Genomic DNA, 276,126 nt, shown 5'->3' with positions numbered 1-276,126 from the left:
GCGGATCCTGGAATGTTAAGATCCTCGGGGCGTTCACGAAGGATTCCGATCGCGACGCTCTAAGGTGACCCCACAAGTAAAAGGGAAACTCATCTGCTGAGTTCAGCCTCGAGCACAGGCCAACAAGAGCCTGAAATCCACCGCAGCCTCATTGGATTCCCCTTGGCCGACTACACGCGGAGCACCCAGCCGGCCTGTAGGGGCGGTAGAGACCTTTTTCTGGTGACTGAAATGTACTTTGGGCTCTTACTATTTTTAATATAAGGAAAAGTCAGTGGCTTGGAGACGATCTGTCTAGAAACGAATGAGGGGTAACTCCCTCAGCCAGAGATATGTGAACCTCGGAAAATATTGCATTTATTGGATTTACTTTTCCTCAACATTCTGTTTACAACATTTTCGGATATTCAGATAACGAGATTGTGTGAGCAGCCGTGTACCCTGCTCCTAAATTAGACAATATACGTTTGACAATGTATTTTATCACTGTACACATCTGATAATAATCAAATGGGATTAAGAGTGACTGGATTTAAACAGACACAACCTGTGCCTCAGATTAGCACAGATGCTTCCCAGCTCCCTAACCCAAGTAAAAAGACCCCAACTCTCTAAGACTTACCATCATCTGCAAATCAGAGTAATTAGAAAACTGTGAGAAGACTATACTGCTCATATCTGTGCGCTCGACGCACACTAAACCCTCAATGTAAATTCACTATTGTTTAATTACTAAGGTCTTTTAAAGAAGAACTTCTAGAAGTGCAACTCCTAAATATATAAACTCATATATATATATATATATATATATATATATATATATATATATTTTTTTTTTTTTTTTTTTTACAGAGACATAGCGAGAGAGGGTACACAAGCAGGGGGAGTGGGAGAAGGAGAAGAACGCCTCCCGTTGAACCAGGAACCAGACGCTGGCTCCATCCCACCACCCCAGGATCACAACCTGAGCTGAAGGCAGACGCTTAAGGACTGAGCCACCCAGGCGCCCCATAGCATAGTATAAACATTTTAAATACTTTCATGTTTTATGAAATCTCCCTTCATACTTTTCGCACCCACATTGGCCAGCAGGTGTTTCTGAAGTCAGGTCTTTGGGACCAACAATAGAAATGGGGGGGGCGCCTGGGTGGCTCAGTGGGTTAAAGCCTCTGCCTTTGGCCCAGGTCGTGATCCCAGAGTCCCGGGATCTAGCCCCACACTGGTCTCTCTGCTCAGTGGGGAACCTGCTTCCCTTCCTCTCTCTGCTTGCCTGTCAACCTGTGGTCTCTGTCTGTCAAATAAATAAATAAAATCTTTAAAAAAAGAATAGAAAGAAATGAGGCAGGACCAGAAACCAAAGGCAAGGATATATTGGGGTGACAGCTCAAATGAAGGAAGACAGCACTGACACAGGACAACTAAATTCACCAGTCCTAGCTGTGGAGAGGCCCTGCTTATATAAAGTGCCGCCCTGCTAGGTCTCCTCCTCAGGCCCAATATGCTAACGGTGGAAAGGGGGGAAATGATGCATTCTGATTGGTAGATACTGGCAGTCAACTCAGGCAACTCGTTGGTGCTTTTTGGAGTCAGGGTCCTCTGTTTTAAGTCTGGGTTGTATATGGGGTTGGTCATATCCTGGCTGCACCCCGGTTCTGCTCTTTGGTAGAAGCGCCTAACAGTAACAAAGCGCCCAGGTACACAACGTTTTTCACCTGGACTTGCGCCTATTTCTATTGTTGCTCTTGCTGTATAACAAGCTACCGTAAATTTAATAGCTTGAAACAACATGCGTTTATTTTCTCATTGCTCCTGTGAGTCAGAAGTCTGGCAAGGCTTAGCTGGGTCCTCTGTCTTCGGGTCTCCAAAAGTAGCAGTCAAGGTGGCAGCGGGCTGCATTCTCATCAATAAACTTACTGTGTAAGAACCTGCTTCCAAGCTCATTCAGATTGTGACTAAATACATTTCCTTGTAGCTGTAGAGCTCACAGCAGCTTGCCTCTTCCAAGCCAGCAGGAGAGTGTCCTGGGCACCTGGGTGGTACAGTAGGTTAAGTGTCTGCCTTAGGTTCAAGTCGTGATCCCAGTTTCCTAGGATGGAGTCCCGCATCTGGCTCTCTGCTCAGCCTGGCTCTCCCTCTGCCTGCTGCTCTGCCTACTTGCGATCTTTCTTTCTGTGTCAAATAAATAAATAAAATCTTTAAAAAAAAATGGATAGAGTCTCTTAACACTCTTTTCAAGACTTCACACTGGCCAAATCAGGCCGACCCACAAGAATCTCCCATTTGATTCAATTAAATCAATTAATCTGTAACCTTAATTGCATCTTCCAAATCCCGTCGTCTTTCATACAAGCTAAACTACTCATGGTGTCACATCGTTAGTTTCTGTTTGATCCTCCTGTAATTTCCCCTCCCTTCCCTATTCTACCTGCCTCAAATGGGTTAGTGGGGAATAACACCGATGAGAGACAAAAAGACTAAAAAGGGGAGGAAGCACTCTGTGACCACAGTGCCGCCCAGCAGTGTGCTCCAGAGAAGAGACTGCTGGTTACAGGAGCGTCATGTTAAATGCAAACATTCAGGCTTTTGGAACATGGCCTTACTCGCTTAGTGGCCAGAGCTGCTAGGAAAGGAGCATGACCTTGGCTCCTGGAGGAACTCACCGCTTATGATGGCAGGCCCCTCCTTAAAGGGGAACTCTGGCAGCAGCCAAACCAAGTCTCTATCCGTGGCACCTTCTCCTCTGTTGATACAGGTGTCCCTTTTTTTTTTTTTTAAAGATTTTATTTATTTATTTGACAGAGATCACAGGTAGGCAGAGAGGCAGGCAGAGAGAGAGGGGAAGAAGGCTCCCCACTGAGCAGAGAGCCCAATAATTCGGGGCTTGATCCCAGAACCCTGAAATCATGACCTGAGCTGAAGGCAGAGGTCTAATCCACTGAGCCACCCAGGTGCCCCACAGGTGTTCCTTTTAAGACTAGATTCCTTCATTCAGTTCACAAGGCCATGCCCCTCGGCTACGGCAGTTCTAGCCCCTTGGTGTGTGTGGCCTCTGATCTTTCAATTCCTAGACATCCTAGATTTCCATGAGGCACAGAAATCACAGTACCCAGGGTCAAAGCTATCTTTAGGGGACCACAAAAATGGTATTTTTGGGGGTGACTAGGTGGCTCAGTTGGTTGAGCATCTGCCTTTGGCTCAGGTCATGATCCCAGGATCCTGGGATCAAGCCCCACATCGGGCTCCCTGCTCAGCAGGAAGCCAGCTTCTCCCTCTCCTCCCCTCCCCCTGCTTGTATTCCCTCTATTGCTGTGTCTCTCTCTTTCAAATAAATAAATAATATCTTTTTTTTTTTTAAAGATAGCCAACTATATTAGGCCTGGATGCTGCAAGTTTGCTGACTCCTAGCTTAAAACACCAAACATTTGATATTGTCACAGTTTCTGTGGGTCAGGAATTTAGGAGCAACTTAACTGGGTGATTCTTCCTCAAGGTCTCTCATGAGGCTATAATCAAGATATTGTCTGGGGCTGTGGTCACGTGAGGCTTAACTGTAATGGAGGATACATTTTACAAGTTTTCTTTAAAATTTTTTTTTTAATTTATTTATTTGTCAGAGAGAGAGGGAGAGAGAGCGAGCACAGGCAGACAGAATGGCAGGCAGAGGCAGAGGGAGAAGCAGGCTCCCTGCCAAGCAAGGAGCCCAATGTGGGACTCGATCCCAGGACGCTGGGATCATGACCTGAGCCGAAGGCAGCTGCCTAACCAACTGAGCCACCCAGGCGTCCCACATTTTACAAGTTTATTTATGTAGTTGTTGGCAAGAAGCCTTAGATCATCATTGCTTGAGCCTCTGTACATGGCTGCTTGAGTGTCCTCATAACATTCCTCCAGAATGAGGAGAGAGAGAGAAACAAGTCAAGACTAAAGCCACAGTGTCTTTTACAATCTACTCTTGGAAGGGATGTACCATCACTTCTACCACATTCTATGAGTTACACAGACCAATCCTGGCACAGTGCAGGAGGAGGGAACCACAGGACAGTGTGAATTCCAGGAATGGGGAATCACCAGAGGCCATCTTGGAAGCTGCCTACAACAAAGCATTTATTTATTTTCCTTCTACTTGATCTCTTGTGAAACATAGTACTTATCAGGAAACACTGATTCAGGACAGAGGCTGCAATAATAATGAATTTGGGGGAAAAGCTGATTAGAACTTGACCCTTCTTCCACTATGCAATGATATCAGAGAAGTCATACGCAAGAGAGATCATATAAATGTAATGAATGTAGAGAAGCTCAAACAGAGCTCAACCCTTTTAACTGAGAGCAAATTCACTCAGGAGACAAACTTCACAAATGTGTTGAGTGTGGGAGACTTTTCACTGAGAAATACTGCCTTTCATAGGTTTCAGAATTCATACAGGATAAAAACCTTATAAATGTATAAACACCAATGAGCCATTACTCAGTACGAGAGAATTTATACTTAAAGAAAACTTTATATTTGCAGTAAGTTCAGGAAATAATTTTCAAGGATGGACTGCTTTACTCTACAACTAATAATTTATAAAGAAGGGAAACACTACAATGCAATCGTTCAGGAAAAATTTCATGCTTTTCTCATTCTTTTCTCAACACCACAGAATTCACGCTGGAGAGAAACCTATGGAGATATTCATTGCAGAAAAGGCTTTAAACATAGCACTTATGTTGCTATATCAGAGAACTCATACTGGGAAAACCCCTGTATATGTAATCAACATGGACCAGCCTTCAGGAGGTGTTCTCACTTTTTCAACACAAGAGGACTCATACTAGAGAACACTATGAATAGAGTCAATGTCGGCAGGCTTTCATCTATGGCTTTCACCTTAGTTGACCCTGGGAAATTCATACAGATTTGAGAAACTCATTGATTGTAATCAATATGGAAAAGCTGTTAGTTGGAGTTCCATTTCATTTAACATCAGACATAAACCACAAAGGAGGCAGAATCCACAAAGTGACAGAGGATGAGGCCATGGGCCAAGGAATGCACGAAGTCTCTACAATGGAAAGGACAAGGAAACGGATTCTCCCCTACAGCCTCTGAAAGGACTGCATTTCTTCCAATGTCTTCATTTTAGCCCATTAAGACCCATTTGGCCTTTTTATTTTATTTTAGAGAGAGCAGAGAAAGAGAGAACACAAGTGGGGGGAGGGACAGAGACAGAGGGAGAAGCAGACTCCCCCCTGAGCAGGGAGCCAGATGTGGGGTTTGATTGATTCCAGAACCCTGCAGATCATGACCTGGGCCAAAGGCAGGTGCTTGACTAAGTCACTCAGGCACTCATATTTTGGTCTTCTGACCTCCAGAGCTTTGGATGAAAAATTTGTGTTGTTTTAGGCCACTAAATTTGTCGTAATTTGTTAAAGTAGCACAGGAAACAAATATACCCCCCAATGCCGATATTTTCAGCCAAATGTTTTATGGCTCCATGTAGTGCTTGAAACTGTGATAACCACTTTGAGACCATGGGGACACAAGCCTTAGGAATAACCAAGACAGTACACTACAAGGGACAGTACCTGGCTAAAGGTGATAGTCGAGCCCAGGAACTATCCCTGGAAGCCCTTTGCCTCTGGATTATGCAGTGTCAGATAATGAATGGTGGCATATTCTGTTACCTGGAAGAGAAAACCCACAAATTTCTTTATTGTAACCCTTTCTCACTCCCAGCCAGCTTCTGCTTTCAAGGCTCTTCCTTAGTCATGCTGAACCATGATTTAGGGAGAGAAGTAGCTATCATAGGTAATCAAGTTCTGCAGGCTCGGGTTGACCCGTGCTCATTTGATTTAGAGCCAATCCTCAGGAGGTGGACAGCCCACAAAGAGCACAAATCCGCCACAATCAGCAGGAAGGGCCAATCCTCTCAGCTGCAGTCTCACAGGCATAGCCAAGGGGCTACAGAGAAGGCAGAGAGACATTTCAGAGATCCAAAGGTACTAGGTGAAAACACAGAGCAGCTCCAGGCTGAGATGGTGGCTTGATCAAATTACACATACACACATGGGTAGTCTCTCCCTCATGTCCCTTTTCATAGTAGGTGACATAAGAATGCTTGAAACAAACCATATGCCTTTATCTAAAAATGTGCCAACTTGCTGAACCATAAAATGAGTCTCCCACCACCACCATAAAAAATGTTCTGTGATGGGGCACCTAGTTGGCTCAGTGGGTTAAAGCCTCTGCCTTTGGATCAGGTCATGATCCCAGGGTCCTGGAATCGAGCCCTGCATCAGGCTCTCGGCTCAATGGGGAGCCTGCTTCCACCTCTCTTTCTCTGCCTGCCTTTCTGCCTACAAGTGATCTCTGCCTGTCAAGTAAATAAATTATAAATCTTGAAAAAAATAAATTTACTGGCAAAAAAACAAGGACTTTTTAAATTTTATTTTTTTTAAAGATTTTATTTATTTGACAGAGAAATCACAAGTAGGCAGAGAGGTAGGCAGAAAGAGGGGGGAAGCAGGCTCCCCACTGAGCAGCGAGCCCTATGCTAGGGCCCAATCCCAGGACCTCAGGACCACGACCGGAGCTGAAGGTAGAGATTTTAACCCACCGAGCCACCCAGGTGCCACACAAGGGACATTTTTGAAGTAGTAGTTTCTGGGACCATTTCTCCTTAAGATGAGTTTGAATCCATCTTGATTTTTCTTTTCTTTTTTTCAAGATTTATTTATTTATTTATTTATTTATTTGAGGAAGAGAGTGGGGAGGGAAAGGGAGAATTAAGCAATCTCCACTCTGAGCATGGAGCCCATTTCAGGACTCCATGCAGAGATCCATGACCCTGAGATCATGACCCAAGCAGAAACCAAGAGTCGAATGCTTAACTGACTGCACTACCCAACCACACCAACCTTGATTGTTCTTGTGAAGAACTAGTCAGTTCCTTCCCTCACATTTTGAGGAAGAAGGAAATACAGAGTAAAGTCCAAGGTCCAGGATCCCAACAGGCCCTGCTATAATCCTGTTTCCTCTTGAATTGAACCTAGTGATCATTTGGGATTTATAATTGGACTTCCCATCCTGAAATATGATAAGCGTTTTTTAAAATGTAAGTTTACTTGTAACTCTTTCCAGAAACTTATTTTCCTATAGGTCCCCTGCATTTCCCAACAAATTAATCCCAGATATTTTATGTACATTTATTTATATAGTATTACTATTTACATGGTAATAATTTATAGGTAAAATGCTAATTCATTCCTGCTTCTCCAACCTTAAGTTTTAAAGGTCTGAGGAATTCTGAGAAGTGGCCTAGAGGCCTGTGTTTCTTCTTTTTTTTAAGTGACTTTTAAACATGTGCTCCCCTTTGCATGAAACAATCTGAGATGCTCTGTGTGATGAAAAAAGAAAAGAGAATGGTGAGTGGAGATCAAATCAGGTTCATGATTGAGTCTCATGGCAGGTTTAAGACTCAAATGAATGCCACTAGCTGCCATAGAGATTTGGCCAATATACAGTTCTATATCTCTTATTCTTAGTCATATGTTGTTTAAATTAAATCAGTAGAATACCAAGGAAGCATAAGGAAGAATGCTAATATATTTCAATAATAAATATGTCTTTGACTATACGGGGTATATGAAGAGAGGAAAAGTACAAATTAAACTTTGGTATGGAATGAAACAAGTATTATTGCTAATCCAGCCATTTTTACATAACCCAAATGCCCTTTCTGCAGTTCTAAATTCCCAAATCTTTGCTAATCAAGATTCTTCCTCTATCATGTATCTGCCAAATTTATCAGAAATAACCAGGGTATGTACACATTGTCTTTCTCCAGCTTAGGGTGACTCTTCATGTATTTTGCTACAGCTATATGTATATAAAGCCAGATGTTGTCTCAGACCTGCTGAGCTTGTTACATACCGTGTGGTGAATGCACCCTACCACCCTGCTAAAACCCTTGTGGGTTGCAAACTAGTTCTGGCCCTGAAGGTTTGAATGAAGGATTGGGGCCCTGAGTGCAAACAGGATGCATAACATTTTTGATATATTACATGCATAATAGTTAACATTTGTTCAGAAATGCTCTAACACGGGGTGCCTGGGTGGCTCAGTCATTAAGGGTCTGCCTTTGGCTCAGGTCATGATCTGGGGGTCCTGGGATCGAGCCCGCCATATGGACGTTGTTAAAGTTCACCATCAAACTTGTTGGTGAACCACAACAAGCATCCCTAGTCACATCCAAAATAAAGCAATAATAACATGACTAATTAATGTGGCTCTGTTGCATTACCTAGGGCTTTACAACATAAATTTTTTAAGTCAAAATATGGAAAGGGAAGAAGCCAAATTACCTATGGAATGTGGATGGTGTTTTATCTACAGTAGCCTCAGAAAAATCCAAGGATACTGTTAAAATGAAAAACATCTGTATGGTCTCTGAGTAAATATTAATCAAAATCAAGACTGTTTAATTGCAACAAATAAGATAAACAATGAGCAGTCTGCAAATGGCTGCTCTCCACAGTGACCATAAAAATTAACAGCTCCAGGAACAAGTGTGGTAGCCAGCAGGCAGGATGACCCAAAGGGATGCACAGGGCTGCTCAAATCTGCTAGGAAACTCCAAGAGGACAGTATGTCAGGTCCTGGGCCCAAGAATGATAGGAGAGCCCTAAGAACATCAGCGCCTGGGCCCTGAGGAAGACAAGACCACAGTATGCCCTGGGACCTAAGGAAGATGCATGAACACCAGATACTGGACTCTGAGGAAGATAGGAGACTATCTGGTCCTTGGCTCCCAAGGAAGACGAGAACACACTGGGCCACACTGAGCACACATCAGATCCTGCACAGTGGCAGACCCCTCATTTCCTGACACAGGCACCCCGCTCACAGAGGAGGAGGCTCTACCAAGGATCTTACCCACCTCACTCCTCCTCCCTGACAAAGATTCTTTGCTTACCCACCCATTAGTCAGGCTCCCCTGAAGCGCTCCCTAACAGACAAGGCCCATCCACGTGCCTCCTCCTAGGACCTAGTTTTAGCAAGAATCCTGCTAAGTCAGTTTAACAAGACTTCTCTACCTTCGAAACCGATCGAACTTCTCATACCCACTGTTGCCCTCAGCTGGCATCTGATCACCCCCACCTGCCTTCAGCGAGAATCTTATTGGGTTGCTTCAGCCAGCAGCCCCCAGACTGTCATTTTCTTTTCTTTTTTAAGATTTTATTTATTTATTTGACAGAGAGAGATCACAAGCAGACGGAGAGGCAGGCGGGGAGAGAGAGAGAGAGAGACGGAAGCAGGCTCCCTGCTGAGCAGCGAGCCCGATGCGGGACTCAATCCCAGGACCCCGAGGCCATGACCTGGGCCGAAGGCAGCGGCTTAACCCACTGAGCCACCGAGGCGCCCCCAGACTGTCATTTTCCATCACCCAACAACCCCCACCGCCTCCCTCACACTCCAACTGCTTCTTAGCTATGAGGTCCCACTCGATCTAGTTGTATTCAGAACGGAGCCCAGGTCCATACTGCAGTGTCTCCTTCCCTGCGACATTTTTGTAAATAAAATTTATTTCTACTGTTTTAACGTCTTTCCAGCTCTGGTTTTGACAACCTCCCCCCACACCTGTGTTTAGGGCACAATTAACCCTGTTCTCCCCACAGCTTGAGCGGACATTTATGCATGCTTCTCCTCCCCACCCCTCCCCTCCCATGGAGGGCACAGAACCCCGCCAGGTGCACGTTCTGGGCAGGTGCTACCCGCCCTTCCTCTCAGAACGCAGGGGTGACCTTAGCGCCGCCTCCGGCACACTTCTGCCCTCCCCCTTCCGCCCCTTCTCCCTCCCCTAGACTAGGATCCACATTCGGCGCTGCCCCCACTCACTTCCGTCTTCCGTCTCACAGCCTCATCCCTGAACTGGGGTGGACTTTAGCTCCGCCCTTCCACGTCACTCGCCCGTCCCTACCCCTCCCCCGAGCGTGGCTGGACTTTAGCTCCGTCCCCTACGCGCTTCCCGCCCGCCTTGCTCCCACCCCTCCTTCCTCTACATTGGGTAGGACTAGCAGTTTGCCCCAACCCTCTGCGCTTCCGTCCCTGCCCGCTCTTCCTCCTCCGCGCAAGGATTTAGTAATCCGCCAACCACACCCTCAACCCAATTTAAATTAACTTCCGGCCTAACCCCTGGGCGCTCCTTCCCTTCCCAACTTCCGGTTCATCCCACGAGTGCTCGCCCTCGTGGCGGAGCTCGACTCTGTCCTGGCCTGCCCTGTTACTTGGAAAATTGTTGAGGCCCCGCGGCCTGGCGTACCCAACTCGAGCCATCCCCCAATCCAGCTGGCCCACCGAGGGTCGCCGGCGAGGGCCCTCCACTGGGCGGCCCGGGCTTCGCCTGCTATTCGAGATGGCCGGCCAAGATGGCCGCCACTTGGGCTAGGTCGGGCGGGCACGCCGCAGGGGTGGCTGGGAGTTGTAGTCCAGGCTGACGCGCTGACGCATTTCGCCGCAGGCGGACGGTAGCCATTGCGCGCCGCGCGCTGGGTGAGTGTGGCGCGAAATCTCCCGTCGGGGCTGTGCGGAACGGTCCCAGAGCCACTCTTCGGGGTGTGCAGCCTCAGTCCATTACCAGCCAAGCTCAGCAGCCGGAGGCCGGCCTTGCCTGCCGTCTTCCCGCCGCGGGGCCGGAAGGAGCGGTGTGGCTGGGGACTCGGGGCCCTGAGGAAAGCAAACTCTGCAGGCGTGGGGTCAGGGCGGCCCGACCCGCTCCGAGCGGTGTGCGGATTGGGAAAGGGAGTAACTCCCTTTTGGGTGGGAAGATATGAGGAGGGTCTCCTCTCGACTAGGGGAAACGGGTCCTCTAGGTGTCGGGAGTAGGTGGAGACGACCCTTTCAGGGCCTTTTTCTAGGTTGGGGTTATCATTTCACGTTGATAGGACTGCTACTGGGCAAAGGAGGGGCCACCCCTCTGCGTAGCCCTCACACCCCTTCTACCTCCCAAATTCGACCTTCTCAGAACTGCCCACTCCCACGAGATACGTCGAGAAGGAAGGTATGGCCTCCGGGCTTCCGACGGCCTGGCTCCGTGTGAGTAGAGTTTCTGAGTCTACCCCTGGATCTGGGTGTGGGGGCGGCCGGATGGTAGTGGGATGCCACCTTCCCTGAAGTAATGTCAGGCCGCAGAGCATCTTGGGGAGGGTTGAGAGACTGGCCGGGAATGAGACGCTGCTGAACGGATGAACCGAAGGTTGTTTAGCTTTCCCAAAAAAAGGTTAGAGTACAGGCTGGGGTCTGGGGGATTCTGATTCATCCTTTCTATTGTGGGTAGGCACGAGTAGGTTTAAACAGGGATTAGACTCAACATTTTTATTTCAGTAGTACTTTGGCGTCTAAGCTGGAGGGGATTAAGGGAAAACAGGATGGATCCTTGACCCGTGAAGGAAGTATAGAAGCAGTACAGGCAGTGGGTGGGGGCTGAAGGCTTGGGTGTGATGATTCCGTTCTCAGGATTCCCTGCTAGGGGGTATAGACGCTAATTGCAGTATCCCCGAGTTAATGAAAAATGGAGAGGTCCAGAGAAAGAAGAGCCCTCTCTGAACTCTCATGCTGTCCTCCTTGCCGTGACCTGAACAGGGTCAAGTTTGCCTTTGCTCAGTTTAATACAATTGCAGGAACACTTGAGCCACCTGGAATGCATGCAGGTCACCTTGTAGACTGTGCCCTCACGTGCTGGGTCAGCCTTCCCCCTCATGTCAGTGTAGGTGACGACACACCGTGGCTGAACAGAAACCTGTGGGTTTTAGGAACCAGTGGCCTTTGAAGATGTGACCCTCGGTTTTACTTCAGAGGAATGGGGACTGCTGGACCTCGAACAGAAGTCCCTGTACAGGGAGGTGATGCTGGAGAACTACAGGAACCTGGTCTCAGTGGGTAAGGATGGTCTCCGTGTCAATAAAGATATGCGCTTTGCAGCACGAATGTGGTGCCTCTGAAGTGTGTGTCTGCTTGGGCTCAGGTTGCAGGGAGGAGCGTGCAGTTGTCATGGCCCTGGGGCCTGAGGGAGGCTTTAATTTGTACTTGCAGGGAAAGGGCAACTTCACATATGACTTCTGAAGCCACCTAGTCTGTCCCTCAGAGGTTTTGAACACTAGGGAGGAAGGTCTGTCAGGGATGTAGCTGACTGTAGTAGATGCTCATTCATGTAACAGAAATTCCATAGGATGTGGGGTCAAGTGTTCCAGCAGTTCAGGAGTATCACTGGAGACTGATTGCTTCCATTTCTTTGTGGTGTGAACTTTTCCACTCTTAGGTTAGTGACTGCATGGCTGTGGCATCCAGCATCATGTTCATATTCAGGGCGGAAAGAAGTGGAGGGGGCAGCTCTGACTAGTTCTCTTTTTCCACTTCCATATTTAGCAAGGGAGAAAAAAGCCTTAAGGTCCCCAGCTGACATATTTTCTTTGTATCTTGCCAGCCAGAACTGGGTCCCATTGCTTCTTTTAGTGGCAAGGGAGTCCAGGAAGGCACGTAGCTAAAAAAGGGAATGGATTGGGTTATCATCACCACGGTAGACCCGAAGTCATGCCCTTGGAGGGAAGAATTCAGGGACAGCATATGCCGCAGCACAAACGCATTTTCTCCTGAACACAGACCCCCAAGCCCTGTCTCTTTTCCCTTGGGCAGAACATCAGCTTTCCAAGCCAGATGTGGTATCTCAGTTAGAGGAGGAGGAAGCGCTCTGGTCGGTGGAGAGAGGAATTCCTCAAGACACCTTTTCAGGTGAGAACCGGGCTCACAGAGTCCTGGTAGGGAATGGGCTGACGGGTTAGTCAGGGACTAGTGTCTGAGAAAAGGAGATGGACAGGAGAAAACCCAGATGGGGTTGTATGAGGAGTAGCTGCAGACAAGCTGAATCAAACTGTTTTCCTCTGGTCTCAAGGGTCAGGGGTGTCCGACTTGGTTGAACATGAACTTGTTGCCAGTGGCAGCTTGGCCCTGGGGCTCCATCTGTTCTACTGTTCTTTCATGTAATCACCAGTAACTGGTGTGTCTTTCCAGACTTTTTCTTTATAGATCTTTGCAGGTATGTTTATGACTTGGGGGTGTTATACTATATACAAACAGGCCTGTTTTAATCATTTTAACACACTGTGATCCACATTTGATTTTTTCCTCTTGATAAAATCTTTCAAGTTGTTGGCAGAAAACTTCGTTGCATACATCTTTTTGCACTTTCAAGCTTTTTTGTGTGTGTGATTTTTTTTGTAGGTAGGATTTGTGAGCTAGAACTTCAGAATCAACCAAATAGAAGCTAAAAATCTGGTAGCAACAGATTGCTGTCTAAAATCCTTTAAAATACATGGAGCTTCTCAGTTACGTGAGAGATTTTCCTGTTCATTGCCAGAAATTTAGAGTGATCTTAAGGTTTTCAGATTTGATAGTATGTTGAGTTTAGTTCACATTTCCCTCATGAAGTTGTTGTTGTTGTTGTTGTTGTTTTAAAGATTTATTTATTTATTTATTTGACAGAGATCACAAGCAGGCAGAGAGGCAGGCAGAGAGAGAGGGGGAAGCAGGCTCCCCACCAAGCAGAGAGCCCGATGTGGGGCTTGATTCCAGGACCCAAAGACAGAGGCTTAACCCACTGAGCCACCCAGGAGCCCCATCCGTCATGAAGTATTTTTACAAGTTTACAGACCATTTATATTTTTTCTTTTGTGAGTTATATACCTTACTCCCCCTTTTTTTTTCTGTTGATTTTTGGGTTTTTTGGGTGCAATATTTTGTTGGGAACTCTTGATTATGGGTCTTAGTAATACAAATATCCCAGACAAACATTTATCACTACCTTTAAATTTAAATTTAGTCGCCATAAAGAAGTTTTATGATTCAGGTATTTTTCCTTTCAAATCTGTTTTTATTCCTATTCATAACACAGAAAGGAAGATTTTATAAATACTTTCTTATGTTTCAGTATTGGTTTTTGTTTATGGCTGCACTTACATGGAGTTTCTTTATGTATAAGGCATGGAACGTAAGTTCTGTCAGCATATTTTCTGACCAGATTCTTCCACTTACCAGAAACACTTTCTTTATCATAGACGTAACTTCCCACAGTCCTCATGGGGTGCAGGCCTCCGTCTTGGTCCCTTCTGTGTCCTTCATCTCGGTCTGAGTAAACAACTTTTTTGCTGTATGGTTGGTAGTTTTATAACAAACTTGGATAAATGGGAGCTCCTCTCATTTAAAAAAAAATTCTTTGTTGTTCTCAACCGCATGGTTTACCATATGAACACTTAGCATCAGCTTGTCAGGGATTCTTTGAGAAAATCCTGTTAGAATGATTGGATTTAGAATTCCTTGAGGCAGAATTGGTCTGTCTAGTCAAGATTTGACACAAGTTGGGCGCCTGAGTGTCTCATTTGGTTAAACGACTGCCTTTGGCTTGGGTCATGATCCCAGAGTCCTGGGATCGAGTCCTGCATGGGGCTCCCAGCTCTGTGGGGAGTCTGCTTCTCCCTCTAACTGTCTCCTCTCTCATGATTTCTCTCTCTCTCTCTCAAATAAATAAATGAAAAATCTTAAAAAAAAAAAAAAAAGATTTGACACAAGTATATAAAGAGATCTGCTTTCCTCACTGTGCTATGTCAAGCCTTCTGAGTGCTGTTGGGCTTTCTTTGTGGTTGCGGTCGATCTGCTCATATTAGTCTTTGCAATGTCACTTAGTTGACCAGATGAGCCTGGCATGCTGCTAACTTCTATTACTAGTTGCCTTACTAGTTTCTTACTGATTTTCTCAGTTCAGTCATTTTATCAGCAAGTATAAAGAAAGAGGCGACTGTATTAGTGGTTTTTTTTTTGTTTGTTTGTTTTACTTCTTTTGCCCAATTACATAATGACATTCATCACAGCTGGTACTTCTAAAACACTGAAGCTGAGAGGGTGAAGAGTGAATGTCTGACCTAAATAAGAAAGTTTCTCACCTTTGATGAGCATGTGCTAGACTCTGCTTTAATTTAAATCAGTTATATCTGGGTAAAGAAATCGTCATTTAGTCCTTTCTGATAAATTATAGCAGTAGCCCCAGTTTTCCCTCATAGCCTTCCAAGGTAATCATAGTGATTATCTCTTTTGAACAGTTAACACAGTGACCTAATAAAAATAGAAGTACCTTTGTTGTAACATGATGCTGGCATCCACTGACACATCAGTATTCATAAATTAGGTGGGGGAGGTGGCTGGGTTTCTTTCTTGTGGTTTTTCTTTTAAATTCTTTTTTTTTTTTTTTAAGATTTTATTTATTTATTTATTTGACAGACAGATCACAAGTAGCCAGAGAGGCAGGTAGAAAGAGAGAGAGGAGGAAGCAGGCTATCCGCGGAGCGGACAGCCCGATGCGGGGCTCGATCCCAGGACCCTGGGATCATGAACTGAGCCGAAGGCAGAGGCTTTAACCCACTGAGCCACCCAGGTGCCCCCCCTTTTTTTTCTTTTAAAGATTTTATTTTATTTATTTGACAGAAATCACAAGTAGACGGAGAGGCAGGCTGAGAGAGAGAGAGGGAACAGGCTCCCTGCTGAGCAGAGCCCAATGTGGGACTCGATCCCAGGACCCTGAGATCATGACCTGCGCCGAAGGCAGCGGCTTAACCCACTGAGCCACCCAGGCACCCTGTTGTGGTTTTTCTTAGTCAGCTTTTATATTGGGATGTGCTGACTTTATAAAGAAAACTTGGGATGCTCTCCCTTCCCTTTGTTCTGTGTGTTCTAATGCAAGTGATATTGGAACTACCTGCTTCTAGCTGTATTCACCTATGAAATCTGCACCTGATCCCCATCTTTGGTGATGATTTTCCACTTGCTACAACACAGACTGGCATCTGTTGTGACTTTCTGCCCTTCCTTTCCTGGACTAGTTTGATGGCTCAGCATTAGTGTTTTTTTCTTTTCCATAATCAGAGTCATTCCTTTCATTCCCTATGAATTCCAGCCATTAGCACAGGTCACTAGACTATACCTCACGTGGAAGGTTCCCAGCAACACAGGCACTTTGTATCCACCCACTGAGGTGTCTTTCCTAGTTGTTCCCCTTGCTCTGGCCTTCCACAGCCCCTTCCTCGGTGGTGGCACTGGTTATGGCAGGTCTGTGTCTCATCCTCCCTGGAGCTCAAGTCCTGTGTTGGCAAACCTTCCAGCTTTGCATTTCTGGATGATCTAGTAGTTCCTCTAACCTCGCTGCCTGAGGGATTTGGGGCACATCTTGTGAGGACTGGCTTAAAAGGTGACAGGAGATTCTGAGGTGATATCCCAGAGCAAGAGACTATGTGCAGGGAGGCTTACCAGGACACTTTATTACAGACTGTGCCTGAGGTAATAGGTGTTTTCTGCTTTGTCACAGAGTCCTTTGCTTGTTGTTTTCCCTCCACTGCCTGTCCTGGTTACACCTCACAAATACTTGTGGAAGTTCTCTTGGGTCTTACATAGTACACTAACCACTTTGGTAGGGAACCAGAGATAACATAAGCCTTGCCATGCTGGACTTTGTAGTCTGATGGATTATGGCCTCTACAAACAAGTTCCCCAGATACAACTCTGAACAGATAAGTAGTGGAAGGACTGAGAAGAAAAAGAATGTGATGTGGGGGTCATTGGGAATTACGCTAGAGGAAGTGGTTGTGGGGGCACTGCAGGAGTGAAATTTTAAGCCAGTTCCCAAAGAAGTCTGCAGACATGTGAGTGGTGGGAAAGAGAGCTTTCAGATACAGAGACCGTATCTGGGGTGACCATGAGAATGGCGTAAGCTTGGCACACTCAGGAAACAGCCACTGAGTGGGCTGGGAGGAGGTAGCTGAGGTACACTGACAAACAAGCTAGGTTTGGCAATGCACACAGGGCTTCCACTGTGAGTAGAGTTTTGATTGTTATCAGGCAGGTGTGTGATGTGGCTTTTCAAGCACGCTTCAGGTGGTTATGAAGATGGAACTATAGCAGGGCACAGATGAAAGCAGGCCGGGGAGCTGTGGTAGGTAGCATCTAGGGAAGAGGTGATGACTCCTGGCCTGAGAATAACAGAGGGGCTGGGGAGAAGCCTGCATGGCCTTCTCCCAGTTCATAAGTGGATTCACTGGAGCCAGCTGAGTAGTGGCCAAAGGAAAGGAAGCTGCCAAGAATCCTTCAGAGGTGAAAGCTTCAGGGATTTCCTACGACTATTTGTAATGTATGCATTTACCATATACACTCTTTGTATGTATCATCATCTAACTTAAAAAGGAGAAAAATTATTCTTCCTGAATATTTGGTTTTAGTCAGTGACATGAGGAAATCTGGTAAAGGCATAAACTTCTGAAGGGTAGAAATAAAGGTTTGGTTTAGTCTTCTCTTTGTTGAAGTAATTTTAAAGAGACTTACATGAATGGTACTAAGAACTCCCCTACAGCGTTCACTTAGATTCAAGTTTGTGGAACTGTCCTATGTCCTGGCTCCTTCTGTTAATGAAGTGTGAATGAGAAGGGACTTGGAGACCTCCAAGTAGAGGTTTGTGAAGCCAGTGGAATGCCCTTCTCTGGACTTCAGAAGGAGTCGTGGCGAGGCATAAAGTCTTGGGAATCATAGGTGTTTGGAATGGCATGCTTTATTTACTGTAAGATGAGACCATCATCTCCAGCAGTGGTCTCTGCCATCACTGGTGTAGTGGTACCTCTTCCAATGCAGGGAACGGGGTTTAAGTGGAAAGCTCAGCCTTTCTGATACAACTCATTTTGTGTGGCTCTGCAGCTCTCCATGACAGCAAAAATGCCAGCACAGACACTGGCTGAAGTAGAAGGGACACTGAGTAATAAGTGCTTAAGAGATGGCATTCTTTTTTTTTTTTTTTTTTTTTAAGATTTTATTTATTTATTTGACAGACAGAGATCACACGTAGGCGGGGGGGGGGGGACGCAGGCTCCCCGCCGAGCAGAGAGCCCAATTTGGGGCTCGATCCCAGAACCCTAGGATCATGACCCAAGCTAAAGGCAGAAGCTTTAACCCACTGAGCCACCCATGCGCCCCTACATGACATTCATCTTTAAGAAGGCACTGATTGGGGAAGATGTTGTGAATATAAGGAATGTGGACCACTCTTTGATGGCACTCAGGTGTTTAGCCATCACTCTATCCTTTCAAGAAAGTATTGCCACATGTGTGTTTTGGCTGGAAAATGATATAACCTGGATTTAATCTGTCGGAAAGTAGATCTTTAGGAAAGCAATGGAGTAAAGACACTGAATCATGACCTTCAGGTTTTACAACCTTCGGATTACAGCTTGCAGGACATTTAATTCTTTGGACCTGTCAAGGAATGAAGCAGGAGAGATGAACCCTACAAATATGAATGTAGCAACACATAATTATTGTGAGCTTTAGCAAAAAAAAATAATTTCTACAAGGAGATTATTTTTGGGGAGGATGAGAAGGAATCCTTTTCTATCTTTTCACCCTTTGTGTAGCCTGAGAGGACTCAAACTATAAAGCAAATGTGTAGTGGGTGTAGGAAATCAGTTGTTTTACACAAAGGATAATTCATTTAAGAATAAGAGTACATAAATGTGTTTAGTGTGAGAAAGGCTGTTTTCATGTCAGCCTAAGGAAAGGCTCACATGGGAGACTAATGTGCAAAGTCCTTGAATGGAGGAAATTCTTGAGTTTTTTGATGTGAGAATTCAGGGAAGAAAGCCCAGGAATATTATCATAGCGGGAAAGGCTTCCGGCCTAGTTCACTTTGGTCTGACTTGAGAAAGTTCACACTGGAAAAAATAAAAACACAAAAACCCAGTTGTATCAAATGTGGTAAAGTTCTCACGCCAAATAATTACCTCTGAGAACTCCAAAGCCAAGGGAATGTGACTGCTGTGGTAAGATTTCGTGCACAGCTCTCTTACTCAACATCATAGCAGTCATACTGGAAAACACCTGAGAATACAATAAGCAGTGTTAGGAAGGCTTCAGAGGCACTGAACCCACTGGCAAGAAGTCCTTCAGTAGGAGTCCTCATTGTACTCAGCATCAGAGGACTCATATGAAAGCAGACCCTCAATGTAATCTGTGCAGGCAAATCATAAACCATAGTTCCCACTGTATTTGACAGAGTAGCAACAACAAAACAAAAAACGTATACTGGAGAAAACCACATTAAAGAATAAAAAAGAGGGGAACCTGGGTGGCTCAGTGGGTTAAGCCGCTGCCTTCGGCTCAGGTCATGATCTAAGGTCCTGGAAACGAGTCCCGCATCAGGCTCCCTGCTTGGCAGGGAGCCTGCTTCCTTCTCTCTCTGCCTGCCTGCCTCTCTGTCTACTGTGATCTCTGTCAAATAAATAAATAAATAAATAAATAAAATTTAAAAAAAAAAGAATAAAAATGAAATATCTTATTCTATTTTTATATCAGATAAGCATGCAGTAGGCAAACTCTAAATAAAACTTTGGTCACGTAAGTATACAGATACAACAAAACAGATCTTGTCTTTCCTATCTTGTTCTGTTATCTGACCTGAACGTCTAGAACAAATATTAAACAACATGAGGGGAGTCTTTTAGTTTCCCATGTATGTTCCCAGATGCTAAGACAGTGACAGTCTCTAGCTCAGGAAACTTGGGAGAAGGAATGGAACAAGAGGATGTCTTCAAATCAGAGATTTTTTTTTTTTTTTTTAAGACTTTTATTTATTCGACAGAGATCACAGGTAGGCAGAGAGGGAGGCAGAGAGAGAGGAGGAAGCAGGCTCCCTGCTGAGCAGAGACTTGATCCCAGGACCCTGGGATCATGACCTGAGCCGAAGGCAGAGGCTTTAACCCACTGAGCCACCCAGGCGCCCCCAACTCGGAGATTTTGAAGACAATGCCAGGCTGTGAGACAGGAGGGTGGGTAATGATATAGGGAAATCTTGAAGTACATAATACCGTTAAGAACTCTGACAGGCTCACATCCTAGGGAGTGGGCCAAGAGTTTAGAATCTTGAGGGACTATCAGAACATTTTTGGCAAGAATTCAGCCTGGCAGAGTGTGGTCATATACTGTGCAACTGTTACTCAAGAAAACATTCTCTGTCACCTTCCATATATTTGCTCTTTTGGACCCATGTAATCTTGATCCTTTTATCTGGAAACTGCTTTGCCTGGAGTCCAGATGTAATTCCTGGGATAATTTTAAGGCCCGAAAATGCCTTTTAATTGATAAGAAGGACAATAGGGGCACCTGGCTGGCTCAGAAGGAGGAACATGTAACTCAATCTCAGGGGTCTTGAGTTCAAGCTCCACAATGGGTATAGAGATTGCTTTAAAAAAAAAAAAAGAAGAAGAAGAAGAAGAAGGAAAAAAAATGAACTATGAAGCATTTGACTCCAGAAGTCCAAAGGAAGGAGGAAAGATAAATATGGTTCAAATACGTGAATCAGAAATGGAGAAGAAAAAAAAGGAACCCAAGCTAATTTTCTGGGAGGGTAAAATGCAAAAACCAACTGATAAAATAGAGGATAAATAAAAGGCAATTTAAAAACCTGCAGGGGAAAAAAATAAAATAAAAACCTGCAGGGAAACCGCAGTACACACATTCAGCAATATGTATAGTTTTCAGTGTAATACTTTGTACAGCTGTAACAAAGTGAGCCAGGTCTGTGTACTGATGTGAAAGTCTCCAAGATATATGTGTTTCTTAAATATATAGTTTAAGATGTATAAAGTACATAGATGCACATGATATCAATGTCTTTAAGAAAATACACAAAAACAATTGTGTCACTTGGTTATCACTGAATATAGAAGCTGGTAGGCTGTGATGGCTTCCTGAGAAGAAACTGGTTGGGAGGGTAACGTTGCATTTTAAGAAATGTTGCCCATAACCATGCTGATAAATCGAAAATTGCTGTCTCCTTCCTGCTGTATTACTAGTCCCTGACACGGTATAGGTGCCCAGTAATCGTTGAGGGTAGGGATGAACAAACAATAAAATGCAGAGATATCTGGAAAAGTGTAAGGTTGTCAAAATTGGTCACAGGAAAAATACCAAAGTTAACTTTATTAGAACAAAGTGGCCAGCTGCCTGTTACTGACTTGGGCAGTGAGTATTTCCCTACCTCTTGTTAAAAGACAATTTCCATGAACATGAGCAGTTCAGTGACAGAACAGGTTGGAATGTTGACCGATTCCACAAAGTATACTTAGCACTGTTCTCACTAAAGCATAGAGTAAGAAAAATATTAAAAAGGAAATATTTGTAATTCAGCGATGACTTGGAAAAAAATGAATCCTCTGAAATAGTTTTTAAAGAGTTAATCAGTGTGACAAATTATAAAATAATAGACTAATAGCCTTGGCTTATACCAGGAGTAGCCAACTTAAAAGATTTTAATAGGTTTTTGAAATGGGATCTAGGAATAAATTATTTAAGAAATGATTTGGAACTGATAAGGAATAAAGTATTAAGGCATTTCTATTTGAAAAAATTGTAAGTGGGATATAGAATAAGTGGAAGCAATGACTTTTTTTTAATCATTAGTTTCAGAGGTAGAATGCAGTGACTTCTTTTTGAGGACTTAACAAAGGCTAGAAGTGTATGAAGTCCCTTTCTTAAATCCTACCATTATTCCAGCCAGCAGCCTCTAGAGAAGTGTTGATGGAGCCATCCTACCAGTGGAAGCAGAAATGCAAGTCTCTGTCCTGGCTGGTCTGGGAAGAAGCAGGAATGTAAACCAGGTGTCATCTTACCTGATGGCCTGCATTCCTATCCTGCTCAGGCTCTAAAGTAGAAGGGAACTTTGTAGCAACAGCAATCATCTCGTAATAATTTACAGGTGGGATCCAATTAAAATGCTAGTGAGATTTCCTGTATTTTGATAAAAATATGGGAAAATCAGACAGCTAAAACACTCAAATCACTCTTTGAAGCTGTGTTGCGTCAGTAAATACTGCTTGAGCGCCTGTCAAAATGCCTTAAGTGTTGCGCAGGGTAGTAAGGCCCTTGTCTCCTTGGGTCTGCATTCCAGAGGAGGGGCTAGCATGTGGCTGATTACATGTGAACAGAATACAGTGAACTTGAGCAGTTCAGTTCCTCAGTCACACTGGCCATCTTTCATATGGTCACTGGTCACCTGCTGCTAAAGACTACTGTGCTGGATAGTGTATCAAGAACATTTTTTTTTTTTTAAGATTTTATTTATTTGACAGAGATCATAAGTAGGCAAAGAGGCAGGCAGAGAGAGAGAGAGGATGGGAAGCAGGCTCCCCGCTGAGCAGAGAGCCCGATGCGGGGCTCCATCCCAGGACCTGGGGATCATGACTTGAACTGAAGGCAGACGCTTAATGACTGAAACACCCAGGCACCCAGTCTATTTTCTGATTCTGCATCTTGAAACGATCCCAAACACCAACACAGACTTAATATATATTTTTTTAAAGATTTTATTTATTTATTTGACAGGCAGAGATCACAAGAGGCAGAGAGGCAGGCAGAGAGAGAGGAGGAAGCAGGTTCCCCAATGAGCAGAGAGCCCGATGAGGGGCTCAATCCCAGGACCCGGGGATCATGAACTGAGCCAAAGACAGGGGCTTTTTTATTTTATTTTTTTTTTTAAGATTTTATATATTTACTTGACAGATCACAAGTAGGCAGAGAGGCAGGCAGAGAGAGAGGAGGAAGCAGGCCCCCTGCTGAGCAGAGAGCCCGATGCGGGGCTAGATCCCAGGACCCTGAGATCACAACCTGAGCTGAAGGCAGAGGCTTAATGCACTGAGCCACCCAGGCACCCCTATCAAGAACACTTCTTAAAGAGCTGCATTGGGCAGTGCTGTAGAGAAGGTAGAGAGTGAGTGATAATGAAGCAGATACTTCAAACTGGCAGTCAGTGCCCTGAAGAAAAATGAAACTGTGGAATATGCTGGAGGGAAATGGCATGGGTAGGCAGAACTACTTCAGAACTGAGCAGGAAGACTGTTCTAAGGAGGTGATACTTGAGTTAAAAACTGGAAGAGGGGGGCGCCTGGGTGGCTCAGTGGGTTGGGCCGCTGCCTTCGGCTCATCATGGTCTCGGGGTCCTGGGATCGAGTTCCACATCGGGCTCTCTGCTCAGCGGGGAGCCTGATTCCCTTTCTGTCTGCCTGCCTCTCCATCTACTTGTGATTTCTCTCTGTCAAATAAATAAATAAAATCTTAAAAAAAAAAAAAAACCTGGAAGAGGTGCCAAGTGAAGATGTCAGAAAGACTACGAGGCAGGGATAAGGGGAGTACAAATACCTATAGACAAGGCATACTTTGGCACGTTGTGAGAAGCACCCTTTGCTGTAAAGGACATAAAATAAAGGGTTTGGATCCCAGCTGCTATGTTCCCAGTTGTGGCCTGGGCAGGGCTCCTAGGCGCTCCCAGCATGGATTTCCCCTTGTATGAAGGACGGAAGTTTTTTTTTTTTTTTTTTTTTTTAAGATTTTATTTATTTATTCGACAGAGAGAGATCACAAGTAGGCAGAGAGGCAGGCAGAGAGAGAGAGAGGAGGAAGCAGGCTCCCTGCTGAGCAGAGAGCCCGATGTGGGACTCGATCCCAGGACCCCGAGATCATGACCTGAGCCGAAGGCAGCGGCTTAACCCACTGAGCCACCCAGGCGCCCAAAGGATGGAAGTTATTGCTTACGGGATTATGGTATGTAAAGCCCAGGTCTTGGAGACCTTCATGTAACAGTAATTATTGTTACTCAAAGACTTTGATGTAAAGAAGATCATCAACACCTTTGGCAGGTCCTCTGGGCCTGGCTTTAGGGTTTTGAAGGCACAAGACCCGGTTGACATCCTCAGCAGTCCAGTGGGGTAGACAAACTTAGGTGATGGCATTGGGTGCCCAGCAGAGCTGAAGAGTGAATGATGGGGAGAGGAGAAAGGATGACGAGCAGGGGACATTCTGGACAAGGAGGAAAAGGAACAGGGGAGCGCACAGAGATGAGGGGCGCTGAGAGAAGCACTCTTCCTGACCCTGACCCCCAGCAAGAGTGTGAAAAGTCACTATTTGTTAGATTTGTGGACTGGTAGCCTTAGGATACCAGATTATTCATGAACTCTTGAGCACTGAGGGAGAGCTGGCTTACCACAGAAGGGAAGCAGCAGAGACAACATGGGAGAAGAAAAGTAAGGACGAAGAAAACAGCAGCTCCCATCAGCCTTTCCTACATACTATACCTAATCACTTGTGTCTCTAATAAATTAAAAAGGATTAAACACCTTGCCTAAAGGCTTGGGAATTTGTAAACAACTCACTTAATAGATAGTTGCAAATGAGGGGACTAAATTACTCAAATGCCCAGCCCAGATCATTTAGCTGGGGGACTGGAAACCAGTTCTTGGAGTTGAAGTCGATAGACTGTTTTGTGTAGCCCCACGCAGACAAGCGGGTCAGTGATTCCCAGTATGCCCCAGTGAGTTGAGGATCCAATTCTAGCTCTGCCGGCTGGTACACTTAAGAGGTTTCACTTTGTGAAGTGGGACGAAAACTTCCTGGCACAGACAGTGGTTGAGGGACGTCTAAAGGATGAGATTCAGAGGACTACAGTGCCTAGAATGATGCATACCCACCAGCCTCTAGGCTTGAGGCCCGTCTCATTCACTGCGTAGCACCCAGTCGGTGCTCTACGATTACCCTGCAAAATGTGCTGTCCTGAAGCACGGCTACAGCCGGGAGAGCCAGGCTGCAGATGTACTGAGCTCTCAGCACCACAAGGATCAGCACAGTTCCCAACGTACAAACCTACAGGCTCTAAAACTTAAAACGGTAAGAGTTAAACATTTTTGAATGAGCATTAAGTTCAAGATCTGGAGAAATTGCCCTGGTTCCTCCAAGGATAAGAGGAGGAACAAAATACATGATCAGGATTAGATAAACCGGGGCATGAAGTGAAATAAAAACCTACAGTTAATTTAAAGAGAGAAAGTACTAAATAATGCCTGTGATTAACCAAGGAGTAAAACCGAGTTTTAGAAGTTAGAAGGCTGGGAAGCATTGTGAAGAATGAAGTTTTGTTTTGGTTTTGCTCAAGTTTAATGCACGATTATTGCTCAAAATGGTACTCGTGGCCCAGCAAGGAGCCGCTAGGGAGCGCTACCTCCCCTCGCGCCCCAATATCTCTATCAGGGGCACTTTGAAGGTCCAGGGCTGCTGGGAATTCGGGAACTTGCCGTCCCTGGCTTCCTGAGTTACTCTAGGGAAATTTCAGGCTCTTAAGAGCTCTAACTGAAAGGGAGGGAATACGTGAACTCTGCCTTCAAATCAGGAATTGGGGCTGGGGTAGTGAGCCAACAGAAGTCCTGAGCACAGGAAGGTAATTAAACGCCAGACACAACGCAGGTGTAAACGAGTTGGAAAGGAAAGCCCCCCGGTAAAATTAATACAAAAGTTTAGGGGAAGGGGTCGGAAAAGGGATATAAGCCTAGGAAAGGATGTGGATGTGGCTGTGGCTGTTGCCAAGATTAAAAGCGCGGACCAGGACGGGTTTTGCAACCTCAAGCGCCCAAGGCCCGTCCCGGGCGGCGGGCGCGGCCCCACCCATCGCGAGCGACTCTTGAACCCGCGCTGACTCACTTCTTGGATAGCGCGCCAGCAGTCTCCAGCAACAGGTTTGTGAAACCGGTAAACGAGGAACCCACAGGCGAACCAAGACTTGTAATCAGGAAATTTGGAGTTGGGGGATGGGAAGCTCTACGGGAACGGGAAGGATTTCGAGTCGGGGGCACGAAGATGGACTAGGAGTCCGGGTGCGTCGCTGCCTTAAGGGGAAGCGACTGCGCTCTACCACATTTGCCCCAAGGGGAAAAAATGCGCAAACCAGCAAGGAGGGTGTGGAAGTTCCAGCTGCGCCCGCGCCGCCCCAGGGCGCGCCCGCCGTCACGGGGGGTCGTAGGAGGTCATGGGAGGGACAGAGCGGAAGAGGCCGCAGCCCCAAGGAGCCGCCGCCGGGGCAGGGCCGGGGCAGGGCCTGGGCCGGGCCCAGAACCTCAACATGGCGGCACCGGAGGTCTATGTCGCGGAGGCCCCTGGGAGCTGTAGTGCGCCCTTGTCGGGCGAGTGACGCACTTCTGGGCTGGGCCGGAAGTTGCGGCCTGCGGTCTTCCGGACCGGGGTTGGGGCGTGGCTGTGCTGACTTGGTGTCACCGCGTTTACCGCGGGGAGCGGGAGGGAGGCTGCTTCAGTCTCCCGAAAGCGAGCGGAAACGTGTGCTTGTGGCTGCAGCCTCCGCCGGAGCGTCTTTCACGCCAATGGGGAAGCCCAGCCGCCCAGCGCTGCTTGAAAAGCTGCTTGATGGCGGATTTGATCTGCAGGTGCTAGCAGTGGGCGGGGAACTGGCGGCGCTTGGGCAGGCCGCCGCTGTTCGCGTCTTTAACGAGTCGGTGGTTCTTTCTCTTTTTCTTTTTCAATAACACAGCTGCAGTGACGCCATACCAGTAGCTTCCTGCTTTTTTTTTTTTTTTTTCCCGTGGCAGCAGCTTTTCTGCGCTGGAAGAGTCACACTAAAATAACGTTTGCACGTGAATCCACAGTTTCTTGAGCCCTGTTTTAACACCGCCTGTTTTCCAGTTCTGCTCCGTCGTGTGCCCTTGCTCAGCGATGTGTTGTGCAAGAAGGACCCCCCAGGTGAGGGTGGGCAGAGGCTGCCTTTTGGGAGCCCGCTGCGAAGGAGGCAGGGACTGGGGAGAGTTACAGCGAGAAAGGAAGGTTTTCCCTGGAGGTTACTGACTTGGATGGGCATGAGGAGACACTGGCAGTCGTGACTCAGGCCCTGGTGGTCTGGGCTTGTTGACACGGGTTCCAGTGTCAAGAGTTTTACGGTCTTAAGTGGTCTCGCTCTGAATACTCCTTTTCTTCGTGTCTTTTTTTTTTTTTTTCTTCAAGATTTTATTTATTTGACAGAGATCACAAGTAGGCGGAGAGGCAGGCAGCGGGTGGTGGGGTTGAGAGGCAGGAAGCAGGCTCCCCGCTGTGCAGAGAGCCCGATGTAGGGCTCAATCCAAGGACTCTGGGATCATGACCTGAGCGGAAGGCAGAGGCTTAACCCGCTGAGCCACCCAGGCGCTCCTCTTGTTGTCTTTACATCTGTGTTTGTCTTCAGAAAGCTCCTGGACCACCAGTAGATTTATCTGATGAAAGTCCCCCAGCCTTCCCCTGGGCATTTGTTGCTAAGGCTTTGAATCCACATTGTTCCAGGTAGAGTTGTGCTAATCAGGTGTATTGAAAACAGCAAGGGTGAGAGAGTACTTTTTTTTCTAGACATCAGCCCTGCCATTTCTGTGTTTGTAGAATCATAAATCTAATGAAAGTGAACTATAATCCGTGGTTAAATTTTTTCTATAAACTTTTTTTCTTAAAGCTTTTAAGTCCTTTAGTCAATTAGCATTTCTTTCTGGGAGTCTAGAGAGCTTTCTTATTTCCTATTGGCTCGTGTTTTCTCCTTAGCATCATAGGGCCATGTTGGAGTTCTGTTCAGTGTTCAGCAGATGCTCTTGTGAACTCTGTGCCAAGACACAGAGCCGCTGACTTTCCCAGTCATCTTGGCCCCCATGGAGGCAGGATCAGATTCTGTTCCCTGTGCATGGCTGCAGACTTATACAGCATCACAGGTCTCTTAATCTTTCTTGCCTCTTCGTTTTTTCCCCCACTCTGTATTGGAATATAATTTATATACCATGAAGTTCACCTTTTGATAGTGTATGTTTAGTGATTTTCGTTGTATTCACAGGGTTGTGTAGCCATCACTGCAATCTAATTTCTTTTTTTTTTTTTTAAGATTTTATTTATTTATTTGTCAGAGAGACAGCGAGCGAGAGCGAGCATAGGCAGACAGAGTGGAAGGCAGAGTCAGAGGGAGAAGCAGGCTCCCTGCGGAGCAAGGAGCCCGATGTGGGACTCGATCCCAGGACACTGGGATCATGACCTGAGCCGAAGGCAGCTGCTTAACCAACTGAGCCACCCAGGCGTCCCTGCAATCTAATTTCAAAACCTTTTCCTCATCCTCCAAAAAAAACATTTTTATTAGCCAACACTCCCCAACTGCCTCAATTCCCTATTTCCTGGGAACCACTAATCTATTTTGTGTCTGTGTTGGTTTCTTCTGGACATTTCATGTAAATGCAGTCATACCATAGGTAGCCTTTGGTGTTTGACTTCTTGCACTCAGCATAATGTTGTCAGGTTTCAGCCGTACTGTAGCCTGTGTCAGTACTTTATTCCTTTTTACTGCAAAATAATATTCCATTGTGTGGGTATACCAAATTTGGTTTATCCATTCTTCATTTGGTGGATATTTTGAGTTGTTTCTGGTTTCGGCTCTTATGAATAGTGCTGCTGTGAACATTCCTCTGCAAGTGTTGGTATTGACCTCTTTTCATTTCTCTGGAAGGTATACCTAGGAGAATTCCTGGGTCATAACATAAGTCTGTTTAACTTTTTGAGGAGCTCACAGGCTGTTTTGCAAAATGGTGCAGCATTCTGTGTTCCCACCAATAGCGATTTCTCCACATCGTCACCAACAGTTGTTACCATTCATCTCTGATAATAGCCTTCCTTGTGAGTGTGAGGTAGTATCTCACAGTGGTTTGGATTTACATTTTTCTGGTGGCAGATAATGTTGATGTGCTTGTTGGCCATCTGTCTGGATGTGCTTTTTTGACTCACAGAGTATCCTACAGCTCCACTGGACCCTCAGTTGGATCCTCTTCCTGCTGGGAATCCCCTGATGAAGATTGAAGTCGTTGAAGTCCTCACACTGAACCAAGAGGTAGCTCGTCCCCGAAACGCCCAGATCCGGGCCCTCTATGCCGAAGATGAGGGCCTGAGCTCAGATGTGCTCGGGGAGCCCACTCAACAGCTAGGCAAGCAGCCAGCTGACCCTGAGGCCGCGCGCCAGAGGTTCCGGGGCTTTTGCTTTGAGGAGGTGGCGGGGCCCCGAGAGGCCCTGGCCCGGCTGCGTGAGCTGTGCCGCCAGTGGCTGCAGCCCGAGGTGCACTCCAAGGAGCAGATGCTGGAGCTGCTGGTGCTGGAGCAGTTCCTGGGCTCACTGCCCAGGAAGCTCCGGATGTGGGTGGAGTCGCAGCACCCAGAGGACTGCCAGGAGGCAGTGTCCCTGGTGGAGGATGTAACCTGGATGTCTGAGGAGGAAAGTAAGTGCAATGGAGGGGTAGAGAGAGACACTCCTGTGGGGGCATACTGGAGGATGGGGAGAGGAGGAACTCAGGCTTCCTGGGAGAGCTTGGGGAAAGGTCGTGCTGTTTCCATTTAGGCCAAGGGCATCTGCTTCCCGAACATGTTTCTGAGTCAGAGTTTTAGATGCTTCCTGGCTGAAGTACCTACCATAGTCTCTAGGTCATAGAATCTGAGAATGGCCTTATCCCTGGACCTCTCTGTGGAAATGGAGAGTCTCAGGCTGCACCTCACAGCTACCGAAACCTTTGGGTAGGCTCTGGGACTACACTCTAACCAGCCGTCCCGAGGCTTCTGAGAGAAGCTTACAGTTAAAGCCTTCATTTTCGTCCTTTTGGGATCTTTTCTGTACTACAAGCTAATAGAAAATATTATTTTAATCACATAGGTATACTCCCAGAATGCACTTTTTTTTTAAGATTTTATTTTCTTAGGTAATTTTTGCACCCCATGTGAGGTTTGAACTTACAGCCCCAGATCAAGAGTGACATGCTCTACCAACTGAGCCAGCCAGACGCCCTCCCAGAGTGCCTTCTGATGTCATGCGCTCAGTGGGGGCTATGGATAAAGTGGTGACCAAGACAGACAGGACTCAGACTCATGAGTTCAGTAAGCCTTAGGTCCAGCAGGACTGATGGGAATTTGACAAATATGCATGTGACAAATACGGGGTTGAGAAGAACTCAAGGGTGCCTGCGGAGCTCCAGGAGGCAAACTGCTGTAGCCAACATCTGGTGTGGAGTGGAACTCAGAAGTGGGCAGGAAGGGGCACCTGGGTGGCTCAGTTGGTTAACTGGCTGACTGTTGATTTCAGCTAAGGTAGAGAGATTGAGCCCCAGGGCAGGCTCCATGCTCAGCAGGGAGTCTGCTTCTTTCCCTCTCAAGCTCCCCTTTATCCCTCCCCCAATTATCTCTCTCCCAAATAAGTAAATCTTTTTTTTTTTAAGATTTTATTTATTTGTTTGACAGACAGAGATCACAAGTAGGCAGAGAAGCAGGCAGAGCGAGGAGGAAGCAGGCTCCCTACTGAGCAGAGAGCCCTTTGTGGGGCTCGATCCCAGGACCCTGGGATCATGACCTGAGCCGAAGGCAGAGGCTTTAACCCACTGAGCCACCCAGCGCCCCCAAAATAAATAAATCTTTAAGAAAAAAAAAGAAAAAGAAAAAAAGAAGTGGGCAGGATGTGCCAGGCAGGGAGCATCACCTGTGAAGGGCCAAAATAGGAGCAGTAACAGTATAATCCAAAATTAGAGAGAAATTGGGAAGGTCTTTAGTAGAAGGGAGCAGGGGCAGGGCTGGCAGGCCCCTTGAAGAGATTTTTTATGTTGTCCTAAAGCAATGAGAAGTGTCACTCTAAAGCAGTGGGAACCAATCCATGAACCCTCCCTAGAGACATGTGGCATGGTGTGACTGCATTTTAAAGACCGACCAGGTAGCAGCTTGCTCTGGATGGTGGACAGAGAAGAAGGTCAAAATGAGAAGCAGATTGGCCACCCAGAGCTATCACTGTGCCCTTCACGCAGTGTGGTGCCTAGGGCAGGAGTGACAATGGTGGGGAGAGGAGATGGGAGTACATGTGTAGGGTGCATTTGGGGGTGAGATGCCATGAAACTTGATTTCTGTCCGGCTGAGTTCCATGGAACACGGACGCTGAATATATAACCTCACACACTGAGAGTGATTTTTCAGATGCCATTGATTAAACCGAGGGTCTTGAGACGGGGAGATTATCCTGGATTACTTAGGTGGACTCAAATGCAATCACAAGGGTACCTACAGAGAAGTAGTCATGAATTAAGGGTGGAGAAGACATATGACCCCTGAAGTGAGGTGACACGAGAAAGGGCCAGAAGCCAAGTATTTTAGGTGGCCTCCAGAAACTGGAAAGGTGAGGAATACATTTTCCCACAGAGCTTCCAAAAGGAAGGTAGCCCTGCCAACACCTTGATTTTAGCCCAATGAGGCTGGTGTCAGACTTCTGATCTATATAATCACAAGAAAGCAAATTCATACTATTTTTAGCCACTGTTGTGGCCATTTGTTATAGCAGCAACAGGAAACTGATAGAGATGCCGAGGAGATAGTTGTAGAGCTCACGAGATGAAAGCGAGTCTGTCATAGGTTGCACACCTTGGGATGAAGTCAGTTTATATCATAGAGGACGGGGCAGAGAGGGCTTACAGATAATTCTAAAAATCCTGCATTTGTGATCAGCAAGTTAGTTGGGACTCTCAATTGTGATTGCCAAGGGAGGAGAATTTACTGAAAAAGTCCCAGGGTGATCTGCTAGCTTCAGGCATGGCTGGACCCAGGGCCTCCTGTAGTGTCCTCAGGACTCATCTCTCCTCTGTCATACTTCTCCTGGCCTCTGTCAGTTTCACTCACAGGCAAGCTATCTCCATGTGGGACCTCCCCACACAGAATTTCTCTTTCCTAAGTGTTAACAAAAGCCTCTTTGGCTCTGATTGTCTAGCTGTGGGCCCTGTATTCATCCACGATCCAATCACTTTGGCCAGAAGGAAGCAACAGCCTGGTGTGCAAGCTTGTGTCACTTAAGTGTTCCCCTTGATGGGGGGGGTGAGGTCATTATAGAAGCCCATGGACCAGCTGGGGACAGATGAAGAGTCAGGCATGAAGGAGCTGTGGTTGAAAGGGGGCCGTAAGGCCAGTTAGAGCTGTTTTCTAAGGTAGAGGAAACTTGATAGAATTCTCATCAAGATGGGTATGTGTTATGAGAATAAATCTAGTCTTGGGAGTTAGAGGCCAGAAATGGGGTCTTTGTTCTGAGGACAGGTGTGAGGCCAGCTGCCGACGCTAATGGAGAGAAGAGGCAGCTGCCTTGGAGTTGGGACTGGGTCCAGAACAGTGTCTGGTGAGGGAAGGAGTGAGATCAGGGGTCTCAGCAGTGGGGACACCAGTGCTCTATAGTCATATGGGGTGATGCATCCCGAACGATCCAGATGTGGGGATTTGGGCACGGGCTGTGAAGAGGAGCCAGCATGGGGACCTGAGCTGGCGAGGAGAAGGTGGGCACAGATGTCCCTGACAGCAGCAGCAACAAGATACACGTGTGCTGGCCCCATGGGTCCCAGAAAGAGAAATGGCTGTCACTGTCCTGTCCTGGAAGTAGCACCACACCTGGCTGATCACCTGTGCTGATGTCTCCTCCCAGCATTACCCGGCCAGGACACCACCTGCTCTCTCCAGACCACGGCTCCTGAGGAAGAGGAGGAGGAGGAAGTGACTACGTGGCCAGCAATTGAACCACCTGAGGTGAGTGAGGAGTGCCACCCCTTCCTTCTCTGGTCAGAACATCTCCTGTGAGATGACCTCCCCTCCCCTTCCACCTCTCATCTCCCACCATTCAGGCCTTTCAGAGTTTCTGATTGTGAAGGGCTGGACTGCCTTGCTGCGACCATGGAGACCAAGAAAGGGCACAGTGACTAGAAGTCAAAAAATTTGGAGGCAAGAGGGAAGGGCCAAGTATTTAAAGACACTTAGGAGCTCCAGGTAGGGGCTTGTGGACCATGTCTGGATCTGGGTGAGAACAAGAGAGCTCTTGTCCTTCAGAAATGCATATGTAGGTATTTATGACAGAAAAAATTGTCTTGGATTTGCTTCAAAAATATCCCAGAGCCAGGACATAGGTGAAACAGCATTGTCCCTGTCTTGCTAACTACTGAGGCTCAGAGAGTACGACTGAATGATGGTGTGTGTGTGACATTGGTCAGCACTCTTTCTGATGCAGGTGGCTCACAGCTGGCTCAAGCATAAGGTAAACTTACTGGCTCTCACATAACGAGTGGTCTTGAGTAGGCTTCAGGCAAGGCTGTATCCAGGGGCTTCCTGGTGTTGAGAGAGGGGTATGTCTGTCTAGTCCTGGTCTAATGGTTCTGCTTTCTCCCATTCCTTCTCAAGCAGACTCTGCCCCTCATGGGCAGAAGACATCCCACATATAGGCCCAGTGCCATGGGGAGGCCTCTTCCTGCTGGAGTTCTTACCAGCTCCCCAGAAGGACTGACCTCAGTGTAGCCTCTGGTTACCCACCCTCAAGCAGCCCTAGTCCACAAAGGCAGTTCCTCCACATGTCGGGGGTGGGGGGTATGGCTAGTCGGGGGGTTTGTCTCAGGGGCAGCCTTCTATAGGGAGTTGCTGGGAAATGGTGAGCTGCACCCAGGGGTGGGTAGAGTGGAAGCAGTTTGCTTATAGCACCTGTAGCTCTTAGCGAAGCAGGGACTCTGCCTCCAGCCTGGACCCCACACTCTGATTTTGTGAGAATTTTGTGAGAAGGGACTTACTGGGCCTCTTATGGCCCAAGTCAGCATTTCTGTGCAAACAGGGGTGCCCTCTACTCAGCAGACTGTTGGGAGGCACCAGTCATCCTTCCTTCTGTCCCTGTCAATGACCCTACCGCTTAGCAGACACAGAATGTGGCATTGCAGGAACCAGTGACCTTCCTGGATGTGGCTGTGGACTTCAGCAAGGAAGAGTGGGGGCTGCTGGACCCGACACAGAGGACTGAGTACCATGATGTGATGTTGGAAACCTTTGGACACCTGGTCTCTTTGGGTAAGGTTCTGCCCGTGCTGGCCACTCCAGCCTTCCAGGACTGGGAGCACCAGAAGCCCTGGGCTGGGGCTCTTGCCTTCTCTGGACCTAGTGTGAGAACTGGGTATGCCCCGGAGAGTTCCGTGCACCATCTCTGCCTTCAGCTGGCCCTGTGGACCTGGAGGGGTGGACACTGTGTGGGCAGCAGCAGCCTCAGATCCAGTGAAGGACTGACTTGCTGCCTACCTTGAAGGCATAAGAAGAGTCAGAGAGCCAGGAGAGTGTTCCCAGTTCCAGCCCCGGCTCCGGCCCCAGCCGCCGAGCTCATGTTCCTCCCTTTGCTCCTTCATGCTCTTCAGAGTCCCCCCAGGCTGTAGGACTGTTCTTGGGGGGGAAAAGCAGCTTTTGAATACTTAGCTATGTCATAACTCCTAGCCCATTTAGCACTTTCTCTCTACCGTATCCATACCTTTTGGGTTCTTTTAGGGTGGGAGACTACACTGGAAAGTAAAGAGTTAACTCCGAAGTCTGATACTCCTGAGAAAGAACCAGCCCATGACCTGAAACTGGAAGAATTCTCAAGGGATGACACCTGGTCCCCTATGTCAAGAGATGTCTCACAGGGTGAGGCCCAGGAAGTCTTAGACGCAGCACTGAAGCGGGTAGGGCCAATTCGGGAAGAAACCCTCCCTCAGAAAAGCTCCTCGTTGCGGGTGAACACTGGCCTTGGCACAAGCCATATTTCACTCCAGAAAACTCTCCCTAGAAAACGCTTGCGTAAGCGTGGCTCACGGGTTAAGAAGGTGACACGTAGTCCAGCTGTAAAAATTCATCAGAAGGACCGCAAAGGGGAAAAAGCCAGAGAAAACAGTGGTTGTGGGAGAGCCTTCAGCCGGAGCGCTCAGCAGATCACATTCACAAGAATCCACAAAGGGAGCCAAGTCTGCCGATGCAGCGAATGTGGCAAAACGTTCCGGAACCCAAGATATTTCTCTGTACATAAAAAAATCCACACAGGAGAGAAGCCGTATGTGTGTCAAGACTGCGGGAAGGCATTTGTTCAGAGCTCCTCCCTCACACAGCATCAGAGAATCCACACTGGAGAGAGGCCGTTTGAGTGTCCAGAGTGCGGGCGGACCTTCAATGACCGCTCGGCCATCTCCCAGCACCTGCGGACTCACACCGGAGCCAAGCCCTACCAGTGTCAGGACTGCGGTAAAGCCTTCCGCCAGAGCTCCCATCTCATCAGGCACCAGAGGACGCACACTGGGGAGCGCCCCTACACGTGCAACAAATGCGGAAAGGCTTTCACCCAGAGCTCACACCTCATCGGGCATCAGAAGACACACAGTAGGGTAAGATGCAAGAAGAAACAGCCTGCCTCACAGCCGTCCAGCTGAGCCAGGCGAAGATGTCGCCTCTTCAGCCTGACCCTGCCACGTAACACAAACGGGCCTGAACCGAATATGAAAGCAGCACTGAGTGATGATCTCAAAAGCAAAGGACAACCAAGGAGACCGCCCTGCACAGGAGTAAAAAAGAAAACTGGTGGGGGAGTTGTTGCTAATGAATATAGGTTGGGAAAACATTTTTCACTCACTTGATTTGCTGGTCCAATTTGGTCATTAAAAATGATAACAGTAAAACTCGAAAATGCTTATAATGTAAGTTTAAAAAGCCAGGTACCAAAAAGTCTGTGCACTGATACTTTATTTGTGGTAAAGTATTTATCCATATGGACAAGGCCTAAAAGAGAACAAGGATAAATAAACTGTATATTTCTGTGATAGAATCTGTGTGTTTTCCTCACCTATTAAATATCTTTTCATTAATAATTTCATATTTATAGTAAGCAGCACAAAAACAAAACATTGTCAGACCAGTTCTAGAAGACTCTGCAAGGCTGCAGTGCCTCTGGCCCAAGATTCCAGATGAGGTAAGATGAGTGGATCATTCTGATCCTTAGAACATCATCAACATGCAGGGAATGTTAGGTTAAGGGAATGGGAGCCTTGAACAACCACTGGAGGCCTAGAGGGAAGGAAACCCCAGGCCAGTGTGGGAACTCCCCGGGAATGTTCATTCACTTCACACATCCACTTTTCCCACAGGACTCCTTCAAGGGAAGGAGTTACCCTTACTGGATGCTCATCACCAAGTTAAGGAAACTGGCAGCATTAGGGCACGTGTTTGATGCCCACATTTCATGTTTTACCTGAAAGGACAGATTAAAAGCCTTTCTCTAGGTCACACAGCCTGTAACCTGCAGCCCATCCCACTCCTTGCTCTACAACTCCACCTCTGCTCTCTTGAGTTGTGCATAATATTTCAATACATGTTTAAAATTCTGGGTCAGATACTGAACTTGTGCTCACCAGACATTGGCTGAATGCTGCTAGGCACACCTCTGGAGAGCATGTCAGCCCATGCTAACAAGGATGAGGCACAGTCATGCCTTCTGGAATGAGAGTACCTCACTCCTTTCTCTACAGGAATGAACAGACCCTGGAGAGAGACCAGAAAGAGCCAGGAGGCCAGGTGCCTGGAGACTGGTGATGGCACGCCCCCTGTCCTATTGCCCTTCATGCATCAGGCACTGCGCTCAGGGCTGCTATATCACATTTAAACATATTAACACGTTCACATCTTCGAGAGATGAACTATCTGGGGGCTGGAGAATTTACCAGGGCCTGCTGCCCGCCCTCCCCTGGAGACCTTTCAGGAGGGGGAGAGCACTTTGGTATTTTTTTTTTTTTTAAAGATTTTATTTATTTATTTGACAGAGATCACAAGTAGGCAGAGAAGCAGGCAGAGAGAGAGGAGGAAGCAGGCCCCCCGCTGAGCAGGGAGCCCAGTGCGGGGCTCGATCCCAGGACCCTGGGATCATGATCCCAGCCGAAGGCAGAGGCCTCAACCCACTGAGCCACCCAGGTGCTCCGAGAGAACACTTTTAATGGAGAACATCAGCAGTTCCTTTTCCAAGTCCTAGTGATGCAGAGATGTCTGTTTGTTTACCTTGGGACTGGCCTCACCGTGATGCCTAGTGTCCACTGGTGAAGGCCATAACCGTATCCTCAAACAAGGTCAGTTCATCTTGAAATGTCATATACTGATTTGTTGCCAGAAGATGGTCTCTGAAGGAGGTGAGCTAACTGCTTTCACATCCGTGCTGGTTTAAGATATGGCTACAAATGCTTTGCCTTTCCTCCAGTCCTAGAATCTGGTTGGGCTTGTGACTGCTTCCATTCATAGCGTCGGCAGAAGTCACGCTGTGTAAATTCCATGAGATGAGGCCATTAAGGATGCTGGGGTTTTCTGTTTCCTCAGGGAAAGGAGAGGCGGTGTTGTCTGCTGGAACTGGAACCAGGCTACATGATGTTGGGTGGCAAATGAGGAGAGGAGAAATCATCCCCTCAGGGTGAACAGATGAGGGGGAGCTTGCCTAGAAGCTCAGCCAGGGCCTCTGAGGTTTGGGGTCACTTACTGTAAGTGACCAAGTTGGAAATCCCATTGGCTGCTTTAGAAGGCCAGAGAAATTCCTCTCTGAAGTAAATGGGAGAATTCCCACTTTCCTTAAAGTAAGACGAGTTGGTGTAGGATTTGAATATACTAAGGTGGTGGTTCCCCATCTTTTCCCACCCACATAATTCATAGCAGCAGCACCCACTGTTACATTCACAAGTTTGTCATCAGGGTTCAGTGTATCTGAATCTCCTGGGGGGGTCACAGGAGGCAGAGAGACGGCCCCACAGATGTCCACTGCTAGTCCCCAGAACCTGTGAAAATGGTACTTTACAAGGCCAGAGGGACTTTGCATATGTGATCGATTATGTTAGGATTTGGAAACAGGGAGATCATCCTGGATTATCCCATGGGCCTAGTGTCATCACAAGGGTCAGTACAAGAGGGAGACAGGAGTGTCCAAGTAAGAGAGGAAGATACGATGATGAAAACTGGTTGGAGTGATGCAGGGCCATAAGCCAAGGAATATGAGTGGCTTCTAGAGGTCGATAAAGGCAAGGAAATGGACTCATTTCCTAGAGCCTTCAGAATGAACAGTCTTGGAGATACCTTGATTTCAGGCCAGTGATAGACTTCTGACCTCCAGGATAGTAAAATAACAAATCTGTATTGTTCAAACCACTAATTTTGTGGTATTTTATTTCTGCAATGATAGCAAACTAAAGCACGGGGTATACGTGATTTCCCAGTTTCTACATATGGGTGCTGATCTGCACCCTAAGGAATGGTATATCTCAACGGAAAGCACTGGATCTGCAGGAGGGAATGGGGTAGACACTGTGCCCTGGATTGACAATCTGAAAGGAACTAGTGCTTTGGTTCAAGTGGAATGACTCTTAGTTCTCACAGAAATGCAGAGATTGGTTAGGGAGGAAGTCTAACAGTCAGAATGAGTGGGATGCTTAGACTTTTTGGTGAGCTTGGGACAAGGACTGTTGTCTGCGAGAAAAGGGTACAAATGTAACATCTGGGGGAGAGGCAGCTGCACTTGCAGAAGTGGATGACGTAGAATTATGAGTCATTTGAAGGCTGGAGAAAATGGTCCAGTTCACAAGCCGAGACCTGGCTTTCCTCAGAGCCTTGGATCACAACATAGAAGCAACCGTATTACTCTTCAGAGCTGGCATTTAGTGACAGCCAACAATCTGGACAACCATCAGAACCCCTGCTTGGTTTTAGTGTCTTCTTCGTGCCCACAATAACCTGGACAGGTGGGGCGCCCGGGTGGCTCAGTTGGTTAAGCCTTCGGCTCCGGTCATGATTCCAGGGTCCTGGGATCGAGCCCCGCATTGGGTTCCCTGCTCAGCGGAGAGCCTGCTTCTCTCTCTCCCCCTCTCCCTGCCGCTCTGCTTACTTGTGCTCTCTCGTTAGCTCTCTGTCAAATAAACAAATAAAATATTTTTAAAAAAATAATAAAGAACCTGGACAGGTCAGCAGTATTCCTCCTGAATTGTGGGTGAACAGAAGGAAACTCAGCAAGTTATTCAAAGGGTAGAAGTAGAAGTGGCAGACAGGGAGATCTACATGCTTTTGGTCACTTGCTCAACAAGCAGTCATGCCTGGAAAATATTCAAAGGCCACATGAGAATCATCCATCTGCCTCCAGGGACTTCAGTTATATTCAGAAAAATATGGCCAATGGAAGATCATAAAAGAGGGACACCTTGGGGGCTCAGTTGGTTAAGTATCTGCCTTCGGCTCGGGTCATGACCACAGGGCCCTGGGATGGAGCCCTGCATGAGCTCACTGGTCATTGGGGAGCCTGCTTCTCCTTCTGCCTCCCCCCAACTCTCTTAAAAAAGAAAACATGGAGTGCCTGAGTGGCTTAATCACTTGGGCATCTGACTCTTGATTTTGGCTCAGGTCATGATCTCAGGGTCATGGGATTAAGCCCCAAGTCAGGCTCTGTGTTCAGCATGCAGCATTCTTGAGATTCTCTCTCTTCCTCTCCCCTTGCCCTTGTCCCTGATGCTCGCACATGCATGTGCATACTGTCTCTCTCTCGCTCTCTCTCAAATAAATAAATCTTTTAAAAAAATAATCAAAATGAGAACACAAAATAAATGGTGCATAGCTAAGCTGTATAACAGGAAAAATTAGGGCCTTGATTGTATTATTAAGGTAGAATTATCAAGAAGAAAGAAATTAATATTTTGCTTTAAGGAATTGGGAAAACAGTATAATAAAGTTTTTTCAATACAATAAACCAAATTGTTCAAGTTCATTGAGATTAAAGCCAAAGTTAGTGAAAAACAAAGGGAAAGGAAAGGTTAAGATGATAGACAAACCCCTCACAAGCCTGACAGAAAATAAAAGTAGTATAAATGAAAAAAAGGTAACCCAGATAGAGAAAAGAGTAAAGGAATTATAAGAACTTACACAGAACTATATGAATATTTTCCCAATACAAATAACCAGAAGTGACCCAAGAAGCAGAAATAATTATCATGGAAGTGACATGGGCACAAAGCCCAGGAGACTATACAGCTGACTTGAATAGACTGTTCCGAATTGTTAAATAATTCCACATCAAAACAAAATGGACAGCTTCACAAAATATTAAATGAAGATAACATAATATCCACATCTGATAAGGATGGTATAAAAAAGAAATTTACCACTCAGACTCATCTATGAATATAAATACATAAGTTGGAAATAAAGTATCTTAAAAAGAGAGAAAAGAAGAATTTAATCAAACCCAGCAGTGTGTCTAAAGAACAGCATTATGACAATTTATTTCAAGAATACAAGAATGCTTCAGTTTCAGAAAATTTATCAATGAAGTTTATTCAACAGTCTAAAGAACTCATCCCCAAGAAAAACTATGAATAATCAACATGGGATACCTTTTAGCTGACCTTCCCTACCTCTTAGACATTCTATAATGCATACTGGAGAGGGATCCCATGAATATCATGAATGTGGCAGAGCTTTTGGTAGGACATCTCAACTAATTAGACATCAGAAAACTCACACTGAAGGGAAATTATTCTGTTGTAATTAGTTTGGGAAATCTTTCAGTCACATGTTTTCTGTTTTAAAAAAGATTTATTTATTTGACAGAGATCACAAGTAGGCAGAGAGACAGGTAGAGAGAGAGGAGGAAGCAGGCTCTCCACTGAGAAGAGAGCCCCATGCTGGGCCGGATCACAGGACCCTGAGATCATGACCTGGGGCGAAGGCAGAGGCTTAACCCACCCAAGCACCCCCACATCCTTGATTTTAATATTTATCAAAGAAAGCATCTCAGAGAGAAGCCTTATGAGTGTAGTCAATATAGGAAATCTTTTTCAGAGCTCTGGTTTATTTCACAGCAGAGAACTCACATTGAAGAGAAACCTTATGGTTGTGATCAGTGTGGGAAATACTTCAGTGGGAGTTCTCACTTTGTTATTCTTCAGAGAATTCATACTGGAAAGAAAGGGCATGTGTACCCTCAGTGCAGAAAATCTTCCCGCCGGAGTTCTTTACTTATTGAGCATAGAGAAATCACACTGGAGAGCAATCTCATGAGTGTCACAAATGTGAAAACTCTTTCAACTAGAATTCCAACTTTACTGAACATCAAAGAACTCATATTGTAGTCTATGTTCCCCAGTTACAGCGTAACCCCAGGGCCAGGGAGTGGGTGCACAGAATGGGATAAATCTAGTGTTGTAATACTGGAGCAAAATTTAAAAGTAGCCATTTGATGTTATACAGGATTTTTTTTTAAGATTTTATTTGAGAGGGAAAGAGATCAAGCAAGAGCATAAGAGCAGGGAGAGGGAGAAGCAGACCCTCTCCTGAGCAGGGAACTCAACATAGGGCTCGATCCCAGGACATTGGGAACATGAACCGAGCCAAAGGCAGCTGCTTAACGAACTGAGCCACAAAGGTGCCCCACAGAGTTGTTGTTTTTTTAAATATGATTTCCATTATCTTCATTACTTTATCTACCTGTGACAGGGCCATGGTATGAGACTAAAGTTCCATATGTCCTTCCATCTCAACTCTTTCTGCGTAGAAAGATTGGGGAAGAATGCCCAAGTTAAAGTAAGTTGTTCTTGGGGATGAAAGGGTCAGCCCCTAAGACAACACATCCAGCTCTGGAGGGAAAATGGTAAAGTAACCAAGTCCAAGTCAGTAAAGTGACTATTCAGGAATCCAGAAGACTGAGAAGATAGCAGCTATGTCCTAAGGAACCATGCTAGCGTGAAGTTTGAGCTGCTTTTGTAGCCCAAAATTTTGTAGCCCAAAATAGGTTCAGCCACTCAATGCCAACAAAATCCAAAGGCAGGGACGCCTGGGTGGCTCAGCTTGTTAAGCGGCTGCATTCGGCTCAGGTTATGATCCAGCTTCCTGGGACCAAGTCCCACATCAGGATCCTTGCTTGGCAGGGAGCCTGCTTCTCCCTCTGCCTCTGCCTGCTACTCTATCTGCCTGTGCTTGCTCTTGCTTCTCTCTCTATGACAAATAAATAAATAAAATCTTTTTAAAAAAATTCCAAAGGCAGAGAGACAAGTGGTGGTGAAACAGGAAAGAAATTTATTTCAGTGAGGCCAACCCCAGGAAGACAGTGGACTAATATCTCAAAGAGTATTTCCAAAGTACTGAAAATACTTCCATATTTATAAAAGGAATATGTGGAGCAAAGGTGGGTAGGTATGTGAAGGTAAACACTGAGGGTCAAATCAATCACTGTCTCAGAGTCAATCACAGGTGGGGACTTGCTGGCTCAGGGTCAAGAGACAAGCTGTAAAGAATCCCAACTAGAAAATTGGAAGTCAAAACAGAGGGACCTGAAGTCCTTTCTCTCTCTCTCTCTCTCTCTCTCTTTTATAGATTCTATTTATGTATTTGAGAGATCAATACAGAAATAGGGAGAGAAAAGACCACAAGTGTGTAGGAGAGGGAGAAGCAGTTTCCCTGCTGAGCAGGGAGCCTGATGCAGGGCTCGATCCCAGGACCCTGAGATTATGACCTGAGCTGAAGGCAGATGCTTAGCCATACGAGCCACCCAGGGGCCCCAGTCCTCTTTTATTTTTATGTTAGGAAGAGGGGGAGTTGGGAGGGGTTGGAATCAAGATGTAACTGAGATCTGTGAATCTTCAGGTGCCCAAGGGTCCAGGGAAGGTTGTGAAACTGTCACCTGCTAGACCACCTCCCGACCCCAATATCTGACCTTTACTCCTTACCTGCTTGTACGTACCGACCTCTGTCCCACATTTTCCCTTTAGCTCTTCTTTCCAGCTTATCCCTGAACTCAGGCAAAAGACTCAAGGGGCATAGCATCCCATGGTGGAAACCAAAACCGCTCCTCAAGCAATAACAAATCGCTCTAAAAAATACAGTCTCTCAGGGCGCCTGGGTGGCTCAGTCGTTAAGCATCTGCCTTTGGCTCAGGTCATGATCCCAGAGTCCTGGGATCGAGTCTCTCTTCCTGCTCGGCAGGAAGCCTGTTTCTCCCTCTCCAGCTTCCCCTGCTTGTGTTCACTCTCTCACTGTCTCTGTCAAATAAATAAAATCTTTTTTTAAAAAGTCTCTCAGGTTGACAGGAGGAGGAGGAGCAGCAGTAGTGGCAGCAGCACGATGGAGTTGAGACTCAGTGCAGCAAGGCAAAAAGCCCTGAGTTCAAATCCTGTCAGCAACACTTCCTAATTGGTTGATTGTGAACTTGCTCTCTCTAGATTCAGTCTCTCTGCATTTAGAATGAAGAAAATAAAAGCTACTTCACAAAGTATTGTGGATATCAAACTGTTTAGTGTGTGCATTTAGTATTTAAAAGAACGCAGAGCTCTGCCAGCACTAACTTCCCAGTTCTCTCAGATTTCTGCAGAGGGGCTTAACCCTGACTGCACACTGGACTCACTTGGAGCACTTGAAGAATACTCATGCTGGGACCCATGCCCAGAAAGCCCATATTGCTTACAAATTGTTGGATTTTTTTAAAAAGATTTTATTTATTTATTTGACAGGCAGAGATTACAAGTAGGCAGAGAGGCAGGCAGAGAGAGAGAGGAGGAAGCAGGCTCCCCGCCAAGCAGATAGCCCGATGCAGGGCTCGATCCCACAACCCTGGGACCATGACCCGAGCCGAAGGCAGAGGCTTTAACCCACTAAGCCACCCAGGCGCCCCTCCTTCTTACCTTTTTAAAAGTAAACTGTACATCCAACATGGAGCTTTAACTCACAACCCCAAGCTTGAGTTGCACACTCTACAGACTGATCCAGACAGGCATCCCAAGGTCTGAAATAGTTTGTTCCAGCTGATCAACAGGGACAAATAATTCTGCTAATCTTGTATGAGACAAAGAATGGGAAAGTGTCTGGCCTTATCCTAGATAAACAATGGTGTTATCTGGGGTCTTAGCTAATTCAAGTGGGGAATGGTTGTTTTTTTGTAGTAAGACGTTTCCAGGAACATAAGGCTGGGGAGATTTCTTCGCTGCTGCTGTTTTCCAGGAATAAAGGCTGGGATAAAGTGAACATTCTCACAAGAAACAAGATGTTAACAGAAATGTATCATCAGGGATATAACGGTTATAAAATAATCAGAATTGGGAAACTATACTTAGAGGTTAACATTTTCTCAAAGAGGGCATGATAACATCTAAAGTCCAGCTGGCTCACAGGTCTTCTTACTCTACAAAGTAGCCTTTCTGCAGCTTTAGTGGTAAAGGGGATATCCCTGCTCTCATCTCACTGGGGCTTTTCTACCTGCATTGAGAAGAGCCAATGGTAGGAATTCCATTCACAACATCAAGAGAAAGGAAAGCAGGTTTAAGAAGCTAAAAATTCAGGCACCTGGGTGGCTCAGTGGGTTAAGCCGCTGCCTTCGGTTCAGGTCATGATCTCAGGGTCCTGGGATCGAGTCTCTGCTTGGCAGGGAGCCTGCTTCCTCCTCTCTCTCTCTGCCTACTTGTGATCTCTGTCTGTCAAATAAATAAATAAGATCTTAAAAAAAAAAAAAAAGAAGAAGAAGAAGCAGCTAAAAATTCAGGACACTGGGATGGTTCAATTCGTTGAGCCTCTGCCTTCAGCTCGGGTCATGGTCTCAGGGTCCTGGGATCAAGCCCTGTATCAGGCTCCCTGCTCAGCGGGTAGCCTGCTTCCCCGTCTCTCTCTACCTCTCTGCCAACTTGTGATCTCTCTGTTAAATAAACTTTTTAAAAAGAAGCTAAAAACTCACAAAACAGGAAGAAAAATGATGAGTGAGCAATGTCCTATAAGGGAGTGATGCCCCCTGGAGTTGTGTGAGGGGCTGTCCAATGGGGTAATTAATGTCAGGCAGAGTGTTTTGTTCTTGTTGCTAGGAACACATCCAAACCTAGGAGGCCCAGCTGGGTCAAAGGAGAGCTGATCAGCAGCACTCCATCCAGTCCCAGGGTGGGATGCTCTGGGCTGCTTCTGCCTGTCATCTCCCCTCCTGTGTGTGAGAAGGAGTGGTGCCTAACAGGGGCACCAATGCTCAGCCTGAACACCCTGACTTTGAGGGCTCCAATTAAGGGTGCCCTCCCTGGAAGCAATGAGAAATTGAGGTTCCAGGAGAAGAGGAGACATGGCTGAGACCAAACCAGGAGTGGGAGAAATCCAGGATTTCTAAGTCAGTGTAGTCTAAAACTGACATATAGTGGGGAAAAACCCAAGCTCTGGAGTGAGATGGTCTCAGTTCTAATCTCAGCTTTTCTGCTTATCAGCTGTGCCACCTTGAGCTAGTTACTTAACCTCTCCTGTGCCTCAGTTTTCCTAGCTATTCCCCAGGGAAGTTTAAAATAGTGTCTATCTTACAGGATTGCTGAGAAAAGTACTGAGTTAATACATACGTGTGCTTTACAGGCTGACAGTAGGTCCTTAATCTATTACTATTGTTATTACAATTATTATTAGCTCCTTTTCCAACCCTCCAATTTATAAGCCCTAAAAATAATAAAAAAGTGAGAAGAGCCAGAATCACCCTGAAAAAGGACAATGAGAGAGGGTGAGCTCCACTAAATAGTAAGACATAAAGCATCTATAATTTTTAAATTGTTAATATAGGCACATGAATAGATCAGCTCAACACAAAATCCAAAAATACTCAAATGCATAGGGAAATTTAGTGCATGATAAAAGGGGCACCCCCAAACAGTGAGGAAATGGAAACTATTTAGCTGGTATAACTATGGAGCCATATATCAAAAGATAAAATGAAAGTCATTCCTCACACCATACACTAGGTTGAAGTACTAACTATCGATCTAGCACTACACAAGTTCTAGAAGATACATGGGTAAATTCCCCCATAACTTGAGAATATTTCTTGTCTGTGAATCAAAATCCAGAGGCAATAAAGGAAATAAACTTCTACATGGAAAAAAAAAAAACCCACAACATGATTAGCAAGCTAAAGAAAAGATTATAAACTGAAAAACTACAATTTGTAATTTAAACCATTTAAAATATTGCCAATCAAGAACTTCTAAAGCTAGAGTAAAAGACTAACAACCCTACAGAAAAATGGGCAAAATATGAACAAGACATAAAATCGCTCTTAAACATATTAGAAGATGCTCATAATTAGAGAAATTCTTACTCATAAAAATATGCCAACTAGAACTACACTGAAATACTGTTTCTTACCTATCAGATTTGCAGAGTCAAAAGTCTGATGCCACATCCAGCTGATGAGACTGTGTGCACTTCCATACATTGTTTGTGGGATGCAAAAAGGCACAACCCCAAAGGAGAGAAATTGGGCAAAATTACATATACATTTACCTTTGACCAACCAATTCCACTTCTACTCTATTCCAAATATACGGTTGCAGAAATACAAAATGACCCAGACACGGGAGTATCCACTGCAGCACTATTTTTTAAAAAGATCTATTTATTGTATTTTAGAAAGAGAAAGGGGGGGTCAGAGGGAGGGGAAGAGAATCTCAAGCAGACTTCTCCCTGAGCACAGAGCTCAGTCATGATGTGAGCCAAAACTAGGAGTCTAGCTTAAGCAACTGAGCCAAGCAGTCGCCCCATACATCACTGTTTTTAGTAGCAAAAATCTGGACACAGCTTATATGTCATCAATAGAGGACTGATGGAAGGAACCGCCATCCTGCCTCTCAACAATGCTAAGGGCAACTGTCAGACAATGGTCTCCCCAGCCAGTTGGTTAGATGGGAACAACAAAGCACATCACAGGACTATGCGTGGCATAGGACCTTTACCTAAGGAAGGGGATGTACTACAAAAGCAAAATGTTATTTGCATATGGAAGGAGTGGGGAGCCGGGATGGGGAAGAAAAATAAAATGGAAGGATAATCCAAAACTTATATAAATTGTTACCAGTGGAGGAGAGCAGGAATAGAGGGATGAACAGGCATAGAGTCTAGGCTTCTGAGTGTAAGTTGTTTTTGTAGTTTTTTCTTTGGAGCCATGAAAGTGTTCTGTATTAATATAAATTAGGTTTAAAATTTTTTTTTAATTTTGATTTTTTAAAAGATTTTGAGAGAGAAAGAAAGGGAGAGAGCACAAGTCAGTAGAGGGGGTAGGGATCGAGATGTCGGGCTTGATCCACGACCCCGGGATCATGACTGAGCCAAAGGAAGACATGTAACCAACTGAGCCACCCAGGTGCCCCAAATTAGGTTTTTTCTAAGTGATCTCTAAAAATTTAAACTTCAGTGAAAAGGTTACCACATTGATAATAATTATTTCCAGTAACTTTAGAGCGTAGTAATCTCACTATGGAGATATAGTCTAAGGGCAAAAAGAATTGCAGAGAAATCTTGAATTCTCAGTAATAATATTGAAGATAATTTGAAACATAAACCAAGTAATCCTATTGATGTAATTAAGAACCAAGATTTCAGCAATAATAATTAGTCCTGTAATCCTAAATTTGAAAGAGAATACTATCAAGATTAATCCAAAATTTTTTTTCTCTTAAAAATATATATCCTAATTTTGTCCAGTGAAGAGGTTTGTAACAAAAACTGCCCTAGTAGTAACGGTACTCTACGTGCCTGATCTCTAAAACACATTTCCTGCTAAAAAATAACAAGGGTTCCTCAAGGATGTAGCTAATTCCAGGGCCAAGGCAGGAGATTTACAGAATGAGCCTTGTAACATCTTCACTGACTGGAAAGCAAAGAAGTTATCAAAACCTACTCAGATCATGTCAAAAGTACACAGAAGACACCTTGAAAGAGATGCTTGTGGCCACCATTTGGACAACCAGAGCATTATTCACTACAACTGATTAAAACACACAGAATATGTTAAAAATCCATGTATATAAAACATACTCACTGGCTACCTTTGGAGATTGCTAGCACATCTGATTTCTCAAAGGAAAGGCAAAGAATGCCTTTATTTTTTTATCCTGCTTATGTTTTTCCTGAACTCTACCTCCTCAAAGTAACCAAAAATTTAGTACGGGAAAGATTTCCTTGATAGGATTCCAGCAAAAAGATACAAAAGAAATGATATAATTAGAAAACTACCATTTTATAACTCCTAATGAAATAATGGGTATAAGCAATGATGGCTAAAACTGTTCTGCAAAAAAATGTTGGACAAATCTATGATAGATGAATCAGGCTGTCAACCCTTCCTCAAAATAAACATTACAGAAGTGCACCAGACATTATGTACTTTCGCTTTCTTCATTTTCTCTTTTTCTCTCTTTTTGTTTAAATATTTTATTTATTCATTTGAGAGAGAGAGAGACAAAGCATGAGCAGGGAGGAGAGGGAGAAGCAGGCCCCCTGCGGGTAGGGAGCCTGTCACAGGACTCAGTTCTAGGACCCCAGGATCATGACCTGAGCTGGAAGGCAGAGGCTTAACCGAATGAGCCACCCAGGTGCTCCTATGCACTTTCGGCTATGATGCAAAAGAACACACATGCACCATTATGAAGGACTGTCAAATATACAAACTTGAATCTAATTAAGCCTCTAGACCCAACTGCCAGTTTACTGGAAAAACAAGGGAATGAGAAATGACATCATAAGGATACCATCACCAAAATCCAGAATGTAGTAAATCCTATGGGAAAAATTTACCTGGTTTCAACAGAAACAAAAGGGAAAAGTGCATGTCAGGGAAACCCATAAATTACAAGACTTAAGCACACATTAACCAAATGCAAAGTGTGAGCCTTGTTCAGATCCTAATTTAAATAAAATGTAAAAAAAAAAAAATGGACCCACATAGAGTGAACACTGGATATTTGGTATTTAGGAATTATTGCTAATACTTTTGGATGTGTTTATTAATGTAGTTATGTACTTAAAGGTCATCTGTTTTGGGGCGCCTGGGTGGCTCAGTGGGTTAAAGCCTCTGCCTTCGGCTCAGGTCATGATCCTCAGGGTCCTGTGATTGAGCCCTGCATTGGGCTCTCTGCTCAGTGGAGAGCCTGCTTCCCCCCCCTTCTCTGCCTACTTGTGATCTGTCAAATAAATGAAAAATCTTTAAAAAGAAAAGTCATCTTTTCCCCCACTGTATTATTTCCCCAATAGATGCTGGCACCCTTATGTACTGTTTTTTTTTTTTTCTTCAAGATTTTATTCATTCATTTGAGATAGACCATGAGCAGGTGTCAGAGGGAGAAGCAGACTCCTGCTGAGCAGGGGACCAAACTCAGCAATCTCAACATGGGGCTCCACACGGGACTCAATCCGAGTCCTGAGATCATGACCAGAGTAGAAGACAGATGCTTTAACCAGCTGAGCCACCGAGATGCCCCTTTATGTACTGATTTTTTTTTAAGATTTTTATTTATGTATTTGACAGAGATCACAAGTAGGCAGACAGACTGGCAGAGAGAGGAAGCAGGCTCCCCAAGAGCAGAGCCTTCGATGCAGGGCTTCATCACAGGACCCTGGGATCATGATCTGAGCCAAAGGCAGAGGCTTTAACCCACTGAGCCACCCAGGCGCCCCATTATGTACTGATTTTTAAGTAGCCTTAGTGAGACATAAGTCACACATACCCACTTAAAACTGTATAATTCAATGGTTTTTAATGTTTTACCATCATTACAATCAACTTTGTGTAACATTTTCATCAACCCCAAAAGAAACTGATACCCATGTAGCAGTCCCTCATGTTTTTATTCAAACTTCCCCAGTGCTAGGCAACCACTATTTATTTTCTGTATGGATTTTTGTATTCTACCAAAAATAATTCTTGGGCTCCTGGTTGGCTCAGAGGGTTAAGCATCTGCCTTAGGCTCAGGTTATCATTTCTAGGTCCTGGGATCGGGCTCCCACATCAGGCTCCCAGCTCAGTGAGGCATCTCCTTATCCTTCTTTCTCTGCCTCTCCCCCTGCTTGTGTTCTCCTTCTCTCTCAATTGAATAAAATCTTTAAAAAGTTAAAAATTATTTTTTATAGATAGAATCTTAGATATTTATGAGTGAAACAATAGGGGATTTGCTTCAAAATAATGCAGCAGTGGCTGGGATCAAGTGGGGAGAAGATTAAGCTTAAAAAGCTGAATGAGGGGGCACCTGGTTGGCTCAGTGGGTTAAGGCCTTTGCCTGTGGCTCAGGTCATGATCTCAGGGTCCTGGGATCGGGCCCCACCTCCGGCTCTCTGCTCAGCGGGGAGCCTGCTTCCCCTCTGTCTCTGCCTGCTGCTGATCTGTCAAATAAATAAAATCTTTAAAAATAAAAATAAAAAGCCGAATGAGGACAGTAAATGAAGTTGAATAAATGCATGGAGGGAAGCATGGGTTTTCATCACACTATTCACTTTTTTACATTTGAAGTTTTCCATAATAAAAACAAGGTCATGTATGATAGAAGGAAAAGTCTCCAGGGGGACACAGGCAACATTAGTTGATTCGGTGACGCAAGGAGGATGCCATTACTGACTCTGGTTTTTTCCATCTTTCTGTTCTGCCATTCTCAGCATGTCGACTTTGTTGGCCTCTTGGGCTGGCTTCCCGAAGGTGCTGGCATGGCCTTACCATTCTACACACTACAGAGACAGCACTGCCCAGAGACAATGAAAGGGGACACACTAGTGTCTTACGTCCGTTTTTGAAAGAGGAACTTCCCCAGAAGCCCCTGTCAGCCATGTCACTTCTTGGCCAGCATGCCCTTCCCTGATTCAGTAAGCAAGAGGCGCGAGCCCACTCCACCAAGAGTCTCCCTTTGGAGGCCAGATTCCAGACTTCCTGGAAGAATCTACAAATTGCAGGGTCGTGTTAACGAGCATGAAGGAGTCAAGTGAGAAGATGATGGCCGTTGGGTCAGCCTCAGGAAGAGTCCAAGCAAGGAAGGCTGGTCACAGGAGCACCCCAGTCATGAGAAGTACCAATGCAGGAGCTGACGAGTTTCGAGCAGAGCTAGAGTCGCGGACGCCAGTCGCCCGGCCGGGTAAGGTGAGTGAGAGCCGCATCTGTCAGCCGGGGGCAGGTCTGACTCGACCCCACGACGCGGTGAGACCGCACACACAGCCACCGACGGCCCCGCACCCTCTGCAGCCGCAGGGCCCAGTCAGGACTTGCTCACGAACTGCCAGCTTCCCTACTTTTTGCCCCGTCCCTCTCAGGGGCGACCATTCTGCGGTCAAAGCCAAATATGCTCCCCTAAGCAATCCTAACCCTAGGAGGCCCGCCTAGAGTTAGCCGGCCCCTGGCTTCCACACTCGACCAAGACCGTCGAGGCGCAGCGAGGCCGTCCCCCCGTCCTGCCTCGGAACCTCCACGAACAGGCCGCGGACGAACTGCCTCGCTTTAGTGGGTTCCGGGTCGACGGCTGTTCCTTGCTCCCTTCAAGGCGTCCTCGTTCACTTCCGCGGCGGGTCGGTCGGCGAGAAAAGGGTGCGGCCGAGCGCAGTTCGAACGCCAGCCCAGGCGTTGATGCAGGTCGCAGACGTCCGCCACTGTGGCGTCGCGGCCTCGGTTGCCGGCCTCAGGGAATGCGTCGGGTCTGTGAGCCCGGGCTACGGGCAGAGGCACGCCACAGAATACGCCCAAGGGAAACAAGTATCGAAACCATAACACGAGCCGCTGCAGAAGTGAGAAGGTAGCTTTCGTATCTCTCTCAGGTCGCCGCTCCGGCCAAGACACGTCCCCGCCGCCGCAGGTAGGGAGCAACGGTCGCCGCCGCGCTGCCTTCTGGGACTTGCAGTTGCGGCGCGCGCACTTCCGCCGTCCGCCGGAAGTGCCGCCATTGTCTCACGAACTCAGGGGAGCCTGAATCCGGGATCGGCGCAGAGGCTGGGCTGTGAGCTGGTCGGGGCGGGATGGAGGGCGGCGCCGGGCCGCCGCGTCCTGTGCGGTGCCGGGGGAGGGAGCGGGGCGGGTGGAGGGTCCTTCTGAGGGGCTGCGCAGGGGTCTGTCCGATGCGAGCCCCTCCGGCTGCAGAAAGCGGGAGGAAGCTGGTCCCGCGAGAGCCCCTCCTGCAGCAGAGCGCGGCTGGGTGTGATCGTGTCTGAGGTTCTGCTGCTCCGGGACATTAGCTCTCCCCCTGCAGAGGAGGCCGGCTGTTGCGGGTATCGGGCCGGCGTGTGGGCATCTGGGGCCTGTCCACCCAGACGCGTCTTTTTCCCTCCCTGGGTTCGACAGGGCCGCCTTCCGCGGAGGCGCTCGATGCCGCAGGTGGTAGCCCAGAGTCTCCCGGGCGAGCGAGGCTTGCTTTCCCCCCAGAGGCCGCTCCTGCCTCAAGAACTTGGACACGTTTTCTTCCACGGGTACGTGCTCTTGAACTCAGCTTGAACACAGAGTGCATGTTTTCCCAGTGAACAAAAAATGAGAGACAGTCCAGGAAGAGCAGCAGCAGCCTCTGGGTCTGTGGTGTTGGGGCGCCTGCGTTGGTTGTGTCTGTTCATGCCCCGTGTTAGGGGCTGCGGGACACGGGGCTTGGAGGTGTAAAGAGCCGGGACGTGAAACCGCCCTGTGCGTGATGGCTTCGAAGTGGATGCCAGAGAGCCTCAGAGTAGGAGCATCTGGCTGTAGAAGTAACTCGGCTCAAGAGAGAATGCGAAGTGGGAATAGCCGAGGAGGCCGCTGAGTGTCCATTTCTAGTTCGGAACTCCGATGGAGGCCATAAAGAAAATTCCTGGTCACCCAGAGGTGTCGAGTTGAGGAATGAGTACAGATGTAGGGCTGGAAGTAAAGGAGGAAGCAGCAGTGGCAGGGAGGTCTGGGCAGAACATGAAGCCGGGGGCAACACTTGAGACCCCACCCGACAGGCAGGGAAAGAGCAAACTGCCCTAAACCTGCAGCCCCAGAGAACCTGCCACACCAGCCCTCTCTCAGGTCCAGCATGAGGAATGGAAAAGGAATTTTCCATGTGACTAGATCTACCGTGTCCTGTGTGTCCGCATGACATTAAGCTCTATAAATGCTACTTATTAATCCTCACAGTAGCATCATGACACCAGACCTGCTGTTCTCCCACATGTCTACAGAGGAAGAATCTGAGGCCTAGAGAGGGTAAGGGGGTCTGCTTAGGAGCTAGGAACTACAGAGGCAAGTGGTGGAGCAGAGTGGCATTCCAGCCGTTGCCCTCAGATGCCTCCAGGCAAGGAAGGAGAAGATGGGAGGGTGGAAGTGGTCACGGGTAATAGGAGACTGCCCAGGGGTGGGCAGTAGTACCAGAACAATATAAATGGATGCAGAACCTTGGTCAGCTTTCTTGGGTGTGGGGTACATTTCTAGTGTGTGTGTTTAGGAGTGAGAGGACAGAGAGAGAGGATGGACAGGGTGAAGTAGGGGAGACCGGAGTGCTGGCTACTCTGAGGGCCTACCTGTGAGGAACAGGAGCATGGAAGTAACTGGAAGGGAGGGCTGAGCACTGGGATGCAGGAGTTTATTTGACCAGACGGAAAATCTCTCCCCTGAGAAGTTGAAGAGAGCCATTTGGGAGGGTGTGGGCTTAGAGAGGTGTGTGTGCCAGGAAGGTGGTGGAGTCTAGGGTCACTGATTGGAGTGAATTAAGAGGCAGTTTTATCTGCACAGATCAGATAATAGTGAAATGGCAGGAAGGGTGAGTGAGAGCATGGACCAGTAGCTGTGGGAGCAATAGAGACGGTCTCATACCAGCTAGGACTCAAAAACCATCAGGGGCAGGCAGAGAGGGTGGCCAGTAGTCCAAGGCAGATTGCACAGAGCTCCTAGGTAAGAGAGGCTGAGAGGTGGGTCGTTGATGGAGGATGCTAAGAAGGAGGGTAGGGGGGAGTCCCTGGGTGGCTCAGTTGTTAAGCATCTTCCTTAGGTTCAGGTCATGATCCCACATCGGGCTCCCTGCGCAGTGGGAATCCTGCTTCTCCCTCTTCCACTTCTCCTGCTTGTGTTCCCTCTCTTGCTCTCTCTCTCTATGTCAAATGAATAGAGAAAATCTTTAAAAAGAAAAAGAAGAAAGGGGGCAGTCGGGTGGGCAGAGCTGTATATACAATTCAGCTTGACATATTTTAAATAACTTAAATTTATATAAATTTTATTTTCTATTCTACTCTTTTTGATCAGTCACATTCTAAACATAGGTAGACATTTCCTGTGTGGTTTTCTCATATTTCTTTGAGGTTACCAAGTTTTTGCTTTATGTTTTTCCTATAGTAGCTGTTGGGCAAATAAATAGTCAAGATTATTATGTCTTCCTACGGCCTAACTTTTATCCCTAAAAAATGTCGTTCTCTTAGTGATCTTGCACTAAAGTGTAGGCCATATCCTTTTTTTTTTTAACTATCCTTTTATCACCATCTTCATACTTAGAACTTGTTCCGTCTTTTTTTTTTAAGATTTTATTTATTTATTTGATAGAGATTATAAGTAGTCAGAGAGGCAGGCAGATAGAGAGGAGGAAGCAGGTTCCCCGCTGAGCAGAGAGCCTGAGGCCGCGCTGGATCCCAGAACTCCGAGACCATGACCTGAGCCAAAGGCAGAGGCTTTAACCCACTGAGCCACCCAGGCGCCCTTTGTTCCGTCTTTTGATGGTGGGATTTCTGCACTCATGCTCTTGATAATTCAGACCGCTGTTGGACATTGCCACGCTGCTTTGCATTTAACAATTCCCTTCTCCGTGGTAGCTCTTGGCACCACACTTTGGTCTTCCCTTCTGGTGACGCAGGGCAGCTTCCTGACTGTTTGTTCTCTTGTTTGTGCCTTTGCTATTCTGACCCTTTGCATTTATCTGTTGGTGACTTTTTAAAAGAAAATAATGAGGGGCACCTGGGTGGCTCAGTGGGTTAAAGCCTCTGCCTTCGGCTCAGGTCATGATCTCAGGGTCCTGGGATCGAGCCCCGCATCGGGCTCTCTGCTCAGCTGAGAGCCTGCTTCCCTCTCTCTCTCTCCGCCTGCCTCTCTGCCTACTCATGATCTTTGTCTGTCAAATAAATAAATAAAATCTTAAAAAAAAAAAGAAAAAAGAAAAGAAAATAATGAGTTAAGAAGGCCCTCCTAGAGGTTCTAAAGGCTCAGCTTACATATTTCTCAGAACAAATCACAGAGATCAAAGCAGTAAATGAGAAAGGTAGCAGCAGAAAAGCTTGTAGCCTCCAGAGTTGTAGGAGACCAAATTTCTGCTGCTGTAAGGTGCCAAGCTACCTGTAGCAGTTCCGGCACCCTCAGAGGCGGTGTAGCAGGCAAGCAAGCAGCTGGCTCATCCGTAGAAGGGTTCTTCAGCAGATTTGTCAGCAAGTGGTGGAAAGGGGACTGTGGCTCTGGTTTAAGATTACGGCCTTCACTCTGGCAAAGCCCAGGCTAGAACATAGTTCATGCTCTGGTGCTGTAGAAACCAGACCCCACATTCACCACCACTTGTCTTTCCTTTCCATTCATTCATAGAAATATCAGTGCTGCTTTTTGTCCCTGCCGTGTCTCTTACATTTTAAAAAATTTTTTAAAGATTTTATTTATTTATATGAGGGAGAGAGAGAGAGATCACAGGGAGGCAGAGAGGCAGGCAGAGAGAGAGAGAGGGGGAAGCAGGCTCCCTACTGAGCAGAGAGCCCAATGCAGGGGCTCGATCCCAGGACCCTGGGATCATGACCTGAGCCAAAGGCAAAGGCTTAACCCACTGAGCCACCCAGGCGCCCCATCATTGGAATATTTTTAAATTGTGCAGTTTTCTTAACACTCTGCTCCTACCTCCCCTTATTTAGTCTCTTGAAATGACAGGGAAAACTGGCCGGTCTTTTATTTGGGTGTTGAAGGATGGGTGTGTATCTGTGGGGTCACCGTTCAGATATACCTGCACGTGGCGGGGCATTTTCCTTGAGCCTGGGATAGCCCAGGTCCATCCCTAGGCTCAGATCTGGGCAGGCTGGCCCATTCCACATCTGGAAAGCTGGCTTGGTTGCCACAGAGGACCTCAGAGTCTTGGACTTTTTAAGGTACTTGGTCAGAGCCCTATCTCCCAACTCCCCATACCCTAAGGGAATGTTCCTCAAAAGGCACCGGCAGCCCTCTCCTTTGTCTGGGGTTGGGAGTGGGCTCAGTCTCATGGGCTTACTGAGGTGGGGCTGAATTCCTCATTGTTCCCTTCTTCACCAGCCCTGCCTTCTGAGGACCTCTGCTTTCTTCACCACAGCTTCTTCAGGTATGAGGAGGAGATGGAAGCACATTCTCATGCGGTCCCATCCCTGGTGAGTTAGGGACATTTTTTTCCTCTCTTTGCCTCAGTCTCGTCAGCTGTTAAAATAGGTCTAGGAATACCATCCTCCTTATCAGTCTGACACATGTAATGTGTCCTGTGCCTTTATGTGAAAGCCAAAGGGTCTCTGTAGATAAAGTACCTTCCCTGTGTGGATGAGCTAGGACCTCCTAGGACCAGACCGAACATGAGTCTCCCATGCCTGGTCGCCTGGGACAGGCCTCTGGCTCAGACTCTGTCTGTGACAGCTGCATGGCAGGATCTTGAGGATGGGCAGAACTAAGCCTCCTTAATACATTCATCCACCCTGGGGATCTCTGAGTGGGGTTCCTGTTGTTCCTACGACCAAAAATCAGAAGCACTGGTATGACCAGTGATAGATGAGCCCCTCGGAGAGAAGTGAAAACATGAGCCTGATCCCAAAGGTGGGAACCCCAGGAGTGCTCATAGATATCATCTTGAACACATGTTCTCTCCTTCCCAGTGCTGCCCCATCCCCCTGACCCAACCTCCACACTGGGGAGGCAGAGCCCCATGGTAACATGGGTGATATTTCAGCCAGCTGTGAGCTTCAAGGACGTGGCTGTAACCTTCACGCAGGAGGAGTGGGGACAACGATCTGGCCCAGAGGAGACCACACCGTGACTCTGGAGACCTGCAGCCATCTGGTCTCTCTGGGTAAGGCAAGCTCTGCCCATCACAGCAGTTTTCTGCTTCAGGGACTCAAAGATCTGGCTCTTCTTACAGAAAGGTGAGAGCAGTCCAGTGACCTGGTGAGTTAACATGGTGAAGTTGCTCTCCACAGGAGCCTGGGTCCAAGGAGGGAAGGAGGTACAGGGAACTTTCTTGGGTGTTCTCTGTTGCTTCCTTGCATCCAAGGCAGCCACATTCTGACCCATGTAGGGCTGTCCCTCTGTCCCCAATCCATGAAAAACACATGTCATTGTTGTCCCAACATTTCTCATGTGTGGGTTCATTTCTGTTCCCATCTTCACTTTGATCTTCACCTCTCATATCCTTCATCTATTCCCAGGTGCTTGTGCCCCCTCTTTTCCTTGAGTCTCCCATCCTCACTTCCACTCAGGGCAGATGGATCTCTCCGTCATGCCTTGTCTTTACCCTGTAGTTGGGTGTCCATCCCTCCTCATGTTGGACATTCTTACAACTTGTAGATGATCCAGAGATGTGGTGAGAACTTCTGCATCCTAGGAAATGGCAACAACCTATTCCTTCCAGGATTCCTACTAAATCAGTTCCTGGACTTGTTTTCCCACCTCTCCTCATGCCATCGGTCCACCTGCCCTCCATGGGTCTTGTCCTTGCTCCAGCCAGCTGATCACATCCGGTGTGGAAAGCAGAAGCCCTGGTCAATGGGGAAAAAATACAGGACTTTGTGCTCTGCTCAGAGAGTAGGAGAACCATGTCCTCTGGCCCAACCCTCAGTCCCTGGGGTCAGATGTGGAAGTATTTATTTATTCATCAGAGAGAGAGAAAGAGAGAGGAGTACGAGCAGGCAGAGGGCAGGCCAAGGCAGAAAGAGAAGCAGGCTCCCCGCTGAGCAAGGAGCCTGATGTGGGACTCGATCCCAGGACCCTGGAATCATGACCCGACCCAAAGGCAGTGGCCTAACCGACTGAGCTACCCAGGTGCCCCCCTTTTTTTCCTTAATAGTGGTACCAAGATATAATTCACATGCCATATGATTCATTCATTTGAAGTATGCAAAGGATTATAGTATATTCACAGCATCTGCGTCTATCACTATAATCAATTTTAGAATATGTTCATTACCCCCAACTAATTGGGCTGCTTATGATATTTGTTTTTGTTTTGCTTTAATTAATAGGTTTTATTTATTAGAGTTTTATGTTTACGGAAAGTTGAGCAGAAAGTACAGAGTTCCCATTTATAACCCTTCCTCACCACACACAGACACACACATACACACACAGTTTCCTCTATTATTAATATCCTGTATTCTGTGGTACATTTGTTACAATGGGTGCAGCTGTATTCACACATTACCAGTAGAGATCAGTTTACATTAGGTTCACTCTTGGTGTTGGACATTCTGCGGGTTTGGGTAAATGTATAATGCCACATCTCCATCTTTATCAAGCAAAGTAGTTCCACTGCCCTAAGTATTCTCTGTGCTCCACCTGTTTTTCCCTCCCTCAACCCTAGCTCCTAGAAACCACTGGTTATTTTACTCTTTATTGTCGGGAGCCAGTACAGGAAGCCTACTCTAAGAGCTGTAAGGGACTGAATATGATTGGCTGTTCATTTAGGTCCACTCACACGGGAGGTGCATGAGCACTGCGGTGATTGGCTAGGCGGGCTAAGCTGCCGGTGTATATATGCTTGAATGTACTTGTAGAGGGGCGGGCCCGCCGGGAGCCAGGCCGAGCTGCACCAGCCGGAGGGGGCTGCAGCCCGGACCATGGCGGCGGTAGGCGGCGGCGGCGGGGCGGGGGGCCGCTGAGGGGCGGCGCACGGCCCTGGAGGCGGCGGCGACGCCCAAGTGGGGCGGTGGGAGCTGCGTGCTGTGCTGCGCCAGAGGGGGAAGAAGATAAAAAGAAGCCATTAAAGAAGTTTGCCTCCACGCGTGTCTCCGTGTCGTTCTTGCTGGCGAGAGCGACACTTTATAGTTTTACCTTTTCCAGAATCTCCTGTAGTTGGAATCACACAGTAAGTGGCATTTCTTTCTTTTTTTTTTCTAAAGATTTTATTTATTTGTTTGACTCAGAGAGAGATCACAAGTAGGCAGAGCAGCAGGCAGAGAGAGAGGAGGAGGCAGGCTCCCCGCTGAGCAGAGAGCCCGATGTGGGCTCAATTCCAGGACCCTGAGATCATGACCTGAGCCAAAGGCAGAGGCTTAACCCACTGAGCCACCCAGGCACCCCAGTAAGTGGCCTTTCTTAACTGGCTGCTTTCAGTTAGCTGTAAACATCATGTGTGACCTTCACACCACTTTGGACCTTCACAGTACCATCAAGACGTTCCCCTAGCTAGAAGTGTTGGGTTTATCTTGTATTTTCCTGCTCTTTCTTACCTTGTAACTCTCACCTACAGCCTTTGTTACTTTTTCCTCTGAAGTGTCACCCGCTTTTACTTGTCCTTGGTCCTTAAAATGATGCCATTCTGAATTCAGTATGTGGACAGCATCTTTCTTCTCATCTATCATAGATACTACTTTCTAGCTGACCCACACAGTCTGTTTTCCTCATTTTGAAATCTTGATGGAGACACTGTGTAAAATGTCTGGCCTCCTTTACCCAGTTTCCAATGACCAGGCACAACTCTGTGGCACATATTTGCATATGTCCGGCTGGTGCAGCTTGGCCTGGCTCCCGGCGGGCCCGCCCCTCTACAAGTACATTCAAGCATATATACACCGGCAGCTTAGCCCGCCTAGCCAATCACCGCAGTGCTCATGCACCTCCCGTGTGAGTGGACCTAAATGAACAGCCAATCATATTCAGTCCCTTACAGCTCTTAGAGTAGGCCTCCTGTACTGGCTCCCGACAATAAAGAGTAAAATAACCAGTGGTTTCTAGGAGCTAGGGTTGAGGGAGGGAAAAACAGGTGGAGCACAGAGAATGTGGCACATCTTAACCACCCTGAGACTTATTTCCTTCTTCCTGTCTCCACATACCCTTTCACTCCCTTTCAGTGGGCCACTGTTTTATTTGAAAAAGTTCTCATCATCAGGGATTCCAAGACAACACCAAAAAGGAACACAGCTGAGTCTTGGGAAGGAGAACAGTGTTGGTTGTGGAGGGTGTTAGGCTTAGAGAAGGACTTTGTCCAAGAGGGAAATGCCCCCCAGAAGTCAAAGGAAGGCCACAGAGTGTAGTTAATACTTTGCCAAATGGAGGAGACTTGTCTCCTTAGCACTCCTGGAGAGTGAAGCATGGGGACTTGATCAGAGGCCTTGATAGTACTAGATGTGGGTGGCTACATGACGAAATGGGAAGAGTGACAAGTAAAGGGGGAATTTTGGAGGATCCAGGCAAGGTCCCAAGCTGGAAACCTACACCACTCATCAGAGACCCAATATTTCAACAGAGGGAGGAGTCCCCATTAGGACAGTAACAGGGGAGGCCATATCAATGGCACCATGTCTAACAGTGCACCACAGGCCAGGCACCTTGTGGGACTCATATAGCAGTTCATTTGTGGATCGAAGTAAACCTTGTAAGCTAAGGGTTTTTATTCCTGGCTTACTGTCAAGGAAAATGAGCTTTAGAAGTTGCTAATTAGGGGTGTCTGGGTGGCTCAGTTGGTTAAGCGTCTGTCGTCAGCTCAGGTCATGATTCCAGGGTCCTGGGATCGAACCCTGTGTGGGCTCCCTGCTCGGCGGGGAGTCTGTTTCTCCCTCTCCCACTCCACCTGCTTATGTTCCCTCTCTTGCTGTGTCTCTCACTGTCAAATGAATAAATAAAATAAAAAAAAAAAAGTTGCTAGTTAGTGAAACTCAGTTGCAGCCCAGCCTAGCCAACTACTGCTTCAAGGACTACACTGCTTTTCTGGGAAGTCTGTGGCATTGATTACAAAGTGGGTAGAGAGTTTTTCTTCTGTGGCTAGCCTGAAGAAATAGTAGAAATGGTGCATTAAGAATATTAAATCTGGGGATGCCTGGGTGGCTCAGTTGGTTAAGCAGCTGCCTTCGGCTCAGGTCATGATCCCAGCGTCCTGGGATCGAGTCCCACATCGGGCTCCTTGCTCGGCAGGGAGCCTGCTTCTCCCTCTGCCTCTGCTTGCCATTCTGTCTGCCTGTGCTCTCTCTCTCTCTCTCTCTGATAAATAAATAAAATCTTTAAAAAAAGAAAAAAAAAGAATATTAAATCTGGGGCTCCTGGGTGGCTCAGTGGGTTAAAGCCTCTGCCTTCGGCTCAGGTCATGATCCCAGGATCCTGGGATCGAGCCCCACATCGGGCTCTCTGCTCAGCGGGGAACCTGCTTCCTCCTCTCTCTCTGCCTGCCTCTCCGCCTACTTGTGATCTCTGCCTGTCAAATAAATAAATAAAATCTTTATAAAAGAAAAAAGACTATTAAGTCTGTGTTGGTGTTTGGGATCATTTCAAGATGCGGAATCAGAAAATAGACTGGGTGCCTGGGTGTTTCAGTCATTAAGCGTCTGCCTTCAGCTCAAGTCATGATCCCAGAGTCCTGGGATCGAGCCCCACATCAGGCTCTGTGCTCTGTGGGAAGCCAGCTTTTCCCTCTCCTGCCTCCCCTGCTTGTGTTCCCTCTCTCGCTGTGTCTCTCTCTCTGTCAAATAAATAAATAAATTTTTCTTAAAAAGCGGGGAGGGGGGTACACCTGGGTGGCTCAGTGAGTTGAGCCTCTGCTTTCGGCTCAGGTAATGATCTCAGGGTCCTAGAATTGAGCCCCACATCGGGCTCTCTGCTCACCAGGGAGCCTGCTTCCCTTTCTCTCTGCCTGCCTCTCTGCCTACTTGTGATCTCCCTCTCTGTCTATCAAATAAAGAGATAAAATCTTAAAAAAAAGAAGAGATAGACTAAGATTCTGGGTCAATAATCTAGGTTGAGGTACCAGTTAGTCTGTTTATTAATTTCCTGCGGCTGCTGTAACAGATTACCAGTTTGGGTGCTTAAAACAACACAAATTGATTCTCCCATGATTCTGGAGGCCAGAAACCTGAAATCAATACCATTGGTGTGAAATCAAGGTGTAGAGTCATGCACCCTTGGAAGGGTCCAGGAAGAAATCTGTTCCTTGTCTCACTCACCACCTTTGGTGGCTGCAGCATTCCTTGGTTTGTGCCCATATCACTTTAGTCTTTAAGGCCAGCATCTCTAAATCTCTTTGTTCCATGTTCATATCACTTCTGTGTATATCATATCTCTACTTCCCCATTATAGGACACTTTTAGTCACAGTTAGGGACTACACAGATACTCTCCCTAGCTCAAGTTCCTTAATTTATGAAAAGACCTTTTTTCCAAGTCAGGTACCATATTCATTCGCTTTACTGGCAATTATATTGTAGGTATCTTCTGTGGCTATGAAGGCTGTATACCCTTAAGACCAATTCTATCTGGATCTCTCCTTTAATCTTTACCCTCCACTGCTTGTTCTTATTCCTCTTCTCCCTCTGCAGACCAGTCTTCCTGGGTTGCCTCTTCACTATCTTTGTTTGTTTTTTATATGTTATCACCACTGCCCTGTTTGCTGTTCCATCCCTTTTATTTACATCCTGTATGAAATTACAGTCCATGGATTAGAAACAAACCCAGAGATACCTCTCATACTTGGTGGTCTCCTCCATCCCATCCTCCCCCTCTAATGCATCTCCAGTAATTCAGGTATTTTGGATTTCTTTCAGATTGGAAGAATATATTTGAAAAGAAAGAGTCACCTTCCAAAGAAGATTTTGCTGTGGAAGAACCATTCCACCACATAGAAATGAAACACTGCCTGCAGGAGGAGGGCCCCTGGTTGGTGTCATTAGGAGAAAGGCAGGATTGGAAGAACCAGCTAAGGGAGCACCAGGAGGACTCTTGGAGTCAAATGGTACTTACCACAGAGACACTGTTTGCTCAAGGACCATTGTGAGCATGACCTTGGGGGAAGTTACCTGAGTGTAAGCCTTCTACCTCCAACATTACTCACAAGAACACATTTCCGTACCCTTGACTCACAGGTTAAAAAGTTGAAACAGAATTCAGTTTTCATGAATCATGAGAAAGGTCAGGTTGATAGAAAGCCTTATGAAAATCACCAAAGTGCTGGAGTCTTCTGTCAGAGCATTTATTTAAATAAACTTGGAAATGTTGAAATGAGAAATAAAAAACTTTGTGAATATACTGTCACTAGTGACTCTTTGAGCTACGGTACCTCCCTGCAATTTCATAATAGACTTTTCTCAGCAGAGAACAACAATAACTGTCCAGACTATGGAAACATCATCAATCATAGCAAGACTTGGAATGAACATAAGCCGATGCATCTTAGAGAATGTCAATATGAGTGTGATGACTGCCTCATACAAACTGGAATAAGTGATTGTAGAGAAGCACCATTTAGGTGTGGGGAGGAACATAATGCCTTCCATGTAGCCTCTTCTTTTACTGGCTGTGACATCATTCAGACTGGAAAGAGGCCACATGCATGCAGTCAGTGTGGAAAATCTTTCAGCTGTTGTTCTAAGTTTGTTGTATACCAGAGAACACACACTGGAGAAAAGCCCTTTGAGTGTAACCAGTGTGGGAAATCCTTCACCCAGAGTTCCAAACTTACTAGGCATCAGCGAACTCACACTGGAGAAAACCATATAAATGTCACGAATGTGGAAAATCTTTCAGGTGGAACTCTAAGCTTATTGTACATCAAAGAATTCATACTGGAGAGAAGCCTTATGAGTGTACTCATTGTGGAAAGTCCTTCAGTCAAAGGTCGGACTTTGTTGCATACAAAAGGACTCACACTGGAGAGAAACCCTATGAATGCAACCAGTGTGGAAAGTCCTTCATTTGAAGCACTCAACTTATTAGACATCTGTGAATTCACACTGGAGAGAAGCCATATAAATGCAATCAGTGTGATAAAGCTTTCAGTGGGAGCTCTCACCTTATTGAGCATCAGAGAACTCATACTGGAGAAAAACCTTTTGAATGTAATCAGTGTGGGAAAGCCTTTACTGGGAGCTCTCACCTTCTTTCCCAACAGAGAATTCATTCTGGAGAGAAACCATATGAATGTAATAACTGTGGGAAATCTTTTCGGCAGCGATCACAACTGGTTGTGCATCAGCGCACCCATACTGGAGAGAAACCTTACAAGTGCAATCATTGTGAAAAAGCTTTCAGCCAGAAGTCTCCCCTCATTGTGCATCAAAGAACACACATTGGAGACAAGCCCTATTGGTGTAACATGTGTGTTAAAGTCTTCAGTCAAAGGTCACACCTTATTGAACGTGAGAGGACACATACTGGAGAAAAACCCTATGAATGTATTGACTGTGGGAAAGCCTTTAATGATCAGTCAACACTTCCGAAACATGAAAGAACACACACTGGCGAGAAACCTTATGCATGTAATCATTGTGAAAAGGCCTTTAGTCAGCGATGTCAACTTACTAGGCATCGGAGAATTCATACTGGAGAAAAACCCTATGAATGTAACGAATGTGGGAAGGTTTTCAGTTATAATACATCCCTTATTCAACATGAAAAAATTCATGGGAGAGAAGCTGAATAATCAAGATGGAGACACTCACTGCCAAACCTTTATTAGACATTAAGTAACAAAGGTGTGACACTCAGTGTGGTCTAATGACCATGGATTTCCTTGGAGTGTTCATTGAAACCACACATTTCCAAGCTTACCTTGATCTATTAAATCAGAATCTCGTGGTAAAACCCAGGAGCCTGCAATTCCTAAAAGCAGCACAAGTAATTTGTATGTACACTAACTTGCATTTACGTCTGCATTTAGATGAGAAGCTGTGAACATAACACTGATTTGAAACTTTTGTCAGAGCTCTTAGCAGGAGTTAGGGAATTCAGTATGTAGTTATACCCATCAAATACTCTTTTCAGTGTAAGCAACCACCCAAACTTAATCAGACATTGTCCCTGTGATGCATTCCTAGAGACAATGGACTGGAAGATATTCTCTTTTTTATTTTATTTTATTTATTTTTGGACTGGAAGATATTCTTAATGCAAAGCCCCAAACAATCTAAGAAGAAATCTTTGCATGACGAAGTTGGCATTGAGTGATGAAATATGACGCTGGCCAATGTAAACCAGCAGTTAATGCAACAAACTGGAGGATTGAGGTTGGAAAGTCTTCTGAAATGGTTTTTATTGGAATTGAAAGTAGACTCTTTATCAAGAACTCCATTGTGCTCTAATTTTAACTTTGTTGTTCAGGTTGACTATAATCAGAGCTCACTGTATAGCAATATAGAAAATATTTATCAGGTGAAGTGAAAACAGGACCCAAAGTTGTATATACACAAAATATTACAACCACATGAAAACATGCATGCGGATGGTTAAGAAGGTCAGTTCAGCAGCACATTCAAAACAAAGGCTGAAGTGTGAATCAACAACAGTGAAGAAAGGGAGAAGCCGTAACTGCAGATTTGAGCAAGGTGACAGCTGGTGTGAGAGCATCACCTGGAGATGCAGAGTGGAAAGCCTGAAGCCAGGATCATGTGAGGAGAGGGCTGCAGCAGTACAGGCCACAGCCCCCAAGCAGAGCTGTACACCAAGAGGGGGGAGAAAAACAGGGTTATGTGAAGATCTGTGAAACTCCACATTTTCTCTCCTTTCTCCCCTACTTTTCTTGTCTCACAGTGACTGTCTGGCTGTGGGTAAGCAGAAAATAAAGCAGGAAAGAAGTTATATACTAAAAATGGTCTGGAGAACTAGGAAATTTGGTGGATTATGTTCCAAAACAAGTGCTGCATTGTTTGGGCATTGTGAGAACCTTCACCCAAACAGCTGGTTCTTGCACTTTTCACCCTCTAGCAAAGCATGCCATTAAACTGGTCTCACCTACCTCTTCCCATCTTTGATAGCCTCTTCAATATGGATGGGAACCAAGGTGTGAAAGATGAAGAAAGCCTTCAACTTGAAAGAAAAAGATGTATGTAAGATAAAACAGAAGCCCCAAAGAGAAAAGATATTTGCGGAACTAAGTAGTTAAAGCTTTATTCTAAGAGTGAGTCAAAAAGTAATTGCAGGTGAAAAAATAAATCCAAGATGCTTTTTTCTTTTTTTAAAGATTGGGGTTTTTTAGAGAGAATAAGGGGGGAGGGGAATAAGGGGAGAGAGGACAGAAAATTTCAAGCAGACTCCATGTTGAACTCAGAGCCCAATGCCAGGCTGGATCTCATGACCCTGAGATCACAACTTGAGCCAAAACCACAAGTCAGACGCTTAACTGACTGAGCTACCAAGAGCCATGTATTTGACCCTGATGATAATACTACTTCTTAGAAGAGGCAGAGGACTCATGAAATTGGAACAAAAAAGGGGGGATATACAATCAGATTGTTCTGATTGGCCCTTCATAACAGTATTTGCATAGATACAATATATACAGTAGGTACTGAGGTTTTCTTTTTTTAAGATTTATTTATTTATTTATTTGATAGAGAGAGAAAGATCACAAGTAGGCAGAGAGGAAGGGAAGCAGGCTCCCTGCTGAGCAGAGAGCCTGATGTGGGACTCAATCCCAGGACCCTGAGATCATGACCTGAGCCGAAGGCAGCGGCTTAACCCACTGAGCCACCCAGGTGCCCCTGAGTTTTTGTTTTTGTTCTTTGCTTTTCCTAAGGAAGAAAGCCAGAGCTGTGACATGAGTATTTCGTAATGTCAAGAGCATGAGATTCCCAGCACTTTCACCAACAGTAATGGTATAGTCTCTAGCTGTTGTAAAGTAGAAGAAGAAAGAGAGAGTGGGGAAAAGAGTATTTCAGTATCTTCATCTTAGGAAGCCACCTCTTAAATATAATACGATACATAGGTTATTTTAGGAGACCAAAATTGGAGCATAGAATGGTCAGAATGACCATGACAGAAATTAGAAGCTAATAGAGGAGCAAGAGTTGAGCCAAATCTACATTCCACATCAGAGCAGGAAGTCAGTAATTCTACAGACCATAGAAGATCAGAATTACAGACATGGCTTCAGGAAGAACCGGAATAGAAATGGTTAAGTTGTTGATGAGATGTGTGACTGTTGCATAGGTTGGGCAAGGAGATCACTGGTTTTCATTTTTTACCTTCGGTAGTGACTCTTTCCCTGGTAGTTCACTACTTATTTTGGTAACAAATTATTTCCAGTGTTAAGTGAGCAAAACAACAGTACATGAGGACATCTGCGGTTGATTTGTGGGATTATATACAATTTTCTTTTTTTTAATTCAGTGTTGCTATAATAGTAGATTGACAATGTAAAAAGCAGACCAAAAAAAAAAAAAAAAAAAAAAAAAAGATGTCAGACTTTTCTATCTGGCCAATTAGACTTTATTCAGAAGGATAGGAATGCTCCTTGACTTTTTAGAAGTCCCTGATATATTAAAGGTGGGTGCTTAGTCTTTTAAGACTTGATTTTCCAGAGGCCTTACTACCAGGAAGTCAGAAGTCCCCTGAGATGGGACCTGGAGAGGTGCTGGTATCCTGGAATGGAAAGGAATGGAATGGAATGGAATGGAATGGAATGTGAATTTGCATAGCCAAGTACTGAATGTACTTCCCCCAGGATCACTCTGGCAATTACCTGGTATCTGTCATAAAACCCTTTAAGTAATATAGCTCTCATGGTTCATGAGACCCTGAGGTTGAGGTGAAACACATCTTGTCTAGGGCAACCCACACGTAACAGGTGGGGACTTTGCTTCCTGGTTGGATAGTTGCTTGTGTTGCCTGCACCAGTGTTACCATATAGCTCTCAAGAGACACCAAAGCCTGGGAGAAAGAACCTGCCCAACAGATCCCGCAAAGTGCATATGTTTTCTCTTTGTTGGTTTTGTTTAAATTTGTGACTTTTTTTTTTTTGTAAACCCTAAATGATACCTCATCTATTACATGTGACCCAGAACCTCCTTTTAATAAATAGAAATCCATCCTCCCTCCCCCTTTTCAGAGTACAGATAACAAAATAATCCACATAATTTTGAACAAATAGCAGTGGAATTGTTGGGGCCCCACAAGGTCACCCCCACATCCAGAGATTTCTAAATGAATTCCTGAGACTTAGCATATTGTACTCACAGCTAAGATTTATTAGAGTGATGTAGCAAGGATGGGAAAGCCAGGTGACGTCTGGGGGAATCTACATGTTGGCTTCCAATGCTGTCCCTGCCCTGAGAGGGTCATACAAAGCTCACTGAGGATTACAGAAGTAGGTATTTCTGTCTAGCATGTACCAAATTCCAGACTACCAGAGGAAAACAGGTACTCAGTGCAGATCACATTGTTTGCATAGTCTAGGCACAGTGAGACGTCCTTATCAGTTGGGTTACAGACCACACTCTAAATGCCAAGTTGCCAGATGCCAGCCAGAGGCCAGCCTTGCAAACAGTACCTTGGAACAGCTGAAGCCTCAGACCTGCTGTGTTAACCCTTATTGTGTAAGCTTTCATGCCTCATCAAACATGAATATATTTAGCAGTTTTAACAGTACCTGTTCCATTAAACTGTTTGGACGGTGGCTCTGGCTGCCCAAGTGGGTGAAGCACTTGGTTCATATAATTACTTCTTGAGACTGGTTTTCAGAATCACACCTTTGCACCTCCGAACTGAGGTTCCTTGCCACAATTCCCTTTTGTAGATGTGAATCCCACTTAGACTGCTCCAGGCTTAGCGTAAATGCCAGAGGACCCTGATAAGATAACAAAAAATGAAAAAAAAAAAAAAAATGCTCTTTTTTCACTTACAAATACCCTAAACATAAAATGTGAATTTGTGTGAATACTCCTTTTTTTTTTTTTTTAACATAAGCTCTATGTCCAACATGGGGTTTGAACTCATAACTCAAGATCAAGAGTCAACTGAGCCAGCAAGGTGCTCCGGTGTATTAAACATTCTTAGTGGGGCGCCTGGGTAGCTCGGTGGTTTGGGCCTCTGCCTTTGGCTCAGGTCATGATCTCAGGGTCCTGGGATCGAGCCCCACGTTGGGCTCTCTGCTCGGCGGGGAGCCTGCTTCCCCCTCTCTCTGCCTGCCTCTCTGCCTACTTGTGATCTCTCTCTGCCTATCAAATAAATAAATAAAAATCTTTAAAAAAAACATTCTTAGTAATGTTCAGGTCAAGTTTACTAGCTGGAACTTTTATTTACTATGGAGACATGTTGCATCAGGGTAGTTAATGAAGACAGCATGAGCAGAATAGTATTGACCTAAGATGACTCTGAGATCCACTAACTAATTGTACTTTTGTCTTTCTGGGGGCTGTGGAAGCTTCTGGTTTTCTTTCAATATCATTGGCTGTTAGCATCTTAGCTCTTAAAGCTATGATACTAAGGCTGTATGAATTTTGCCAAGTGGCTGTCAAATGATGTGCTCTGTGTATATAACATTACCAATAATTATTTATACTGTTCATATTCGTTAGTGTAAGAAATGTGACGGAGGAGTTTCTAAATATTTAGGTCCTTGTTCCACCTTTTTTTTTTTTTTTCTTTAAGATTTTATTTATTTGTCAGTGCACAAGCAGGGGGAGCTGCAGGCAAAACAGGCAGAGGGAGAAGCAGGGTCCCTGCTGAGCAAGGAGCTCAATGTGGGATTCAATTCCAGGATCCTGGGACCATGACCCGAGCCAAAGGCAGGTGATTAACCGACGGAGCCACCCACATGTCCCCTTGTTCCACTTTCAGGTTGTATATTCTGTTTTCATAATCTGTCCTCTTGGCCCAGTACACCTGCCTGCCCTCCACGTAAGTATCAGCGCTGTTTCCTCCTCACCACCCTAGCTCACAATGCTCCTTTTTAGTCTTCAAATGCTCAGTGTGGAAATCTCAGGAAACAAACTGCCATGGAGATCATCATCATCTCAGCACCTGCATTTGTCACCTGCTCCCCCACCACTGCAGTGGGTGGTCGCAAATCTCACAGAGAGCAACTCAGCCCCATACAATGATTGTTGTTACAGGGGGTAGAGAGAGTCAAGACAAGGAGACTTGGGTAACCAGAAACACCCACTATGGTTATGATGAGCTGGAAACACCCCTACCCCACCCACCCAGCTGCCAACCCCAGGGCACAGGGAGGTTGTTACTCCAACAGAACCTAGCCCATCCTGATACCACCTAACATAAAAATTAGGTAGTTTAAAAAAATAATTCTAACCCACCCACACCACCTCTCACACACACAAAAATATCAGCTCATGGGGGTAGAGCTTTTATTTTCTTTGTTGCCAAACAGTTCCTGGCCGTAACAGCCATTCTTTGTTTGGTGAAGAAATGTTGGAGAATAGTTTTATTTTATATTATTTTATTTTTACTTGAGCACTGGAGGAACAATGGAGGCAATAGAGAAGGGCAGATCTGGGGAGGAATTAGACAAGACTAAAGACTCATTAGTCATATTCAGTGAGTTTTCCTTATTGAATATGCTGTTTGATGGGGGGGGGATTTATGCCCACCTCTTTGTCCCTCAGTCCCCTCCCCTCAGATGAAGGATGCTCTCCAGGTTCCATCTCTTACTGCACAGGCTGGGATCAAGCTCCTGATTACCAGAGAAGAGGTTGACACATGAGATGTTAATCTTACTCTCTCAGGCGATGTAGATCAAGCAATCATCATCCTCTGAAGGGGTTTTCAGGGACACACAGTGCGTTACTGGTTAAGTCTAGGCTGGAACTAGGATCTCTGGAGGGGAAAACGAAGCATCACTTCAAAGCGTAGAGCCATGCCCAACTGTGTTCTCAGACACGGGATGGGGCATGGAACACGTGGAAAGAAGCCTTTCAGTTAGAGAAGAGGTAATAGCTTGATGGTGAATTCTGTGTGTCCTGCACACATAGAAACCCTTTCCACATTGCTGCACTCAGAGAGTGGCAAGGGATCACCCTTTGCCTACTGCACATTGAGGCCACACATCTAGCCATCGTGGGTAGAAAACAGCTTGTGCATCAGTCCAAATCTGAGGGTTCTACTTCAACCCTGGCTGCTTCACAACAGGACCTTTTCCCTCATAGGTCCAGAGATTCCAGTCACCCTGTATCATGGCCTTGGAAATGCTCTGCACCAATGGGGTTGCCTTCCCTAGCAATCTTCCTGTTGTTTGGCCACAGCTGTGCTAAGCTCCCTAGGAAGATGCTCATAGAAACCCAGCGTCTTTCTCCCATGAAATGTGAGGACAAGGGAGCTGTTCCCAGCTGCCAGGCAGAGAGTCCAGAACAGAAAGGGCACCCAATAAACACTGGATGAACTAACATAGAAGGATCACATGGTAAGGTAAGCAAATGGTCTGAATTTAACGGTAAAAGTTAAGCTAAGACAATCCGAAGTGCTTATAAGAAAGGATTCCAACATGGCCTAGCAGTAGGTACATGGATCTAGCCTAGGGAAACGCAAATTTAAAAGGCTAGTCACTGTTCCATGCCCATTGGCTTTGCAAGGATTCTTTTAAAATTGTAAAGCCCACTGAGAGGCACTGATGGAGAAGTGTTGAGGGGTATAGTTTCTGGAAAGACACTGGGGTATGAAGAGCTTTACAGAGTTTCAAACCACTTGATTCAATAACTCATTCTGCAGGGGAACATGTGTTAGGAAAAATTAAAATCTACAAAGATTTTAGAAATAGTCCAACTGAAAAAAATGGTAGAAATTCCAGGAAAATGGATAAATCTACAGTTATTTGGGAAACTATATCTCTCAGAAAAAAAGCTGGGTGTTTAAGTAGATAAGTGATTCACTGTGAAATGATGATTAACAAGCCTGACATAATAGTCACAATAGATATAGTCACACTCTCTTAAGACACACACACACACACACACACACACATACACACACACATGTTAGTGACTCACTAGGTTTTCAAACAGTTGAATACATTATTCCTGCCAAGAACTTGGTGGGCTTTCTGTGTCCTGACAAGGAGTTTCTTCACATCAGAAAACTTTCCTCAGTGGGTGCCTTGATCATTAGCTTCTCTCTCTGTCCCTCTTTCTCCACCTAGAGTCCCCATTATTCATCCATGAGGTCTTCTGCATCTGTAAACCCAGGCTATTATCTTTTTTAAAAATATCTTATTTAGATGACAGAGTGCACAAGTGAAGGAGGGAAGGAGCAGAGGGAGAAGTAGACTCCCCACCGAGCAGAGAGCCCGATGCAGGGCTTGATCCCAGGACCCTGAGATCATGACCTGAGCCGAAGGCAGTGGCTTAACCCACTGAGCAACTCAGGCGCCCCTATTTTTTACATTTTTAAGATCAATGAGGGCCTGAACTAAAGCCCTTGCGGTGGAGATAGAAAGGAAGGAGCAGGAGAGTTTTTAGAAGAGAAAAATCCATAAGCCACAGATTCACATTTCTTTTTTTTTTTTTTTAAGATCTTATTTATTTATTTGGCAGAGATCACAAGTAGACAGAGAGGCAGGCAGGGATAGAGCAAGGGAATCAGGGTCCCTACTGAGCAGAAGGCCAGATGCGGGGCTTGATCCCAGGATCCTGGGATCATGACCTGAGCCGAAGGCAGAGGCTTTAACCCACTCAGCCACCCAGGTGCCCCCAAGATTCACTTTTCTAATACTATGTACATCCTAAACATAGTGGTTTAAAACAATGATTTGGGGGCACCTGGGTGACTCAGTCTTAACATGTCTGCCTTCAGCTCAGGTCATGAGGCCAAGGTCCTGCAATGGAGCCCCGCTTTGGGCTCCCTGTTCAGTGGGGAGTCTGCTTCTCTCTCTCCCTCTGCTGCTCCCCCTGCTCATGCTCTCTTGCTCTAAAATAAAGTAAATAAATAAATAAATAAATAAATAAATAAAAACAATTTATTTCTTTCTCACCGTCCTATTATGGATCAACGGACTTCTTCTCACTTACTCTTGTGCAGTGTCAGGTAGATACAGTGGGAGCTGGACTCACGTGAAGGCTCAGAATGGAGGTGCACTGTTGAACCAGTGGTTGCTGCTGATGCCAGACATGAGCTTAGCTGGGGTTCTTGACCGGAACTTTCACATTAGGCCCCTTCACATGGCTTAGGCTCTTCTCAGCACAGTAGCTGGGTTCCAAGGTGGGAAGTCCCAAGAACAAACCCTCCAGGAGAACTAGGCAGAATCCACAAAAACTTCTTATGATTTGGCCTCAGAAGTCACACATCATCACTTCTGCTACATTAGAGTGCCTGGTCCATCAGATAAGCCCAGAGACAGGGGAAGGGGAAATAAATTCCACCTCCAGGTGGGAAGAGACAAAGACTTTGGGGCCATCTTTAATCCACCATGGAGTCTCAGTGACTCAAGGAGGAGTAAGAGAGAGAAAGGAATCTTTCTCAAAGAATATTCATCTAGTATCAGATTATGATACGGACAACCGAGGTAGGCTGGGGTGACATGGAGGAGTAAGGCTGGAGCACAGGAAGAGTAGGTGGCCTTTGGACAGGTTAGATTGAGGTGCCCAAGGACATCAAGCTGGAGCTGCCCAGTTCAAAATGTTAGCAAAGGTAAGGAAAAAACATCATATGTACCTGTATTTGTTTAAAGGTTACGAGGGAGCTATGAAAGTGTGTTCTTTGAACATCTAGAGTCTCACATTTTCTGTGATCTCTGCCTGGGACACTTTCCACCTAAATATCCCCATGGCTCCTGCCCTGATCTCCTTTAGGTCTCCTCCCACTTGTGGATTTTTCCTCTGTAGGGAATGGATTTTCAAACACATGGGGGAATGGTATGAGAATGCTCTAAAGGGGTGTTATTTTGATTTTTATTCCAAGAGTTTATTTTTTTGTCATAGAAAGAGAGAGGGAAAGTACAAGCAGGGTGAGTGGCAGGCAGAGGGAGAAGCAGGCGCCCCACTGAGCAAGGAGCCGGATGTGGGACTCAATCCTAGGACCCTGGGATCATGACCTGAGCCGAAGGCAGTTGACAGAACAACCCAGGCACCCCAAGAACCCTTCATATCTTAAAAATCACTGAGGACCTCAAACAGTTTTTTTGTTTGTGGAGGTTCTATCTATCAATATTTGACATATTAAGAATTAAAACCAAAAGATTATACTTTAATTCTTAAAAATCCATTTAAAAAATAAAAATAAATTTTTTTAAAGATTTTATTTATTTATTTGACAGAGAGAAATCACAAGTAGACGGAGAGGCAGGCAGAGAGAGAGAGAGGGAAGCAGGCTCCCTGATGAGCAGAGAGCCCGATGCGGGACTCGATCCCAGGACCCTGAGATCATGACCCAAGCCGAAGGCAGCGGCCTAACCCACCGAGCCACCCAGGCGCCCAATAAAAATAAATTTAAAAAAATGAATCCATTATATGTTAACACATGTGATAGGCTGAATTGTGTCCCCTGGAAATTAATATATTTAATCCTAATCCCATACCTCAGACTGTGACCTTTTTTTGACATGGGGTCTCTACAGAGGTACTTAAGTCAGACTGAGGTCACTATGGTGAACCCGGCTCCAAAATGATTGGTTTCTTTATAAAAAGAGGAAAATTGGAGACAGACATGCACACAGGGAGACATCCACATGAAGATGAAAGGCAGCATCTACAGGCCAAGGGATGCCAAAGACTGCCAGGAAACCCCAGAAGCTGAGAAAACAGGAACAGGCAGTCTCTCTCTCAGGCCCTCTGAACAATCAAACCATATAAAAATCTTGATCTTGGACTTCTAGCCTCCATAACTGAGACAATAAATTTTTGTTCTTTAAGTCACCCTGTTTGTGGTACTTTTTAAATTTTTTTTTTAAAGATTTTATTTATTTAACAGAGGCAGTCAAAGAGGGAATACAAACAGGGGGAGTGGGAGAGGGAGAAGCAGGCTTCCTGCTGAGCAAGGAGCCCAACAAGGCTTGATCCCAGCACAGGACCTGAGCAGAAGGCAGGCACTTAAAGACTGAGTCAGCCACGCACCCCTGTGGTGCTTTGTTATGGCAGCCCAAACAAATGAATACTACATTTTGTTTCATTTAAACAAAAAAACCCACAAAATCCTACTTTATAGAAAATAACTACATTTTCCAAAACAAATAAATATTAGTGAAAAGAGTAGCATTGCATTATATTTTGCAAATCTCTTTTTTTTTTTTTTTTTTAACTTTTTATTTATTTATTTAACAGGCAGAGATCAGAAGCAGGCAGAGAAGCAGGCAGAGAGAGAGGAGGAAACAGGCTCCCTCCTGAGCAGAGAGCCCGATGTGGGGCTCGATCCCAGGACCCTGAGATCATGACCTGAGCCGAAGGCAGAAGCTCAACCCACTGAGCCACCCAGGCGCCCCTATTTTGCAAATCTCTTTAATGTCTGGCTTGATGGAAAGCAGCTGGTTTCCAAAGCTGTCTGTGCCCTTGAGAATGGCAGAACTTAGTCCAAACTGCTACTGTATATTTGTGAGAGAATGGAAGTGGGAGCAAAAAGCTATTATTGTGCACTTAGTTTTTTTTTTTTTATTAAAGATTTTATTTATTCATTTGACACAGAGAGAGAGATCACAAGTAGGCAGAGAGGCAGGCAGAGAGAGAAGTAGAAGCAGGCTCCCTGCTGAGCAGAGAGCCCGATGTCGGGCTTGATCCCAGGACCCAGAGATCATGACCTGGGCTGAAGGCAGAGGCTTAACCCACTGAGCCACCCAGGTGCCCCTATGCACTTAGTTTTGAGCTCACGAACTTAGAGGAAGGGTCTCAGGAAACTCCAGGCCCATGCTTTGAGAATGACTGCAATACACAAACCCCCTATCATATAATCAAGGAGAAAAAAAAAACTACAAGTAGTAGAAAATTCAAAATTAAAATGACAGGAAAACATCATGCATTGAAGATTCAGCACCATTAGAACCAGAAGGAAAGCTGAGTCCACACAAATACATGGCGCTGCTCCCAAGAAGATAATAGACCCAACGGCCCCCACCTTTCCCATCCTTTGGGGGTCTGGAGCTAATGATGGACCCATAATCAAAGGAGCGAGACTGATACAAAGCGAAGGTCAAGCAAAGCTTTATTTTGTGCCAAGCATCAATAATCAAACTGACCGATCCAGGCCGCCTCTTACAGAGAGAGCGACCCCTTCCAGCCTTACAGACGACCTTTCAAAGGACAAAGACCATGTGGTTGAGCCTGGCCACACACAGGTGGCCAGTGAGATTGTAACACACAGAAAAAGCTGCACAGTCATGCTAGGTCACACACGGGGGGCTAATTGAATTACAATTTACCCTATAGTAGATATTTGAACTAGCCTATCACCTTGGTCAGAATTGGCCCCCAAAAGGCTCCCAAAAGGCGGGGCCCACACTCCTTGGTAGCTAGGGAGACAGTATGGGTGCTCCACTGATTGGATATCTCCACCTGGCCTGAGCCCTTGTATTTGGGCTCTGTTACCTGGGACTGGTCTCCCGGACTTGCTTCTAAGTAAGTGGGGGGGGGGGCAGGGTCAGTTTAAGTTTTACTGTATAAACAACAAAATCACCGTTTTACCGGATGGAATTGCTCTGGCTAAATAGGCCGTTACACTAAGGGGAAGGCAACAGTTCCTCCTGGGACCTTCTCCGCCCCCCAGAAAGGAATACTGCTCAGAAATTTTGTTGGTACCCAGTAGCGGCCAAATTCAGTCTCTGGAGCCTGCCCGATTCATGGTTCCCACAGCAGCCACTGCTGAAGATGCCTGAAAAATTCTCATCCTGGTACTGCTGCCCTTGTAGCGATGTGTCCTGGGGTGGAGCGGCAGGGGAAGAGGTCCAGCAGAGAGCAGACTGGTCGCTGTTCTCGGGCGGAGGAGTTGGGGGCGGTGGGGAGAGAGAGGCGGGGAGGAGAGGACAGAGATGGGAGAGAGTGTGAACTTTGCCAGTCGCTCCATCCCAGCCGGTGACCACTGTCGCTTGCCCTTTTACCCTGTTCCTGGTTTGTTGTCTGTCACTCCCCACTGGGCCTTTCCATTCCTAGAATGTTCCTAGAACACAATGGTCAAATGTTTGCTCTGATTCGACTGCAACCTGGTGAACGTCTGCTTTTTTCTCTCCTTTATTAGTAACAAATTCAGGGCGCTCTAAGGACCCGCAGAAATGACGCATCTCAGAGGGAACGCCCCGATCCAGAGAACGCGGTCGGCTTTCAGAAACCGCCCCTCCACCCATGATATTACCAAATCGCTTAAATGTTCTTGTGGTTCCGGTGCGCAGACAGAGGTTCTAGGTACAACGGCGGTATATGCTCGGAAGAGCAAAGCACCGCCAGCCAGGACGCTGGGGCCCCGGTTTCAACGCAGCGCAGCCCCACCAGTGAGGACAGACCGGCATCCTCAAGCGGGGCCTCCGCAGCAAAGCTTGGGAGCGCGGCCGGCCCGAGGGCCGTCAAGGCGCCGGGGCGCGCGCAGACGCGAGTCCCCAGCGGCTAGGTTGGGAGGACGATCCCCCCCAAGACCCGGGTCCTTCGGCAGCCCTTCCGCTCCCCTCCGCGGGGAACGAGAGACGCCCAGTCGCCCAACACCCCGCCTCGCGCCGCAGCCCACAGCCGCTGGCAGCAGCCAGCCGCCGCTGCGGACCCAACACCGCCTCGCCGGGGTCTGTGGCAGGAGCGCCCCCAGTGGCTGGAGGCCCAACCGATGGACTGTCCCATGGGCCCGAAGCCAAAAGGCTCTCATTGGTGGGAGTCTCGACGAACAAAGGTTTTCATTGGTCAGGCCCTGAGGCGCGCCGCACTGTCTTCTGGGAGTTGTAGTCTTAGCGTCACCAGTGCGGCCGCCATTGTCCGGCGGGCGGCGAGTGGAGTGCTCCTTGAGGCCGGGGCGGCTCCCGGGTTTACGGCCACTTTGGGCTCCCGTGCTCGACCTGTCGGTCCAGAATGAACCCCGAAGAGGAAGCGACAGAACTGGCGATGGCTACGGAGCTGCCCGCGGAGTGGCTTCAGGTAACAATTATAATAACAACGATGGCAGCGGGCCGAGTGTCTCCTGCAGGTATCGACCCTTTAACCCCCAGCGCACGGTGAGCAGGGCCCGGTCCTTACCCCTCTACACAGGAAGACACTGAGGCGCAGTCTGGGGCGCGCCCACCGGCCCTGCTAGGAAGGGTGGAGCTGGGATTCGAACGCGGACCCTTTGGTCCCCGATTGCGCATGCTCCGCTGCTGCTCGGGTTTCCCGGTTCTGGGATTGCGCTTGGGTTCGTTCCCTAGGACAGGGCTGGCCCGGCTCCCGCCGGTGGCCTTCCCCGCGCCCGAGGGCGACTGCTGCGTGAGGGGTGACGGTCCCTAGTGTCAGTGCAGCGCGCAGACGGCAGGCATGAGACGCGTCGGGATGCTCCAATTCCAGAACACGCACCGGGAGTCCTGTTCGCGAGGCCCGGGCCCAGCCTGAGGGGAAGGACGGTCCCCACGCAGCGGATTGGCGGGAGCGACGTCCTCGCGGGGGCTGTGGGGGAACCGCTGCGCTGGGCGGTCCGCGCTTGCAAGGCCGTCGGGGAAGCTGCCTAGTTGAGAGCTCCAGCATTTCTAGACAAAGTGGCCGCTGCCTGTGTTCTCCATAAAGTGCTGTCTTCACGCGGCAGAAACCGAAGATAATTCATAGCTCCACAAAGATGTGTACCTCCAAAGATGTGAAGCGCCACATCTTTGACGTCCTGCACTTACTGTCTGCCTCTCGTTGCTGCTGACGAGGATTTGCTTGATTTCGGATTTAGTAGGCCAAGCCAGACTATGGCTAACCTTGGCTTTGCGTGTTTTCCGATGGGTGTTCTTGCCTATCGCCAGGAGGTGCACCCACGCTTCAGTTTGCATTTGCTCTGGATGGGGTGGACAGGGAATGAGCAGTGTCAGAGTAAAACAGCAGGATAGTACTTAAAGCAGTAAAAAGAGATTTTATTCAGAAACTGTTGGAATGCGGGAAAGAGACTTCAGTTTAGAACTGGGCTCAAATTCCGAATACAACGAGTGGAAGTGGGAATTTATACCTGGGTTCAGGGATGGGTGTAGTTCTTGCTAAACTGACCTAACAGGATCCTTTATTATTATTATTATTATTATTAAGATTTTATTTATTTTATTTTAAAGATTTTACTTATGACAGAGATAGAGAGGGAGCACAAGCAGGGGAATCTGGAGAGGAAGAAGCCCCACATGGGGCTCAATCCCAGAACGCTGGGGTCATGCCCCAAGCTGAGCCATCCAGGTGTCCCAAGATTTTGTTTATTTTAGAGAGAGCATGAGCAGGGCAGGGGTTGGGGAGAGAATCTCCAGCAGACTCCGCACTGAGCACGGAGCCCGATGTAGGGCTTTGTCTCATGACCCTGAGATCATGACCTGAGCTGAAACCAACGGTAAGATGCTTAACTGACTGAGCCACCGAAGTGCCCCATGACCTAAGAGGATTCTTGTAGAAGGAGGCCAGTTGATCAGATACTGCCTGGAGGATTTTGGAGGATGAGGACTTGGAAAAGACATGGAGAGCGATCAGATATGGTGGTGGGGATTCTGACTAAACCAACTCTATATGAATCTGGGTGATGCAAAATGGACACAGAGCCCAGAGGTCAGGGCATATTTGAGAAGAGGGTTCGGAGGAAAGAGTCTTTGTCAGCAGCAAGAGAACATGTGTAAGTTATCTGTTGCTTTGTAACAAATAACCCCAAAACTTAGTGGCCTAAAACAACACTAAATATTACTTCAGTTTCTGATGATAAATGTCCTCAAATGATTTAGCTGCTGGTTCTGGCCTGGGTGTAGAGATTAAGGTGTCAGTCTGGACTGTTGTCATCTGGAACTTGACTGGGGCTAGAGGATCCATCTCCAGGACACCTCACTCACATGACAGTTAGCATTTCCTTCTCATGTGGGCCTCTCTGTGGAGCTGTTTGGCATGAAGGACTCATGTGATGCTATTGAGAGGTCTTATGGCCTGGACAGGTCAGTATACAGTGGACCTGGTGCCTGTCACTGAGAACCCGTGCAGAGGGGGAGACAGGAGGCACAGGGAGCGTGTATTAAGGTTTGAGGACCTTCTGAGTGGGAGGTGATAACATAGGGACATGAACAGAGACCTCTGTTCCCAACCAAAGGGTTCTTCATACTTCCTGCACATGTTTAATCAGCCATATGCCATCTATACTATAATTTCTTTAATATTTTAAAATATACTTGTGTTTTTCTTAAACTACCCCGGGGCACCTGGGTGGCTCAGTGGGTTAAAGCCTCTACCTTCGGCTGAGGTCATGATCCCGGGGTCCTGGGATTGAGCCCCGCATTGGGCTCTCTGCTCAGTGGGGAGCCTGCTTCCCACTCTCTCTGCCTACTTGTGATCTGTCAAATAAATAAGTAAATAAATCTTTAAAAAAATTTTATTAAAAAAAAAAAAGAAAGAAACTACCCCTTTATAATTGAGGTATTTATAACTGATTTTGATTCGCGTTTCCCTGGTGGCTAATGATGCTGAGCATCTTTTCATGGGCTTCTTTGGTGTTTGTATATTTTATATTTTCTCTGAAGAAATACCTATTTAGATCCTTTGCCCATTTTAATTGGGTTGTTGTTATTATTGAGTTGTAAGAGGTATATTTTCTGGATACAAGTCATTTACCAGGTGTATGATTTGCTGTTGCAAATGCGGTTGTCTTTTCACTTTTTTTTTCTTCCACTTTATTGATAGTGTCCTGGAGGACAAAAGTTTTTAATTTTAATGAATTCCAACTTATTTATTTTTTTCTTTATTTGCTTATGCTTTTGCTGTCATATCTAGGAATCCTTTGCCAATCCCAAATCCTGAAGATTTATTACTATGTTTTCTTATAAGAGTTTAATAGTCTTAGCTCTTATGTTTTATCTTTTATCCATTTTGAGTTAACTTTTTATATGGTGTGAGGTAGAGGACCAACTTTATTCTTTTGCATGTTGTCCTGTAGAAAGTGTTTTACAGCGCTTGTTCCCTATCACAGCCCCCAAAGCATGATTCTTTGTAGATAGGGAAACAAAGTAGAAATGTGAACCTGCGTAGACTTCTTAAGGAGGAAGTGGCAGAATCAAAACTCAGATCTAGAAATACCTAGCTTTTGACAGCAGCCACACCCAGCCCATGGAAGTGTTTGATATGTGGGATGTGTTATGTATGTATGTATGTATGTATGTATTTATTTTTAAAAGATTTTATTTATTTATTTGACAGAGATCACAAGTAGGCAGAGAGGCATGCAGAGAGAGAGAGAGAGAGGAGGAAGCAGGCTTCCCACCGAGGAGAGAGCCCGATGGAGGACTCTATCCCAGGACCCCGAGATCATGACCTGAGCTGAAGGAAGAGGCTTAACCCACTGAGCTACCCAGGCGCCCCTATTTATTTATTTTAAAGATTTTGTTTATTTGACACAGAGAGAGAGATCACAAGTAGGCAGAGAGGCAGGCAGAGAGAGAGCGGGAAGCAGGCTCCCTGCTGAGCAGAGAGCCTGGTGCGGGGCTTGATCCCAGGACCCTGAGACCATGACCTGAGCCGAAGGCAGATGCTTAATCCACTGAGCCACCCAAGTGCCCCGGTTAGCTTTGATCTTGCTTGGATACTTTCTCATGCCCCCAGTGAGACCTGAGTTGCATTCCTCAGAACATACAGGCTCTCTGTCCTCTGCATCCTCATTCCTCCTCCTCTTCCTGGGAGCACTGATGGAGACAGTTGAGCTGTTCAGGAGTGTGTGTGATGTTTCAGGAGCCGGTGACCTTTCGGGATGTGGCGGTGGACTTCACCCAGGAAGAATGGGGGCAGCTGGGGCCTGCCCAGAGGACTCTGTACCGTGACGTGATGCTGGAGACCTTTGGGCATCTGCTCTCTGTGGGTAAGGCCTGGTTCCCCAGCTGATTGCTGCAGTGACTTATGCTTCAAGGGGTGTAGGTCACAGGGCTTCTAGTATGAGGACTTGACCTTGGGCTGGGGATCAGGGATCTTGCCTTCTCACTCCCTGTAGAACAAATGAGCAGAAGAATTTCTGCACTGTTCTGTCCCAATGCAACGTTTTCACCTTATTGTGAGATGTCCTCGTGCCCTATCAGGAGTCTAGGGCTGGATCCTGAGCTGGTTCTTTCTCTCTTTTTAGCAGATTCACATATTCTGTTTCTTTCCCTTTTTCCAGGACCTGAGCTTCCAAAACCTGAAGTCATCTCCCAGCTGGAGCAAGGCACCGAGCTATGGGCAGCAGAGAGAGGAATTGCCCAGGGTTACTATCCAGGTGAGATCTGCCAAATGGCAACCCCTAAGGGGAGCAGCCCAGGGGGAGACTCCCAGGAGGAGATGGCAGATGTGCTGGTTGGAAAGAGTGGTGTGTCAAGGTGCCCAGCACCACCCAAAGATCCAGTGAAAGAACCTAGAGGAAAGTTAGCGGGAAGAAAAGGCTGATGGGGTGAAGTCCAGAAGCAGCCAAGACTCCACAGTTCTCTCCCAGTGGAGGCACATGTGACATGCTTAACTTCCCCAGCCATGAGCTGGGACAACACATGAGAAATCTTAGCTGCCAGGGAAGCTTGTTAGACACTCAATGCCAGATGGTTTCATTGGGGGCTGGCCATAGGCATCCTGTGCCTGGTACAGACCAAGATGCTAGACTTCTAGGAGAAAGCAGCTGTTCACCATAAAACATACTGTTGGCACAGTTTGGGCACAGTGAACTACTCTTATCGGTTAGAATGATATACAAATTTCCACACCTAGCCCAGGGCCAATCTCAAAAGCTGGCCTTTCTAAGAATGGCAGCCTCAGGCCTGCTCAGTTAGCTCTTTTCTGAACAGAAGGTCTGCACGCTGCTCCTGTACTCTCTGTTTTCCTCACCTATGTTCCCCATCTGCCTCTTCTCCAGTGGGCAGAATCCCTCCCCTTCCTCTCTCTCATATTCCCTCTCAGCAGCCATCTGAGCATGCCCTTTCCATAGGATCGTTTCTTTTTCCTTTTCCTTTTTTTCTTTCTTTAAGATGTTATTTTAAAGTAATCTCTACACCCATCATGGGGCTTGAGCTCACAACCCCAGGATCAAGAGTTACATGGTCTATTGACTGGCGCCCTGCCACAAGATCATTTCTAATGTGTGAACTTGCCCTCCATCTTCTCTGTTTTATTCTTTCATGTCCATATTCTATAAACCTATTCTCCACACCCTTCTTTTTTCTTTTTAAAGATTTTATTTATTTATTTGACAGACAGAGATCACAGGTAGGCAGAGAGGCAGTCAGAGAGAGGAAGGGAAGCAGGCTCCCTGCTGAGCAGAGAGCATGATGTAGGGCTCTATCCCAGGACCCTGGGATCATGACCTGAGCTGAAGGCAGAGCCTTCAACCCACAGAAGGCGCCCCACCCTTCTGTTTTCTTAACAAAAAGGATTGTGTTCCTCTGTAAATCTCTGAAAACTGGGCTAGAGAAGCTCAAAAACAGAAACATTTTTTTTCTACAGAGCGACTGCTGCTGCCTCTGGTTCAACATTCCAGTGGTGCCAGGGCTGATGGTTCTGATTCTTCTGGCTTTTCGTTGGGTTGTGGTATGGCTGCAGCAGCTCTGCCATCACATCAATGCTTCAGGCAGAGGAAGAGAGAAGCAGGAAGAATAGTGCCAGTTACATTGTCCCCTTCTATCAGAATACCAGATTTCATCCATTGGGGTCTCCTTGGTTGGGACTGTGTCACATTCATCTACCCTTCGGCAGCAATAGGGAGGTTAGAAAGGAGGGCCTGACACCCTCTCTGTGTTTTTTCCATCAACTCCCTCAGAGCTCTTTGGTATTCTTTTAGGCTGGGAGTCTGGACCTGAAAGCCACACGCCACCCAAGGAGCATGGCCTTCCTAAGATGGAGCCATCCTGTGTCACCGAAAGGGAAGGCTTCCTGAGGAATGCTTCCTATCCCACCATATTAAGGGAAGACTGGAAATGTGAGGGCCAGGTGAAGTTGCCTGAGAAAGAACAGGATAATTTGAGCCAGTTGGAATTTAGCCTCAAGGAAGCACCAATTCAAGATAAAAGCTATGAAAGTCTCAGACTTGGGGAAAATGGTGTCCTGAACTCAAACCTAAATGCATCCCCAGAGGTTTCTGGGCGAGAATATCTCTGTGCTTATGACTCACAGGTTATAAACTCGGAACATAACTCAAGTTTAATCAGTCAGCAGACTGGGTCCTCAGGAAAAGAGCCGTGTGACAGCAGTGACTGTAGCAAAACTTCTGGTCAAGCCATTCCAGTTACGGAACTCACACGAAGCCAGGTACAGGATAAACCCTACAAATGTACAGACTGCGGGAAGTCATTTAACCACAACGCACATCTCACAGTGCATAAGAGGATTCACACAGGAGAACGACCTTATATGTGCAAAGAATGTGGGAAAGCCTTCAGCCAGAACTCCTCCCTGGTTCAGCATGAGCGAATCCACACAGGAGACAAGCCCTATAAGTGTGCTGAGTGTGGGAAGTCTTTCTGCCATAGCACACACCTTACAGTCCACCGGAGAATTCACACCGGAGAGAAACCTTATGAATGTCAGGACTGTGGGCGGGCCTTCAACCAGAATTCATCCCTGGGCCGGCACAAGCGGACACACACTGGAGAGAAGCCATACACGTGTAGCGTGTGTGGGAAATCCTTCTCACGGACCACTTGCCTGTTTCTGCATCTGAGGACACACACAGAGGAGAGGCCATATGAGTGCAACCACTGTGGGAAGGGCTTCAGACACAGCTCCTCTCTGGCCCAGCATCAGCGGAAGCATGCTGGGGAGAAGCCCTACGAGTGCCGCCAGCGGCTATTCTTTGAGCAGACTCCAGGTCTAACAAAGCACGAATGGACAGAAGCCCTCAGCTGTGACCCACCTTTGAATCCAGAGGAGAGAGCTCACCGGAGCGACAGGCCTTTCAAGTGTAATCATTGTGGGAAATGTTTTATTCAGAGCTCGCACCTCATCCGACACCAGATAACTCATACCAGAGAGGAGCCCCAGGGACGGAACCGGCGACGGCTTGAGCAGTCCTTCAGCCGGAGCTCTCACCCTGGCCGCCATCAGCACACACACTCAAGTGAGAACTCTGGGGGCGGAACAAAGGCAGGACAGCCTGCGAGCCGGGCACTTGCATTATTCGACATCCATGAAATCATGCAAGAGAAAAACCCAGTTCACGTTATTGGGGTTGAAGAGTCTTCCATGGGTGCTTCCGTGTTATTCGACATTAGAGACTCCTCATAGGAGAGGAGCTCTACGGATGACTTTTGAACCACAGGTACAAAACTGTCGTAAGTCCACACAGTGCATTCATGGAAAGGGGGACTGGGGGTAGAAATGTCTAAGGTGACCTCTGATTTCTTAAGAAAATGGTGCTTTGCAAATACCTGAGTTTGATGGTTCTCAAATCTGTCAAGCCCAGTGCCCCCTTTAACCATAGATATTTTCTACTATTCCTCTATTACTCCAAAATGAATTCACAGGTAATGTAACCTACACACGTGTACTGTAGAAAATCGATCTACAGTCCCTTTTTGTAGACCATAATTAAAACAAAAGTAATTAAGGTAGAGCAACATGTACTAAGTGGGTGCAGTATCTTTCCATGTGACTATGTGAGCCATTATGCCTATACAGCTGGGGTGTTGGCTGTTGTCATCTGGTATATGGGATATAATGTTGGCCATAGAAATACCGTGATGGGCATTCCTGTATGGTATGTGATTTTCTTAAGTGGTGACTAACTCTTGAAAAAGTCGAAAAAAACAAAATGCCACTGCATTTCTGGAAAATTCTGTATAAAATTCTAAGCATGCAGGAGTTAATATGTGAAGTTGACTTAGGATCTCATTTCAAACTCGTTGTTTCACACATATATACATACAGGGTCTGCAGGGGCCTGTTCTGCATGTCACAGTCATTAGTGCACTTGTGGCCCCCATGTACATGTCGGCTGCATTCATGGCCAGATCAATGACCAGAAAAGCCCCCGTGAAATTCTACTACATTCCCTGGGGGTGTCACAGCTCCTACTGAAAGCCATTGCCTTGAAACAGTCGGGGTAGATTTGTCCTCCAGGAGACATTTGGTGATGTCTAAAGACTTTTTCGTTATCCTAACTGGCAGAACAGAGGGGTGCCACTTAGCAGCTAGTGGGTAGAGAATGCTGCTCAACATCCTGTATTGCCCAGGACAGGCCCCCAACAAAGAATTATCTAGCCACAGATATGCCAAGGTGGAGAAACCATACCCAGCACTACAACCAACTTTTTCCAGATACTAAATTGATGAAGGCTCTACTAACAATTCCATGTCTTCGATTTTAACAAGTGATATTATTGATTTATACACAAATGTTTCCAAGTAATTTTTTGACCTTTTGTTTTTTTTTTTAAAGATTTTATTTATTTATTTGTCAGAGAGAGAGCGAGCGAGAGCGAGCATAGGCAGACAGAGTGGAAGGCAGAGTCAGAGGGAGAAGCAGGCTCCCTGCAGAGCAAGGAGCCGGATGTGGGACTCGATCCCAGGACGCTGGGATCATGACCTGAGCCGAAGGCAGCTGCTTAACCAACTGAGCCACCCAGGCGTCCCTGACCTTTTTTTTTTTAAGATTTTATTTATTGGACACAGAGAGATCATAAGTAGGCAGGGAGGCAGGCAGGTTGGTGGGAGCAGGCTTCCCGCTGAGCAGAGAGCCCGATGCGGGGCCTCGATCCCAGGACCCTAAGATCATGACCTGAGCTGAAGGCAGAGGCTCAACCCACTGAGCCACCCAGGCTCCCCGAGAATCTCCTTTTCTGAGTAATCTAAATTTTAGCATTTTACCATGGATATTGTAAAACATGGATAAGCCCCACTTTTGACCATTCCTCCTGCCTGCTGTGTGGGGTAAAGATTTGGGAGTGTTCCACCTATCATTGCCCTCTGGCGAGTGGACACCCAGCAGTAACTTCACGGCTCTAGACAGCTCTAGAAGCCAGGCTTGCAGTTGCCCCTTTCCTTCCACCTTGGTCCTCAAAATGGCAGCTCCTGAAGGGTCATGTTTTCACAGCCTCAGTATTTGCTGGGTGAGCTGAGGTTACAGTGGCCTCAGTGGATAAGGTGGAAACAAGTTTGTCACTTGCCTTCCTCTCCAGACAACAGAGACCTTTACAAATTTTTTATTTCTCATTTCAGGTTACATTTTCTAGACATAATATTCCTACTCATTTCCATATAGATATCTTGAAACAGTCAAGTAAACTCATCAGGGGAGGGTACAGTAAACTACAGAATACCAGGTTTTATCAGTTTGTAAAAGTGATGTAAGTTCTTCACTGCAAATGTGGAAAATGCACAAAAGTAAAATTTAATTCCTCATACTTCTACCCAGAGATGGTCACTACCATTAAGATTTTGTTAATTTTCCTGTAACTTTTTCTTAAAAATACACACATATACATGTAGTGTACACTAGATCTTATACACACAAAAAATATATTTATAGTATTGTTGTGTTTAGAAAATTGGAATCCTTTTTTTTTTTTTAAAGATTTTATTTATTTATTTGACAGATCACAAGTAGGCAGAGAGGCAGGCAGAGAGAGAGGAGGAAGCAGGCTCCCTGCCGAGCAGAGAGCCCAATGCGGGGCTCGATTCCAGGACCCTGGAATCATGACCTGAGCGGAAAGCAGAGGCTTTAACCTACAGAGCCACCCAGGCGCCCCTGGAATCCTTTCTAGTTCTCTTGTAACACATGCTTCTCAACTATATTTTGAGCATTTTCCTCCGACAATTTCATGTAGCTTTCATTTAAAAAAAAAAATTGGGGGGCACCTGGGTGGCTCAGTGGGTTAAAGCCTCTGCATTCAGCTCAGGTCATGATCCCAAGGTCCTGGAATCGAGCCCTGCATCGGGCTCTCTGCTAGGCAGGGAGCCTGCTTCCTCCTCTCTCTGCCTGCCTCTCTGCCTACTTGGGATCTCTGTCTGTCAAATAAATAAATAAAATCTTTTAAAAAATAAATAAATAAAAATTTTTTAAAGATTTTATTTATTTATTTGACAGATCACAAGTAGGCAGAGAGGCAGGCAGAGTCTGGTGGGTGAAGCAGGCCCCTTGCAGAGCAGAGAGCCCAATGCGGGGCTCAATCCCAGGATCTTGAGATCATGACCTGAACCAAAGGCAGAGGCCTTAACCCACTGAGCCACCCAGGCACCCCTTCATGTAGCTTTTAAATTACCTTTCAGGAGGATTGTAGCAGTGTGACCACCCAGCATTTTATAAGCCTTGACTTTTATCCAAAAGGAGGGGGGGTCCTACACATTTCCAGGGAGGGTATAAATTGATACAACTCTGTGAAGTACTATTTATTACTTGCTATCCAAGATTACAAACACACAACTCTTTGTCTCCGTAAACCTGTTGCTAGGAGTTAATCCAATAGGTTTATTTGTATGTTGTAGACTGCTTGAACATGGTCTCACTGTGGTATTGATTTCAGAAGTGAAAATTTGTAAACAACCTCAGCGTCCACCATGGGGAACTGCGTTAGTGTTTTATGCTGGAATGGAGAACTACGCAGCTTTAAAATTGGGGACTGTCTTTATGTAATCTTACGGGAAAGAGCTCCAAGATACATTGTTAAATGAAAAGGTATAATAAGGAGTCCAAAGTATGTTTCCATTTGTGTAAAAAAACATTGCTTATACACACACACCCCTAAAGGTACAAAGTAACCAGTCATACTAGTTGCTCTTGGGGAGGAGAACTGGGGGGAAAGGGATGAGGAATAATTTTCACTCTATATCTTTTGATACTTTTGGAATTTTGAAACATGTAAAAGTATTACCAGTTCATAAAATAAATTTTAAAATCTCAACTCTTGCAAATTAAAGTAAGTTTGATCATTGGCTTCATTTTCTGTTGCACCTACACACACACAAAATTCTTAGCCACACTAAGCTACATACTAACTCAATGCACACATGTCTGAGCATTGAGATAATGGAACCAGTTAAGTGTAAATAGCTTTGACTCCATGAATTTTCTTGCAAGCTATAAACTAACACCTAAATTTTAGTAGCACAGAAATTTTCGAGTTATTAAATTCCCTGTATCAGCCCAAAATTTGAGAGCCCACTCATGAACGAGCCAAGTTGCCCATTTTCAGGATCTCTTGTACATCTTCAGCAATATTCAAGTTGTTTGTGCAAAAGGTAACTGGGAAGGAATCTGCGTCCTGTCTGAAAAAGTCTCCCATAGGTCTCTTGTAAGGAGAGCCAAAGTGAACATCTTTCAGATGTTCTAAGTTGTTCAACGTGGTAATCACAAGCCACATGTAGCTATTTAAATGTAATTTTAAATTCACCCAAAATTAAAATTGAGTTCCTCAATCACATCAACCACACATTTCAACTGCTTGCTAGTTACAAACAGAACATCTCCCTCATCTCTAGAAAGTTGTTTTGCATAATGCTGTTCGAAGGTAAGTGGCTGACGGGATATTTTTAAATCTCTTGTGATCAACTGATCAGTGAGAAGGATAGAGAAGGCCAGACTGCATGCACATCAGGGGTCAGCAGAGTAGCAGTGCGTGGTATTTTGTCCGGGCTTGGATAAAAGAAAACAAAAAGGTAGGTAGGACGTCACTGGGAGAAATTAGCATACAGACCACGGAGTCGGTAATCGTGGGTTTCAGTGTCCTTTCTTGGGTAGGCTGAACAATGCTCCAATTCTTTGCGGATATCTGCTGAAACTTCACAGTAAAGCCGTGTTCACTGGAGAAAATTCCTCAAACTGTGTAGACATGTATGGATGTACGTGCGTTTGAGAAAACAAACAAAGGACGCCGTATATGAAAAAACAAATAGCCTACGCGTGTGGGCGTCCGTCGGGTCCCACACACCAGTGGCGCAGAACAACCACGTTCCCACGATCCCTCCCCGGCGCCGTCGACCTTTGGACTTCATTTCCCAAAAGGCCATTCATCCTGCCCATGGCCAGTTCCGGGCACGCCGCTGGCAGGGCCCTCTGGGAGATAAAGTCCCGAACTCAGAGTTCGGGCCACCGGCGGAAAAGCGGTCCGGAAGTGGCTTTGGCGAGTGTGAGCACTTCGGAGGCTGGCGGTGCCACGAAACTCTGTGGGGGGCGGTGCTGGTGAGTCCACGGTTTCGGCCTGAGGGCTTTTGTGAGTGTGAGGGGTGACGAGGCCCGTCTGTGCACGCGGTGGTAGTGACTGAGTAGCTGAGCGGGTCCCGAAGGGCAACGCGACCCGGAGATGGGTCGCGGGGACGCCTTGAGAGACGGGGGACAGGGGAGAAAGGAGGTGCCGTGGGCGCGAGCGCATGCGGAAGGCTGCGAAGGAGAACCTTGCGCGTGCCCGTGAGACCTCAGTTGTGTATGGCCGAATGTGGCACTGCACGTGTGCGTGTCAGAGAGGAGGGGTGTTTGGTATGTGTGGGAACCCAGGGCGTCAGTGTTTTATGTGTGCAGGTGTAACCCTAGGTGTGTGCGTGTGGCCAAGTGTGTCACCGCGTGTGCGTTTCAGAGGGGAAGGGTGTCTTGCTGGTGAGACACCACTTGTGTGTGCAGATGAGACTGCAGGTGTGTGTGGGAGAGCCCAGTGTGTCAGTGTCTGGGTGTGCAGATGTGATCTCAGGTATGTGCATTTGACTGGATATGTTACCGCTTGTGCATGTCAAAAGGGAAGAATGTATTGCATGTGTGACACCACTTGTATGTGCAGATGAGACCTCAGGTAATGTGTGGGTGGTCAGGTGTGTCACCATGCATGTTTGTGGGGAAGGGATGCTTTGTATGTATGACACCCACTTTGTGTCTACAGGTGTGACCTCAGGTGTGTGCCTGTGGCCTGTACCCCTTAGCCGTCACTCCCATTCCCCTTTTCTCCAGCCCCTGACAACCATTAATCTACTTTCTGTTAATCTACCTCTGTTCTGGACATGAGATATAAATGGGATCATAACAGTATGTGGCTTTTTTGTGTCTGGCTTCTTTCACTGAGCAAAATGTTTTTAAAATACATGTTGTACCATATATCAGTATTTCATTAAATTAAAAAAATTTTTAATAGCTGAATAATAATCCATTGTGTGGCTATATACCACAGTTTGTTTACCCAAATAATGGTACTGTGAACATACAGATTTTTGTGTGGACATATGTTTTCCATTTGGAGGAAGGAGGCAGTTGGGTCTTTCCCAGGAAAGCTCATGTGTATGGCCACATGTGCTCCCTGGTGCCTTCGCTCATCCAGCAGTATTTCATTTTCCAGAATCCCAGCCCTGAGTCCTGAAGTGAAAGCCAGAAGTCTGACCGATGTATGGGAGTAGATGGGAGGAGGCAGTAGCTCTGGGAACTGGAATCCATCTTTGCAAGACTCACCCACAACCTGGGATCTCTGTCTGGGACTAAGACCACATGGTCCCTATCCTGTAGCTGCTGAGGTCAAGCAGCCAAGAGACAGAGCAGAGGGCCAGGCAGGAGCCTGAGGAGCCAGGTGAGGCACATGTCAGGGTGGTAGTCACAGGGCTGGACATTTTCAGAAACCAGATTTTCCCTCAGAATATGCCCTGCTGCCCTCATTCTACTGCCCTGCCATCCTCAGCCTAGTCCAGACGACCCCCTCTTCACGGGTCTCCTGCCTCCCCTTCCTGCCTCTGTTGCTCTCCGCACCACACCAGAGAGGTTTTTAAACCCTGAATGGTGAGGCCACCACTCTCTTAAGCCTTCTATCCCTGCCCTGGTTGTCACAGCAGCATTGGCAAACTCACCCTGTAAATACTAGGTAGCTAACATTTCAACTTCGTAGGCCAAGAGGCAAAACCCAAGATGTCAGGTAGGTACTTAATCTAACAAGAGAGAAAACACATACCCATGTGTTTTTTTCCCCTGATGAAATTCAGAACTTTATCGAATACTGAAATCTGAATTTCATGTAACATTAATCTTCTGATGATTTTTCCCTCCCAACCACTTAAAAATGGAAAAACTCTTCTTAGCTCACAGTCTCTACAGAAATGGGCTGTGGGACTGACTTGCTAAACCCTGATGTGACCAAAGCCACACTTCTTCCCATGCTTTCTGGGCCCTGCATAACCTGACTCTTGCCTGTTTCCAGGGCTCACCCTTTGCCCAGCCTCTGGGCACTGAATAGCATTTAAGCTTAGATACTACCTCAGAGGCCCTTCCTGGTCACTTAATTCAAAACAGGTGCCAAACACACCTACATTATGTTGTTTTGTTTTGTTTAGCATTCCCATTCATCACAGACTATAAATTTCATGGTGTGGTGCACCGTCCATGGCATATTTGTTTGTTTGTTTGTTTGTTTTTAATTTTTTTTAAATACTTTATTTATTTGACAGAGAGAAATCACAAGTAGGCAGAGAGGCAGGCAGAGAGAGAGGAGGAAGCAGGCTGCCCTCCAAGCAGAGAGCCTGATGCGGGGCTCGATCCCAGGACCCTGAGATCATGACCTGAGCTGAAGACAGAGCCTTTAACCCACTGAGCCACCCAGGCACCCCCATGGCATATTTGTTAAATGAATGAGTGAACAGTCACCTTTCTGCAAAAGATACGATTACTCAGTTTTACAGATAGAAAACCTAGGCCTTAGATGAACTGAGCAACCCAAGATCACCCAGCAGAGAGTGGTGAGATGGATTTGATCTTAGGTATGACAGATTCCACTTACCCCTCATGTTCACTCTTTCCAGTCTAGGAATGACACTGGGAGGAAGGGGTGGGCACCTGGTACATCAGGGCCTCCCATGAGCCCTTCACTCCTTGGAGTCTCATAGGACTTGAATTCAGGACGGCTGGGACTATTGCTTTTCCTATCTGTATCTCACTTTGTCCCCAGACAGTCCCTGTAGAGGCATCCTGACAGGAGTCTGCTGCCAGTGCTGTCCGTAAACCTGAAAGCATAGGGCAGATACTACAAACTATTACACAGCATATAATTTACTTTGTGTGAATGAAGTTCAAGAATAGGCACAAATTGTGTGTTGCCAGAAATCCCAGTAGCAGTCACGCTGGGGCAGATGCCGGGCAGGAGCTGTCCACGGTGCTGAAAGTCCTAGTGTGAGCTGTCCGAATGGTAGCTAAGAGCTTCATGGAGATATTAAAATGTAAATCAGGGGGCGCCTGGGTGGCTCAGTGGGTTGAAGCCTCTGCCTTCGGCTCAGGTCACGATCTCAGGGTCCTGGAATCGAGCCCCGCATCGGGCTCTCTGCTCAGCAGGGAGCCCGCTTCCTCCTCTCTCTCTGCCTGCTTGTGATCTCTGTCTGTCAAATAAATAAATATTTAAAAAATAAAAAAATAAAATGTAAATCAGGTGGCTCAGTGGGTTAAAGCTTCTGCCTTCTGCTCAGGCCATGGTCCCAGGTTCCTGGGGTTGAGCCCCACATCGGACTCTCTGTTCAGCAGGGAGCCTGCATCCTCCTCTCTCTCTGCCTACTTGCGATCTCTGTCAAATAAATAAATAAATAAAATATTTTTAAAAATGTAAATCAGTTAAACTTCAAATTACACATCCAGGGGGCGCCTGGGTGGCTCAGTGGGTTACACCTCTGCCTTCGGCTCAGGTCATGATCTCAGGGTCCTGGGATCGAGCCCCGCATTGGGCTCTCTGCTTGGAGGGGAGCCTGCTTCCTCCTCTCTCTCCGCCTGCCTCTCTGCCTACTTGTGATCTCTCTGTCAAATAAATAAATAAAATCTTTTTAAAAAAAATTAAACATCCAGTTTCTCAGTCACACCACCTGTGTTTCTACCATTTGGGAGCCACTTGGAGCTGATGGCGGATCAATTGGACAGTATAGCTCCAGAACATTTTCATCCTCACAAAAAGTTCTAGAGCTTGATCTGGACAGTGGCTATACAGGTGTGTTGATTGGTCAAAACCTATTCAACTATGGGGCTCCTGGGCGGCTCAGTGGGTTAAGCCTCTGCCTTTGGCTCAGGTCATGATCTCAGGGTCTTGGGATCGAGTCCTGCATTGGGTTCTCTGCTCGGCGGGGGGCCTCCTCCCCCCTCTCTCTGCCTGCCTCTCTCTCTGTCAAATAAATAAATAAAATCTTAAAAAAAAAAAAAACCTCATTCAACTGAGCATTTATGCATCTACTAAAAATATATCTTTTTGAAACCACAGACTCAAGTATCACTGTGTGGGTTCAGATCCTCACCCATCACTTGCTTTGTATCCTTGATTTAACCTCTCTCTGGCCTCCCGTCCCTTCCTGTAAAACAGTGATGATAGTACCTCTTTTTCCTCGTGTTAGGGCACTTGGCCAGAATTGCACAGCCAACCCTTGAGAAGTTAGTGCCCTGGGGATGGCATGGAGCTGCAACACAGGCAGCTGCGGCTGCTCTCAGGAACTTGATCTTGGCTCAGAGATAGTCCCCCATTTTCGAGGGAGGGGTCTGAGGCCCAGCCTCCAAGGATCATATCAGAGGGCTGCTTTCTTTGGGGCCCTGACCTCAGTGACCCCTGGCCCAGCGTAGGAGCCAGGACAAGATGAAGGATGTAAAGGTGGTGTGGCTTCTGGCAGCAAGGACACCATGCGGTGGTCCTATGTTATGTTTTATTTCACAGAGACTGTCTAAGACATAATGCCATCCATCCTCCCTGGAGCCTGTGCTTTTTGTACCCAGGAAGAAATTGGCCCAGAGCAGGGATATGGCCTGTTAGTGGCTCACAGTGGAGCTGTGGGTCCAGGGCTTCGTACTCCAAGTATTTATCATCTTCTAGGTCACTGTGGACCCATGGTGGCTATGTAGATCCCTTTACAAGAGTCCAGGTAGGCTGTCACATCCCCAGACTAATTCTGGGGTGTGTGGGTCACCCCATCTGTCTATGTGGACACAGGACTCACTATCTTGGCTGGTCATGGATGGGGACAAGAGTGGGGGTGCCTCCATGGAAAAGTTCAACTGCAGCAAACATCTTACCCCTCGATGCCTCAGTTTCCTTCCTATAAAATGGGTCAGGTAGTGTCGGTTCTAACTATCCCTCATAGGGACAGAATGAGAATCAAGCAAGCCTATGAAAGGTGCCCACATCATAATGCCATTAACTACTGGTATGTAGTTAATGTTGAGGGCTATGGTTCAGCCAAGTTCTGGAGGATAAGCAGGAGGGAACAGACCCAGGGCGAGCAGTGCAAAAGGAAACACCTGTGGGAGGGTCTGGACCAGGAGGGCCAGAGCCCCTGGGAAAGAGTCTAGGGGCTGGCAAGGGGAGGGATATGAGGTGAGGGGACTTTGGGGCTTGGGTCTCTGGGGCCTGAGGGCAGATCTGGCCTCCCTCACATCTGCTCCCCTCCCCCAGCTCTTCCTTCTCAGGGGAGCATCAAGGAAGACAAGCCCAAGGCCCAAGATACTGCATTGCCAGCAGATGCCTTCCACGTGAGTTTCCAGAAATGTCACTCGTCTCAGCAGGCATCCTCCTTTCTATTCTTGTTTCTCTGGTGCTCGACCACTCGCCACTGGAATGGAGCCACAGCTCCCAAGGAGCATGAGTCCTGGGGCAGGGCCCCTTCATCAGTGACCAGGGCTCTCTTCCTCCTCTTCCTCTCCTTCTCCCTTCACTCCAGGATGGGGCTGAGTGAGCCTGTCAGTCTAGGGCACCTTGCAGGAAATCCATGCCTGGACCGATCTGGGACACAGGCTCTTTATGGTCACCCTGTTTACCAGCCAACTTCCAGGAAAAGGACAGAGCAGGAACTAGCGTATGCTGACACCTGGAAGATGTTAATGGGTAAATGAGTGAATGGGGGCACTGAACAGCATTTAGAAAGGTGGTTCGGGGCTTTGAGTATTGACGGTGAGTAGTTCCTCTGAAATTGGTGGTGTCTGCTGACAGGCCCTTTATTCATGGGTTCCCCAGGGAGACAGCCACACAAAGGCAGAGGGATTGTTTCTATGGTCTCAGGGTGCTGCCGTGGGGCAAAAAGTCCAGGCTGGGGACACTTACTGGTCCCAGAGCACATGTGGCTGGTCTTGGATGCCATCACATCCTCCAAGCCTCTGCTGCCCAGCCCTAAAGTGGATGTAGACCACACAGGTGTGACAGATGGCTTTGTTGGGGGCTGACAGGGGCCATCCAGCTGTCACTCTAAGACCACAAACCTGAGTGCTTTGGGAAGGGATGAGGCATCACTGCGTCTTAACCTGCTTAGGTTCCTAGAGCAAAATACTGTGAAACGTGTGGCTTAATCAACAAATTTATCCCTCACAGTTTTGGAGACTGGAAGTGCAAGATGAGGGTGCCCAAAGGGCTGGTTCTGGTGAGCCCTCTCTTCCCGGCTTCCTGATGAGTTAGCAAAGCCTTCAGCTGTGGCACACACCTCATGCAGCGCCGGTGCGTCCATGCAGGTGCCGGGCCCTGCATGCGCTGCCTGAGCTGGAAGACGGTCAGCAAGCCTGCGGCCCTCCTTCCCCCTCGGAGGGTTCACGCTGGACAGAAGCCCTTTAAGTGTCACAAATGTGAGAAAGTCTTCAGCCCAGGCAGATCTCTAGCCTGGCACCGGAAAATCCTTTCCGAGGGGACACCACGTGAGTGCAGCGGGTATCAGAAGACCCTCGGCAGCTCTTCCCGTGCTTATCCCTCAGTGACCTGGGCGCGCACCGAACATGGCGGCGACCCGTCGTCTTTGGTGTGGTGTTTCTCCTCTGCAGAGGGCGCCGGGAGGATCAACAACCCCGGGCCGGTGCAGAGCAGCCCCTTGCCATCATACACGTCTTGCTGCAGGGTCAGCCGGTTAGGTGAGAAAGCCAGAGTAGCCTTCAAGGGGAGCAACAGCCCCTCCCATGCTCCATCATGCAGGTTCCCACAGATGTCCACTAGGTGGTCGGAGAGACTATGGTCCCAGCAGGTCTGGAACAGTCGTTTCAGGTTTTGCCAAGGCAAAAATGAAATTAAAAACAAAAACCAAAAAACATGAAACTTAAAAAAATGCTTTTTCAGGGCACCTGGTTAGCTCAGTCAGTTGAGCTTTTATCCACTTTAAAGAGTGCACATCCTCTCTCCCTTAAGTGAATAAATAAATCTTTTTTTTTTTTTAAGATTTTATTTATTTGACACAAAGAGAGAGAGATCACAAGTAGGCAGAGGCAGACAGAGAGAGAGGAAGAAGCAGGTTCCCTGCTGAGCAGAGAACCCGATTTGGGACTCGATCCCAAAGATCGAGATCATGACCCGAGCTGAAGGCAGAGGCTTAACCACACTGAGCCATCCAGGCACCCCGCAATATTACTTTTTTAAGATGCATTTATTTTAGAGTGTGAGAACATTTCCATGAGAGAGAAGACTGGGCATGAACTAAGACAGGATACGGACACACACACATACACAAACGTCACAAATCACAGAAGTGCACAAAACATCTGGCAAAAAACAGCCACCCAGAAGCCCCCATCCTTGCTTTTATTTATTTTTTAAGATTTTATTTATTTAACAGAGAGGGAGATCACAAGTAGGCAGTGAGGCAAGCAGAGAGCCCCTGCCAAACAGAGAGCCTGATGCGGGGCTCAATCCCAGGACCCTGAGATCATGACCTGAGCCAAAGGCAGAGGCTTAACCCACTGAGCCACCCAGGTGCCCCAATAAATATTTAAAAAATTAAAAAAAAAAAAGGAAGATGCTTTTTCAGTTGTTGGTGCCTTGTATTAATTCTGGCCATATGGTTTTGTTTTTTCCTTCAGCCAGAAAGTAAGGTTTGTAATGCTGAAATGTGGTGTGTCACAGTCCTGGTATTTTATTTTATTTTAATTTATTTATTTAGCAGAGCACAAGCAAGGGGAGCAGGAGGGGGAAGAGCAGGCTCCCTGCAGGGAGCCCAACGTGGGACTCAGTCCCAGGACCCTGGGATCATGACCTGAGCTGAAGGCAGATGCTTAATGACTGATCCACCCAGGTGCCAAAAGTTGCAGTCTTTAAAAAAGACATTGTGTGTCATTCATCAGTTTCAACACAAGGATTTCATTAAAATCATTTGAGCCGGTGACATTCACGTAAGACCTTAGCACTTGTAAGCACTTACACCCATTGTTCTATTCATCCTCTCAGCACCCCTGGGATGCAGATATTTTTATCCCCACTTTAGCGACAAGTTGCTGAGTTGTTGTTCTTGTTACTGTTGTTGTTTTAAGACCTACTTATTTGAGGAGGGTAGGGGTAGAGGAGACAATCCCAAGCAGACTGTGCTGATCATGGAGACTGACACAAGGCCCAATCATGACCCCGAGACCATGACTTGAGCTGAAACCAAGAGTCAGACGCTTAACTGACTGAGCCACCAGGCGCCCCAAGGAGCTGAGATTTTGAGAGGTTAAACCATTGCCAGAGGACCTCGGCTAGAAGCCACTCACTTTTCAGGATAAAAATATATGAGTTAGCAGATGGGGACAGAGAGGGAACAGTCCCTCCATCCCTTTCAGCATATGCAAGGGGTATTTACTATAAGGAGGCAGCTCTAGAATTTGCCGTTCTCTTGAGACTGAGAAATGGTGGGGTGATTGGGTCCCACCTGAAGAAGCAGGTTGAACCATCAGCTGACTTAGGTAAAGGCAGAAAGTAGTAGCTGGCAAGCCACTGCTTAGTCTAGATGTTGGTTACGTGCCTGCTGGAGCCATTCCTTCATCCCATCACAGGTGTGAGCCTTTCACTTTCCCACACAGCTTCACTCAGGGGTTCTCTGTGGCCATCAGGATGTGACCTGGCCTTGAAGCCCCTGCACTCACCCACCATACCTCATCTTTTTGAGTTCATTTCCAGTCATCCCTGTGTTGTCCAAACCCAGCTTGGTTTGGTCTCCTGTCCTCAGCATCAGCTCCAGGGGCCCTCCTCACTGGCTGAATCAGAAGCAACCTGTCTTCCCCTCATGTCCCGCGTGGCAGTATGAACATTGTGTTGTCATTGTCCATGTCCTTGTTCAGAGCCCACTCTGGACCCAGAGCCCCTTCAGCACACACCTGTTTGAGGTGCCTCCATAGACCCATCCCCTGGCACGTGTCTGGGACAAAATTGGGATGGAATAAGTAAGTGAACCAGGGAGATGGGGCGGGCTTGCCACAGACCCTGTAAAAACAGGGACTGTGTCCTGGCAGCAAGGTGGAGGTACAAGGAGGGACGGGCCAGCTCTCAGCAAAGACTGCTTCCTTCCTGCAGGGAGGTCAGGCCTAAGAACCAGCTAAATCCAGCTCCATGGGTTTGAAGTCCAGCATGACCCCAAGGCACTCTGGGTCTTTATTCCCTGCCTCACGTTCTTGTCTGCGAAATGGGGATGGCAAACGCCTCCCGGCATGAACATGTTAACTTAGAGAGAAAGTTATGTGCAGTGTGAGTGTCGTTCCACCAGGAAGCACCTTCCACCTGAGGCAGGTCAGTGACGGTTACAGAGTGGCTGAGGTTGGGTGATGAGAAAGAAGTGCCACAAACAGCTGGCATGAACAGCCCTGCCGGGGGAGAGGGCGCCAGGTGGGAAACACCCAGCTCTTATGGGATCTGACAGTCAGGGCAGAGGCTGGCACAGCACCACACAGAAGCAGAATGGTACCCACAGAATGGCCCTGGGCGATTCACTTTCTCCAGAAGGCCAGTCTTCAAGTTCTCTGCCCATTCCTATTGATGGTGCACCTGTGTGTGTCTCATATCGAACGTCTGTCTGCAGAGAGCTGTTCAGACACTGTGCAGAGGGCAGGGGAGCTGCGGGCACTAGCTGCGGGAGGCAGAGACTGGGCCTCCAGGCCAGCTGGACTGTCCTGGGGCAGGAAGCAAGGGGGAGTCCATGGGGCCTCGAGGCTGTCACTTCACTCCTTGAGTGGTGTGCACCTGCATTTAAATACAGCCTCACAAAACATCGCACGCTCACACACCGACAGAAGACGCTCTCTCTCTTCTTCTTCTTTTTTTTTTTTTAAGATTTTATTTATTTATTTGACAGACAGAGATCACAAGTAGGCAGAGAGGCAGGCAGAGAGAGAGGAGGAAGCAGCCTCCCCGCCGAGCAGAGCAGAGCAGAGAGCCAGATGCGGGGCTCGATCCCAGGACCCTGAGATCATGACCTGAGCCAAAGGAAGACACTTAGTGACTGAGCCACCCATGTGCCCTGACGTGAGAGTTTTTTATCTCTAGTTCTCCATGTTACAGAGTCAGGTTTATTATCTCCATGCTATGGAGAAAGTTGAGACCCAGAGAAGTAGAATCATCTGCCTGAGCAGGAGAGAGTAAGAAGCACAATTGGGAACTGAGATCCACTGGGCCCCTCCTGATAGCCTGTACTTCCTATTGCATCCCCCCACTCCTTAGCCAGTGGTTCCCAGCCTCACTTACACGTGAGAATTGCCTGGATAAAAATCTGGGTGACCAAACCAAACCCCAAACCAGTGCGATCTGGATCTGTGGTAGGCAGAATAATGCCTCCTCTCCCTGCTTAAAGATGCCCACATCGTAATCCCCAGAACCTATGAATATGATACTTTACACGGCAAAAGAGAATTTGCAGACAGGGGGTGGGGGGGTGGGGAGAATCCTGGGTCACCAGGTGGATCCAGTGTCATCACAAAGATCCTTTTAAGTGAAAGAGAAAGGCAAAGAGGGCCAGAGTCAGAGAAGGAAATGAGATGACATTGATGCAGATAAGAAACAAGGAATGTAGAAGAGACCAGGAAATAGTTTTCCCCTGGAGTCTCAAGAAAGAACTGCCCCTGCCACTAGGGCGATTTTAGCCCCTTGAGACCCATTATGGACTTCTGACTTCCAGAAAGATCTTTGTTGTTATAAACCACTACATTTGTGGTAATTCGTTAGAGCAATAGGAAACCAACACAGCCTCTCTAGACACAAACCAGACCAGTGGAGCACAACCAGCTGTACCCGGGGGAAAACAGGAACAATGGTTTATGCAAGTGATAAAAGAGAAATCGGGAAAAATGTGGGGCTCTTTTCCCTGGTAGGTGGGTGGAAAGGCAAGTTCTGTTTGGAGGCAGGGAGGCACCAGTGATGTGAAGCTGGGCTGGAGAGAAGGCAGGGCTGAGAGCTGGAAAGCAGAAGCTGCCAGAGGTAGGGCACCTGGGTGGCTCAATTGGTTGAGTGACTGCCTTCGGCTCAGGTCATGATCCAGGATCGAGTCCTACATTGGGCTCCCAGCTCGATGGGGAGTCTGCTTCTCCCTCTGACCTTCTCCCTTCTCGTGTTCTGTCTCTCTCTCAAATAAATAAATAAAATCTTAAAAAAAAAAAAAAAAAAAAGCAGCAGCTGCCAGAGGTAAAGCTTTCGGTGGTGCAGAAAGGGATGGCCACAGCAGAGCCGGGAAACTGGATTAACCAGAACCACCCAGAGAGTGCCTGGTGCACAAAAGGGGCCCAATAAAAATGTGGTCTCTTGTTATGATTACTGGGGCTGAGCATCCTGGGGCTGTTCCTTTGACAACAAAAGGCAGAAAAAAAAAAAAGCACAGGGGAGGCCAAGAAGACCCAAGGAGATGAGGGCAACCAGTGCCATCCACAGGCCAAATCCCAGTTCAGTGCTGGATAGACCCAAGGAGATGAGGGCAACCAGTGCCACCCACAGGCCAAATCCCAGTTCAGTACAATTCACAGGATTTCTTGGATTAGGACCCCTGTGGTGTGTCTACCAGTGGTGAGAAAACGAGAAGGGGCCATGTGCACAAAATACCAGTGCAGGCAAATCTATGGAGGCAGAAAGCAGATTAATGGCTGTCAGAGGCTGGGGATGGGAGAATAGGGAGTAACTGCTAATTGATATGGGGTTTGTTTTTGGGGTGAGGAAAGCCTTCTGGAATTAGACAGGGGTGGTATTTGCACAACCTTGCGAATATATTAAAAAGTGAACTGCATGGGGCGCCTGGGTAGCTCAGTGGGGTTAAGCATCTGCCTTCAGCTCAGGTCATGGTCTCAGGGTCCTGGGATTGAGCCCACAATGGGCTCTCTGCTCAGCAGGGAGCCTGCTTCCCCGTCCCCCGCCTGCCTCTCTACCTACTTGTGATCTCTCTCTCTGTCAAATAAATAAATAGAATCCTTAAAAAATAATAAAAATAGGGGCGCTTGGGTGGCTCAGTGGGTTAAGCCTCTGCCTTCAGCTCAAGTCATGATCCCAGGGTCCTGGGATTGAGCCCCGCATCAGGCTCTCTGCTCGGCGGAGAGCCTGTTTCCCTCTCTCTCTCTCTGCCAGCTGCTCTGCCTACTTGTGATCTCTCTGTCAAATAAATAAATAAAATCTTTGAAAAAAATTAAAATTAAAATTAAAAAAAATAAAAAGTGAACTGCAGGGGCGCCTGGGTGGCTCAGTGGGTTAAAGTCTCTGCCTTCAGCTTGGGTCATGATCCCAGGGTCCTGGGATTGAGCCCCACATTGGGCTCCCTGCTCAGCAGGGAGCCTGCTTCCTCCTCTCTCTCTCTGCCTGCCTCTCTGCCTACTTGTGAACTCTCTCTGTCAAATAAATAAATAAAATCTTTAAAAAAAAAAAAGTGAACTGCACACTTTAGAAGGATGAACTTGAGGTATGTGAGCTATAGTTTAAAAAGAAGGGAGTTAATTTTTTTTTTAATATTTTATTTATTTATTTGAGAGAGAGACAGTGAGAGAGAGCATGAGCGAGGAGAAGGTCAGAGAGAGAAGCAGACTCCCCATGGAGCTGGGAGCCCAATGCGGGACTCGATCCCGGGACTCCAGGATCATGACCTGAGCCGAAGGCAGTCGTCCAACCAACTGAGCCACCCAGGCGTCCCAGAAGGGAGTTAATTTTTAAAGGGAAAAGAATATGGAAAGAGAACCAGGTAAAAGGGCAAACTGGCAGCAGGGAGGGAAGCAATGAGAGTGTAGGTGTAAGATGAGAGAGAGGACATGCCTTAGGCCTTCTGGACGATGGGAGATAACGTGGGGCATGGAGACAGCACAGCCACCAGGGCTCTTTCGCAGGTCCAAGCTCCCTGGAAGGGCTTTGCCACACTACTTGCATTCGTACCACTTCCCTCAGGGGTGGGTCCTCTGGTGTACTTTTTAGTACACTATATACCAGGCAAGGAAGACTTTTCTACACTCGTGGCATTCATAGGGTTTCACTTCAGTATGGATCCTCTGGTGATCAATGAGGTTAGACCAGCACTGAAAGACTTTCCCACGGGTGCTACATGGACAGGTGCTACATGGATAGGGCTTTTTCCCAGGGTGAGTCCTCTTGTGCACAGGGAGGGCCAAGTGCTGCCTGAAACTCTTCCAATACAAGCTGAACCTGCAGGGACTCCTGTCCACACAGGCAGCCTAGGACACAACTGCCTCTGGCATGTGCTCAAAGTTTCCTCCATGTGCACCTAACATGTGTGGTTTCTTTTCCACAGCAACACTCTATTTTTTTATAGAGCTGGAAGGTATCCTGACACTCCTCACAACTGTTTAAAAAAAATTTTTATTCATTTATTTGTCAGAGAGAGAGAATACAAGCAGGAGGATCAGCAGGCAGAGAGAGAAGCAGGTTCCCCGCTGAGCAAGGAGCCCCATGCGAGACTTGATCCCAGACCCTGGGATCATGACCTGAGCCAAAGGCAGACACTTAAGTGACTGAGCCACCTAGACATCCCCCACTTCTCACAACTTTATTGCCTATAACCTCTCCCCATACTAGGAAATTCTAGTCTATTGACTATTCCCCAAAGGTCTATTAGGGAATGACCTTTTCTTAAAATTTTTTTACCTAGAAAAGTCTCCTCAGTAGCATCAGCATCTTTGAAGGCAGAGCCCCGTGAGCTCTCTTTTCTGATGACCTTCCTTGTTACCGCCATGATGAACTGCAGCAGCTCTTTGAATATGCTCTGTGGTCACCGTCCTTGATCTGAAAGAAACCAAGATCACAAATGTCAACTCCGTTGACTTTCTAAGCTGAAAAAAAAAAACAGAAGTATTGATGAAGTAGACAGAATTAACGGTTCAGTTCTCTACCCCTCCTTGTATATATACCCTTGGCCATATTTGTGGTTCTTCTCACTAAAGGCAGCATGGATGCCTCTTCCTTGACTTTGGGTGTGGCCATGTGACTTGCTTTGGCCAACAGAATCTGAGTGGAGTTGCTAGTATGTTAGTTCTGAGCCTGGGCCTCAAGCCTGCAGGCATCTCTGCCATCACCATGAGATAAACTTGCCCTATGAGCCGTACAAGACAAATACAGCAGAGATGGACCCAACCTATAGCCTGGAACCCAGCCCAGCCCAGATTAGCCAATTCTTAGACTCATGAGAGAAAAAAGTGCTTACTGCTGTCGGTCAGGGAACTGTTGTAGCAGTTCATTACAGAGCAATAGCTGACTGACATAACTGCCAAATTAAGAGGAATAAAAGATGGGGTTTGAATTCTGGGGAGAAAATGAGAAAGAGAGAGAGGGAGAGGAGTGTCTATTCAGGAAAACCCAGAGGTCCAGAGCACTGGTCCAGTAATCCGAGAATAAGCATAAAGGTGTCTTCCAAAGTCTGGGATGTGGAGTGGAAGGGCCACGGTGAGGATGGAAAGTAAGACAGAATCCAGATAAGCAGCTTCAAGAATGGAATACCGTCACTCTGCCATTCATTCTTCACAACTCTTCTTGGGGCTCTGACCTGTGCTAAGCACCAAGGATGCCCCGGCCTCAGGTCATAGAAAGGGTAAGACTCCTCTCTGCTCTAACAGCACAGACTCCTAATCTGGACAGAGAGGAAGGCCCTGAGGAAAGCTCCCGTCGACTTTCCAGGTCACCCCACACCTACTGTCCATCCAGGCTCGTTACTCCCTGGGACCTGGGTCTCCTCTGGCTGTTGCCCTCTCTCCCCCTACCCTCAGAAGCCTCCCAGCAAGTATCCCCACACTCATACCAATGCCCCTTCATCCCATTACATGCTGAACTGTGTCCCACCCAAATTCACACATTAACACCCTAAACCTAATGCCTGGTATATCCCAGAATGTGACTGTATTTGGAGACCTTTAAAGAGAGCGCAAACATTAAACGAAGTCATATGGGTGGGCCCTAATGCAGTGACTGGGAGAGACACCAGGGGTGTGCTCAAGAGGAAAGGCCACATGATGACAGAGCAAGAATGTGGCCAAGGAGAGAAGCCTCAGGAGAAACCAACCCTGCCAACACTTTGATCCTGGACTTCCAGCTTCTAGAACTGTGAGAAAATAAGTGTCTATTGTGTAGGCCACCCAGTCTGTGGTATTTAGTTATGGCAGCTGTAGCTAACTAAAACACTCTCAGGCTCCTGGGCCAGCCTTGCTCTCCCCTTGGATGCAGCACTTCAACCCATCAAGCCTGTCTGTTCTGTCTTCAAAACAAACCTGTATCTGACCACTTAGCAATACTTCTACCTCTACCATCCTGATCCAACCTACCCTGCTCCCCGGGATTCCAGCAGCACTCACCTCCTAGGTCTCCCTGCCTCTACCTTCACCCCAGGAGACTTCCCCTATAACAGCCAGAGGAATCCTACAAAGAGCTAAATCAAAGCACAGTTCTCTGGCCAAAGGCTTCCCATGGCTCCCACCTCTCTCAGGGTAGACATCCAAGTCCACACATGGCCCATAAGCTCTGCACCATCGGCCCCCACAGGCCTCCCGATTCCATCCCTATTCTTTGCTATGTCCTTCCCTCAATCCACTCCAGCTGGGCCTCCTTGCCTGTACCCGCCTCAGGCTCTTGGGATTAGCATTCCATCTACTGAAACACTCTGCCTCTTCCCTCTATTCAGGACTCAGCTAGGATGCCACCTCCTCAGAAGCAGTTTTTGCATCTTTGATTACTGTCTGCCTTCCCAACAACGTCCACTCCATAGAGGCAGGCGGTGCCTGTCGTCTTCAGGTCCCATCTGGGATGGCACTGGCCCTTACTGCTCAGTGCACATCTGTGGAAGACACAAGGTGCTCATTCTGGCTGCAGGCAAAGTTCTGACAAGCAGAAGGGGCCATGATCACAGGCTGGGGTCAGTAAGCATGGGCCAGGCCAACCTCAAAGCCTCACCACACAGGCTAGGCCCCTACCCACCCTGTCCTCCGCCACCAGCCGGAGTCTCCTGCTCAGACTCTCCACAGAGGACATGTTCTCACATACAGTCACACATTCAGGCATCCACGCTATCACACAGTCACATCCGCGATCACAGTCACAGTCCCTGCACCATCACAGAGCAATTCTACACAGTCTGGGACCCTCCTGCTGTATCGGGCTCTCCTGGGTACCACCACCAGACACCCTCTCTCAATGTGACAGCCACAGCGTGCTGCAGGATTGTCACATATGGTGACTAACACAGAGAGCACAAGCACAAGTTACACACACTTGAACTATCCACACACGTGGTCACAGCAAAAGACACATTCACCCTAGACTGTGGGGCACCTACAGCCACAAAGGACAAATACGTGCGATCACCTGTATATGGTCACAAAAAGCAACACATGCTACACACGCAGACACCCCTCACACCGACACCGACACCGTCACCTCTCACCCCCACGCACCGTGCACGCTTCCACCTACTGCACAGCCCCTGGCCCAACTCTCCACTCACGTCCGCCACAATCCCACAGTGGGCCAACCTTCTGCCCACTACCCGCCCGCACTGCAACTACCGTCGTACCCCCAGGGTGCGCAGGAGGGGATGCGGGGCTTTCTGGGGCTTGTAATCCAGGAGGACCGGAGGGCGGCTAACGGGCTGCGGAGCTTGAAACGTTAGACCCCTGAGCATTGTGGTTCCGCCCAGCCAGCGCGCCCGCGGGACGGCGAAGCGCATTCTGGGAATTGTGGTCCCGGAGGGCGGGCGCGCTGCTGGACAGCGCGGCGCATTCTGGGCGTCGTGGTCCCCACGAGTGGGCGCCTCCCGGTGAGCTCCCGTAAGTGGCTCCCACCGCATGGGTGAGGTGAGTCTTGGGGCGGTCCGCTGGGGTCGCGGCGGGAGAGGAACCCTCCAGGCCCCGAAGCCGCCAGCTCCTGCGGCGGCCTGGGCGAGGCGTGCGGGACCGACCCGAGCGCTGACCACAAGCGGCGCGACTGGAGGGCCGCGTGACGGCCGCCCCAGCCGAGTGTAGAACTCCCTGCCGGAGCGTGGCGCCAGCGGACGGGGATGCAGCCTGAGAGTGGGCTGCAGCGGCGCCACGCCGCGGGCGCGCGTTTCTGACGGGCCTCTAGCTGTGGTGTGTGGCCGACGGGGCTAGGGGCTTGCGTTCCCGGGGGGTGTTGTGTGCCGTCAGGCGTGGGAGCGTGGGGGTGTGGCTGCGGGGCTGGCGGCGCGGAGCCGGGTAGTGACGGGGTTCGCGGGGGCGTTGGCGCCGCTGTGAGGACATGCGGCTCCTGCCCTGACTGGGATTTGTAAAGTTTTTCTGGCGAGATAAACACAACACCAGGCAAAGTGGGTGCAAGGCAAGATTTATTAAAAACACTCCCCGGGGAAGTTTCAGGGCTCAGGGAGAAGGGGAGCCAGGAAAGTTGCGCGGAGGAGGTGGGCACCCTCAGGGAAGTTCCGCGACTCAGAAAAGCAGAATGGCGGAAGTCGCGCTCAAGGCGGAGAGGAGGGGGCTTTTAAGGGGTCTCGAGGGGAACTCAGGGGTCTTTTGGCAAGTTTCCCTTATTTGGATATTTCGCCTACTCGTCGGGGTCCCATTGGTCCACTGGAGCCCGGGTTGGGGGTCTCAGATTCCTGCTTGGGCCTTTGTTCTCCTGTCCGAGTTCAGGTTTTGTGGCGGGAACTTTCACCATCTTAAGCAGCCCTTTCTGCCAGCCTAACATTCCGACTTTTTGCTTAATATAATGGTGTCAGGGGCGTTGACTCAGTTCTGGCTACTTCCTGCTAAGGGGGGCGTTGTCATAGGGGTAGTCGGAGTCGGCAGGCGAGAGTAGGGCTGGAGGAGTTGAGTGACGAACACTCGGACAAGTTCTTGTAGGCGATCCTGCAAGTATCGGAAAAGACAGGGAGCAACTGAGACTAGAAGGAGGATTATGCATACAGGTCCTGCCAAAGGGAGCAGCCAGGTTACCTAGGTGTTAGGGATCCAGGCCCCAGGAAGACGTGTCTGGCCTCCGTGCTTGGATCCGATCCCTGAGTTCTTTGGTCCTGGAGGTAACTATACCTGATTGTTTAACAAAGTAACAACATTCTTCATTTAAGTATAGGCAGATCCCCCCTTTTTCGGTGGTCAGGAGGTCTAAGGCCCATTGGTTCTGTAGAGCTAAGGCTGCCAGGCTGGTGACTTGCGTCTGTAGGGCTGGAGGGAGTCAGCAATTCGTTCCATGTCATCATTCAGGGCTTGGGAGAGTTTGTAAAAAAAGTCTATGGAAGTTCCTATCCCCGCGGTTCCAGTTGCCACCCCTGTGGCTACTCCTGCCCCTGTTATGAATGGGAGGAAGGCAGCCCTTCCTCCACGGTGTTGGGGGAATAGGATGGATTGCACCTGGGAGGACAGTGTTGGTGTGGGCCCTTGAGAGAGCTCAGAGGAGAGTGAAGTAAGGTAGATAGGATAAAAGAGGCGGGGAAATGGCTGGAAGGCTATGATTTATAAGGGCCAGCCGTATAGTAATTCGAATGGGCTTAAGCCCAAAGGCCCGCGGGGCATAGCCCAGAGTCTGGTGTGGGCCAGGAAAGACTGGTCTCTAGGGCAAGTTTGGTGAGTTGGGCTTTGAGCAGCCCATTGGCCTTTTCTACCTTACCTGATGACTGAGGGTGGTATGGGATGTGAAGTTTCCAGGTTATGTTGAGGCTCTCAGCTACCTGTTGGGTTACACTGGAGATGAAGGCGGGTCCCTTGTCTGACTGGAGGGTCCGGGGCAATCCGAACCTCGGGATGATGTGCTCAATGAGTAGTGTAGCCATCACGTCCACTGTTTCCCGAGCCGTGGGGTAAGCCTCGATCCAGCCTGTGAATGTATCAACCAAGGTTAATAGGTAGCGAAAGGTTTTGTGGCGAGGCATGTGAGTGAAGTCCAGTTGTCAGTCTTCCCCTGACTGATGACCTCGACCGATGACCTCGGAGCTGATGGTTAGGTCCTGGTCTGTGGATTCCTCCTTGTGAGTTCACGGAGGAACAGGTTTTGCAAGCCTTGTGGACAACTTCAATTACCTTAGATAAGGAAGGATGATAGAACAGTGGCTGAAGAAATTGGTGGAGAGCCTTTGGGCCAATATGGAGGGATGGGGGATGTCAGTAATCAAGGTGTGCGCTGGATTGCCCTGCCCTGTCCCGAAGGTAGTTCCACCCCTTTATCTCCAATCTTTCCTCCCCATGCCTGGAGGGCTTGTGTTTCCTTTGTAGAGTAGGCAGGAATAAGGGGGGGGGGTTGAGGGGGGAGGTAGAGAGAGAGATATTCGGGTTTTCTAGGAATAGCTGATGGAATAGCTGGAGATGAGAAGTCAGATGGGCCAGGGATGGGGGCTAAGGAGGTCTGTGAGTCCGTGGGGAGAGTAGACTGTGATGGGCTGCCCTAAGGTAAATTTGAGGGCCTCCTTCATAAAAGAAGCAGCTGCCGCTAGGGCCCTGAAGCAGGGCTGCCATCCCTGGGCAGTGACATCCAGTTGCTTGGACAGGTAGGCTATAGCCCTATGCTTAGGCCCCACCAGTTGTGTTAGGAGGCCGGTGGCCAAGCCGGAGCGCTCCTCAGTGTAGAGATGGATTGGTTTAGAGAGATCGGGTAGGGCTAAAACTGGCCCGGTGGTAAGGCGGTCCCCTAATTTAGAGAATCAGTGGCAGATCGAAGTGAGATCAGTTAGGGGACCCTGGGGGGTCTCTTTAGCCGCCTGGTACAGAGGATGGGCCAGGATAGAGAAATTTGGAATCCAATGTCTGAAGAACCCAACCAACCCAAGAAAAGATAGTATTTCATCCGCCGTTTTGGGAGGTTGGAGTTCTTGGAGGAGTAGTAAGCAGTCCCCAGTAAGGGACTTAGAAGTGGGAGTCAGAAGTATGCCCAGATAGGTAACTGAAGGGGCACACAATTGGGCCTTAGAGGGGGTGACTCGATATCCCTTGGCCCCCAGGAAGTTAAGTAGGGCGGAGGTGTTGTCCTGGGAGACCGAGAGGGAGGGGCTACAGAGGAGGAGGTCATCCACTATTGTAGTAGAGTACTGGCCTTAAGGACACACTGCTGTAAGTCTGGAGTCAAGGCCTGGCTGAAAATGTGATAAGGGCTGTCCCTGAACCCCTGGGGTAGGACAGTCCAAGTTAGTTGTCCAGAAGCGTGCGTGTCGGGATCCTCCCAGGTGAAGGCAAAAAGAAAATAGGAATCGGTGCAAGGGGATGGTGAAAAAGGCGTCCTTTAGGTCCAGTACTGTAAAGTGAGAGGTGTTTGGGGAAACACAAGACAGGTGGAGGAAGGGGAGGAAGGGGAGGAAGGGGAGAGGCAGATAGTTGCCCTCAGTTTTCTGGAGAATGTCCCTCCTCAGTAGAGGGACCGAGCAGGAAGGAATCACTAGGAACGAGTGGGAGAAGGGGAACCCATCTAGACTACAGGTGAGGGGAAGGGTCACCCTAGGATTGGAGGAGGTCCCATCGATCCCCATAACAGTAATTGGTGAGGTTCGAGTAAGTCCCGAGTAGGAAGGCAGAATAGAGTAGGTAGCCTCCGTGTCCAGCAAAAAAGAGATGGACTTACCCACTACCTGGAGCGTAACCCTGGGCTCGGCCTGGGTGAGAGGGGCAGCCGAGTCTGGGCTTTGTCAGTCGTCCTCCAATCCAAGCAGTTGAAAGGCCAGACTTCCTGTCCCGGGGGGGGGGTCCCCCACGTTGAGGTGCCGAAAATACCCCGAGGTTAGGGCAGTCGGATTTCCAGTGGTCCATCAAATGGCATTGAGGGCAAGGCTGAGTTGGCGGCTTTGGATTGGGGCACTGGCGAGCCCAATGTCCCTCAGCCCCTCATTTGAAACAGGCCCCCAGAGGGGTGCGATTCGTTGCCCCTCTCTGTTGGCTCCCAGAGCCGGCCAGCCGCAGGGCTGCTACCAAGGCTTGGGTCTGCAACCAAGAGTCTGGTTTTGCTGGAGTCTGGCTTGTCATTTAAGCTCAGCCACCTCCTCACGGGAATTAAAGACCTTAAATGCCATTTTCACCAAGTCAGAAATGGGAGTCTGAGAGCCCTCCTCAGCCTTCTTTAACTTTCTCGGTATATCCGGTGCTGATTGAGATAAAATGAGTAGCCAGTACTGTGGCCCCTGCAGGAGAGGCGTGGTCCAAGCAAGTGTACTGGGTTAAGGCCTCGGTCAATTGGTTAAGAAACAAGGCGGGGGTTTTTTCAGGGGCCTGGACAATCTCCCTAATCTTGTCGTAATTAACGGCCTTATTAGAGGCTGCCCGCAGGCCAGCTATAAGACATTGAACCATGTGGTCGCGGCACCAGTGGCCATCTTGGCCATCCTGATAATCCCAACCTGGTTCTACAGCTGGGACTACCTGGGCTCCAATTGGCATGGCAGCATCAGTGAGATGGACCTGATCTGTGTGCTCCCTGGGAAGCAGCCTGGATGTGTTCCCTCTCTGTGGTGAGGGTGGTGGTCTGGACCACATGTAAATCATGCCAGGTGAGGTCATAGGCTTGGGCCAGATATTGGAATTCTTTGATATAGTTATCAGGATTGGCAGAAAAGGAGCCCAAACGTTTCTCAATTTTGGAAAGGTCTTGTAGAGAGAAGGGCTCATGAACTCTAACAACTCCCTCAATTCCAGCAACCTCCCTTAGGGGGGCAGACTAAATCAGGGGAGGGTTTTCGAGCCCTATTGCGGGTGGAGCCATGCAGACACATTCACACAGTCAGGCACTCTTCAGATTCAAACAGATTGGACACCCTCCCCTTTGGGTATCCCTGGCTAATGGGAGGTGATCACTCTCCCCTTCCATTCTTTATGAAAGGATCTAGCTCAAGCAGTAGCCCCGGGGCTGTTAAAACAGAATTCAATTAAGCACAAAAGATGTTTATCAACAGATTTCAAAATCGTAAACCTAGTTCCAGCGACCAGCGCTCTAGTATTCTATCCCATTTGGTTAAAGACTTTGAAAGCTACCTTAAGAATTACCCATTAAAACTCTGAGAGACGGGGCGCCTGGGTGGCTCAGTGGTTTGGGCTGCTGCCTTCGGCTCGGGTCATGATCTCAGGGTCCTGGGATCGAGCCCTGCAGGAAGCCTGCTTCCCTCTCTCTCTCTCTCTCTGCCTGCCTCTCTGCCTACTTGTGATCTCTGTCTGTCAAATAAATAAATAAAATCTTTAAAAAAAAAGAAAAAAACCTCTGAGAGACACAAGTAACCATCAGTTCTAGTCATCTCTTTGCTAGCAGATTTTAACAAATAACAAGAGCTTATTTGACTTTGATTGGAGTTTCCTGTTTACTGCGGATAAATTTGTCAGGAGTTTGGATAGGAGTGGGGAGGGAGAGGGGGAGGGGTAGACGAGGGCGAGGGTTTAGAAATCCTGAACTTGGGGCACCTGGGTGGCTCAGTGGGTTGAGCCTCTGCCTTCGGCTCGGGTCATGGTCTCGGGATCCTGGGATCGAGCCCCACATCGGACTCCCTGCTCAGCGTGGAGCCTGTTTCCCCCTTTCTCTCTGCCTGCCTCTCTGCCTACTTGTGATCTCTGTCAAATAAGTAAATAAAATCTTTAAAAAAAAAAAAGAAAGAAAGAAAAAGAAATCCTGAACTTAAGGGACCTTGGGGTAAGGGATCTTGGTAAGGAGGAGGAGCCAGGGGCCCTCTTGTCGGTGGGTGGGTGAAGCTCTCCGGGGGTTCAGAGAAGGGAGACAGGGAGGAGAGGTCCGAGTCTTTGGGAGCAGTGGGTGGCAGGGTAGGGGGAGGGGAGCGGGCCAAGAGGACCTGTGAGGTGGAGCAGTAAGAGCAGAGGGAGGGGCGAGAGCGCAGAGTCCAGAAAGCCTGGACATAAGGGACCTTGGCCCATCTGCCTTGGTGTCTGCAGAAATTGCCTAGGTCCATGAGAATCGGATAGTCAAATGTGCCTTCCGGAGGCCACCGGGACCGATTGTCTAATTGGTATTGTGGCCAAGCGACAATACAGTAACATCGTTTCCGCAGGTCCTGGTCCAGTTCCAGGGTTTTAAGATTGGCCAACAGGCTTAAAACACCCCCAGGATGTTTTAGGGTCGAATTTGGATTGGGAGGTCCCCACAATTCGTTGCCGGGCACCCAAGGGCTGGAGAAAGGTGTCCCCTCGTCCACCACTGGGTTGCGGAAAAACTGTGTCGACTGCCGTAGAGGTCTCCTGGCCTCTGGGAGTCACAAAAGTCACCTGGTGACCGGCGGGATCTGCCCTGAGGGGGCCGTGAGTAGGACAAGGCTTTCTGGAAGGAGGCACGGAATCGGGGGAAACTCACCACGGCTTTGGAAGTGGCGTTCGGAAAGGGAGGTCCAGTCCGGCTAGGGAAAGGAGAGAGCCTCCCCACTGAGGTGGGGGCTCAATCTCCTTCCCAGGTTTCGGTACCAAATGCCAGCTCAACAGGAGTGACACAGAGATGTCACAGGAGTGCCGGCGTGGTTTCGGGGGTGTGGCAGATGCCGCACCTGAGGTAGGCTGTGTGCATGCGACCGTGTGGCTAAGATGTTTTGGGGCCCACTGGACCGGGGGTACTTCGCAGAGTTTACCGAGTCTGTGCTTCGCCACGTCCGCAGCTGCAGCTGTTGGACGGTGGCCACCCACCTGACATTGTGGATGTGTCCCCAGCAGCTTCTGTGTGCTTAACCCGGCAGGAGGCTGTGGAGTCAGCCAACTGGGTATCCACCACGTGTTCGCCGAGTGCTGGCCCGCTGCTGCATGTTCGTTATGGAGCGCCTTGGGTGACCTCACAGCAGCCCTCTGAGGTAGGTCAGTTGTCAGGACAGCTACAAGTAAGAACTACTGTCTTCGGTTGGCTGAACACTCATGGATTGGGGACCTTGACCTGATGTGCGGTCAGTGCGGAGAGGGATGGGCTGAGTCGGGTCCATGTCCATGTGTCTCAGTGACTGTCATCAGGAATTTTCCAGAATAGAAGCTCCCGGTATCCAGAAGGGAGCTTGGAATCTTGGTGCACTTACTGCCGTCCTTTCCATTCCTGCTTCCCCTCCCCTGTACAGTGACTCCCCACGTCTGTGGGTGACGTGCTCAGCCTTTCCCGGTCCCCATTTGCTCAGCACCTATTTACTATGCACTTGACGTAGGCTGTGTCCTGGGCGCTGTTGCTCCTGCTTGCTGGGTCTTTCTGGGGTAACGTGGTTACAGCCAGAGCTATAGGAAAGAGAGACCCAGGGCACTCACTTAGCTTGTTCCAAGCACTTGGACAGCTCTTGGAGACAAGGCAGGCAAAGCATGGTCTGAAGGAATAGGAGAATTTAGGTGCAGAGAGAGATCGTAGAATATGAGAATAACAGGGAGGAAGGCTGTAAAGATGGGGGTTGGGGATGACAAGGGGCAAGGACAAGGTGACAAGAGGTCCAAATGAGTTTCTAGGGGCTCAAACACAGTTTTGCCAGAAGTTGCCAGCTGCCACAGAAAGGTTTCAGGATTGGGGACTTACTTTACTAAGGTTTGCTTCTCCCTGTGCCCAAGGCCATGGCTCAAATGCCAACCAACATTTGTTACCTTTTTTTTTTTTTTTTTAAGATTTTCTTTATTTATTTGAGAGAGAGAGAGAGAATGAGAGAGGGAGAGATGAGAAGGGGAAGGGTCAGAGGGAGAAGCAGACTCCCTGCTGAACAGGCAGCCTGATGCGGGACTCGATCCCAGGATTTCAGGATCATGACCTTAGCCAAAAGCAGTGGCTTAACCAACTGAGCCACCCAGGCACCCCTGTTACTTCTTTTTGATTTTAGCCATCTTAGCAGGTGTAAAGTGGTATCTCATTGGGCGTTTGATTTGGATTTCTGTGGTTGAGGATCTTTTCATGTTGCCTCTTAGTCATTTGTATACCTTCTTTGAAGAAATGTCTAGTCAAAACCTTTGCCTATTCTTTAACTGGATTATTTGTCTTTTTATTATGGAATTGTTTAGATACAGGTTCCTTATCAGATATATTTTGTAAATGTTTCCTGTCATTTTATGGGTTGCCTTTTTGCTTTCTTGTTGGTGTCCTTCAAATCATGAAAGTTTTTAATGTTGATGAAGTTGTTTATCTGTCATCATTTGTTTATCTTATCTGGGAAGGCTTTGCATTTTTTCAATTGAAGTATAGTTAATGTACAACATTTTATTGGTTTCAGATGTTCAACCGTGATTCAGAATTCATACACAGTGTAAAATGCTCTACAATAAGTCTAGTTACCATTTCTTACCATACAAAGTTAATACAGTATCATGATCTATATTCTGTGTGTTATACATTACATCCCCATAACCTATTTATTTTATAAGTGCAAGTTTGTATCTCTTGATCCCTTTCACCCAGTCCCAAACCCCCTTCTCCTCTGGCAGCCCTCAGTCTGTTCTCTGTATCTATGTATGAATCTAGTTGTTGTTGTTGTTGTTTTTAAGATTTTATTTATTTGTCAGAGAGAGAGAGAACGAGCACACAAGCAGGCAGAGGCAGAGAGAGAAGCAGGCTCCCTGTTGAGCAAGAAGACCGATGCAGGACTTGATCCCAGGACCCTGGGATCATGACCTGAGCGGAAGGCAGCCACTCAACCTAATGAGCCACGCAGGCGTCCCTGAATCTAGTTTTCTTTTGTATGTCCACTTGTTTGTTTTTTAGATTCCACATGTAAGTGAAATCAAATGGTATCTGTCTTTCTCTGATTTATTTCACTTACCATAATACCTCAGGGTCCATCCATGTTGTCATAAACGGCAAGATTTTATTCTTCTTTATGGCTGATATATATATCTATATCTGTCTGTCTACATATGTTACGTATATGTATGGCATCATATGTGTATCATATGTATCATGTATATCATATGTATCATGTATAGGTATCATATCATATGTATATTGATATATATATGCCACATCTTCTTTAACTATTCATCTGTTGTTGGACATTTAGGTTGCTTCCATATCTTGGCTATTATAAATAAAGCTGCAATGAATATAGGGGTGAATATATCTTTTCGAGTTAGTGTTTTCATTTTCTTCAGATAAATGCCCAGAAATAGAATTGCTGGATTGTATGGGTAGTTCTGTTTTTAATTTTTTGCATTATTTTTTAAGTTTATGCAGAACACTGACCAAAGTTAACTATACATTGGGTTACAAACCAAGTCTTAGCAAATTTCAAAGGATTAAAAATAACTAAAGCACATTTTCTGAGCACAACAGTCAATCTGGTAATCAGCAATAAGAAGATAAGAGAAAACCCCAATTGTTTGGAAATGAAAGAGTGGATTTCTAATAACCCCTGGGTCAGGAAGAAACTACAACGAAAATGAGAAAATACTCTGAACTCATTAAATGATAACGAAAATGCAACATCGAACTTATGGGTGTGCAGTTAAAGCTTTGTTTAGAAGGAAATTTATAACCTTAAGTAAATGTATTAGAAAAGAGGAAAGGAAGAAAGGCTGAACGTCAATTATATAAGTATCCATCTCAGAAGCTACAAAATAATTAGCAAATAAAGTGAGTGAATGACTGTGTGTAGCTACCTGGGGAGTATGTGTGAGGGGAGGGAGATCTGGTTCTGTGTAGGAAGAGCACTGTAAGCAGACCAGCCATGGGCTTAGGCTGCCTTGGTTTACAGCTCAGCAACTCCCCATCCCTTCAGTATCTGGGACTCTTTGGGCAACTCTTCTCCTTTCTATCTGTTTTCATATCGATACAATGGAAAGGAAGTTCCCACCTCCTGACTTTGTTGTGAGTTTTAAATGAGTTATTGTATACAAACATTTAGAATGGTGCTTAGCACCTGATTATTTTGAGCATCTGTGTAGCTCTGAGAATGATTCACATCTCACAGGCCGCCAGTCTGCATCTGCCCTGCTCTACAGGTACGAGCAGAGCCCCAAGTTCCACACGATGACAAAGTTCTGGCATTCCTGCAGACCCAGTTCCAACACTCCAGCCCTCCTGTGCCTCCCTTTTGTGCTGATGCTTGATGGCCATCCCCAAGAGTCCTCTGAGCCCAGTGCCCTGGGAACAGGAAGGCTTCCTCCGTGTGAAGGTGGAGGATGAGGAGGCCACCCTCTCTGAGATCCAGGAATCTAGCCCTGGCCACACCGCCCACCCTGAGGCTGCTCATCTTCGCTTCCGGCGCTTCTGCTATGAGGAAGCATCCAACCCACATGAGGCCCTGGCCCGGCTGCATGAGCTGTGCCACCAGTGGCTGCAGCCCGAGGCGCACTCCAAGGAGCAGATGCTGGAGCTGCTGGTGCTGGAGCAGTTTCTGGGGGTGCTGCCCCCCAAGATGCAGTCCTGGGTGGGTGCCCAGTTCCCCAAGAGTGGTGAGGAGGCTGCCGTACTGGTGGAAGGTATGACTCTGGCATTCAACAAGAGAGATGAGGGGGGGTAGCTGGTAACTGTTCACAGCACACTGAGAGCAGAGCCTGGACTGGAATGTGGGAGTGCAGGGTTTGGGCTTGGGGTCGCTCACACATGCACTTGTCACCTTTGTACCTCACCCAGACTCTCACACACTGTGCTAAGCAGATCTGTTTTGATTGCTAATGACCAAAAGCCCAGCCCAAACTGACAGGCAAAGTAGGGAGGCTTTGTGGCTATATTCAGGAGCTCTGTTGATGGTATCAGGACTCTTTTTCTCATTCTGCTTCTCAGTTGGGTTTTTTTTTTTTTTTTTTTTTTTAAGATTTTATTTATTTGACAGAGAGAGATCGCAAGTAGTCAGAGAGGCAGGCAGAGAGAGAGAGAAGCAGACGCCCTGCTGAGCAGAGAGCCTGATCCGGGACTCGATCCCAGGACCCTGAGATCATGACCTGAGCCGAAGGCAGCGGCTTAATCCACTGAGCCACCCAGGCGCCCTCAGTTGGGTTTTCTTACATTAGTTTCTCTCTCTCTTTTTCTTTTCCTTTTCCTTTTTTTTTTTTTTTTTTGAGAGAGAGTGCACAGGAGAGGCAGAGGAAGAGGGAGAAGCAGACTCACCACTGAGCAGGTAGCCTGACAGGGGGAGCTCAATCCTAGGGCCTGGAGATCATGACCCAAGCCAAAGGCAGACACTTAATCAACTGAGCCACCCAGGTGCCCCTAGCTTTACTCTTAAGCAGCTTCTATCCTCATTGGAGATAAAATTGGCTCAGCAACCCAGACTTACGTCTTACCAGTGTAGAAATCCCCAGGAAGAACAGTAAAAGATTCCTGGGCTGAGGCCAGCTGAACTGGTTAGGGTCTTGTGCTTGTTTTTTGGATGACCAGATCCCAGGGACTAACATGAGCAAGGAAAACCAGGCTGCTGGGGGCTGGAAGCCTGTGAGGGTGGGGGCGGGAGTGACAGAAATACCTGGTGTCTCCTTGTGTCTTCTCTGATTCCTCCCTCTGCTGGCCTTCTAGGATCTGGCTGAGTCAGTCTTGCCCTTAACTAGAGTGGGCACTGTTGCTTTGGTGGACCCACACCAATAGCCCAGCCCAGGGAGGGCCTGTAGCATGCAAAGAGGATGGCAGGACAATCGAGAGCAGGGAGTGAAGGCTCCTCCCAGAAGGGCCTGGCCCAGTGTGGCCAGGCCTGATGGTAACATATAGCAGGTGTATGCTGGGACCTGGGAGGAGGTGTGCTGTGAGTAGGAGGAACCACTGCTCCTCTTCCTCCTGGTCATGTGACTTTCTTGTGCCTCTGTTTCCCTGTCAATAAAATGGGAATTGTAGTCATAATACCTACCTCAGTGTTAATGCCTGGCACAGATTAAACACAATGGAAACTGGGGCTGTTAGGATGATTTATTTTTTAGCTCCTTAAGAAGCAGACTTTTCTGGAGAGGGTAGTCATGCGCTTTCCCTTGGCCCCATCAGCTGTGCCTAGGCAGAGGTCATGGGGACAAGGGTAATGACCCCATCTTCCTGCAGGGTTGAGGTTTTCAGAGAAAAGGCAGTATGGCACTGAGACAAGAAGGACCTGGCAGTCCAGGCAGAGGGAATGGTGGGAGGTGAAGGGCCAGTGGTACAATAAGGACCAGTGAATTCTGGAAAGGGAGGTTGTGTGATATTTCTAGAATAGAGGAAGAAAGGGAGATGTGGGACCAAGCATGTGGCTGGAGAGGCTGGGGAGTTAGGAGGACATCTGTAGGCTTAGAGGAGGAAAGCTGAGATCTACAGTTGAAATCTCAACTTGGCTGCTAGCTAACTGTGTCATCTTGTACCAGTTAGTTACTCAAGGACTTCCTTCAACTGGGCCTGTTTCCTTGTTGAAGTGCTGTCGTTGCAGTATATCCTTGTGAAAGCAGACTGAAGCTGAAACAAGGCAATTGAAATGACCCACTTGGAGACTAGCACATAACAAGAGTCCAAGAATGACCAGCACCCCTAGGAGGCGAGCGGTGGCGGTGGGTTCCTCTGACACAGGTGGAGAAGCAGGGCCAGACAAAAGCAAGACTGCGCAAGACCCTGGAGCTGGCCAGCGGCAGAGCTGGGGCCCCACTGTGGACTCAAGCAGCAGCTATATGCCTTCTTCCATCTCTTCCTGGGGTCTGTCCAGTGCACGATGCTATTCACTGTCCCCAGGTGCCCTGTGCACCCCTCAAGGATCAGTTCAGCTCAAAGGTCAGTTCAGACATGCCACTGACTCATACACAACGCAGTCTCCAGCTTCCTTTTAACCATACTCTGCCTCCACAGCCATTTAGAAAGAGTGGGCCTCAGTCCTCCTGGGGTCTTAGGGAAGCCAGGCAGGTGTGTCACCACTCACCCTCAGCAGCACTTGTCTACTTAGGGCTCGAGGTAGAGTCTGCTATAGGAAACTGCACAGTTGTGAGCATCTGGAATTAATTCCCTCATTCAGCCAGTATTTACTGAGCACCTGCAGAAAATGCTCAGTAGGTGTCTAGGTCCACGGGGAAGGCACCAAGAGCTGGGGCCGGCCCAGAGGGAGCAAGTATGCAGGCACTTGGCGAAAAAGAACCCTTGTGTGTGCTTACTTGCTCTCACTCTTTCAGTTCAGTTCAACATCAGAGTCTTTCTTCTGACACTTGAGCAAAAATCAGCAGCCTTGAAGAATGAGACTTGTGGGAAGGGGGGATTGAAACCTGTGATTCAGTTTTTAATGGTGTGGGAGGACAGCCCTATGCCCTTTTGTCATCCAGGACACCAAATGAGAAACTTTCCTTTGGAAATGGGGCCAAATGTCAGGAGTGGCTGTGTCTCCCTTTACAGAGTCAGACCAGGCCGAGTTGGGGAGCCCTGTATGGAAAGAGTGGTGACACTGTGGTTTGGATTGTTTCAGGATGGGACCCAAAAGCCAAGCTCTCAGAGGCAAACTGCAAGCAGAGTGATTTGGAAGAGTCAGAGACATTAGACAGGGCCACTGAAACCCTTATAGGAGGTATTTCTCTGGGACCCATCTTTGGTGATGCTTGTGAACCTGAGGGCAGCTCAGAGAGGCAGGCAGGACTCTCGGGGGAAACCTGGATGAAGTCTGTCCCCCACAAGATGGCTTTGAGGGAAACTTCAGAGCCTCACTAGGATGTTCCCATTGACCAGCACAGCTGTGAATCTGGTGCCGTGGGGAATAGTCCCAATGTGTGGCTAAATTTCACCTCAAAAGAGAAGACACCGGAAGAGAAATTTGATCCAGTAGATGGTGATAGGACAGAGCCTCCATGCATATATTCAGGGAGGAGGTCTTCCAAGTGTGGTGAATGTGGAAAAACATTCCAGAGCCCCTCAGCCCTCAAGACACATCAGAAGAGCCATTCTCGGAAGAAACCCTACACCTGTAGTGACTGTGGGAAAGCTTTCAGCCGGAGCGCTCACTTGGCCCGGCATCAAGTCATCCACACCAGGGCAAAGCCCCATGAGTGTAGAGTGTGGGAAGGCCTTCAGCGGGGTCACCCAGCTAACTCGGCACCAGAGGATCCACACTGGAGAAAAACCCTACAAGTGTGGGGAATGTGGCAAAACCTTCAGCCGCAGTAGCCATCTCACTCAGCACCAGTGGGTGCACACAGGGGAGAGGCCCTATGAGTGTGATGAGTGTGGGAAGGCCTTCAGCCAGAGCACCCATCTGACTCAGCACCAGCGCATCCACACTGGGGAGAAGCCCTACAAGTGTGACGCTTGTGGGAGAGCCTTTAGTGACTGCTCAGCTCTGATCCGCCACCTGAGAATCCACTCCAGAGAGAAGCCATATCAGTGTAAGTTTTGTCCGAAGGCCTTTGCACAGAGCTCCTCCCTCATTGGGCACCCGAGGATCCACACGGGAGAGAAGCCGTACAAGTGCAGTGACTGTGGGAAGGCCTTGAGCCGCAGCTCAGCCCTCATGGTTCACCTGAGAATCCACATTACAATTCTGCAGTAATCAAAGAAAGCCCTTGGGACACAGAACAACTTCCTCTCGGAGGATCAACATCTAAAAGAAACCCTGGGGCGCCTGGGTGGCTCAGTGGGTTAAAGCCTCTGCCTTCGGCTCAGGTCATGATCCCAGGGTCCTGGGATCGAGCCCCACATCGGGCTCTCTGCTCCGTGGGGAGCCTGCTTCCTCCTCTCTCTCTCTCTCTGCCTACCTCTCTGCCTACTTGTGATCTCTGTCAAATAAATAAAATATTTTTAAAAAATAAAATAAAATAAACCCTAAGTTCCAAAGGAACAGAGAACAGGGTGGGTGATTGATAGTACCCTAAAATGATAAGGTGCTTCAGGGCAGATTCTGGGGCTGTCTGGGAACAACTCTGGGTTTGGAGACCCAGATGGAGGCACCTGATGAACACAGAGCTATTCAGGCCAGCAGGAGAATCTTCCAGAAGGATCCTGCCTCTCTCCATCCCCCACTCAGGCCCATCTCAGAGAAAGGACAGCTGAGCTGAGGACCTGGATTGGTCTTCAGAGCTGTGACAATTGGAGTAAAGTTTCTTTCGGGACTCAGTGGTCCCAAGATGCTCTGGGCAGAAAGGCTCCAGCTTCATGTTCCAATGTAGCTGCTCTTAACCTTTTCTTACTTCTTTTTTTTTTTAAAGATTTTATTTATTTATTTGACAGAGAGAGATCACAAGTAGGCAGAGAGGCAGGCAGAGAGAGAGAGAGAGGAGGAAGCAGGCTCCCTGCTGAGCAGAGAGCCCGATGCGGGACTCGATCCCAGGACCCTGAGATCATGACCTGAGCCGAAGGCAGCAGCTTAACCCACTGAGCCACCCAGGCGCCCCCCTTTTCTTACTTCTTAACTTACCCGGTAAGCTGAACTTACCTCTTAGCTTTTCCTCTCCCGCTTAGCCCACGAAGGATGCCAGCCTGTGCCCACCTCTGTGCCTTCACACCTACTCTTTTGCTCCACCTGTTCATGTCTAACTCCAAGGCCAACCTGTGGGGCTGCCTTTTCTGTGAGGCCTTCTCCTGGCCCCCAGTCTCTCTCACATTCTCCCTAATCAAAGGTGTGACATGATGCTTGCACAGCATCTGTTTCTCCTTGCCCTCTTCTTCTATATCCCATCAGTCATCAGCCCTGTTGGCTTTACCAAAAACTCACCTCTAATCCGCCTTCACCATTGTCACCTTCTGTGAGCCCTCATCACCTCATCTGGATCGCACCTGGGGTCTCCTACCTTCATTCTCTCCTCTGACTTCCCCTGATATTTCATTCTCCACACCAGCCTCCAGGGGGCTCTTTCTGCAAGCCAGACCTGATTGTGTCACTCCGTAGTAGAAAGCTCTCCAGTTGTGTTTGAGGAGTTCATTATAGATCCTGGATATCAACCTTTTGTCTGTACTGTCATTTGCAAATATCTTCTCCCATTCCGTGGGTTGCCTCTTTGTTTTTTTTACTGTTTCCTTTGCTGTGCAGAAGCTTTTGATTTTGATGAAGTCCCAAAAGTTTAGTTTTGCTTTTGTTTCCTTTGCCTTTGGAGACATACCTTGAAAGAAGTTTCTGTGGCTGATATCAAAGAGATTACTGCCTATGTTCTCCTCTAGGATTCTGATGGATTCCTGTGTCGCATTGAGCTCTTTATCTATTTTGAGTTTATCTTTGTGTATGGTGTAAGAGAATGGTCGAGTTTCATTCTTCTACATATAGCTGTCCAGTTTTCCCAGGACCATTTATTGAAGAGATTGTCTTTTTTCCACTGTATATTTTTTCCTGTTTTGTCGAAGATTAATTGACTATAGAGTTGAGGGTCCATATCTGAGCTCTCTACTCTGTTCTACTGGTCTATGTGTCTGTTTTTATGCCAGTACCATGCTGTCTTGGTGATCACAGCTTTGTAATAAAGCTTGAAATCAGGTAACATGATGCCCCCAGTTTTATTTTTGTTTTTCAACATTTCCTTAGCGATTCGGGATCTCTTCTGATTCTATACAAATTTTTGGATTATATCAAAAAATGGGCAGAAGATATGAACAGACACTTCTCCAGTGAAGACATACAAGTGGCTATCAGACACCTGAAAAAATGTTCATCATCACTAGCCCTCAGGGAGATTCAAATTAAGACCACATTGAGATATCACCTTACACCAGTTAGAATGGCCAAAATTAACCAGACAGGAAACACCATGTGTTGGAAGGGATATGGAGAAAGGAGAACCCTCTTCCACTGTTGGTGGGAATGCAAGTTGGTGCAGCCTCTTTGGAGAACAGTGTGGAGATTCCTCAAGAAATTAAAAATAGAACTTCCCTATGACCCTGCAATTGCACTCCTGGGTATTTACCCCAAAGATACAGATGTTGTGAAAAGAAGAGCCATCTGTACCCCAATGTTTATAGCAGCAAGGGCCACAGCCGCCAAACTGTGGAAAGAACCAAGACGAATGGATAAGGAAAATGTGGTCCATATACACTATGGAGTATGATGCCTCCATCAGAAAGGATGAATACCCAACTTTTGTAGCAATATGGATGGGACTGGAAGAGATTATGCTGAGTGAAATATGTCAAGCAGAGAGAGTCAATTATCATATGGTTTCACTTATTTGTGGAGCATAACAAATAGCATGGAGGACATGGGGAGTTAGAGAGGAGAAGGGAGTTGGGGGAAATTGGAAGGGGAGGTGAATCATGAGAGACTATGGACTCTGAAAAACAATCTGAGGGGTTTGAAGTGGCGGGGGGTGGGAGGTTGGGGTACCAGGTGGTGGGTATTATAGAGGGCATGGATTGCATGGAGCACTGGGTGTGGTGAAAAAATAATACTGTTATGCTGAAAATAAATTAATTAAAAAAAAAATCAAAGAGCAAGTGCCAGGTGTTAAGCAGAAAGAAAAAAGAAAGTGCACCCCCTTCTTTGGCAAAGCTTCCTGAATGGGTTACAAGTATGCCAAGACATAAGTCTTGGCCCCAAACAACCTCTCCAGGTACCCTTATATGTGTAGGTGAAAACTGTCATTTTTCTGTGTGCAGTGATGTGAAAATGGTTTCAGAGAACTGCCCTTAGGGATATATGTCAAACTCTTTCACCTGCCATTCATGATCATTTGTGACCTGACCCCCCCGTTCATCTCCTCCTGTGGTAGCCCCACCTTCCATACACTAGCCATGTGGAACTACTTGTGGTTCCTGAAGAAGCCATATTTCCCCCCACCTACGTGCCTCTGTACCTTTGCCTGCAAACCTCCTCTCCTTTCCTCCCAGATGTTTCACATATCCCTCTCTAACAAAGCCCTCCCTACTTCCTTGAGCTGACTTCAGCTTGCCTTCTTTGCTTCCAGAGCACCTCCTTAACTTCTCTTTAACTTCCTACCATGTTGTATTTACTGCTTCCAGAGCTTACAGTCCGTGTTTCCCAAAGACACTGTGAGTATCCAAGAGCAAGGACCATGTCTTAACCTCAGTATCTGCATCATAGGATGCAGTAAGCTCTGACCCGTGTCTATTGAATGATTATACCGTGACTGGTGCCTTCCTGGAGGCAGTTGCCATGCTCCACCCTGCGACCTGAGAAAGGTTGCTGTCTCCTGACACCGTGCAGGGCAAGAAGAATCTTATTTTCCTAGAGCCCCAGCACTCAGACAAGCCTGGCATACAGTGGCCTCAATAAAATGTTACCATATTGAGTCTGCCCTTTATATCGCCCCAGAATTCCCTGGACTCAGCGGTTGCCAGCATGCTGTCAGTGCTCTCTGGCCTCCTCTCACAGTTCTGTATCCCTGCCCCTCTTTCAGGGTCCATGTCTGTAACTGGATGTCACCGCTTCTGTTCTTAACTTTTAGGGTGTCAGTCTTCCTCACTCTAATGACCCTATCACATTCACATGTTAGCCATTTGACCTGCCATACTGTTTTGTACTGTACCATCTCTCCCAGTGTTTCTCCCTGTGTCTTGAACTCATTCCCTCTGTGTCACAAGTAAGCAGAGTCACACAGACCAACCAAGGAGTGAGGTTCAGAACAGGAAAGTTGAGACCCAGGAAAACAGATCTTGTATCAGTATCTCTGAGAAAGTCCCAGATACACCTGCACACAGGCAGACTGCCACTCATAGTGAGACCAAGGCTGAGAGACTCAAAGTTGACAGACATAGGGAAAAGCTCAGAGATGAGAGATACACATTACTAGTGAAATGATCACACAGGCCTCCAATAAGTCTTCAGGCAATGGAAAGATATGGGCCTAAAGTCAGGCTGCCGAGCCCTACTCCCCAGGGCTGCTTTTCCTATAAAGGGCTGCTTATTCCTATAAAGCAGGAATAAGATGACCTGCCTTGTGTAGGACCCAATCCAGGGCCTGGCGACCAGCTTGCAGTGTCCATCTCCACCTCTTTCTGCCCCCATTTTCCTTTTTCCTTGTCTTTGGCACAGAAGAGCTGAAACTCCACTCCCTGGTTCTCTAAGCATCTCCACCGCCCACTTTGTCATGACATATGTGTCTTCCCATGTTTTTCTAACGGGGGAGGAAATTGGGAAAAAGGAATCTTCATTAAGGATCCACATGTGTTATTCACTCTGCCAAATAACTTATGTACATCATCTCACAACACTCAGGGCAGGATGACCATCCCTGTTTTACAGAGGAAGGGACGTGGCCAAGTTTTTACTGCCAGAGACTGGAAGCACTAAGATTTGAAAGTCTATCCAAATATGTCAGCAATTTTAAGAAGCACCACTAAGTTCAACAAACCAAGTAAGACAAATACTAACATTGAATTTCCTTCAAATCCAGACATATGTTCTTTAGAAGAAACACCTTTTAAAATGGGCAGGTTGAGGATAAAAGAATAGAAAAGGATATACAAGGCAGATGTGAATCTGAGCTATATTAATTTCAACAAAATAGATGTTGACACGAAAGTATCATTAGGGTCATAGGATTGCTATGTTATTTTGTTGGGGGGCTATTTGTTTGTTTTTTTGTGGCGTTTCTTGTAATAAATAGAACATGCATTAGGAAGATGGGATAGTTTGGAACCAGACAGCTCATGACATCCGTATTAGGGAACAGAATCATGATAACTGATAAGACCATACATGTAGTTGAAAATGCTGCCACATTCTTTGTGATAATAGCAGAGAGAATATTTGAAGAAGTAATTACTGGAAACTTTTCAAATTTGGAAAAGGTCTCAGTGTACAGGTTCAGAAAGCTCAGTGAAAAACAGTGTTATCTCGAAGAAAACCATGCCTAGACACATCATAATTGAACTGAAAACAAATTTTAAAATTTTGAAAACAGTCTGTGAGGGACGCCTGGGTGGCTCAGTTGGTTAAGCAGCTGCCTTCGGCTCAGGTCATGATCCCAGGGTCCTGGGATCGAGTCCCATATCCGGCTCCTTGCTTGGCAGGGAGCCTGCTTCTCCCTCTGCCTCTGCCTGCCTCTCTGTCTGCCTGTGCTCGCTCGATCGCTCTCCCTCTGTCTCTGACAAATAAATAAAATCGTTAAAAAAAAAAAGAAAGAAAGAAAGTAAAAAAGAAAACAGTCTGTGAAAAACTATGCATCCTGTAACGATCAGTGCAAAAGATTATGGGTTTCCTGTCAGAAACAGTGAAAACCAGAAGGCAGAGAAACAACATGTTTAAAGTGCTGGGGGAAAAAACCCTGGCAATCCAAAATACTATATCCAATGAAAATACACATCAAGAAGGGGAATAAAATAAAAACATTTTCAAATTAGGCAAAACTAACAATCTTGCCAGCAGGCTAAACAGTGATTTTGGTAGAAGGGAAGTGACAACAGAAAGAAAATCGGAACTTTGGTAATCAAGAAAGTAATGCACTGCAAATTTTTGTTCTTTAGGAAATACATGAATGTTTTTTAAAAAAGATAGACATAGGGGCGCCTGGGTGGCTAAGTGGGTTAAGCTGCTGCCTGGTCAGGTCATGATCTCAGGGTCCTGGGATCGAGTCCCGCATCGGGCTCTCTGCTCAGCAGGGAGCCTGCTTCCTCCTCTCTCTCTCTCTGCCTGCCTCTCTGCCTACTTGTGATCTATCTCTGTCAAATAAATAAATAAAAATCTTAAAAAAAAAAAAAAGACATAACTGTTGAAAACAAAACTTTGGTAGTGTTCAATGTATGTTGATGTAGTATGTATGACTACAACATAAAGAGGGGAGAATATAAAAATTCATTCACTGGGGGTGCCTAGGTGGCTGCCTTCAGTTCAGCTCATGATCCCAGGGTCTGGGGTCCTGGGATCGAGCCCCACATTGGGCTCCTTGCTCAGTGGAGAGTCTTCTCCCTCTGCCTGCCACTCCCTCTGCTTGTGTTCTCTCTGTCAGATAAAATCTTTTTTTTTTTTTTTTACATTTTTATTCATTCATTTGACAGAGAGAGGGGGGGGGAAGCAGGCTCACTGCTGAGCAGAGAGCCCGATGCGGAGCTCAATCCCAGGACCCTGAGATCATGACCTGAGCCGAAAGCAGAGGCTTAACCCACTGAGCCACCCAGGCGCCCCTGTCAGATAAAATTTAAAAAAAAAATCAAAATCATTCAGTGATATATTTGAGATTTGTATATTTTTATGCATATATATTATATCTCAAAGAACCATTAGTGTACAAAATTTTTTTAAAAAATTAGAGGGGAGGGCAAAGAGACCTATGTAGTGATTTCTATATTTCACTGTAAATGGTATAATATTAATTCTATGTAGACTGAAGAATGAGGTACACATGTTGTAATCCCTAGAGAAACGTCAGAGACAGACAGACACACACACCTATGCAAAGAAATAAGCCCAATAAATGAATAAATGAATTACAATGAAGCTCTATGGGCACCTGAGTGGCTTAGTTGGCTAAGCATCTGCCTTCAGCTCAACTTATGAACCCAGGGTCCTGGGATTGAGCCCCACAGTGTGCTCTCTGCTGAGTGGGGAGCCTGCTTCTCCCCCTGCCTCTGCCACTTTCCCTGCTTGTGTTCTCTCAAATAAATAAATAAATAAATAAATAAATAAATAAATAAAATTGGCAGGGCAATTATTTTTTATTCACATAGAAGTAATTTCCTATTATTTAAACTAATACAGACTGGTTTTTAAGCCTAATAATGAGCTATTACTGATGTCTCCTCCCAAGAAATCAATGATCTGTGTTTCCTGAAGAAAGTGAAAAAGAACAAATTAATTCAGAAATAGAAGGAAGAGAATAATAATGATACAGGTAGAGATCCACAAAGTAGAAAAGAGACCATAGAAAAAATGAACACAGGCATCTGGGTGTCTCAGTGGATTAAGCCTCTGCCTTTGGCTCAGGTCTTGATCTCAAGGTCATAGGATCGAGCCCTGCATCAGGCTCTCTGCTCAGCGGGGAGCCTGCTTCCTCCTCCCACCTCTGCCTGTCTCTCTGCCTACTTGTGATCTCTCTCTCTGTCAAATAAATAAAAATCTTTAAAAAATAAAAGAAAAAAAATGAACAAATCCAAAAATTAATTAGTTCTCTGAAAAGATTAATACAATTGATAAATCCTTAGCTAGACTGACAGAGGGAGATATTGGGGGGTGTAAGAAGGGACACAATATCAAACATAAAAGAGGTGACATCATTACAGACTCTGTAGGTATTAAACTAATACAGGAATTTTGTGACTAACTCTATACCAGGAAATCAGACCACTCAGCTGAAATAGGCAAGTTCTTTAAACAAAACTTACCAAGTATTAGTTGAGAATGCTGATACAAAGCTTCTGGTATGCCTGTACCTTGAGGGCCAAGCTCTAAGTGGACTGGGCAATTAAATGTCCAGAGGGGTACTGGGTCAGGCAAAGGACCTTCGATAGGTCTGAGGGGACATGGAAAGAATAAAGAGGAGTCGCAGCCCTACAACGATTTCAATCTCAGTGTGAGAGACCTAGCCTTTGGGCACATACTCCAGCACCATCAGCTGGTGGCCACTCAGTCCAAAAAAGAGAACTACAAAATGTAGCCTTTCTGAAGTCCCTCCCAGTGTGGGGACCAATTTGGTCAAGGTAGGTTGGGTTTTTCTGGGGAGCTCCCTACCCAGACCTACTAGGGACCAGGCCGATGTGCCTGCGGAGTAGGAGGCCGCTTGAAGAAAGCAAAAGGTAATCTTGACAAATGTGGCCCCAAGTAGCCAGTCCATGGCCCCTATATCCTCAGGATCCAACCCAGAGCCCATCTACCTTTAGGACACAAGATCCCAGACCACTTCCCTCATCCCTGGAAGTATGGCCCCTTGCACCAGGGCTGCCATAGCCAAGGACACCTTTTAAACTCTCCACATTTTTATTGATTTCCAGGAGGAATGAGGGTCAGTCCACCACTTCCAGGTGAGTCCAGCCTCTAGCTGCGGTGTGAGGCATCAATTCCAGACTGGAGAAACTACTTGCCAAAGATACCATTAGCAGCGTGAGTCTGCAGCTGGATCAACTTCCTAGACAATTTGACAAAACAGAAGTGGTAGAGGAGGGAGGCATCAGGTGTCCTCCCTGGTGAAATCAGGGCAGACCTCACTGAGACCCCTCAGGAAGTAATTAGCTTGGTCAGCTGCCAGCCAAGACCCCTCGCACAGGTGGGCCTCCCTCCAGGTGCTCTAGCTGACCAAACCACTCTCTGCTCCAGGGCCTTTCCCTGCTTTCAGTTTCCCTCGTAACCCCAGCAGACTAGCCACACTAACCAGTGTGTTGGGAAGAGGTGCAGGGAAGAGGCCCTCCTGGCAGAGGGCACAATCTGGGCAAAGGCAGGAAGGAGGAACCCAGCTCACAGAACCAGAGGAAAAGTTCACCTGCCACCTGGAGCTCCACTGGGTCACTGAGCTTAGACACAAAGGGTTTGGGCGACCACCACCGGTAGCGGCAGCTGTAGTTGGCCGCGTGCTTCGGCCCCACATAGGTCACTACAAGGTCTGCTGAAGGGTGGCTGGACCAGAGTCTGGTTATAGGCTCCTCTTCGCCTGCCCGAAGCAGCTCGAAGGTGACCTCAGGCAACTGGCCCTCGCAGCGCAGGATGGCATCACGGCCTGGAACCACTGCCCCACTCCACAGGGGCCGGAGCTGTGGTCTGAGAGGGGTTCCTGGCCAGAACAGCTGGGTCAGCCCAGTGAGTGTCGTCCCCTCAAGTAGCAGCTGCCCCAGCCCCTCAACGCCTTCCTTCCTCCCACTAAACCCAGGCCTGCTGGCGGCTCCATCCCTCCAGGATGCTACCCTTTGTCCTCACACACCTCTCCTTTTACTGGTTCTGAACAGACGCAGCTCCTCCTCTTGTCCTCCCAGTCACCCTTTTCCCCAAGACCTTGCAAGTTCCCTAGACTCGGACTTGCTCTGAGTCTTCCTGGGACCCCTAGCATTTGGCAGTCAGGGCCTCAGGACAGTGTCCCCAAAGGAAGAAATGGCCAAGGGAAATGGTGTTCCTGGCAGAGAGCACAGGAAATAAGCCAGATGCGAGGTGTGTACCCCAGCCCAAGTTCCGTTGGTCCGAAGGGTCTGCTGTGCGGGCGGAACCAAGGCCCGGTGCACTTCTCTTCAGCACCCTTATTTGCTCCTGGTTCCCGCCCACTGCTCACCGGCTACACGCAGCTCCAGGTGCGCACTGGGCGCTGAGCCCTCGAAGGGTGGAGCCATGTCCACGTAGACGCAGCTGTAGTTGGCAGAGTCCACCACCGAGACGTCCCGCAGCTCGAAGGTGGCCTCTGTCCCCGCGGGGCTCAGAATACGGTACACTCGGCGCTTGGCATCCTCGCGCATCAGGGCGAAGCGCAGGCCAGCCCGGGGCGCCCGGCACCGCAGCTGCACGAGGGCGCCGGGCGCGGGGTGCAGCATCGCGGGCTCGGCCGAGAGCTCCGGCGCTGGGAGCGTCTCTGCGGGGAGGACACGGGCTGATCTGAGCGCGGAGAGGAAAGCTTGGGCCTCTCAGGCGATCCAGCCTCGCGCCTTCTGCCCGCAAGAGTCCGCGCAGCCCGCTCTGCTCCCTCCCACGAGGCCCGCTGGCCCTTCTCCGCTTAAAACCGCACAGCCCTCCAGGCCTCGCTGGATCCCTCACACAGTCCTACACTATTCTTTATTAATTTGTCCATTAAGAAAAAAAAAAAAAACACGTGGGGAAGGAGTTGACTTTTGTCATCAAGCCCACAACATGCGGTTGCAAGAGCACGCATGCTTCCCCGCAATTCGGGATCCTCTCTTGGGGTTGAGGCTCCCTGTCCTTGGCAGGTCCTGCAGCCCCAGACTGGCTCCCTTCAACAAACAGGCCTTGGGCGCCCACTCACACCCAGGAGACAAGAGGAGACCCCGGGCAGGTGGCAGCACCTGCCGGTGCCAGACTTGTGTGTTGACCCAGTTTTTCTTGTTGGAGCCTTGGGATTGCTGAGCTAATTGTCCTATTCTCAGTTGGGGAAACTGAGGTCAGGCAGACAAGCTGGGATTGAGCCCCAGCTAGAGCCCTGCACTTCTGGGGGACCCCTTCCCTGCATCCTTGCTGCTGCTCCCCACCCCTGCAGCGGAGTGGCTCTGGCCCTGCCAGCCCCATGGCCTCGTGGCTGCCCGGCTTACCGTCGCTCAGCAGCAGCTCCACGGGCGCACTGTCCGGGGACCAGATTTGCTCGCCACGCAGCCTATAGCGGCAGGTGTAGAGACCTCCATTCCCGAGAGCCACCGGGTTCACTTGAAAGAAGACGCGGTCTGGGCTGGTGGAGCCCCTGGGTACCAGCAGCTCCTTCTCACCCTGCCGCAGCTGGAATTCCACGCCGCTCAGGGGAGCCACGCAGAGGAGGGTCACGCCGGCTCCCCTGTGCAGGACAGCTGCAGACTGTCCCTGGAAACTCAGCGTGGGTGGCAATGGTGCTTCTGCAAGGCAGGGAACGTCCCTGGGGCTCGAGTCCCCAATAGCTATCCCCTCCCACCTTGGGACTGTTCCTGAGAAATATTCGCTCAGCCAGACCTCCAGACCTCTGCCCTGCTGTGGCAGTCCCAGGAACACCTTTCTTTGTGGCCCATCCCCAGGCCACCCATGGCGCCAGAGTGTCAGTGTTCAGGTCAGGTGTGATCCACCCAACTGTGTGACCACTGTTTCCCAGACCTAGTCCTGGGCAAGGGTATTCAGGGTTGAAATCAAGGTAAATGCAGCTCTGTCCTCCAGGAACCTCCCACCCCAGGAACCCTCTGGGATGGTCTGCACACTCACCCAGCTCCTCAACTGTCACAGTGGCACTGGGCTCAGAGGGTGTGCCTGCTTCGTGGGTCCTGTAGCTGCAGCTGTAGTTGCCTGGGTGCAGGACTGTGAAGGTGGTCTCTATGTCTTTCGGGGCCTCAGCCACTTCCAAAAACTGATCATCGCCTTCCCGCCTCAGTAGGAAGGTCACACCACGAAATCCCCCACGGCACACCAGTTTTGTCTTCAGACCCCGTGTGATCCAGGACACCGGCTCAGGTGAGAGCAAAGGTGGGGATAGGGACTCTGCGTGTGGAGCAGGGTGGGTGGAAGGGTCTGAATGACTTGGCCCAAACAGACTGGGATCTCCACACTCATGGAAACGGGTGGGAGGGGCACCTGGGGGCCCAGTCAGTTGGGCCTCGGACTCCTGGTCTGGCTCAGGTCATTGGGGGGGGGGGGCTCCGTGCTCAGTGGGGAGTTTGTTTAAGGATTCTCTCTCCCTCTCACTCTGCTCCTCCCCACCATGCACATGCTCTCTCTCCAAAATAATAAATCTGAAAGAGAAAGAGAGAGAGGGAGGGAAGGAAGGAAGGAAGGTGGGAAGAAAATGAAAGGAGAGAAAGAGGAAATGTGCTGGGCTTTTCCCAAGCGATTTCTGGGGATTCAGTTATTTATTCCTCACAACCTTCCGGGATCAGTGCAAACATCACCCTCATTTTACAGATGAGGAAACAGGATCAGAGATGTCAGATGACTCGCCAAAGGCCACCTAGCTGCTCAGGGACACCCCTCCCCACCCCCACCCCCATGTCAGAAAAGTAGGACCAGGAGAGTGAGGAGTGGAGGAAGGGAGGCCTGCCCCGCACGTAGCCCTTTCCCCACTGTCTCGCGCCTCCATTAAAGCCTCCGCACACCTGCTCCGGTCACCTCCAGGAGGTTGCTCAACTGGGTCCATCCGCTCTCCAAGCCAGAACGGCAGCGGTAGAGGCCCCGGGTGTCACTCGTCACTGCTCCTAGTGGGAACCGGTGCTCCATGGCGGGTAAGTCGAGGTGCACAAGTTCCTGGGTTACCCCATCTTTGAGCAGCTCAAAATCCAGGGTCTTCAGGCGGGCCTGGCACACCAGTGTCAAGCCAGCCCAGGGCTTCAGCAGCAATTCAGCCTCTGCCCACAGGTCTGGCGTGGGATCAAATACTGCGTGGCCAGTGGTGGTCAGTGTGGGGCTCCAGGACAGGGGCTCACCTCTGCAGGTGCCCACTTCCCCCCAAGACCCGACCTGGCCTCACCTACTGCCGCCTCAGTCGCTGGGCCCAGTGAGAGACCTGTAGAGAGGGCACCTGTGAGGCCCCCATTCCTGTCCCTTCTCCTCCCTCCTGCCCCAAGGGAACGCAGCCCCAGCAACCTCACCCCAGAGCATCAGGAAGGCCCCAAGTGTGGACATGATGGCCAGTCTCCCTCCAGCCAGGGACTATCTGGGATGATAAAGCTCACGCGAGGCGGAGGGCAGCAAGGGTCATTGACCTCTTTCCTATCATTTGTCCTTCCAGAAGCGGGGGCCTGCAGGGCGTGGGGACAAAGGACAAAACTCCAAGGTCTTTGGGAGCCTCATCAATAACTATAATCAATAATTATGTATAATTATAAACTAAGCAATCAATAATAAAAATGATTTTTAAAATAGTATAATAAAATAGCAAACTACAGCAAATAATACATTAGCAATTAAAATGACTTAAAAATGAGAAATACAATTTTAAATTTTAAAACAAAAATTAAAATAATGTAGTAATTACTAATTGGTCAAGGAAATTTTCAGTTTCTAGTGTTTGTGGGCCCTGCCCCAGGGCTCCCAGGGAAGCTATACTTTAACATTTACTAAGATCAAAATGACTGCACAAAACCTCAGAGCACGGGCTCTATGTCTGCCTAGAGCACACATTGTATATCTACTTCATTAAAACAACAAAAACAAAACAAAAAGGAGCATTCCAAACTTAAAGATAAGAAAAACAAAAAACCACCCTGGGTCCCAAAAGATGAAAGTCGTACAGGCTTGCACATACTAAAAACACAAGAAAAAGTCTGAAACTTTCTGGAATGTCCTTCAACATGATGATTTGTAACTTTTTTTTTTTAAGATTTTTATTTATTCAACAGGCAGAGATCACAAGCAGGCAGAGAGAGTCAGGCAGAGAGAGAGGAGGAAGCAGGCTCCCTGCTGTGCAGAGAGCCCGATTCGGGGCTCAATCCCAGGACCCTGAGATCATGACCTGAGCCAAAGGCAGAGGCTTAACCCACTGAGCCACCCAGGAGCCCTTTAACTCATTTTTTTAAAAAGATTTTATTTTATTTATTTATTTAAGAGAGAGAGCACGCATCAGTGGGGGGAAGACAAAAGGAGGAGCAGACTCCCCACTGAATACCCCTGGGATTATTGCAGGACCCTGGGATCAGACCTGGGCCGAAGGCAGACACTTAACTGATGGAGCCACCCAGGTATTTGAGCCATCTCTTCTTTGTGCAGACTGTATCCTGGGCACCTGCCCTAACTTGGGCTGAAATAAAACTCTTACTTCTCTTTAAACATTTTTAAAGGGTTTGTTCATTTTGCATCAACATTTCTTGGCATACTCAACAGGATGTCAGAGCAACTCGCCTGAGAACACGTGGGGATCATCTAGAACTCAGCGCTTGGTGCGAGCACAGGCCCTCTGTGCCCCTCTGGCTCCTTTGCACCTCACAGGTGTTTCTGGTGAGATGTCCTGATATCTGGACTTCTTCAATTTGGGTTGACAGTCATGACTTTTATTTTAACTGTTCAGGGTTACCAGTGATGTCCTCTAGGTGGGAATAACCTGGGAGGGGGGGAAGTCGATTGGTTGGTTATTTTAATTTGGCATTATACTAATGGATGTTATTAATATATAAGGCTTAAGTAAATTTTCTCACTAGAAATATAAGAGACTAAATAACTCAGCTCCAAAGAGAAGGGACACAGGAATTTCCCATCTCATAAGATAAGTGATGATTGGCTCATGCAGGGGTGCCCACATAAGGATTAGTCATGCATTGCTCCAAAACCCTCTATGGTCCTAGACCTTCCAAGGAGAAATGGATACACAGAGAGTGTACCACGGCCATTCAAAAGTAACACCCACAAGCGGCACACTCTCAATCCACCACTTTTAATATCCTTAGATCTTAGACAAGCCTTATCCTAAAAATAAAACCCAAACTAAAAGGAGTAGGGAACTGTGCTTCAAAAGCCAGACCAACACCCAGAAAACGAAAGACCACCCATGGGGAACCCAGGCAGGCTACCTGTGCATATGCACAGAGCCTACACTTGCAGGTGCTGACTTCATTGGGACAGGTAAGCATAACCTGAGTGGGGTTCTTTTGACATGTCTGAACTAGTTTATTTATGTGCGCAATTAAAGAAAGCCAACTGTAAGACTAAGTAACCAGAAACTAGGAAGCCATTTGGTTGAGTCAGTGAAGTCCCCAAATTGTGGGGAAGAACCAGCAATCCCAGAGGTACTCTGGGCTTCATTTGGTTTGTCTGTTGCTACAGTTTTTGGTATCTTTGCATACGACCGGCCATGTTCTAACTGGAAATGGAAAATAACTAATAAATGGACCCATAAATTATAATGTTATCTTACAATTAGATTTGATTTAATAGGGGCGCCTGCGTGGCTCAGTGTGTTAGGCCTATCCCTTCGGCTCAGGACATGATCTCAGGGTCCTGGGATTGAGCCCCATATCGGGCTCTCAGCTCGGCGGGGACCTTGCTTCCCCCCCCACCTCTGCCTGCTTCTCTACCTACTTATAATCTCTCTCTATCTGTCAAATAAATAAATAAAATCTTTTTAAAAAAGATTTGATTTTATAAAAGGGGGATATTTGGAAATTGGGTCTTTAAGGTCCTGTGCACAAATAAGAGTGAAACAAAGGCCAAGTTTTATTCGCATCTTGTTTGTATACATGTATCTATGTGTGTGTTATAAATGGGAGGTATTTCCTCTATCTCTGGATGGTATAGCTAAAACCAATTTGTAGAGGAGCTCTATTTCATTGCTTTAAAGGCAAGTCCTTGTACAAACTGGGCATGCTAAAACTCAAAAGGTTAAAAAGTAACCCTAGTGTTTTCTTTTTTTTTTTTTTTTAAGATTTTATTTACTTATTTGACAGAGAGATCAGAAGTAGGCAGAGAGGCAAGCAGAGAGAGAAGAAGCAGGCTCCCCGCTGAGCAGAGAGCCCAACACGGGGCTCCATCCCAGGACCCTGAGATCATGACCTGAGCCCAAGGCAGAGGCTCAACCCACTGAGCCAACCAGGTGCCCCAACCCTAGTGTTTTCAAGTTCACGTGATCTGGGATAAAATTACGTACGTCCAAACTTGTATGTTACTCCATAATAAAAATGCATCATAGGAAGGAACTAGAGGAACAAAAATTAAGACATCTGACCCCCTTCCCGATGGTCAGAATAATGAGGGAAAGGAGGAGGAAGATAGGCAGACATCTTAGAAATCCTAAATTCGCACCCCCTCCTCCAAGCACAAGCACCAGAACCAATGTCCAACCCACTGCCTGCTCTCCTTTCAGAGGGCTACAAAATACCCAGAGGAAAAGACAGGAGACACAGAAATTTTTTTAGGATTTTCCTTTTAAGTAATCTGTATACCCAACATGGGGCTTCAACTCAGAAACCTGAGATCAAGAATTGCTTGGGACACCTGGGTGGCTCAGTCAGTTAAGAGTCTGCCTTTGGCTTAGGTCATGATCCTGGTATCCTGGGATCTTCGGCTTCCTGCTGATCGGGGAGCCTTCTTATCCCTGTCCCTCTGCTGCTCCCCCATTCCTGCTCACTCGCTCTCTCAGATAAATAAATGGCATCCTTAAAATTGAGTACTTACAACATCCAATCTAGTTAGCTGAGGAAGGCCTGTGGAGATAGCCAGGCTGGAATCCTGATCGAGAGGCCTGAGCAGAGTGTCCTCCCCTCAGGTGAGACTTCTCAAACTGACCGTCCCCATAAGGCCCTATTTATAGGGCAGATAAGAGGGTTTGAAATTAAACGTGTGTTTGCCTACGTGCAGTTTGGAGCAAGCTGCATTTCCATGTTATCATGTTTCTGTATTTTCAAGGAGCCTGGGTGTCTGCCTCCCCTCCCGGATTCCAATCTGGGGGGCCAGCCCAGCCTGGAGCAGAAGGAAGCAGGAGACAAGATTTGTAGCTCTTGGCCCCCAAACCAGAAGGGCCAGTTCTGACCTGGAGGCAATATAATATACTTCAAACCAGCAGGCTCCCAGGGTTATTCACACAGCACAAGGCTCACAAACAACTTTTTTTTTTTTTTAAGATTTTATTATTTATTTGACAGAGATCACAAGTAGGCAGAGAGGCAGGCAGAGAGAGAGAGGTGGAAGCAGGGGCTCGATCCCAGGACCCTAGGATCATGACCCGAGCCGAAGGCAGAGGCTTTAACCCACTGAGCCACCCAGGCATCCCATCACAAACAACATTCTTTAGCCTGCCTGTGTACAGACACATAAGCATACCTGGCACATACACAGTCCGGGTGGCTGGCTATGTGGGACAAATCGCAAAAACATCCATCTGTACAGAGCATGTACATTACATCTATGTTTGCTCAATACACGTGCACCATCTTTCCTCATAAATAATCCTACATTTCCTTACCCTTTTATCAAGATCTATTTCAAGGATTGTTTGGATTTTTCCTTCCTGTCTGTTCAAGTCTATTCCAAGGTTGCATTTGTTCCTTCAAACTGTACTTACTGGAATTCTTTTACCATCCCTGGATCTTTGTTATAAATATGCAAAACCAGATCTAAGGCAGGCACACGTACTATGTCTGCTCATCATTTGGACTTTAATAGAGAACATATATCACTTTTAATCTTCTCACCATTTATGTTACAATAGGTTCCCCCCAAGTGATGCCAGCAGGCCACGTCCAGGGACCCAGAGGGAGTCCCCCAGGACCAGGTAAGAGGGTCCTTGACTTCATGTAGGCTCAAAATTAAGCCCAACCTGGCAAGAGGTGAGAGCAGAATTTACTGAAGATAAAGAGATAGCAGATGCAGACAGAGTGTCTGGGAGACTCAGAAAGGAAAAGAACATGAGGAGTGTCTTTGTTTGGGGCCTGGGGGCTTTTATGGAGGATGAAGATCTGGTGTACGTGCCCCCCCAGGCATCCAGGAAACCTGGGAGAGCATCTTAGACTATCTGACCAAGAAGGATGGGATACAACACTGGGCTGGATCAAATGTAACTACCCATATGGGCCAACTTGCAAAGACTGGGTTTAAGGTGTTAGATTGGGTAGCTTGAGGGAGATTTTTGTTTGGTAGGTTGACCTGGACTCACAGTGCCCTAAATTGGATGAGGCCGAATCGCCAGAAATTTCCCAGTACACCATGGAAGAAAGAATCCAAGGGCATAGGGGCATAGGAACGTTGGCGTAGATTTGTTATGTGTGATCATACAAATTCATAGTAAAGAGGAGGACGGCCTTGTTTTAATGACATTGTGAAACAGGTTAGTTGGGAGGGGACCTGCATTCCTGAAAAGTGCCAGTGAGCTCCAGGCCAGTTTGGCCTTGGGAGATGCTGCCATCAGGACTGATTTCAGAGATCAAAGGCCAGCTTAACAGAGCTCAAGTGACAGAGCCCCGCAGAGATGTGCACACAAGCCATCACCGGTGGCAGCAATGAGGTGGTGATCAGGATGTTTGAACCCTCAGAGGGGCTGCTTCTGTAGGAAGAGGTTTAGGATGACTTCGGGGACTTAAAGAGTCTCATCTTCAGGGATATTGTTCTTGCTAGTGCTTTTTCTCTCCTGGTATGCAAGGACCGCCACAATCACCTCATTTTCATGTGGCAGGAACAACAGCACACTTTCATGGCTTGCCTCAAGGCTATCAACTCAACTTTCTTTTTATCTGTTGTAATCTCTGTAGAGATCCTGATCAGCCTGACTTCTGACAGGACATCACACCCATGTGTCATTGCTACTATCCGGATGACATTGGCTGACTGGACCTAAGGAGCATGATGTAGCAGGTCCATTAGACCATTATGTGAGTTAAACACATGCCAGGGTCTTAACCTCCTCTGTCGAGTGCCCAGGGATCCAGAACATGTTAAGATAGCCCCCTTGCCGCAGTCTCAGCAGATGTAGGGCTTCTCGCCTGAGTGCAGGCGCCCGTGCTGGTGCAGCTCGGAGCAGCCACGGAAGGTCTTGCCACACTCGGGGCAGCCGTAGGGCCGCTCGCCGGTGTGCGCATGCTGGTGCTACAGCAGGCCCGAGCGACCCTTGAAGGCTTTGTCGCACAGGGGGCAGGTGAGGGCCTGGCGCTGCTGTGCGTGTGCCGACGGTGACTCAGGTTCAAGCGCTGGTTGAAGGCCTTGTTGCACTCTGGGCACGCGTAGGGCTTCTTGCCCGTGTGCACAAGCCGGTGCTCCACAAGGTGCGACAACAGGGCAAAGGCCTTGGCGCACTTTGTGCACTCGTATGGCTTCTGCCCGGCAATGGGCACCCGTGGAGGCCCCTGGGTCCCCTCGCACAGTCCCCACAGGGCAGGTACCCTAAGAGGCAGGACCTCTGGGCCAGGGCCCGGCTGTGGCGGTGGTGCTCAGCCGAGTGCATCTTCTGGTGGCGGTGGAGGCCGGAGCAGCTCACGAAGGCCTTGCCACACTGGGTGCACTCATAGGGTCGCTCGCCGGTGTGGATGCGCTCGTGCTGCAGCAGGCTCGAGGTGCGTGGAAAGGCCATGCTGCACTGGTCGCAGATGTAGAGCCACAGCGCCGGGGGGTCAGGAGCACCGCAGCCGGGACCCGAGACCTGACCACACTGAGGACACATTAAGGGGCCCTTGGCCATCTGCGGCTGCTTGTCAGAGCCAAGGTGCTCACCACACCAGGCACAAAGGAGGGGTGGCCATCCACACCATTTCCTGCGCAGCCAGCAGGGCGTCTGGGTGAAGCCCTCGTGGCAACGGCAGGCCTGGGGCAGCTCCTTCAGGGGCTTCTGCTGAAAGAGGGTCACTTGCAGCGTCTTTGGGAAGGCCTGGGTGCCTGTGCGCTGTTCCTGTGACCCATCCTCTGTGTGGACCTGGCACAGCTGGGTCCTGGGGCAGCACCAGCACAGCAGCTGGCCTCCACAGTGATCACACACCAGGGGCTTCTCCTCCGGAGGTGTTCTGTGATGCTGTGCCAGGCAGCAGTTACAGCTGGAGGCCCTGGTATTGACTGGGCACCAACAGGGGCCCTCCCCAGCATGTGGCCCCTGGGGAATGATTCGGTCGGGGTTCTGAGAGGAGGTGGGGCCACATGGTTCTTTTACCAGGGATCCCACTCCTGCACTCTGGCGAGTCCCTGGACTGGGGCTCACACCAAGGCCCCAGCTCCAGGAGTCCCTGCCTTGGGGAGCCGTCTTGCCACCTGATGTCCCTTCATGTAGGTCTCCCTCCTGAGAGGAGTGTCTCTTGGCTGGGTCCTCTTGCCAGAGGCCTCCACTCCATCTTGGGCCTCTCCTCCTGGCCCCTGTAGGCTCCCTGGAGATCTGCCTTGGGGATGCCTTCCTGCCTGGAGTTCTGGGCCCAAGCCTCCATCCTGGGGCCAGCCCCCAACAGTGTCCTGTGTAGGATCTGAAAGAGCAGAGGAGAAATGGAGGTTGGCAGTTCCTGGAAGGGGAGAGGTGAGAACTGCCAAAGAATGATGACCCCAGGACTGATAGGGTTGCTCCCACCTTTTCGTAGCCCAGGGAAGAAAGAAGAGAAATGACATCAGGACATGAGAACACTGGAACCTCCTGCCCTGACTCTGACATCTGCCACGGTCTAGGATGTCAGAGAGGCCCCAGAAAGCACCATCCCTACTCTTCACCAGTTGCTGGAGCACCATCATCCTTGACTTGGGACCTCAGCAGCCCCTCCCTTTAGCAAGACATACCCCAATTACTCAGCTGCCCACTCCCCAGAATCACAGTCCAATCCCAACCACCAGCTTCCTGGCAGCACACCCTACTGACTCCCTGCCTTGACCTGGCCCAACCCCCTTCACCTGCCATCAGCCAGTTCTTCTGGGAGGTGCGAGGTAGGGCTCATCCGACAGCAGGGCTGGACACCAGCTGTGCCTCTCCCCACTTCTACCAAGCAACGTTGGTTCTCTCAGGTCTGGCAGCCTGAGAAACAGGCACGATAAATGTAAAGTGAACAGCCGATCTTGGGGGCCCTGATCATTCCAGCAGCGACCAACACCAAGAAGGCCCAATGTCTCCTGTTACTATTTCCAAGTTCCACTGTGGCTGTTAATTTTCTATTGCTGCTGTAACAAATTGCCACGAATTTAGTGGCTTAAAGCAATGCGAATTTATTAGCTCACAGGTCTGGACCTTCTGGAGGCTCAAAGCCTGGATCTGTTTGCTTGTCTTTTCCAGCTTCTACATGCCACCTACTTTCCTTGTCTCATGTCCCCGTCTTCCATCTTCAGAGCCAGCAATGAAACATCAGACTGCCCCTCCTGCCTCTTCTATACAAAGACACTGATCACACTGGGCCCACCATAAATAATCCAGGATAATCTCCCACATCAGGATCCATTATCATACCTCCTAGTCCCTTTTGCTGTGTGATTAACAGTCACAGGTTCTAGGGACTTTGGGGGAAGGTGGGGGGTGTTCTGCCTACCACAGTGGCTTTTTCTGAGCTCTTTGTATGCTTTACTGGGAAAACACAGTGTATGAATCGAGATGCCACTTAGATGAAACAAAACTGAATGTTTGGTCCACAGTCACAAAGGACACACGAGCAGCTCAGAGCAGTCCCATCTGGGTGGGGGCTTGCTTGGCAGGAGACAGTGAAAACATGTAGAGTGGGATGGGTGATTCTGATGTGCAGCAAACGTACAGGGAGAGGTCAGGCTGAGAAGGCCCACCTGGAGGGTTGGAATATAGAAAGGAAAAGGACAAGGGGCACCTGGGTGGCTCAATTGGTGAAATGTCTGCCTTCGGCTCAGGTCACGATCCCAGGACTCTGGGATTGAGTCCTGTGTCGGGCTCCCTGCCTGGCAAGGAGCCTGCTTCTCCCCCTGCTTGTTCTCTCTTTCTTATAATCTTTCAGGGGCACCTGGGTGGCTCAGTGGGTTAAAGCCTTTGCCTTTGGCTCGGGTCATGATCCTGGGGTCCTGGGATCGAGCCCCTCATCAGGCTCTCTGGTCAGTGGGGAGCCTGCTTCCCCTTCTCTCTCTCTCTGCCTCCCTCTCTGCCTACTTGTGATCTCTCTCTGTCAAATAAACAAATAAAATGTTAAAAAAAAGAAAACTTTCATTAACAGTGGGACGCTGAAGGGCCCGCATTAAGGGTCGTTTGTCTGGTCACATACTCAGCAAGTAAGCCGTCGGAGGCATGCTCCGAAGAAACGAAGGTGGCAATATGGACAGGACCACACACTGTGACCTGACGTTACTCAGACAGTCCTCACTCCAGTCACATGTGGTACTCCCAACCCTCCTGTGACTTTCAGGCCTGTGTGGGTCTGGCCTTCAACCCAAGGTATGTGAGGCCACCTTTCTCCAGCTGCACCTCAAAGCCACTTAGTGTCTGGGTGGACTAAGACTTTACAGGGCCACATTCAGACCCAAAAGGAGATCAATCCTTGCTGGCTCTCTCTCCCATGGGTGGCACCGATGGGTGCTAGGGAATCCAACATCTTCCCCACTGTAGCAACTACCACTATGTGCCTTTGTTTCTCCACCTGACAATTTAGCCACCTAGAGCTTGAAACCCAAGCAGAGGCGCTCAGAGCCCCCAGAGTAAGAGACTTCAAGCAAGCAGGAGGACACCTGGGGGACACTGAACATGGGCATTTTGTACCCCAGTGCCAGAATGTTCATGGTGCGGTTATAGAGGGAGGCAGCAGGAGGATGTGAGGGGCACGTCTCTTTCCCAGACACTTGTGGATCTGAGCCCCAGGATATTCTCCCCAGGTAAGAAATGGTTACTATCCTACCCCGATACTATGTTTCTGCCTGTCTGCCCTGAGACTGGACTATGCAGCTCTCCAAAAACAGGCGTGGGGAATGACATGGGCTAACTAGGGAGCAAGCAGCTGTGGGCTCCACGTGCCCACCTGTGCTGACTACCCTAACAGTAGGTGGGCAGGAATCTAACCTGCAACGGACACTGTGCCCAGGGTTGAAGGACCGTGACTGTTGCAGAGTCCTCATTGGACCCAGCTAGGGAAGGTCAAGGGACGAGCTTTCTCTGGAATATGCAGCTTGCTGTGCAAATACAACAGACAAGCTGGGGGTCCAAGTTTCAGAAGGTGTCCCTTGTACACTGGCATTGGCAAAACCGTTGTACTTTGTACGTTGGACCCACTGTGGGTAGACTGACCAGCCTCTTTCAGCTAAGGCTCCACACTCAGACTTTGTCTGAATGAGGACATTTGGGCAGGAAGACCTGGCAAAAAGCAATTGCACAACGCATTCCCACGCAGCTAGTGGGAGTGGAAAGTGATGCAAACAGCTTCTGTGAAAAATGGCCTGGCAGTTCCCCAAAAGGTGAAACGGTGTCACCACATGACATGGCAGTTCCACTCCTAAGTATCTCTCCAGGAGAAATGAAAACAGGCTGTCAAGCAAAAACTTGCACATGGATGTTCATTATAGCATTTTTCATAACAGCCAAAAGGTAGAAATAACCCAAATGTCCAAAAACTGATGAATGGATGAACGAAATGTGGCGTTTCCACATGCCATATTACTCAGCAACAAAATGGGATGAAATACTAATACACGGATGGGCCTCAGAAAACATCATGCTCAGTGAAAGAAGCCAGACACAAGAAGACTACAATGTATAATTCCATTTATGTGAAAACCCAGAAGAGGCAAATCCACAGACACAAAGGGTAGACTGGTGATTGCCAGGGGCTGAGAAAAGGAAAAATGGGAATGGAGAATAATGGTTTCATGAGTATGCAATTTCATTTTGAGGTGCTGGAAATGTTTTGGAATTAGACAATGGTTGCACAACACTGTAAATATAGTAAAAACTAAAATATGTTAATAACCAACCTCAACTGTACACTTCAAAATGGTTCATTTATGTTACAGGAACTGTATCTCAAAAAACAACAAAGGAAAGCACCTGCAGCACAAAGCATTCCTGCCTCCGGTGTGCGGCAGAGCCCCAGAGGTGAGCCTGTCTGGCCACACCCTGGGCATCATCTGAGCCCCGGCCGGCCATAGGGACAGGGATGCATGGGACGGAGGGATGTGTGTGTGTGTGTTTAACAATACTTTCATAATGAGAAAAACAAGGTCTTCAAAACTGCTAGGTAAAAATAAAATATGAACTTCCCCCACATGCCCAAGTGGATTGTACACCAAGCAGAGTTTCCACATCAGCGGCTTAACCTCTGTGTTAACAGCATTCTCCCCTGGACCCAGACTTCTCTTCAACCAAGTGTCTCTTAATCCACTCATCTCAAGGAGAAAACTCTTGGTAGGAAGCTAGACACACCTGCTGTACCAATGGGCATCAAGCTGGGGCCCAGGGAAATGCTTCATGGTGTCTTGAGGCCCAGGGCACTGTCATCACTGATTTACAGATGGGAACAAAGGCTGAGAGTTGGCGAAGGAGCTCGCACCCCATTCTGACCATGGAGCCGTCCTCCATACCAAGCTAGCCACTGGCTCTCCACCACCACCCACAGAAATCACCTTTTGCTTCTCACAAGCCTCCCTTGCATCCCCACCCCCAGCCTCTGCCTCTAGGCATGCAGGTTCTGCAGGGTTCCTTGGTCTGTCTCCCCAAAGCCAGGCTGACTCCTTGCAGTGGCCAGGCACAGAGCTACTGGAGAAGCTATAAGCACTAATATGGGGACGATCCTTTCTTTCCTCCTCATACAACTGTAACTCCAGGGTGAACTCTGGCTGCTCACAGAGAAGAGGGGGCCCTCACAGTGAGTGTTGAGCAGCAGGAAGGCAGGTACCCAGATTTCTGTTTCCGAGGAGGAACCAGGACTTCTATAATCGTACTTTCTGGAAGCCCCACAGCCAGGATCTGGCATGATACCAAGTTGCAATGCCCCAGATGTGAGGGACAGCAAGACCTCTGCCCCAGGGCTTCCAGTAAATGCTGTCCCTGCAGGGTCATGGTTGCTGGCCTCATATCCTGGTTTGCACAAGAACCTGGCAGCCACAACAGGACTTTGTGGAATTTAGAATGAGCTCTTGGAACCTCAGGAATCCAGAGGCCAAGGACCCACCAGAATGGGAGAACACATCTGGGACAGCCTAACCAACCCAGGACAGCCAATCACCATGGAATCAGTCAGTGGACAGGGCAGAGGATGGGTGGCCTGCAGTGTGATGTCACCCAGGACTGGGTAGGTTCCACCAAAGGAAGGTGTAGTGGACTGAATGGTGCCCCATCCCAAAAGCTACCTATACACCCTAACCCCCAGGACCTGTGAAGGTGACTGACCTTAGTTGGGAAAGGATATTGCAGTGAGATCATCACGCATTCCCTGGGTGGGGCCTAAATGCAGTAACAAGAATCCTTGTAAGAGAAAGAAAGAGTGCGAGAAAAGAGGTGGAAGCCAACACTCGAGTGATGCAGCCACAGCCCAAGTGACCTCTGAAACCATCGGTGCCACGACAATTGCATAGGATGGTCTCTGCCTCAGAGCTTTCAGGGCCTGGAGCCCTGATGATGTCTTACTTCAGACTTCCTGGCCTCCAGAACTGAGAATATCTTTCTACTGTTTCAAGCCACCCAGATGGTTGTAATCTGTTATAACAGCCACAGAAAATCAATAGAGACTGGTCCAGCACCCCTCATAGGATGAGTGGGTTTAGGTGTGGGGGCCCTCCTGATCTCTGGTGACATCCAGTCCGATGTCTGCTCTGTGCTGAGGGTCAGGTAAGACTGGGTGGTCCCAGGAAAAAGCAGCAGCTCCCACCTAGCAGGAAGAAACCCTGAACTCACAGAACGTGGGGACCAAGGGTCACCCATTAGCCATGTTCACAGGGCATCTCCCGACTGTCCCCAGACACCCGCTCCCATAGGTGGCTTCCTCGGCCCATCTACCATGACAGAAACCTGCCTCCCGACGTCGGACATAGCAAGTGGAAGCTGCCGCCCACGGCCGAGGCTCCCCGCCTCCCGGCCTGCACCTCCAAACTATCCTACCTGTACCCGGAGGGCCTTCAGTCATGGACCTGGGACCGGAGGCTGAGCTCAGCAAGGGCTCCCGGAAGCGGGTCTCCCCGCTGCACAGCGGCTGTCCCAACTGTTCTGTCAGTGCCTCCCCATCTGCCCCGGGTAAGCTTGCCCCGCAGCCTGAGCGCTCCCCCAGCCTCTCTAACGCTCTCCGGGCTGCCCGTGGACGGGACAGGACACACAGCGGCCACCGCCGGGTAAGCAGGAGGCTGAGCAAGGGACGTAGCCCGGGCCAGCCCGGCAGAACCGCACGACGACAGCACGTGGGGAAAGGCTGGCAGGGCGACCGTCCTCCGCGTCGGGACACACCCCACTGAGGCCGAGGGCCGTCTGCCTGCTCCACCGGGCGGTGCGCGGACGCACTCCGAGGGCGGGTACGCCTCCGCGCTGCGCCTGTCCTGCCGTGATGCGCCCACCCTTGGGCCGCCTGGGGTCAGGGTCGGGGCCGTTCCAGGGCGCGGGCCAGAACGCACGAGGAGGAAAGCAGGGTTAGTGCGGGGACAAGAGACGCACGCGAGGCGGCGTGACAGCGGGGGAGGAGCGGCTCTCCGGCCTCCCAGCGACCGGAGCGGCGGGACCGGGCCTGATGAGGAGCCGGCGCCTGCACGCAAGCCGAGGCCGACGGGCGGGCCGGGGGCTCCGGGAGGCCAGTGTCCTCAGCAGGAGGCTCGGAGCTTGATTCTGAGAGTCGCGACGGTGGGGCCCGGGCCTGCTGCCTCCGCACGTGGGGCTCAGTGTCCAGGCTCCGGCCGGCGCGCGCGGCAGCCGAAAGTGGAGCCGACAGACCCGTCCGGAACTGAAGGCCCGACCTGCGGTGGCCAGCCGGACCCCTGGGCGAGCGGACCGGAAACGCGCGAGGCAGGCCTCCGCCCAGAGCCCGCCCGCCGAAGGAGGGGGCAGGAGGCCGGGGAGGGTGGGTGGAGGCGCGCTGAGTGCCCGGAGGTCCAGGCCTAGCGGGCTGGAGTCGCGGGTACGCGCCGAATGCCACTTACTCGCTCGAGGGCGGCCCGCACGGGTCCCCTGGTCCCCTCCCCGCAGGCGGCGCAGAGCCTGACACCCTCCGCCTTCGGGCCACCGCGGCACTGAGGGATTAGAGCCCCTGCGGGAGAGAGCCGGAGCCCTCGCGGGGCCTGCCGGGAAACGTAGTCCCGGCGCGCTCCCGCGGTTCGACCCCTGGACTCCGGTTGTCATGGCAACCGCGGCCCTCTCAGCCCAGTCAGTGAGGTAGGGCTTTTGGGTCGTCGGCGAGGAGACAGCAGCCTGGACTGACTCGGGCGCTTCCACCTGTCACAGAAATGCTCCGCCTTCCGTCTCCGTAGAAAGGAAGAGTGGGGCTGATGCTGGAGGCAGCACTAGAAGAGTCCTCCCCGCACACGCTGGTCACCTACGGGGGTGCTTCAGGAGTGAGAACCCGGGTCCCCAGGGCACTGGAGAGAAAGTGGGGTTCCACACCAGGAATCCAACTCTCTCGGCTTGTCAGGTCTCTGGACTGGCCTCATGCCGAAGCCAGAGCCCTGGGAGCCTGTGCCCCAGAAAACTGTCGCGCCACCTGCCACCTCTTCACGCAAGTCCCTCTGCCGAGGGCAGTATCCCAACACGGTGCTCCGCCGGGAGCTTGGCTTCACGACAGGTTTCTCCTGAAGTCCCAAGGCACTGGGGACTGGGAATCAGCCTCAGGGCGTCTTCACTGTGCAACACCCTGGGCCGGAGCCTCCATTCTGGGGCTGGCCTTCAATTCAGAATCCTAACAGCAAGATCTGGGAGCGCCAAAAAGAAATGGAGAGGCTGGCAATTCCCAGGAGGGGAAAAGGGTGCAAAGGAAGCAAACCCCAGCAGATGAGGGGGGTCTTAGATGGCTTGAACAGATTTGCTAGTCCAGAAAGGTGGGAGACATAAAGAAGGCATTTCGGGGGCGCCTGGGTGGCTCAGTGGGTTAAAGCCTCTGCCTTCGGATCAGGTCATGATCCCTGAGTATTGGGATCCAGCCCAGCATCGGGCTCTCTGCTCAGCGGGGAGCCTGCTTCCTCCTCTCTCTCTGCCTGGCTCTTTGCCTCCTTGTGGTCTCTGTCAAATAAATAAATAAAATCTTTTAAAAAAGAAGAAGAAGAAGACGGCATTTCGTCAGAAACTGAAGGCAGCCAGAAAGAGGGGTCACCTCTTTCTCTCTAGGCTCCGTTAGACTGTCTGCTCTCTCCTGTCAGACCACAGGCCTCCTGCTGATTTCTGCCTCTCTCTGACCTATCCTCATTATCAGCTGCCCTGTACTTACTCCAGACTGCCCACGTGACAAGCCACACCCAATGCTAACTGTTGGATGGCTGTGTCAGGCTCATGATGGGAACTGTTGCTGACCTGGGTTTAGAGTCCCACGCATGTGTGTGGTAGATAGAATAATGGACCCCCAAAGATGTCCACGTTCTAATCCCCACTCCTGGTGAATATGTTACCTCATATGGCAAAAGAGACTTTGCAGATGTGATTAAAAATCATGAGATAGGGACATTATCCTAGATTTTTCAGGGATCCAATATAATCACAGTAGTCCTTACAAGAGGGTTGCTGAGAGAGTCGGGAAGGAGATGTGATGATAGAAGCAGAGGTCAGCGTGCTGTAGTCACAAGACAGTAAATATGAGCAACCTTTAGGACCTGGGAACGGAGAACCTAGATTCTCCCCTGGAGTCTCTGGAAGGATTGCAGCCTGCTAGAAGAGGATTGTGACCTCTCTCTGTCAAATAAATAAATTTTTTAAAAGATTTTATTTATTTATTTGACAGAGAGATGACAAGTAGGCAGAGAGGCAGGCTCCCCACCGAGCAGAGAGCCTAATGCGGGGCTCGACCCCAGGACGCTGAGATCATGACCTGAGCTGAAGGCAGAGGCTTAACCCGCTGAGCCACCCAGGAGCCCCAAACAAATAAATCTTCAAAGAAAAAAAAAAAAAAAAAGACTGTTCCAAGGTTCTCAAATCCAACCCAGAAACTCATCTCCCCTATCCTTACTCCCAAGTGCCCCAAATAAGGAGACAGGTCTGGATCTGATCTAGTATCGCCATCCCAGCCCTGTTGCCCCAACCCCACCCACAATTCCAGAGTCATCCTGAATATGTGGCTCTAATTTACAACTGTGCAGACTAAAACTAGGGAGGGGGCTTAGGTTTGCTGACCCAGCATCTGGCCAACTGGACTGGCCCAAGCACCTACCACTGTCTTAAAGTCTAGAATTCCCACTCTTGTAACAAGCATCCCAGCCAGCTTTACACATGCTGGTTGGTGGCCAGGACGTAGGGAGCCCTGGGCAGTCAGAAAGATCAACTTCTTGTTTGCCAAGAAGTGTGGGAGAAGGAAACAGCACCGCAAGAGTTGGAGAAGCAATAAATATGCTTGCTGTACCTCTCTGGGCCTCCACGACTATCTATAAAATGGGGGAACCCACTTCAAACAGTTGCTCTGAAGAGTAAGATCGGATTCCTGGATTCCTAGACTTCTAATGTCCACCTGGGAGCCTGGGGTCACACAGGGGCTTCCCTGGAGTGACCTCAACTATGGAGTGGCCAGGAAGAGGGGCAGAGCAAGGTAAGGAGGTCTTCTGAACAAGTCTTATGAATATGCCTAAAAGTCCTGGATGTGGAACTGGTGTCTGTGGAGGGAGGACCAGCCACTCCAGGTCTGCCTGGAACCCAGAGTGGGAGCAGCGAGTGTATGAGGGACTAGGGAAGACTGGCCTATCCCCCCATCATTTATTCAGGTTACTCATGGGCAGATCCTGTGTGGCAGGCTCCATGCTTGCAGCTGGGGATACAGCAGTGAATAAGCCACACAGTCTACCTTCATAGAGCAATTAGACAAATAGGGCAGAAGAGATGGTCAGGGCTGGTGGGCCCAGAGTGGAAATGATGCACCAGGAAGTGAAGGTGGCCTCTAAAGAGACTTTCCACCCTTCAGGCTGAAGAACACAGTGCCAACATCCATAGACCCATGGGGTCAGCCTTCAGGTCTCCTCCACTGTGCCATGGAGGTGGGGAGGCTGGACCACCCCATGCCTGGCAAGAGATATGTGAATCTTCGCTATGCAAGGTGACACTCTCCCCCTCCCCAACCCTTTTCACATTATGGGGTTTTATGGCAGGAACTGCCTCTTGCTCTCCAGTGCACAGCAAGTCACTGTTTCAGGGTCTATAAAGGAGTCTATTTGGGGCACCTGGGTGGCTCAGTCGGTTAAGTGGGCGATTTTGATTTTGGCTCAGGTCATGATCTCAGGGTCCTGGGATCAAATCGTGTATCAGGCTTACCCCTTAGTGGGGAGTTGGCTTGAGGAGTCTTTCTCTCCCTCTGCCCCTGCCCCCACTTGCTCATGCTTTTTCTCTAAAAGAAATAAAAAAGATGTCTATTATCAAATGACAGTAGGCCAGTAGCCCACTCAGTAGCCCAGGGCACAGGATCCAAACTGGCCTTGTCTCATTCTCCAACCCCCCCAGTTTTGTTTTGTTTAGTAGGTTCCATGCTCGACTCAGGGCTCAAACTCGTGACCCTATAAATCTAAAGCCACATGCTCTACCAACTGAATCAGCCAGCACCCCTGATTCTGTTCTTATGTCTATGCTGAAGGGGGAAACTGAGGTTCAAGGGGGTGGAGCCCTCTCAGCTTTTGAGGAGAAAGAGGCAGGGTTAGGAGCCTCCCCTTGGATCCTGCTGAGTGTGGGGGCACTGTTACCTCTGCCTCTCTCAGCTTTCCTGCTCCGCCCCACCCAAGCACCTTCCCAAGGACCTCCCCCAGGACAAGGGAGGGCCCCCAAGGGTCAGAGAAGGTCTGCCGGACCAGGGAAGAGCCCATTTATCCCCTCCCCATCCCCCCACAGACCCCAGTGGTAGGTCCAAGGCTGCTGTTTGCACCTAACAGGGCAGAGTTCAGGGATAAGGGCCACAGGTTGTAGGGGCTGGGGGCCTTGGTGTCTAGATGCAGTTCCTGTGCCCCCAATGGCAGCCCAGGATCTAACCCCATGCTCAGGCCAGCTTCAGGGTATATCCTTCTGAGTCCAAAGCGGGGAGCAGCAGCTCTTTCTACCCAAGGTTCCTGTCCCCGTGTTTAATAAAAACGACCATTTTGTACCAAATCAAAACAAAAACCAAAAAAATTCAAAACCCAACTAAAAACCAAACAAAGAAACAGTCCAAGGGGGCACAGAGTCTCTGGTCTGAAACACTCCTGAAATGGGGTAGGGACAGGGGCTAGTCCTTAAAATCAGTCAAGCAGTACACACCTAAGGCGGATGCTGAGGACCTGCTATGAACATGCTCAGAGAGTGGGCAAATGGGGTCACTGGGGATCTACAGAGGACCACTTAAGTCAAGTGGCTGGGCCCCTTGGGGTCTGGCTTGGGGGAGCATCCCCTTGGAGGGAGAGATAGGCACCAGGAGGTAAGGAGCCCCATGCAGTCCTGGAGAGATACTCCACTAGAGGCTGCCGCATTATCCTGCCAGCCAGCGTGGGTGAGCAACCGCACTGTCGCTGCCTCTGGGGAGCCCACCAAGACTTATCCACGTCCCAGCTCGACTCCAGGGAGTAGGTTTAGGAGTCGCCAAACAATCGGGGTGTGTGAAGTTGTGGGCACAAGCTCTTCAGGAGAGCCACCGGGTCAATGGGTGAGGCCACAGCGTGGCAGCGGCACGGCCACCAGGGCTGACCCCCTGCACCAGTCCAGTGACGTCAGCATCAACAAAGGACCCAGGTGCATCAAATAGACTGGAGGCTGCCCCCGCCTCCAGTCCACCTGCTGGGCACAGTCCCTGGCCCCATATCCAGGCTCCTTCCCAACATCCGCCCGCAGCAGGATGTTGCAGTAGTCATAGAGAGACGACAGGGGTACCCTGGCATGGGATGAAGAAAGCTCAAGCCGGAAAGGGTCTTGCCTTCTTCTTCTTTTTTTTTTTTTTTTTTAAGATTTTATTTATTTATCTGACAGAGAGAAACCACAAGTACACTGAGAGGCAGGCAGAGAGAGAGAGAAGGAAGCAGGCTCCCTGCTCAGCAGGGAGCCCGATGCGGGACTCGATCCCAGGACCCTGAGATCATGACCTGAGCCGAAGGCAGCGGCTTAACCCACTGAGCCACCCAGGCGCCCCAGGGTCCCGCCTTCTAAGAGGCTCAGCAACCCGAGCATGAGAGTGTGCGGTAGGCCGACCCGCGAGAGGGGCTAGCGCATGCACCTGGGGGCCAGGGCCAGTGGAGGGCAGTCGTGACCTCCAGGCCCACTCCTCCTCTCCGAGCCTGCAGCTGCGCTTGTCTGTGAGGCGGCCATGACCTGGACGAAGAACGAACCCGCTACCGCACTCGAAACCCGCGTTAGGTGCACCGTCAAGTAAGCGGCCCAGGAGCGCGAAGAGCGCGAGCCTGACTTCTGTCCTCATTAGACATGGCGGCCTTGGCCTCAGAGAGATCTCTGCACTTGTGCAAGGGCCGCTTAGACCGGGCAAGTACTGGCTATCAGAACATCCGCCAGGCTGGCTCATGGGGTCACTTTTTCGAAGCGCGCGTGCGCAGGGTATTTATGTATTTCGTTTGCCACGGGGCGCCTTCACATTTTTGTTCCGGATTGGTCATTGGGTATCACGTGACTTTTTTGCATACGCTTTGTCCCCGCTGACCCGGAAGTTTTCACCCCCTTTAAAAGCTTGGGCCCGCGATTCGCGGTCTCTTCCTGTCTGTGCCAGGGCGGCGCGTGGTGCGCGGTGATCGATTGTGACGCCCCGGCTGCGCCCTCAGGTGAGGCCGCCGCGGTGTCGGGGTGGGGGGTACGAGGAACGATTCAGGATTTTCCGGGACGCGATGAGCGATCCCTGAGGCTCGGGGCTTCTTCCGGGGGAGTTTCCCGTTTTTCTCCGGAAAACGTGCTGAGGAACGTGGAGGCATAGGAAAGTTACAATTTCTCGGTGTCCCGCTATCTCTGTACCTTTGCCCGGGAGCGGAGTTCGGGGGCCGTGCAGTCGTGAGTTGAGATAGGAGGTTTCCGTTCTTAGCACACGGTCCAATCCGCGGCCAGTGCACGGTTTTTCCTCTAGTAGCTCCTTGTATGTCTTTGGTGTCGGACACGCGCTGTGGCATTTGCTTTATGTGCGGAATTCGTGTGGTGGCCCTCGGTGGCAGACCCGGGTTTCCATTTGACTCCAGAAAAGCAGAGCGGAAGCAGCCTAACTCTCCCCCGTGGCAGAGCTCGTTAATGACCTGGCTGGGATTCGAATTCCAGCGGATGCGGTGTCGGGGTACCGGGTATCTCCCTTGCAGACACGGTCCGCGCATCCGTTGTTGGCCGGGGCCTGCCAGCGCCTGGTTCCGGGGGTCCTTGGTGAGAGAGATGCTTCTTCTTTTTTTTTTTTTTTTTTAAGATTTTATTTATTTATTTGACAGACAGAGATCACAAGTAGGCAGAGAGTGGGGGGGGGAGCAGGCTTCCTGCGGAGCAGGGAGCCCGATGCGGGGCTCGATCCCAGGACCCTGAGATCCTGACCCGAGCCGAAGGCAGCAGCCCAAACCACTGAGCCACCCAGGCGCCCCGAGAGATGCTTCTTGCTCACATTACAGCTAAGTGGTTTTTCTAGGACCCAGAAAGGTGGGCCCAGACGTCACTGTCTTCCTGGGTTCCACATAAATTCCTAGGTGGCCCCGTGTGGGCCAGCCTCGCAGTGGTGGGTGTGTCTGGGCTTTGACAGTTTGTGTTCCTAGGATGACAGAGTGGGAGACGGCTGCACCTGCAGTGGCGGAGACCCCTGACATCAAGCTCTTTGGGAAGTGGAGCACCGATGACGTTCAGATCAATGACATCTCCTTGCAGGTGAGAGGGGCTTGTGGTGGTTGCGCTCTCTCCAGCTAGGGGGTTGGGGGCACACGTGGAATCTTCCAGAAGGTGTGACTTGAAACTCGTTGCTGTAGACTTGAAGATGTGACAGGTAAAGGGGGGGCTTCCTGGATCACCACATCCACAGTGTCTGTTTTTCCTTCGTATTTTGTTAACCCGGTTGCTACACACGATGGTTCCCACGGGGGGTTTGTGTCCATGTTTTGGTTCTGTTTTTCTTTTTTTGTTGTTTTTGTTAAGATTTATTTATTGAGGGGCGCCTGGGTGGCTCAGTGGGTTAAGCTGCTGCCTTCGTGGCTCAGGTCATGATTTCAGGGTCCTAGGATCTAGTCCTGCATCCCTGGTGAGCAGAGAGCCTGCTTCCTCCTCTCTCTCTCTCTCTGCCTGCCTCTCTGCCTACTTGTGATCTCTCTCTGTCAAATAAATAAATAAAATCTTAAAAAAAAAAAAGATTGATTTGAGGAGTGCCTGCATGGCTTCATTGTTGTGTCTGCCTTGGCTCAGGTCATGATCTCAGGGTTCTGGGGTGGAGCCTCCTCTGATTACTTGCTCAGGGGAAAGCCTGCTTTTTCCTCTGCCCACCGTTCTCCCTGTGTATGCTCGCTCTGACAAGTAAATACTTACTTTTCTTTTCTTTTTTTTTAAGATTTTTATTTATTTATTTGACAGAGGGAGACACAAGTAGGCAGAGAGGCAGGCAGAGAGAGAGGGAGAAGTGGGCTCCTTGCTATGCAGAGAGCCTGAAGAGAGCCTGATGCGGAGGTCAATCCCAGGACCTTGAGATCATGACCTGAGCCGAAGACAGAGGCTTTAACCCACTGAGCCACCCAGGTGCCCCAAGTAAATACTTGCTTTTTTTTTTTTAAGAAAGTACATTTTCTTTTCTTTCTTTCTTTTTTTTTAAGATTTTATTTATTTATTTGACAGAGAGAGATCACAAGCAGGCAGAGAGAGAGGAAGAAGCAGGCTCCCTGCTGAGCAGAGAGCCCGATACAGGACTCGATCCCAGGACCCTGAGATAATGACCTGAGCCGAAGGCAGCGGCTTAACCCACTGAGCCACCCAGGCGCCCTTCTTTTCTTTTTTTAAGATTTTATTTATTTATTTGAAAGAGAGAGAGATCACAAGTAGGCAGAGAGGCAGGCAGAGAGAGAGAGGAAGGGAAGCAGGCTCCCTGCTGAGCAGAGAGCCCGATGTGGGGCTCGATCCCAGGACCCTGAGACCATGACCTGAGCCGAAGGCAGAGTATTAACCCACTGAGCTACCTAGGTGCCCCAAGTAAATACTTGCTTTTTTTTTTTTAAGAAAGTATGTTTTCTTTTCTTTTTTTAAGATTTTATTTATTTATTTGAAAGCGAGAGAGATCACAAGTAGGCAGAGAGGCAGAGAGAGAGAGGAAGGGAAGCAGGCTCCCTGCTGAGCAGAGAGCCTGATGTGGGGCTCGATCCCAGGACCCTGAGACCATGACCTTAGCCAAAGGCAGAGTCTTAACCCACTGAGCCACCCAGGTGCCCCAAGTAAATACTTTTTTAAAAGACAATTTTTCACTTTTCCCTAGTGCTCCCTTAGGGGCTGGGGAAGTTGAAGTCAGTGTCATGCCAGAATTTGGTTTTGAAAGATGTGCAGGGCTCTGCCATAGAGCTGGATGTTATATCTAATCCCTTCCAGGGCATTTGTTGTTTGTGAATTATCCTGCCCAGTGTGGAGCCCTGCATGGAGACCTAGCTGCTTGCCTGTTTGCATAGGTGGTTCTCTGCAGACTGTCATTTTGGTATCAGAATTTTCTCTTCTCCTTCATTTATTCCTGGTGTTTATAGAAATAGGATGTGGTGGGGCTTCTTGTGTATAAGTGATAGAGTGACATTTGGGTGTATTTCACGGTGAAACAGTTGATAGTAGTACTGTTGACATACATGTAGTTCCTCTGATTTGAACACCCCCCTAACATTTTGGTGTTTTACAGACATTTTCTTGGGAAATGATGCCTCTGTGTATAGGAAGCGTTGTTAGATAATTCTGCTAAAACAGTGGTTCTCCGGCGTGATCTTCCCCCACCCCTTTTAGGTGACACTTGGCAATGTGTGGATACATTTTGGGTTGCTAAAACCCAGAGGGGTGCTACCACCGTACTGGATGCTGCTAAACATTCTGTGGTGCACAGGATGGCCCCTGCAACAGGAGTTCCTTCATTGAAAATGTCTGTGGCACAGAGTTTGAGGAGCGCTTAAAACTGAAATCGTGGAGAAAAAAAAAAATCGTTGGGGGTGCCTGGTGGCTCTGTTGGTAGGCGTCTCCCTTCAGCTCAGGTCATGATTCCAGGGTCCTGGGATTGAACCCTGCATTGGGCTCCTTGCTCGACAGAGAATCTTCTTCTCCCTCTCCTTCTGTATGCCGCTCTGCCTACTTGTGCTCTTTCTCTATCTCTCTGTCAAATAAATTAAAAAAAAAAAAAAAAAAACATGGGGTAGTTGACTAAGCTTGGGTACCCTAGTTAATTAGGTGTCTGCCTTCAGCTCAGGTGGTGATCCCAGGATCCTGGGAAGGAGTCTCATTATCAGGCTCCCTGCTGTGCAGCGGGAAGTCTGCTACTCCCTCCCTCTCACCTGTTCATGTTCTCTCTCTCTCAAATAAATATTTAAAAAAAAAAAAAAAACAGATCATGAGGTGTGATCTTCTTGGTTCTTTATCCCCCTTCCTTCTTCCCATTACAAAGGAGGTGTTCTTTTTTTGGTTTAAGACTTTATTTATTTGAGAGAGAGAAAGCACAGACAGAGGGAGAAGCAGACTCCCCACCCCACTGGCGGGGCAGCCTAATGCGGGGCTCCATCCCAGGACCCTGAGATCATGACCTGAGTGGAAGGCAGACGCTTAACCGACTGGGTCACCCAGGTGCCTCAAGGAAGTGCTCTTAGTGACTTTGATGAAGACACTTGTTAAGGTTACTTGTTTTGTGGCAGGCAGGGCCTTCACAGTCAAGCCACCACAGATGGGTGGGGGCTACCCCCAGTGGATGCTCAGTCCCTCTGGTTCTTGGCCATCTTACTACTAACGATGGTCCTCCCATCCCCTCTTCTTGCTGCCCCAGGACTACATTGCGGTGAAGGAGAAGTATGCCAAGTACCTGCCCCACAGTGCGGGGCGCTATGCCGCCAAGCGCTTCCGCAAGGCGCAGTGCCCCATTGTGGAGCGTCTCACCAACTCAATGATGATGCATGGCCGCAATAATGGCAAGAAGCTCATGACTGTGCGCATTGTCAAGCATGCCTTTGAGATCATCCATCTGCTCACTGGTGAGGTAGGACTGTGAGGCCTGATGAGGCAGAGTGCCCGTAGTACAGTCTGAAGCCAACAGCTGCCCTGTGGCGTGTGTGTCAGGGTCCATTAGGGTTTAGGGGGGAAGTGGGGGGAGGGATGTGGACTGATGTCACGTTCGTGGTTGCCTTCTCCTAGAACCCGCTGCAGGTCCTGGTGAACGCAATTATTAACAGCGGTCCCCGGGAGGACTCAACCCGCATCGGGCGAGCGGGAACAGTGAGGCGTCAGGCTGTCGATGTGTCCCCCCTGCGCCGTGTGAATCAGGTGGGCTTGGGGCAGAAATGGGCAAGTAGGAAGTTTTCTTCTGCCTGTGTGCTTTACCTGGAGTGTCCTTTGCTCCAGGAAGCCTTCCTGCATTACCATCACATTCAGGGCAGATACTGGTTCTGGCCCCGTCCTGAGCAACGTTTCCCTGAGGCATGGTTTCATTTGAGCGTGTGTTGTTACATACTGTGTGTGGGTGGGTGTGTTTTTTTCCACAGACCATTTGATCATCAGCTGGGGGCATTGTCACCACTGCCCCCTTAACAGAGATAGAATTGTCTCACATTCTATGCCTGCAGCTGTCCCCAGTGTATCCTTCGTAGCTGTCTGTTGTCAGTCAGGGTCCAGGTCAGGAGCGCACACCGCATCACGCTTCCCTGCAGTCCAGGTCCGGATCTCCTGTAACCAAGCACCCAGCGTCAGCCTTTGTGTCCACACTTGTTTCTGTGGCCCCCCATCTGATCTCAGATCTGGCAGCATTTCACCTGGGGCTGCCTTTGGGCTCCTACTGTGTCGTCTCCGTCGCAGGGGGCCAGTGGATGCCAGGCAGTATGGTAGCCAGCATTTGTTGGGTTGCCTAGGCTACGGAAGACAGTGGCCCTATCTGCTTTGGGGGCATCTGCTTAGCTGGCCCCTGTGCTCCCTAGGCCATCTGGCTGCTGTGCACAGGTGCACGTGAGGCTGCCTTCCGGAACATCAAGACCATTGCTGAGTGCCTAGCAGATGAGCTCATCAATGCAGCCAAGGTGAGTGAGGACACAGGGGTGGGGCCAGTTCAAGGGGAAGCTGCTCCAACCTTCAGAACTGACCATCTGTCTCCTTGCAGGGCTCTTCCAATTCGTATGCTATCAAGAAGAAGGACGAGCTGGAACGTGTGGCCAAGTCCAACCGTTGATCACCTGGCTGTGTCTTCAATAAATCTGTCTGTCCTTGGGGCAGCCTCACCCACCTGTGCCAGTGTGTGTCCTGGGGGGCGCTGGAGTGGATGGCCCCAGGGTCCCGAGTTGCTGGCCACATTTCTGACCTGTCTTTTGGCCTGTGGGGACTGGGGTTCACCAGGGAGATACTCTGCTCAGGAAGTGCCACTGACTTAGAACCATGGAGAGCAGGCCTGGCTGCCCACATTGTGTTGGAAATGAGAGGGGTGGGTTATCCTGGCACAGATGTCACTCTAGTCTGGGGAAGGGCGTGATGTTTATCTAGATCTGGGTGATAGCCCACCACACTGAGAGGCATGTTTTCTGTGAGCAGTGCCAGGGAGGGGTATCTAAGGCCAATGATCTCGGTCACTGTTTCCAGCTTCCCGCCTGCTGGTTTGCCAGGGGCCAGCCCTATCCAGTACACTGTGGGGTCTGCCCACCTTCCACCCCAGAGGCTCCTCTTTGCTCTGGCCAGCTTCCCCCTGAACCCCATGCTGCCTGTGCACTCTTTATTTTATTTTTTTTCCTTTTTTTGTTTTTAACATTATTTATTTGACCGATCATAAGTGCTCAGAGAGGTAGTCGGAGAGAGGGGGAAGCAGGCTCCCCACTTAACAGAGAGCCCAGTGTGGGGCTCAATCCCAGGACCCTGAAATCATGACCTGAGCCAAAGGCAGAGGCTTAACCCACTGAGCCACCCAGACGCCCCTGCCTCTTCATTTTGTGTACTAGTCAGGACTGCAGCAACCCTGAGTACCCACAGAGTCCCTGCTATATCAGGTTCATCTGATTCCACCAGTAGCCTGGAAGTGGATTTGTGAGGTGATGGAAGACTTGGGTGGTGGGTTGTTATTGCCCACCCATGGGGCCAGACTCACTGGCCTGTCCCCTGTGCCATCTATCACCTTCCCGCCACCCCCGACATCCGGCCAACGTCAGGCTTGGTGTTCATCCTGGAGGGACCTGTCTTGGGGGCGGTCCAGGCAGTCAGACAAGTCTGACAGGTACCTTGGGAACCTGGGATCTGGAGGGAGTGGTACCAAGGCAGCACCCTCCTGCAGGGAGGGGCACCTAGTATGCAGCTGCTGGTAGGCAGAGTACTGGGGTCAGAACTGGCAGGGACGCGTCAGGCAGAGGGAGGTAGCAGCAACAGGTAGGAAGAGCCCAAGGCCCACTGGGGTCTGTCGGGAATCTCTGGCACCTGCTCTGGACTTCTGTCCTTTCTCTGTGTTGCTGGGCTCCAATCCTGAGGCTTGCATGTCCTCTCTTCCTCATCTGCCCCTCCTGGGATCTGGTATGGACCCCCCCCAGAATCGAACTAGTTCTTAGAGGTCCCCATCTTTCGTTCCTCTCCATGTTGGAGCCTCCCCGTTGCTTGTCTGGGGTCCTGCCTGGTGATGAGTCCTCAGCTGTCATCTCTGCCCCTTCTCCACCCAAGTCAAGCTTAGGACCTACCATGCCCCCTGGGTCTGCCCCTGTCCCCCCAATCCTTTCCTCCCATCTCTTCCTCCCTTCTCCAGTTTTGATGCTTCTTTAACTCCCTACCTGGACACCCCTTTCCTTGGCTTCTACCCTGTGAGTCACCTACCATTCTAGCCTCTGCTCCTTGGCTCTACACCCCTTTCTTTTGCTTCTGTTCTGTGCCCTCCAGAGTGCGGCCCCTGACACTCCCACCCCCCCTCCCGTAGACCCTCCTCCGCTCTTCCACCGCCCGCTTCCCTGGCTGACAGGGCCTCTCCCCTCAGGTTCCGTCCGGATGCCCTGCCCTCGGCCGCCCTGGCTCCGCCGCCCCCGTGCCCCTCAGGGCTCAGGCCCCAGCTCCCCGAGCTCACTCTCTACGCCCCGCTCACCCGGCAGGGAGGAGGGCCAAGACGACGACAGCGAGGAGGAGGAAGGGGACGGCAGCCCCGGCTCGGGCCCCATCCTGACTGCCGCATCCCCCGTGGAGTGTCTCATTTGCGTATCACCCTTCGACGGTGTCTTCAAGCTGCCCAAGCGCCTGGACTGTGGCCACGTCTTCTGCCTCGAGTGCCTGGCTCGTCTGTCCCTTGCCACGGCGGGGGGCGGCGACGCGGTGGCCTGTCCGGTGTGCCGCGCGCCCACGCGCCTGGCCCCGCGCCGAGGGCTGCCCGCGCTGCCCACACAACCGGGCCTGCTGCCCCGCGACGCGCGTGCGCCCCTGCCGCGCCAGGGCTCTGTGCGCTTCGACCGTCGCCGCGGTCTGCTGTACCTGCGCCCTCCGCCGCCGCCGCCTGGGCCGCGCAAGTCCCGAGCCGTGCGCCCGCCGCCGCCGCCGCCGCCGCTGCGCCTCGGCCGCCCGCTGTCTCGCCGCCTCTCCCTGACCAGCCCAGCCTGGGCCTTCAACGCCGCGGTGGCGCTGGCGGTGCTGGTGGCCGCCGGCCTCGTCGTCTCGGGCGTCTACATCTTCTTCCTCATCCCCCACGCCGCTGCCTCCGGCCCCGTGCGGCCCCAGCTCGTGGCGCTCGCCCCGGCGCCCGGGTTCTCCTGGTTCCCGCCGCGGCCCCCGCCGGGGACACCCTGGACGCCGCGCCCCGTGGGTCCTGACCTGGACACCGCCCTGCCAGGGGCTACGGAGGACGTGCTGGAGCCCGAGGCGGGCTCCGAGGATAAGGCGGAGGCCGAGGGGACGTTGGACCGGTCCCCGGAACGCGTGTGGGGAGCAGAAGCCGGCCAGGGCTGGGCCCCGCAGGGACGGGGCAGGAGGAAGGTGTGGGCGCCGCGGTAAATGCATCCGTGTTGCAGGTCTTGTCTCCAGGGCTGGGGTCCTCCGTGTCCTCCTGGTGGGGCCCTGCCAGGATCGCTTGCCCTGGTCCTCAGGGAGGCCTTACCAAGGTGCTTGGAAAGCACCCATTTCTCCGAGGGAGGCCTAGTGTGATCGTTCCAAGCGTCATCACTAAGGAGCAGGGCCCCTCTCAAGGAGCAACCTCTGCCTTCATTCCCACAAGGGCCCTCTGGGAGCACCCATAACCCCGAGCAACTGTAGGCATCAAGCTGAGGCTGTCCTGAGCCCCTCTTTGCGAAGGTCCTTCTGGGAGGCACTCCTAAACCTGATCTCCATGAGGGCCCGGTTGGGAGGACCCTTGATCCTCATCCCCCCAAGAGTCCAGCTGGGGAGCCCCTCGGACCAACATTGGGTAGGTACCCTGCACGGGACCCCATTAGCCCCTCCGGAGGATCCCACTGAGTGCACCCCCAGTCATCATCAGACCCCGGGGGGAGAACCCTCAGCTGGCAGCTGGGGGGAAGCCTCTGATTTAGTCATCCTGTGGGCTCACTGCAGGTGGCTGGAGCCCCCAGTCTCTGGTGGTGAAGCTGCTACTGCTGTTGGCCTCTGGCCATGCCCCTCTGTGGGGCCCATCGCAGTCCTCCCCACCCCCACCCCCACCCCCACCCCCACCGGGGCTGTGGAGTTTATTTTCCAGTCTGCTGCCTGCAGGTTGGGTGTGGATGGGATCCAGCTATTTCCAAGCTGGTCCTGGGTTGTCTGCACTCATGGCTGGGGCTTGGGCTTGAAGGGGGAGGGGTGGCCAGGCCAGGGTTGAGGAGGGACATATAGGGCGATTAGCTCCCACTTAGTTCTGAGCATCAATCTGCAAGCAGGAGCCTCGACTACTGTTTGGGTCATGGCTTCTGGGGTCCTGATATGCTGTGGGGCAGCTGTGGTCACCAAGGCTCATACAAGGTTGCCCTCTAGGTCAGGGCCACATGATTTGGGGGGTGGGTGCTCCTGGATCTCGCTGGCCCACTTGGAGACATCCTGGCCTCTCTCCCTGGGTGCTAGAACCTCCATAACCCCTATTTCCACTCATTAATTTCTCGAGACCAATTATTGCACGTCTCCAGAGCTCCATCAACTTTTTTTGGCATCCCTGTTGTACCCTGAGGTGAAGCCTCAGCCTTGGGCAGCAGCCTACAGGGAGGGCAGCTCTTGGGTTCCTGTCCTCCTCCTCTCAGAAGCCTTCCTGGGTCAGTCATCACAGGGTAGGATGGCTGCCACCCTCTACACAGACTGAACACAGGTCTTCTGTTTCCCCCAAGGCTCTGGAGCCCACATCCTTCCTCACTTGGCCCAGATTTGAGGTTCCATGTTCTGTGGCTGGGAATCTGACATTTTCCAGAGAGAAATGTAACTTCTATGGGACTGGGGGTTCTCATTTGATCTGTTTACATGTGTGTTCTCAGTGCCTGGCACACGGGGGGTGCCAAATAGTTTTCTGGGGAGTGACGGCATTGCGGGTGACCAAGAGGCACGTTAGGAATGCCTGTGGTCACTCTGGGCTCAACTAGCTTGGAGCTACCCTGGTCAAGGCATGTCAGCCGAGTTCCTTTCGATGGGAGCTGCTTCTTCCAGTTGGAAAGCCAGAGAGGGATCATCAGGACATCCAAGGGAGTGTGTTTCCAGACCAGTTCTTGTCCCACACCCAGGTGCCAATGTCACCCACAGTGACTGAGAGCAGGGTGCTGGGTCACTGGGCAGCCCTAGCCCCGCCCACACAGGGAGGGGACTTGGTCAGGCTGGAGCAGTGTTGGTGGTCTAGGTTAGTGTCTGCTAACTGCTGCAACAGAGAACTCAGACTAATTCTTCACAGTTCTGCAGGCCAGGGGTCTTGAAATCATGTTTACCTGGCTAAAATCAAGTGTCCGGAGGCTCCAGGAGAGAATTTCCTTCGCTTTTCATCTTCAAGACCTGCATTCCTTGGCTTCTTCCTCTATCTTCATATTTTATTTTTATTTTTTTAAGTAATCTCTACACCCCATGTGGGACTCAGACTCACAATCCCAAGATCAGGAGTCCCATGCTCTACTGACGGAGCCGACCAGGTGCTCTGTCTTCCTCTGTCTTCAAAGGCAGCAGCATCGTGGCTACAAAGCTCTGACTGTCCTGCCTCCTGCTTTCACTTGTAAGGGTATTGTGAGAACTTGAGCCCGCCCTGATAATCTGGGATAATTTCCTCAGATCAGCATCTTAATTTAATCACATCTGCAAAGTCCATTTTGCTATCTAAGTAGCAGATTGACAGATGCTGGGGGTTAAGACCTGGCTATCTATGGGGACCATTATTCACCTCACCATAGTGTCTCAGGTATCCTTCTTCTCATCCCTTCCCTCCTCCACCCAAGATTGGGAGATTGGGGGGTGGCAAAAGTTGGGCCCAGCCAGGAGAGTAAGAAAGGGGCCCTTAGCTGGTGGTGCCCAGAGAGGGGAGAGAAAATGGTCTCTGCCTGAGGGTGTTTAAGAAAGGCTGCCTGGAAGAAGACCCGCATCTTCGAAACAGCTGGTATTAAGGCAGAAGGAGCTGGGGCAGTAAGCGGGTGACTGAGGGCGCTGGCAGAGCTGACCATCCCACACCCCAGTCCTAGCTAGCTTCCTCCCAGGGGTTAGGGAAGGTTCGGCTTCTCCACTCTCCCAACTGGGAGACTGAAACTTCAGTCTCTCCTTCCTTACAATGAGCCTGATGACAGATCCCAGGGGTCCTGAACATTCCTGTCTGCTAATTACTACCTCGATGACTACCCGTCCATTGCCCATGAACAAAGGGGCTGTCCAAAACCACTCTGGGGCCGGTATCATGGATCCTCTGCCCCAACCTTTCCACCAGCCTCTGTGGCCACCTAGAGCCATGCCCTCCCCACCCTCCCTCTGCCCACTTCAGCCCTGCTGCATAACCACCCCTCATCTGTCGCAGGCTTGTGAATACCCAGAGAGGGGAGTCAATCTCATTGCCTGGCATGGTGCCAGAGATGCCAGACTTTGGTTCTCTCTTCTGTAAAATGGGTGACAATAAACACTTTACTTGCAGGGAAAATTAGTTAACCTACAAGTATTTATTGTGCACCTGCTGTATACCAAGGGTGTGCACTGGGGACATCACAGGAACAAGGAAGGCCCTCACATGGCAGATGACATCCAGAATGCTGAGCAGAGCAACCATCATCTTGGCCACACTGCCTTCCCTGTCAAGTTTGTGGAGTCCCCAGTTCCCCAAAGATTCCCCATGTTCTCCCCCCAGCTCTGCCTTCTTTGCCCCCGGAGGGATGCAAGGTGCTCCGTTCTATAGGGATCTGGCCAGTCTCTCTTCATGAGAATCAAAGATGCCTCTGCCCGCACTGCACCCATCCCTGCCCATCGGGGCATCTTCTTGTGTTGAGGCCAAGGTAACAAGGACCACCGATGGCCTCAATGGACCCTGAGAGCCGCAGAGTCCAGACTCTGCGGGGAAACAGAGGCTGTTGGACTCGGCAGGGTATGGATTCGAACGAGGACCAGAGAGCTTCCTGCAAAACATCTTCTCCCCTCAACTCCACAGCCTGGTAGGGTAGACTTGGTTTTTTCCCCTCCTCCCCTGGTCCTGCAATTGGAGTTCTCTCTCCACACTTGGGAGGCTTCCCCTTCTCACTAACACCCACACGCAAACCAGGGTGGGGCTTGGGGGAACTTCTTGCAGTCCTGGCTGGGGGCTGCTTGAGTGTTGTCACAACATGGCAAGTGGCTTCTCTCTGAGCAAGTGAGCCAAGAGGGAACAAAGCCAAAGAAGCCACAATGCCTTTTATGACCCGGCCACAGAAGTCATTCTATCATCTCCCCCATGTGCTAGCGGGCACCCTATTCACTATGGAAGGGACCTAAGTGAGTGTGTGAACATGGACAAGGGGACTCATGGTGGCCATTTGGGAGGTCAGCCCTCTACCTAAAGTGGAGTCACCAGTACAGTCCTTTGTCCTCTTTAGTCAAGTGGGCCTGTGCCACACTCTTGGGCCCTCTCTCTCCGAGAGAGTCCCAGGCCTTTGGTTCAGGCTGAATCCCCAGGGTGATGACCATGTCACCCTTTCTGTGAGTTTGGGGGAGGCCCAGGAGAAGCCAGTGCCAGCCACAGTAGCACCAAGTAGGGACTGGGTCAGAACCAAGGACAGAAAGGGAAGAGTGACTGGCTTCATTCTCACCTGTCTCCAGGCCCCCAGATCTTAAGGGAGGGAGGAGACATGGAGCTGTGGGTGTTGACGGGAGTTGGAGGGTCAAGGGGGGTGGCATTAAAACACCTGACTCTTTTCTAGGCCCCTTACCCTCCCGTGTTGGAGGAACAGGAGTGAAGAAGCATTGTGGTGGCTCAGACCTGGGCTAGGCACCTTCCTGCAGCCGTCTGTAGTGTTTCCACATCACCATTGGGAGAGGGCGCACAGTGGGGAAGCAGGTGGCACGAGTGCTAGGGACCAGCTGGCCTGTTGCAGAATGTATCTGAGATTGGAGCTCTCTGCAGGAAGCTGGCTCTGCTGCCCTTATTCTGTGCTGTCTGGAAGAGCCAGCTGGCACGGACCCAGAGGCTAGTGAGATGCCAAGGCAACTTAATCGTTTCAGAGAGGAAGCATGACTCATTCCAGGATCTACTCTGTCCCACAGCCTCGGTGAGCCACTGCAGTCAGCCCTGTCCACTGTACCACTGGGCAGAAATAGCTCTCCTGATATTAGTGTCATTGTGTACCTGGAGCCCTAATCCACACCAAATCGTCTGTGCCAACAGTGTGATTTGTGGTAGGGGCTGTGAGTCACGCTGCATCAGTTTGTCCTTGGGGGGCGGGGGACAGGGGACAGAGACTGGGTAACTAAGGTCAGTTACATGGGTGCTGCACACCTTTGTTACTGTTTTCCCAATGAAAACCCTGGACACCAAGACTTAGGTGAGGACACTTGGTGGCAACACTCAGTATGTGTTGTCATGTATATTGTTTGGGAGAAGTGGGTGCGGCGTGTGACCCCACTGGGAGAGGACAGCAGGAAGCTTGTGCCTGATCTTTCTGAATTCCTGTTTACATACCTCTTTCTTCTGCCAGATTTTATTTATTTTTTAAAGATTTTTTTTTTTAATTTGACCCAGAGAGAGTACAAGCAGGGGGAGCAGCAGACAGAGGGAGAGGGAGAAACTGACTTCCCACCAAGCAAGGAGCCCTACATGGACTCGATCCCAGGACCCTGAGATCATGACCCCAGCTGAAGGCAGACGCTTAACGAATGAGCCACTCGCGTGCCCCCACTTTCCCAGATTTTAAATTATATCTTTTCAATGTAATAAACTGCAAATAAGGGACATTACAACAAGGTACTGGCAAAGACATGGAGAAAAGAACAGCTGGGCACTGCCGGTGGGAATGTGAGCTGGACAACCGCCGTGGAAGACAGTAGCGAGGCTCCCCACAACCTTAAAGATAGAAACCCCACACAGTGCCGTAATTTGCGGAGGAGAACGAACTACTGAGAACATACAAGCACCTCTCTGCTCACTGCAGCGCTACTTCCAACAGCCGAGCTGCGGACGCAGCCCAAGTGTCCACCCGTAGATGACGGATAAAGAAGGCGCGGAGCACGGACACTGGACCACGTCAGCCGCAAAGAACCGGCCCTGCCCTTTGCATCACCGTGGATGTTCTCAGGATGTCCGCTCTCGGGACGTTCTGCAGAGCGGGTTGTCCCGGCCTCAGCGGCCAGAGACAGCACACACCGAGCCGCGGGCCCGGCTACCCACCCCTCTGCCCACACCGACCGCCGATTTTCCTCCCCGCACCCCGTCTTCCTCCTGCCTACGTCCCCGGGCCCTGAGTCCGCAGCGGCTCAACGACAGGGGGACGAGCCGGTTTCCGCAGAGGCCGTCCCCGCGCTACTCCGCCGCACAGCCCAGGTCGGTCCCACTTAGGCTGGGGACTCCAGGGGCCCAGGAGGCGGGTCATTCTCCGCGCTAAAGGCGCATACAGGGCGTGGCGGGACCCTGCCCCCTTCGACTCTCGTGCCGTCCGTCACTCCCGATTCCGCCGATGCCGGGACCCTCACGGACGCCCTCCGGGCCCGAGACGCGGTACCCAAGCGAGGGGCCGATAAAATCGGGACTACGAACAACCCTCAAGCCGGACGGCGGAAGTCCCGCCCTAGCAGGCGTCCCGGAGGCGCCCCATCCTGAGGCCTCATTGGTCAGCGCCGAGGCGTCGTCGCAGTGTCTTCTGGGTAGTGTAGTTCCCGCCGCGGGGCTCCGTGCGATCGCGGGGTCCAGTGCGCCCGCGGCACCGAGTCCCCCGGATGCTACTGCCCACGCTCCGTGAGGGCGGGGTCCGTAGTCGCATCTTCGCCGAGCCGGGAGCTCCCAGTCCTGGCTCCGTCTCTCTGAGAATCGTCCTCAGCGTGGGGCGGGCTGCCTCTCACAGAGGTATCGGTCCGCGCCGCGCGCTCTCCCTTGTCTGCATATTTCTAATGGAGGTATCCGAAGTAGTTGCTGCTTCTTGCTCATCAGAGCCACACAGCATGTCATAATCAAGGGAACCCACGTGATGTTTATGCAAGATCAAGATGGAGCAGAACAGGGGCGCCTGGGTGGCTCAGTGGGTTAAGCCGCTGCCTTCGGCTCGGGTCATGATCTCAGGGTCCTGGGATCGAGTCCCGCATCGGGTTCTCTGCTTGGCGGGGAGCCTGCTTCCCTATCTCTCTCTCTCTCTCAGGCTGCCTCTCCATCTACTTGTGATTTCTCTCTGTCAAATTAATAAATAAATCTTTAAAAAAAAAAAGATGGAGCAGAACATACACTGTGGTTTGGTATGAGCAGATGAAAGGAAATGGTTCGTGGGGCTGCTCGTAAGTTGTACGTAAGTTGTATGGAAGAGAAGGCACCGGCCAGTTCACTGGCTGCAGGCCCAGTGCCCGAGTCTGCCTCTGGAAGAGCAGCCACAGTCGGAGCAACCACATTAAATTGGTCATCCTCCAAGATCCATCTGGATTGTGCTCAGGCCACACTTGTGAGTTGCATGGGATGTGATGGGTGCCAGTGGCTCCGTTACCTTCATGTGGCTGTTGGTGGCATTAGTCCTTGCAGTTCCTCCAGAGGGCAGTACTGTTTTCGGCTGTCTGTCTTGGCAGGGAGTGGAAGCTTCCAGGGCTTTCATTTAGTTCTTCTTAGCATAATGACCAATACCCCAAGAACTTCCTTCGGAGGAACGCTGTACCCAGTTCCTCACTGCCAAAGACCTCTTTGGGTCCAGGCATTCTGGTTGCCTGGACGACACCTCTGCCTGTTGTGGCAGGTGTGCCCACCTTGTATTTGGTAATTAAGTGCTGCCCCTTGGTCTCTGCTACTCATGGGATCATCCCAACTCAGTGGCAGCATCTCCTACAGTCATAACCGGCTTACAAAAGAGAGTAACCATGGAGATTTTCAGTCATCTCACTAATATATTTCTCAATTATTTTAGTGAAGGGAATATCTTCTGTGTCTTTTTGTGGAACATAGTTTGGAGATGATGTGTAATTTTTCTTTTTTAAGATTTTATTTATTTGACAGACTGAGATTACACGTAGGCAGAGAGGCAGGCAGAGAGAGGGGAGGAAGTAGGCATTCCAAGGAGCAGAGAGCCTGATGTGGGGCTCGATCCCAGGACCCTGGGATCATGACCTGAGCTGAAGGCAGAGGTTTTAACCCACTGAGCCATGCAGAGGCCCCTGGTGTGTAATTTTTATTGCTACTATAAAAGATTACTACAAAGTTACCAGCACAAGCAGGGAGTTCGCTTTTCCCTCTCCCTCTGCTGCTCCCCCTGCTTGTGCTCTCTCTGTCAAATAAATAAAATATTTTTTTAAAAAAAAAGGTTAACATCAGGGGTGTCTGGGTGGCTTAGTTGTTGAGTGTCTGCCTTCAGCTGTCATGATCCCAGGGTCCTGGGATCAAGCCCTGCATCCGGCTCCTTGCTCAGCGGGGAGCCTGCTTCTCCTACTCCCCGAGCTTGTTGTGTTCCCTCTTTCACTGTCTCTCTCTTTGTCAAATAAATAAATAAAATATTTTTTATTGGCATTTTATTTTTATATGCAGGCTTCCAAAGAAAAATATTTTAAAATCTATTTGCGGGGGCACCTGGATGGCTCAGTGGGTTAAAGCCTCTGCCGTCAGCTCAGGTCATGATCCTAGGGTTCTGGGATCGAGCCCCACATGGGGCTCTCTGCTCAGCGGGGAGCCTGTTCCCCCCCAACACTGCCTGCCTCTCCGCCAACTTGTGATCTCTGTCTGTCAAATAAATAAATAAAATCTTGAAAAAAAAAATCGGTTTGCAAAGAGCAGGCAGATGGGTGAATTTGGAGCTGAGAAACAGTCAGGTGAAAACCAGGACGGTAACCTATGCAGAGCTGTCCCACGCTGACCTATTCTATACATGACGTGAGTCATGCAACTATCTTTCTGTGTCACACTTGAACCAGCTACTGTGCTGCAATGACATTTTTTTTTATTAACATAAATGTATTATTTGCTTCAGGGGTACAGGTCTGTGAATCATGAGTCTTACACAATTCACAGCACTCACCATAGGACACACCCTCCCCAATGTCCATAACCCAACCACCATATCCCTCCCCCTCCCCGCCACCAATCCTATTTGTTTCCTGAGATTAAGAGTCTCTTAAATTTTGTCTCCCGCCCCATCCCATCTTCTTCCATTTTTTCCCTTACTTACCCCCACGAACCCCCTGCCCTGCCTCTCAAATTTCTCATATCAGAGACATCATATGATAATTTTCTTTCTCTGATTGACTTATTTCACTTAGCATATGTCGTTGCAAATGGCAAGATTTCAAGTTTTGTTTTTTTTTTTTTAAAGATTTTATTTATTTATTTATTTGACAGAGACACAGCGAGAGAGGGAACACAAGCAGGGAGAGTGGAAAAAGGAGAAGCAGGCTTCCCGCTGAGCAGGAAGCCTGATGTGGGCCTTGATCCCAGGACTCTGGGACCATGACCCGAGCCAAAGGCAGACGCTTAACGGCTGAGCCACCCAGACACCCCAGATTTCCAGGTTTTTTTGATGGCTGTATAGTATTCCACTCTGTGTGTGTGTTGTGTGTATGTGTGTGTGATATGTATATATGTGTATATGTGTATGTATACATAGATATGTATGTATATACATACATATGTATGTATATATATCACATCTTTTTCCCCCAAAGATCTTATTTATTTTATTATTTATTATTTATTTTAAAAATAAATATTTATTATTATTATTATTATTTTTAAAGATTTTATTTATTTATTTGACAGACAGAGATCACAAGCAGGCAGAGAGGCAGGCAGAGAGAGAGGAGGAAGCAGGCTCCCCGCTGAGCAGAGAGCCCGATGCGGGGCTCGATCCCAGGACTCTGGGATCATGACCTAAGCCGAAGGCAGAGGCTTCAACCCACTGAGCCACCCAGGCGCCCCTATTTATTATTATTATACAGCTTATTATTATACAGCAAGAAAGGCAGCAAGAGAGGGAATACAATAATGGAGAATGGGAGAGGGAGAAGCAGGCTTTCCATGAAGCAGGGAGCCCAATGTGGGGCTTGATCCCAGGACTGGAGCTGAAGGTAGAGGCTTTAACCCAATGAGCCACCCAGGCGCTCTCCCCCTTATTTTAAAGATTTTATTTATTTATTTGACAGACAGAGATCACAAGTAGGCAGAGAGGCAGGCAGAGAGAGAGGGAAGCAGGCTCCCTGCTGAGCAAAGAGCCGGATGCGGGGCTTGATCCCAGTACCCTGGGATCATGACCTGAGCTGAAGGCAGAGGCTTTAACCCACTGAGCCACCCAGGTGCCCCAAATTCTTCTTTTTTTTAAGATCGGAGGGGACCCCAAAGGGTTGCCCTGTGATGGAAAAATCTTGAGGTCATTTTAGAATTCTGCCTACTATGTTTTTGTTTGTTTTTAAAAGATTTTATGTATTCATTTGAGAGACAGAGAGTGTGAACATGAGCGGGGAAAGATGCAGAGGGAGAAGCAGACTCCCCGCTGATCTGGAGCCCGATGTGGGGCTCAGTCCCAGGACCCAGAGATCATGATCCAAGCTGAAGGCAGATGTTTAACTGTTTGAGCCACCCAGACGCCCCTGCCCACCATGCTTTTGAAAGGGCAAAAAATTTGGACACCTCAGGAACAAGATACACAGGTAGCAAATAAGCATAAGAAAATATGCTCAAGATTGTATGCTATAAGGGAATTGCAAGTTAAAAGAATATCATTACATAGGTATTAGAATGGCTAAAATCTAAAATCCAACAGGAGGAACCAGGATTCTTATTCATTGCTGAGGAGAATACAAAATGGTACAACCACTTCGGAAGAATCTGATAGTCTCTCGCAAAGTTAAATACAGTCCTACCATATCAGCCAGCAAGGCACACAAATGGTTGTAATTGCTCAAAACAGGAATCAACTCAGATGTTCTTCAATAGGTAAGTGGTTAAAGACACTGAGGCACATACACACAACAGGATATTATTCAGCTGTAAAAAGAACTGAGTTGTCAAGACACAAAGGGTATGGAGGAATCTTAAATGCATACTGCTAAGTGCCAAAGTCAGTCTGAAAAAGGCACCCGCTGTTTAATTCCAACTTTATCGCTTTCTGAGAAGGGCAAAGCTTAGAGACAGTAAAATTTGGATGATGAGGACTTGGGGAAGGGAGGGAGGAAGGAATAGCACATGGGGTTTTTCATGCCACAAAACTATTCTGTATGATACTGTAATGACTGACGTATGTGATATTATATATATGTCAAAACCCATATTATGTACCTATTATGTACAACTCTAATGTAAACCATAGATTTTAGGGCGCCTGGGTGGCTCAGTGGGTTAAGCCGCTGCCGTCGGCTCAGGTCATGATCTCAGGGTCCTGGGATCGAGTCCCGCATCGGGCTCTCTGCTCAGCAGGGAGCTTGCTTCCCTCTCTCTCTCTCTGCCTGCCTCTCCATCTACTTGTGATTTCTCTCTGTCAAATAAATAAATAAAATCTTTAAAAATAAATAAATAAACCATAGATTTTAGTTAATAATAATGTTATCAATATGGGTTCACAGTGGGGCGCCTCGGTGGCTCAGTGGGTTAAAGCCTCTGCTTTCGGCTCAGGTCATGATCCCAGGGTCCTGGGATCGAGCCCCGCATCGGGCTCTCTGCTCAGCGGGGAGCCTGCTTCCTCCTCTCTCTCTGCCTGCCTCTCTGCCTACTTGTGATCTCTGTCAAATAAATAAATAAAATCTTTAAAAAAAATATGGGTTCACAGTTATAACAAATATACCACGCTAAAGATAACAGTAGAGAAAAATACAAGGTGAGACCAGGAATATGGAAATTCTATACTATCAGCTCAATTTTCCATAAACCTAAAACTTAGTGCTCTAAAAATAATGTATATTAATAAAAACTAGAGTAGTATTGATAAATAAATGTCAGAAATTTTTTAAAAAGGTTTTATTTATTAGAGAGAGCGAGCACAAGTAGGCAGAGAGGCAGGCTAATGGAGAGGGAGAAGCAGGCTCTCTGCTGAGCAGGGAGCCCAGTGCAGGACTCGATCCCTGGACCCTGGGATCATGACATGAGCCAAAGGCAGCTGCTCAACTGACTGAGTCACCCAGGCATCCTAAATGTCAGAAATTTTAAAAATGAGCCAGACTAGAGACAGTCATTGGGAAAATCATGTGATTTTCATGTGTAGTTAATACTGGACTACTTGGAGTACAGCCTGGCGGTTTTAGGCAGTGTCTATACAAATTTAAAACGTGACAGGCTCAAGGAGAGTTATATAGTGAATTTAAGAGCTGAACTGTTTAGAGGGAGAAGTATCTAACAATAGGGCACTACTGGAAATAATTGGGGTATCTCCATTAAATGATGTTGGCACTGAAAATGATTACATTTATAATCAGCACATATACTAATAAACCTTCTCTGATAAGCAGAAAACATCATGTGCTTGTTAACAAATGGCCAGTGTCCCAGCTGAGGCTTGCATCTCAGCAACTTGGATGTTCCCATTCTCTCTTCCTTGTTTCCGATGAGCAGGAACTTGCATTGTCTCCTTTCCCAATGTCACCCAACCCAAGAAGAATGAAACGCTTTAAGTATGTGATCCCAGATAATGCTGTGAATGTACACGAGAAAACAAAAAGCACCAGTAATTATGTATAACAAAGTATAAATAACTTGTTTCTTTTTTTAACTTATTGTAAAAGCAACAATATAAAACCATATACATAATTGTATTGCTTGGTCTATGACAAATAGAAATGTATTTGCCATTAGCAGCACAGTGGAGGTGGGTGGACATAGCAATACTGGCTTAAGGAAATGGACTACAGAGAGTATCTCAAGTTCCATACATGGGTATATCTGTTTGTCCAACCTCATCTAATTTTGCACTTAAAATGAATGTTTTTTGTTATACATACATTTTGTGTGTATACGTACATACATTTTGTTATATGTAAGTTATACATTAATAAAGTTGACTAAAAAAATTCATTAGAAAAAGGGCAAAAATTTGGGGCATCTGGGTGGCTTAGTTGAACATTGGACTCTTGGTTTTGGCTTGGGTCCTGATCTCGGGGTGGTGGGATGGAGCCCCACATTGGGCTCCATGCCCAGGGCAGAGCCTGCTTGGGATTCTCTCTCCTACCCCATCTTGACCCACCCCCTGCTCACTCACTCTCTGTCCCTCTAAAACAAATCTTTTATTTTTCTTTTATTTTTTTTATTTTTTATTTTTCAAATAAATCTTTTAAAAATTTTTTATTTATTTGATACAGAGAGAGAGAGAGAGCATAGGCGGCGGGAGGCAGGAGAGGGAGAAGCGGACTCCCCACTGAGCAGGGAGGCAGATGCAGGGCTTGATCCCAGGATTCTGGGATCACGACCTGAGCTGGAGGCAGATGCTTAACCAACTGAAGCACTCAGGCGCCCCTAAATCTTTTTTCTTTTTAAAGATTTTATTGATTGGGATGCCTGGGTGGCTCAGTTGGTTAAGCTAAGTTGGTTAAGCTCAGGTCATGATCCCAGCATCCTGGGATCGAGTTCCACATTGGGCTCCTTGCTCAGCAGGGAGCCTGCCTCTCCCTCTGCCTCTAGCCTGCCACTCTGTCTGCCTGTGCTTGCACTCTGTCTCTCTCTTTCTCTAACAAATAAATAGAATCTTAAAAAAAAAAAGATTTTATTGATTTATTTGAGAGAGAGAGCGTGAGAGAGAGCACAAGTGAGAGAGAGCACGTGTGCACAAGTAGGGGGAGGGGCAGAGGGAGAAGCAGACGCTCTGCTGAGCAGGAAGCCTGATGAAGGGCTCTATCCCAGGACCCCAAGATCATGGCCTGAGCCGAAGGCAGACGCCTAAGTGAGTGGCCACCCAGGTGCCCCTAAAATAAATAAGTCTTAAGAAAAAAGAAAGAAGGGGCGCCTGGGTGGTTCAGTGGTTTGGGCTGCTGCCTTCGGCTCGGGTCATGATCTCAGGGTCCTGGGATCGAGCCCCGCATCGGGCTCTCTGCTCCGCAGGAAGCCTGCTTCCTCCTCTCTCTCTGCCTGTCTCTCTGCCTACTTGTGATCTCTGTCTGTCACATAAATAAATAAAATCTTTAAAAAAAAAAAAAAAAGAAAAAAGAAAAAAGAAAGAAAATGGTCAAAAACTTGAGCAGATACTTCACTAAAGCAGATACATGGATAGCAAATATATGAAAGGAAGGCTGTTCAACAGCTGTTGCTGGTGGGAATGTAAAACGGTGCAGCAACTCTGGGAACAATTTGGCAGTTCAGCATACAATTACTGTAGCACTCTACAGTTGCGTTCATGGGCATTTCTCACTTCCCTGACACACACAGCAATGAAAACGCATGTCCACACGAAAATGAAAACATGTCCATAGAAAACCGAATACAAATGTTCATGACAGGGTGGTTTGTCATAGCTAATGACGATGATGATGACGATGATGATATGGACACCCCAAATGTCCTTCAGCAGGTGAACGGATAAACAATCTGTGGTAAGTTCAGATAATGCAATACTGCTCAGTCATAAAGAGGAACGAGGTACTGATAGACACCCCTTTCATGGATCTCAAATACGTTATGCTGAGTGAGAAAAGCCCACAGTACGGCGCATCCACGCTCTAGGATTTCCTGTACGTGACATTTGTGAAGTGGCCCAATTATACTGATAGAGGACAGACCAGTGATGATCAGGATTAGGAGATGGTATGACCTAAGGGTTAGTTAGAAATTCCTTTGTGAAATGAAACAGTTCTGTATTGGACTGTGGTGATGGTGACATGAAGCCACACATGTGATAAAATTTCACAGAACTCCATAACAAGTATATGTGAAAACTGGTGTGATCTGACTAAGGTCTGTAGTTGAGTTAGAAGTATTGTGTGAGTACTATTTTCCTGGTTTTGACAAGGTACTGTGGTTATGTAGAATATTATCATTGACAGAAGCTGGATGAGGGATACATAGGAACTCTTTTGCAACTTCTTTCAAACTACTTCAAAATAAAAAATATTTTAGGGGTTCCTGGGTGGCTCAGTTGATTAAGTGTCTGCCTTTGGCTCAGGTCATGATCCCAGAGTCCTGGGATCAAGCCCCATGCTCAGTGGGGAGCCTGCTTTTCCCTCTTCCTCTTCCCCCACAGCCTCTTGTTCATGCTCTTTCTCAAAGAAATGAATAGAATATTTAAAGCTAAATAAAAGTATTTTGTAAATTTCTTGACTATATATGTCCAGTTGAAAGGGGAAACACAAATCAAGGCACTGTGAAATAAGAGGGCACATTTATTAGAATGGCTCGCTTAGGTAAACAATTACATACTACCCTGCTACAAAAGGGATAGGCACACGGTTCCTGCAGGGTACACAAGGACCCTCACTGGCATCACTACTTCCATAAGACCCTCACAGACACTTCTGGGCTTATGAGGGAGGGGTGGGGTAGGAGGTCAGAGCCACCTCTCTGCAGGGTCACTGGTCTCCTCTGCCACCCTAGAAAGTGTACTTTGATAAGGGAGCACGTCGTAAAATACAGGCAGGACTCTTGCCCAAGGGATGTATTCTTTTTTTTCTTTTCTTTTTTTTAAGGATTTTATTTATTTGACAGGCAGAGATCACAAGTAAGCAGAGAGAAAGAGGAGAAAGCAGTCTCCCCACGGAGCAGAAAGCCCGATTCAGGGCTTGATCCCAGGGTCCTGGGATCATGACCTGAGCCGAAGGCAGAGGCTTTAACCCACTGAGCCACCCAGGTGCCCCCAAGGGAGGTATTCTTATACGCCACACCATTCACAACTGGAGAGAGGCAAGAATAATTTTTTTTTTTTTTAAAGATTTTATTTATTTATTTGACAGAGAGAAATTACAAGTACACTGAGAGGCAGGCAGAGAGAGAGAGAAGGAAGCAGGCTCCCTGCTGAGCAGAGAGCCCGATGCGGGACTCGATCCCAGGACCCTGGGATCATGACCTGAGCCGAAGGCAGCGGCTTAACCCACTGAGCCACCCAGGCGCCCCAAGAATAATTTTTTTAAAAGATTTTATTTATTTATTTGACAGAGAGAGATTACAAGTAGGCAGAGAGGCAGGCAGAGAGAGAGAGGAGGAAGCAGGCTCCCTGCTGAGCAGAGAGCCCGATGCGGGACTCGATCCCAGGACCCTGAGATCATGACCCGAGCCGACGGCAGCGGCTTAACCCACTGAGCCACCCAGGCGCCCAAGAATAATTTTGTTTGGACTACACAGAGAAGGGTCTATACTGTTTCAAATTCACTGCATGAAATGTGATGCTAGTAATTCTGCATCTTGTACTTTCAAATCCACACACTTCAAACTTGCATCAAATTTAACCACGATGTCCTGCTTGAAGCAAAATTGTACACAGAGGTGGGGGTGGTCATAGCTTAGGGAGTCAGGCTGAGCTGAGTTTCTTCCTGGGCTCCCATGAGAATGTGGGTACAATGCCTCTCCTCTGTGGCCACCCAATCGGCCCCCTCTTGCCATCCTTCAGGCATCCAGCCATAGGTAGATGTCCTGCAGTTTAGGGTCACCCTGCCACCTCCCCAGTAAGACTCCATTGTCTCATTACCTGTTCTTATAGTCTCTGAAGAAGCACCAAACCCAAAATCTGAAAAGTAAAACTACTGAGGTTCAAGAAGGCAACCTCAGGAATTAACTAATAAAAAACTTAAAATAAAAAATTAATTAATAAAAAACACGAGCTGTGACTGCAAGCCCAAGAAAGGTGTGTAGTTACAAGAGGCAACTTCAGGAGTGCTTGGGGGTTCGGTTGCTTGGGTATCTGACTTGATCTCAGCTCAGGTCTTGATCTCAGTGTTGTGAGTTTAGGTCCCAGCCTGGGCATGGAGCCTACAAAAAAATCACCCTGGGGTAGGCTTCTCTGGTACTCGTCTAAGTGTTCTGTTTTTCGTAGGAGACTCAGTAACACATCCTCCAGGTTAAGTGCATCTGAATTGAGTACAAGACATCCAGGAGCTGGGTTCTCCTCCTGCCAGCCTCCTCTCCCCATGTGCCCAGGATCTTTCCCCCAACATTCTCCTCCACAAGTCCCCGAGTTGGCACCACGGCTTGACACGGGGCAGACTGTCCTCTGAACATATGCCAGACCCATTCCCAGCACCCCAGACCTGCCTGAGCCCAGTGGACCTGGCACCATAGACTCAAAACTTGTAAAATCCAACTGCTGATCTTCCACGACCGCCCCTTCCCACCAAGGTCCCCCCCAGCTGCTGGTCCCCAGGTGCTCACTGAAATCTGGCTGGAGAGTCTTTTTTTCCTTTCACCTTCCCCTTTATTTCTCTTTCTTTTTATTTTTAAGATTTTATTTGACAGAGAGAGCCAGAGACCACAAGCTGGGGACGGGGTTGGGGGTGACGGTGGAGGATGGTAAAGGGAGGGAGAAGCAGGTTCCCCAACGAGCAGGAAGGCCGATGTAGGGCTCCATCCCAGGACCTCGCGATCACGACCCCACCGAGAGCAGACGCTGCACCGACAGAGCCACCCAGGCGCCCCTGGAGTCTTTTCTGAGCCCTGTCTCCTGCTCTGTGAAGCAGACACAGCGGCAAGCGAGGACTCCCCGGCGGTCCCGGGCACCACGGGCTTTGACGGAGGTGAGGCCCAAAGGTGTCACTTCTCTGCGGCCCTGGACACCAGGGCTCGGGACACCCGCGGCGCTCACTCTCAGCCCGTCCCTACCCACCTCTCTTCCGCCCGGAACACCCTCTCACACTCAGACCTCTGCCCAGCAGCTCTCCTGGTCCCGCGGGTGTGGCTCCGAGGGAGGAGACCGGCGCCGGAAGTCCCACCTCCTCCGGCGTGGCTCCCCGGAACGCTCCTATCCCCGGCCGTCCTGGTCTACAACCGCGCGAGCGCCCAGCAGTGGCCTCCCCTGTCGCCTTGGCAACGAGCAAGCGGCCCCGCGAGGGGAGCTGGGAAGTGAGGTCCTTGAGTGACGCGGGGACTAAGCTCAAGGCGCTCGCTGAGGCGGCGGGACTTCCGGCGTTGTCCTTGAGCTTCTCCGCTAGCCGCTGTGGGTCGGGACGAGTATCCCGAGAGCTGCGCGGCGGGCCGACTTCCCTGAGACGCTGCACCGCGGAGGACAGCGGCAGGGACCCTCGTTGCGCCCCCGTTCGCGCCCTGACTCCCGGGAATGACCCCCTCTTCCTGAGACTCGCTGTCGCTCCCTGCGGAGCGGGGCCGGAGGGTCTGGGCCTCCCACAGGCGGCTGCCTGGTCCCTGCGCACGTTTTAGACCCAGCTTCTGAGGTCCTACGGTCGGCGGGAGGTTCCTGCGCCCACCGGGGTGGCAGGTACGGCCTGAACAGGCCGAAATTCGGCTTCCGCCGCGGCCATGCTCCGCCCACAGATTCCGACGGCCGTGGAGGCGCGGGTGAGTGGAAGGTACCCCAGACTTTGACAACTCCGATCCCCACCCAGTTGGTCCTGGTTCCGAATGAGCTCAGGAGGAGCGGGGGAGACTGTGGCGGGTGAAGGGACAGCCTAGGCAAAGGCACAGGTGGAAGAGGGCCGGGGTCTCGAGGTCCATGTGCAGTGTGGTCGGGGGAGGGTTGAAGCTAAGAACAGGTCTGCATGGGGAGGTCTTCAGTGCAGAGCGCGGGGAGGGGGGATGCCCTTAGCAATGAACCTTGAAGGAATGGGGTTCTACTGGGGCAGGATGGGATGGTGGTTGTTCTCAGTGGAGTCACTCTGGAGATGCCATGTGCAGAACGAGCATGTGGGGGATTCCATTGAGTTGCCAGTGGGGTGAGCGGGTGAGATTGTGCTGGGGGTGTGGAGCTGTAACATGCAGTGGTACAAAGACTTATGTACATGTCAGGCAGGAGGGCAAACTGGAAGGTCTGGGACCGGAGAGGGAAGGATGAGCGTAGGTTTGGTTGCCTCTGGGAGGTGATCTCTGGGACATAGAGGGAATTGGCTGACAGGAGGTAGGATGGGACCTGTAGATGGCATAGATGGCATCTCTCTGGTCACCAGCCTGTTGTTGCTGTGGGCAGGATGCAGAATCCAACTGAGGAGAAGCAACAATGGAACTAGGGGCCCTGGCAGTCTTCTGAGGTCAGGATCTTAGGAGGAGGGAGGTAGAGAGGGTATGCTTTCGTGGGAGTGGGGGTTTAGGGCTCAAAGGGAAAGATGATGTATGCCAGTGAGACTTGTGGCAGGGTCCTGCAACACTTGTGGCAGGGTCCTGCAACACATCCAACCTGGATGTGTTCCTCTGTCCATGTTTTGCTTGGCTTTTCTGCCCACTGTTGACTCCTAAAGCTCAGCTGAATCAATCATTACAGGGCTTGGTGGCCTTTGAGGATGTGGCTGTCTATTTCTCCAGGGAGGAGTGGGGTCTCCTTAATCTGACTCAGAGGAGCCTGTACCGTGATGTGATGCTAGAGAACTTTGCACTTATTGGCTCGCTGGGTAAGTCTCTCACACTCTTCCCTGGCAGACTGACCACCTTTTCCCGGTAGGAAGGTGTGTTCATCGTAAAGCCCACCACAGAGGCCGTTTGCTTCCCAGGTTCCCTGTGGTTGGTGCTGTCAGTACTGGCATTGGGGTGTATGTTCTTCCTCCGCCTCCTCAGCACCTTGTTAGCAGCCTCAAGGGCTGTTGGTCTCCTGGAGTAGGGCTTGGGTGCAGGTATTTACAGTTTGCCCAACCAGCTCCACTCAACCCTGCCTCTCTCTCTCTCTGGCTCTGCTGAAGTTATGGCCCCTCTGTGCTCTGGGTGTTGATTTCCTTCAGAGGAGATTTTTTTATAGGGCCCTGCCTGGGCCAAACTTCAGCCATGAATTCGAATGAGTAGATCAATTTGGGGAGTATTACCCTCTTAATATCTTTCAATTCATGAACATGACATCTCTTTCCATTTATTCAGTCTTTAACTTTTTTCAACAGTGTTGTGTAGTTTTCAGCATATAAGCCTAACTTTATTCCTAGGTATTTTATTCCTTTTGATGTAATTTTAGGTGGAACTGTTTTCTTAATTTCATTTTAGGTTGTTCAGTGCTAGAATATAGAAATACAGATTTTTATATACTGATTTTGTGTCTTGTAGCCTTACTAAACTCATTTATTAGTTCTAATAGTTTTTAAAATCATATTTCATTTTTTAAATTATTACTTACATATAATGTATTATTTGTTCAGGGGTATAGGTCTGTGATTCATCATTCTTACACAATACACAATGCTCACTGCAATACAAACCCTCCCCAATGTCCATCACCCAGCCACTCCATTCCTCCCACCCCCCTCCACTCCAGCAACCCTCAGTTTGTTTCCTGAGATTAAGAGTCTCTTATGGTTTCTCTCCCTCTCTGGTTTCTTTTGTTTCATTTTTTCCTCTCTTCCCCTAAGTCCCAATAGTTCCTTTTTGCCCTTGCTTCCCTTGCCTTCGGCGATGTATCTAGAAAGAAATTTTTGCGGCCGAGGTCAAAGAGGTTGCTGCCTATGTTTTCCTCAAGGATTTTAATGAATTCCTGTCTCACATTTAGGTCTTTCATTCATTTCGAGTCTGTTTTTGTTATGGTATAAGGATATGGTCCAGTTTCATTCTTCTGCATGTGGTTGTCCAGTTTTCCCAACACCATTTGTTGAAGAGACCGTCTTTTTTCCATTGGACTTTCTTTCTTTCTTTTTTTTAAGATTTTAATTATTTATTTGACACAGAGAGAGAGATCAGAAGTAGGCAGAGATAGAGAGAGAAGCAGGCTCCCTGCTGAGCAGAAAGCCTGATGCGGGGATCAATCCCAGGATCCCGAGATCATGACCTGAGCCGAAGGCAGAGGCTTAACCCACTGAGCCACCCAGGCGCCCCTAATTCTTCTTTAAATGTTTGGTAGAATTCCCCTGGGAAGCCCATTTGCCCTGGGCTCTTGTTTGTTGGGAACTTTTTGATTATTGCTTCAATTTCCTTGTTGGTTATGGGTCTGTTCAGGTTTTCGGTTTCTTCCTAGTTCAGTTTTGGTAGTTCATATGTCTCTAGGAATGTATCCATTTCTTCCAGATTATCTGATTTGTTGGCGTATAGTTGCTCATAATATCTTCTTATGGTTGTTTGTATTTCTTTGGTGTTAGTTGTGATCTCTCCTCTTTCATTCATGATTTTGTTTATTTGGTTCCTTTCTCTTTTCTTTTAGATAAATTTGGCCAGTGGGTTATCAATCTTATTAATTCTTTCAAAGAATCAGCTCCTGGTTTTGTTGATCTGTTCTGTTCTTTTGGTTTCTATTTCTCTGGTTTCTGCTCTGATCTTCATTATTTCTCTTCTGCTGTGTTTAGGCTTTATTTGCTGCTCTTTCTATAGCTCCTTTAGGAATAGGGTTAGGTTGTGTATTTGAGACCTTTTCTTTTTTCCAGAGAAAGGCTTCTATCGCTATATACTTCCCTCTTAGGACTGCCTTTGCTGCATCCCAAAGATTTCGAACAGCTATGTTTTCATTTTCATTTGTCTCTATGAATTTTTAAAATTCTTTCTGATTTGGGGCACCTGGGTGACTCAGGGGGTTAAAGCCTCTGCCTTTGGCTCAGGTCATGATCCCAGGGTCCTGGGATTGAGCCCTGCATCAGGCCCTCTGCTCAGCAGGGAGCCTGCTTCTCTCTCTCTCTCTCTCTCTCTCTGCCTACTTGTGATCTCTGTCTATTGAATAAATAAATAAAATCTTGAAAAAAAAATTCTTCCTGAATTGACTGACCCATTCATTCCTTAATAGGATGCTTTTTAGCCTCCATTTATTTGAGTTCTTTTCAATTTTCCTCTTGTGATTGAGCTTGAGTTTCAAAGCATTGTAGTCCAAAAATATGCAGTGAATGATCCCAGTCTTTTGGTACCAGTTGAGACCTGGTTTGTGACCCAGGGTGTGATCTATTCTCAAGAATGTTCCATGTGGGGGTGCCTGGGTAGCTCAGTGGGTTAAGCCTCTGCCTTCGGTTCAGATCATGATCTCAGCATCCTGAGATTGAGCCCCACATCAGGCTCTATGCTCAGCAGGGAGCCTGCTTCCCCCCCCCTCTCTCTCTGCCTGCCTCTCTACCTATTTTTGATCTCTCTGTGTCAAATAAATTTTAAAAAATCTTTTTTTTTTTTTTTAAGAAAAAGAATGTTCCATGTGCGCTAGATTAGAATGTGTATTCTGTAGCTTTGGTGTGGATAGTTCTAATAGTGTTGTTTTGTTTTGTGGATTCCATGATATTTTCCATATATATGACATTATGTCATCCGCAAATGCAGATATTTTTACTTCTTCCTTTCCTTAACTGACCTGGTTGGAATCTCCAGTACTTACTAAATAGAACCGGTGAGAGTAAACATCCTTGTCTTCTTCCCAACCTGACGAGAAGAACATTTAGTCTTTTACTAGTAAGTATGATGTTAGCTGTTGTTTTTGTAGCTGCCCTTGACGGGTGAGGAAGTTCCCTTCTTTCCTTAGTTTGTTGAGTGCATTAATCATGAAAGATATTTAGATTTTGTCTAGTGCTTGCCCATATCTTTTGAAATGGTCATGTGATTTTTCCTCCTCTATTTTGTTAACATGGTATATTACAGCATTTGGTTTTCTTTTCTTTTTTTTTTTTTAAAGATTTTATTTGTTTGACAGACAGAAATCACAAGTAGGCAGAGAGGCAGGCAGAGAGAGAGGAGGGGAGCAGGCCCCCCCCACTGAGCAGAGAGCCCTATGTGGGGCTTGACCCCAGGACTCTAGGATCATGACCTGAGCTGAAGGCAGAGGCTCAACCCACCGAGCCACCCAGGCACCCCCAGCATTTGGTTTTCATGTGTTCAACCTTGTATTACAAGGATAAATTCGACTCTGTCATAGTTTATAACCCTTTTATGTATTTATGGATTTTGTTTACTAGTATTTTGACTTCTGCATCTATATTCATAAGAGTCATGAGTGCATAGTTTTCTCATAATGTCTTTGTTTGGATTGAGCATGAGGGTAATTTTGGCCTCAATGAATGAGTTGGGAACGTTACCTTTTCTTCTGTTTTCTGGAAGTGAGTGTGTGAAATATTTGTGCTAATTCCTTTTTTTTTTCTTTTTTAAGATTTTATTTAGTAGGCAGAGAGGCAGGCAGAGAAAGAGGCGGAAGCAGGCTCCTTGCTGAGCAGAGAGCCTGACGTGGGGCTTGATCCCAGGACCCTGAGATCATGACCTGAGCCAAAGGCAGAGGCTTAACCCACTGAGCCACCCAGGCGCCCCTGTGCTAATTCTTATTTCAGTGTAAATGTTAATCAGTGAAGCCCTCTGGGCCTAACCTTTATTTTTTCACCCCTATGGGGGAATTTTTTGTTTGTTTGTTTAACTCTAACTAGATTTTCTATTTCTTCTCGAGTCAGTCTTGGTAGTTTGTGTCTTTTTTAGGAATTTGTCCATTTTATCTAAGTTACCTAATTTGTTGTCATATAATACAGTTGTTCATAGTATTTCCTTACAATTGTTTCTATTTTGTAATGTTGTTAGTGATGTCTCCTTTTCCATTCCTGTTTTTAATAAATTGAGTCTTCTATGTTTTCTTGTCAGTCTAGGTAGCAGTTTTTCAATTTCATTGCTCTTTTCAAAGATCCTAGTTTTGGTCTTATTGATTCTCTTTTTCTAATCTCTATTTCGTTTATCTCTGCTCATTATCATTTCCTTCCTTCTGGTAGCTTTGAGTTTAGTCATTTTTCTTTTTCCTGTTTCTTGAGAGCTAAAGTTAGGCTGTTGGTTTGAGATCTTTTTAAATATGGGTGCTGTGAAATAGTAAGAAATATACATTTTGTCTTAGTCTCCAATTTCTAGCATAGCTCCTAAAAAACTTGGAATCTTTGAAGTGATAAGAGTGTCTTTTGTGTGCTTATGGAATGATTGGTGGCTGGGAGTTCCTAGATAGCTTCAGGATAGGAGGTGGCCATCCAAATGATCAGGGCATGATAGTAAGGTTGGATTTTGAGCTACCCTCCAACCCCATCCTTCTAGTCCTCCACCTCTGGCCTCTGCGGAGAGTAGAGGGGCTGGAGACTGAACCAATCACCAGTGGCCAATGATTTAACTAATTATGCATCATCATGAAATCTCTATAGAAACTACTAAATAACAGAGTTCAGGGAGCTTCCGGGTCCTGGGAAAACGGTGCCACTTGAGGGCATGGATGCCCCTTACCCTCTGCTTCCTCACCCCTCACTCCCATCTCCACCCCTGGCATACTTTGCCCTTTGAATTTCTTCCATTGAGCTGTTCCTGAGTTGTGTACTTTATAGTAATAATCTGGTGATACTAAGTAAACTCTTTTCTTGAGTTCTATGAGCCATTATAGCAAATTATTGAACTTGAGAAGGGATAAATATATTTGTGGGAATCCCTGATTTATAGCCAGTTAGTCAGAAAAATGGGAGTCTTGGACTTCCAACTGTTGTCTGAAGTGTGGGCAGTCTTGGGAGACTGAGCCCTTAACCTGTGGGATCTGACACTGATTCCAGGTAGTTAGTATCAGAATTTAATTGAATACTTGGACACAACATTGGTGTCTGAGGTTAGAGATGTGGCGTGGAACACCCACCCTACATCTTACTCACATTTGGTGTCAGAGGTGTTATGAGTAGGGGTGGCTGGGTGGCTTAGTCACTTAAGCGTCTGCCTTTGGCTCAGGTCATGATCCTGGGGTCCTGGGATTGAGCCCTACATCAGGCTCTCTGATCAGCATGGAGTCTGCTTCTCCCTCTTCCTTTCCCCCTGCTTTTGCTCTCTCTCTCAAATAAATAAACAAAATCTTAAAAAAAAAAAAAAAAGAAGAAGAAGAAGAAGAAGAAAAAGTGCTATGAGTAAGAAGAAGAAGAAGAAGAAGAAGAAGAAAAAGTGCTATGAGTAAAACACCATGGAGGTGTTTATAGCTCTGAACTACTATGTCCCATTACTTTTGGTATGTTGTGTTTTCATTTTCATTCATCTCAAAGTGCTTTGTAGCTTTCTTTGTGGTTATTTAGGAGTGTTTTATTTAAATTCCATAAATTTGTGAGTTTCCCAAATTCTTTCTGTTGATTTCTATTTTAATTCCTTTGTGGTCAGAGAACATACTTTGTGTGATTTCAGTCCTTTGAAATCTGTTGAGACCTGTTTTATGTCCTAGCAAATGGTGTGTTCTGGAGAATGTTCCATGTCTGTGTGAGAACATGAGAATATATATTCTGCTTTTGTTATGTGGTAGGCTCTATAGATGTCTGTTAAGTTTAGCTGATTTCTGGTGTTATTCAAGTGCTATTTGCTTATTTTCTGCCTAGTGGTTCTGTCCATTATTGAAAGTTAGAAGTTGAAATCTTCAACTATTATTATTTATTTTTTTACTTCAGTTATGTCAGTTTACCTTCAGTGTAAGGTTCTTTCACAATAAATTGTGGTAAAACACAACATGGAGTCTACCTGCTTAGCAAATTTTCTAGTGTGCCGAGGAGGTTTGTTTTCTAATACTCCATTTCCTTCATGGTTGGCATGATGACATGAGCTTCCTATGGGGTTGGAGCGATGCTCCTTGGCTTGGACTGGCCTCTTACTACCTTTTTCCTTCATAGGATTTGCACCTTCAAGGTCCCATGTGGTTGCCCAACTGGAAAGTGAAGAAGAGCTCTGGGTGCCCAACATGGTGGACTTGACTCTAGGCAGCAGAACAGAGTCCAGAAGGGGTCCTGTTCCTGGTGAGTAGGGCTGGGTGATGCCTTGGTTTCAGCGATGGGCTCACAGCATGCTGGGTATCATTGTGCACCAGCGTTTTGGTGCTGAGGCCAGTGACCACACACTATTTCCACCTTTCCTCTCCCTTCTGGACATGCTGTGTGGTCTTGCTATCCCTACCATGACTCTCAGGACCTAGATGACCCACCTCCCTGACCTTTGTGCCAGTTTAGAGCTGTCCACTGGTGACTTGAGATTTGTACATACCCTTAAATAATACTTGAATACCAGCTACTCTGTTACCATTGCCTTTTCATTGGAGCAATCATATCCCCTTCACAGTGCTCCCTGTCACCAGTGGCTGAGGCCCTACTTGAAACCATTGAAAGGAGTGACTTGGGGATCTCACCTCTTCTCCCTGCACTGCTCCCATCTTGTGTCCTCATCCCTGCTGAGCTCTTTCCTATTTGGTGATCTGGTGGTGCCCTGTTCTGCTGGGGCAGCCCTTTCTTACCCAGACTCTTCCTAGCAACCTCCTGGCAACTCTCTGGATTCCTTTTCCGTGTGTCTGACACGCGTTTTTTGTTTTGTTTTGTTTTGTTTTTTAAAGATTTTATTTATTTATTTGACAGAGAGATCACAAGTAGGCAGAGAGAGAGAGAGAGAGAGAGGAGGAAGCAGGCTCCCCGCTGAGCAGAGAGCCCGACGTGGGACTTGATCCCAGGACCCTGAGATCGTGACCTGAGCCGAAGGCAGTGGCCCAACCCACTGAGCCACCCAGGCGCCCCTTGTTTTGTTTTGTTTTTACAGATTTTGTTTATTTATTTGACAGAGATCACAAGTAGGCAGAGAGGCAGGCAGAGACGGGGGAGGGAAACAGGCTCCCTGCCGAGTAGGGAGCCTGATGCAGGGCTCAATCCCAGAATCCTGGGATCATGACCTGAGCCGAAAGTAGAGGCTTTAACCCCCTGAGCCACCCAGGTGCCCCATGGCATGCGTTTTTTTTTTTTTTTTTTTTAAAGATTTCATTTATTTATTTGTAAGAGACAGAGGGAGAGAGAGCAAGCGAGCACAGGCAGACAAAGAGGCAGGCAGAGGCAGAGGGAGAAGCAGGCTCCCTGCCGAGCAAGGAGCCCGATGCGGGACTCGATCCCAGGACCCTGGGATCATGACCTGAGCCGAAGGCAGCTGCTTAACCAACTGAGCCACCCAGGCGTCCCTGGCATGCGTTTTTGATGAAGGTGCCTCCTCCCTCTGATCCAGTGCTCAGTAACTGGCTTTTCTCTGTTTTAGGTCGTCCATGTAGACTGGAGGACGAGGAAGCCTCTCCAGAGCAGATGAAGAACTATGGAGTCCGCCTGTTGGAGAGGCCCTTTTTGTGTGAGGAGTCTGGAAACGATGTCCCAGCCACCGTGGGCCTCCTCCAGCACCAGGCTGCCCACAGCAAGGAGAAGCTACACAAGAGCACCAAGCCTGGGGAGGCCTTCCACGTCAGCTTCAGTTGCCAGAAGCAGCAAGGACTCCATACCACACAGAAGGCCTTCAAGTGCAGTGTCTGTGGGAAAGCCTTCCTAAAGGCATTTGCACTCCTCGACCACCTGATAACTCACCCCAAAGAGAGACCCTTTAGATGCCTGAAAGGTGGAAATGTCCCCAAGGAGAAATCTACCCATGTTAAATACCAAAAAATTCACACTGCAGAAACATCCCATATGTGTAATGAGTGTGGAAAGGTTTTCAGTTATCCATCTAAACTGAGGAAGCACCAGAAGGTTCACACAGGCATAAAACCTTTCAAGTGTGAGGAGTGTGGCAAAACTTTCAATCGCAAAGATGCACTTGTTCTGCACCAGAGAATTCACACTGGAGAAAGGCCTTATGAGTGCAGCAAATGTGGGAAAACCTTCAGCGTTCTGTCTACTCTCATTCGGCACCGGAAAGTTCACATTGGAGAAAGGCCCTATGAGTGCAGGGAATGTGGGAAGTTCTTTAAATACAACCATAGCTTCATTCTTCATCAGAGAGTTCATACTGGAGAAAGGCCTTATGAGTGTAAGCAATGTGGGAAAACTTATGTGACCCGCTCTGGACTGTATCAGCACTGGAAAGTTCACACTGGAGAACGGCCCTATGAGTGCAGCCTCTGTGGGAAGACCTTCACCACAAGGTCCTACCGCAATCGGCACCAGCAGTTCCACACTGAAGAGAGATCCTTTGAATGTACAGAATGTGGGAAAGCCTTCAAACATAGTTCTACCCTCCTTCAGCACAAGAAAGTCCACACTGGAGAAAGGCCATAAGAAGACAGGGCATATTGGAAAGCCTGTAGGCGGGGCTGGGCACCTTGTTCAACATGAAAGTCCTCCCTCCAGAAAGGAGATTGAGGAGAGTAGCCATTTGAAAGCTAAACCTAGCATACCCCAGCATGTGCTGTGGCATGGCAGGTGTGTAGGAAGCTTTCAGAAGCTAAGTTGCACTCCGACCTGCCAAGGCTGTTGGCAGTGCGAAGTCACCGCTGGTTTCTGTGATAGAAGCCATCCCACCTCCACCACCGGGCAGGAGCCCAAGGTATGCATCAGTCATGTCAACATGCTCTGAACAGCAGATCTCCTTAGTCCCCACTCTGTGGAGGAAAGAATCATGAGTGGTGGACCCCACAATGGACTTCGCTGTGACCAGAAACTGGTCAAGAGTAGCTGAGCTGTGCTACTGGGGGCTTCCAGAGAAGATTAATCATTTCCATGGACACAGTGGACACTCTACGTGGTTCCTGTCATGGATTCATCCACCCCTGGACCTGACTGTCTCACGCTCCCTGGAATGTATTAGGTAATGAAAGCTTTACTGTTTACGCCATGTTTAATATTGGGGGTTCTGAAAAACAAAACACAACAAAACATATTTAATATTGGGGGTTCTAATCACTGTGTATGGAGTGGCTTATGAAGAGAGGGACTGGCATCTGTGGGGAGAGGTCCCTGACTTTTGTTGCCTTACTGGGGATAGCAGGATGTTCACCTCATGGCCATACCCTGGTCCTAAAATGAAGACCATGCAGTCTTGGGATGTGGCCAGTGCTTCTGGCGTCTTTGCATACCATGGCCTTCATTGTTTTTGCAGCCAAGGGAGAGAAGTGATATCCTCTGTTTTGTGGGGTCTTTTGATTTTAAAATTTTGGGAAACGAATTTCCCAAAAGGTCAATAAAATGTCAGTTCAGCAAAACTTGTGTGTTGTAGATTTCTAGATGTGTCCCTGGTCCAAAAATTAGGCTTCCTGTGAAGAAGAGAATGTTAACTTGGAGGCATGTTTAGTGAGAGAACTATGACCCTACACTTGACGGACTTTGAGCCACAGTGCTCAGCCAGTACCATGTGTTGGGGTTGGAAACCACTGCTGCTTTCTGTAACTGGGGTGATTCTTCTCCCTGATCCCCCACTCTCACCACTGATGGGAGAGGGGATGACCACGCAGGGTAGAAACGGTCAGGATTGAAAAGTCCAGGAACTTGGAGCACCTGGGTGGCTCAGCCAGTTAAGTGTCTGACTGTGTACATTTGCTTATTTAGACATTTCATACAAATGGAGTCACACAGTATGTTTTCCTATGAATGGCGTTCTCTTGGCATAATATATTTGAGGTTCATCCATGCTGTAAAACATGACTGGACTTCATTCCATCTTATGGCCAAATAATATTTACCATGGTTTGTTTATTTGTTCGTCAGTTGATTGGGCCTTGTTTGTCTTGTTTTTTTTTTTTTTTTTTTTTTTTTTAAGATTTTATTTATTTATTTGACAGACAGAGATCACAAGTAGGCAGAGAGGCAGGCAGAGAGAGAGGAGGAGGCAGTGAGCCTGCTCAGTACAAGCCCAATGTGGGGCTTGATCCGAGGACCGTGGGATCATGACCTGAGCGGAAGGCAGAGGCTTTAACCCACTGAGCCACCCAGGCACCCCTGTTTGTCTTGTTTTGTTTCCACTTTTCAGGTGTTACGAAAAATGTTGCGATGAACATTTAAATACAAGGTTTTGCATAAGTATGTTTTCATTTCTTTTGGGTAGATAAATAGAAATGGGATTGCCAAACTGTTTTACAAATTGGCAGCAACTGTATAGCTCCACAGCAGTGTATGAGCATTCCAGCTTTTCTACTTCCTTATCAATACTTGTTGTCTGTTTTCCCATAGATAGCCTAGGGGGTGTGAAGTGGTTTTGATTTGCATTTCTTTAATGACCAGTGGTGTTGGCAACTTTTCTTGTGCTTACTTGCAGTTTGTGTGTATGTGTGTGTGTGTGTGTGTGTGTGTGTGTGTGTAGCAGAGGCCTGGCATCAGGCCAAAGGTTCAGGCATCAAAGAGAAGAGAGAAACTGACACCAACTTTGAGAGAAAATGTAGCAGAATTGGAGGAGTGGCAAAGTGGGGAAAGGCTGAGCAGACAGTGGAGAGTGTCCCTCATGGGGAAGGTCACAGGCAAAGGTCCAAGTGCAGGGAACTACTATTGGATGGAGCTCAGAGAACTATCAGTGAGTTGGAGGTCAGAATGCACAGTATCAGTATACAGACTGCATCCCTGCTGATTGAGTGAGCTGAAAGTGCTGGAACTACTGAGCCCCACAAAGGCTGGTATCCGGAACAGCTCAAAGGTCAGAGTCATGAGACCTTTGCCTGCAGTATTCCGGCATCTCTGGCAAACATCTTTCTTCCCCAACAGACTGGTTGCTGTACTGAGCCCCAGTGGGAGACCAGGCCTGTTCCAGGAAAACACAGAAAATTCTTTACCTATGAGCTGGGGGCCATTTAATGCGATCTAACCAGCCATCCACACAATATACAAAGGCTTGAGCTGTGATGACCAGTGTCTGTCCTACCCCATTTGCTTAGAAGGCTTGATCCTCACATGGCTCAGTTGGCCTTTAACTTTGATCCCACATGAGTCCTTCATGTTGGTAAAAGACAATTACTACATCCAGAAAGGCAGGCCTGAGCAGGGTGGGGGATTCCCCCAAATATCTCATTGTGCTAGGGAGTACTTGAGCAGCCCTACTGTAATTTTTGATGACTGCAAGCCTGTCTTGGGTTCCGCCTCTAATGTGGCTATCACTTCTCATCCCCTCTGGGCTTTTGGGAAAGTCACCCTGAGAAGAGGTGTCAGTAGCACTGCCTTCCCACGTACTATGCAATATGGATAGAGAGTGCACCCCGAAGCCTCTCATGTGAGAAAACTCTGTCTTTCTTACCCAAAGTCTGCCTAGGGGAATGTATATAGCCCACCCACAGGCTTTGGTAAACTGCTTTTGTATTGTACAAAATGTTTGTGTGTTTTTTTTTTTTTTAAGATTTTATTTACTTATTTGACAGACAGAGATCACAAGTAGGCAGAGAGGCAGGCAAAGAGAGAGGAGGAAGCAGGCTCCCCACTGAGCAGAAAGCCTGATGCAGGGCCCAAGACTGTGGGATCATGACCTGAGCCAAAGGCAGAGGCTTTAACCCACTGAGCCACCCAGGCACCCCCAAAAAACTTTTTGAAATAGCTTCTAACATAAAATCAAAAGCCACATAAAAATATGAATATCTGGCTCTTCCCAGGAAGGTAAGAGATGTGGGAGACCCATATTAACTCCACCATGTTGTCTCCCCACCCCTTAAAAAGGATAAACTTCCTTGGTAGCTACCAGAGGTGGAATAATGAATGCTACGGCTAGGCGATTCTCTAAAAACTCTGGCTACTCACATAAACCATTCTCCAGACCATGAGCTCTATCCTCTTGATATGAGGTTCCTGTGTGGTGACAGCCACAAGGTGAACAGCTCAAGGAAAATAAGGAATTCTTACATTTGTTTGGATTTCCATTATGGGTAATACACAGGTCTGCAGGTCTTGAGAATTTCTTCACTCTTACCTCACTTGGCCATAGTCATCTGGAAAGTTTTTCTTTCTTTTTTAAATATTTTATTTTTAAGTAATTTGTACATCCAACATGGGGCTCAAACTCACAACCTCAAGATCAAGAGTTGCATGTTCTACCAACTGAGCCAGCCAGGCACCCCAATCTGGAAGTTTTTGATATACCTTTAGAACAGTCGAGTTCCCTCTAGTTTACCAGTCTGCTCCAAACCCAGTGTTTCCTACTAACAATGGCTCCCAAATGGCCTCTGTAGATCTCAGATTAAGTTATACTTGTCTCACCCTGCAGAGCCACAGCTGATGGAGAACTGTGGTGCTCCTTTGTACCCAGTGGCAGTGCTGTAATTTACTAGTCTCCCCAACTCCCTATTACCTCACACCGATTGTTTCTCTGTTCACATACAGAATCCACTGGGCCTCTACCGGCCTCCCAGGGTCAAATCTCCTTTATGGAACCAGAAGACAGCTTCTCCTTAGATGGGAAAACCCAGACATCTCTCTAGGAACCAGGGACCTGCCTCCTAATCCAACAGTGCAGACTAGTATCCTCTTTCAGGGTGAGCTCTGGGCCTTCTGGTAACTCTGAAACATGGGCCACTATGTTCACTTTATGAAACCTTCAGTTTTTTCCCTTGTCCTTCACATGCACTGCAAAGTAGGCCAGAACAGAATGTAGAACAACTCCCTATGTTCCTTCTACACCATGAGGCAGATGGTGTTGCGTGCCCTGCCTTAGCCATCCCTCACTCTACCCACTTTTTTCAGCCTACTCCATCAAGCCCCCCAAGAATAAAGATGATGTGAGACATACCTGGATGGCTCAGTTGGTTAAGCATCTGCCTTCCACTCAGGTCATGATCCTAGGGTCCTAGGATCCAGCCCTACTTTAGGCTCTCTGTTCATTGGGGAGCCTGTTTCTCCCTCTCCCTCTGTCTGCCACACCCCCTGCTTGTGCTCTGTCAAATAAATAAATAAAATCTAAAATAAATAAAGGTGACTTGATCAGGGCATTTGGATAGTTAGGGACTCTTGATTTCAGCTCAGTTCATGATCTCAGGGTTGTGATTTTGACCCTGAGTCGGGCTCTACGCTGGGCATGGAGCCTGCTTAGGATTCTCTCTCTCCCTCTGCCCCTTCCATCCCTCTCAAAAAAAAAAAAAAAAAAAAAGACTTGGTTACTTGGTCTTTATTATCATGCAGAATAGAGAAGACCAAGATAAGCGGTTCCAGGGGAGGGTGATGTGTGGGCTCATTGGACACATAATTGGGGTTACATGTAGACATGACAATATCCATGAGGAATGTGCATTTTTCTGAGAAGTCCAAACTGGACATCCCTCGAGGCCCCTGACCAACATGGGGTTAGTTCACTTCCTAACCATTTCAGAGGCAATGGGAATGAATCCATTCCAGTAGGCCCAAGACAATCCTGTTTCCTTCCACAAAAGGGGAAGGGAAGCACAGGGAGCTTTTCTTCCTGCATATGTAGATGACTGCTGCAAATATTTGGATCCAGGCAGGCTGGAAAGGGGTTTATGCTCCAGAGGGTTAGAAGCTCAGTCCTGGGCTTCTCAGAAAGGGCAGAGTACCTTCTGAAGCCTTTTCCACACTAGTGGTACATCCAGGTAACTTCTCTGTGGGTATTCTGCTGCATGAAGTTTGACTTGGCTGAAGATCGTCTCAGAAGGACCATCTCCATAAGGTTCCTTTCAGGTATGAATCCTTTTATGCTGAGCAAGATTGGAGAGGCGGCTGAAGATTTTCCCACAGTAGCCACATTCATAAGTCCTTTCTCTGGTGTGAACTGTCTGGTGTTGAACAAGTGTAGATCTTTCACTAAAGGTTTTCCGACATTGGCTGCACTCATAGGGCCTTTCTTGTGTGTGAACTCTGTGGTGACGAACCAGGTGAGAGTTATTGTTGAAGGCTCTCCCACATTCACTGCATTCATAAGGCCTTTCTCCAGTGTGAACTCTCCAGTGATAAATGAGGCAGGACTTTCGGCTAAAGAATTTCCCACATTCACTGCACTCATAAGGCCTTTCTCCAGTGTGAATTTTCTGATGTTTAATGAGAATGGAGTTCTGGCTAAAGAATTTCCCGCATTCACTGCACTCATAAGGCCTTTCTCTTGTGTGAACTCTCCAGTGCTCAATGAGACTAGAACTGTGAGCAAAGGCTTTCCCACATTCACTGCACTCATAAGGCCTTTCTCTTGTGTGAACTCTCCAGTGCTCAATGAGACTAGAACTGTGAGCAAAGGCTTTCCCACATTTGCTGCACTCAAAAGGCCTTTCTCCAGTGTGAACTTTCTCATGCCGAGTGAGGTGTGACCTGTTATTAAAGGCTTTCCCACATTCACTGCACTCATAAGGCCTTTCTCCTGTGTGAATTCTCTGGTGATGAACAAGTGTGAGTTTGTGGTGGAAGGTTTTCCCAGAATCACCACACTCATAATATTTTACTCCAGTGTGAAATTTCTGGAAGACCTTCTGACTGAAGGTCTTCCCACATGCTTTACACACATGACATGTTTCCTGATCATGACATTTTTGGTGATTAACAAGGGTTGATTTTCCTCTAAGGAATTTCCAACTGTTCGGCATCTAAATGGTGTCTCTTTAGAGTGAGTTCTCAGGTGGTTGAGGAGAGTGGAGGTCTTCTGAAAGGCTTTTCCACAGTTGCTGCACTTAAAGAGCTTCTGTGTGGTATGGACTTCTGTGAGCTGCTCAAGATTAGAGTTGTGTGAAAAGGTCTCCCTGCACTCTGTGCTCCTTTTTGGCTTCCTGCTGTTGTTAGTGGTTGAGTGCTGGAAGAGGTCATGGCTCTCCAAGTCATCCTTACCACCTTTTCCACAAGTGAAGGGCTTCCCCACAAGTGAAGACAGGTGAACTGTAAGATTTTCCACATGTGAGTCCTTATCCTTGTCCCATCTGAAGGGCTTTTCTCCACTGAGCTCCTGGTGCTGGTGAAGGTTTGCACTGAACGAAAATTCTCTTCCACATGTTCCACATGTATAGAGGGTCTCCTCAGGATATGTTCTTTGATGTTCATCCAGGTGCAAAATGTCTTTCAAGAATGGGCCACACAGGGCGCCTGGGTGGCTCAGTGGGTTAAGCCGCTGCCTTCAGCTCAGGTCATGATCTCAGGGTCCTGGGATCGAGTCCCGCATCGGGCTCTCTGCTCAGCAGGGAGCCTGCTTCCCTCTCTCTCTCTCTGCCTGCCTCTCTGTCTACTTGTGATCTCTCTCTGTCAAATAAATAAATAAAATCTTTAAAAAAAAAATAAAAAAGAATGGGCCACACATATCACAGGTGTTAGCCTTCTGGATAGAAGGATTTGCACTGGGGATCCTGACCTGTGACATCCCTTCTATAGATGTATTCTGCTTGGAATGGGCCCCTTCATCTTCCACTCCATGCCAACAACCTGAAAGCAGAGAAGTTTCTGGCAAACTGAGTGTTCCACTTGGTGGAAAGGGTAACTTCATTAGAACTATGTGGCTGAGATATACAGGAATGGGTCCAAGGGATGTTGACAGGCCAAGGGCCCAGAATAAGAGTGAAGAGCCTACTGTGCAAGACAGGACCTAACCAAGCCACAGAATAAAGGAGGCCTTACTAAAGTCAAGGACAAAGAGAGGGACAAATGATGTGTGTGTGAGTGTGCGCGTGCCAGTAAGCGCATGAAAAGTTGCTCAACACCACTGGTCATTAAAGAAATGCATATCAAAACCACTTCACACCCCCTAGGCTATCTATGGGAAAACAGACAAGTGTTGATAAGGAAGTAGAAAAGTTGGAATGCTCATATACTGCTGTGGAGCTATACAACGGTGCTGCCAATTTGGAAAACAGTTTGGCAATCCCATTTCTATTTATCTACCCAAAAGAAATGAAAACATCCTTATGCGAAACCTTGTACTTGAATGTTCATAGCAACATTTTTCTTAACACCTGAAAAGTGGAAACAAAATAAATGCCAAGCAACTGACAAGCGAATAAACAAACCATGGTACAGCTCCACAGCAGAATGTTATTTGGCCGTAAGATGGAATGCAGTCCTGACATGTTTTACAGCATGGATGACCTCAAATATATTATGCTAAATGAACGCCATTCACGGAAAAACATACTGTGTGACTCCGTTTGTATGAAATGTCTAAGTAAGCAAACGTACACAGTCATAAAGTATGTAAGCAGTTGCCTAAGGCTGAGAGAGAATGGCTGAAGGAGGATGCGGAAGGAATGTTAATGGGCACATTTTCTCTTTAGGTGATAAAAATGTTCTAAAATTAGTTTATGGTAGTATTTATACAACTGTGCAAATACACTAAAAATCACTGAGCTATACACTTCAAAGTATGAACTGTATGGTATATCTCAATGAAGTTTAAAAAAAAAAAAAAAACAAGAAAGAAAATGAGTCTCATGAGGGAAGGAAAAGAATCTAGGTGTCCCGCACAATGGATCCCCCAGCCAGGATTGGTCAAGCTTAGTTGGATCCATCAGGCAGACGACACGTGCCTGATCCCCAACTTTTGTTCCCACAGGGTCCCTGGGCAAGAGCTATTGGGACTATTCATGAGGCTGTTGAGAAGAGACGTGGAGAATGCACACAGCCCAGTCCCAGCACCCACAAGATCTGTAATAGGAAACCTGCAAAGAACCAGTGCCTTGGGTCTAGCTATGGGGCGAACAGAAATCTTTCTGTGAGAAGAAGGCAAAAGGGCAGAAGCTGGTCACCATGCTGGGCCGGGCAGAAAGGCCTTACCAAGTGAGGTCATGAGCTCAAAGTTCTCCAGCATCACACTGTGGTACAGGTGCCTCTGGCTTACATTAAGAATCCCCCACTCCTCCCTGGAGAAGTACACGGCCACATCTTCAAAGGTCACTGGGCTCTGCAATGACGGGACACCTAAGCCAAGGCACCAATGGATGGGCTGAAAAACAAACAAAATAGTTAAATGGATGTAGGCCCTTGACCTATGACTCAGAGTGCTGCCACACCTACTACTGGCACGTCCTCTTCTTGTGACCCCCTTGGTCCTCTTCCCCTCACTCACCTGCAGCTCTTCCTCCTCCTCAGTCCCCCACCTCGGAGGAGATGAGAGGCCCTGACACCACTGGTGTCCCTCTCTCCTTGTAGTCCCACTGGTCATTGTATCCAGGCCAACCCAATCCAGAGGAACACAAGCCAGATGGGCAGACAGTTGCTGTCTGAGTGCTGGACTGGCCAGGAACCCCTCCCCACAGTAAACAAACTCTTGTGTTGTGTCTCTTGTCTCTCCAGATCACATTTCACAAGTATAAAAAAATTCAGACTCTCTTTTCTCCCTTAAGCCTCTAGTACCAGGGCCCTGGGCACACTGGTTCACATTCCCTTACCTTGTACATGTCATTCTTTGGACTACACCATCATCATTTCTAGCCCCCCTCTCCCTGTCCACACCACAGGCATCTCCCTAAATCCCTATATCCCACTCTGTGCACAGCACATCCAACAAAGGCAACCAAGATCCAACACTGAGCCTGGCCTGCCTGGATCTCCAAAAAAACAGGACTTCCAGAAACAGCCATCACTTCTCGTTAATGCCTCCCCTCCTAGCCGTGTTACTTCAGCCTTCAGTTCCCCAGAACCATGAGTAGATCTTAAACACCCCTGCTCTCTTCCACCTCTATCCTTGTCCCCTCATGCTGTCCCTTCACATGTCAAAGCTGTTCTCACTCTTCCTAGTAGAAAAATCCCAGACCTACTGTCCCCTATCCCTGGCTTAGGGACTCTTAGGCTACACTGACCTTTTCTGCTCCTGATTATTCTCCAGCCAGACACCCCCTCCCCCACCCTCAGACCCCAAGGAGGGTGGCCACAAAAACCTGATGAGCTGTAGAGCGGTAAACCAGTCCTACCTCAGGTCCCACTGTCATCCTACCTCTGTTACTTTTATGCTTCATGTCTAGTCTGTCATCAGAGGCCTGGTCACCATTCTGGTCAACCCACAGCCACACATCATGTCCACACACAAATATTCATCCATTGGATGTCTCCAGCCTGGACTTGATATAAAGCATACATGATACCTTAATTTGGAAGTGTGTCAGATACCTCAAATACAATATGGCCCAAACCCAACTCTTTATCTTCCCTCTGATATCTACTCACTCTAACTTCCATATCTGTCTATCTGGGTCAACCCTCTTATCTCACTGTGTCACATCAGGAAATCTAGTCCACCCTACTTAAAAAGTTCAAGAGCCAACAATTTCTCCTACTTCTACCTTTGGCCTAAAAGCACATACACCTGAACTATTGCAGTCACTCAGTGGAAGACTCAGTGGTCGTCCTACCTCCAACCCCACCTCCACTGCCCCCTGACCAAATCTGTTCTCCATTCAGCATCCAGAGGTAGCTTATTAAAACCTGAGTCAGGGGATCTGGGTGGCTCAGTGGTTGAGTGTCTGCCTTTGGCTCAGGTCATGATCCCAGGGTCTTGCGATCAGGCCCCTTGTCGGGCTCCCTGTTTGGCAGGAAGTCTGCCTCTCCCACTCTCCCTGCTGTGTTCCCTCTCCCACGGTCTCTCTGTCAAATAAATAAAATCTAAAAAAAAAAAAAAAAAAAAAAAAAAAAGACCTGAGTCAGAACACCTCCCTTCTCTGCTTTAAACTTCCCACACTCCCACCACACTCTATAAATAGAGACTTAGCTCCTCAGCTTGCCATTCCAGGCCAATACCTGTCCTCCTGCTATCTATGTCCACCAGACAAAATACAGACCTGTAGTTCTCTGAACATTTTCATCCTACACTCACCTCCAAGAAATTTGCACATCCTGGTCCCTGTGCCTGGGACACCCTTCCAGACCTTATCCCATAGAACTCCAGAAATGTGAATGTCAGGGGAGGTCATCAAGAAAATGTGACGGCCAGTTGACCCATGCATGAGCTGGACCTGGGCAGTGGAGGCTTGTCATCACCTCTGGTCCTTGGAATGTGTATTCTTACCCCCTCCCAGAAATTCCCTCAGGGACAAAGCCTTGAGATTGCGATGTGGTGCTGAAACCATCTGGGTGGTATCCGTGACTGAACTAAGTTAAGGTCTCTGTATAAACTTATGATTCAGTGGGCTGATGTGGAGGTCTACTCTTCTTGTGGCTGTCCAAGGCAAGCTTGCTGTGTACCTGCCCTTGCTTATTTAATCTGCAACCTACCAATCTGGAGTGACCTGCCTCTTTCTTCACTTTCTCCCTGCCCTCCAACTTCAGGCTCGCTGTCAGATTACAGCAGGGAAGCTCTGGAGGAGGTTGCCATCTATCAGTGAACCCCTCCATATAACTTCCGGCCTGGATTTCGGATGCTAGGAGAAGTGACTCTGGCCTCCAGACTCAAGCGTAGGTGAAGAGTCCAGGACACCACTCTTCCTCGTACAGGCGCTACAGGATCAGGACTGGGATCCCAGCGGGTGAGGGGCTGGGACACCCTCCACTCACCTGACTCGGGTCCATCTGGGACGCTGCTGTCCTGGTCAGTCTGTGGTTTGGGCGGGACGGTGCGAGGCAGCGACAGAGACAAGCAATGAGGGCTAATCCAAAGCTTCAAACCCCCACTGTCCGGGGTGACCGCGGGCTGATGGTCGCACTAAGAGCCTTAGTCTTCCCCAGCATAGCATGCACCCAGGGACCTGGGAACTGCATCCCGGGACCGTGGGACGAAGGCGAAGCGGGGGAGTCGTTACCTCCGTTCTGCATCCGGGAAACCAAGGCTTAGGAAGGAGGAGCCGTTAGCTGAGGAGGAAAAGTGCATGCAGTGGAGTAGTTACAGTCCCAGCACTTCCCTACCCTCATCTCTGGTCCCTGGGGCCACCTGACAAGCACCCCACCTACCGCGAATTGAGGAATGCAGTGGCGACAATGGAAGTCCCGCCCCATCCTCAGCTGCTCACGCAGAAAAGCCCAGACCCTGAGCAAGCAGGGGATCCAGGCCCGCAGCCCGCTACGACTCTAGGTCCCGGAGCCAGTCACCGCGCCGCTGCGTCGTTGCCGAGGTGATCGGGACCACGCCTGGCTTGTCCCTGCTTCCGCGACGCGAACTACATTACCCAGAAAGCCCCTCACCAAGCGTTCCCTCAGTGTATCCCTGTGCGCGCGCCGTCTGAACTCTGGCCAATGATGGGCTAGGGGCGTTTCCGGCACGGCAGAGGTCTTCCGGTCACCACTTCCGGGATCCGGGCATTTCTTTGGCCGCTTGCGGTTTTGTCTGGTGTGGCTGAGGGACCTTGCTGCCAGCTTGTGGCCTGTGTCCAGGAGGCTCCACGGTCCTGCGGGCGTGATGAGTGAGCGTATCGAGCAGTCACGGCTGAAGAATCGTGTCCTGGCCCCCACCCGGCTGGACTCAGTCCCAGTGTCCTAGTCCCCGACTGAACTCCAGGCCTCGACGTTCAGGACGATGGAGCGTTCGCAGGGGCCGGGTCTTCAGCCCAGAACCTAGTGTCGTGAGATACAGAGGACGCAGGCAGAGGGATCTGCATGTGCAATGACTCAGAGGTAAGACCGACCCGAGGACATTCAGGAAAGCTCCGTCTTCCACTGCAAGGAGCCAAAAGCCTGAGAGGAGTGCTAGGAGTCATGGAAATTTTTTAGTAGAAGAGGGATGTCCATGAACTGATGTAGGATTTTGAGAGTATCCCAATGAATACCCAGTAGACATACTAAGTGAGCGCGCTGGTGGGAGACGGGCTGTGGCCAGGCTGAAAACAGGAAGATTTATGAGGATGCTGCCGCAGGATTCGTCGGGACCGTTACGGTGGTGGCCTGTCCGGGGCAGAAGTAGGAGACGGGAAAGAAGCGATCATATTTCGGTTAGATTTTCAAGACGGAGTTGATGGGTTTTCGGGGTGGATGTGAGGAGTGAATGTAAGTGGCAGATAAAGGACCATCCCAAGGGTTTAGAAGGAATGAGGTACTACTGCTCGTTGAGATGGTCCCAAAGGAGGAGGATGTTTTGGGGAAGATTAGCAGTTAGATTTTGTAGATGTAGAGTCCGAATTGTCTGGAGACCTCTGAGTGGGGGTGACATATGTACTGTGAACACACAGGGAGTTCTGGTTTGGACTCCCATTCCAGGCTGTGGTCCAAGGAAGGGCCTGAGAATGGCATTTTGGAAGGAGAGTCTTGAGTTGTGGTTACAGATGAATGGCTCTGAGGTGAATGTGGGGTGTCCAGACGAAGGACCAGTGGCTAGGTGGAGGACATGGGTGCCAAAAAAGAGAAGTGCTGTCCAAAGACCAGTGGATCTGGGGAGAGTGCGCATCCAGGAGGACGGCCAACCCTCAGAGGGTGAGCAGGCATGTCAGGGAACAAGGTTTGGGAGACGTAAGGGGAGGTGGCTAGCAGGACAGACTGGGGCCCCAGGTCCCATGCCCAGGGCTCACAGCCATCTGCTCCCTGGCCTGGTATTGCAGAGCCTGTTGATCTTTAAGGAGAAGGCTACATATCTCTTTTAGAAAAAGTGGGGCTCCTTCATAAGGCACAGTGGGGCTACTACCATGGCATGGCCCTGTCCTCGCCAGGTTAGGCCAGTGCGTTCCCCGTGGGTTGTGCTGCTGGTCCTGATGCTGGCCCGTGTTTGATACCTCTTCTCCCAGACTGCTGCATAAGCAACCTGAACTCTTTGTCTTGGGACCTTTTTATCATGGTTAAGGGTCAAAAATATCACAACCCACATAGGAGATCACATCAAGCTTGGTTATTATCTGGCCAAGAGACCCCATCAGGGCCTGTTGCTTTTCTGTCCCCTCTGTCAGGGAAAAAAAACCCTCCAGCAAGTTTTCTGCCAGCTGTCCCTTGTCAGTCCTTGTGATGACACGTGAGCATTGACATGGTCATTGATTATGGGGACAATGAGCTTTTCTGCTGAGATATTTTCTGGTTCTTCGTTTCATGAGGTTCCATTCTCCAGATGCATAGCGATCCTCACCCCTCTTGCTCTGTTATGGGTAAATCCCCTGACATGGGGTTGACCTCTCACAGTGGGATCACTTGATCCCACCTAAGAATGACTGCACTACCCTAAATGTGGTCACCCAAGTTGAACTTGGCAAGGAGACCTGGACAGGGCAGCTTGAATCATTTCTTGACCAGAGAGGCCCATGGAGGACCAGTACTGGTCAGCACAAAACTGTTGTGGGAGGGACTGTAGCAGTGGGCTCATCTCTCATCTGGTACTTGACCTATGCCCTCTGTTCCCCTGGTCCCAAAGTGAGTAGCCATGCCTCTTTTCTATCATTCTGACCCCTTTCTGACACTCCATTCTACTTTCCCTTGACTCTTGTCCCCTGGCTGATCCCTCTGTGTCCTTTGCCTTACAGCTTTTCTCCTTCTCCCCTCTTCTGGTCAGGTCCCCCACCAGTGGCCTCCCCTTAACATGTCCTGAGCTGATACATCTTTAAGTAGTTCTTGAAAATTTGTTCCTCCATGAGACTGCTTGTTCCCTCAAAGGAAGGTAGATACAGTGGCTGTGGCTGGACCACCCTTACCGCACAGCCCCTGCCTATCGCCAGGCCCTTCCAGCTCGACATTTTGTTGACCCACAGAGAATTAACACTGAAGTAAACTATCAGTCACCAAAAATGTTTCAGAATGGGAAAAAAAAATCCCAAGTACGTCGGGAAGGTGGGAAGGTTATCACCTTTGCCTCCATCCTGAGAAAGCAGGAGTACATTCATATCTTCAAATGTTGTGAGTGTGGTAATATGAGAAAACCTCCAGCCAGAGCTCTATTCCTTTGGACCACCAGAATGTTCTCCTTGAGAAAGCCTTTATAAAGGCAGTGAGTATGGCCCAGGCTTGAGCGAAATTTTCCATTTCCCCCTTGCACTAAAGGACCCACATGCAGAGAATGTGGGTATCTACGTCCAGAGCTCCATTCTTGTTAGCACCAAGAGATTCATGTCAGAGAACAGTTGTACAAATGCAGTCACTTTCAAGAAAATATTGAACCTGTCTCCCATGATCCTTATTGGAGAAAGGCGTAATGAGTACAGCTGATGTTGGAAAGCCGCCTCTCACAAGATTGAATCCAGTATTGCAGCAAATTACTGCATTGTGAGTGAGTATAGGGAATAGGAGAGCAAAAAGCTGCAGCTCCTGTCGTGTTCTGCATAGAAATATTAACTGGAGAAAGCTCCTCTGTGTACAACCAGCACGGGAGAGCTGTTGGCCACGGCTCCTGCCCTGTCAACATCAACAACTTCAGTAGAAAAATGCCATTTGAAAGCAGTGAATATAGTCTTCCACTGCCCTTTTCTTTTTTTTTTAACATTTTATTTTAAATAATCAACCTATTTTACAAACTTTGTTCAATACAAAAGAATTGATACCTGAGAAAGACCCTACGTAGAACCTTCAGCCACAAGTTGGACCTTGTATAGAAGAACATTACCTGAAGAGACACTCTGTGACTGGCCTGTGTGTGGGGAAGCCTGTAGGGGCCACACTGGACTTTGAGACCACTTGTTGCACTGCTGGGTGCTGTGGGAAAAGCCCTTCTGTGTTTGATGGTCCCCTCCTGTTGCTCAGCAGAAGCAGTCCCTGTTCCCTGCTTGCCTTCCCCTGGAGAGATGGCGGTGGCCCGGCATCCACTGAAGTGGTATCACGGTACTCACCTGTGACTGAATTTGGCATGGACTCCTGCTCTAAGCAAAGGGCCTGATGGGATAGCTTTTGGAGGGCTTCTGGGTAAATTTCCCATTGTTTATGGACCTTGTGAAGTCTGCCTTTGACATCCCTCATGCCTTCATCAAGCTGCTTCAGGTCCTGCTAACAGTTCTTATGCATTGCTGTCATCACCCAGCTCTGGTACCAGGACCTCACACTGCTCTGGGCCATTTGATAATGCATTTATCACTCGTTAATTCACCTCTGATGTTAGACTCCTGTTTAGCAGGAGTGCATAGAGAATGTGACAGAGGTGTTCATAGGTTGGTCGTGAGGGCCCCTGTAGCACCTCATAGAGGGCACAGCAGCAAGGCATGGCTCATCTCGGTCCAGATGTGACCAGTTGGCCTTTGTACCCCGTGTTCCCTGGCAAAGAATGAAGCTTGTACGTTCTGAAGCTTTGGACCTGGAGTTCGCCTAGAAAAGGCAGTGGTTGGTCTGATGGTCTGTGTTTCAGGGACTGTCCTTCCCATCTCAGCAGTGTTGAAAGGAGGCCCCCTGCAGGCCACATCCTAGCAATATATCACCCACTTGTGTTTGTGTGAGAAGGAAATGAGTACCATTAATGGGTAAAGAACACTGATTGTGACAGATAGGACATGGAGGAGCCTGGCACACCATTTTCATGTCTGGGTCCTTGCAAGCTGAAGGTTTACAGGGTGTCTTAAGGATCTGTGTAGCTGGGGCACCTGGGTGGCTCAGTGGGTTAAAGCCTCTGCCTTCAGCTCAGGTCGTGATCCCAGAGTCCTGGGATCGAGCCCCATATCGGGCTCTTTGCTCGGCGAGGAGCCTGCTTCCCTTATTCTCTCTCTGCTTGCCTCTCTGCCTACTTATGATCTCTGTCTGTCAAATAAATAAATAAAATCTTAAAAAAAAAAAAAAGGATCTGTGTAGCTCCCAGAGCTGTATGCCTAACCAGTGTTTCATGCTTTCCTGTCATCTTCTAGTGGGCTAGATACTCTGGTTATCACCATGCGGTCAGGAACTCCAGGACTGTGAGAATGAATAGTCCTGATTGCTAAGTGGCTTTATCAAGAGTTAGTTTACATAGTGTAAAACATACCCGTTATAAGTGCACTATTAATGACTTTTCGTAAATGTATAGAATTGTACAGACATTATTATCTTACCCATTCCCATTGCCTCAGAAGGTTCCTTTGGACACTTTTATAGCTAAAATCCACTCCCATCCCCAGCCCCTAGCAACCACTAATCTACATATGTTTCTATACTTTTGCCTTTTCTGGATATTTCATATCAGTGGAATCATGTAATATGTAGTTCTTCATGTCTCGTTTCTGTCACTGAGCATAATGTTCTTGAGGTTATGCATGTTATTCATAAATATCAGAATTTTTTTCCATTTTATTGCTGAATAATATTCCTTTGTATGGATACACCACGGTTTATTTATCCATCATTAACTGACAGATTTTGAATTGTTTCAAGTTCTTGGCTATTATAAATGATGCTAGTAGGCACATTTTGCTTACAAATCTTTGTGGAGACATATGTTTTCATTTTGCTTGGGTGGATTCTTAGGAGTCAAGGACAGGCTTCCCCAAGATGGGCCACTTAGGCATAAAGATTCTTTTGACTTAAAGGTAATCAAGGGGCCCCTGGGTGGCTCAGTGTGTGACTCTTGATCTCAGCTCAGGTCTTGATCTCTGATTGTGAGGCAGTTGGCCTCTGCACTGGATATAGAGCCTACTTAAAAGAAAAAAAGGAATAAACAGAACTCTGAGTGGCCCAGTTGGGTTGAGCGTCTGCTTTCCGCTCAGGTCATGGCACCCGACCCTGGGATCAAGTCCTGTATCAGGCTCCCTGCTCAGCGGGGAGCCTCTTTCTCTCTCTCCTCCCTGCTCCTACTTTCAAATAAATAAATAAAATCTTAAAAAACAAAAAACAAAACCAGCAGATGCAGGAAAAGCTCTCTGCCTTTCCCACAACTGCCTAATTTAAATGGGGAAGGAGAGACTGTAATAGGAAGAGAGTTATGAACAGAGACTCCCCTTTATGTAAGGAATTTATCTGCGTAATAGAGCAACCTTGTGTTTCCAAATCTCTCCTTTCAACTTCTTGCTGAAGGGCTTTCTCCGCTTCGTATCCTTAGACTTCTGCCCTCAGCTCACGTAAGCTTCATGTTGCCTCACTGTCTTCGGAATTTCCTGTCTGTTGATTCCCTGTATGTATGCCCATTAAATTTGATTTTCTCTTGATAATCTGTATCATGTCAGTTTGATTCTAAGTCCAGTTAGAAGGACCATAGGGCGGAGTAAAGTCTTCCTGCCTGACAGTTCCTAGGAGTGGAACTTCTAAGTCCTGTGTTAAGTTCATGTTTCTCTCTTCACTGCCAAACTGTTTTCCAAAGAGTCTCTACCGTTTTATATTCCCACCAGCACTGTAGGACTGTTTGTTTTCTCTGCCTTCCCGCCAACACTTGGTGTTGCATCCTGGTGAGGGTGAAATCTCAATGGATTTTTTATTTATTTATTTATTTATTATATTTTTTTAAAAGATTTATTTATTTATTTGACAGACAGAGATCACAATTAGGCAGAGAGGCAAGCAGAGAGAGAGAGAGAGGAGAAAGCAGGCTCCCCGCTGAGCAGAGAGCCCGATGCGGGGCTCGATCCCAGGAGCCTGGGATCATGACCTGAGCTGAAAGCAGAGGCTTTAACCCACTGAGCCACCCAGGCGCCCCTCAAGGGGTTTTTAACTTAAGTTTTCCTAATGAATAATGATGTCAGGCATCTTTCCATGTGCTTTTTAACATTTTGATAAAATGTCCATTCAGATCTTCTGTTCATTTTTACTTGGGTTGTCTTCTTATCATTGAGTTACACAAATTCTTTATATATTCTGTGTTAAGCCTCCGTATTTATTTCCTCTTGGTCTGTGCCTTATGACGGAAGTTTAAATGGTGGACAGGTTAGCAGAGGAGAGGCTCTCCGCAATGACGCAGTGGGCAGGGGCTATTTTCAGTGTGGGGAGATGAGGAGGTTGGTGACATATGGAATTCTCCTTTTTGGTAACTGCCTACTTGAAAGTAGTCCATTGGTCAGTTAGACCCTACGTATATACTTTTTTCTTTTTTTCAAGATTGATTTATTTATCTGAGAGAAAACACACATGCACACGTGAGCCCCCAGCGGGGAGGGGCGAAGGGTGAGGGAAAAGGAGAATCCTGAGCAGATTCCCCCTGAGCGCAAAGCCTCCACGTCGGGCTCAATACCATGACCCTGAGATCATGATCTGAGCTGCAATCAAGAGTGGGATGCTCACCCGACTAAGCGACCCAGGCCTCCCTGGTCTATGGATATTGTGAGGTGGGTCACCCAGTGATCCTGTGTTCAGCCAGGGCGTCACTACATCCCATCGCTTAGGCCTGTTTGCCTAAAAGCAGCCTCTACATAGAGACTTCATCAAAATGTAAAATACTGCTCTTCAAGGGACACCTGACTGACTCAGTTGGTACAGCAAGTGACTCTTGGATCTCAGGGTTCTGAGTTCAAGCCCCATGTTGGCCTCAGAGCTTACATTAAAGAAAAAATAAAATATCCCTCTTCAAAAGATGTTATTAAGAAAATTAAAACAAGGGGTGCCTGGGTGGCTCAGTGGGTTAAGCCTCTGCCTTCGGTTCAGGTCATGATTCCAGGGTCCTGGGATCGAGCCCCGCATCGGGCTCTCTGCTCAGCGGGAAGCCTGCTTCCCCATCTCTCTCTGCCTGCTGTTCTGCCTACTTGTGATCTTTCTCTGTGTGTCAAATAAATAAATAAAATATTTAAAAAAAAAAGAAAAGGAAAGATCACTTGAGTAAAGTTATTTTGGTACTCTTTTTTTTTTTTTTTTAAAGATTTTATTTATTTATTTGACAGAGAGAGATCACAAGTAGGCAGAGAGGCAGGCAGAGAGAGAGAGAGGAGGAAGCAGGCTCCCCGCTGAGCAGAGAGCCTGATGCGGGACTCGATCCCAGGACCCTGAGATCACGACCTGAGCCGAAGGCAGCGGCTTAACCCACTGAGCCACCCAGGCGCCGCTATTTTGGTACTCTTAAGTCTGTTCTACAGATCTGTGTGTCTGTCTTTATGCCAGTGCCACAGTTTTGATTACTATAGCTTTATAGAAATTTTTTAAATTAGGTAAAGTAAATCCGGCTTTGTTCCTGGTCAAAATCATTTTGGCTCTTTTAATTCTTTTGTGAATTTAGGATCAGCTTGTTAGTTTCTACTGAAGATGTCAGCTGTGGTTTTGATAGGGATTGCATGGAGTCTGTATTTCAACTTGGAGAACACTGTCATCTTAAAACATTGAATCAGCTAATCCACGAGCATGGACTGTTTCTCACCAGTTTCTCTTAGCACTGTTTTATAGCTTTCAGAGTGTTTTCAGAGTACGGCACTTGTTTTGTTAGACCTATTCATTTCATTCTTTCTCAGGCTGCTATGAATGGAATTGCTTCATTAATCATATTTGATCATTTGTATGGGTAACTTTGCAGCTCTGCTTTGTCCTTGTTTTTGCATATATATATATATGTATATATATATATGGCATATATTTGCATATATACATATATGTCTTTTTAGAGCAGGAGAGAGGAATAGATGTGGGGGAGGGACCCAGGGGCAGGAGAGGGGGACAGAGACTCTCACGAGTACTCTACACTGAGTGCTGAGCCCTGAGCCAAAACCAAGAGTCAGACACTTAACCAACTAAGCCACCCAGGTACCCGTCATACCTATTTTTAATATACTTTTTAATGGATTCCTTGGGATTTTCTACACCCAGATCATGTCATCTACAAATAAAGACACTTTTAACTTTGGGGACACCTAGGTGGCTCAGTCGGTTAAGCATCTGCCGTGGGCTTAGGTCATGATCCCAGGTCCTGGGATTGCATCCTGCATCAGGCTCCCTATTCAGCGGGGAGCCTGCTTCTCCCTCTGCCTGTCGGTCCCCCTGCTTGTGCCCTTGCTCTCTGACAAATAAAATCTTTAAAAAAAAAAAAAAAAGACACTTTAACTTGTTCCTTTCCAGTGTATATCCTAATTTGCATTTCTATCCTGTGCCCTCCTGGGAAAGGCTGAAAGATTCTAGGCTCTCAGTCTTTTAAGTCAGATACCAAGAGCTCACCTGGTGAAGGGAGAAGTGGTCTAAAAGCCTGACAGTGATGTAGAAAGGAGATGCTGATCTCTTGTACCCACTTACGGTTCTGCCTGGCCCTTGGAGATCTTACATCCAGTGATGTAACCAACCTGTCTATAGATTTTGGACATCAGGGGCCTTACTCATGGGCAGGTCCCAGGAGACAGCGGCCCCTCAACTCTACTGGGGAATGTGGACATTCCCAGGAACAAAGAACCCAACCCCTGCTGCCCAGGAAGAACTAGAGATTGCCATATGGAATACCCAGTGTCCAAAGCTCTGGGCCTGTCAGGCTGTCCTGGCATCCAGGACCAAGATTTAACCCAGAGACTTTCAGCCTGTCCCAGGAGGCCCTGGGTCTAGACTGCAAGGGTTCTGTGCCATCCTGCTGTTGAAGTTGAGGTCTCCCACTGAGACCTTTCTCCCTCTTTATCCTGTTAGAGCCCTATTCTGTTCTCCATCTCACCCACCCCCAACCACACACACAATAGGTAGAAATTAAAGACAGCTTCAACAGTGAGGCAGGCAGTTTCAGGGTTGGGTGATTTGGAGACTAGACAGATCCATCACAGGCATCATCTGTAGACAATACCAAAAGGGTGCCTGGGGGGCTCAGTCATTTAAGCGTCTGTCTTCAGCTCAGGTCATGATCCCAGGGTCCTGGAATCAAGCCCCGATTCTTCCTTTACCTCTCCCTGCTACTCCTCCTATTTGTGGTTGCTCTCTTTCAAATAAATAAATAAATCTTTTTTTTTTTTTTTTTAAATTACCCACTAAAGAGGGAAGCTATTTCTGGAAAGTCCTGGAGAGAAGAGGTCAGTCAGGTCCATGCCTGAACCACTGGGGACAGGGCAGAGATGGAAAATGAGGCCACCCCAAAGAGCTCCCATCACACATGTCTCCCTCCTGGGAATGAGTGAGGACAAAATCAGCCTTCCCTGAATATGCTGAGATGACAGGCTGTGGGGGGCCCCGCCAGCCTGTAGAAGTGAGATGCCATCTGGCAATGGCATAATCTGGCAAAGCACCTGGACAGATTAGAAAGTGTGATGTCGTTCCTGAAAGCTTCCCAGGTATCTGGCGATCTCCTGGGAGGGGTGTTAGGATATTTTTCAATATTTGGCCTATGGTTTCTTCACAAAGGCTCCTTTCACATAAGTTTTCTCAGGAGTGAACTCTTTTTTAAAAAAAGGATTTTATTTATTTGACAGATGGAGATCACAAGTAGGCAGAGAGGCAGACAGAAAGAGAGGGGGAAGCAGGTTCCCCACTGAGCAGAGAACCTGATGTGAGCTCTTAAGGTGAACAAAGAAAATGCCCCAGTTAGTTAGTGGTTTTCCACATTTGATACACTCCTTAGACTTTTCTTTGGTATAAACTTTGTGGTGCTGAGTGAGGCTGGGGCTCTGGCTGAAGGCATTCCTATGTCCACTGCACTCAGATGGCTCTTTTCCGGTGACCTTTCTGGTGCTGAGAGAGGTCTGACCTATAGCGGAAAGCTTTTCCACACTCAGTACACGCATAAGACTTTTCTTCAATGTGAACTCTCTGGTGCCGACTGAGGTTGGATCTTGTACTGAAGGCTCTCCCACGTTGGCTGCACTTGTAAGGCCTCTTTCCAGTGTGAACTATCTGGTATGTAACAAGGTTGGAGCTATAGCTGAAGGCTTTTTCACACTCATAAGGCTTTTCTCCAGTATGGATTCACTGGTGTGCAACAAGATTAGAGGGCCAGCTGAAGGCTTTCCCACACTGTTTGACAGAGATCACAAGTAGGCAGAGAGGCAGGCAGAGAAAGGGGGAAGCAGGCTCCCTGCTGAGTGGAGAGCCTGATGTGAGGCTGGATCCCAGGACCCTGGGATCATGACTTGAGTTGAAGGCAGAGCTTTAACCCACTGAGCCACCCAGACGCCCCTGTTGTGAACTTTCTGATGCCAATGAAGATGAGAACTGCTAATGAAGGCTTTCCCGCATTCACTGCACGTACAAAGTCTTGCCCCAGTATGTATTTTCTGGTGCTCCACAAAACTGGTGATGCAGCTGTAGACTCTCTGGCACGGTCTGCACTTACAAGGCCTTTCTTTGTCGTAACTTCCTGATGGTGAGCGACACTGAAGCTGCAAGTGAAGGTCTTCCCACAGTGGCCACAGGCATAAGGCCATTCTTCAGTGGACTCTCCACTGCTGAGTGAGTGTGTACTTCTGGGTGAAGGCTATCCCACACTCACTGCAACCGTGATACACTTTTCCAGTAGGAACTTTCTCATGTGTCCTCAGTTTCAAAAGGTGGCTGAAGGCCTTCCCACATTCCTTACACACACAGGGTGTCTCTCCAGTGGCGTTTTCGGGTAACGAACAGTGGTGGCATGCTCTTCAGGGGCATTTCCCCGTGCTGGGCATCTGCAGGGTCTCTCTGGAATGAGTGAGCAGGTGGTCTAGGAGCATGAGAGCCTTCAGAAAGCTGTTCCCACAGCTGCTGCACTTGAAGGACTTCTGTGTGGTGTGGCCTCTCTGCTGCTGCTGGTGCCTGGTGCCCGTGTGGCTTCCCCATGCTGTGGGTGGCCCGGTGCTGCACGAGGTCGAGGCCGTCCAGGACATCCTTAGCACGTTTGCTGCCTGTGAAGCGTTTTTCTCTACTGGGCTCCTGCTGGCACTGGTGAGAGCTTATTCTGAGCCAGAAGCCTCTCCCACATGCCTCACACTTGTCTGGTTTCTGCGTAGGGTGATTTCCCTGACACTTAGCCAAGTGTAATGTCTTTGAGACCAAGCCACACATGTCACAGATGTTGGCCTTCAGGGTGGAAGGATATGCCTTAGGGGTCCTGAAATGGTACGCTCCTTCTACAGAAACACCCTGTTCAAGAGGGGCTTCCTCCACTCCACACCAGCAACCTGAAAGCAGAGAAATACCAGCAAAGTATATATGGGCTTTGTTGGGAGGGGGCAGTCCCCTCCCAGATGTGGATCTGACAAATTTAGGAGTGAGTCTGCAGGATCAAGTCAGGGGGAGGTAGAGCTTGTGGTGCAGGACAGGGCCTAGGAAAGCCAGTGAAGGTGAAGATCCAGGACGTGAGAACACACGTGAGGGTTCTGGCTAGGAGGAGAGGCAGGAACTGCAACCTCTCAGCTCTCAGCAGGACCCAATACAGGCAGGCCCCAGATCTCAGACAGGAACAAGGGTCACAAGAGTCTCCATGACCGCAGGAAAATCCAGCTGCAACCAGGCATCTGGTGCTTAAAGCCTCTATGAGGATATATGCACATCTCATAATACACTGGCTGTGGGCTAAGGTGGGACATCCCTGTAAAAGGAGGAGTGGAGGGGAATAAGGAAGACACCGATCAGAGCACTGTACACAGACAAAGTGGAAATGGCAAGAATGTGTTGTCTAAAACAAGGAAGGAAAATGGAGTAAGGTATGGGTACTGGCCCCAGCAGCAAAGGCCAGTGGATACAGGGCAGGTAGTACAGTGTGAACCCAGCCCCAGCGTCACGTCTGCACCAGTTCCCACTCATCAGAGGCAGACCTCCTCCCAGCCTCTTCTGTGGTATATGGAGCTATGTGCACCCTGTCAGGCTCCCAGCCTTCTCTGTCCTGTTCCAGGTGAGCAACCATGCAGGACCTGAAAGTTCTAAGTCCTGGGAAAAAGACAGAGTGGGTGAGTGGCTGGCTCAGCCAAGGGCAACCTACCCTGTGATAGACGAGAGGGAGCTCTCATCATCTCCGCAACTAGGGAGAAAACCCAGTGTTACAAAATAAGCCTGTGAGGAGCATCTCCTGGAAGAGCCCAGCCTCAGGTAGTGATGATGTCCATGTCTACAGTCCATGACGTAGCCCAGCTCCTGGAAATGTCTGATATAAAAAAGTGGGAGGGAAGAACCTGGGCACAGAGGTCCCACTTATCTAGACAAACTCAGGCAACCGACTGAGCCCCTCGGTCCTGAACCCTTCTACAGGAAGGGAAGCAGATATTAGGGCTCCTCAGGGGAAGGAGCAGGCTGTGCCTTTGCCCCAGCTCTGCACACACAGCAGATAGCCCAGAGGCTATCTGCTCAGCTGTCAGAACACAGAGCTATTCCCGGGAGAAGAGGAAGGACAGAGATCAGAACAGCAAGCTGGGGTGGGAGGGCCTTACCCATTGAGGCCACAAGCACCAGGGTCTCCAGCATCACATTGTGGTACAGGCACCTCTGAGTTTCATCAAGGAGCTCCTACTCCTCCTGGAAGAAGTATATGGCCACGTCCTCAAAGGTCCCCCAGTCCTGTCATGGTGAAGACAGCTAAGTCAGCCATGGTGAGGACAGGGCAGCAAGAAAACTACAAAAAAAACCCACAGATGAACCCATCCAGACCTGGGCCTGTGACCCTACGTGCTGCCATCTTTCTAGTAGGTAGTCTCTGACTCTCAAATCAACCCTGCCAACAAACTCCTAGGTCACCCTTCTCCCTGAGCTCTAAAGCCATGGGGGCCATTGTCTTTTCATGTCCCACTGATCACTGTGTCCTCCTTCACACAGCAGGGAGGTGGGCAGATAGTTGCCACAAGGTCAGGGCCTGGTCGTGGGGCCTCACTGCCTCCTACCAGATGATTCTCCTGGCTCCCCAGATCCTGCCTCCCAGAACAACAAAACTGGGGCTCATCTCGTGTAGGCCCCCAGTACCAGGACTCCAGTCCATCAATTCATATGCCCCTGCATGTGCATATCCATCTTTGTACCACACATCTCCAGATCCCACCACTATCCCATGGCCCATTCTTCCTCCCAGCAAGCCTACAGATCACTCTGCAAATGGTGTCCAAAATGTGGCTAACTTGGTGAGGTCAACCAGGATCCCATCCTGACCCAGACTTTCAAAAGTCCCCATTTCCAGAGGTGGCACCCAGCTTTCCTTCAGTTTCTCTAACTGGTCCTATTCCTACCTTTAACCCTTAGCCATCCAGACTAGGCCACAAAGACTTCTGGGACCTCCAAGTCTCTCTGCCTTTATTCATGCTGTCCCCTCACCAGCCTCAGTATTCCTCTTTCCTTCTGATGCAACGCCCCCACCCCCACCCCAAGCCTAGGACACTCAGCCTACTGCCACTGAGCTAACTTGTCATCCTGACTGAAACACTCAGACCCCAAAGAGGGTGGCCAAGAAATGCCTGTGAGCCCACAGAGAGGTGACTAAACACGAGTCCCAGTTCCACTGTCATGTTACTTGTGTCTCCAATATGCCTTAGCCTCTGTCCCAGGGATCTTGGTCACTTTCTGGACCCCTTCTCACACACACATTCTCTTGTGGCTCCTCCTCCCTTCATCTGACTTTGTGACACCCATCGACCCCGTCCAGTACCCAGGCCAGCCACCCAATCCTCAGATGCCACTGTAGGACATCTTCACCATAAGCTAAAGATGACCCCTCTCAAATGTGAGCCAGAGCTCCACTGCAGCTCACTGTCTGACTGCTGCTGACTGGAGGTCTCCAAGCTGAATTCCTCAGCATAACTTAGACCTGCCATGTCCAGCTGCCCCTTAGGAAGTCTTTAGGACATCTCAGCCTGGACAGGGTCAAAATCTGCCTCCTGATCCTCCCTGAAACCTGCTCCACCCAGCAACCTCTCCATCTCACTCGATGCCCTTCAGTTCCACCTAGTAACCAAGGCCAAAATCCATGGAACTAGCACAGGCTCCTCCACTTCTCTGCACATCACAAAATCTGGCTGACTTGTAAGATCCAAAATCCAACCATTTCTCCCAACTCCAGGCCATGACACCATCACCCACCTAACCTAGTAAAAGAGCATCCTTATGAGCCTCCCTTTCTGCCCCCTCAACTTCACCTCCTACCCCACCCTACCTCTGTTTTCCGCTCTGCAGCCAAAGGGAGCCTGTGAACATCTCTACTCCAAACCTTCCGTGGCTCCCACCATCTTCAGGCCAAGCTCCCCAGGCTGCCATGTTCCGGCCTGACTCCGGCCCACCGGACATAAATAACGGAGGCCTGTGGTTCCCCGAATACTCCCAGCTCAGTCTCTTCTCTGAGCATTTGCACATCCCGGTCCCTGTGCCTGAAAGAGCTTTCCACATCTTGTCCCACTGGATTCCAGAATCGTGAAAATTCCCACAGAAACTACGGCCGGGACTCAGGACCTCAGGCTTGGGGTGATCTGAGGGTCGCAGCAGCAAAAGAAGTGAAGGCGGAGGAGGGGTCCAGCGACTCCCCACTCCCTTCTACTGTGGACCCCACTCACCCGCGCCAGATCCACCAGCGCCACCGCCGCCATGGGACCCGGGCAGGCCCTGAGTGCGCAGCCGATGCCCACACCTCCGCCGGGCAGGCGCCCGCCGCCCGTCGCAATCGGGGCCTCAGAGGGGACGGCGGGCGAATGCGGAGGGAAGAGGACAGCCCCGTTACCAGAGATCACGGCTAGGACGGAGCGGGGCAGCTCATCCCAGCCTTCCCGCCCCCCCGGCTGGGTCCCAAGGAGGTGCCTGCCGGAGCTCAGCTCCCCGAGGGCGGGGCAAGGGCATGACGAACGTGCTCTAGGGAGACGCGCCGGAAGCCCGGGGAGCCGCGGGATATAGCCCTCTTCGGTGCTGGGATTGGTGGCGGGTCGCCGCCGTCCCCGTGGCCTTCTGGTCGTTGTAGTTTCTGCCGCGCACAGGCCTCGCGTAGGGCGTCCGCGCGTTCCGCTTGGCAACGCTCGAGTGGCCCCGCAAGGGCTGCTGGGACGGGGAGCCCGCAGTTCTGAGGGGCAGTGCTGTGTTTACGCTTTCTCTGACGGGGCTACCCCGGGTTCCTCCCGCAGAGATGCAGGGCCCGCGCTCTGGAGGGAGGACCAGCCCGGAGGGGGCCTCTGGGGCGCAGCTTCACTTCTTCATTTCCCCGGTCAGAACCTTCTGGGATGAGCCTGAACATTCCGTGCTGGACAGTCCCTCGGGGATTCGGACGCGCTCCCAGAAGCAGCTCTAACTCGAAATCCGGTGACGAGATTTGGTCACTGCTGCACCTCTCTTCTCGAGAAGTGACAGGAGAAGTATTTAGCACAGGCCAGGCACGTAGTGCTGTGAAACCCAGGAAAGGGAATCCTACTAAAGTGTGAAAGGGCGAGCTCTCGCTTGGTACGGCTGCGAGTCAAGAATTACCGACAGAAGCAGCTTCAGCAGCCAAGAATCCTCAGCTACAGGCCCCGACGAAAAGACGCGCACTGCATCTCCTACAGCAGTGAGTGGGCCCTGTGCCTCAGCCGGCGAGAGCCCATCGTCACCCTGGACCTTCTCCGCTGGACTTTCCTTCAGAACAGCCCCTCCTAACCCCCTTCGTCCTCTCTGTACAATAACGTTCTTCTCCTTTGTTACATTTGCCTATAGTTTTGCTGTATCTTGCATGTCCAGAATTGTAATTCTCTCCTATTCCCAAATAATCCCATTTTTGCTGGTAAAGTAACTTCTATTTGTAAGGCTAACACTACTAAATAAGACACTGGGGATAAAAATTATGTTTATAAAAAATAAAAAATAAAAAAATAAATAAACAAGACAGCTGTTGTTATCCTTATCATCATCATCATCATCCCAAGGCTCTCATAGCACTGCCAGGGGAGGGCAAGTTGGAAACGCGTCTTTCGAGAATCATTGTTGACATCTATCAAAGAATAAAATGTCCTCATCCTGACTTTGCAAGTAGCCATATAGGCAGTGTGTATATGGCTTTTTTTTAAAGATTTTATTTATTTATCTGAGAGAGAGACAGAGAGAACATGAGAGGTGAGAAGGTCAGAGGGAGAAGCAGACTCCCCCATGGAGCTGGGAGCCCGATGCAGGACTCCATCCTGGGACTCCAGGACCGTGACCTGAGCTGAAGGCAGTTGCTCAACCAACTGAGCCACCCAGGCGCCCGAAATTTTTTTTTTTTTAAGATTTTTATTTATTTATTTGACAGAGAGATCACAAGTAGACAGAGAGGAAGGGAAGCAGGCTCCCCGCCGAGCAGAGAGCCTGATGTGGGACTCGATCCTAGGACCCGGAGATCATGACCCGAGCCTAAGGCAGCGGCTTAACCCACTGAGCCACCCAGGCGCCCCAGTGTTGAAAATTTTTTAAAAAGTATATTCTTGTACTGTGGTAGGCAGAATCTAATGACTCCAAAGATGTCCACTAACCTGTCTGCAAATGGGATTCCCTCGGGCCTCAGTGCTAGTGACAGGAGTACCAAACAGGGTGGAAAGCTGGTAACACTAGGGCTCCAAATCCCCAGAGGGGACAAGTGCCTGCCCACCTCTAAAATCCTGCATTTTAGGATATGTGAACTATGCAGGGATTGTGCTAGTTTCTTATTGCTGCTGTAATAAATTACCATAAACCAACCGACTGGCTTAAAATGACACAAGTTTACTCTTCCAATTCATTCTTTCTTTCTTTCATTCTTTCTTTCCTCTTCCAATTCTGGAGGCCAGATGAAATTAATTTAGATGGGCAAAAATCAAGGTGTTACCATAGCTAGTTTCTTTTGAGGCTCTAGGAGAAAATCTGTTCATTACCTTTTTCAGCTTGTTGAGGGAGCCTTCATTCCTTGGCGCTTGACTTCCTTTCCTCACATCCCTCCAACTTCTTACTTCTGTTCTGTTGCTGCATCTCCTACCTCCTCTTTTGACTTTCTTTTTCCACAAAAATGTGTTTTTTCACTGACAATTTTCGGATAGCAGAGGAATCTAAAACAGGTTTTTTTTGGGGGGGAAAGTAATTTCAGATTATAATTACTACTACACTAAAAATTGTGGTTAAATACGAAGTAGTGTATTTAAAACACAGTAGTTAAAACACAGTAGTTTTCATTTTAACCATTTTTAATGTACAGTCCCATGACATTAATTGTATTCATAATATTGTAAAACCATCACCACTACCTATTTCCAAAAGTTTTCCATCACCCAAGCAGCAACTTTGCCCATTAAACAATAACTCCCCATTCCTCCTTTCCCTGGCCCCTGTCAACTTCTTCTTTATTTTTAATTTTTTTTGAATCTTTTAAAAATTTATTTATTTATTTTTAAATTTCTTTTCAGTGTTCCAAAATTCATTGTTTATGTACTACACCCAGTACTCCATGCACCCTGTTAACTTATTTTTTTTTTTAAGATTGTATTTATTTACTTACTTGACAGAGAGCACAAGCAGGCAGAGAGACAGGCAGAGGCAGAGAGAGAAGCAGGCTCCCCACTGAACAAAGAGCCCGATGCGGGGCCCAATCCCAGGACACTGAAACCATGACCATAGCCGAAGGCAGCAGCTTAACCCACTGAGTCACCCAGGTGCCCCCACCCTGTTAACTACTAATCTACTTTCTACCCCTACGAATTTGCCTATTCTAATGATTTCCTTTAACTACTCTTGTCCTTTTGTGTCTGCATAATTTCACTTAGCAGCTGTTTTCAAGGTTTATCCATGTTGTAACACTTACCAGTACATCATTCTTTTTGATAGGTGAACAATATCTCATTGTATGACAAGACACATTTTGTCCTTTCATCTGCTCAGGGACTCTTGGGTTGTTTCCACCTTTTTACCCATTATGATTAATGAGCAATGAACACTGGCATAAAAGTATCTGTTTGAGTCCCTGTTTTCAAATCTTTGGGTATATACCTAGGAGTGAAACTGCTGGGTGATACGGTAATTCTATCTTTAACTTTCTGAGAAACTGCTGAACTATTCTCCATAATGGCTACACTGCTTTACAGTCTATCCAGCAACATATGAGGGTCCATTTTTCCACATCTGAACCATTCTTTTTCTTTTTTTTTTTTTTCATGATAGCAATCCTAGTAGGTTTGAAATGGTGTCTTTTGATTTGCATTCCTCTAAAGACTAATGAGCATCTTTTCATGTGCTTATTGGCCATGTGAATATCTTGTTTAGAGAAATATCTGTTCAAGTCTTTTGTCCATTTTTTAATTGGGTTCTTTTGTATTTAAATTCTTTATGTATTCTGGATATTAAACTTCATCAAATAAGTGATTTGCAAGTATTTTCTCCCATTCTTGGGTAGGTTTTTTACTCTGCTTGTAATGAATACCTTTTGATGTACAAACATTTTAAATTTTGATGAAGTCCAGTTTATCTTTTTTAAAATTTATTTTAATTTTTTTAAGCGAGGAAGTGGGGACACCTGGGTGGCTCAGTCAGTTGAGCCTCTGCCTTCGGCTCAGGTCATGATCCCAGGGTCCTGGGATCGAGCCCCTCATGGGGCTCTCTGCTCGGCGGTGAGCCTGCTTCCTCCTCTCTCTGCTTGCCTCTCTGCCTACTTGTGATCTCTCTCTCTCTCTTAAATGAATAAATAAAGTCTTAAAAAAAAGAGAGAGAGAGAGAGGAAGGGGGAAGGACAGAGGGAGAAAGAGAGAGAGATTCTTAATCTGACTTCACACTCAGCACAGAGCCTGACTCAGGAGTTGATCTCACAACCCTGAGATCATGACCTATGCCAGATTCAAGAGTCAGACACTTAACCAACTGAGTCACCCAGGTGCCCCCAGTTTATTTTTTATTTTGTTACTTAAGCTATTGGTGTCACAAATTCAAGATCATTGGGGCGACTGGGTGGCTCAGTGGGTTAAAGCCTCTGCCTTCGGCTTAGGTCATGATCCCAAGGTCCTGGGATCAAGCCCCACATCGGGCTCTCTGCTCAGCAGGGAATCTGCTTCCTCCTCTCTCTCTGCCTGCCTCTCCCCCTACTTGTGATCTCTGCCTGTCAAATAAATAAATAAAATCTTAAAAAAAAATTCAAGGCCATTATCAAAGGTCATTGAGATTCATCCTTATGTTGTCTTCTAAGAATTTTATGATTTTTAGCTCTTATATTTATGCTGTTGATTCATTTTGAGTTAATTTTTTGTGTATGGTATGAGTTTAGGGGTATACCTTCATTCTTTTGTATGAGGATACCCAGTCGTCTCAGCACCATCTTTTGAAGATTCAATACCAATCGAATGGAATTGACACCCTTGTAAAATATCAATTAACCATAGTTATATAGGCCTATTTCTGGACTTTCAAGTCTCTTCCATTGGTGTATGTGTCTGTCCACTAGTGTATATGCCACTATCACACTGTTTTGATTATTACAGCTTTGTAGTAAGTTTTAAAATCAGAAAGTGTGATTTTGTTCTTTTTCAGGTTTGTTTCAGCTGTTTGGGGTCCTTTGTAGTTTCATATGAATTTGAGGATCAGCTTTTTCATTTCTACATAAGAGGGATGTTGGAATTTTGAAGGGAATTGCATTGAATCTGTAGTTTTGGGTAGCATTGACATTTTAACAACATTAAGTCTTCCTGTCCACTAATATGGGATGACTTTCCATTTATTTAGATATTTTTAATTTCCTTCAATGATGTTTTCTAGATTTCAGTGCACAGTGTTTCACCTCAGTGTATTTTTTTAAAGATTAAAAATTTTTTTTATTCATTTGACAGACAGAGATCACAAGTAGGCAGAGAGGCAGGCAGCGAGAGAGGAAGGGAAGCAGGCTCCCTGCCGAGCAGAGAGCCCGATGCGGGGCTCGATCCCAGGACCCTGAGATTATGACCTGAGCTGAAGGCAGAGGCTTTAACCCATGCCTCAATGTATTATTATAGTTACTGTATCCTTTTAGATCCTATTGTAAATATAGCTTCCTTAATTTCCTTTTTAGATTGTATATTGCTGGCATATAGGAGCACTTGGATTTTTTATGTGTTAATTCTGTACCCTGCAACTTTGCTAAATCTGTTTATTAGCTCCAGTAGCTTTCCTATGGATTCTTTGGAATTTTTATATCATCTATGTATAGAGATATTTTTGCTTCCTCCTTTCCAATCAGGATGCCTTTATTCTGTTTCTTACTTGATTTCTCTGGCAAGATCAATTGGCAACATCAAGTGGCAGTGATGCAAGTGAGCATCGTTGTCTTATTCCTGATCTCAGTGTGCAAGCTTTCTGTCTTCCACCTTTAAGTATGTTAGCTGGAGATTTTTCACAAGTGCCCTTTATCATGTTGAAGAAATTTCCTTATATTGCTAGTTCTCTTGAGAGTTTTTGTCATGAAAAGGTGTTTGATTTCCTTTGACCTTCTTGTTTCTCCCTTATGAGAATGCTTGTGATTCCATTTAGGGCCCACCTGAATAGTCCAGGATAATCTCTCCATTCCAAGATCTTTAACCTAATCATAACTGCAAAGTCTTTTTTTTTTTTTTTCTGTGACATATCTCTTTCCACATAAAGTAACATACTCACAGGTTCAGGGATTAAGGATTAACTTCTTGGGAAGTTAGGGGGCAAGATGATGCTGACCAGGATGGAGAAGCTGAATTGAAGGATCTGAAAGCAACAGTGGGAAAGAAGGGGTCAGATGTGGAGGCTCAGCTGGAGGAGGCTGGGAGACAACCAAGGCCCAGGAGTCACATGAGAGGAAGTTTGGGTCTAGAGGACAGTAGGAATGAGATACAGCCACTGGACTTAGAGGCACTAGTTAAGCACCAGCCTCATTCAGCAATAGTCCAGGCTTGTAATAATGCCCTAGACTGGTGAAGTGGCCCTGGATCAGACTTAGGAGATGGTGGTCCCAAGGAGGACAGATGGTGAGAGCATGTTACAGGGAGGGGTCCCGGAAGGTTCTGCACACTACAAGGCTCCACACTGGGACTGCAGTCCTTGTAGGCATGCTGGTATAGATGATGGTTCAGTTTCCTGCAAGTGCAGGGTCAGGATGTACTATCCACCATGATAGTGGAGCTACTGGGACTGGAAGGATTGTCCTGCGGTGGAACAGGTAGGACAAGCCTGGTAAGAGGTTAAGAAAAGCAAAGGCAGAGGTGTAAGAGAGCCAGAGGTATTTGGGAATCCATGTGTTTGTAGCTGGGAGATGGAGCAGAGGACAGTGACAGGTGGGGAAGGCTTGAACAAAGGACCAGGGGCATTCCTTAGCCCTGAGTGACATTGGAGGTTTTGTTGCAAGACCAGCTGGGAATTGGGTCCTGGTTATCATTTCCAGGCTCACTGGCTGCCATGTGCGGAGCGGCCTGGGGAGAGTTGAGAGGGCTCATCCAAGGACAGCAGAAAGAAGAGGACCTAGAGGTGTGGGAAAGGAGCTGTCGCAAATGGATGAATCTGTCATGAGTCAGGCAGGACAGGGGGTACAAGGGCTTGGTGCTGGGGCCCTAGGGGAAAGTTTGAACCTGGGGTCACATTGTGGGGTGTGTCCAGGGAACCACTTGGAAGTAGGGCATACACAGACTGAATGATATCCACTTCCCCTCCTACTTTATGACACAGTGGCTGCAATGCAGTGGCCAGTGTCTTGGGAGAAGGAGAAGGCCCTGATGTTGGTAGACTAGCATCCCCTGTGAAATAGAGGCCTGAAGAAGAGGGTAAGCTGGAGGAGTTAGTGTGTCTGGGAGGTGTTAGAGGAGAGAGAGTGAGGTGCCCTGGGTTCTAGGCCTGGGGCTCGAAGATACCTACTCATGTGCGCTGCAGGATCGTCAGCCGTCTTCCTCACTGCAGGGCCTGGTGACCTTCAAGGACGTGACCGTGGACCTCTCTTAGGAGGATGGAGACTCTTCACTGGCTCAGAGGATTCTGTGCCAGGTCGTGATGTTGGATGACTTCATGTTCACCGCCTTCCTGAGGGATCTCCTGTGTCTCTTTTTTATGTGTTCCTTTTCAGAGTTGTAGGCATTCAGGTTGGGCGATGGGTACTCCCTTAGGCTCTTCCTGAGCCACTCCATCTTTGCTGCCCTAGGCTTGGGGCCTGGGGAGAAGGGTCAAGGTTCTCTCCCTCTTTCCAACAACCTTTTTGGGTTTGCCTCTATAACAGGGTCTCTCTGTGCCATGGATTCTGCTTTCTTTCTCCAGCAGATACTTCCTTAAAACTTCCAATGCCAGTCTCTGGGGGTCCTATTGTCATTGCTTACAAGGGACAGATTGAACAAAAGGCCAGGGGCACCCCCTGGCTATTCCTGAAAAACCCCTCTCAATGTTTCATTTTGTAACATCCTTCCTCCTTCTTCCTCACTAATGGTAAAGATGAAGCAAGCTTCTTGACTTCTGCAGAAAGGTCACACAGTCAGGGCAGGCCCCTTACCTGCCCTGTCCTCCACAGGACTTGTGGCCACTCCATCCCACAAAGTCATTTTGCCAGAGCATGGCAATGAGTGCTAGTTATCTAGACGGGAAGTTGCAATTCTAGCCATTACAAGAGTGTCCCAGGAGAGGTGGGCCTTGCTGAGTGAAATTTGGGACTGGGCTGAGGCCTGGTTTAGGTTGAATTATACCTGTCCGTGGTCCTGTACCACATCACTGTCCTGTTGCCAAAGTCATCGTGCCAACCTCAGTCCAACTTTTTACACCTTTCTGAACATTCTGTCCTCCTGTCTCGTCCTTCTGATGTCTGGTTCCTACCTCTCCGACCTCCAGTTCCATCTTATAACTGCTCTCCCTATCCCGGCTCCTCTGGCACCAGCTTCTGTTTAGCTGTTCGGGTGTGTTCATGCACTGGTAAAGAATCTTCAGAAGCCCGATCCTAAGAGGTGGAGGATGTTACATCGTGTCTGGGCATTTTCTGCACAGTGTCTGCCTGTCCCAGCATTCCTACTGAGCTGTGTTCACGGAGGCCGAGCAGCAGATCCTGCCAGCTACATTGAATCTTTGACTCTGTTGAGATACTTCGCATTGGTCTGGCCCGTAGCGACAGGATCTGCTCTTTGCCCCTGATCCCAGCCCCCTTAGTTTCTTATAAACACAGGGAATCAGCTCTTAGCTTATTAGATACCATGTAATGATGGATCCATCCTCACCCACCTACCACGGCCTATGGAAAGGGCATTTCCCGATTTTCAGGTGATTCATGTGGAAGAGAAGATGAGGTACTGTTGGAATAAGATGTTTTTAGAAAAATCGTATCACAGGTCTGAACTCCCAATGCTGGTCCTTCTAGCCGGACAGTCCACCCCTGTAACACAGGTGGTTAAGTCTTCAGAGACTTTATCCCTGGAGAAGCATGGAGACAGACCCTGTGCAGAAACTGCACATGAGGAGAGAATTCTGGTTCCACTGAAACCTTCATCTGAGACAGTTGACTTCGATATGGAGAGAGACCTCTCACCTGTGATGAGCACATACTACAGGAAAGCTATGCACACGTAAGGATGTCCTGGACAGCCATGACCTAACACCCAGCCACCTACTGTGATAGGCAGCCGTGAAGGAACACCAAGTTCAGGAAGGCCTTCCTCCCCAGCCCCAATATTGGGCAGTACCCAATGCCACACTGCAGAGAAGCCCTTCAAATGCAGCAGCTGGGGGTCAGCCTTCCTAAAGAGTGCCACCCTCCTTAACCACCTGACTCACCCTGAAGGGAGACTACACAGATGCCCAACAAATAGAAGTGTCTGCAAGGAGAAATCAGTGCTTGTTGGTCACCTTGAGATCGTTGCCAGAGCTGATCTCAAGAGTTGGATGCTTAGGGGCGCCTGGGTGGCTCAGTGGGTTAAGCCACTGCCTTCCGCTCAGGTCATGATCTCAGGGTCCTGGGATCGAGCCCCGCATCGGGCTCTCTGCTCTGCAGGAAGCCTGCTTCCCTCTCTCTCTCTCTCTCTGCCTGCCTCTCTGCCTACTTGTGATCTCTGTCTGTCAAATAAATAAATAAAATCTTTTTTTTAATTTTTATTTTATTTTTCTTTTTTTTTTTTTTTTTTTTTTTTTTTAAAGATTTTTATTTATTTATTTGTCAGAGAGAGAGCGAGCGAGAGCGAGCACAGGCAGACAGAGTGGAAGGCAGAGTCAGAGGGAGAAGCAGGCTCCCTGCGGAGCAAGGAGCCCGATGTGGGACTCGATCCCAGGACGCTGGGATCATGACCTGAGCCGAAGGCAGCTGCTTAACCAACTGAGCCACCCAGGCGTCCCATTTTATTTTATTTTTCTTAAAGATTTTATTTATTTATTTGACAGACAGAGATCACAAGTAGGCAGAGAGGCAGGCAGAGAGAGAGAGAGAGAGGGAAGCAGGCTTCCAGCAGAGCAGAGAGCCCGATGCGGGGCTCGATCCCAGGACCCTGAGATCATGACCCGAGCGGAAGGCAGCAGCCCAAACCACTGAGCCACCCAGGCGCCCCAATAAAATCTTTTTTTTTTTTTAAAGATTTTATTTATTTATTTGACAGAGAGAGATCACGAGTAGGCATAGAGGCAGGCAGAGAGAGAGAGGAGGAAGCAGGCTCCCTGCTGAGCAGAGAGCCCGATGCGAGGCTCGATCCCAGGACCCTGAGATCATGACCTGAGCTGAAGGCAGCGGCTTAACCCACTGAGCCACCCAGGCGCCCCCCCAATAAAATCTTTAAAAAAAAAAAAAGAGTTGGATGCTTAATGGACGGAGCCACCCAGGTGCCCCAAATGCTCCTAATTCTTTTTTTTTTTAATTTTTATTTATTTATTTGACAGAGATCACAAGCAGACAGACAGGCAGAGAGAGAGAGAGAGAGAGGAGGAAGGGAAGCAGGCTCCCTGCCAAGCAAAGAGTCTGATGCGGGGCTCGATCCCAGGACCCTGAGACCATGACCTGAGTGTAATTCTTTTTTTTTTTTTTTTAATTTTTTAAAAATTATTTATTGGGGCACCTGGGTGGCTCAGTGGGTTAAAGCCGCTGCCTTTGGCTCGGGTCGTGATCCCAGGGTCCTGGGATCGAGCCCCGCGTCGGGCTCTCTGCTCAACGGGGAGCCTGCTTCTTCCTCTCTCTCTGCCTGCCTCTCTGCCTACTTGTGATCTCTGCCTGTCAAATAAATAAATAAAATCTTAAAAAATATATATATATTTATTTATTTATTTGACAGAGAGAGATCACAAGTAGGCAGAGAGGCAGGCAGAGAGAGAGAGAAGAGGAAGCAGGCTCCCTGCTGAGCAGAGAGCCCGATGCGGGACTCGATCCCAGGACCCTGAAATCATGACCCGAGCCGAAGGCAGCGGCTTAACCCACCGAGCCACCCAGGCGCCCGCTCCTAATTCTTAAAAGTAATCTCTACACCCAGCGTGGGGCTCAAATTCACAACCTGGAGATCAAGATTCAGATGCTCTACTGTCTAAGCCAGCCTGATGCCCCAAAATGCTCTTTTAAATGTATAGGTGAGTTTTTTAAATGCATATACATATGAAATGGCCACACTTAAAATACTGAATGTTCTCATCACATCTAAAGTTTACTTTTCGTTAATTTCCAACTCCATCTCCTCCAACCCAAGTGTCAGGCCACTACTGAGGACTTGCTTTCTGCCACTATCGGTTAGGGTTGTCTTTTCTAGCACGTCATATGAAGGGGATAATCTGTACTGTATGGACTGTTTTGTGTGTTCTTTCACTCACCAGAATTTTGGGAGATGGATCCGTGTGGTAACATACCATTGTGTCATCCCTTACTGAGTTGTACCTCATTGTAGGAGATACTACTGTACTACTACGTGTTTATTCCACTCACCAGTTGTTATCCATCAGAGCTGTCTCCAACTTTTAGCTGTTATGGATAAAGGTGCTATGAATATTTATGTACCAGGATTTTTAAAAGAAATTTTTAAAAAGATTCTTTATTTAAACAATCTCTATACACAATGTAGGCTTAAATTCCTGACCCCAAGTTCAAGATTCACACGCTCTACAGAGGTGCCCCTCACGTACTAGGATTTTGTGGTCATGGGCTTTCATTTCCATGGCTAAATCCCTCAAAGAATAGCTGAGCTGTAGGGTAGGTGTCTGTTGACCGTCACAGGGCAGTGAGGGTCTGCCACAGCTCAAGGGCCGGCTGCACCAGTCCACGTAGAACTACAGAATTCAATATTTAGTGAAGGCAAACTCTTCTAATTATCCTGTGTTGTAAGATGAAGTAATGTGATTTTAAATTCCTGCCAGGGAGCGCCTGGGTGACTCAGTGGGTTAAAGCTTCTGCCTTTAGCTCAGGTTATGATCCCAGGGTCCTGGAATCAAGCCCCCATTGGGCTCTCTGCTCCACGGGGTGCCTGCTTCCTCCTCTCTCTCTCTGCCTACTTGTGGTCTCTGTCTGTCAAATAAATAAATATTTTTTAAAATAAATAAATAAATAAATTCCTGCCTGGCAAGGAAAACGCCTTCAGGTCCCTCGGTGTACTCAGCAGGGCCTAGCACCGTGCCGGGGGGTTATACCTGACTCTGAGTCCAAATGTGGCCTCCTCAGGGACCAGAAGGAAAACTTCAATACTGCCTGACGGTCTCAAGCCAGGAAATCCACAGCTCCTGCTAGAGGTTAGGCATGAGCAATGGGAGGATGGACCTTAGGTGTCCTGACCAGGTACCCCACTGCAACCCAGGCCTGCCCAGGGCCCGCCCCCTCCCACCTATCCAGCAGTTTGTCTGTGGTTACAACCCAGAAGAGGAAGAGTTAAGTGTGGTGTGCTGATTGCCCTTGTGCAAAAGCAGCTGTTTGTCCTTATGTGACCTGTGTCTCTAGAACAGAAATCCTGTTGAGATCTCCTAGGGTGCACGCATTTGTAGGCTTGAGGGCGTTGTTGTTAAGATTTTATTCATTTATTTATTTAGAGAAAAGAGCTACCTAGGCACCCCCATGTAGGCATTTTGAATGCAGGAAAGGACAGGCTTAGTTGGCTGGTTATTATATAATCCAGGCCTGTCACTCAAATGAGACGACCCTAGAATCCACCACAAAAAAAATTGTTGTACGGGCACCTGGGTGGCTCAGTGGGTTAAGCCTCTGCCTTCAGCTCAGGTCATGATCGCAGGGTCCTGGTATGGAGCCCCACATCGGGCTCTCTGCTCAGCAGGGAGCCTACTTCCTCTTTCTCTCTCTGCCTGCTTCTCTGCCTAGTTGTGACCTCTCTCTCTCTGTATCAAATAAATAAATAAGGGACGCCTGGGTGGCTCAGTTGGTTAAGCAGCTGCCTTCGGCTCGGGTCATGATCCCAGCGTCCTGGGATCGAGTCCCACGTCAGGCTCCTTGCTCGGCAGGGAGCCTGCTTCTCCCTCTGCCTCTGCCTGCCATTCTGTCTGCTTGTGCTCTCTCTCCGCCCCCTCTCTGATAAATAAATAAAATCTTTAAAATAAATAAATAAAATCAGATCTTTTTAAAAAATTGCTACAAAGCCCACACCCTGGAGTTTCTGGGGCCATTGTCTCCCTTGACTGGCCTGCTTCTCCCTTGGAATGTACTTTAATAACACTTTGCTCTGCTGTACTTTCAGTGTGCTGCTGAAAATAACCAAGGCTTCTTATGTTTTCCATCTCACTCTCCATAACACTCCTGGTTCCTAAAGCCCTGGCACCTGATTAGGCGGTCACCGTGACAAGGTTGCCTCCCTTTGTTCCTGCTTCAGAGCAGGCACCTGCAGACTGGGGTTCAGCAGCAGGGCTATAGTGATTTGGTGTCAATGGGGAGGCTGGCTTAGGCACCAGAAACTCTGGTCACGTGCTTAAGTTCCTTCCACTGCCACCACCTAAGGATATTTCCTCTCCTTCCAAAGACCCTCAAATCCACCCAACCTGGTCAGTGGCTTTATTATGATGATTTATCATCATGGAGAGTAAGTGGGAGAGGGCACCAGTGAAGTATAAGAACTGCAGAGCAAGCTGGTGTCCAGCCACACTATTCCTCCTATGCTGTCCTGGGACAGGTACAAACACAGCAGCAACAGCACCCGCCTCACAGGGGTCATGAGCTGTAAATGAGTGAACATATGCGAAAAGCTAAAAACAGTAGCTCAAACAAGGTAGGCCATGATAAAGTTCATTCATTCATTGGGGTCCCCAATCCCTTTAAAAGAATGCTCCAGTACTCTGAGACGCTAGACACGCAGAATCCACGGATGGTTTTCCCTTGAACAAGACACATCGAACTCGTTAAGTTGCTTTGGTTTTGTTATTAGACAGCTCCGTGTAAATGTCACCATTCCATTGCCATGTGGTTAAACCAGGAGGTCCCAGGTGCCAGGTGATTTGCTCTGGGCACTTGGGCCACTCCCTCTCCCTATCCTACATGCCGAGGCTGGCCACCTGAGGTATTGCCCGAGGTACCAGCTTCCTCATAACCGTGCACACTAGCAGCCAGCTTCCCTGAGAGATGAAAGGTAGGGCAGGAGGAGGTGACATTCTGGTTCCTGCAGCAGTCAAGAATGGAACCCTCCGGGTGCCTGGGTGGCTCAGTGGGTTAAAGCCTCTGCCTTCAGCTCAGGTCATGATCCCAGGGTCCTGGGATCGAGCCACCATTGGGCTCTCTGCTCAGTGGGGAGCCTGCTTCCTTTCCTCTCTCTCTCTCTCTCTGCCTGCCTCTCTGCCTACTTGTGATCTCCATCTGTCAAATAAATGAAATATATATATATATATATATATATATATATATATATATATATATATATAAAAGAATGGAACCCTCTGAACTGGGATGGAGTGGGAGAGGACGCTGGTGGCTAGAGGCACTTTCTGGCTCCCACGTGTGTAGGGCTATAACACTGTTAATGGTGTGGCCCAAGACAGGTGAAGTGTTTTCCATAAGTCATGGAGGTGCCCAACATTAATGCAAAGCTGCCTGGGCCAGGGGCTGAATGTTGATACTCCCCAAAACCACAAGCTGTGCAATCTCAGTCCAGTACTTGAGATGTGAAGAAACCAAAATCATGGGACATCAGGGCCCAAGGTCATGCAGGTTATAGTCAGAGGAACCGAGCTGCAAACTCAGGTCAGCCTGACCTAGCTTGGGCCTAAGCTCAGACTCCTATTCTTCCATGTTGCGTTTTTTTTTTTGGGGGGGGGGGATTTTATGTATTTATTTGGGAGAGAGAGGGAGAGAGGGCGGAAGAGTGGGAAAGGTAGCCCAATGTGGGGCTTGATCCCAGGACACTGAGATCATGACTTGAGCCGAGATTAAGAGTAAGGTGTTTAACGGACAGAGCTTCCCCAGGCTCCCTAGAAAACTTTTTTTTTTTTAAAGATTCATTTATTTATTTGACAGAGAGAGATTACAAGTAGGCAGAGAGGCAGGCAGAGAGAGAGAGGAGGAAGCAGGCTCCCTTCTGAGCAGAGAGCCCGATGCGGGACTCGATCCCAGGACCCTGAGATCATGACCTGAGCCGAAGGAAGCGGCTTAACCCACTGAGCCACCCAGGCGCCCCCTAGAAAACTTTTATTTAGTGTATTGGGGTGTGGGGACAGGGAGCTTGCATATATATTAAGGAACTTATTCATATTCTCTTACTTTGGCACATTGGTTCAATTGTCTTAGTTTGCCATCTTGATGGGGACAAATTACTCCATTTGGGCTTGTTGTTGTGTCTTTTCAAACAGTAGACACTCCGGAATGTCCTTCCACTCTCCTTTTCTCTCCTAATACCCAGCCCCTTGCTGTGCCCAACTTCCGTGGCCTCATGTCTCATCCTTTCCCCTCAGCCTTCATCTCTTTCTCCTAGGTCCTTTAACACCAGACCCCCCTTAATGTGTCCTGACTTGGCCACATGTCTTTGAAATGTCTTGTTAATGTGCTATTTGATGACAGCAATGTGTTCCCTCCAAGGGGTTGCAGTCCAGGTATACCCACCACCTAGACCTGCTCCCAACATGGTGCTCCCTTGTCAGCAGAGGCTAAGGCTGTACCAAATCCCCCAAACAGATAAGTGAGCAAGAGGCCTACCATGTCAGTCTGTACTCACACCTGCACGGGGTCCCCCAGTCTAGGATGTGGAGGCACGCAGTCAACCTAATTCCTGTCCCCTTGGCCCTGACTCCATGGACTCCATCCTGGTTGTGTCCAACATGCACTCAGTTAACTGGCATTTCTCTGTTTTTCGGTTGTTAGCATGGAGCAGAGGAAGAGGAGTTGTCATATGACCAGAAACATGACCATTATGAAATATACACAGAGCCTTTTCCCTACAAAGACATATACTACCAGGAGTAAAGCTGCTAGAGCTCTTTCCAGCTGGGTGAAGGACACTGCTCCCATTCCAGGTCGCTCTAGCCTTCTTCTCTCACCTAAGTGAGAGGTCATAGTCAACAGGTGCTAGGGTTTCAGGGAAATACACTGAGAATGCCGCAGCCAGGGTAGGCAGTTGGGGTCAGGAAGTAAAAGAAACTACAGCGGTAGAGATGTGCTCCTGAGACTCAGTCCCACCGAAGACTGAGATTTCACTGGAAGATATAGTATGCTCCTGCCCTCGCACACCTGACACGGCATCAATGGAGCTGCAGTGTAACAACACTGGGTTACAGCTAACGGAGATGCAGGACAGAGACTCTCTGTGAAGAATACTCACCAGAGCACAAAGTTTGGAGAAGAGACGAAAACTAGTGTACGGGAGGAATCTGAAGTCTCTGGCGTCCATAACTACAGCAAGCAAGTTCAGCCCTACTCCTACCATAAATCCTCACACGAACCTCCTGTTTACCTTACTTCCTGTTACCAAACATATGTCTGGCTTTCAGCAGCAACTGACAAGGCATGTCAAAAGGCAAGAAAAAAAGAAAATCTGAGGACACACAAAGCAATCATCACAATGACAATCACATAGGACACTGAGGTTGGAACTATCAGGATGTAAAATAACAATAATTAAGAAAGATGTTAAGGGCTCTAGTGGAAAAAGACAAAATGCAGGAATAGATGGATAATGTAAGTGGAGAGATGGAAACTATGGAAAGGTCAAAAGTGAAGGCTTGAAGGAAACAACACCAGTAGAAATGAAGAGTGCCTTCAGTGGGCTTATCAGTAGGCTCAGCCCAGCCAAGGAAAGAACTGGTGCTCAGCACAATTCCGCAGAATGCAAGTGTCTACTATTATCTGTTTTACAGGTATACACGGGGATTCACAGAGGTCCCACCAGGTTGTTTGGGGTCCAACCACCGGCACCAGATAACAGCCCCAATCCCCACCCAGCTTGTTCAGGGGAGATCCGAGCCAAGGATATGGAACTATTTTGTGTACAGAGGATGTTGCCATTTTTATTTCATTTCCAATTCATTAAATTATGAATTTATCAAACAATAAGCATATCTTTAAATATTAGGCAATCAGGATTCCTCTAGTCTAAGTAATTACAACATTACAGGGATAATTTTATTTTTTTTTTTAAGATTTTATTTATTTATTTGACAGACAGAGATCACAAGTAGGCAGAGAGGCAGGCAGAGAGAGAGGAAGAAGCAGGCTCCCCGCCAAGCAGAGAGCCTGATTCGGGGCTCGATCCCAAGACCCTGGGATCATGACCTGAGCCGAAAGCAGAGGCTTTAACCCACTTAGCCACCCAGGCGCCCCTACAGGGATAATTTTAAAATAAGGTTTTAAGAAATTAAATGTCTCCAAACATTCAAACAGTGCTTGAAATGTTAATGCCTCAAAGCTTTTGATTAAATCATGAGTTTAAGATGTTAGATTTCCTTAAATTCTTTCAAAGTGAACAATACTTAACAAACGAATATTCCAAAATTGATGGGATCTCTTGCATTTCGAGGATTTACATTCGAAAAACAGTTATGGCTGAGACAGATGCATATATAAGGAGGGAGAAAGAGAGTAAGGAAGGCAGAAAGAATGAATGAGCTTGACGAAGATGAATTCCGTATCTCCTTACAAAAGTGGGCAACCAGGCGCTGGGTAACGTTACTGTACCACGTCTGTCTGTCTGTCTGTCTGTATACATGCATGCGTGCATGTATGTATGGAAGTAATTGAGGCTGGGGGCTTGCACCCTTTGGTGCAGGGGCTGCAAAACTGGTGTTAACCCTTCACAGGCCACAGAGAGGCCAAATGAAGCACAAGCCTCCGGAGGTGAAGCTGGGGTCGCATTCCCGGGCTCGCTGCCCCAGCGCCACCCCTTCTGGCCCGCCCCTCCCACTGGGCTTTGTCCTTAAAGCCCCGGGCTGGGGTCGCCTCCTGGCACCTCAGCGGTTCCCGCTTCCGCGCGTGCAGGGCTTAGCCTCGGGGAAGCTCGGGTGCCGGGTCGGGTCCCAGGACGCCGACTACCCACCGAACCGCGCGGACTCCATTTCCCAGCATGCTGCGCGGAGATCCGGAAGGGCGACGCCCGCCCGGCCGCAGAGTGGACGGGAACTACGCTTCCCAGAAGGCGGCGCACGTGCATCCGCAGCGCGCATTGGGCCAATGAGGGTTTGCGGGGGCTGGACTTCCGGCGTCCGGGGTCTGTCACTTTGCAGCGGGGCGCGGGGCCACACCGGTGTTGGGGACCCGAGCGCGACGGGCCCGGGCGGGGTTCCAGGAGGGGTGGAGACCCGAGGTGAGGGCTGTGACGAGGGCACGAGCGGAGAGGCGCTGGGCGCACGGCGTGGGCGCGGGCGGCCATCGCGCCCCCCGAACCTCGGTTTCTCCGGGTATAGCCTGGGCCGCCCCGCGGGGCTGTGGGGCGGTGGCCCGCGTCACATGTTCTCCGACCCCGGGGCGGCAGGGGAGGCGGCGTCCTGGGCTCCGGGGCGTCTGTGCCCTGGACGGACGGGGGAGACTGAGGCCCGGAACCGGGACGTTCGCGTTGTCCGTCGCTTTCTGCGCGTCCCCAAGTGCAGGCTCTGATGGCGACCGCGGCGCTGACAGACCCGGCGCAGGTGAGTCGAAGAGGCGTCGGACTCCCTCCCCCGGCCCCCAGCCACCCGCCTAGGTCGCTCCTGGAGGGACCCGAGTCCCGACTCAGGGAGGGGCCCCATCGGGACGTTTTGTCTCCCGTCTCGGTTCGTCCCAGGCCCCGGCGTTCAGGCCATGGGGGGGCGTGCACGTGTGAGATCCCCGGTCCTGGCGGCCAAGGGGGTGAGGGTGGAAGGAAGTTGCAGGCGGAGGGCGCCGCACGTGCAAAAGCCGGGAGGGAAGACTGAGCCCGGGTGCTCCCGGAGCTGGGCTTCTGACGTGAGCCCCCGACAGAAATGGCAGGCTGAGGAGCTGGCGTCGGGGACCGTGGAGGGTTCGACGGAGACCGGACATGCTTCAAGTTAGGGCTTTTAAAGTGTCGCCGCGTGTGCTTGGCGGAGAAAAGACGCAGACCGGGGTGGCAGAGCGCAGGGGGCAGGCAGTGCCACAGTAGTTGGCCGGAGTCGCCGCCTGCTGCGCACTGGGCCGATGGAGATAGGAAACGTGGTGGGTTCGGGATAGATCGACGTCTCAGGTGCGGCAGGGGAGCGAGTGGCCCCAGCGGAGCACAGTCCCAGGGTTTTTGGCCTGAACACCCGGAAGAACAGAACTGCTGTATCAGAAACAGGAATCTGAGGAGAAAGCAGGTTTAAGAGTATGTCCCAGAGCAGAGGTATCATCACCTGGACCCGAAACTGCAGATGTCCAAGGACATGGTCCTGATATTCCGAGCCAAGGCAGGGCCTGGGAATCCCATTTAGGAGGAAGGAATCTCATGGACTCAGCCAGGGATGGGTAGCTCTCCAGGGAGATGAAGACAGGTCGGTAGACCCTGGGGCTCTGGGAGGAATTCTGGCAAGTGGCTGAAGGCAGGGTTTTTGGCCAAGGAAATGGAGGGGTAGGGTGTGCTTAGTAATGGAGGGAGGAAACGGGCTTCCTGTGTGGCACCGGATCCCTGGGCCCCTCCTGTAGTGACTGGAGGGGATCAGCCAGTCAGTCTTCAAGCTGGAGGAGCAGCCCTGGGATGTCAGGCGCGTTCTACAGAAGACGGCATCCCTCCAGGCATGGGCTTGTCCCGGCGGGCCCATAGTTGGGACTTGTACAATCGCTACTTAAAGAAGAGCTAAGGGCATGTCCGGGAGGGTCAGTTTGTGCAAAGGCTGGAGCACAGGGGCACCTGGGCCTGCCTTTGGGGTGGCAGCCATCTGAATGCCGTGAGTTTGCTCTGGCTGCCTTGTGTAAGTGACCAGTGTGGAGGCCAAGAAAGCATCTATGCTCTAGACAGGTAGGGTTTAGGGGAGAGGAGGGAAGTTTAATCGGCACAGTTGCAGAGCCCGGGGGAGGAGGGGGTCAGGGTGAGGAAGGTAAGCCTCTGAGGGACATGGGAAAGGTAGCCATTCGGCCGGGGAGGTGGGTCCTGGGTCATAGAGCCATAGCTTAGATTGTGTCCATCTTCCCCTTCCCACTGTTGTAGGGCCTGATGGCCTTTGAGGATGTGGCCGTGTACTTCTCCCAGGAGGAGTGGGAGCTCCTGGATGCAGCCCAGAAGGCCTTGTACTGCCACGTGATGCTAGAGAACTTCGCACTTGTGGCCTCACTGGGTAAGGCCCTGGGTTTTCCATGGGAAGCTCAGCTGTTGCCAGCACTAACCCCGCATCTCCCGTTGGCTTACGAGCAGCCTCACACCAGCTGGCCGAGTGTCCCTGTCCCAGTGTGGCACCTCTGTGTCCAGGCTAAACCCCTTTCATCTGCTACTGCCAACCCAGTTCTTCTCACAGGAACCATTGCTCTTTTCCTGTGAGTCCTGCCCTGTGGTGTGGTTTTCTTTGTTGCCCAGATGACACCATCTGTGTCCCATAAAGTCCTGCCTCCTATTACCCATTGTGCTGGGCTTGGCCCTTCATTTGCTTGTCTTTTCTCACAGGACTCTCTGCCTCACGACCACGGGTGGTCATTCAGCTTGAGCGTGGCGAGGAGCCCTGGGTTCTCAGTGGGACAGTTGTGACACCAGTCAGGAATGCTCCTAGGAAGCCCAGCCCTGGTGAGTGGGGACTCGGAGAGTGTGAACTTGGGCCCACCAATGGCCAGGCTTCTGTCTCCCTTTCCCTGCCCTCCTGGACACTCTAATCATCTCCTGCCTCCCACCTGACTCCCTCCCGTTCTCCTTCTATCATCACCCCCTCTTGGAGGCTCTGGTCTTGGCTTGCCCATTAAAGGGGAGCTCCCAGAGCAGCCCACTCCAGGCACTGGGTGCAGCCTTTCCCAGGATGTTCCTGGTCCTGCTCTCATGGAGTTGACCATGCCAGGGGAGAGGCCTGGGGAAATGAGTTTGTGAGTAAAGCCTGTAGCATCAGGTAGCCATTAGTGTAAGGAGGAAAAGCAAGCTTGAGGAGTTCCCGGGGCCAGAGGGAATGACATACACTGGTGTCTGGCTACTGCTCCTCTCCCCATCCTTGGCATCCCCTTTGCCTGAACACTAGGCCTGGCCCAGTAATCCCCTCTTGGCCAGGGTGACCCAGGATCTGCCATTTCTGTGCCTTTAGGTTCCCGTCATCTGGCATACGACAGGGTTGTTCCAGCAGAAGCAGAGCTGCCAGGGTCCTTCCATGATGGCTCCCCTTCAGCATCTACAAGGGTCCTCCCCTTCACTGGCATCTGTGAGCACGGGAAGAGCCTGGAGGGCTGGCAGGGCACTTCCCCCTCTCAGGAGAAAAAACCCACAGGGGTGTCTGTAATCTATTGGGAACAGCTCCTGCTAGGTCCTGGCAGTGGGGAGGCCAGTGTCAGTCTGCGCCTGACCTCCCCACTGAGGCCAGCTGAGGACTGCCCACCTAAGGAGAAGGCCCTTGTGACCCGCCCCATGCCAGGCAAGCAGCTAAGGGCATGTGGGCGGGAGGCATCTCGGAGAGGTTTCTCCAAAATTCCAGAATTTGAGGCTGGTCTCACCTCTGGGGAAGGAGGAAAGAGTCCCGCTGGCCACAAGTCTCATGGACACCCTGCTGCCCAGGAGCCCCCAGCCTGGGATCAGCTGGGCAAGGCCCTCCACATGGGCCCTGGCCTCCTCCCTGGGGAGAAGCCTTTCGAATGCAGGGCGTGCAACAAGGTGTTCGTGAAGAGCTCCGACCTGCTCAAGCACCTGCGCACGCACACCGGTGAGCGGCCCTACGAGTGTACGCAGTGCGGCAAGGCCTTCAGCCAGACCTCACACCTGACGCAGCACCAGCGCATCCACAGTGGGGAGACGCCATATGCGTGCCCGGCCTGCGGCAAGGCCTTCCGGCACAGCTCCTCGCTGGTGAGGCACCAGCGCATACACACCGCCGAGAAGTCTTTTCGGTGCGGCGAGTGTGGCAAGGCCTTCAGCCATGGCTCCAACCTCAGCCAGCACCGCAAGATCCACGCAGGTGGGCGGCCGTACGCATGCGCCCAGTGTGGCCGCCGTTTCTGCCGCAACTCACACCTGATTCAGCATGAGCGCACGCACACGGGGGAGAAGCCTTACACCTGTGCCCTTTGTGGGGCCGCCTTCAGCCAGGGTTCTTCTCTCTTCAAGCACCAGCGTGTGCACACGGGCGAGAAGCCCTTCGCCTGTGCACAGTGCGGCCGCGCCTTCAGTCATAGCTCTAACCTCACGCAGCATCAGCTGCTGCACACGGGCGAGCGGCCCTTCCGCTGCGGGGACTGCGGGAAGGCTTTCGCCAAGGGCGCAGTGTTGCTCAGCCACCGACGCATCCACACGGGCGAGAAGCCCTTCGTGTGCTCGCACTGTGGCCGCGCCTTCCGCGAACGCCCGGCCCTCTTCCACCACCAGAGGATCCACACAGGAGAGAAACCTGTGCGAAGACCCCGGCATGGGGCAGGCCTCTGCCCTCAGGCCAGGCCTTCTTCGGTGGCCTCATCAGAGGGCTCACTGGGGAGGGAAGCCGGGCCTACTCCTGCCTCCCGTCTAGCCACAGTCTCAAAGCCTGCTGAAGCCTGAGTTCACAGCTCCAGCCTTCCCTGGCTTGTCGTAACACAGCTGTGTTCCCTCCGTATCCACATTTTGGAGGAGACCCGTATGTGCACTGTGGTTCCGTCTGCACGTGTGATGATGTTTGCCATTTCAGCCACGGCTCACTCCAGCTGCAGAAATATCTGGGGGATCGTTCCCCCATTCCGATGCTGGGACTTCAGTAGTGCAGAGACTTGGGAGTCAGTGCTGTTTCATGCCCATTATGACTGTGGGTGCTCAGGTGAGGCGGGGGAGAGCTGGAATGCTGGGGAAGCAGCCCTCGACATTTCCCCTGCCCATGCACAAACTGGCCACCAGGCCAACCCTCAGGATAGTCCTCCAAGGTCTCCTTCCTCCAGATCTCCTGGAAGTAGACTCAGTGGACAGGAGCTCATGTGGGGGTCTGGGGTTGACCTTGGGTCTAGGTCCTATCTTCCACCTCTGGGACAAAGAGGTGAGAGAGAGAGTCAGGCCTACAGAAGCTATTTGCAGCATCCTGACGGCAGGATCTTGATTAGTGCCAACGCGTGCCAGTTGCCAGGCCTGTGAGGCTACACTCACAGTACCTGTACTACACTGAGTAGTACCTGCCAGGCTACTGTGGCTGGTATCCCCACCTTACAGATGAGGAAATTGAGGCAGAGAGAGGGGATGAGTTGTACACAGCAGAGCCAGCACTTGAATCCGGGCCACAGGCCCAGTATCCACACATCTCACCACTCTGCCCCCATGCTCTGGCACCCGTGCTCTGGTCTGTTGGTGTGAGAGCTGGGTGATGTCAGGCCTGGTTGCATGCACATGGCAGTCTCCCAGTGGGTGGGGCAAGTAGAGGTTGCAGTCCCCTGGGTGGGCAGAGGAAGACAGACATCAAGGTGGTGGCTCTTGAGCCATGTTCTTTTATTCAGTTTCTCATGGCAGCCTCAGCAATGGCCATGTCCCGTTGTCACCAAAGGCACCGCTACAGGACCCTGTGTGTCCCCATTGCCCCGACAAGAGGTGATTACAACAACAGGTTTGGAAGAGACCAGATGGGACTACTTGTTTCTGCAGGGTCTGGTGGGCAAGTGCCCACCTGTTCACTTCCCTGAGTTTGAAAGAGGATTTGCTGTCACCTAAGGCCATGTGTGTGTGCACCCTCCCATCCTGGGACACTGAGTTGGATGGGTGGGGTGGGGCCCAGGTTTCTCCCTGTGGCCCTCAGCAGACCAGGGCCCATCCTCACCTCAGTCCTCAAACCCAAGGGTGGTAGTGGTCTCTTTACTTGGGAACAAAAGAAGACCCAAAATTGGAAGTTGAATGGACGCACATTGTGTAAATCCTTGCAGGGCACTGTGAAAGTCTACAGCCTCAGCCTCCCCACCCAGCCTCCAGGTCCTGGGTCAGAGGGTTTAACATCACAGTCCTGAGAGGCTTCCTGATAAAAGTTTGTCAAACGTGTGCACGGTAACAGTCTGATGCCTGTTTCATCTTAGCAGACTGCATACATGCCATCACTGTGTTGTGACAGAGCTGCAGACACTTGGCTTTGACCATGTCATTCTGAGAGTGAAAGGGTAGGTATGTAGCCTGTCTGAGGTCGACTGGGTATCTGTGATATCTGTTACTCCCTTGGTAGCCAGAAGTGTGGGGTCAGCCCAGGAGATCTAGTAGGGAGGATAGCATGGGGTGGCCCCAAACAGGACTTCTATCTCGATATGAGTCTTTGTGGATCCAGGCCAGGGAATCTAGGCTGGGGTTACCAAGACTGGCCAGAAACACTGTCTCCAGTTTGGTGGATTGTCTAGTCCCACCATCTCCCAAGACTTGGCAGCTATGTGTCATATACTATGACCACACAAATTGTTCTCTCATACTCACTTGTCTCCTCCCAGCATTGCCAGACCTTTTATTCTAGAACCTCAAAACTCCTGCAGAGAGAGGATTCTTGCTGAACCCACTCCCAAAGACCCTTAGATTCAGGTCCTCTGTGGCACCTCCTGGGTACCCCACAGGCCTCTGAGCCACTGTTCACCCCTCCTGGACTCATCCTTTCTCCTCTGATCTGGTATACACTCTGGCCTCACCCCCATCTTCCTTTAGAATGGCATCATGAGGGTGCCATTCTCAGTCTGCACAGCTGTGAAATGCAGACAACCCCCCACTTTGATAGCTCTTGGGAGCCCATGGGATTCAGAGGCAAAGGCAGATGTCAAGCAGCACGTGGCTCAAGTCATATGCAACCTTTTCTTCATCTTGGACTGGAGCTCCTGGAGCTCTCATGACCCCTTGAGCTGGGTCTGATGTCCTGAGCCATCTCCTCACCAATCTCCTCCCCACTTATTGAGGTCCTTCCCACTTGTGTGCTTGGCCCCTGCTATGCCTCACTTCCTCTACCCTTCTCAAACTCGCCCCTCCCAGTGCGTAGGAATGGTCAGTGGCCCACACTGGGGCCTTAGGGGGATAGTGACCATGATTATCTGCCTTCCCCCATATCTTGAGCCTTACACTGCCCTCCACTAAACTTCTGTGGTCATGCTGAGCCTTGTCCTGTCAGGCTAGTCTTTTTCTTTCTCTCTCTCTCTCTCTCCCCCTTCCTTCCTTCCCCACCCCCATCCCCACCTTTCCTTTCCTTCTTTTCTCTTTTCTTGGCTAGTTCTTAATCCTGAATAGGCTGAGGGTAACAGTGCCCTTGAGCTCTCTGAGGCAAGATAGTGGTGTGAACACATGCATTTCACTTGGTTCAGAAACCCATTGGAGCTACAGAGATGAGAGTATTTAAAAATATGAACCCACAAGAACGAGGATGGTGAAACTAGAAGCAATGGCATTCTGGAACTAGAAGCAGATGTGGGATCTATCTCTGATTTAGAGAAAGCTAAATATTGATTTGGCCCTGGGGGAAGTGGGCAGAGGTTCCACCAGGCTTATAGTGCATAACTCCAGAAAGCCTGTAAAGCAGCAGCCCCCTGGGAGAAGGGACCTAAAGCAAAGGTGACTGGGGACAGCTTAGTAGCTATTAGAGCACTAGCTCTCACCATGGTGGAAAAGACATTTCTGGGGAATCCATACAGTTCCAGAGAAACAATCTAAGTCCCCCATCCCCACCCAAACAGCTCAGTCTGATGATGCATGGAAGAGTTGACAGGCCCCACCCATGCAGATGCTCAGAGCATCCAGTGTGTACGACCACTGCTCTTCACTGAGTGCTAGCAGCTAGGGATTACTAAGTATCCCAAGAAATCAAAACAGGCATATGCAATTTAGGACCGAATACTTGGTTTCTGAAAGCAAAGCACCCCTTTCCACAGTGTGGTTCTTGGCTACTGAGATCAACTGAAGGTACTTTTACTCGTTCTGGTACCCCATGTAAAAGGTTAGCGGCGTCCCATAAGCTGGACAAAAACCTTCGTCCCTCACTTTGCAGTACTGACATCTGAAGACGTGTCTGAAACCCTGAGAGTATAAATCATGGGACAGTATCTTCTGTAAATATGTGTCCACCCTGGTTCTTGTTCTCGATGTCCGCAGGGCACCCAGCAGAGGTCGAATAAGGACCCCAGCACCATCCCCGCTGGAGTCCTTCCCGGGGTTGGCGGAGAAAGTCCACAGATAGGGCCGGCCTCTGCTTCCTCCGGGGACCACCTGGAGGCGAGTCTCGGCCGAACTGCACTGTTCCCGCAGTCACTTCCGGCCTCCGGGGAGGACCCAGCGACGCTCTGGCCGTTGCCTTGGAAACAGGGAGGGGGGGTGTCCTCTAGCGGTCACCAAGAGGACTGCTTCGCGACTAGAACGCGGCCTAGGCGGGGCGCTAGTTCAGGACGGCCTTGAGGCCACGCTCCTCCCACCCCCCCCTCGCTTGCCAATAGGCGCCGGAGCTACTGTGCGCACGCGCAGAAGTCTATCGTACCGTCCGTCGCGGCAGTTGGTGAGTCCAGGGCGCGGACGCAAAGGAAGAGCGGCCGCCAGAGCGGGAAGGGGGCCCCCACAGTCTGCGACTCTTCGCATTTCTCTGAGAGGAACAGAGCTCTTCTCAGTTGTGAGAGGCCTTTGGCAATGAGCATCCGCTGGCGGAGGCCGCGCCCGTTCTCGCTTGCTGAGTCTCACGGGAAACGTAGTCCGAAGGGGGGGGGAGGGCAGGACCTGCCGAGCAGGCGCGTGGTTGGCCAGGGCGGGGTCGCCATGGCAACGCGCAGGGGCGGTGGGCGGAGCCTCTCCACAGAGGCGGCTTTCTGGCGCCGGCGCCGCGGCGGAGGTGAGCCCCGACGGGGCCTGGAGGGCCGCGGCTCTTTGCATCTCGGGGGGACACTTCGGAGCGCCCGCTTACCTCCGCTTACCTCCCGACGCGCCCCGCGCGCCCCATCTCCCACCTCGGCCCGGGCCCTTCCTCCCACCCGGAACGGCGTTCCCCCTCCTCCGGCAGGACCTTTTCTTACCCCTCCCTTTTGGGGGCCGTTCTCCGGGGGGGTCAGACCTGGTCTAGCTGGTCTGACGGGCCCCCCAAGTGGCTTTAGTTCATCCCAGACCCTCTTGACGGCCGGGACACAGTGTCCACTGAGGACCCCACGCACCTCGTAGCTTTGCTTTGTTGTGATTGTCATACGCTTGCTTCGGGCGACGCGAGCCGTTCCCAGTCCCCTGGGGTCAGCGAGCGCGGTGTGTTGGAGTCCACACAGCCTCTGGCTCGCCCCGTGACGCAGACGTCCCTCCTCCTCCTAGCCGGCCCCGCAGGGGGGCCCACTTTCGTCAGCATGTTCCCATGTCCCGGAGATCTGGAGATCGTTGGGACACACACTCCGCCACAGCCCAGCACGGCCCTGTGTTCTGCTGCGGCCTCTTTCCACCGTCACTGCTCCCCCTCACCCAGTCCCTGGCTGCCTGCCCCTCCTCCTCCTGCCTGTCACTTTACTCAGCTTCTGAGTGAGACCGTGGAGATCGTGTTGACTCCTTTCGCCTCCTCTTCATCGTCTCCTGCAGTTTCCTGGAAGCTCCATTGGACAGCTTGCCTCCAGAGCGTCCAGCCGAAAGGCTTCCTTCTGCCTTCACTTCCGTCGGCAGCCAGCTTCTGTGATCCCTCCCTCCACCGAGCGTTCTCAGCCTCATGCATCCCTGGGCCAGAGCCCTTCCTCAACCAGCCTCAGCCCCCTGAACTGGGCCTGTCCGCCCTACCCTTGCCATGGCCTCTTAGCCCGCACCCTGACCCCTCCTTTCCTGCAGGTCCCTCTTGTTGGCTACAAGAAGACACCCAGTACAACAATGCCATCCCCATTGGGTCCCCCACGCCTGCCCTCTGTGGACGCTGTGGCCATCCTGGAGGAGCCTGAGGCAGCACGCCTGCGCTTCCGAGGATTCTGCTACCAGGAGGTGGCAGGTCCCCGTGAGGCCCTGGCCCGGCTTCGAGAGCTGTGCCGCCAGTGGCTGCGGCCGGAGGCATGCTCCAAGGAGCAGATGCTGGAGCTGCTGGTGCTGGAGCAGTTTCTGAGCACACTGCCCCCCGAGATCCAGGCCTGGGTGCGGGGCCAGCGACCAGGCAGCCCTGAGGAGGCTGTAGCCCTGGTGGAGGGCCTGCAGCATAACCCTGGGCAGCTACTGGGTTGGGTGAGTGTGGCCATCGTTGGCTTCTCTGAGGGACAGAGCCACATGAGAGCCCTTGTGACTTTCCTCTTCCCCCTCAGATCACAGCCCGTGTCCTGAAGCAAGTGGTGTTCCCAGCAGCACAGAAGACAGAGGAGTCCCTGGGGAGATCCCACCCTTCAGGGACAGTGGAACTTCTCGGGGCCACCTCTCGGGAGGGATCCCAGGACACCCAGATGGAGAGGTCTGCCCAGCTTAGCTGCCGTGTGAAGGAGGAGCCAGATGCTGATGGGCAGGAAATGGGTGAGAGTGGGAGCTGCGCGAGGTCTGGGGGGCTCCTGAAAGGAAGGTGAATGTCCCCAGATGGGATGAGGACTCCAGAAGGACTGCAGAGCTGGTTCCCCAGGAGGCAGGAGGAAAGGACTGGCAGGCTGCCTGCCATGTGAATGGCACACATAGTAGCCTCCTGGCTCCTAGCAGAGGAAGGCCAAGGCTGCAGCACCAACACCAGGTCACCTGCTATGGCTCACATGACCGGCCCCTGACCCTCATCTGCCTCATTTCCCAGCATCTTCCAGTCCCCCAGTTCCAGCCCAGTGCCACGAGGGGCACCCTGGACACCGGGAACCAGCTTCCGCGTCCTTCCACGCCCCCAGGATTCAGGTAAGCAGCCCCAGGTGGAAGGTACAGGCACCCAGAAGGAGGAGCGTGTCCTTGGTGGCCACTCTGCCCTGCCAGTTTTTCAGGCTTCTTGGCTAGCAGCTTTTGTGCTCTTTGCTGCCCAGAAATGGAGTTGGTATCAGGGTCCCTTCTGCAGATCCTCAGGGACAGGGACAGGCTGGTGGTCTCTCTAAAATTGGGAAGAATTTGGGCCTTAGGCCACAGAATCTGGTTTAGAGCGACTGACACTTGAAAGGGTTGGTTTCTTCATTTACAGAGAAATCAGGGATTTTGAAGCACTTAGCAGTCTTTTTTTTTTTTTTTTTTAAAGATTTTATTTATTTATTTGACAGAGATCACAAGTAGGCAGAGAGACAGGCAGACAGAGAGAGAGGAGGAAGCAGGCTCTCCGCGGAGCAGACAGCCCGATGCGGGGCTCGATCTCAGGACCCTGGGATCATGACCCGAGCCGAAGGCAGAGGCTTTAACCCACTGAGCCACCCAGGTGCCCCAGTCTTTTTTTTTTTTTTAAGTAAATTTTTTGTTGTTTTGTTTTCGTTTTAGGTTTTTATTTATTTATTTGACAGAGAGAGAGAGACAGTGAGAAAGGGAACAGGAACAGGAGGAGTGGGAGAGGGAGAAGCAGGCTTAGCTTCCTGCTGAGTGGGGAGCTCACCCAATGCAGGTCTCGATCCCATGACTCTGGGATCTTGACTTGAGCTGAAGGCAGACGCTTAATGACCGAGCCACCTAGGCACCCCAGCACCTAGCAGTCTTAAACTGGTACTCGGGGGCTTGAACCCTCATGGGCACGTGGGTCAAGATGGTGAACTTTGACAAGAAAGCCTGAGCACCACACAGCAATTTGGCCTTCCCTTTTGGTTTCCCCTCCCCCTCCACACAACAGGTGGCTTTCCTCTAGGAAATAACCTGCAGCCACCTCTTTCTTGAGGCTTTCTTTCTTTGAAGCCCTGGGCTGCGGCCAGCTGGGCGTGGAAGTCCCACGGAGGCCCCTGCTACCTGGAGAGTTTGGTTGCTTGGTTCCTGAGTGTGAACAGCAGGGGTCCTGTCCTTTCCCAGCAGCTTTGCTCCTAAGCTCTTCTCCCAGTGGAAGAGCTGGTTGGGATGTGCTTGGAGGCTGAAAAGTTCCTCCGGGCTCTCTCCACAGTCTGATGGCACAGTGCCCGAAAGCTGGGTGGGCAGGCCACACCCTCCAAAGCCGCTTAGCTCCAGCCAGCCGCATTCTGGCTGTGGCTTCGTGGGGCTGTCTCCTCCCTGTCCCTGGACCTGCAGGCGTTTGCCTGGCAGGATTACTTTTCCCACCCCAGCAAAGATGGGGATTTGGGGAGGCAAGGAGAGCAGAAGCAGGGGCAGGGAGTGCATGCCCTGGTATAGTCCACAAGGGTCCACCACACGGTTGTGCTCCAACCACCAGAGTTCACCCTTTGGCAGCAGGCCAGACACAGCCCACCACCCCACCCACACTCCACTCTGAGCGCGGAGATGCTTGGCTGCAATTCCTAATGTGAGTTCTCCGCTCTAAACCTCCCCAAAGCTAGGCACCCACATCTAGGAATGCTGACGGCCCTCAGCAGCTCCCCCAAAGAGGATCTATGTTACTTTTGTAATCAGAGGCTTGGGGAGAGGTGGCTGGATTCCCTTGGGTCCCCAGGCCTCTTGTTCTCAATGCAGCACACTGTTCAAGGCACGGAGGTGGGGACAGTCATATCTGTACCCACCTCAGCTTCTCCCAGAACCCATTAAGGGGTTCTCAGCTTTACTCTCTTTGGCTAGAGTATGGAATGGGGCTTCTGAGGGGAACAGGTGCTAGCAGCATCCCCCCAGTGAGCTGAAGGACAGCTCCTCTCTGCCCTATTTCCCAACCTTCACACACCCTTTTCAGCTTCACCCTTAGCGAGCAAAAGAGCCTTAGGTAGCCTGCCCGCTACTTCAGGTAATGAGTAAGGTCATAACCAGGGGACATGGGCAGAGTGCACTGCAGGCGAGGCAGAGGTTGGGGGGTGGACAGGTACCAAGGGTAATGGGCCGTATCCCCACAGGAGGAGTGGGGGCTACTGGACCCGTCACAGAAGGAACTGTACTGGGACGCAATGCTGGAGAAGTATGGCACGGTGGTCTCCCTGGGTGAGGACCAGCCATCACCCCTCCTTCAGTATCTGCATAGCCCTAACCATAGGGCACTCTGCCCAGCCCTGTCCTGTGTACATCTCCCAGCGCTTACCTGAGTTCCTGCTCATTACCTGAGGGCACCTTGTCACCCACCAGGGCCCCCACGCCCGCCAATATGTAAGAGCCCTCACCCACCCCTAGGCCATGACTGCTACCTGACTGTCCCTCACCCCAGCAGGAATACCAGCCCCCCAGCCGGAGGCACAGGTGGAGTTGGAGCCTGGGGCACTGCGTACGGGGACAGAGGGTCGAAGAAGCCTCCACCCGGGTGAGTTCTTCTCCATGTGACCCGAACCATCTGTTCTCTGCTGGGGTGGGAGCTTGTCCACCCCCACACACCTGATGGGAGAGGGTGGGCCAATGTCAAGGGTACTGGGCTACTGGGACTGCCACCTCTCCTTCCCCCAGGAGATGAAAGTGAGAGCCACTGCGAGGGTCCACCCCAGTGCCCAGAGGCCCAGCCACCCCAGGGCCCGGGATCTGTCACCTGGGAGGGCCCGTCTGGGGCCTCTGTGTCTGCCAGGGCAATGCTGGGAACAGGGCTGGAGGCCGGTGCCCTGCGAAGGAAGCCTTATACCTGTGAGCTGTGTGGCCGAGGCTTTGACTGGAAATCAGTCTTCGTCATCCACCACCGGACCCATGCGGAAGGGCAGGGTCCACAGGCCCTGGGCATCGGGGGTGCTCAGAAACTGCCTCTGGGTTCCCGGGAGCTGGACACACCCCGGCCCCCCCGGCGCATGCTCCCAGGCCCTCGGAGCTATGTGTGTGAGGACTGTGGGCGCAGCTTCAGCTGGAAGTCACAGCTGGTCATCCACCGCAAGGGCCACGTGGGTCAGCGGCGCCACCTCTGTGGGGATTGCGGCCGTGGCTTTGATTGGAAGTCCCAACTGGTCATCCATAGGAAGAGCCACCGACCCGAAGCCCCATGAAGGGCCCGAGAAGGTGTCCTCATCCTGCGGGCTTGGGAGCTTCCAGGGCCTGGACACAGTTCCCGGCACTCTGGTTCCAGCCTTCCCCGGGGCTGCTCAGCCTCTATGATTCTTGGGGGCAGCAAAGGACACTGGTGAATCAGAGTTCCCAGGAGGTTCCCCTGTCCCAGTTCAGTCTCCCCCAAACAGCCACCTGGGCATAAGTAGAAAGAAGCTTCTCCTCCTTCCACCACCCCGTGAGGCCCGAGTTAGAATCTGCTGCCTAAGCCTGGTGACTTCCCAGCTCTGAGACCCCAGCTGTGACCTAATGCAGGCTGACAGGCCAAGGACTCCCCCTACCCCTGGGACCTCAGTGGCCCCAGGTGGCTGCTCAGAAACTGCCCCTTTCCACCCTTCCTGAAGCTTCCGGGCCCCATGTCTTGGTGTGGAAGGTGCAGACAGCCCAGGAGAATATTCCTTGCCTCTGTTTGCAGGCAGATAGAAAACTAGTGCCCATCCACGTTTGAGATTTTTTAGAAATTTCACTTTCATAATGGAAAGTTTCTGTGTAAGAATCCTGATCTCTGCTTTCCACGGGTCAGAATATTGGCAGTGCCACTGAACGACTAAGCCACCCAGGCTTAGTTACCCCACGTGAACCCTTTTAAAGCATGGAGTTTTTTCTGGCTGGTGACAGGAAAGGAAGTCCAAAGGACTCGAAGCATGGGGTACCTGGGTGGCTCAATTAGTTAAACATCTGTGTTTGGCTCTGGTCATGATCCCAGGGTCCTGGGATGGAGTCCTGCATTGGCCTCTCTGCTCAGTGGAGTCTGCTTCTCCCTCTGCCACTCTCCACCTTGCCCCCCTCACCACCATCTCAAATAAATGACATAAAATCTTAAAAAAAAAAAAATCGGAAGCCTGAGAAGGATTTGATTCACCACTGCTGGCTTGTAAGATAGAGGGAGTCCCACCGTGACCTCTGGAAGGTCAGAACAAACCCTTGCTGACAGCTGACAAAGAAATAGAGACCTCAGTTCTACCACCACAAGGCTTTGCAGTCTGCCAACAACTTGAATGGGTGTGGAAGTAGATAACTCCAAGGTCTTCAGATAAGAGCCTCCCCAGCCGTTGTATTTCAGCTTTGTGATACTCTGAGCAGACAACCCCGCCAGTGCCTCCCAGACTTCTGAGCTGCAGAACGGTGAGCTAATCAATGGATGTTGTTTTAAGCCACTAAATTTGTGGCAGTTTTTAAAGTAGCACACAGAAAATGTAATGCAACCACGTATTGTTAACGGGTTTAGTGCTCCTTGTGGCCAAAAATACAAAACTGGCCTGCATCCAGGGATGAATGGGGTATGAAATAAAATGGTGATTGTATTTTTCAATAAAAGTATTAATAAGAATTGAAAAAAACAAATAATGACTTTGGAAAACTTGCCTGTATGTATTACAGCTGAACCTATATATACTCTTACTCAGCAATTCCACTCCTGGCTATGCACCCCACAAATGAATTCTTGTTTTGGCTCAGGTCATGATCTCAGGGTTGTGAGGTCGAGCCCCGAGTCCGGCTCCTTGCACAGCACAGAGTCTGCTTGTCCTTCTCCCTCTGCTCCTCCTCCCGCTCACCCCATCTCTTTGTCTCTCACACAAATAAATACAATCTTTGAAAAAAATATATGAATGCTTATGAGCACCAAAAGACAGGTACAGAAACAGAGCAACTATCTGTGAAAGCAAAAGATCAGAAAACAGCCCAAGCCCACTGCAGTTACCAGCGTATCGCCTCTCTGCTTCATACTGGTGCCTGTCCGCTCTGGTGGGCTGGGCCCTGCAGCCAGTTCTCCTCCACAGTCAGCACGTTGTTGAGCTTGGTCAGTCGTAGAGGGCACTGGAGGGAACCACAAGTTGTTTCTCTTCTTCCTGCCACCACAGCAGTGGTACATGTGGAGACTCTGCCCAAAGCAGACCTTCTTTTGGCAAGCTCAGAGCCTTGGCCTGGCCCAGTCGCCACCTCACCACAGCCCTTCTGATATGGATACCATGCACCCCAAGGTACCCTGCTAGCAAGCGGCTTCCCGGTGCCTCTCCCAGCAGATACCTCATGCTGTAGGCCTTGGACCTGCAGTGGCACCTTAAGTCATCTGCACGCCTGCTTATCGCTTTGGCCCACCACCATATCAAGGTGTTTGTGGCTTGGCTTGGGCACCCAGAGAATCTCTCTGCCTCCTGGTGTGTTGCAAACACATCTTCCCCAACAACATCTGAACTCCAACCTTGAGGAGAGGGCTCCCACTCGAAAATTTATTCTTACATTGGGCATTCTCTCAGCTGAAGAATTTTAAGTTAGTTCTCTGTTATAGTTAACAACTGTATAACTTATTTTTAAGATTTTATTTGTTAGAGAGCACACAAGCAGGGGGAGCAGCAGGCAGAGGGAGAAGCAGGCTCCCCGCTGAGCAGGGAGCCTGATGTGGGACTCGATCCCAGGACCCTGGGATCATGACCAGAGCCAAAGGCAGATGCTTAACTCACTGAGCCACCCAGGCGTCCTTATAGTTAATTTAAAAAAAAACTATTTCTAAATCTTTTTGGCTGAGCACAAAGTCAGATGTGGGGCTTTATCACACAGCCCTAAGACCATGACCTGAGCTAATATCAACAGTCTGAGCCACGCATGTGCCCCTGTAATTAATAGCTTTATGTATCAAATCTACCCTGTTCAAATTACTGTACAGCTTCTGCCTCCTGCCTGGGCACTCGCTGGTACACCCACTGGCAGCAGTGTGGACACTTACACCAGCTGTGCATGTGGTGAAGTACTGTGCCCACAGCGATGCTCACAAACAGGTGACCGCTACGCCAATGCTGCTGACTCAGACACAAATGGAAGGGAGGGACAGAGCTTGGCATCCATCTTTTGGGGAAGCAGGGGCTTTTCTGGGGTCTGCACAGGCCACAGCCTCCTCCCACAATGGCAGATGCCTAAGGTTAGAACCCTTTCCTAATGGCACATGGGTGGTCAAGGAGGCAGTGCACTTTCACAGGAGACCTGTGTTTTCCAGGGTCTCGGCAATATCAACACTATCTGAACAAGTGTCTGGCCATGTGTATGTGCTCCATCCTGCTTCCCACGCAGTGAAGGCCACACCCATCCTGTCCCGCCCTGCAGTGTTGTCAGCTATGCCTGTCCCCTTCCCCAGCACTAAACACACCCTGCAGATCTCCCCTCCTCCCATATCCACATTTAGGCAGCACCTAAAGCCCTTGACATGGGGTGGATTTTACTTCCCAGGGGTTCAGTGCCCTGAAATTCCTATCTGTATTTATCCTAATTCCCAAGGAAGCATTTTTGGTTCTTGAGACATTGAGGACTATACTTCCCAAGGCTTTGGCACTCACTTTTCCTTGGCCCACAGACTATGTAGTTAGGTAATGATCAACTAACATTCAAAGCCCCTGGGCGCCTGGGTGGCTCAGTGGGTTAAGCCGCTGCCTTCGGCTCAGGTCATGATCTCAGGGTCCTGGGATCAAGGCCCGCATCGGGCTCTCTGCTCACCAGGGAGCCTGCTTCCCTCTCTCTCTCTCTGCCTGCCTCTCCATCTACTTGTGATTTCTCTCTGTCAAATAAATAAATAAAATCTTTATAAAAAAAAAAAATAAAGCCCCTGAGATAGTGTGTACTACACTTTTCTGAAACCAGCAAAAACATGATCCTGCCTACAGTACACACAGTGCCCAGCAGGCTCTTTTGGACCCTAGGACATTGCTTTCATCTTCTAGATGGCTTGATCTGCTCCACACCCCTCCCCACAGGACTTGCGTCAGGGCTTTTGCAGGTGCACTCTGCCAAGGACACTCTTTCCCCAGTTACTTGTTGCTCATCTTTCTGGGCTTGGCCCGATGTCATTGTCGTATCACCATGATAGCACTTCTTACACCCTCCAGACCATACCACATCTGCCAGCCTGGAGTCAGCCCATCAGAGGCCACAAAAAGATCTACAGTTAGAGTGAGCCTTATGTCTCAACCCTGGAATGACTCTGAGGCTGCTGGCTCCTCCCACATTGGTGGCATTGTCTAGAGAGAGGTTTTCCCTGAGACTTGCCAAGGTCTATGGCAGGGTGATGGTAGGTGGGGGGGAACCCTGAAGTAAGATCTCTGGAGTGCACTAGGCCCTGAAGTCCTTGCCTATATCTCCATCCACTGTTGGAGAGGAAGAATTTCTTCTGTCGTTCCAGGACTTTCTGGCTTGACTAAGAATCAGATGGACATGAGACATGTTAACAGGAATAAATCAAATTAAATTGGTACGTATGTGGAATACATACAGCCATAAAATTCCAAAGACAGGCAAAATGAGGTATACATGTCATACTGAACTGAGAAAGGTATAGAGGTCCGGGAATTCAGTAGGGAAGAATGCAACTTAAAGGAAGACGAAAGAGTAAATACTTGGTAAACAAGTGGTCTTTGGACGATTCAGGAACAAGAGGACACAGGAATTTGATCAAAGAGGCCTTGCTAGGTTCCTCCCTTTCACAATGTAGTTATTTGTGGGGGTGATAAAGAGCTTCTGAATCTGTTAGTTTTTTTTTGTTGTTGTTTTTCAAGATTTTATTTATTTACTTGACAGAGATCACAAGTAGGCAGAGAGGCAGGCAGCGTGGGGGGCGGTGCGGAAAGCAGGCTAGCTGCTGAGCAGAGAGCCGGATGAGGGGCTCGATCCCAGGACCCCAGGATCATGACCTGAGACGAAGGCAGAGGCTTTAACCCACTGCACCCAGGCACCCCTGAATCTCCTAGTTTTTTATTGCTTTTAACACAAAATAACCTTTTTGCCGACGTGGCCCACCTGCCCTTGGCCCCTACATCTGTAGTAGACATCTTTGTACACATCCAAGTTCATTCTCACTCTGCTACTGGGCCTAGCATCATCTCACTCTCTGGCCAGACTAGGATTCATGATGACCCTCAGCAGGTTTGGGTGGGGGGAGGTGACCCTGCAAATGGGAGTGGTAGTCAGCACTGGGCACTACCATTTCAGAGGTCCTCTGAACTGGCTAAATGATCAGAGTCTCCAGGTTCCATTGCACACAGCCTGGTACATGTCTGGCGTCAGGGGCCGGAAGGCCTTGGCCTGGTTGTCCAACACGAACAAGGGGTCAGCAATGATGCCTACATTGAAGCCCTCGCGTGCCAAACGGGTTTTCACCAGTTTGAATGTGCTTGTGATCGCCAGGGTGTCCTGCAGGGGCAGTAAGCATAACCCGACTGTGAGCGCCCGGCCGAGACCTCCCCTCCACCTGCTTCTGCCACCCAGAGCTCACCTGGATACGGATGAAATGGGGTGCAGCATAGGCAGGGAGCCAAGTGTGGACATGCTGGTACATCCTCTCACCATCGAAGGTCTGGCCGGGGACCAGCCGCACAGCAGCCATGCCCACCTTGCCCTCACAACCTGGGGAACACACCAGTCATTCCGGGGTCACCCACCTTATAGCGCCCATGGCTGACCATCTCACGTGGCCCTTCTCTGCTCACTGGCTCGGCTCCAGCAGCTCCCCCTCACCCCGTGAACTCTGGATAACACCCCTCCGCCCACAAAGCTGTTGGCGGTTTAAAAGGAGACAAGCCCTCCGCACCTGGCACCGACACGCCGTACACGTTCACCTCCTGCAGGAAGTCCACGAGTGACAGAACGCTCTCCACCTCCCGCGTGGACACGTTCTCCCCTTTCCATCTGTGGGGTTGGACCAGTGCTAGAGACAGCAGCCCTGGCAAAGCCGAGGCGCCCTCTTGCCCACCAAGCCCCTCCTCCTGCGGCATCCGGGAGCTGGTTCTGCCTTGCTCCGCGCCCCTCGGGATCGGGGAGCCACGCCCCTCGAGAATCGGGGAGCCACGCCCCTCAAGGAGAGGGGGGGTCGGGAGTCACGCCCCTCGGGGGGATCGGGAGCCACGCCCCTAGGGCCCGGAAGTCCCGCCCCCTCAGCCTGGCTCCTCCAAAGGACCCGGAAGTCCTGGCTACCCGCCCTCACAGTCCCGTCCGAGACCCTGACCGGAAAGTGTCCCCAAGGCGGTCGCGAAAGTAAAGGAAGCCTTCTTCGTCCATGGCCAGCACGTCACCGGTGTTGAAGTAGACGTCGCCCCTGCGCCGCACATCCCGCACCAGCTTGCGTTCCGACAGCTCTCGCGCCCCGCGGTAGCCCACGAAAGGTTGGTGGCCCGAGACCTGGGTCAGCAGAAGCCCCGCTTCCCCTGGGGGTAGGAGTTGGAATTAGGGCCTTATCCCTGGCCAGGAACCGCACAGCCCACCAGCCCCCGGCCGGAGGTTCCCAGCTGTGGTAGACTCTTCATCCCCGAGAGCCTGCCAAAGAGGAGACAGAGGGAGACCTGGAGAGAAAGTTGGGGGGGGGGGACAGGAGATATTGGGGAGCTCACTAGAAATAGGATAACAAGGGAAGGACAAGGGACAGAGACAGACGGCGGTAGTAAGAAAGATATGGCCAAGACCACGCATGGCACCAGGAGAGAAGACCCTAGGAGAAGGTACTGGACCAGAGACTGATGCCTGGGAGGACATGACTTCCACAGATGAACCCTCAGAGACCCAGCAGAGCAAGGGATTGAGGCAGAGGAGTCAGGCAGAGCTGAGTAGCTGAGAGGCAGAGGGCCCCAAGCAGTAGTCACACAGGTGAGGGCAGCAGACACCACCACTGGGCACTGACCTCAAAGCTTGTTCCAGCCAAGGAGCAGATGGCCCCCACCCTTCCCACACCCAGGGAACGTACCTGGCCTCACAGGGACACAGAATCCCCGATTGTCCCTGACAGGCTCTTCGGCCTCGGTGTCGAACTGTACAAGCTCAAAGGGGGACAGCATCTGAGTCGGGGGGTGGGGAAGTGTCAGTAGAGTCCCGTGGGCTCAGCCTCCATCAGGGCCACTGTCCCACCCAACCCACTCACTCGAAGCAAGCAGCTCATCTTGCCCAGGGCCCCACAGCGCCCTGGATAGTTGACGAAGCCAATGTTGCCTTCCGTGGAGCCATAGCTTTCCAAGATCCGAATGGGGCCAAAGCGCTGCTGGAAGGACTTCCACACATCTGCCCGGAGTCCATTGCCCATTGCCAAGCGGACTGTATGTGTCCGGTCCTCTGGTCGCTGTGGGGACATCCCAAGAAGGGTGAAGAGGAGTGTGCCCTAGGACCCTTACCTATGAAGGCTATCTCTTGGTCCTTACCTGAGGACTTACCTGGGAGGTGATGGGGGCGGGGGCATCTATACCTAGTAGTCTATCAAAGGTTCTTACTTGAGAGTAGTTATGTGGAGTCTGTACTTGGAGGGTTACCTGCAGAGGTTCCCTTGGGGGGGGGAAGTTACCTAAAAGGCTTACCTAGGGGTGACTGGAAGGCTTATCCAGGGCTTACCTAGGGGAAATATCTGGGATCTTATATAGGGGTAGTACCTGGAACTTTTACCTGGAGAGAGGTTACCTGGAGGGTTTACTTAGGAGCCCTTACCTGGAGGTAAATCAGGGAGTGACTTGCAGGGAGACATCTGGGGGCCTTACCTGGAGGTAGTTATCTGAAGCATTTTACCTGGGATCCATATTTTATTGCTGTGTAAGTTTACATCTAGTGAGTTTACCCCGAGCCATCCTTTGTGCTAGGCACTTTATATGTGTTTTATTCTCACAAATACCCCCTTTGAGTTACTATCCTCGATTTCCAAATGAGGACACTGAGGCTGAGAGAGGTGAAGTCACCTGCCCAAAGCAGCACTGCTGACCATCACAGGAGCTATGATGGTGTGGGCTGCATTATCTGTGGCTGTTGCCTGAGGTGTTTTGCCTAAGGGATCTTGCTTGAGTCCTGTACCTGAATCTCTCTGAAACCTGAGATGACATCTAGGAACACCTGAGGTGTTCGCCATGGAGCCCTAATCTCAGCCCCTCACCTGTGGAGTGTTACACAGGTACCGCAGGACCTCGCCAACATACAGGATCACAGTCACACTGTGCTGGCAACAGTCATCCCAGAAGCGGGAAGCAGAGAACTTGGGGGCCAGGACACAGGTTGCTCCTGAGCAGGGAGAGGAAAGGGTTTTAGGTCATGCTTCCATGCCACTGTGATAAGCTGCTTTGGTTACCTAACTGTGGCCCTCTGAAGCACAGGATTTGGAGCTCAACTGTGTGTCCCTGACCCAGCAAGGACTGCCTACATGAGAAGAGCGTAGGTGGACATGGGTTTGAATTCTGTCTTCAGGATGCATACTAAGCTCAATACTTGGTACAAAGTGAGCACTGCAAAATAAGGGCTATGAATGTTAATCATTGATTATGATAAATGTTTTATGAATGTCTAGCTGGGCAGACAGATAGGTGGGGGGATGGGTGGGCAGATGGATAGGTGGTGGCACAGATGGATGGGTGTTGGGTGAGGAGGTACGTTAGATGGATGCGTTAGTAGATGGTGGAAGGATGTTTCGGAGGATGGACACATGGATTAATAAATTTTACAGGCCACTACTTATCACTCCAGGAAGGTGATCCTTTCTTAGCTGCTCACCTCCTCTGCAGCTGGCTTTGTGGAAGGCACTCCCTACCTCAACCCTAATCCTCAACAAAACCCTGCAAGCTAAATGTTATCATCCTGGCACCCAAAGGGACAACTGCTCGTGTGCCTGGGAAGGTAGCAAGTGTGGCTGTATTTTTGGCAGGGAGGTAAAATATAGTGCCTTCTGTGTGAAAATGGATGCTGGTCTTGAAAGTGACAACTCTGCAACCTGTAATGAAATGCCTGATTCAGGAAAGGTCTTCAAGAGCTGGAAAAACCACAGGGGGAAGGTTGATGGGGAGTTTTCCAATTAAAGCCCTCCCCCGCAGTATAGATTTCTCTAATTGCTACATTGTGCACCTGAAGCTAATGTAACTGTGTCAGCTATACATACATACATACACAGATAACACCCGTAACAGCTCCCCAGTTCATCTCAGCCTCTCTAAGGTAGGGTAACAGTTACGAGCTGCCTTCAGTGTAATGATTTAGGAAGTACACGGGATTCCACCAAGGTTCTTGCCATCAATAACTGACTTCAATCTAACATCTCTAGAGGAAGTTTCCAGTCTGACCAGAAATGCAGGAGAAAGAGGAGCAAAGCCAAACAAACAGGTGCAGTGAGGGGACTTCAGCTGTAACACAGACGTGTCATTGGGGGAATCTGAACGTGACCTGTGCTGTGCATCAGATGATATTAGAGTTACTGTTAATTTTGTCAGGTGTGATATCACTATGGTGACAGTTCTTAAGTCCTTATATGTTAGAGATACATACTGAAAACTTACAAACAAAAAGATACAGTGTCTAGGATTTGTTATAAAATAATTGAGAAATAGAGGAAAACATGAAGAAAGATTGGCAACATGTTAACAATTGTCAAGGGTGGGTGAAGATATGTGAGACATCAAACTCTTCTCTACTTTTACTGTGTATGTTTGAAAGCAAAGTACTGGTGGTAGCTGAAGCTGGGTGGTGGGCACATGAGGATTCATGTAGAAATATTTAGAAATTTGTACGTGTTTCAAAACTTTTTAAAATAAAAACTCAGAAAGAAAACACTGGAGAGTTCCCAGTCAGAATTGCTTGTCAGGTGTCCAGGAAGAAAGCCCAGTGGAATGCTTGGTGCACACCTAACCGTCACTGACGATCTCAACACTCATACCAGCCTGTCTCCTTCTGACAACAGCAAAACCATTAGGGACTGTCTAAGTGACCAAGTCTCTGCTCAAGTAACCTTGGGGCCTGCTGCTGTGTGTCCCTTGTCAAGAGTAAAACTTCGGTGCTGGGTAACGTGTAGAGCCTTGTTACCCTGAAAGTACCACCCTGACATTGAGTCTGGAGGTCCCATGGATTGGAGGGGTCTTCAGAAAAGGGCTTACCGAGCTCCAGGCAGCCGAGGACCCCAAGGATAAACCCCATCACGTGGTACAGAGGCAAGACTGTGTAGACCACGTCATCAGCTGTGATCCCAGCCAGAGACAGCATCTTGCACATCTGCAGCAGTCGCGCATGTGTGACAATGGCCGGCTTTGGGAGCCCTTGGGAATGGAGTGGGCAGGGTGGGTGGTGAGAGGACAGCCGATAGAAGTGGGTCACCGTGGTCAGGTCTGCAGTGAGGGGCTTGAGGCTCTTAGAGAGTGATCAAGTATGGGAATTTCTGGGTGGGCTCAGGGAAAAAAAAATTGGATTTGGGGCTCAGAGGGTAAATTCCAAAGCTTGGTTAGGGTTTCAGTGGCTGTTTACTGGTCAGAGGCAGGATTCTGGCACTGACCAGTCAAAACACATTGGGGATCAGAGTTCAGGCCAGGTGTCACAATCAAAGGGTAGGATGGGTTTCAGAGGTCAAGTTTGAGGCACATGTCCAGCTTGGGGTTAGGGCAGTGTTAGGGTTCAGAGGTCAGGGCTAGGGTTGCTGGGCACCCTCACCAGTGGTCCCAGAGGTGTAGATAAACAGGGCAGGACTTTGTGGTGTGATCCAAGCACGTAGGTCAGTGGGCACCGGGTCGGTGGGTGCAACATCGAGAGCAGCCCCCAGGGCCCCCACTCCTGGTGTTGGGGAGGACTGGCTGAGGTAGAAGCATCGGATGTTCTCTGCCTGCAGCTTGGGAAGGACCTCTTCCAGGTTCTCCCGGAGTTCTGCAGGGATGGGTCAGAAGAGAAATTGGGGAAAAGCCCATAGATGAGGTCAGGAGGGGTGAGACCTGAGATCCAAGTATAGGGGAGAAGAGCCTACTGCAAGCAAAACGGCAAACAGCTGGCAGAGAAAAACTTAGACATTCTTCTGTAAAGAGCCCCATAATTAGTATTTGTTGGCAAAAACACGGCACCCGGGGGTCTCAGGCGGTTATACTGAGCCAGCTCAGGTCATGGTCTCAGTGTCCTTGGATTGGAACATGACAGCACTGCATGGGGCTCTGCGCTCAGCAGGGAGTCAGCTCAAGGATTCTCTCTCTGTCTTCCTCTGCCCCTCCCCCATTCACTCTTTCTAAAATAAATAAATCTTTTTAAAAAAAGATTTATTTGGCAGAGCACATGCAGGGGGAGGCAGGGGAGGGGCAGAGGGTGAAACAGGTTCTCCACTGAGCAGAGAGCCCAATGCGGGGCTCAGTCCCAGGACTCTGGGATTATGACCTGAGCCAAAGGCAGAGGCTTAACCAACAGAGCCACCATGGCACCCCTAAAATAAATAAACAAACAAACAAATAAATAAATCTTTTAAAAAATAACCTCTGGTAACCCCAAAATTACTTTTTAGCAATTAAGTTTTGACTCTAATTGCCTGTGAGGGTAGGTAGGAAGCAAGGAGCTCCTTGCCCAGCTCCCTCATCAGGACCCTCTGAACAGCAGTCCTCCATGTATGTCCCCTGCTACCTTACCCTCTGTCCTCTGCTAGCCTCTGGGGTCCTCACCTGGGTCCACCACCAGCAGCCGAGCCCCAGAGCTCAGCACGGAGTGCAACAGGGGTGCTCCCCGGCCATGCGGATTGATCCAAGCAACTGGGCAGCCCAGCTTGGCCAGCCCCAGCCACAAACCCAAGGCTGGAATGGTCTGGGACTCCAGCACCAGGAGGGCAGCCGACTCCCCGCCAAGCAAGTCTGTGAGGCCGCCCAGCTCGGCCTTCAGGGCCCACACTGCCTGGCATGCCCTCTCGTCCAGCTCCCTGAAGGTGACTGAGCGGCCCCCTGGCCCCTTCCACACCAAGGGTGTGTGGCCCGGCTGTGCTCGTGCTCGTCGCTCGAAGGTATCCACAAAGGTGTCAGGCGGGTGGCGTCTCATGCGTGATCTGACCACCAGGCCCAGGTGGAGGATCTTGAGGATATAGGCCATATCCGCAGGCAGCCAGCGCAGCCCTGGGGGTGGCTGTGGAGGCAGCAGAGCCAGCGTGAGCGCCGCAGCTGCCAGACTCAGCCAGTGGGGCACCCAGATGTAGAGCCAGGGCTGTGCCAGCATGGCCAGGCCAAGCAGCACACAGAAGATCCAGTCTCCCAGGAGCCAGCGCAGGGCCAGGGCTGCTGCAGCAGGCCATGAGGGCTGCCCCAAGGCTTGCGGCAGCAACAGTAAAAAGGTGAGTCGCAGCCAGATGCTCATTGCACCTGCTCCCTTCTCAGAGAAGTGTCCACAGAATCCTAGAAAATTTGCCAGGGGTTGCCTGGCCTAGATCTCTGACCCCTTAGTCCCACCCCCGACCCCAGGGGTGTTGACAGCAATGCTTCTGGCCTCAGGGCTCCACCCACCAGCCTCTTTTTTTTTTTTTAAACCAGACTCTTTCACTGTGCCTGCCTCTAGCCAGGTATGTGACTGGCACTGAAATTCAGTGCCTAAATTCAAACCCCGTTCTTATATCCCCACCCCCAGGCATCCATGGGGACTATCCTTGGGGTTCAGGAGGCTAAACTCACCCCCCCCCCCACAAACGTGGGCAGGGCAGTCTATGAATGGTTGGACCAGAAGCCCTTAGCCCTTCATCTCTTGGAGGCAATCACGGTGGGGGGGGGGGGGGCTCAGAGAGGTGCTGTCATTGAACTGGGAGCCTGCACATCTTTAGTTCAAATCCCTCTCCACCTGCTCCACAAGTCTTAAGACAGGATGCCCAGGGTCAGGCGCCCCCATGTTCTGGAGCTACTTTCTGGGCGGACAGCCGATGTGATACAGGGTCTCATGACACTGGTTTGATACTAGGGATCAGTATCTTTGGTCACCAGGTTAGCAGCCCAAGGGTCCTGGCTGCCCCTCCCCTTCAGCCCCCCTTCCCCTGCATTTCAGAACCTACCGGTCAGGGTAGGCATCCTGGGGCTCAGATGCCCACCTGGCTGCCTGGCCTCAAAGACTCCCTGGATGCGTGTTCCCCTGCCCCCCGCAAGGAAGGTGCTCAACCATTGTGCCCAGGAGAATGGGGGAGGGGAGCCTAAAGTCCAAAGGGCTTTAAAGTTCTGGTGGGAAAGGCCTCAAAATCTGCGTCTTTTCCACATATGGCTTCCCCCTTCGAAGCACACCTCAGGGCTGGCTCTATAAGAGCCAAGTGCCAGTCATATAAACATCCCATTCCCACCCGGAGAACAGAAGCATGAGTGGCCAAGCGTGCGGTCCTGTCTCTGCCCAAGGAGCCTGGGAGATTAGGGTCAGCTGCCCAGGGACAGGGGCACTGAGCCCCGACGCCCACAACCAGTCTGTGATGGTGAGAAATGCACGGGTCTGGGAGTTCACAGCTTCCGAGTTTGGAACCCATAGCCCACAGTACTTTATTAGAGAGCGGGGGTCCTGAGGCCCTGTCCCAGTCCACAATGGGTCCACCTGAGCCCCCTAGACGCTATACTGAGGGAGGGGTAGTTCAGGATCATGCCCAGCTTTACACTGGGACAGAGGAGCAACTCCAGAATCCACCCCAATCAAGCCACAAACCTTGGGCCTGGCCCAAGGGTCTGGGCAGCCAGTTCGAGTTTAGGCCAGAGGTGATTCAGTTCTCAGGGATGGCCGGTCCCTGACCAACCCCAGCCCGCCACCATCAGAAGGGTCTAAGGAGGAGGGAGGACCTCTCCTCCCCAGGCAGGCTGGACCCCCGTCAGGTCTGGGGAGAAGGGTGGAAGGAGAGGGAAGGCCTGTGCTCTGGGGAAAGTGCGGTTTGACGGTGGGAGCGTGGTCCAGGCATCTAGGCAGGTATGAACCGGTCCCGCAGCGGCTGTGGCCTAGTTCCAACGGAGGTCCCCATCCCGGCCAAGGGCGGCCTGGAACTGGATCAGGGCGCCGGGTGCGCGGCCAGGTGGCGCTCGAGCAGTGCGCGGTGGGAGAAGACCTTGCCGCAGGCGGGGCAGGGCGCGCGCTCCGGCCGGTGCGTGCGCATGTGCACGTTGAGCGAGCTCTTCTGCGTGAAGCGCTTGGCGCAGACCGCGCACTGGAAGGCACGCACGCCTGTGTGCGTGACCATGTGCTTCAGCAGGTAGTCGCGCAGCGAGAAAGATCGCCAGCACACGGCGCACTGGTGGGGCTTCTCCCCTATGGGCGACAGGGTATGTCAGCTGGGAAGGGGCTCTCCCCTTTCCTCCCAGAATCCCCCTCTCCCGTTAGGGACACTCCCTCCCGGGACCACCCCTCACCCCCCTCATCCCCCGGACCTTCCAGCTCAACAGGGACCCTCCCCCAACATGACCCAGTATGTCTCCCCACTCAGCGGGGACACCTCTTTCCCAGACCCTTACCATCATACCGGGATACCACTGTCAGGGGCCCCCAACTCTAACAGGTACCCTCCAAACAGGGACTCCTGCTGGTCTGAGATAACGCTGCCCCTCGTGACTGATCACTAGTCCCCCACCTCTAGGGACTTCCCCTCCCCCCACTCCTGCTATGCCCATGGAGCATTCTGTACTCTGCTTGCTGGCCACCATTCTGAGGACAGTCTTGCAAGGCCCAGTAGGCTTACACTGGGAGAGACGCAGGCATACCTGCCCCCCACCCCTACTGGAAGCCCCTGTTGCCCAGAACCTTTGTCTGCTGGCAGCTATAATGTTCCTGGGGTGGCGCAGACGGTGTTAGCTCTTAAATCATCAGGTATTAATAAAAAACCCATCTCAGTGGCAGAGGGACTGCAGGGCAGTGCCTGGGCAAGGGGTTCCCCCAGACCAACCAGGCCTGGCACCTGGCTAAGGTGACACAAAGCTCCAAATCTTGGCTGGCACTACCTTGGGGCCCCTGGCAGCTCTCCACAGGCTGAATACCTAGATCTGTATCCTCTCCCCTTCATCTCAAGACAGCCAGGTGGGGATGATGGTGTAAACCACATCTCAGTCACTACTTACCTCAGAACACTGATGCCCTCCCATCCATTCACAGTGAAATCCCAAATTCCCGGCCCTGCAGAACTCCCCACTCCACTCCCACAGGACTCCCAGCCAAATCTTTGCTTTTCCTAACATCCAGTTCAGCCACACTCCCACAGAACTCCCAGCCAAATCTTTGCTTTTCCTAACATCCAGTTCAGCCCCGCAGGCAGTCTTTGACTCTCCATACCCCTGTCCTCCACCTGAGCCCCTAGGGAATCCCCCCTTGGGGGGGGGGACACACCCAGGACTTGCCAGCCACCACCTCAGCCTCTAGTGCCACAGTCTCCACTTGCTCACCCTAGCATACTCCCTGTCTCTCCCCCAGCCACTGCAGAGCACCTCCCAGATGAGCTGAGGTTTTAGGGGACCGCCCCATGGTCTTCAAGGAGCTTCCCTTTCCTCCCTCTGCAGCTGTAGGGTCCCTACAATGCAGCCCCATCTGCCACCCCCAGCCTTGATCAGGGCACCTCTCTGCCTACTCTGCATGCTTTCCCTAGGCCAGCGAACTCATCCTCTCTCCATCCAGTCTGTCAATGAACCCAGGGACAGCCAGAAGACCCAGGAGGCTCCCTGCAGCACTGCTTCCCAGCCTGGTTATTTATCCCTGCCAAGGCTCTGTTCCTCCAGATCAGCCCAGATCACGGTGAGTAAAGGCTTCACTGCCAGCTTTCCAAAAGCTCTGGGCAAGTTCTTGCTCCTTTACCCAGCCTTAGGATTCCTCCTGCACCAATAATTCGAGGTAGGGGACTTGCAGGAGCTCCTCCTTCTCCAGTGGAGGGGCTTCCCCTCCCCCCTACATGTCACACTTGGGACTCAATTTCCAGGCTCCCCTGGGGTCACGAAAGAGCATCAAAACAGCATGAGTGCCTCCACCCGCCTGCCCAGTGCCCAATCCTCTCTCAGGCTTGAATCTCTAATGACCAAGGGGCTCAGAGATCCATCCTGGCTCACCGGAGTGGATGAACATGTGCTTGGTGTAGTTTTTCCGTGAGCTGAACGTCTTGCGGCAGTGACTGCATTCATAGGCAGGTGACTCGGCAGCACCTGGGGCTCGGGCAGGGGTGGCCGAGGGGGCCGCAGCAGGAGCAGCAGGCGGTGGGGCCGGTGCCTCCCCCAGAGGCGCACTTGGGGCCGCATCTGGCTGGAGCGCTGGGTAGAAGGCGGAGGAGAGTGCAGGAGCCGGCCCGGAGGGTGCGGGAGAAGGCTGCGCAGGCGGCCCAGGAGCGCCCAGATGAAAAGGGAAAATCGAGACTGGGGGGCCCGGGGTCTTCACGCTGGGGACGCGGGATCCGGACAGGACGCAGTCAGGCGGAGCCGGGGTATCGGGGGGGCAGGCTTCCGCGGCAGTGCCATCCTCATCTTGCCAAGCGGACACGTAACTCTCCGGGAACACGTCCTCGGCCGCCGAGGCCCCCCTAAGGAAGTCCCTCCCGGCGCCGCCGTAGTCCGAGAGGCCGGCGGGTGCGGGCGGCTCCTCGCAGGCGCTATCAGGGGCAGCGGTGAGGAAGCCGGCGGCGCAGTCAGGGAAGGAAGGGGGCGCCTGGCCCTCTCCCGGGCCGCCGCCTTCACCGTCCTCACCGTCGGTTTCATCGTCGGTCTCCTCGTCGCAGTCGCCGCCGCCGTCGTCTGGGGCCGCTGGCAGGGCGGGGTCCTCTGACCCCTCGGCCTTGGTGGGCGCGGTGGGCGCGGGCAGCTGCAGGCGCGCTGGCTGGCGCTGCTTGCGGCTATGCGCCGCGCCTGGGTGGCCCGGAGGGCGCGCCGCAAGCAAGTGGCGCAGACGGTGGCGTAGCTGCGCAGGTGCAAGAGGTGGGGGCACGGGTGTGGGGAGGGGCGCGGGTGCGCCTGGGACCGGGGCGCGGGCGCGGGCAATGATCTGCGTGCATTCGTCAATGACCGTCTGGATGCGCAGCACTGACGCCGCCGTGAGCACCTGCAGGGCTTCGCCCTGTGCCACCACGAGCGAGCCGCTATAGAGGAACTCGACGAGCTGGCGCACAGTCTGCGCCGGCACCACCGGTGGCACGCGGATCTCGGAGTGGCCGAGAAGCAGCTTGTCCTGGAAGAAGGGCGAGCCAGCAGCCAACACACAGCGGTGTGCACGCAGCGAAGCCTCGCGGATCCTCACTGTTACGTCACAGAAGTGACCGCCCAGCCGCTGCCCGTTGAGTGTCTCAAGTAGCGAGCGGGAGAAGTTCTGCAGGTGTATGTGGTGCACTGCCTCTGCCGCCGCCATCTGCACCGCATGAGGGGATGGGGGAGGGAGGTCAGTGGGGGACGCCCCCCCAACTGTCCCTGTCCCTCAAGCTCTTATTGCAGGACAAGGCCCACAGGCACACCACAACCCCAGGCTTTGTGAACCTCAGCCCTCCCAAAAAGGCATGACAGTTCTGTCCCACAGACACCACACCGGCCTCACCTAACCCCACCCCGCAGTCTCTAGGGCCTCCGCAGCTCTACCTTGGAAGCACCCAGCACATCCCCTGCAGGAAGGCTGGGAATACCCCAGACCTGCCTCCCTCCCAGTCTTGCTTGCTTCTCAGAGAAGGGTCGAAGAGCTCAAATTCCCCTATATTGGTCCACCCACCCTTCCCCTAACTCCAAATCCATAAACCTTCCCAAAGTCCCCCTCCAATGGCACAGCTCTGTGGAGGAGACCGCAGGGGCCCCTACACAGAACTGGCTGCCACACCTTACCCACTCCCCTTCCTGGCCGGCTGTGATTCCTCCCCAAGCAGCTTTTTGATCTTCCTTTGCCACATCCCCCCTCCTTGGAGCATCCAAGGCCCTGTGGAGACCCAAGTCTGTTGGCTTGGAATTGGGTTATATTAACTAGGGTATACAGAGGTCTTCTCACGGGTGGGGTGGCATGACCTGGGTCCTGGGCTAAGCAATTGAGGGTATGCAGAGTCACAGAGGATTGAGAGTAAGTTGGGCATCAGCCTGACAAGTGCCGTATAAGAGAAGAATACATGGTCTCTGCCAACCCCCACAGCAGGTAGGGAGGAACCTCTTGCGGCCTGGTTCTTGGACTCTTGATATGGCTTGCAGGGCACAGGTGTGGGGGTGGCATAAAGCAGGGGCTTGTGTGGACTGTGCAGGGTGTGTGGTTGGGAGGGCAAAGGTGGTGCAGCAGCGGCCTCCAGATCAGGATGATTCTTGTCAAAACTGTGGCCTCCTAATTCTAACTGATTTGCCCACCGTCAGACACTGGAAGGGGGAAGGGACACTATTCCCCAGGAAACCCCAGAAATCTGAGAAGCTCTGCTACTTCACGGGTCAAGCAGGTCCCATGCTGAGTAGGGCTCAGTCTTCCGTCTATCAAACAAAGATGGGATACCTGGCTCATCTTGCACCCAGCCCCGCGCACCCCATCAGAGAACGGCTGGGACACAGGACGCACCCTGACACTCACCCCCTCTCCATCAGTCCGGCACAGGCCGGGTCCCACAGCCCTGGAGTGCAGCCTCTCTTAACCTTCCGGGTCTAACGGGGTCTCGGACTCACCCCCCTCCGGTTCCTCACCCCCAGGTCCCCTTTCCTCTTTGCGGGTCAGCCCCCCGCCCCTTGCAAGCTCCACATCTCACTCCATCACGGACCACTTCGCACACCTGCACTCCCCAGGCCGATGGAGTCTTCCCCTTAGGTTCCCCGCCTCCCAACCTATTCCCCGCGCCACAGGCAGAGGGAGCCTGAGCAGACCCGACAGCTAGGGACCCTCCCGGACTCCGCGCCCTCCACGGCCACGACAAAATTCCTGGCGCTTCTTCAAACGCGCCCGGTGTGTGCGCGTGCGTTACCTGTGCCCCAGCCCCTTCCCCGTCTCTATTCACGCACCGTCCAGAGACCTTCAGATCCGCGCGCGGGCGGCGGGGGCCTGCGCACCTACCCGCGCCCGCACCCGCGCCGCCGGCCGCCTCCGGCCCTCCGCCGCCCGGCTCCCGGCCTCGGCTCAGCCCCGGCGCAGCAGGGCCTTCTCCGTGCCGCAGAACAAAGGCCCGCCCTCCCGGGTGTGGCGCCGCGTGGGGGCTGCCGCGCCGCAGCCCTCGCCGTGCGCCGCGCTCGGAGCACCTTCCCCCATGCTCGGCTCGGCTGCCCGCGCCCCAGCCCGAACGCGGGGGGTCCCCTCGCACACGCCCCGGCGACGCCAGTGGCGGACCCCGGCCAGCCCGGATTTCCCGCCTCCGCACGATCGCCGGGGCCAGGTCCCCATCAGCAGCGCCCCCTCACGGCCGCGGCTTGCGCGCCACGCCCAGCGCCGTCGCCCCTCCCCCGGCCCGCCCGCCGGCCCTGCGGCGGCGGATGCCCGCCACCCCGCACCTTCGGCTCCTCCGCGGCGCTCGGCCGGGACGTGGCTTTCTCCCGCTCAGCACCGACAAGGCCGCACTTTCGGGGTGCGACGCCGACGGAACTCAAGTCTGCGGCCGCGGTGGGGACGGGGAGCGCTCGGTCAGAGCACGTTTCCGGTGTTTCTATGGCGATCGGCCGCCGCGGCCAGGCCGCTCTTCCGGCTCTAGCCGGAGGGGGAACTAAAGTCGCCTAGGCTCGGGCGGCGGGGCAGTGAGGGAGGTCGGAGCCCGAGCACGCTTCCGGCGTGGCCCGAGGCGCGGGGATGAGGCGGGGCCTGCGCTGTCAATCTCTGGGCCGCGCTCCCGCGAGCTCCCAGCGGGGCTGGCACTGGGGCGCGGCCGCGGAGGTCGGGAAGGCGGCCCGGAGCCCCAGGTAGGTCTCAGCCTGCTTCGACTGCACTGCGACCCCAGGGGACGGCCTTCTGCCCGTAGCAAGAGTGGAACCAGCCGTAGGTACCCCGGACTCCAGCCCTGCGGGGAGAGCAGCGGAGCGAGGGGCAGACACCACCCCCAGGCTCCGGCTCCCATCGTCCGCCCCCGAGCCTGGGTCACTGGTGGACGGTGGAGGCGGCCGGTCTCTGTGCCCCTGCCCCGTCCCACACACACTGGGCGCATCCGCCCCAGGGCGAGCGGTGAACGACGGTTCCCTTCGCCACGCAGCACTTGGGACACGCGTCGGAGTAAGGGGAGGGCAGGGGAGAGATGGGTGGTGCGTCTGCCAGGACGGGGGGCTCTAGCAGTCTCTTTCGGAGACAGTCTGCGGGCGGAGGAAACAGCCATGGTTTTCGAGGACCTTGAGATGGGGCTGGCTATCCAGGACACAGTGAGCCAGGCCGGGGGCTAGAGTGGTGGGCTGGCCTCGCTTTATACTTTGCTCGTGGGGGCTAGAGGCAGTCGGGAGGACAGAAGGGTCGGAAGATTCCCGGAGACCTCGGTGGACCCCGTGCCTCCTGCAGCGCGTGTCGAATCCAGCTTGGGGCTAGGGTTGCGGACTCAGCCTCCGGGATGAGGGCAAGATCCGAGTACCAGCCTCCCGCCTTGATCACCTGTGCTGTAGACGCGCTGAAGGTCAGGAGGGGAACCACTGTCCCCACTGACAGCCAATCCTGTGGCCCATGCCCCGAGGAACCTTGTTAAACCCCAAGTCTAGGGGCGCCTGGGTGGCTCAGTGGGTTAAGCCTCTGCCTTCAGCTCAGGTCATGATCTCAGGGTGCTGGGATCGAGTCCCGCATCGGGCTCTTTGCTCAGCAGGGAGCCTGCTTCCTCCTCTCTCTCTGCCTGCCTCTCTGTCTACTTGTGATCTCTCTGTCAAATAAATAAATAAAATCTTTAAAAAAAAAAAAATAATAAACCCCAAGTCTAATGACCTCAGTGTCCTTCTTCAGAATCTGGGCCCCTCAGAATGGCCTGCCCTGCCCCCTGGGTCTTCTCCATTCAACCTCAGTGGCCGCTCTCCGGTCCTATCACTCCTCATTCCTCAGGTCTGTGGTTCTGCCTACCTTGAGGGTGGCCTGTGCTGTTCCCTCTTTTTGTAGCACTTGCTCACATGGATCGGCCCTGTCCATGCCTCTAGGGACTCTCCCTGACTTCAGGGCCTCCCTGTCTTCCGTCCCAGGACCTGTAGAGGTGGGGGTCGTCTGTGTCCCTCACCTTGACAGACAACAACTGCTACTACCTCAGCAGAAAGAGAGAAGCTTCATCCTGTTGGGGGCCTGATTCCACAGGATTCTGAGACATTGTAAGTCATCTCCTGGAGGGAGGCAGAATTCTAAAAATGCCCCCCTCCAAGATTTCCGCGTGCAGGACTTACGTATAGTTACAGTACCTGGCAGATATAATTAAGGTTGACAGCCCGCTGGCCTGGAGATGAGATGATCCTTGATTGCCTGGCTCGGCCAGAGGTCATCATAGGTTGTTTAAAAGCAGACGAGGAGGGGTGCTGGGGGACTCAGTGGGTTAAGCCTCTGCCTTGGGCTTGGGTCATGATCTCAGGGTCCTGGGATTGAGCCCCACATTGGGCTCTATGCTCGGCGGGGAGCCTATTTCCCCCCTCTCTCTGCCTGCCTCTCTGCCTACTTGTGATCTCTGTCTGTCAAATAAATAAAATCTTAAAAAAAAAAAAAAAAAAACAGGAGGAAAGCAGAGAGAAGTAGAAGTAGAGGGATTCCACCGGCTTTGAAGCTGGAAGAGCCCATGTGATAAGAAATACAGGGGGGAGTCAAGAGTCTACGAGGCCCACATGACATCCAGCGAGGAAATAGGGCCTTCAGTCTACAAATGCATGGAACTGGAATCTGCTGATGACCTGAAGGGGCTGGGAAGCAGATGTTCCCGCAGAGCTTCCCAGAAGAGCCCCGAGCCCTGCCCAGAACTTGATTGCAGCCTTCGTGAGACCTGGAGCAGAGGACGATGCCTGGGTTTCTGACAGGTAAAACAGGGAGCTAATTGATAGTGTTGTGTTAAGCTACTGAGTTTGTGGTACTTTGTTAAGTAACAACAGGGAACGAATCTAGCTGCCAGAGGGTCAGGGCCTGCACGCAGTGCGTTTCCCATCTGACAGATTCCTTCTCCTTGCCTCTCCCTTGCTGAGTGCTGCTTTGTTTCTGCTTTACAAGGCTTTATCAGTGACGTTGGTGGTCTCATTACTCTGTGCTATAAGCGGAGGGACTCAGGAGTGAGAAAGAGAGGGAATGATCCAGACACATGGCTGTAACATCAGGCAGGTGGAAAGGCATGCATGAGGGCTTTGAGGAGGGCGGGTGGCCCTCCCTAAAGTGAGGAAAGTGAGCGAATTGTGGGCCGAGCTGCTATGGGGATTGTGGAGCTGTGGGAGGAGAGGGGGAGGACCACAGTCCCAACTGCATGTTTTAAGGACCCATGGGTGGTGGGTCTTGTGGGGCAGCAAACACGGGGCCTAAAAGGCAGCAATGGCAGCTCATACCTCAACAGGAAGGAGAGGACATGGGTGGCTTAAGAGAAGGTCTTCATGGATGAGGATGAGGTGGAGGACCTGACCCAGTGGGAGGCAGGAGGGAGAGGTGCAGTTCAGCAGCAGTGGCGGTGGGAGCTGCAGCCTCCCGTGTCACAAGCCTGGAGGAGACATGGATTTTACTTTCCCTTCTAAAGACCTTATCACAGGGGTTGTGGGTTGTGCGTTTTGAGGAATAAATAGTATATCCAAGGATACAGGTTTAATAAGCCAAGGAGGGGGTCAATGTGGCCTGCAAATACCAGACCTTCTGGGCCAGGTCCTAGAGTCTTAGAGTCAGGGTTGTAAGAGGCAGATGGCACCAGCTGATGGACCATCCAGGGAAGAACCTGTGAGGTTGCAATGGTCACAGACACGTGAAAGGAGAAGAAATTAAACTACTCATTGACTGGGCCTCCTCAGCAGTAGGACCCGACAGGACCTCAGCACTGTACCCGACACCCCCACACCCCTCACAACCAGAGGCACAGCTTAGGTCAGAAGACTCAGTCCTGCTTCCCGCCCAGTCTGTTCCTAACCTCCCTCTCTAGCCAGCTTCTCAAACAGGGTCTCCTGTGGCTGCCACTGCCCACGGATAAAGTATCGATGAGGTCCCACTGTCTCCCAGCCTAGCGCTACCTTCCTGGGGCTGGATAGTGCCAAGTGTAGGGTACAGGTTCCAAGATTCAAGTACTCACCTCAGGCAGCCAGGAGCTTCCCCTTGGCCCAGGGGTTAGGTACAAAGCACCTCTCTGGAAGAGTGCTTCCCGATACAAGGCAGATAGGGGAGGGACTGAGGGAGGTCCCAGCCAAGGCAGCTATGGCAGTGGAGAGTTTGGTTCTCCCGAGAAGACAGAAGCAATGAGGATCCCTTTGGGGTGGGGGAAGGGCAGTAACAGGTTCCATTTCTGTATCGATGAGGGTTAGGAAACTGGGGCGAGGGCTGGAGGGAACCCAGGCCCAGCCCCAGGGGGAGTGCATGAAGGTGGTAGGAGTAGTGGGTCAGATAAAGCAAGGTACCTACGGGACTTAGCAAAACAGAAACCTCAGGGACTGTTGGGATGGGGGTGGAAATGGGTGAGGAGTATTTGCAACATAGAGAGAAAAGGTTTAATTTGCTTTCATATGTAAAAGACAAGAGTACCTGCTAGTCTGTGGACAGAGAGGTGGGGACATCAGGGAAGTAAGTAAGAGACCTAAACTGAAATAACCATAACACAACTACCATGGTCACTTCTCCTGGGTCCCTGCACCAGGTCCTACATGGGGCTCTTGATTTAATTTTGAAAAGTGAAAAAACCCCCAAGAAACACGAAGTGCAATATAGCACACACTGGAGTGCTCACATCCCCAAATTACCAAATGTTCTTGTTTTGTCCATTTTTTTTCCCCTTCAAAGATTTATTTATTTGCGATAGTGAGTGCACAAACCAGGATAGGAGTAGATGGAGTGAATGTCCAGTGGACTTCTCAGTGAGTGTGGAGCCAGACGTGGGGCTCAATCTCATGTCGAGTCAGACACTTATTTTTTTTTAGAGATTTTATTTATTTATTTGACAGAGATCACAAGTAGGCAGACAGACAGGGGGTGGGGTGGGGGAAGCAGGCTCCCTTCCAAGCAGAGAGCCTGATGTGGGGCTGGATCCCAGCACCCCGAGACCATGACCTGAGCCAAAGGCAGAGGTTTAACCCACAGATCCTTCCAGCCTCCCTGTCCTTTTTTTCTTTGTCCTGCTTTTAGTACACACACACACACACACACAAAGTTATTATTTTTTAACTTTTTTTAAGCAAAGCTTGTAGGCGAAAGAGAAAGCCCCGGGAGGGAGGTGGCACACCTGCGTACTTCTGTACCTTCAAGGCTTCTTGGTCCTACCCTGGTTTAACAGTTCTTCTGAAGCCAGATGTATGTTTCTGGTTTTGTCTTTTTTTTTTTTTTCACATGTAATAATTTTTTTAAAGTTAAAGTTTACTAATTTTTTTTTAAAGATTTTATTTATTTATTTGACAGAGAGAAATCACAAGTAGATGGAAAGGCAGGCAGAGAGAGAGAGGGAAGCAGGCTCCCCGCTGAGCAGAGAGCCTGATGTGGGACTCGATCCCAGGACCCTGAGATCATGACCTGAGCCGAAGGCAGCGGCTTAACCCACTGAGCCACCCAGGCGCCCCTTAAGTTTACTAATTTTTTAAAATAATTTCTACACCCATCCTGAGGCTCAAACTCACCACCCTGAGAGGAAGAGTCCTATGTTCCTCTGACGGAGCCAGCCAGCCGCGCCGTATGTTTGTATTTAAAGTTTTTTATTTTTCAAATTTTTTATTAGGGAGAGAGGGGACCGGGGAGAGTCAGAGGGCGAGGGAGAATCTTAAGCAGACTCCCCACTGAGTGCAGAGGCAACATGGAGCTCAGTCTCACAACCTTGAGATCATGACCTAAGCTGATAACATGACCTGAGCCAAAATCAAGTGTCAAGAGTCAGATGCTTAACCGGCTGAGCTACCCAGATGCCTCTCTGTTTTATTTATTTTTTATTTTTTGAAAGATTTTATTTACTTATTTGACAGACAAGAGATGACAAGTAAGGGATGCCTGGGTGGCTCAGTTGGTTGGACGACTGCCTTCGGCTCAGGTCATGATCCCGGAGTTCCGGGATCGAGTCCCACATCGGGCTCCCAGCTCCACGGGGAGTCTGCTTCTCCCTCTGACTTTCTCCTTGCTCATGCTCTCTCTCACTGTCTCTCTCTCAAATAAATAATAAATAAAATCTTTAAAAAAAAAAAAAGAGAGAGATAACAAGTAGGCAGAGAGGCAGGCAGAGGTGGGTGGGGGAGGGCGGAAGCAGGCTCCCTGAAGAGCAGAGAGCCCCATGCGGGTAGGGCTGGATTCCAGGACCCTGAGATCATGACCTGAGCCAAAGGCAGATGCTTAACCCACTGAGCCACCCAGGCGCCCCAGAGACCACTAATCTAATGTCACTATAGATTAGACTTTTCTGGACATTTCACCTGAATTGAGTCACACAATATGAGGTCTGGGTCACTTTGGCTTAGGCTTCTGTGCCACCGCCCCAGATGTTAAATTCGTTTACATTGTTCATTGTTTTCTCTTCAGGTGCTATGCCCATGGCTTCTGGTCCAAAAAGTATTTCCTTGCCGTTGTGGGCAACTGAGGCAGAAGCCTCTCCAATCCTGCCTTTACCAGCTGTCCTGCTGGACTCCGGCCCTCCTTCATGACATGGTCTGTTCTCTACCCTGCCCTCTTTGTGCTTGATACACTGTTCAGCTCTCCTCTTTTAACACCAGAATGCATCTTTTAAAAGCAAGGATGGTGGGCACCTGGGTGGCTCAGTGGGTTAAAGCCTCTGCCTTCGGCTCAGTTCATGATCTCAGGGTCCTGGGATTGAGCCCTGCATCTGACTCTGCTCATCAGGGAGCCTGCTTCCCCCTTTCTCTCTGCCTATTTGTGATTTCTCTCTCCGTTAAATAAATAAAATCTTAAAAAATAAATAAAAGCAAGGATGGGGGTGCCTGGGTGGCTCAGTCGGTTGAGGTCTGACTCTTGATTTCTGCTCAGGTCATGGTCTCAGGGTTGTGATGGAGCCCCATGTTGGGCTCTTGTGCTCAGTGGGGAGTCTCCTTGAGATTCCCTCTTCCTCTGCCCCTCCCCCAGCTTGTGTGCTCTCTGTAAAACAAATAAAGAGATCTTTGAAAACAATAAGGATGGGGCACCTGGGTGGCTCAGTCACTTAAGCATCCAACTCTGGATCTCAGCTCAGGCCTCGATCTCAGGGTTGTGGGTTTGAACCCCATGTTGGGCTCCACACCCAAGACAAAACCCCAAAAAACCAAGGATGATTTCCTAGTTACCTGTCTTCGGAAGCTCCTCCTTAGCATAACCGGTCCCCGTTCCCAGGTCACCAGCTATCCACAAGTGGGCCCTGACTGCTGATTTGTCTCTGCCAGGAACCCTTTCAGAGCTGCCCAGGTTCCTCGCTCCCTGTTGATCCAGAAGTAGCACTCACCCTTTTTAAATTAAGGTAAAAGTCAGATAAAACAGAATTCACCATTTTAAATTCAGGCACACCTGGGTGGCTTCTCCAGTTGGGCATCCAGCTCCTGATTTCAGTTCAAGTAATGATCTCAGCATTGTGGGATTAAGTCCCGCATCAGGCTCTGCTCGTGATTCTTTTTCCCTCTCCCTCTCCCCCTCCCTCCCTCTCTCAAAAAAATAGATAAATAAATAAAATCTTTTAAAAAGTAAAGTGAACAATTCAGTGGATTTTAGTATGATCCCATGTTGTGTAACCACCAACTCAATCAAATCCAGAAACATTTTGCTTAATCCAAAATAAAAACTTGGAGACGCCTGGGTGGCTTAGTTAAGCATCTGCCTTCGGCTTGGGTCATGATCCTAGGGTCCTGAGATTGAGCCCTGCTTAGCAGGGGAGCTTAATGGAGCCTGCTTCTCCCCCTCCCTTTCCTCCTTCTTGCCACTCCACTTGCTTGTGCTCTCTCTGTCAAATAAATAAAATCTTAAAACAAAAAACTGTGTGTACCCGTTGGCAGTAATTCCTCATTTCCCTCTTCCCCCAGCCCCTGGCAACCACTAATCTACTTTCTGTCTCTATGAGTTTGCATGTTTTGGATATTTCATATAAATGGAATCATACCATATATGGTCTTTTGTGTCTGATTTCTTTCAGCTGGTGTAATATTTTCAGGGTTCATCTATGTTGTACTATGTATCAGTTCATTTCTTTTTATGGCTGAATAAGACTCCATTGTATGGAAATAGCACATTTATTTATCTAGTCATCAATTAATGGACTTTGGGTTGTTTCCACGTTTGGCTACTGTGAATAGTATTGCTATAAGTTCCTGTACAAGGATTTGTTTGAATACTTGTTTTCAATAGGATATGTACCTACACTTTTTTTTTTTTTTAAAGATTTTATTTATTTATTTGACAGAGAGAAATCACAAGTAGACGGAGAGGCAGGCAGAGAGAGAGAGAGGGAAGCAGGCTCCCTGCTGAGCAGAGAGCCCGATGCGGGACTCGATCCCAGGACCCTGGGATCATGACCTGAGCCAAAGGCAGCGGCTTAACCCACTGAGCCACCCAGGCGCCCATACCTACACTTTTTATTTTTTTTTTTTAAGGTTTTATTTATTTATTTGACAGAGAGCGAGATCACTAGTAGGCAGAGAGGCAGGCCTCCCGCTGAGCAGAGAGCCCGATGCGGGACTTGATCCCAGGACCCTGAGATCATGACCTGAGCTGAAGGTAGAGGCTTAACCCACTGAGCCACCCCGGCACTCCTTATTTTTAAAAAGGATTTTATTTCTTTTACTTGAGAGAGAGAATGGGGGAGGGGCAGAAGGAGAGGGAGAGAATCTCAAGAAGACTCCATGCTGAGCACAGAGCCTGAAACACGGCTCGATCCCATAACCTGGAAATCATGACCTGAGTCAAAACCAAGAGTTAGGGGCGCCTGGGTGGCTCAGTGGGTTAAAGCCTCTGCCTTCGGCTCAGGTCATGATCTCAGGGTCCTGGGATCAAGCCCCACATCGGACTCTGCTCAGCGGGGACCCTGCTTCCCCTTCTCTCTGTCTCTCTACCTGCTTGTGATCTCTCTCTCTCTGTCAAATAAATAAATAAAATATTAAAAAAAAACAAAACAAGGGGCACCTGGGTGACTCAGTTGGTTGGGCGACTGCTTTCAGCTCAGGTCATGATCCTGGAGTCTCAGGATCGAGTCCCACATCGGGCTCCCAGCTCCACAGGGAGTCTGCTTCTCCCTCTGACCTTCTCCTCGTTCATACTCTCTCTCACTGTCTCTCTCTCTCAAATAAATAAATAAAATGTTTAAAAAGCAAACAAACAAACAAAAAAAACAAAACCAAGAGTCCTACACTTAGCTGAGTTACCCAGGCACCCAGTACATACCTTTAAGTTAACTGCTGGGTCATATGGTAAATCTATGTGTAGCTGTTTGAGGAATAGCCAAACTGTTTTTTAATCAGTGGCTGCACTATTTTACATTCTTACCAGCAATGAAGGAGGGTTCCAATTTCTCCACACTCCTACCAACATTTGCTATTGTTCTTTTCTTAAAAAATAAAGATTATTAGGGGCACCTGGGTGGCTCAGTGGGTCAAAGCCTCTGCCTTTGGCTCAGGTCATGATCTAAGGGTCCTGGGATCGAGCCCCACATTGGGCTCTCTGCTCAGTGGGGAGCCTGCTTCCTCCTCTCTCTCTCTGCCTACTTGTGGTCTGTCAAATATATAAAAATCTTTAAAAAAAAAACAAAAACAAACAAACAAAGTTGGGACGCCTGGGTGGGTCAGTCGTTAAGCATCTGCCTTCGGCTCAGGTCATGATCTCAGGTTCTAGGATCGAGTCCCATATCAGACTCCCTGCTCAGGGGAAGCCTGCTTCTCCCCTTCCCACTCTCCCTGGTCGTGTTCCCCCCCACTCTCTCTGTCAAATAAATAAATTTAATCTTTAAAAAACAACAACAAAAACAGTGCTGTCCAAAGGAAATATGTGAACAACATCAAGGAATTTAAACCTTCCTAATATCTGGGTTTAAAAAATTACAAACAAAAAAAACAAAGCTATTAAAAAATAAAGATTATTAAGTAATTTTTTTGGAAA

General features: G+C 49.5%; 13 protein-coding genes, 4 long non-coding RNA genes and 1 other non-coding gene across 39 annotated transcripts; 10 read left to right on the top strand and 8 right to left on the bottom strand.

The window, feature by feature from the left end:
• Nucleotides 1-10,416: 10,416 nt before the first annotated feature.
• On the top strand, nt 10,417-35,534 carry ZNF274 (zinc finger protein 274). 2 transcript variants are annotated; one of them, XM_013049957.2, is made up of 8 exons: nt 10,417-10,537; nt 11,010-11,080; nt 11,797-11,923; nt 12,677-12,772; nt 28,675-29,157; nt 32,370-32,470; nt 33,640-33,766; nt 34,232-35,534. In XM_013049957.2, the coding sequence occupies exons 2-8, from the start codon at nt 11,048-11,050 to the stop codon at nt 35,143-35,145; spliced, it is 1,881 nt and encodes a 626-aa protein (XP_012905411.1). In that variant the 5' UTR covers nt 10,417-10,537; nt 11,010-11,047; the 3' UTR covers nt 35,146-35,534. The 2 variants fall into 2 exon arrangements, with proteins under 2 accessions (XP_012905411.1, XP_044933243.1); XM_045077308.1 differs by lacking the exon at nt 34,232-35,534 and having other exon boundaries at nt 32,566-33,733.
• Nucleotides 35,535-58,279: 22,745 nt separating this feature from the next.
• Nucleotides 58,280-65,599, top strand: LOC101693028 (zinc finger protein 180). The gene is given in 2 exon segments (XM_045077255.1): nt 58,280-58,288; nt 63,108-65,599. Coding segments are annotated over 2 exon segments (966 nt in total). The 3' UTR covers nt 64,065-65,599.
• An 11,624-nt stretch (nt 65,600-77,223) lies between these two features.
• Nucleotides 77,224-85,013, top strand: ZNF8 (zinc finger protein 8). The gene is made up of 4 exons (XM_004780464.3): nt 77,224-77,400; nt 81,172-81,298; nt 81,593-81,688; nt 83,234-85,013. Exons 1-4 carry the CDS (start codon nt 77,335-77,337, stop codon nt 84,673-84,675), a joined length of 1,731 nt encoding a protein of 576 aa, XP_004780521.1. The 5' UTR covers nt 77,224-77,334; the 3' UTR covers nt 84,676-85,013.
• A 10,624-nt stretch (nt 85,014-95,637) lies between these two features.
• Nucleotides 95,638-106,230, bottom strand: LOC101687621. The gene is made up of 3 exons (XR_201375.3): nt 106,054-106,230; nt 103,143-103,280; nt 95,638-96,308 (listed from the first exon to the last, which is right to left on the bottom strand). It is a non-coding gene; the product is annotated as an uncharacterized LOC101687621 (long non-coding RNA).
• LOC106004483 lies at nt 106,215-142,091 on the top strand. Of its 2 annotated transcripts, XR_006605873.1 has the most exons (8): nt 106,215-106,333; nt 113,146-113,256; nt 129,144-132,267; nt 132,895-133,031; nt 134,431-134,486; nt 134,629-134,742; nt 137,945-138,007; nt 141,461-142,091. It is a non-coding gene; the product is annotated as an uncharacterized LOC106004483 (long non-coding RNA). The 2 variants fall into 2 exon arrangements; XR_006605874.1 differs by lacking the exons at nt 134,431-134,486; nt 134,629-134,742.
• On the top strand, nt 115,390-120,984 carry ZSCAN22 (zinc finger and SCAN domain containing 22). Its single transcript, XM_013049979.2, is given in 3 exon segments — nt 115,390-116,861; nt 119,750-120,328; nt 120,330-120,984. Coding segments are annotated over 3 exon segments (1,473 nt in total). The 5' UTR covers nt 115,390-116,463; the 3' UTR covers nt 120,826-120,984.
• Nucleotides 129,111-147,361, bottom strand: A1BG (alpha-1-B glycoprotein). 7 transcript variants are annotated; one of them, XM_004780448.3, is made up of 9 exons: nt 136,912-137,030; nt 133,398-133,547; nt 133,277-133,312; nt 132,906-133,184; nt 132,022-132,294; nt 131,391-131,684; nt 130,406-130,699; nt 129,629-129,916; nt 129,111-129,277 (listed from the first exon to the last, which is right to left on the bottom strand). In XM_004780448.3, the coding sequence occupies exons 2-9, from the start codon at nt 133,429-133,431 to the stop codon at nt 129,270-129,272; spliced, it is 1,506 nt and encodes a 501-aa protein (XP_004780505.1). In that variant the 5' UTR covers nt 133,432-133,547; nt 136,912-137,030; the 3' UTR covers nt 129,111-129,269. The 7 variants fall into 7 exon arrangements, with proteins under 7 accessions (XP_004780505.1, XP_012905427.1, XP_012905422.1 ...); XM_013049973.2 differs by lacking the exon at nt 129,629-129,916; XM_013049968.2 differs by lacking the exons at nt 129,111-129,277; nt 136,912-137,030 and adding an exon at nt 147,244-147,361 and having other exon boundaries at nt 129,516-129,916.
• A 5,518-nt stretch (nt 147,362-152,879) lies between these two features.
• RPS5 (ribosomal protein S5) lies at nt 152,880-158,627 on the top strand. The gene is made up of 6 exons (XM_045077357.1): nt 152,880-153,012; nt 153,970-154,078; nt 157,188-157,397; nt 157,553-157,681; nt 158,329-158,427; nt 158,508-158,627. Exons 2-6 carry the CDS (start codon nt 153,971-153,973, stop codon nt 158,574-158,576), a joined length of 615 nt encoding a protein of 204 aa, XP_044933292.1. The 5' UTR covers nt 152,880-153,012; nt 153,970; the 3' UTR covers nt 158,577-158,627.
• Nucleotides 158,628-158,750: 123 nt separating this feature from the next.
• On the top strand, nt 158,751-166,514 carry RNF225 (ring finger protein 225). Its single transcript, XM_004780454.3, has 2 exons — nt 158,751-159,754; nt 160,347-166,514. Exon 2 carries the CDS (start codon nt 160,358-160,360, stop codon nt 161,345-161,347), a length of 990 nt encoding a protein of 329 aa, XP_004780511.1. The 5' UTR covers nt 158,751-159,754; nt 160,347-160,357; the 3' UTR covers nt 161,348-166,514.
• Nucleotides 166,515-178,843: 12,329 nt separating this feature from the next.
• Nucleotides 178,844-197,292, top strand: ZNF584 (zinc finger protein 584). 4 transcript variants are annotated; one of them, XR_201376.3, is made up of 5 exons: nt 178,844-179,336; nt 180,253-180,379; nt 186,509-186,631; nt 187,902-189,437; nt 197,067-197,292. XR_201376.3 is itself a non-coding variant. In XM_004780455.3 (4 exons), the coding sequence occupies exons 1-4, from the start codon at nt 179,298-179,300 to the stop codon at nt 188,906-188,908; spliced, it is 1,296 nt and encodes a 431-aa protein (XP_004780512.1). In that variant the 5' UTR covers nt 178,844-179,297; the 3' UTR covers nt 188,909-189,831. The 4 variants fall into 4 exon arrangements, 3 of the variants coding, with proteins under 3 accessions (XP_004780512.1, XP_012905429.1, XP_012905430.1); XM_004780455.3 differs by lacking the exon at nt 197,067-197,292 and having other exon boundaries at nt 187,902-189,831; XM_013049975.2 differs by lacking the exons at nt 180,253-180,379; nt 197,067-197,292 and having other exon boundaries at nt 178,845-179,336; nt 187,902-189,831.
• On the bottom strand, nt 193,686-195,719 carry LOC123386948 (zinc finger protein 132-like). Its single transcript, XM_045077353.1, has one exon. It carries the CDS (start codon nt 195,118-195,120, stop codon nt 194,224-194,226), a length of 897 nt encoding a protein of 298 aa, XP_044933288.1. The 5' UTR covers nt 195,121-195,719; the 3' UTR covers nt 193,686-194,223.
• Nucleotides 195,770-200,579, bottom strand: LOC101690466. Its single transcript, XR_006605871.1, has 4 exons — nt 200,393-200,579; nt 200,000-200,293; nt 197,288-197,456; nt 195,770-195,943 (listed from the first exon to the last, which is right to left on the bottom strand). It is a non-coding gene; the product is annotated as an uncharacterized LOC101690466 (transcript).
• A 153-nt stretch (nt 200,580-200,732) lies between these two features.
• Nucleotides 200,733-239,403, top strand: LOC101690947 (zinc finger protein 324A). 2 transcript variants are annotated; one of them, XM_004780458.3, is made up of 4 exons: nt 200,733-201,052; nt 235,450-235,576; nt 235,900-236,016; nt 236,519-239,403. In XM_004780458.3, exons 1-4 carry the CDS (start codon nt 201,035-201,037, stop codon nt 237,952-237,954), a joined length of 1,698 nt encoding a protein of 565 aa, XP_004780515.1. In that variant the 5' UTR covers nt 200,733-201,034; the 3' UTR covers nt 237,955-239,403. The 2 variants fall into 2 exon arrangements, with proteins under 2 accessions (XP_004780515.1, XP_004780514.1); XM_004780457.3 differs by lacking the exon at nt 200,733-201,052 and adding an exon at nt 233,503-233,959.
• Nucleotides 210,550-215,946, bottom strand: LOC106004482. The gene is made up of 3 exons (XR_001177503.2): nt 215,608-215,946; nt 213,508-213,634; nt 210,550-212,262 (listed from the first exon to the last, which is right to left on the bottom strand). It is a non-coding gene; the product is annotated as an uncharacterized LOC106004482 (long non-coding RNA).
• Nucleotides 238,834-242,614, bottom strand: LOC123391246. The gene is made up of 2 exons (XR_006605876.1): nt 242,514-242,614; nt 238,834-242,085 (listed from the first exon to the last, which is right to left on the bottom strand). It is a non-coding gene; the product is annotated as an uncharacterized LOC123391246 (long non-coding RNA).
• Nucleotides 239,537-248,697, top strand: ZNF446 (zinc finger protein 446). Of its 6 annotated transcripts, none has more exons than XM_045077346.1 (6): nt 239,537-241,870; nt 243,160-243,540; nt 243,618-243,819; nt 244,085-244,179; nt 246,542-246,634; nt 246,775-248,697. In XM_045077346.1, the coding sequence occupies exons 2-6, from the start codon at nt 243,199-243,201 to the stop codon at nt 247,402-247,404; spliced, it is 1,362 nt and encodes a 453-aa protein (XP_044933281.1). In that variant the 5' UTR covers nt 239,537-241,870; nt 243,160-243,198; the 3' UTR covers nt 247,405-248,697. The 6 variants fall into 6 exon arrangements, with proteins under 6 accessions (XP_044933281.1, XP_044933282.1, XP_044933280.1 ...); XM_045077347.1 differs by having other exon boundaries at nt 239,537-241,981; XM_045077345.1 differs by lacking the exon at nt 239,537-241,870 and adding an exon at nt 242,080-242,197.
• Nucleotides 248,698-250,931: 2,234 nt separating this feature from the next.
• SLC27A5 (solute carrier family 27 member 5) lies at nt 250,932-259,807 on the bottom strand. The gene is made up of 10 exons (XM_004780445.3): nt 258,747-259,807; nt 257,764-257,973; nt 257,217-257,375; nt 255,236-255,360; nt 254,246-254,440; nt 254,072-254,162; nt 253,340-253,538; nt 252,926-253,023; nt 252,611-252,741; nt 250,932-252,528 (listed from the first exon to the last, which is right to left on the bottom strand). The coding sequence occupies exons 1-10, from the start codon at nt 259,423-259,425 to the stop codon at nt 252,352-252,354; spliced, it is 2,064 nt and encodes a 687-aa protein (XP_004780502.1). The 5' UTR covers nt 259,426-259,807; the 3' UTR covers nt 250,932-252,351.
• A 737-nt stretch (nt 259,808-260,544) lies between these two features.
• Nucleotides 260,545-266,680, bottom strand: ZBTB45 (zinc finger and BTB domain containing 45). 5 transcript variants are annotated; one of them, XM_004780444.3, is made up of 4 exons: nt 265,989-266,389; nt 264,849-264,939; nt 263,106-264,387; nt 260,545-261,327 (listed from the first exon to the last, which is right to left on the bottom strand). In XM_004780444.3, the coding sequence occupies exons 3-4, from the start codon at nt 264,385-264,387 to the stop codon at nt 261,071-261,073; spliced, it is 1,539 nt and encodes a 512-aa protein (XP_004780501.1). In that variant the 5' UTR covers nt 264,849-264,939; nt 265,989-266,389; the 3' UTR covers nt 260,545-261,070. The 5 variants fall into 5 exon arrangements, with proteins under 5 accessions (XP_004780501.1, XP_044933256.1, XP_004780500.1 ...); XM_045077321.1 differs by lacking the exons at nt 264,849-264,939; nt 265,989-266,389 and adding an exon at nt 266,472-266,680; XM_004780443.3 differs by lacking the exon at nt 264,849-264,939.
• Between the last annotated feature and the right edge of the window lie 9,446 nt (nt 266,681-276,126).

This window comes from Mustela putorius, unplaced genomic scaffold (assembly GCF_011764305.1).
Source record: "Mustela putorius furo isolate JIRA1106 unplaced genomic scaffold, ASM1176430v1.1 tig00000196_pilon_pilon_pilon, whole genome shotgun sequence".
Classification (NCBI taxonomy): Eukaryota; Metazoa; Chordata; class Mammalia; order Carnivora; family Mustelidae; genus Mustela; species Mustela putorius.
This window is presented reverse-complemented; position numbering and strand designations above follow the sequence as displayed.

Excerpts from the sequence above, each read along its gene's own strand:
- ZNF274 (XM_013049957.2), top strand. The coding sequence starts at position 11,048 with ATGGCCTCCGGGCTTCCGACGGCCTGGCTCCGT. Across the intron at positions 29,158-32,369 it reads CTGGATGTCTGAGGAGGAAA|CATTACCCGGCCAGGACACC; the intron begins GTAAGTGCAATG and ends GTCTCCTCCCAG. Across the intron at positions 32,471-33,639 it reads CAGCAATTGAACCACCTGAG|GAACCAGTGACCTTCCTGGA; the intron begins GTGAGTGAGGAG and ends GTGGCATTGCAG.
- ZNF8 (XM_004780464.3), top strand. The coding sequence starts at position 77,335 with ATGAACCCCGAAGAGGAAGCGACAGAACTGGCGATGGCTACGGAGCTG. Across the intron at positions 77,401-81,171 it reads TGCCCGCGGAGTGGCTTCAG|GAGCCGGTGACCTTTCGGGA; the intron begins GTAACAATTATA and ends GTGATGTTTCAG. Across the intron at positions 81,689-83,233 it reads TGCCCAGGGTTACTATCCAG|GCTGGGAGTCTGGACCTGAA; the intron begins GTGAGATCTGCC and ends GTATTCTTTTAG.
- A1BG (XM_013049968.2), bottom strand. The coding sequence starts at position 133,431 with ATGTCCACACTTGGGGCCTTCCTGATGCTCTGGG. Across the intron at positions 133,185-133,276 it reads AGCGACTGAGGCGGCAGTAG|TATTTGATCCCACGCCAGAC; the intron begins GTGAGGCCAGGT and ends CTGGCCACGCAG. Across the intron at positions 132,295-132,905 it reads CCTGGAGGTGACCGGAGCAG|AGTCCCTATCCCCACCTTTG; the intron begins GTGTGCGGAGGC and ends CTCCACACGCAG.
- RPS5 (XM_045077357.1), top strand. The coding sequence starts at position 153,971 with ATGACAGAGTGGGAGACGGCTGCACCTGCAGTGGCGGAGACCCCTGAC. Across the intron at positions 157,398-157,552 it reads TCCATCTGCTCACTGGTGAG|AACCCGCTGCAGGTCCTGGT; the intron begins GTAGGACTGTGA and ends GCCTTCTCCTAG. Across the intron at positions 157,682-158,328 it reads CCCTGCGCCGTGTGAATCAG|GCCATCTGGCTGCTGTGCAC; the intron begins GTGGGCTTGGGG and ends TGTGCTCCCTAG.
- RNF225 (XM_004780454.3), top strand. The coding sequence starts at position 160,358 with ATGCCCTGCCCTCGGCCGCCCTGGCTCCGCCGCCCCCGTGCCCCTCAG.
- ZNF584 (XM_004780455.3), top strand. The coding sequence starts at position 179,298 with ATGCTCCGCCCACAGATTCCGACGGCCGTGGAGGCGCGG. Across the intron at positions 179,337-180,252 it reads CGACGGCCGTGGAGGCGCGG|GGCTTGGTGGCCTTTGAGGA; the intron begins GTGAGTGGAAGG and ends CAATCATTACAG. Across the intron at positions 186,632-187,901 it reads CAGAAGGGGTCCTGTTCCTG|GTCGTCCATGTAGACTGGAG; the intron begins GTGAGTAGGGCT and ends TCTCTGTTTTAG.
- LOC123386948 (XM_045077353.1), bottom strand. The coding sequence starts at position 195,120 with ATGCCGAACAGTTGGAAATTCCTTAGAGGAAAATCAACCCTTGTTAAT.
- LOC101690947 (XM_004780457.3), top strand. The coding sequence starts at position 233,927 with ATGGCGACCGCGGCGCTGACAGACCCGGCGCAG. Across the intron at positions 233,960-235,449 it reads CGCTGACAGACCCGGCGCAG|GGCCTGATGGCCTTTGAGGA; the intron begins GTGAGTCGAAGA and ends CCACTGTTGTAG. Across the intron at positions 236,017-236,518 it reads TCCTAGGAAGCCCAGCCCTG|GTTCCCGTCATCTGGCATAC; the intron begins GTGAGTGGGGAC and ends CTGTGCCTTTAG.
- ZNF446 (XM_045077346.1), top strand. The coding sequence starts at position 243,199 with ATGCCATCCCCATTGGGTCCCCCACGCCTGCCCTCTGTGGACGCTGTG. Across the intron at positions 243,541-243,617 it reads CTGGGCAGCTACTGGGTTGG|ATCACAGCCCGTGTCCTGAA; the intron begins GTGAGTGTGGCC and ends CTTCCCCCTCAG. Across the intron at positions 246,635-246,774 it reads TCGAAGAAGCCTCCACCCGG|GAGATGAAAGTGAGAGCCAC; the intron begins GTGAGTTCTTCT and ends TCCTTCCCCCAG.
- SLC27A5 (XM_004780445.3), bottom strand. The coding sequence starts at position 259,425 with ATGAGCATCTGGCTGCGACTCACCTTTTTACTGTTGCTGCCGCAAGCC. Across the intron at positions 254,163-254,245 it reads AGATGAGCTGCTTGCTTCGA|ATGCTGTCCCCCTTTGAGCT; the intron begins GTGAGTGGGTTG and ends CCCCCGACTCAG. Across the intron at positions 253,539-254,071 it reads CTGTGTCCCTGTGAGGCCAG|GGGAAGCGGGGCTTCTGCTG; the intron begins GTACGTTCCCTG and ends TCCTACCCCCAG.
- ZBTB45 (XM_045077321.1), bottom strand. The coding sequence starts at position 264,387 with ATGGCGGCGGCAGAGGCAGTGCACCACATACACCTGCAGAACTTCTCC. Across the intron at positions 261,328-263,105 it reads GCACATGTTCATCCACTCCG|GGGAGAAGCCCCACCAGTGC; the intron begins GTGAGCCAGGAT and ends TGTCGCCCATAG.